Raw genomic sequence first — 229,902 nt, forward strand, 5'->3', positions numbered from 1 at the left:
GGGTTACAGGGTGACCCAACATTTACATTATGTGACCTTCAGCCGTGGTGATTTCTCTTGCGTTACTCTGGCAGTCCTGGTATTAACACAAAGCCATTTCTCTGATCAAAATAGAAAAGCATGGACACTATCATTCACGTTAATAAATAGGAAAGAACACTGCCTCATTGCAGTATGTCTGAGACGCAGAGGAGAGTGACACCTAGCTCTGTATAATTACGGCTATCAGTTACACACATTGCTATTGTCCCAATTTCTTTCAATAGGTATCACTCCTCCTTTCTTGTCTACCATCATGGGTGCCATCGTCTTCATTACTTCTGTCCTGCCAAGACACAATGGATAACTTGCTAAAAAAAGGGGGGGAGATAGAGATAGATCACATTGTGAATTGCATCCCGAACAACTGGTGTCCATGAGCTCAGAAACAAGGGCCGCAGTGTCTTCTTCACATTCCACTTCCAACTTTGTTTCAATAAGGAGATACTGTACTCAGCACAGCTGTCCTTTTTTACATGCAAAGAAAAACTTGCCTTGCTTAAGACAACATGGTTTAGCTATGTGTTCTTTGCAAGTTATTTTTAAGTATTCACTGAGCCGTGAGTAATTGTTTTCCCATAATTACTGGAGAAAATGTCAGTGGTCTTTCATTGTGGGGTCTTTTTTGTGTGGTTCTGTGTGATAAATCAGTAAACAACATATGTTCTCTTTTAAGAATCAACACAGCTGAGTCCAATAAAGACAACCATGTTTTTCAGTGAAAATTCATCTTTATTGATACCATACATGAATTATCAGACAGAAACCTGGCAAAAAATATAGATATAAAATCACCTCTATGGTGAGGTGCTACAGGAGCCAGCTATGGGTGCATTGCCATTTTCAGCTCTGTCTCACAAACCTTTCTTCCCTAAATTACTTCAACTTAGGAAACACAGAGTGTTGAAAAGTCGCCCTTTGACTCAATTCTGTGTCATGTCTGTCCCGGTGCTGTGAGAGACCCCTGCTGGGAGAGTCTGCAAATTACTATCCAATAGCTGTCAGTTAGGATCCTGCGTGATGTTAGAATGAGTTGGGCAACATTTCCTCAAATCGACGTCAACAGGAAACCCTGACACAGCGGCTAAAGGTCAAGCCCAGTGAGTCCTAATTTCCTTAGAACAAGATGTAATGCTCTGGTATATTTACTGAAATATCAACTTTCCAATTTGAACTCATCCGTAATAAATTTGAAATGTATCTTGGAAAAAGATGTCAAATACATTACAAAAACAAAACATTCAAAATCATATGATGGAAGGTTTAGGTGAAGTTTATTTAAATTTTACCAAATGTTGCACCACTGTGGCACATTTCCAGCATCCAAGGAACGAGGCTGTTCATCAGATGATGACTAACATTTATTTATTGATTTTCAAGGGATCTGGTGTTTTTCTTTAGATCAGGAACCTACAACAGAAGAAACTGGCTATTAAATATATCTTTAATGTGAACGTACTGAACCATCGTGATAAACGGGCCAGAGTAACTTGGGAGCCACATGTCTAAAAACACAAGTAATGGAATGACCTCTATTAGCATTAACTGACTCAGCAGCCCCACAAACCCCCTCCATATATTGTCATGAGTATTGTACAGGTGGCTGGGATCTAAACAGAATGTCAGTACATAGAAAAATAAATACAGTTTGCTAAAATGAGGGCAAAATTCTTTTATCAGTGATTGTACCATTAAAAATCACGTTTAAAAAAACTTTTAAGAGGCTTTTCATCTCTTTACATTAGATTGAGTTTCTCATAGATCTAGGGAGGAATACATAGAATAACTTTTACAGAAATTACTACCTAAAAATATACAAGCACAGACACAAACATGAGGAGTAAAGCCAACAAAATGATTCTTCATAAAACATAAAACAGCACAGTGTAATCAATATCTAAAGAATCTTTACATGTAGCTCCTTGGTCTGCAGCTTTCTTAATTGTGATTAAAAACATTTCTGGGAAACTTAAGTTAATACAAAAGTCTTTTTTTTTTCTTATTTTACAATCCTGTCAAAACTTGTTTTTAAAATATTTTTGAGTAGCAAATTTGAGAAGTTTTCTGTTTCTATGTTCGCTGAAGAGAGGACCCCCAGATAGAGATTTCAAGACAAAGCAAACAGTTCTGCAATGACAAGTCAACAGATCCAAACCAGGCGCTTGATGGAAATTTAGTGGGGAAAGTGGTTTCCAGTGTGCTGCTTTGGACTCACATCAAACAAGATGTAGTACAGTATTTAAACACTAGCCATGTTCTCCCCAACCCGTTTTCTAGCACTGAAGCCAATGGACCTGGTGACAGTGTGACGTCTGACACAGATGGATGACATTATATCAAGCACAGACTTACATGAAAGTTATTACCATCACAATAAGAATGATCTAACAGCAATACTTATACATTAATATACTGCAGGTTTCAGATGTTTTACAGTTCTTACATTAGCAATAATAGAAAAGAAAAAAAATACACCGTCAATTCATAAGAAAAATAGATTGGAGTTAATAGTGGAAAACAGTGCAAAGAATATTCTGGGGTGTTTTTGTTTGCTTGCTTGTTTTAATCTGTTTATTTTTTAGAAATTGTTTACAAAAATAAAAAAAGAAAAATTCAAAACAAGTCTAAAACATAGAAAATGAAAACACACTTCTGTAGCGTCTGGTGCTCTGGTCCAGACATGCTGCGTACCACCTCTCTCCAGTACCTCAATGTTTTATGCTGTAGTTGTAGGTGAGTATGTGTGTTAATGTGTGTCTGGGTGTATGCATGTGTGTGTGTGTTTGTTTCAGTGTTTGTGTGTGGTGCGTGTGTGTGTGTTTAAGATTTAGCGTAGTGGTTCTCAACTCCGGTCCTCAAGCTCCGGCACTGTACAGGTTTTTGTTCCAACCAGGTCCTACAAAAACAAATGATTGAGTTTTTAAAAACCGAACGTTGAATTTTGATACTAAGAGTGCACACAGTTCTCTGCAGCCTGCAAAAAAATAAGTTAAATAAAAGCTAAGCATTTCTTCCCTGTGACATGAGCACAACAGAAACAACGAGGTGCCTCGTCGAAGGAAAACGCACGCCCGAGAGACCCGAGGTTGGAACAAGAACCCACTGACATGGACCGCCATGGCGAGCACTCTGACAACTTTGGCTCAAACGCTGTGGTGAGCGATGATGGGGGGTTAAACACACTTTCACACACACCGCCACCCCGCCACTCTCACCACACCTCTAAGAGGACTGACTGGAGCCGAGCAGACAAGGGCCAAGGCTGAGCACCACTGATCATGTGCAACAATGTGAGGGAGCGAGTGGGATTCTGCTGACACTGTCCTTCATGTGACAGCACAGAGCTTTACCAGTCCATCAGCTATTATCCCTTTCCCTGACCACTCTCCTTTTGTCTTCAAAATAACATAACGGAACAAAACAAACAAAAATTAATTGAACAAAAGTGCTCGAGGCCTCCCTCCCTGACTCCTCTCGCTAGTGTGTTGGCTCAGGTGGGTCCCAGTAGGTTTTTTTTAAGCATTGAAAAAAGGGGCTGGCTGGGACCGCAGCACTCTACTGGGACGACTGGGAGTTGTCATTCTTGCTCTCCTGACTGGAGGGAGCCTTGTTGTTCCAGGGCGAATGTGCCCCCAGTGCAGGCGAGCTGTTGAAACTGTCCTCATCCTCCAGGCCATTCGCCCCATCGAACTGCGTGTTCTCCAGCCGCGTGATCAGACGCTCGTCCTCGTCACCAAACTCCCCTCCCATCAGTGTGGGCTCTCCCACCATCATCACGTCCTAAAGGGGACAGCAAGGGCCGGTACATATTATCCCCATAATACAGGGGGGTGCGCGGAATGACTGGCTGCACGGACGAGATGTAACTGTAGCGTTTTTTTGCCTATCGTCTAGGTGCGATCTAACTTGGCGTTACAAATGAACTTAACTAATGAAATGCATTATAAGTGGTAATTCAAGCTAGGTTTTAGGGACAAAGTGTTAAAATCTTGAGGTATTAAGTGTCCTCTCATTCTGAACCCAATCACATCAGGACAATGACAGTTCAGTAGTCCATGTGGCCCTGACTCCCTGCCCCTGTTCCGAGAATCAGGGTCGAGGGCCCTCCCTACTGGCCAGCAGTGGGCATCCCTGATCCTTGAGTGCTGCATCGGGGGGGTTTTCATTCCACCTCGGGTCTCGTTCGCTCAATCAAGCAACCAAGTAAGCAAAGACAGCAGTGCTGTGTGAATCATGTGCTCTGATAGACTTAGTGGTAACTCTAAAACCAGGTTGACACAGCAGATTTAGAGAGAAACCTAACTGTCCCACTGGAGATCAGAGCAAGGAAACCCTACCCCAAAATATATTACTTAGAGATGGAGGTCATGTGTACCTCGTCTATATAAACCCATAAACCTGTGGCCCCAGAGGACCAGGGACTGCCCATCACTGGTTCACATCAGGGGGTCTGCTAACTAAATCTACTCATTCTTAGTAGAATTACAGAAATCAACCCCTACATCAACCCAACCCCACCTCCAGACGCTATCGCTACCCTGACCTGCTGCTACAACTACTTCTAAACAAACTAACAGCCCCAGCTACCCCCCCATACCCACAAAATAACTCTCTAACCTCCTTGCCTTTCTTTCCAGCCCCTCCACCCTCTGTCCTATCCTTCCATCCCTTGCTCAGCTGAACCTGGGAGGTGCAGATAGAGGTCAAGTAGATGTAATGCTTACAGGTACCTGGCTGGAGAGTGAAAAGCTGTTGGCTGGACTCTTCTTTTTACTGTTGCTGTTGTTATTGCTGCCTGCGCCGGAGCTCACGGTGCTTCCGCCGGACACCTTCCTTTTCCGCCGCTTGTTTGGAGCTTGTCTGGCTGGCTCAGCTGCAAGTCGACAAATGGATAAGATATGCATCATAATGAAGTATTTAAATATCTATCAATCAGTTGTCTCGAGGCTTGTTGCAGATAAGGTCACACAATTGCATACTGATTTGTTGAGTACTTCATAGCTTTATGACTGTCAGGGCAACCATGTCAAATGCCACTGGCAATTTCAAAAAGGTGTGTGTGTTACCTGGAGGTGCTACCATTCTTTGCCACTTTTGGAAGAGGCAGGTCTTCAGGCAGTCCCTCGGGCTCAAGCTGTAGGTCTTATGCCGGGACATCAACTCTTGCATGGGCTCCAATATCACACATAGCTTTAGGAGAGAAAGAGAGGGACCCAAGAGACATGTAGGTGTGTTATCAGCTTGTTGCATGTGTAGCTGAGGTTACATGAGTGACTGATCAAAACCGAAATTTGCTTACACGGAGGTAGTTGAGCGTGGAGTTGGACAGCCCACATCTGGTGATATTTTTAGCCAGCTGGTCGAGCATCTGGGGATCCTGTGATTGGGTTAAGAAGGTGAGATAAATAACTGCATGTATAGTATGTGGATTTGAGTACGTGTGTGTGTTTTTTCCAGCCACAACTCACATGCATAGCCAAAATGCTCCTCGGTAGGACCTCTCTGTGTTGTCTGATGCTGAAGTGCCACGTCTTGATCCTCATCATGTCATCAAACATGAACTCTAGGTACAGGCGGCCCTCCACACAAACCTTATCACAAGAGAGAAATAAAAGTTAGACGGGGACAGAAAGGAGAGGGAAGGCTACACATTTTTCATCCACTGTGAAAAGATTATCTGTACCTGTGTGAACATAGGTTTGCCGTTCTGGGTCACCATGGTGCACTGGTCACAGTCGAGAGACACAAAGTTACTGTGGAAGGACTCTTTTGGATGCTTCAAAACATAGAACAGCTCAGTGGCGCCCCCCTCGAAAATACTTCGAAAGTATCGTGGAATCAACGTCCTGCCGATGGCTGCGGGTGAAAATAATAATTTTATCAACAAATCAAATGAATACTTACAGATGATCAACACAATGAAATTTAAATCACCCACATAAGGAAAGTGGAATCAGAATCTGACACAGACATGATAGAATAAACATGGAGGATATACACAATGCTGCAAACAGCCAATCCTTATCATTGGATAAAATGCTCAAGTAAATTCAAAAGATAAACAAAATATCAACATAAAATATATGGAACTTTATGTTTCATGTACAGAAAAGTATCAAAATTAAAAACAAACAATATTTCCTTTCTTACTATATCGTTTGGGTCCATCTTCCAGACAGAAAGTGATGGTGAGCATGGCATCATCCTCAAAAAACTCTGTAGTAAAGGCATCCCACCAGAGATTGTCACAGTCCTGAAAAAAGAAGAACCATGGTTACTCTTAGTTTTGCCAAAATGGCACAGAATAGATGCTATATGTTCTCTGTTAAAAATAATTAGATATCAAGAACAATAGGGGCTGTGTTTGCTATAAAGAGGTGAGGAAGTTACATGAGACTACATGAATAAACAAACATAGCGAATGTAGTAAAACCACTAAAAAAAAGAAGCAGAAGCTCTGGGTTCTTCAATTTTAACACTTCTATAACCCATCTAATCGTCTTCCCTACAATATGGTCATAAGGCTCTTAGTTTGTAAACCACTGAAAGTTTGCAAATAATGTGAGAACATGTGCATGCTTTATATAGTCATCCACATTAATGCGTGGGGCTCTTAAGCAGAAATGGTGCGGTGCGGAAGAACAAATAAAAGTGAATTGAAGGGATTAACTTCCTGAATCAGACATGCTGCTTTTTAGACGTTAGCAGTTGTTGGACAGAAAACTGTTCACAGAGGTTAATGTGCATGTATTTGTTGTAATGTGCATATAAAAAGCATGACTCACAACATCTACTCAGCTGTGCACTCGGGCATATAAACAGTTGGCACTCCAATTACGTTTTAGCCAGGTTGATCAGATAATCCTATTAGAGCCTGAATGTAAATTAAGTCTGTGAGTTCTCGGGCTTAATTTCTCACAAAATCCCTAGCATGGATACATAGGAACACATAAACAGCAGCTGGGAGGGAAAATCTGAAAACATGGCGGCAGTAAATAGTTCACAGGGGCTGCAGAAGACAATGGACTGTAATCAGAACCAACTTGAAAATGAAACACTCATGCTGTGTCTCTGTACAGCAACAATTTGGTGTCGAGTTCTGTGTGAATGAGGAAGCGACTCTCACCTCTGTCCAATTCTGTAGCCTTTTGTTCAGCTCATATATCCGGTAATCTGTCTGGTTCCCGTACGGTGTGGGTCTCCTGAAGCACAAGACAGGGGAATTCAACACCGCTGTCTGAGTTACGTCAGTGGCTCTTCTTCACCCACAGTGTTAAAAAATTGTAGGAGTGGACCCAAAGTTAAGTTAATTTCAGGCAAATATAATGAAAACATTTTATAACACAAATGCACACAGCTTCAACACTTTATAATTTCCTTCAAAACGATGTCAAACCATAACTGTAAATTCCCTCTTCAAGTGTCTGTGTACTCACCCCATTCCAGGCTCCATGTATGATGGGGGGTACATGGGTGTAGGCCTAGGAGGAACGAAAAATACAAATATTAGTAACCGGTTTCAAAGAAACACAAATAACATCATGCATAATGTGTTTTTAATACTTTTTGGCAAACGTATCATATGTCATGACCTCTGAACTTTAATCTAAGAGCTACAAAAACCTCACTTTTTATGGCCAATATATTTATTTCAAGGCCCTGTTTATCACACATGACTAACATTTTAGTTAAGTTATTAAGTTTTCAGATTAAATTCCCTGTTATATAACAGGGGAGGTGTAGAAAAATAAATTCTAATATTTTTGCCTTTTTAGCAACATTTGCTTCTGTGCAGTCAACTCTCATTTGGTTTTATTCCAATGTCGTTATCTAAGATGAGGTGATCAAACAGTGCAATTAGAGGAAAATGCTCTGAAAAACAAAAATATAAGCTATAAAACATCAATACAAATATTTATAAAAAAAATAATCAGCACGTAAAAATAGATATTTTGTAATTTTTTGTAAATAATAAAACAACGAACAGCTTCCAGTTAAGTAAAATGGAGACATCATGAAAGTAATAAATACCATGTTTAAAATACTAAATTAATTCAAAAGATGCCCTAGTTTTAGACGTATTTTATTTCTGACAGTATAACCCAGACCTACCCCACATCTCTGTCCAGCATAGCGCCTGGGTGGAAGGGGGGAAAGCTGCCGCCGTTGGGGGGCTCCTTAGGAGAGTACAGCTTGAATGACTTTGACGAACAGCCTGCACACAAGCACACAGCAGAGAAGGAGGAGAAGAAAAAAAAGAGCAGAGATTTAGAGGAGATTTAGATTACTTTAGATTTAGCTCATTCAAATCACAGCATCATCTAAGTAATCTAATGTTGGATGATTTTGTTGAGATTTGCTCAAATAAAAAACCCGCTGCCAAAACAATTTCCTGCTGCTTTCATTATCTAATGCGTCTTCAATCTGCTAAATGGACAAGAAAACAAATCATCACGGGGGTGGTGGTGGTGGGGGGGGGCAGCAATATTTATTAGCCTGCAGAAATCTGAGAAAACAATCAGTGAAATTGGGGGATACAAACACAGGAAGTGCTCTGGTATGTTCTTTGTGTTCTTGTACCATTATAGTGAACCCTCTTCTCTGCATACAGCCCCATGAGATACTAACCATGCACTGCACTGTGTGTGTGTGTGTGTGTGTGTGTGTGTGTGTGTGTGTGTGTGTGTGTGTGTGTGTGTGTGTCTCCCCCTTTACTTGCCTCTACCACCCATCCCCCCACTCGCTAGCCTGGCTGTTGTTAACCCTTGTCTGCCCAGATAAGCCATTCATACTCAAACAATTCAGGGCTCTGAGAAAACATCTATTCTGCATCTCTACTCAGCAGACCTCACACAGACAGCGGCTGCATGTAATTAGGTCCGACCAAAGATATTTTATACCCAAGCAGGCAGCGGCTGACTGGGATGTCTGAGAAAAACAACCCTTGGAAATTTGACCCAATCTGGCCCATCACAACCACCCTCCAGTTAGCCCACTTTTTTAGCCCACTTTTTCAGCACAGATACAAAACGTGAAGTCAACTAGAGGAATTTCATGTGGGGGCGATACATTCATAATAGAGTAAATAGATACTGGCAGCTTTGAGATATTAGAAAATCCTGTCTGCTCCTGTATTTGCCCCCTCGGTAATGTTGTTTATGTGAGCACTGCTTGTAAATCTGGTATTCCCAACAGGCACCTGAAGGCAGCATAATATTAATTTGTTAGGCACAATTTATGCACAACAGTCGGTCACTGTCAGCTCGGCATATAAAATGGCGATTGTATCAAATTAAACCCGGCAGGGGGGAGAAACATGAACATCTGACATGGGCCACTCTAATGCAGGATCAAACCTCGCTAAGCTCCATCTTTTAAGCTTTTCACATCACTTTTGATGAACCCCGCAGACAGAGTACTCGACAAATGCTAGCTGAAGACAAATTGAGGCAGAAAGAATGCATCTGTGAACTCTGATGTAGGCTCCTTGAACAGCTCCTCCTTCATTTACTCTCACCCTTTTCTTCCTTGCTTCAGTATACATGCAAAAGTCATGGCAGGTCATCTTCTCCTCCCCGTTACGATGGGGGTGAACCTGCTCAGGAGCACCCAACAATGGTTGTCTGACCTATAGGAGCACCCCTGCCAACACCACCAGCCATTAGCCCCAGACAGCATTCAAACCCAAGTCGTTCAATTTAATGCACATTGTGCAGAAAACAAATTCAACTGCAACAAATACAAGAAGATATCTTAATTTCTATCACACATTGTGCATTCACATCCTGCAAAAATGCTGACACATATATTATTTTACCCTTGTACATAACAGCAACACACACCCTAAAAAGAGGCCAGTCAGGAGGACCCACACCAACATAAACATGTAATTTCACGGGCCAGACATCACATCTTGAGTTGGGGCCCACATGACAAATAGAGATGAATGACTCCTGCATCCTTTAGAGAGAAGAGCCTGATTAAAATCACTTGCATAACGACTCTCACAAAGGCTAACTTTAAATAGTGGCACTTTGGTGCAGTTTAGTCCGCCCAAACTGTTCACTGCAAACAATAGAGCTGCATCCAGAGGCTGGCCCTCAGCCAATAAAACATCCAGAGCAATGTGCGAAGACACATACTTGCACTGCATACTGGTGTCAACTTATTGCTCTGCCTGTGTGCATGCACAGCCGACATTTAACAACACGACAGTATTCACTTCAACACACAGGACCAGGCGTCAACTGAGCCGCAGGGCCGCATTCAGTGAGCGTTTGCAGGGGACGGTTGCCATTGCTAAACTATTAAAACCTAGCTAGTTGCTAACTCCCGTCATCAACGCAATCCACTCATTAATTCCCGTGCATGTTTAAAAACAGTTTCGGTGGCTTATTATGAAGAAGTGTTGCTGCTAAAGTGTGGCGGCTTTAAGTTTGAGTTACCTGCAGAGAAAGGTCCACCGAAACGCGGTGTTGCTCAACACCTCCGCTCGGTGTTTCTAGCCACCTAGCCTCGCTGCTAGCCGGAGCGGCTGGATGGTGAGAGCTCCAGCTCCGACCGGTGATAATGCAGTCCGAGGATCCCAAAGAAGACAGCAAGCGACGGGAAGTAAAACACTCCAACTAGTTCCCCTGGTTCCTGTCAAAGTGCAATCCCCAACTACACGTTTTAAATGTCATCTGTGTGGTGGACGGTGCTACCTATCTACTACTACTACAGGACCCTTTGTTCCTGCCAGCCGAGACACGAACAAACAAAGGCCCCGCCTCCTCCAGGCTCCTCCGCCCATCCCGACTCACAGACCGGGACAGACACGGCCCTGCCTCCCTCACTCGGGCCCCAGTTTGTCTCGTCCGAGACCCATGTGTGCACCGGTGCGACCCAGAGTGGAACAAGGTGGGTCCCCTATGAGAGGGACACTTTTCAGCCTATTTCAATCCTCAGCACAGTTTTTACTGGTGGGAAAATATATTCAAGTCTGCAGCATCATGCTGTATATATTCAATATCAGCAACTCACATAGTCCAAACCAGCTGCATAGTATACTTCAAAGTACAAGTAAAAGTACTACTAATAATGGTTCTAATACTAATACTTTATTGTTATCAGATGTTTTTTATTGGCATTTACAAGAAACAGAGACAAGGATGTGGTTATAATATGCATTAACAGACTGACAGGAGAGAGGGATTAACCTACTCATTCCACTGCAAAAGTCAAAAGAGATACAAGAGAACAAATAACAACAAAGACTTCATTTTTATTCCTCCCTGGTTCAATAAAAGTAAATGAATAAACATGAGAAGAAAATATAAAGATGGGGGCAGCGAGAGTAAGAATAATGGTTATTTATAATATAGAATAATAATTATTAATGCATTCATTATGTACATTTCTTTCATGTTGCAGCAGGAGGGGGTTTATCTTGACTGTTTATACTGCCTGGTAGCTTGTGATATTCATCAAGGGATAAATAAAATCTTGTTTTAACCGTAATATTATTCATATTGTGTTTGTTGATTATATTTTCTGAAAAGGAACTAGTAACTAAAGATATCAAATAGGCCTAAATGTAACAGAGTACCTCAAGTGTGTGCTTGAGTAAATGTACTTAGTTACTTTCCCCCACTGCAGACATGCCTGCAGATACAACCTGTCACTCTGCTCTCAGATTTATGACTTTATGATTCAGATGGCCATAAATTCAAACATGGCACCTATTTAAGGATTTGACCAGAGCACATTAAACATCTACTTAACAGAAACTATTGGACCTCTCTGGCTTGTTCTCCAGCTTCCACAAGTTAGTTTAGATTTAGGGAAGTCTGTATCAGATATGGTGGTGAAAGAATCATCAGTCATCACCCAGACTGAAATGAATTAAATCTGTACGAACATACCAAACTTCCATCAGAATAAATAATATTTCACCTTATCTTATTTTTTTATTTTTCTATTGTACGTGCTTCACTTAGTTTGTCATTTTATTAGCATCTGTAGTCTCAGAAAAACTGAAGGAAATCTATAGTCCCTTAATATATCTCAACACATTTCATGAGGAATAAAGAAATGTTGTATTTAGAAACTTAACAATAGACGTCATTGCAATCAAATGTTACATGCCTTTCATTTTTTGAGTTCGGAAGCTGTTGTGTTCAACCACAGTCCAAAAACTGGCAGGATTATATCCCAGGGAGTCTAAGAACATTTTTCCAAGCTGGTGCAATTCTAAAAGCTTTGTATCGTCGGGGCTCTAAAACCTAATTCATGAGGAATAATCAGCCCTGAGGAATTAAGTCATGACGAAATTGATTTTCTGGGGCTGGAGCTATTTGAACTAGCATTGGTCATCCAGTCCTGTACAGTTCGTCCTGACTTTAACAATCCCAAAATGAGAAAAAACTGCCTGATCGAGGCCACAAATCCCTTATTAAATCCATGGAGTGTGATTCAAACATTCTGTTCACACTAACACAACAACTAGTTAATAATTCAAACCAACTTTGTTAAAGCTTATGAAAAATGATTGACTTGGCTGATGACTCAAATCCTTTAGACCGCAGTCCTGAGCCTGTCATAGCCTCAGATTATGTAAGGGTATAATCTGCTGCTTCACTTTTAATCAATAACCACTCTAATGTTTACAAGCAATACATTTGAAGGCTGGAGGACCTTTTGTGGTCTTAAAGTGCTTTTAAAGCTCAATTTGTTGGGGCTTTTCACTTGAGCTGCCAGTCAGTTTGTAGAATTATATAAGCAAGAAGTGCGGCAGAGAGACATGAAAAAATGCAATTCAGTGAGAGGGTAAACACATCTGAGCCTCACCAGTCACTCTTAGTGTATAAAGAACACGTCAGACATAGAGCAGAGATGTACAAACAGTATCTGCTGCAGCTTGAGATCAAAAATAGCTTCTCTTGAATTGTGGGTTGCATCTTTTAAACAAAATCGAACAATCCATATCACTGCTTGGACCTGGAATTTCTTGTCCTAACAACAGCTGGAGTACATTTTGCATCTTATCAGATTGTTCCTTACCGAGTGGAACCATGTAAGTACCAGTATTGTTCAGCTATAGTGCTGCATCCTGCATCACTTGGTTAAATTCTGGAAAAAAGAAACAAACCCAAAAGGGTTTCCAGGTATATTAACCGTGTTCATACCTACAGAGCTGCCTTTGTAGTTATGACAGAACATAAATTATGAAACAGCTACAAGAGGGAATAAAAGAAAGACCAAAGCTTTTTGTTATAACACAGGCCCAGATCTAGGATGATTCCCCAGTCTGCTGTCTGTTCAGTGTTGATGGACTGACACGGGGAGACGTGACAGAACAGCACCTCCCTCTGCTGGCAAAAGCTGCAAACATCTTCCTCGTGCTACTGAATAGAATGAACTGTACCCAGGAGTATACTGGGCCCTATTCACGACTAAGTAGGGTTTTTAAAGGGGCTCTATGTAACATTTGTAGCATTTTACATGTATAAATTATATTTTTGTTAGCTATATGTGAGCTGATTGTAACATGACATGAAATGAGACTTTCCCCGTCTCTCCTGGTTGCCTGTACAAGCCTGTGGACATGTTGTTTAAGATGTCTAATGCTGCTGGACTGTGGATTTCTTTGTGAAGGTTGGATTTTCTATGACAGTCAATAGGATGTGACTTTATGCCTTGTCTCAGTGCGTCTCTCGGCTCTGCTAACAAAAAGCAACAGCAGCTAAGGGGTTAGTTTAGAAGTGGAGTCCGGTATCATTAACTAACGACCCGCTTCCAGCACAACACAGAAGTTGCACAGAGCCCCTTCAACTAACATTAGGGCTGCACAATTCATCAAAACATTATTGAAACTGCAATATGGCCAATTGCAAGATTCAAGAGGACACCTGTGATGCTTTTTCACTTTTTCCTCTTTCCTTCAGTGTTTCATAGAGGTTCAGCGCATGTAAAAGATCTTGAAAGCTAAAAGGTCAAAGGTCTCCCACAGAAAACACTGCTCCTGAAACACGGTACAGGATGAGAAAACTGATGTGTTATTTGAGCATTACAGTATGTAAACCTATTCGAGAAGTAACCCAAAATGAAATTATGAAACTGACAATGAGCATAACTTTTCTCCTTTCAAGGTCAAATGTTTGACAAAACATCATTATAATAAGTTTTGTAGTGCCGCAGAGATGCCCTAGCTGAAAAATCTTAATTTAAATGATCCTAATTTAAATAGTTTAATAGTTTACTAGTCGCAAAATGATTTACTCACCATATCATGCAGCAGTACTAAAAACAATGACATTTCCATTTGTGTCATGTAACTCGATCTTTAGCTTTATCTGCCCTGTCCATGATTATAACAATCAGTAACTTTTACATGCACAATAGGCTTATATTTTACTACTAGCCTCCATTATCATTATATAAATCTATTAAAGATGGGCCGAATGGAAGAGGGGATTACGTTGCACAAAATATGGGATATTGCATGCATCGCTGCGGGAGTGTTTCAGTTCCCAGAATTGATTTCATCTGTATTCAGCAAGAGTCACATTGAGTACGTACATAGCAGGCAGCGATAACATTAAAGGCTTCATCAGAACATGGCAGTCACATGAACGAGAGCTAAGTCCTATTTTAGTCACCGGAAAGCTGGTCTTCTACGACACCAGATGTGATGTGCCCTCTTGTATTTATAGATACCCAGCTCCGAAGACCACTTTACCTGTACTATTTTATGCAGAGGCTGAGTGCATATACAGTAAAATGCCTTCCATGCATAGTCATAGGAAATTATACTTAAGAAAAATATAAAATAGATCTGATTTGTTATTTTTTGGTGCATTAATCAAACCTCGGTACAGTTAGACACCTTTTACACTGATGTTGGTAAAGAAACTAAGGTGAGCTGTTAGCAAGTTTGAATTGACCTCACACATGTCATACACAGGCTGGTGTTAATAAAAAATGCCCTGAAAGCATTTTTCCGAAGACACACTGTGTCTGTTTTGCTGTTTTGCAAGCTTCTGACAGAGATAGTGAAGCGGTGGAGAGAAAAATCTGAAGACAGCGCTGTTGAGCAGCATGTTCAGATTCCTGTTGCTGCTTTTCTAAAACGCCACAGCGGAGGCACAAAACTGTCAGGGAAACTGTTGTGACACCTGACTGGTAGTGATAGCAACAAGGCAGCAGACAGAGCGAACATGGACTGCACCCAGAGGATGCTGCTGTGGCTTGACAGGAGGAAGTTGAACAGCATGTGTTCGAGATAAATTGAAGGATAACCAACAGAAAGATTGTATGCGAGGGTTGCTGTCGCGGCGATTGCAATGATAGAGGTCAATGTTCTGAGTGCAGGGGGAATTAGCCAATCCCTGAGGTGCAGTTTTAACTGTAAGGTGGTCATTTTTGTAGCTGCCCTTGTCGTGTCCTGGAAAAATGTCTCACCCAAACTCAAATCTATAATGTGATGTAACAAAATAAATAGAAATAATGCTGCACAGCTCAGTTTTAATGTCTGCTCTTAAACTGAACACCCGAGACGCAGACTGCAGTGACGATGTTATTTAGGGACTGATCTTGGAGCCGCTCCACAGATTGTGAATAATGAAACAACCATGACACAGCACTTGATTTCACTGGAGCGTGGACACTTTGTCTAATTCGCAACATGAAGCCCTTCATTCAAACAACCCTTGTTTCAATGTCATATCTCAAACACACACTCTGTAAGCCTAATGAGTCAGTCTGACGCTAATTCCAAGTACAACTCCACCAACTCCACCTCCACCTGCTGACGTCATCAATTCAAGCCTCGATGCGCTGATTCTCGGTTTCAGGGGACACTTGACTGATTCCTTGAAACAGCTTGAAAATATCAATATTTGCCTTGATTTGCATAAACTTAGATGCTTATTCTCTTTGAACAAGTCATCTCATCAATCAGAAGCTGAATCAGCTGGGTCATTCACAGCCCAGTCGCCAGGATAAAATGTTGGCAATTAACGTTTTTGCAGACCACTGGTACGTTCACATTTGTATATGTCATAGGCTATATATCATATTGACATTTTTACAAAATGTGTCATATCATGGTCACATTACATGTTTATTACCTGTCTTTCATATTGTGAGGTGGAGGTGATGGTGGCCAGTGACCACATTTTGAGACTGTTTAAAGCTGCTGTAAGTGATATTTTTGCATTAAAGTGAGTGTTAAATAGCTCTATATTCCAACAGTAATCACTGTTATAGAGTGTTTGGTCAGTAACCCATGTCTCTCCTCCCCCCACTTATGCAGTAAAAGAGAAAATATTGAAAATATTTTTTTTGGTATCCCTGCCCACTTTATCCAATCAGGACAGAGGACTCCATAAAGAGGCGGTCCTGGATGCTTGTGAACACGCAGGGAGCAGGACCCTTCTGTTTCCTGCTGTGTCAGGGGATTACCGCTCCACGGTCATGTGGTGACGTAGATAGAAGGGAGGGCATTGCTAACTGCAATATTTACATTTGTAACATTCGTAAACAGCTTGTAAACATTTGTAAGTGTTAAGCTGCTGGATATTTTCAAGGAGACCTCAGGACATCTTCAGCCGTGTTTGCAGTGACCAAAAGCCAGTCATGATCTTTTCCTAACCCCTACCAAGCGGTTTTTGTGCCTCGACCTAACTCGACCATAAGCACATTGTTGTTGCAACATAAAGTAAAAAATAGAACCTAAAGAAAGGTAAAATTTCAACATATCTACGATTTGCAGAAATGTTCATTGCCAACATTCAGTCTGGCGATTAGGTTATTAATTAAAAATACTTTTATAAAGTCTAAAAAAAACTATGAATCTGGTTGATGATTTGTAGCTATATATACACAAAAGCCTTTCAAACCTACACACATGCACATACACACAGGTGGCACAGAGGTATGGCAGAAAGCTTTCAAACAACTCTGCGTCTGTCCTCATACCTTTTGTTTTCAGCTCTGTTTCAATCTGAGCACTGTTACCGTCAGCTTCTACCTCGGCACTGAACACGCTTTCATGTTTTAAAGACTGCAGCTTGCACATCTCTCGCAAATAAAGGTGTGCTTTGATAGAAAAAAACATTTTTTCCTTCCCACACGTTTAGTGTTCTCCCCATCCTCCGCCTCCTCCCGGCCGTGTGGCACATGGCAGCTTTCCTCTGCCATCCTGTCGGCCTGCAGCAGATGTGACATCACTACAGCTCGTCTCCACTCTGCACCCCCCCCTCCATCTCTCTGACTCCCCAGCATCTCTGTCTCCCACGCATTCCTTCTTTCTCTCTGCCTCTGCACACACAGCCATTTTGATCTAGCAAACAAGATCTGAGAGACTCACTAGGGTAGGAGAGAGGAGGGGGATGAGGAGAGGGGAAGAAGTGAAGAACTGAGGAGGAAAAGAAAGAGAGGCGCAGGCTTTCAGTGCAGCGAGATAAAGCCGAGCCAGTCGTGTTGTTGTGTAACGGTAATCAAAAAAGCCCTGGCTGTTTGGCTGCCATCTTGGCTCTGCCTTAAGTCACTTTTCTCCAATCAGGAGCCATGTGACTTTCTGCATGAGGTAACACCGCTGCTACTGCAAAAGGCAGTGAGCGAGGGATGCGGGAGTGACAGAGAGGGAGGGAAAGAGGGAGAGAGGGCGAAAGAGGAAGAGGGGGAGAGTGAGAGATGAGGAAGGCAGAAATGGGAGGGAGGGGTTAGAGTGAGATGGGTGAGCAGAGGGGAGCGCATGCTTGAGTGGGTGCATGTGAGAGTGGAGGGGGGGTATCTTCAGCTCACAGGCAATCTATTTTTACCATTTAGTCGGAACAAAGGACGTGATTGGCTCCACTGTGTTAGGACGGATCTCCTTCATGTGGGGAACAAAGCCCTAAAAAGGCTGATTCACAGCAAAGTCACAACAACAGCAGGATGTCACAGTGTTGTCACTGAAAGAGACAGACATGAGGAGTCTGTCCTTTATTATGGCTTGCATTCTGTCACATGCAAATATGCTCTGTTGAGATTCCTCTCTTCTACAATTACTCTGACCCAATAACAAAACAAAGACCAGATGAGAAGAGAGAGCGATGTTAGAATCAGAGAGGATTTGTTTTTCCAATGCAGATTCACACACAAAGGACGGGGAGGATCTTCCAATCCGCCATCGGAGAAGAATATAAACAAACCAGCCTTCGAATATAATGATTTACAGCACAGGCACAGAAAGGGAGAGGGAAACCGGTGATGATCAATGTTGCTCGGCGGTTATCTGTGAGATCCGCCAGCCTAAACTTGTCCTAGCAGGCTCCTTGTGAAGGTGTACAAGTGTGCATGCATGCTCTACATCTGCACGCATGCCTGCATGTGTAAACCTGCACATGCAGGAGCTCTCTGGTTTCCTACCTCTTTCCTTGTACATCCTTCATAAACATGTGGATGTCATTAAAAGTTTCTGCTGCACACTTAAGTCTGTCAACAGAGGGAACGAAGGAGGGAGTAATACTGGAAAACTACAGGAGAGAGGAATCAAGATAGTGGAGAGGAGGAAAGATCTGAGAGGAAAACATCAAGCAGAGGCCTTTCTAATTTTATTCCATCTGATAGCCGACTACCAATGAATCAAAACAGCCCCATTAAAATGATACTGACACCCTAATTCAATCCGTCCACTCTTAGATCCCCCTGAGCAGACGCTACGATTCAATTTCTATCTGTTACTTGCTCCCTTGTTCTTCACAGAGCCCGTCCCCTGGCACTGCGAGGCTGTCACTGTGCACAAGGCAACTGTCTCTGTAGCCCGCCTGCTCTCACTGGGGTATCGTTAAAGAGAAATTGCTCCTAAGTCAAAAAAGGGATCAAACACTCTGTGGGAGAGAACAGATTACAAGATCTACTGGATAAAAGCTGCCAAAACATTTTTGCTTGCCAAAGACTGACATGTACAGACAGACTGTTCTAGATTTGCCTCCTCTTGCTCTGACACGGTAGCACAAGAGCAGAGTGTGGAAGCTGAGTGACAATAAGTGAACCATCTTTTATGTAACCTTTATTTAAAGAGTCACGATGGCACAAAAAATGAAAGCACGCAGGAAGTCGCAGTGACAAAGAGCTGTCATTAGCAGCTGAACTCCAAGCAAAATCAATTCTTACTTGCGTTCAAACCATTAATGAGCCTTCATTAAAGGTGCACTATGTAGTTTTGGGGAATACATTTTAATCACAAGAGAAAGATCTTAAACAAACTCTCTTTATATTTCTAACTGAAGAAAGTGACTAAACAAAGTGACCTTAAAGGACAACACAATTTCATACTGTTTGACTTTGTTTATATGTGGTGGACCCTGCCACCTTTCTAGCTTTAAACAGTGTTCTGGGGACCTCTGAGAACAGTGCCGTCATTAATGGGTTTAAACTCATCTCGAGAGACCAGCATTAGTAAAGCAGAGTACTTCTGTCCCATTCACTTCTGACCCATGGCACAAATATGAAAAACAAGTCCTGGGATAGTAAGCAGTGGTTTCCGCCAACACTTCTGGACATATGAGAGCAGAAACAATCAAAAGCAGACGTACGGTGGTCCGATAAAGCTGAGAAAGAGAGTGAAAAGAAGTACTTATTGATATCTCACTCTCTGTGTATGTGGCAAAACTCAAAGAGCCATTGATCCGCTGCACAGCAAGCTAGCGTGACTGAGAGGGTCTGCTGAACAACTCAATCCTAAAGTGTGGTAGCCTCAGTCCATAACCTTGTTTTAGGACATGTGTTGAGAGTGTAGCACGGCTCCGCCAACACACACATACGCGTGCACAAACATAACTCACACTCACACAGTTGGCCCTAGGCGGCTTTGCAGCACTTTTACATAAGTCATCTCTCTGACAGCACCACTGAGCACGGAAAGAGGGAGACGAGAGGCAGAGGGAGAGGGAGAAAGAGTGAGAGCAGGCACTCACCGGGACAAGCGCAACCTCCAACAGACATCTTCTCACATGTTGGGCTCCGCTCGGAACGAAACAGCTGCACTCAGTCCACACGCTGCTCGCATGGGCTAACTCTGAGGAAAAACAACACGGACAGAGAGGGGTGGAGAGATTAGAGGGAGTGGTACAAAGCAGGGCATGTACAGCACAACTACACTCCTCTCTCTCTGTCAGAGGCAGGAAGTTGGCAGTGCTGCTCTAGCTGCATCATTAATAGGCATATTGCAACACAAGTGGGAGGGAAAATGAGAGAGGAGTGAAATGGGAAGAAAGAGCCTTTACGGTATGTGAGACTGGAGTAAGTTATATGGAATCAGACGAGTGTGTGTGTGTGTGTGCGTGTGTGAGAAAGGGAGAATGCAAGAGGGAGGCAATTAGAGCAAAGGAGAGGAAAAGGAGAAAATGCACATGGTGTGTGTTTGTGTGTGTGTGGCAGTGATGCATCGTCCATTTTTGCCCTGCGCTGCTGTGGGAGATAAACATACTCAGTAGGAGCCCAGAGGCAGAGGGTCATTACTGCCGAACAAACACACACGCACAGACACACACTCACTCACACACCCTGCCTCGTGGATGACAGATTTCCATCTCTCTTTCTGTCTCCCTCTCTCGCTACTTCCTTCTGTTTTTCTGCTGCCGAGAAAAGCCTGGTGTTAATCACTACAGACAGTATCGATTAAAAATGCAAAGCCCACCTGGAGCGCAGGGACACTGGAGACCCATGGGAGGCAGGAAGGGCGCGCACGCACAAATGTGCACACGCTCACACTCAACAGGAGCTGCATGTAAACAGTGTGACTGCCGACTGTTTGCCCAGCGGCCTCTGCCTCTTCTCTCTCTTTTCTGGCTTTTTAATCTTACTTCACTCTGTCAATTTAATCTCCTCACCCTGTTGATATTACCTTGACCTTTCTGCAGCTTGACGTGGCTTGATGTGATTTTGTTTCATTTCCTTTTCCTCCACAATGTCTCTGGTTTCCCTTCCCGTCCATCCCCTAACTTCTCTTGGCTCGAGCGAACCCGTTCTCCGAGCCAATAATCTCATAATCTCACACTTCGCTACACAAACACACGAGCGCATAACTGACTCCCATGAGCTGGATGTCTTTGTTGCTCGTGTACCTGATCCTGTCAGATGGATAACAGACTGAGCCGTATCATTGAGTCAGTGTGACTGAAAGCAAGAAAACAGTGCAAATAGAGCTTCAGTCTTAACTGACTGCCAGTACAGTCAACTGTGGTTCAACAAAAATGGTGGCCCAGGAGGTAACTCTGCAGTTGCCATGGGGTTCCTTGAAAGATTGTAGAGTAGCTAATTTGACGAAATAGATACTATGATCTCATTTAAAAGAATCCCTCATATTGAGTCAGCTGTTTGTGAACTAGTTTTTTTACTCTCTAAAAAACTAGTTCACGAATGGGCAGAGGGCAGTTATCGAAAACAATGTTGAAATAGGCCTAGTTGGCTAAAAAATACTGGATAACTTGTTGAAACATTTAGCTCAAAAGTAGCCTAATGGCTAAATGGTTGAAATAGGCCTAGCTAGCTAAAAAGAAACAGATAAATGGCTGAAATTGTTAGCTAAAAGTAAAGGATAAATGGTTATGGTTAAATATTTAGCTCAAAAGTAGTCGATAGATGGTTTAAATGGTTAGCTAAGAGGAATTAATGAATATAATTAATGAATTAACTGTTGAAATAGCTAGCTAAAAAGTAGGCTAAAGGATAAATGGTTTAAATATATCAGTAAATGTGATTGAAAATTGGTGAAAAGCTAAACTAATGAATAAACTGTTCCAGTAGCTAAACACAGTTGCAAAAGTAAAGCTAAAAGTAATGGATAAATCGTTGGCATAGTTAGCTAAAAGAAATTGAAAAATTGTGAACAGTAGAGGATAAATTGTACTAATAATAAAATTATTTCAATCTAAGTAGTACAAACGCAAACCTGACAATTGTTAAGTTATATGAAAATTTTTTTTTGTAAAAATATCCCCTTTTAATAAAGTTATCAGTGTTAAATACTATCTGGTTGAAAATACATCAAAATTGTCTCATTTGTAATGTGACAGATTATGTGACGGATTGCGTATATTAGGGCCACTCTGGTTCATGTGACGGGCCTGCGGGGCTCCATCAAACCGCTGGTCTAGTATATCTATGTATCTGCTGCACTAAAGGAGCCCCCCAAGTGAGTTCAAGCCTTGTGTAACAACCTCAGTCACTCACAACCAATATACTAACATAAGACAAACAACTGTCTCCACTGAAACGAAAGCTGACAGGCACAATCCCCATACACCAGCGCACTGGCAGAGGCATCACAGTTAAATGTCATACACGGTGTTAGACACTGTTCTCGGGACCGAGACACAATGAATAACCCTGCGGGCCTCCTCTTCTTCTCCCGTTACTTGTCTTCTCCCCCGTCTTTTCATTTCCCCTTCACACACTTTTTTGTCTCTCTGTTTCAACAAGCTCTTTTCTCTCTCTTGGAGTCCTCTCATCTCACGCTGCTATTCTGTCACCATTCGCTCCTTTGTGCGCCTTGTGGGTCGCGATCTGCGGGTTCTGACATTTACAGAAGATTCTGCTACTGTAAAATGGTGAACTCTGAAACAAAGGCAGATGTGAGAGATAGAGAGCGGCATCCCCGACGCTGCAACAGAGAGAAACAGAAGAGATAAGAGCCAGGGAGAAGAAACATAGGAGGGGTGCGTGAATGTGATTTGGGAAATGGCTTCTGTTTCCAGGAGCGATTAGGCTTTGAAGCTGAGCACTTTACCACTGACTGCACTGTCAGGCGTGCTCTCTATCCTCTCTTCCCCTCACTCTCCTACTCTTGCAGATACAGAGGTTCCCGCTCTGTCAACACATCCGCACATCGCTCAGAAAGCGCTCTGTGAATAATGAAGTTCCCCCTCCGTTCGCCTCCTTGTCTCCACTGTGGGAACATGCAGCAGTACCATAACATTGTCTGACAGCAAAGTGACTGCACACAGACACACTAACTGCCTGGCTTACTATCACGCACTAATGCACTCTTAGTATGTTGTCCTCTGACAGCAGACTAACACTTGCTCACGTGCGCTGATAACACTGTGTCGTCTTAAATTCCCTACAAAATCCTGAAAAAGGCTCCTGGTGGCATGCTTGTTGTCTCAGGTGAGTTCATGCCATCAGTGCTTACCTCTCAGTCTTTTGTCTTGCAGCTGTTCTGATGCCCCCGACTCCTCTTCCTCTCCTTTTCTTTTTCTCCACACTCTCTCACACAGACAAACACTCTTAAACATCCTCCATCTCAACGCTTACCTTTGTCTTTCTTCTGCGCCCACGCTCGCTCGAAAAAAAGTCCGCCCGGGTCAGCCACGCAGATGAAACCAAGCTGCGCCAGCGGAGAGAGAGAGGGAGACTGTGATCAGCAGATGCAGATAGGAGACACAAATGGAGGGGGGATCTAGCAGTGTGCAAATTGGATGATGAGAAGGAAGGAAGGAGGGAAGGAAGGAAGGAAGGAGGAGGAGGAGGAGGGGAGAAGGGAGGGGGGGGCGCTCTCAGCTGCACTGGTATGAATATGACGCAGAGGCAGCAGCCAGAGCCACTTCTCTCCTCACTCCTCTCCTCACTCCTCTCCAGCCCCATCCCTCCATACCCACCGCGAGAGAGAGGAGAGAGGGGGAGAGAGGGCACTGTATCCATGGCAACGGCAGAGCAGCGGTAGGTAGCAGTTAGGAAGTGTGTTGGGGCACAGTGGTGTGTTCCTCTCTCTCTCTGTCTCTCACACACAGATGAGCTCATAAGTCTGTCTGCACGGCACACAGCCTCCGATGTACCAAAGAGGAGATGTGAGCAGCACTGGGTTCATCAGGACAGGTAATGAGAAGCAGATTTGTTTGGGCCAGTTGTGTCTCAGACTTCCTGGGGAACGGTCACCGAGGAAGTTCATCCCATGTAGAAAAAGACGGCAGGAAACTAACAGCATCAAGTAAAGGGAGTTACTTCCAACGTGAAATATTGATTCAAATCATGCAGATTACTTTTGACCCTCTCGCCACATTAAGTTCAGGACAGGAATAATGTGAAACACTGCAAACAACAATTTATGACAGAATATAAACAGCGTTGACAACTTCAGTAGGAGAAAACTAAAACATACAAGTGCAAAGATATCTTCCAGTGCATTTAGACATAAATAACAAATATGAAACCCCTTCCTGGTGTTACTTGTTCTACTTCTGACTACGTCTGACTTGCTACCTGTTCTACCTGAAAAACTGCACTACGGCCATTTAGTGCTTTTGTGTTAAGCAATGTTCATTTTTCCCGTACACCCACACCCACCAGGAGCTATCTGGGGTCAAAAGTCTTACCCAACCACTAAAGCAAGCATAATTTTGAAATAAATGTTATACGCTGTGACAGATAACTAAAACAGCCTTGTTCTTCATAGGAAATTCATGTTCAAATGAAAGGCAGCAAGGGACAAAATTGATCAGTGAGACTCATAATTGTTGCCTGAGGGATTCCTGGATGGAAGCCAGAAAATATACAGCACACAGTGACAAAAGTACACTGCAGTAGGTCTGTAATCTGGAGCGTCTGTTGTTTTGACGCTGCTCGGCAACAAGGATGCTTTTTCAAATTTAGCACAACGCGTGCGTGAGTTCACTGAGGAGACAGACTTTATGGCTTAACAAATGACAGTGGGTGAATATACAGAAGCAGTTTAATTCTTCACACAGCTGAAATCAATGACATTTGATTTGTTAAATGGTGACACACACACACACACACATACACACACACCACAATGGTAGACCACAGTGTGTGTGGTTGTGGCTGTGCTCACCTCTAATCCATTTCTGCCTGTGGGACATGGGGAATTGCCCATGGCTTTTCTGTGCCATGCAGTACCGATCCTGCCGAGGAACATATCACCCCCACTTTTGTATTTGACCCAATTTAATCCCCACCTCAGTGTTTCACAGCCTGTCTCCTTGTTCACTCCTCATACCTTTCCTTCATGTATTACACCTGGTAACAAAAAGGAATCCATCAATGTCCTTTATTTAATTTACCTCCGCGGCTCTGAGGGAAAACAATTTTTCTTCTCAGTGTGATTTTGGTTAGTCACAGTTTCCAGAGTGATATTCCCTTTTGAAAATGTCATTTTGCATGTGGCTTACTCTAAAAAGTATGTTTTATAACATTTGGTTTAATCCAGAGAATTGGACTCCTAACTCAAGGTCCACTTACTAGCTTTTTCCAGAGCTTTCACGTCTTCTCAGAGTCTTCATCAGCTTCAGCAGACATAAATGAGAGGATATTATAACCTCTGTCTCTGTCCAAAAATAGTTGGCTGGTTCACTGACTCCTGGAAGACAAAGAATGTCATATTGATTTTCAGGTTGAGATGTGCACCAAGAACGTCATTCGTGATCAGCATTGTTCAAAATAAAAGTGTGTTTCCAGAGGTAGAATTTTAAACACAGTCTATATAAGTTTTGCTGAACAGCGCCTCCTGAAGCCAAAAGTTATAATTACAGATAAATATTCAAACTGACTCAGAAACTCTCTACTATCTACTAACACTGACCACTATGAGCCACTGGTCATACCAGACCATGTAAGGCAGTAAAACGTAAACCCCTTGTGTATTAAATTCCCGCAACAGTGCCCTTTTTTTCAAGTTTCATAGTCCTGTTTTAACATGACCTGAAAGTTTGTTTGTAAGTAAGGTTCTTTTAAGTACACAAGAAAAACAATAAGCATCTGATTATGTGATATTATGCAGCTAATATATGTACTTCTTAATGCAACAGTCCCATTAAATGTACCCATCATAAGTTTAACACAGTATACTTGAAACAAAAACCCTAGAGTGAACATGTTGCTCATGAAATGCCATGACTGCCACTGTTTGACTCAACAGTGTGAGAAAAAGTGAGAAAAGCTATAAAGTGTTAACAAGTTTCCTGTTAGAAAACATGTGTCATTTCACTGTGGCACAGAACACACATCAGTTTAGAGGAGAGAGAACTCCACCTAAATGATGTTTTTCACATCCACAGAACAACATAAGAGTGCTTCAGTCCTGAAGAGGCCTCCTTACTTCCCTGTTTCCAAGGACATTGAAAGCACAAGCAATTAGACTCAAACTGTGGGAGCAAAATGCCAACCTCGGAAAGAACCAAAAAACTAGTTTATACACAGCTAACTGAGCTATTCTGACAAAAATGTCAACTTTCTCCAAACTTTTCATTTGTGCTCTGAACCTCAGGTTGGTTTTATGTTTTCCTTGCATTTTTGAGGGGTGTTATCAGCATTTTACTTAACTTGTCACTGAGGTTTTTTTGTCACCATAAAATAATGTGTTTTCCCATCCACTTTGAGTTTTCTTTTGCTACTGAAGCTAAAAATAAACTGCAAAACTAAAGGTCTCTGATCCTGAATCTGCAACAGTACTTTCAGAAGACATAATAACTTATCTAGTGCCACTCATAGCACATCATTAGAGCAATTTTTCCCCTAAAACAAAAGTAACTAAGTTACTTACAAAAACAAAAAGATATTTAAGACAATTTATAATTGAGATTAAATATCACCCAATAAAGGCAGGCAGATATATCTGAATTGTTGTATTCAGGTCATTTCAACCTCTAAGTCATGTGACAATCATCTGCTGTTACATGGTAGAAACTCTTAAGGAGAGAAATGACTCGTAACATTGCATGCTTCTGTGTGTTGTTGTCAAGTGTGCATGTTTCTCATACTGTGTCCCTTCTAGTGTTACCATATTCCTGGAAGAGTTGTAAGCACATTGGATTACATTGCACTGTAAGGTGACTCCGTCTGACAGCTCTGCTGCTCCATATGTGGAGCTATATATGGGAGGCAAAACACTAGAAACCTACATCTTTCTTCTTTCAATGGAGTCTACTACAAGTACACCACAAACAGCAGCCTCTAAAGTGTTCAAAGAGCCACGTCATCATATAATTAAAGAAGTCTCAACCAGAAGTGAGCATTTAAAATGAGGAATATTCATCAGTTTTTCTAGTTGACTTGTCCACGAATACCTTTAGCATTACATCTTGTAGGTTGCATGACTAGAATTCACATTAGGACTGCATGTCACAATTATTTTCATATAATTTCATTTATCAAGTATTTTTTTTAATTAATCAGAGATATATTATCTATTTAAAACCCATAAGCTCAAGATGATGTCTTTAAATGCCTTGTTTTGTCCAAAATCTAAAATACTCCATTTATAATAATAATAAAAAACAGAGACAGGACCAATCGTCTCGTCTAATGATCAGGAACTGGCATATATTTGGCATTTTGCTTGATTAATATCCTAATCAATCCAATATTCAAAATTGTTGCTGATTGATTGGTTACACTTTATAATAACCTTCATTCATTAATATAAAATGTATTCACTAAACCTTGTTTAACAGTTATCGACTGTTAACAAACAACAAAATGCTTTTTAATATATTGTTTCAACAATTGTAAAGGTTTATAAATATCAGCTACAACTTTACAATGGCCATCCAAATAATGTTTATACATTAAACATTACCTTACACAGTATGTGTTAACTATTTACAATGTAATCTTAACATCAGTTTCAACTTTACAATAAACAATTGTTGAATAGTTCAGAAAGCATTTGTTTGTTAAAGGGGCACTATGTCATTTTGATTCAAACTCAGAATTTATATTTACAATATTAATGATGTAATAAAACAAACTCAGTATATGGGGTACTCAAATATGTATTTCTTTAATTACTGAATAAACAAGCTATTCTCAGAGGAAAATAAGGTCCCCAGAACACTGGTGGCAGGGTCCGCCACATATAAACAAATTATGAAACTGTGTTGTCCTTTAAGGTCAGTTTTATTCTTCTTTTTTTGGTTTATTCAGTTACAAAGACAAAAAAGTTGGTTTATTTAATTTGTTTAGGCATCATTTTTTAAATAAAGTCAATGAATCACTTTCTCTTCTAAATAAAATGTGTCCCCCAAAAACTACATAGTGCACCTTTAACAGTAAAAACAATCATTACCTTGAGTCAATTACCTATAATTTTGTTACCAATTAATTACAGTTATTGCAGAGGGTTACAAATCGATTTCCTGTCGTTTAATCAGTTGTTTCAAGGCTTACTTACATGATTGGAGCAAGCAGTTTAATACAACCACAGGTCACATTTGTATCTAGTGATGTTTATCTCATACTGTAACTAACTCACCTGCATGTTTCCAGATGAAGGTGTGTACCCTGTTGTTAAAATAAAGACAAAATGTGAACAAACGCCTGCAGAACACATGTTGCTCTTGTGCCTGGTGTGCATTAGTGTCTTCATTTCTCAGCAGAGTAAAACATCCAGCCACCACTCGGCAGTGCAGAGCTCCTGGACGTGTCGAATAGAACTACAAAAACAAAACGTGCTCACGTCACCCTTGACCCCCGGCGTCACTCTGCGTCGTTTTGCCGGGAATGTCGGACCACGTGTCTCCGACCGGCTCGCTTGTTCCTCCAATGCGCGATTCATTACTTTTCATTCCGAAACGAGTCGGGGCAGGGAGTATACTCCGCAAGATGGCGGCGCGGTGGGGAGCAGGCGAGGAGACTTTAACTGCGTGCAATATGGATTTTTTCCCTATGGATACACTAGACGAGGTGAAGAACACGTCCTGTACTTTATTGCCTGTCTTTTAACGCCACTGTTAGCAGTTGTGTGTGTGTTTGTGGGAGCAGGGCACAGCGTGTTGTGTTCACGAGCTGTACACTGCGCATGGAAAAGTGACACGTGGATGCAGCTGTAGTATCACTAGTTAAACTTAGTCTAAAAGTCACTCAGTGTTTAGTGCTGCCTGCGGCTCAATGACTCTCTGCTCGTTAGTATTATTAATAATACGCAATGCTTCGTTGTGAATGTGCTGGTATTTTGTAGCTGTATGATGATGCTAGCCGGTGAGTCGAGAGTAGCTTGTCCGGCCGGGTAGGTATCCACGCAGCTTTCCTCCCTTTATACTACAAACAGTTTAAACAAGTGTGGTGACAGTTGTGTATTTTTATTGGTACTTGGCCTGACATGTGCACCAGTTGTGTAGCGAATATCATGAATACGCATTTAAGCTCCATCAATGGGTTTATGTGCAAAAGGACTGTGTCCTGCTCATCAACTGATTCATTCACACGTGGTAACAAACACTGGCAACATGCTAATCAGCCAGCTTTACCGTCGCTGCAGTGTGGATGTGTGTGTGTATACTTGTGTTTTTTTGGGCTGACAATGGTGAAGACGACTATACGTCAGTGTGGCCATGGTGTAGTTTGTGGGGCTCCGTGCCAGCACGTTGCAGTAATGTGTCACCGGTGATGATGCACACAATGATGAAGCTGTTTTATATTTAGACAATGACTGCAATCAGTGCAGGTCCACACACCTGTGTGGGTCTCCTCTCTCACATTGCAGCAGCGTCCGAAGTGTTCATTCAAACAAACCCTGTGTGTGTGTGTGTGTCCCCACATGTGGTTTAGTCGTGGTGAATCACATGTTGGCTTCCCTCACACATGCGCAGAAGGAACAATCAATACAATCTGTGTACACACCCTAATCCGTGACGTTTATTAACAACCGCCTGTAGATTTTTAACGTTAACTGTAAAAATGTGAAGTTAAAGTTGAGTTTTTAATGTATAAATGCCACACAGGAGCAGAGACGAGGGCCCTGCTCAGGTTTGTTGTAGTGCAACACGTGGGCTAGTAGGTAGCCTTCCTATGGACGGGGTGAGGCGAGGATCAAACATGTCTGCGCACTGTATGTGCATGTGTAGACAGCAACACGTGGGTCACTGTAGCATACTATTGCCCTGTGAGGTGAAAGTGCATGATTTTATCAGTTGTTTGGTCTTCTAGGGCGACCTGTAGGCCGGACTTAGTGTATTTATGCATATGTTTAAAATTTGAGGGGTTGTTATGTAGCAATGGAGCCTACATCACATTGTGTCTAGCACATGTCAACACATTTATTTATTACATTTTACATTTGTTTATCAACTTGCTTTTAAAATACACGTATTTTAGCATTACCCACGTTATCCATTGAACTTTGGACAGATTCTTCTAATTTATTAAGTTTTATGGAAAGTTATAACTTTTCTTGATTTTTAAAAATTGGAATCCTTCATGTGTCAAACTGGTTTTTGCTCCAATGTTAGTGTGTATTTCAGAACATAAGAATATGCCTCAAGTATTTGTTTTTATCTTCTTCTTCTTCTTGGAACTCAAACACATGCCCTGCCTCACCCTCTGGGGTGTCTTTTTCTGACGCTCATTTTCAAATGCCTGACCTGAGTTTAGGCTTCCTCCCAGCTCCAATCACCAAATAAATAAACTAGGCTGACCTATTACACCATCCCAGCTTTCGCACAGACTCAACATAATTTTTTATGGAACATTTTCTTTAGATATTCTTTGGTCAACTCTGCCTAAATGGGTTTACATTGTACAACAGTTTTTGTTGCAGGTGGTAGAACATCTAGAAGTACAAAGTCAAAGGATGCTTGATTTTTAAGGAAAGGAAGTAAACCCCCTCCAAAAAAGAAGCCCAGTTGAAATTGAAATACACCCAAGTAATCCATATGTGATTCTAGTATCATACTACAAGGGTGTTTGCCATCTGGAACAGATCTTTTGACTGATGTCCCCGACCCACAAATTACCCTCACTTCTATAAATGTTTTTTAAAAACATAGTGACATTACAGTTTTTAATAAATTAAGGTTGCTGACATGATATTATAACAATTAAGCTTCTAAATATTGATTATTATTGATGATGATCATGATGATAAATGAAAATACTTTATTTAGATTTGTTGTACCGGTAGTCTCAACACTTGTTTTCAGTAACGACTTGTCTTTGTCCATTCTGTACTGTGATAATTAAATGTTAATTGCCAGAGTTATATGTACTTGTACATGAATAAAGTTTTCAGTTTTGTCATTATTCATTATAAAGTGTATTTTTCCTCTCCAGACCTCGGTGCTGAGCTCTGAAGAAACTTTAGAGACCCTTCAAAGCTGCTTAGACCCCTCCATCCTTTCTATCTTTGAGGACACACCAACAATAGAGGCAAGTATTACAGTAACTTGAGAGATCTATGACGTGTAGGCATTGTACAGTTGTTTGTTTATCTTCCCTGTTGTGCATGCTCTGACCTAATTCCCATGTGTTTATTTAGACTAAAGGACTGGACGATGAGAGCGAAGCCACGCTGCTAACAGCCCTGACAGAGATACTTGACAATGTGGATGATGAGAACCTGTCCCCGTTTGACACACTGCCTGACTCAGACCTGTTGTCAGGTCAGAAGGGCAGGGAACACTCTCCGGTGAGTGCCCCAGCTGTCGTACATAACTCTCAATGTGTCTCACAGATTGCTGCACTCAACTTGCCCCATCTGGCCTTTGAGCCTGTGGCAGAAAGAGTGAAAGGGGCTAGAAAGGACAACCTGCTGACCTCTGGTTCTAAACTTGCCCATTATGCTACAGTCTGCAAATGTAAAATGGATTTAATGACATTATGTACTTGTTTCTGTTTTGCTCTCTAGCTCAGGAGATTGCTGTGTCTGTCCCGTTCCCCGCCAGAGAAAGACGCACTATTTAGTGGAAGACCCTTATCAACTGGAAAGGTAGCTTTTTACCCGTAAGCACGTAAATAAACGTGTACAAAAGATGGATTTTTTTATTTATCGGGATATTTGTTTCCCTGTCTGTATTCAGAGCCTCCCCAGGATACTAGCGGACTCTCTCCAGAGGAGTGATGGGGAGGAAGAGGAAGATGGCTCCCTCAGTCTGAGCCCCGTGGGGAATGATTCATCCCCTGACAATGACCTGCTGGACTTTGAAGGTCTGAACCTCCCACTTCCTCTCACCTTCGAGCAGGAGGGTGAGGATGGAGTTTCAGTTAGTCTGGGGGACTTGGTCAGGCATATGCACCCGTACTGTATGGCCATTTGTGTGGAGAATGAAGAGGGGGAACAGATGTTGCCCGAAGGAGGCATCTTACTTGAGGTTGTGGACCAGGGGGAAAATGGAGAACCCATCCTGGCCATCCCTAACATGGATCTCCCAGTCTCTCTGCCACTTGAAGAGCAGTCTTCAGAAAATGAGCAGAACGTTTCAGATGAAGCCGAAGACAGTTCAGAGCATATAGTCGTTGATGACGAAGATGTTACAGTGAGCGAGGCTCCAGTGAAAGTTGCGGCCCCTGTGACGCCAGACTTGTGTTCAGATGTGAAAGATGAGATGATCATTAAGAGACAAAAAGATGAGATCAGAGAGAAAAGCCCCTCCCGGAGAAAAAAGAAAAAGAAATCAAAGGAACAGTGCCAGCCCAAACCTGTCGAGGGAAGGGTCCTTAGGAGTGGCACAGTAAGAAATGCAGCAGAACAATCTTCGAAAAAGCCAGAAAAAAGATCTGTCAAAGAAGAGAAGAAACACAAACTCCCAAAGGTTCCTGTTGCCTCAGCACCAGCTTCTTCCTCTGTAAAACCTAAGAAACTAACTCCAAGCCAAACTGAAGCAAAAAAAGAAATCGCCACTACAACACTATCACCTGAAACGAAAGTGCAAGTTGCCACATCTGTGTCACCCAGACAGGAAGAGGTTCCGTTAACTGCTGGCCCTGAGAAGAGTCAGCTCATTGCTGTGAGCACCCCACAGCCTGCTGAAATGCCCAAACAGCTGGCTTTGACCCCCAAGAAGCTGGAAGACTCATCAGCAGCTCCCTCTGCTGTCCTGCCCCCAGTGTCTTCAGAGAGCCCCGCAGCTGCTCCCAGTCCCACAACACCACCTGTTAGTGAGCCCCTCCCTCCTGTGGCCCCTGCAGTCTCAGAGCCCAAGCCCAAGTCTCTCAGTCTAGCGGAGTACCGGCGGCTCCGGCAGCAGAAGAAGCCCGCCCCGGTGGAGAAACAAGACAACGACAACAGCACCAAGTGGCCCAGCCTTCCCGAGCTGCCTAAAGAGCTCCCCCCAATTCCCTGTCTGCCAGACCCCAGCCCCAAGGATCCTCGCCGCCCCGTCCCCCAGGTGGCGAAGAAGGACGCGGAGGAGGTCAGACCTGCCTGGCAGCCAAGGGGACCGTGTGCGCCACCCACCCCTGAGGCACTGTTGGTGCCACCAGCCTACATGGTTGCATCATCCAGCAAAGTTCCAGCTGCTACTCCTGCTCCTAAACCCCAGCAAACACCTGAAACTTCAAAACCTTCTCCACCTCAGAAGCCCTTAGCTCCTGCGCCCAGTTCAGTGAATTTACCCCCACATCAACACATCAATGCCGTTCCTTGTGTGCCTCAGAGCGCTGGTTCTCCAGCTCCTCCAAAACCCAACACTCAGCGCATTTCATCATCAGATAGGAAATGTTCTCCTGCAATTTCAGGGGAGAAGAATGGAGTCGACGAAAGGCCCCAGTCTCAGCCTGCATCTCCTAATTCTGTGGAGCTTATTAAAACCTGTCCCAAAACCACTACAGAGGCGGTCAAACCCCCAGCTGCTAGCCTGTCTGCTGTCAGAGCCCTGCAGAAGGTCACCGTTGTCTTATCGAAGGTGCCTGAGGTCACTGCTCCTACCTTGATGGATAATGCCTTGACATCTGATGGCAAGTCCTCCAAACCCACAGACGATGGTACTAGAGTAGCCACTCATCACTCAGACTCCAAGACCCTGAAGGCAGAACCTGTTGTGCTTGAAACTAAAGAGAAACCCACTACAGCAGTGAAGCCCCAAAAGGCAAAGAGCCCCACACAGGAGCTGATTGAGGCCTTCACCAGTGAGATAGGTGAGATTTAAGTTGGTTTCTATAACAGCTGACTGCTAATTTGAATTTTATTTCAATACCTTGTCATTTAATTGAAGGTGTGTGTTGTGGTGATTAGGTCAGGTTTGTGCAGCAGTGTGGGAGGACCGAACTAGTACAGTATCATTGTTTTGGTCCAACTTGGCTTAGGTCGCGCCCGGTTTCCTACTCACGACTTGAAAGAAACAACTCTCAACTTCTTATATTTGTGTATGTCTTATATGTAATTTTATAAAAAAGTGTAGTGTAAACGGCTTAAACATCTACTGTTCATCTACAACAATACTGCTGCACAGCCGGTCTTGATCGCTGGCTTATGTGATTGTCCACCGCAGCATGACGCCAGGTTGTTTCTCCAAACGTGTATTCTGTTTCATGTTTTGTTACATCCACTACAAAATCGATCTTTTTTTGTAGGTATTGAAGCTGCTGATCTCACCAGCTTGCTGGAGCAGTTTGAGGAAACCCAAGGTAATCAATAATGCTGGGTTTGTTGGTTTTTATTACTGTATTTTGTCTGAAAGAAGTGCTCTGTCCATTCAATGTTTGACAATGTTACACATTCCAAAGTAGTTTTAGTCATACCTAATTTCCTGTGTGAGGGTGGGTGTACTGGCCAGTAGCTTAGTGAGTCACATAGTGTAGTACTTAACTAAATGTAGTCAGAGTTGGTCATCGGTCATGTCAGGAGGAGGCGTACAACATTGCAGCCCTGTCTTGGTTAGCAGTAGTGATTTAGAGAGTAGAGGGGCTTTGATTAAGACTTCAGGGCATAGCAAGTGCCCACTTAAAGACCTTAATAGATCACAACAAATACATTCATGTTGAACATGTGCTTAGGAGTGATGAATCGGTGAAATCAAGTCACCATTCCCTCATAGTTTTGACCAACAGAGCTTGTACAAGAGCCGCCTGAGTTCATAGTCCAACAAAGGTGACCTAAGGAACAAAGATATTATCAGGCTGTTAATATGAATGTAAAGCTTATCTGATTTTGCTCTGGAAGAGGGTTTAATGTTCAAACATTACAGGGGACTCCAGTAATTGTCAAAATGGCAGGTTTTCACTGAAACGTTCCCCTTTAAGAGCCGGGTGCTGCGGGGGGCAGAGGAGCAGCTTTGTGCTCTTGTCTGCTCAGCTGCTGGAATTCTGCCCTGTCCGCAAATCCATTTAACTCTCGCCCTGCTGTCTTTGTTTGGGCGGATGTACAAGCCCCTAACAAGTGGCTGGACTCTGTGTGCCATTACTCATGTCAGTAGACTTATTGAACCATCATACCGTGCACTATGGCTAATGTAGCTGCCGACCATTTGGAGGATTCCCATGGAAAATACACTGTACTAAAATTAGGAGTGGAAAACACATAATGCATTTACAACTGACATGCAGTTCATCCTTTGTCACTCAAGCAAACTTGTAACTCAAAACTTCACATTTCATTTTGTGGGGTTTTGTTTCTCTGTCCGATGTTATTACTTGTGCATTTGTATTTATTACCTTGTTCCTTCTCTCCTCAGCCAAAGAGGAGCATTGTGTGCCGGAGGTCTCTGGTAGAGCAGCAGCTGTAGGAAACTCTAGGTGAGTTACCCTACAGCACTCATGCTGCTCTGTGTGAGTGGTGAAGTCCTGGTTTCTCTAAAAAAAATCCCTGGAACAGTGATACCGGTTTGCTGTGTGTGATTGTTTGTGTGTGTGCGTGTGAAGGTGACACACACCTTTTGCCAAGACCTACCGCAAAGCCAGCTTTTTCTTGGCCACAGTGGAGGACTTCGGAATTTGTCCAGATTGGCTTGTTTTGTTTTTTGGTATGGACTTGGCTTCACTCTGGTACACCATTTACCAGTTATATACTTACAGACTCTTGTGCTCCCTTTGTAGTGTTGAGTTGGCTCCAGAGAAAACGATTGTGGAGCGCGTGAGAGCCAATGACCTCTCAAGTACTGCAGGTAATTTAGCGTTCTGCCTTAAATAATTTCAACAGTAAAATGGCAGAATCATTAGCTATGGTTGTCAAAAATAATACGTTATATTGGTTATAATTGTGGTACTCTTTCTTTCTTCAGCTCTGACTCCTCCAGCCACTCCTCCTCACCAGATGTGGAGGCCCCTGGCCCCCGTGGCCCTCCTGGGAAAGAGCAAGGCTGCTGAGGCCTCCAAGTCAAGCCCCTGCAAGGTTATTCAGATAGAGGCTCGGCCTCTGCCCTCAGTCAAGTCCCGCAGCAGACCCACTCCTGCTGCTGCCCCTGTTTCCTCTGAAGTGGCATGCATGGACCATGACTATTGCCTCCCCAACAAAAGCACTGGAGAGCCAGGCAAGCGCTGGAATGTCAAACAGCAATCCTTTATCACTATTAAACCCATCAAGCCCGCTGCAACCACTACACAAACACCCCCAGCTGCCCCGACATCCTCTGCCCAGTCTACCACAAATGCTGCAGGTACAACCAAAACACAGTATGTTCCACTGAAGGAGCCCCTGGATCACAGGCCTGAAGGGATGGAGGAAAGCTCAGTTCTGGAGACTCCTGACGCTTCACCTGCTCGGGCGGAGACTGATGTTAAAGAAGCAAGCCCGAGGAGAGGGCCTTTTGGGAGGTCGTACCGTCGACATGGTGCTTCTCGCACACCCAGCCCCAGATCTAGTCCCAAAGAGAGGACTGGAGGCCGGTCAAGAAAAAGAAGATCCCATCGTTCTCCCAGCCCCACATCCAGCAGTTCAGAGTCAGACTCCCATTCCTCTAGATCTCGGTCTAGATCACACTCTCCATCTAAGAAAAGGTTAGACTGTCAGTCAAGACCATCATCCTGATCGTCATATTCTGGGGGTTTCAATTTCTTTTATTCATCACTGGCATGTCCTCCTATTTCCTCTCCAGGTATCGTCGCTGTCCCTCCGGAAGTAGCTCCAGCTCCTCATCCCGTTCCTCCTCTCGGTCCTCTCCCTCTGTGTCCCGCTCCCCTCCCAGGAGGAGAAGGTACTCATATTCCTCCTCTCGCTCTGGCTCTTGGAGTTGCTCCAGGTCGCGGTCTCGATCTCCTCAGAGACAATCACAGTGGGGTAGCAGCAGAAGATTGTACAGGTACAGCATATGATTCATTCTCTTTACATGGCTTTTTATAGATTTATTTTGACAATTGGTTAAAGAAAAAGACTAAATACTTGTTCTTGTCTTCCTTAGACCCTCATTAAGGCCTAGCTGTGGTCCTAGTGCACAGCCAAATACGGAAAAGGTGAAGAAATGCAAGGAGAAAGCCATTGTAAGATAATTTTCTGAGTACACAGGTCTCAGCACAAAATGGTTCCAATATTGTAAGTGTGAATCATCTGATGGACTACTTTCTTCTCTCAGGAGGAACGCCGGGTTGTTTACGTTGGTCGAATTCGGGGAACAATGACTCAAAAGGAGCTTAAAGAGCGCTTCTCTTATTTTGGCGAGATTGAAGAATGCACCCTGCACTTTAGAGACCATGGGTAAGACAACAAACAACTTGTAACAAACATACGTACATTTCTCTTCATTGTTTGATTTTGTATTCAGGAATTTACTGTTGAAATTGAGCATTGTGCACTGTCTTTGAACCTTGTTGGTCTTGTACGTGACCTCTTAGGCCAAGCTACAGTGCTAAATTAATTCAGGCTTGTTTATAACTGGGGCCTCCTGGAAACACCCCCGGGTCGCTCTTTTAAAAGCAAGTCACAGCTCAAAACTATGTACCAGACCTGTCGCTAACAAACGTCTGACAAACTGAAATGAACACGAGCTGATGTTTTGCATCTGTCACAGGGACAACTATGGGTTTGTGACTTATTACGACACCAAGGATGCTTTTCACGCCATCGAGAATGGAAGCAAGCTCCGTAAGCCCGATGAGCTGCCATTTGATCTCTGTTTTGGTGGGAGGAGACAGTTCTGCCAGAGCAGCTACGCCGACCTGGGTACGTGTCAATCACCATACGTTTCTGTAGCTCTTACCCAGAGTGCTGTTTCTCTGTCCGAATGCTATCGGCGTGGTTTTCAGAACATTTGAGATATTGGCTGCAATTGATTGTGATACAGCGTCCTCAACCGAAGAAAAAGGCACCAGCTAGAGCCAAATACCCCAAAAACTGGCAAATCACATGACAAGTCTTTTGAGGGTAGCATACTGTCCTTAAAATGTTTTGTTGACCTGACCTGCTTTAGTGACATTACTTTCCATGGGGATGTGGACACATGATTTTAGTATTTAAAAAAATAATGGGTACAGCCATGGTTCCAAGAGTCCCATCAGTGTTTTGAAGTTGTTCCGACCCAGGTGCCGTTTGTTCTCCTGTCCTTGTCCATTTGTTTTGCACTGCTGACTTTGTGTGTCCTTCACTTTTCAGATTCGAGTAGAGAGTACGATCCATTGCCTGGGAAAGGCAAGTATCATGCACTAGACTTCGACACTTTACTAAAGCAGGCCAAGCAGAATCAGAAGAGGTAACAGGAGGCCTGCAGCAGGAAGCAGCTGACATTTACCTCAGAGCCAATGGTTGGCTCCTCACCTGCAACACTGTCTTTACATTTAAGTTGTTGCATTACTTTTGCATAATTTCTTTTGTTTGTTTTTATTTTGTTTCTGCAAGCTAACACCTTCTATTGAAGTGAAGATTTGTAATGAAAGTAGTAAAAGAAAAAAAATGGAATAAGTAAAGTTAAATAATTTTTTAAAAAGTTTATTTAAATGTAAAATCAAAGTTGAATTGTATGGAGAAAAGCATTTTTAAAAAGGGGAACAGTAAGTGGAATAGAATTCCCTTACCGGGAGAGATTGTAATACATTTGAATGTACTACACATCTAAATAAAAAAAATACCTGAAATCTGTTGTTTGGTTTTTTTCATTCCAACTTGCATGTCTGTGTTGTTTTTGTCATTTTTAAATCATCTTTTGAAAACAAAAGGTATTATTTATAAGACAAGACATGTCCCAAGAACAGCATACAAAATGCCTGAAATTAAGTTTTGTGGCTTAAATTTCTGGGTCCTGATACAAACATTTGTCTGGGCAGACAGTGACTTGTCATGAGCAGGAAAACCACAGGTGAAACTAATTTTGTTAATTGGTTTCATGAAGTGTACCAGTAAGTCATTACAGGGAGCCAGAATGCAAAATATCAGGGGTGCCTGGAAGTGACTCATCTGAGGAACGCACTCATTATTAATCTTATTGATTACAGCTGTGCCTTTCCTGCTTTGACATGTCAAAATGTCTGCTGTGAAAAGGCTCTAATTGGCTCACCATCACTGTCATTGCTTGCTGGGGAAACTAAAATGGAAAAGGGCGATGTTGTATATTAGAAACACTTGTTGCTTTTCCTGCTGTGAACACATCTTCTCACATGAAGGAGAAAGGGTTCCTCTCATACTGCATGCGCCAGCTTTTATTAAGTGTAGTACACTGTGCTACCTTGGGAGAGTTACTTTATTTATTTGCGCCGGGTAATTATGCAACAACATAATCGATATATCCTTGTTTATTAGAACAAAGCATGTGTATTGTGCTGACAGGACTCGCAGGCTCGGATCATAACAGATGAGCAGCACCTCCTCTCTGAATGTGCTGCTGGAGCGCGGCTGCATTCCTAATATGGACTGAATCTCAAGATGTTAGACAGCTGTTGAGATCATTCACACACTCGCTGAAATGAGCGATGTCTGGGCTTGTGCTCCAAGTCTGGGTATTCTGCGAGCATCTTTTATCCCGGCCCCCTCATAAATAAGCAAGATTTATATTGCTCTTAATATCCCCAAATAAATCAGACGGAAAATTGTTCCGTTATTGACCTTAATTCAATTAAGACTGTCTGTGTAAAAACAAAAGCCGCAATTTGTCTTCATAAGTCAATCGCATGTTAGCAGCTAATGTGTGGTTACGAAAACAGATCAGTTCACCCATTATAATGTTAGTTACGTGTTGGTGTTTAGCGTTGCGCAGTAAAGATGTCATCTATCTCTTTCCCATCGTGACATCTTTGCGGTGTTTTGTCACGCAGATCTAGTTTTGACTGGTTTGATCTAGTCCCGTGAGCATGCGCACTTGGTGTAAACAGGAAGAACCGACGAAAAAGCAGGGCAAATCTACCAGAAACAGAGGAAGATGGTCGAACAAAAACGAACAAACGACTTGTTTTTTCCCATATATTAACAAACAGAAATGTTGCCCTGTACCGCATGATAATATTTTCGTTAGACGTTGTTGAAGCAGTCGCTAAATTTTCGACAACTTTGATAGACTCGCTTAAACGGTAAGCTAGCTAACGTTAAGACAGACAGACGATTTACCGTTTTTCCTGCAGGTTTAGCTAATTTGTCTGCTAAACTAACGCGAACGCACATTTGAAAATAACGCGGCACTCTTAGTATTTGGTTGCTTTTCGTTGCACCGAGAGAAATCTCTGACAATGGTTCAAAAAGATAAGACGCTGGAGCCGCCTCCAGTGGACGCTGAGCAGAGCCCCAGCCCAGTCTCCGGAGAGGCTTGTGCCGAGGCCCCCGGCCCGGTGGAACAGTCCGGCATTGCAGTCGAACCGACGGACCACAGAAAATTCATAAGTGGAGTGGTGGAAGGTAACGATGATGTTAAAAATAGGGTGAAAACAATCAAATGTCACATCTGACCTACTTTTATGTGTATACAATCATAAATAGGTCATCAAAATGCCGCATCAATTCTTGATTATTGATGATTACAGTTATCAATTAAAAATACAAGTTATCAAGCGAGTGTGCAATTAGAGTGCAATCGGAAGTCAATAGTAAGTTATCGTTTGTAAACCAGGAACATACAAGGGGCGGATTAATATATAGGTCATATGCTAAAAGCTAAATTGAATAATTTATGCAGATTATGGACCAACATTGATAATTCTTCAAGGTGAGGAATTATTTTGCTTTAGTTGTCAATATTGAATGTTTTGGCTTCTGATCAGACTAAATAAGAAAAATTAAGACATAGCACTAACCTTTCATAAAAGATCTTAAAATGGTTATAGTCAGACTTTTTGTCAATGCATGCACAAAATGATTGATTGGTCCATGCAGAAAAACCGTATCAATCCAAAAAATAAGCAACATTTGCATGTCTAAGGGCACATCCAGCCTAGCCTTCACCTGGGGGTAGATTGATGTGCATAAGGAAGTGTAGCTTATTATCAACACTGCAGACTGCATGGAAACTGAATGTATCGTTTGCTGCTGCAGGCTTTTATGGTCGACCATGGACAATGGAGCAGAGGAAAGAGTTGTTCAGAAGGTATGATGAATTATGTTAATTATTCAAGCAATCATGCTAATGAAATAACATGAGTAATATAGCTATATGATGTTTGAGCTATTATACTGAGTCTGCACAACATTGCATTTCACAGGCAGCAGAAATGGGGACTGAATACATACCTTTATGCACCCAAAGATGACTACAAGCACAGAATGTTCTGGAGAGAGCTGTACTCAGTGGAAGAAGCAGGTGACTATACAGAGCATCTCTTTGGATCAGCTGCCTTGGGGAAAGGAAAATGAATAATACCTAGTTATCTGAGTTAAAAAAGACAATCTGCCTAAAAGGTATTTCAGATATGTTGTTATAAATGCACAAATAATTCATTCAGAGAGTGACTTTCTCTAATTATCTCCTAGAACAACTCATGACTTTAATTGCTGCTGCTAAGGAGCATGGGATAGAGTTCATCTATGCCATTTCCCCTGGGCTGGACATCACCTTCTCCAATCAGAAAGAGGTTTCTGCACTCAAGAGGAAACTTGATCAGGTATTGCAGCATTTTGTATGAGAGTAGTATGAACAAGGCGTTGATACATATCTTCAAGCTTTCCATGTATCTCTGTGTCATTCTGTCACCATTTTATTGGACTTCATTCCTAACCGCTTTCTCTCCCCCTCAGGTTACTCACTTTGGCTGCAAGTCATTTGCCTTACTTTTTGATGATATTGACCACAACATGTGCCCTGCTGACAAGGAGGTGTTCAGCTCATTTGCACACGCTCAGGTTTCCATAACCAATGAGATCTACCAGTACCTTGGAGAGCCTGAAACCTTCCTCTTCTGTCCCACAGGTACCTCAAGTCTGTCTGAATCCTTTGTGCATGTTACACAATTGTTTAATCTTCTTGTTTATTCATTATTTCTTTGTTCTCTTTACCTAACATCCAGAGTACTGTGGAACATTCTGCTACCCAAATGTCCCTCAGTCTCCCTACCTCCACACAGTAGGAGAGAAGCTGCTGCCTGGCATCGATGTGTTATGGACAGGTAAGTCTAACAAAGTTTCCTGTCAACTGACCAACACAATTACTACATGTAAACATACTGTGATACATGCCTGAAAGGATTAAAAGGTTTTCTTTTCTGCAGGCCCCAAGGTGGTGTCCAAAGATATCACAGTGGAGTCTATTGAGGAAGTGTCAAAAATCCTGAGAAGAGCCCCTGTGATCTGGGACAACATTCATGCCAACGATTACGACCAGAAGAGGCTTTTCTTGGGTCCATACAAAGGCCGCTCCACAGAGCTTATCCCCAGGCTGAAGGGAGTCCTCACCAACCCAAACTGCGAGTTTGAGTCCAACTTTGTGGCGATCCACACTCTGGCCACCTGGTATAAGTCTAATATGAATGGGGTGCGCAAGGATGTGGTCATGAGTAAGTATGATCCCACATTTCACTAATTTGGAATGTTAAATGGGGATACATTGTGAGCTCATGTGGTACTGCAGGTCATTCATGAATTCGTCTGTGTTTGTGTCTCCGTCATGCCCTTCACCAGCTGATGGTGAGGACAGCACAGTGTCCATCCAGATCAAGTTAGAGAACGAGGGCAGTGATGAAGAACTAGAGACCGACATGCTCTACAGCCCACAGCTGGCTCTAAAACTGGCTCTCACAGAATGGCTCGGGGAATTTTGTGTTCCTCATCAATACAACAGTAAGATCATTTCCATTATCTTATCATATCTGTATGCTAATGGATTTTCTAGCTGTGATACTTGGATTACACTCATAGTGTTGGCATGAACAGCCTAAAATGGTAATTTTATGACTGAAGCACATGATGCAGTGAGGCTCAACTCTATCTTTCAGGCCGACAGGTGCCTCAGAGTGGTGCCAAAAGCACAGCCATCGATGTGTCATCCATGGCTGCTCCCTCTCTCTGCTCTTCCACAACAGTCACAACTGTGTTCCAGCAGCCCATAATGTCTCCAGCCATGCCACCTCTGTGTCTGGATCCACTCGCACACCCTTTGGCAAAAATACCTCAGGAGGAAGAGGAGGTGAGCAGTAGCACTTGAACGATTTCGTCTCACGTTACGTGCCTTATTGTTTCTGTGTAGTTTGGTACAATACAGAACATACATCTTTCTTTAACATTTGTTTATTGGAGAGGTAAGCATCTGTCTATGGTTCTAAAAGTATGTTTGTGCTGTCCCTGTGCAGGTGGAGGTGGAGAAGAAGGATTCAGATGAGGAGCCCATGGAGATGGTGGTTGAGAAGATGGTGGATGAACCAGAGGCAGAGGCTGACCCAGAGGAGAAGCATGATGGTCCTGTCTTAGCTGACAAGATGGCTGAAGACCTAAAGCCCATGGATACAGACAAGGAGAGTCTGGCAGAGTCAAAGTCCCCTGAAGAGTCTATTCAGGAGGACTGTGGGAGCGATATCGCCCCTATGCAGACGGATGATCAGCTCAAACAGGTGGCGCAAACATTTGTAAGTTACTTTTTTTCCCCTTTATAATGAAAGCAAAAACAAGTTAGGCTTCCCTACATAGTTTTATTGATTATTGTTGATTTGTGTCTTCAGGATGTGTTTGTGCCTGGGCCCAATGAGAAGCCCCTGTTCACAGCAGAGCCCCTCACAGTTGATGACCTGAGCTTACTGGCAGAGCTCTTCTACCTGCCTTATGAACATGGAAACAAGGCCGTGCAGATGTTAAAGGAGTTCAACTGGCTGAGAGCTAACAGCAGCGTCGTCAGTGTCAACTGCAAGAGAAAGGAGACTGAGAAGGTGGGGTCATTGTTCAAATAATCACACAAGATGAGAGAAAGAGGTCTATCTGAGGAAACTAGTTCATTATTAACTGAACCTGCATGTGATAAGTGTTGGTTGTTGAAAACAAAATGGTGGATATGTACTACCCATTCTGTCCATTGGGTGGTGTGGTTATGAAAGGAGATGGAGTGAGCGTACGCCACAGAGCATTATGGTCTCTGTATTTGTGTGAACCGCAGCTTCCCTCATTCAGACATCTGCTATGTTGACATGACACAGAAAGTGTAAATAATAAAATATGTCAGCATTGTGGCTTATTGGGACACGTGAATGACAGAGAGCCATTGTGAAAAAATAAAACGTGCGCTGTTTTTACTATGACTATGTCAAAATTCCCTCTGTACAAAAAGACCTTTTACAAACCAAAATGTTTACATGCTGCCCCTTTCCAACACTATTGCCTGCAGGTAGCAGAATGGCAGTCAAGGGCAGAGAAGTTCGAGGAGATGTGCTGCTCAGTCATCCAGATGTTCACGCGGCTGTCCAATTCAGCCAACCGCACCATCCTCTACGACCTCTACCCTTACATCTGGGACATCAAGAGCATCATTTCTATGGTCAAGTCTTTTGTCCAGTGGCTAGGTATGTCTGAGTGGAACCATAAGGCGCATATTCTTAGAGAGCAGTAGCATAGCAGTAGTGTGAGCAAGTCTGGTAGTCCTGACTTTCGTTGTTCACAGAGACACATTAATGCACAAATAGTTCAATCACTTTCAGATTATATTAAAAAAAAGTACTCCGGTGATTGATTATTTAGCTGCATGGAGTATGTTGTAGTCTAGTGCTATTTAGTTTAATTAGGCAAATTTATAATTATTTCACACATCTTGCACAGTCTATTTAACAAATGGTAGAATTACTGATTAAATACCTACAGAAATAAGGCTCTAGAGATCTCGGCCACCACCTGTAAACAAGGTGAAAATCTGAGTAGTGGCCCAATTTAAGTTTCAAGTTTATTAAACATCAGCTTAGCACGAATCAGGTCAGGTGCATCAGCTCTCAATATTTATGATTCAATGAATTGCTCTTGTTTCACACATGTTTATTGTTTTCTTTTTTTTTCATTCGACTGAATGCCGCTTGCACTGCTAGCATCCTCCTTATTTACTCCATAACAAGCGACTCCATCTTGGTGGTATCTAAACTGGGCCTCTTGTGGCAAACGTCCCAGCAGGGTTACTGCTGCTTGCTGTGTATCCAGTAACATCACTGCTGCATTCCCACACGGACACACTTGCTTCCATCTCTCTGTCTGTGGGGATGGGAGCCAGGGGGAAGTCCCCATCCCCCCCTCCTCCATGCCCTAGCGCGCACGCGAGCTTGGAGAGCAAGTTGACTGACTGACTGTTGAAGGCCATTCTGGTGCATAAATATCTGAAATAGTCTGTTTTTTCAGCTGGATTTAACATGACCATATGAACACATTACAGGAAGTCCTTTTGTTGTTGCCTCACTGAGTAGTCTCTAAAATGAGGCTGTTGGTTGATTTTAACCCTCTGAATCATTTGCTCAACCTGTATCAGGGTGGGATCCATCATCTTGTATAAGAAAGGATTTTCTTTCTCTCTTTTTCTCCCACTTTCTCCCTCTCCCTTTACCTCTCACTTTCTTTCATTCTTTACTCTTTCAGATGGTGCACTGTGATGCAGTTTGAGTGATATTCAGCCTTGTGATAACACCTCCATCTGTTTTTTGGAGTGTTCTTTTGCATAGTCTGAAGCACCAGCATGGCCTGTAGGTTACCCCCCTGTAACCCAGTTTCATTCGCAGGTTTCTGTCTTGTCCGGCTATATGGTAAAGCTGAGGATTCTCGCCCACAGTACACAGCAGGCAGCATACCCACACTGGCAAAGCCACATGAAAATACCACACTAATGGTCTAATGCACCAGATAATGATTGTAGCCACTGTAGCAACACTGAGGAAATCGAGTGCCCCATACTCATCCTCTTAATAACTGCAGTGTCATTAAGTGCCTAACTGTTGACTTCTGCTGTTGCTATTAGCAGGTTTTTATACACGTCCCTGTGTTTTCCCCTCAATAGAAGCTGTGCAGCCGGCACTTAGTCACAACCTCCCTGGTTATTGTACTGAGAACACTTACTAATAACTATTTTCTACTGTTTTCTCCCTTCACTGTGTACAGATGGAAGAATCCACAGTACAAGTTTCTACTGCTTTTGGATCGACAGTGGCCGATGTATGCACAGTGCTGCCGTTATGTCTCTTTCTTTTGTTCATGTTTGAAACAGATTTATGTAATTCTTTTCATTCATGAGCTAGATTAATAACTGTAAAAGACTGATTTGGACGAAAGGAAGCAGCCCTCCGGATGAAGTCACATTTTGCGCAGCGATTTAGCTTCAAATCCTAAGTGTTAACTCCCAAATTTCTCTCTTTGGCAGCATCTCTAACTTGTTTTTTTGTTTCCGTCAGTAGGCCTATAGAAATGGCTCAGATCAGCCTGATGCACCTACTCAAGGGAATTCACACTTGGATTTAAAATTTTAATCACAGCACATGATTCTCATCCTTCTCAGGGAAATTTCTCACTTTGTAGTTAGGATGAGTGTGCTCACATACGGGACCACGCAAGAACAAAAGTTGCATGGTCTTTGCTGTGTTTTTTGACACAAACTGTGATTGTGTTAAGACAGTGCAGTCTGAGTAGATTATTCAGGATGAAGTCATCCACTAAAATCGTCCTTTTGACTGTTTTGAGGTTCTTAATTTGAGTAAGCAAGTTCAGAGTTCCTCCCGTGGGTGCATCTGTATGCTGTGTTGTGCCATCTCTTCAGAGGAAATGTTTTAGGTATCAGGGTGAGGTTCATACTGTATGTAAAGCAGTGTTAGACATCCTTCCCGCGCGCTGCATTTGTCTGGTCACATGACAGGGCTTCCTCGTCAACCAGGGTTAGACTTTATTAGCAGCAACGCTACTGTATACAGACTCTTAAGAGCCCTGCGTGCTTACTAAATACTGCTCTTTATATGCGTTGTCCCTGCAGCGATTTCATCTGTGATCTGTCTGTTTGCAGCTTTTAATATTAAGCTAAGAGGCCCTTTAACTCAGGGAATCTACCTCCTTGTCCCATCTTCCTGGTTTGATGACTAATGCTCCTCAGTCATGTGACGAGGCAGATAAGATGAGAATGTGACTTCACACGGGCTGCTAAGATGAGTGGGGTGACGGCAGCTGAAGCTTACTTACGTAGTCCGTAGACAGATGGGGTTTGGTTCTGATGGTCAGTATGATATTTAGAAAGTCCGTCAGCTGAACTGCACTTAAGTCTGTTCTCCCTTCAGTTATCGGAGTGCGTGCGTTCCACTACATGAAAGAACTTATTCTTTCTTTAAGATCTGTGTACCATGTAAAGTGGAGCAGTTTGACATTGTTGTATTGACACAGAGAATTTACAGGTTTTTTTAATAATCAAAATCTTGGACCTGATTTTTTTCTTGAAAACTTGTAAGCTTTAGTTGCTCGAGCCCCATTTTATCATAAAAATTGTCTTTGATATAATGTATTTATTCCAAATTAGGTCCGTTTTTATGAGTTAATATTAAAAACAAAATTAATTTATTTATATTGATTATGCTAATAGATACATATGACCCCCTTCCTCCCCATTTCCCCACACGCTTCATCTGTGTCAGAGAGCCCCATCCTGTGGTAACAATGTCCGCTTGGCTCTGCTCCTAACAGGGTGTCGTAGTCAGTCCTCAGCACAATTCCTTAGAGGAGACCAAGAGCCCTGGGCCTTTAGGGGAGGTCTAGCAGGAGAGTTCCAGGTATCTAATGCACTGAATTTACAGCAATCAAATGGAAAAAAAAGAGTGTTGTTAGCAAAGAAGACAATGGTAAAAATGTGCGTAGGTATGAAGGGCTTTGGTCTGTCGAAGGTGAGCTGATTGTAGTGAGTCGGGCTCCATAGCATCCAGGCTCCATCCCCTTCACTTGTTCTCCAAAGACATTCATGTCATTGTATTACGTTGGGATATTGTCAGTCTGTGGGAGGGGAATTGGTGACCTGAAACCCATCCTGACAAAAAGAGCTTACAGCCAGTGTTTGGCATGGCATTATCTGATTGATTAATTTGAATTTCTTTCAGCAACTGCCCAAGGAGATGCTGCTTTTCCCTAGCGCACGCGGCGCAAGCGAGCATGGCTAGGTTTTATTTTCATGACATCTCATTTCTTTGCAGGAAAGCACAGCGCACAAACCCAGCCTTTTGCAAGCGCACGCACAAGCATCGCAGCGCACGCGAGAACGCACGCATGTTTGCATCGGGAAAACTCCAGGATCAAACATACCTCTCCAGCCAAAAGTATTGTCTCCATCCTTGGAGAGTAGCAAGACTCATAATGGCAACTGATATTGAACAACTCAGTTTGCTCACATTTTGAATCAGCCACTTTGGTTTTTTCTCCTGGAGTTCTCTCTGCCTCTGTGCGCAAGCATCATTATTTTTCTCAACAGGAGGGTCCTGCGCAGCGAAATATTGCGATGTCTTACAAAAGGGAAAGGAGCATCTCCTTCAGCCAGTAAAACCTTAGTCAGACCAAAATACCATCCTATTAAAATTGAAAGGCAAATATGTATGTGCTTTTTGCGCTATGTTCCTTTTAGCAAAAATGAGAAAGATGTGACAATTGTTCTTGTTGTCCACTGTCAGATCAATAAGGAATGTGATTTCATAAGATTTTATTTTTTTTGACAATATTTGTCTTCCCAAAGCACTTTGCGTTCTCCGATACTTCCTTTTGGTCTGATAGTGGCTCAACTGCAGCAAATGCACAGTGAGGCAGTCTGCCACAGCAGCAGCACCACCGGGTCTCTGAAACTAAAACTGTTTGTTTTGATACCCACAGAGATTGTTGCCAATAGAAGGGGCAAACGATCTTTTCTACCAACCTCCACCTTCAATGCCAACATCCAAACTCTATTCCATAAGGCCGTACTTTCCCAAAGATGAGGTAAGATCTTTTTGCATTTTGTCATGCCCTTGTGTACCTTATTTTTCCCAGAACTCAAGTATCTGCTCCATGAGTACTAACATTTACCAAGTATTAATCTAAAATGTTGTAAATTATGTTAGCCAGTTGCTTGTATGTATTCCCAGAAGAACTGGCCTAGTTTCAGCTGTGAATGCTCTGTGTTTAATATGCCAGCTGCTCTGTACATCCGCAAATTTATGTGCCGAATGTAAAGACAGCTTCAAAATTGTGTATTTCCAAAATGTTATTTAAGCATACTGACATTCTTTGTGGCATTTTCTGGGCCTAGCTTTTGCTTTTATGTCCAGTGTTAAAGGATGTCATAATTGGTTGAGTTAATTTGGGTGTTAAAACTCATCCACTACAATAACAGCTGTACGTGTCTTTCTGTTTGCAGGCTGCGGTTTATAAAATCTGTAAAGAAATGTACTGTGAAGGACTGGAGGATGTACCTTTCTCTGATGACGATCCAGACCTCATAGGGGACAGGTATTTGTTCACAGTCAGCCCAGACAAAAGACTGGACTGCAGTTTTTTTCCCTGCAGTGCAAATCCAAAATGGCTGACAAAATCCTCACTGTTTGTTCACAGGTTAGTCGGTGGTCTCCTGACACTGAGTTCAGAGTATGGCTTTGTGCTGGAGGATGATGACGGGATTTGCGGTTATGCTCTCGGTACCGTGGATGTCAAGCCCTTCATCAAGAAATGCGAGTTGAGCTGGATTCCCTTCATGCAGGAAAAATACAACAAACCTGACTGTCAGAAGGACCTCACAGAGGCTGAGGTAGGATCGTAATCCGTGTCATGTTAATCCACTGTCATAAAATCTGTATTGGACGGGGCACAGTGCAGAATTTTACTGCACCATTTCTGTCTGTCGTCCCTGTAGAAGATGATGCTGAGTTTCCATGAAGAGGAGGAGGGCCTTCCAGACTCTTTCCTCTCCAACTTCCCCTCTCTCATCAAGGTCGACATTCACGCCAAGGTCACTGACCCCAGTGTGGCAAAAAGCATGATGGGATGTCTTCTATCTTCTCTCAAGGCTAACGGTAGGTGGCAGCGGTGCTTACTACAGAAAAAAACACATTGCATTGTTGTTAGTCATTTAGGTAAAAGGGTGTATGAATATTCAGTTTTACCGAAGACAAAGATTTAAATCAGTACACGGCTGTCTCTAGAGTTGAAAACAAGCCGGCTCACTGATCTTATCTACATGTAATCTGAAAATGAGAGCAAACCAAAACCAGCTCTGAGTTGAGTTTTAACAGTTTATCCACGTCATGGGAAGATGCATCACTTTAGGATTAGAACCTTACGTGTACACGTTATGTTGAGATATATATTTATATATAAAGTTAAAGTTCTTTAGCCTTATTTAGCATCCGTCAAGTATGAACCAAGGGTCACAAAAATAGCACAAGCTTACTGATTGTCAGGAAGGTCATCTATAAGGATTTTCTTGTTGGCTCGGTTGTCATCCATTTTTGTCTTTCTCTTCCAGGGTCCCTTGGTGCATTCTGTAAGGTTCGTCAGACTGACAAGAGAATGTTGGACTTCTATAGTAAGCTGGGATGCTTTGAAGTGGCCAAAATGGAGGGCTTTCCCAAAGACATCATCATTATGGGACGCAGCCTATGAAAAACCATCCTCCAACAATAACAGACAGAGAAAGGGAGATAGCAACTCAACGTGGCTTAATCATGTTTGCTACCTTCATGAGAACAACTTCCATGATGATTTTATACTACATCACCATCTGGGCTAGCCCCGGGAAACCTCTTTTTAGGATTTGTGTACAGAAGCACAGCAGTCGCACACACAGGTTCCTTGCGCTGCCCTTAGATGTTACGGCTCTGTTGGATTTAGCAGATCTAAAGCTAAAAGGCAGAGGATGATCTGTAGTCAGATGATTTGAGCTAACATGGAAGAGTGGCACTCCAGCACTTATTTCTGGGGTCCCACTACTCATAGATATACCTCCAGGAGGCAGGAAGTAATAACTCCATAAGCCTTTTTTCTGATTTAATCCAGTAGCCATTACATGGATTTTGCCCGCATGTCCTAATGCAAAGTGTCTGTATCTGAAATGGAGGCAGAGCTGTGAAATGAGGGCGGCCTGTATCTCAGGTCTTACCACCCGTACGTCCTGCTTTCCCAGCTTTAACAGAGAAATAACACAGCTGTCGACATAAGTAGGACACCTTTGTGCAGGATGTGAGGTGCTATGTGAGCGTTTGCCTTTCATCATCACATCATGGTATTTCCAGTCACTCCACAATAGACTCGGAGAAAGAGGCCTTTTATAGTGGCGCGTTTCTAACAAAAAATGATGTGAAATGCTGAGTCTGTGCGAATGAAAAAAGGGGTGGGAAATTGTAGGTCTTGGGTTTGTGAAACTCTTAAATAAAAGATAGGCACAAACCAGCAAAGGAAACGTATTTGTTGAAGACTCAGCCAGGAGGTCTTCTGAGTTTCCATTCAAGTAGTAGTAGACATTTGGAATGCAACAGAAAAGCTTCCACGAGTTTACAAACCTGGTTCTCAGCCTAGCGCTTCGCTTGTGCCCATTTTCTTTTTCTTTCCTTTTTTTATAAATGTGTAGAGTTTGTTTTTTTGCTTATCCCCCTTTAAGCTATTGCCTTTAAGTTCATTGCCTTCGGATTTTAGGTTTATATTGCAGACCCCGGCGTCTTCTGTGTCAAGGTTTTGTAGCACCATTCAGACATAGCAGAGGGTCATTTTGGACATTGGCCTTGTTGTTGCTCCAATTCCAGAGATGTAGCCTGACATTGACAGTCCACATGTCCTACTTTTGCCCTAACAGATCCCAGACTCCAGCACAGAAATCCCTCAGCTGACTGACAGGGGCGTGTCTGTCAGAGAAAGCTCAGACAGGCTTGTTAAATTATGTCTTTCAAACGTTTGTTACATTTGAATACATTAGTTAAAATGAATAAGATTCATAAAGACGTGGGAGCATCAGCCCTCCCACTGTTCTAAAGCTGCTTAGTTTTTTATTAACCACTAATCCCAAACCTGACTTGCGAAGCAGCAGGTAATCTGGGCTACATTCGAGACATGTGCTGTGCTAAAAAGTTACCTTTTGCTTTATTATTGTTAATAGGAAAGAAACAGTTTACATCTGTCATTTTGCATCTCTCCCTGCTTTGCTTCAACATTGCATAAATGAATGTGTTCTAAGTTGAGCGCTCTTTAGTTTCAGAGAGGTTGTTAATCCTGTCACCAAAGTGACTCCCACGCTGTTGAAGTGTAGTGGTGGGGGCTTGGAGCAGAAATTCCTCTGCCTTTTCCTATCTGTCCATTGAATGTTTTATATTCTGACGCTTTTCCCATTTGTTTTTGTAAATGTATATAGTTAATGAAATGAAAACGTACTTGGACTAATAGATGGGAGTGTTCTGTTCTGGTTACACAAGGATCATCAGTTGTTCTTCAGTAGCTGCCTGCCAGTGTGATGTCTGGATACTGTGTACATTCATAATGTGCATGAGGTGTATTGGATTTGCCGTGGCAGTCATTAGAGTAACCTCATCTCATGCTACATAGAGGAAGAAGCATGCCATTCACCTCTATGAGCATAATACTGTAGTTGGTGGACAGTCTGTAAGCACTGTCAATCATAAAGTGTTATTATTTTATATACCGTTATTGAAACTAGCAAAATTCTGGCCTTGTTACAACACCCTGTCCTGTACAGCCACCATACCTGGCTGTGTTTCAACAAGGTGTGAAACTCACCAACAGTTCTTCTGTTCGTGTTTGGAAGTAACCGCAGAATTGTCACGCTTGTGTTAAATGGTTCATTTTGCAGTTTGTGGATGCTCAAGCTTTCTCCTCTGCCAACCAGGTTTGATAGAAATGGGCTCTGACTGAGAGAAAGGGCTCCAATTGTACATTTTGATTATCTGGTTTTAGGGTTGGGGGGGTATATCATTGACAGTTTACCATGTAAAATTTGTATGTAAGATACATAAGATTAAAAACTAATAAACCATAATAAGTTAACTTTGTTGATTTGTGTCATTTGTGTTGTTTTTGTGAGCCTGTCCTGATTAAAGAGACGAAAATGTCCAATGTCTTCCCTGAAATAAGCTTTTCTCTGTCGTTTTTTATACAAATATATGGGCAGATAAGCCTGTAACTGTTTTCATTACTAAATACAACTGGATCGGCACTGTTAGTAAATAAGGTGATCCTTCCTTTAAAGGTACAATATATAAAAAGTTTAGTTCAAAATGTTCAAAAATTAATTAAAATCAACAAACACTTGAAGCTCTGCACAGAGTAAATACAGTAGGATAAGACTGAAAGCTGCACCGCTGACTATGCTAACGGTGGCTACATCTAGCAGCACGTAGCAGTTACCCAGGTGATATGCTCTATTTGTCTGGGAGTGTGAATTCAACAGGGGGCCAATTCCTACATATTGCACCTTTAATATCCCTGTTAGTGTCCAGTTTGGTGTTGTAAGCTGCCCTTATTAAAATAATTAAACTTTGAATACTCTAAATAATTGAACATACATTTAAATATTCTAAATCATTAAACATAAATTCTCCTGACATTTATTGTTCAGAATAATATATGTACACCTGCTTCTTAGAGAGAGATTTATTTTTCTAGATTGTATAAGATTCTTTGTCATAATACATATTAATAAATGCTGAGAGGCCATCTTGATTTAAATTTCAAACGTTGCATTAAAACACTTTGTTCCCCTTACATTAGACACGTTTTAAGCAGATGTTTGCTGTTAAAGCATAATCTTTTATTCTCTTTATTATTTTTAATGTATTCGTTTATCTGGTTGTACTGACTGTCTGACTTTATTGCTGCTTTTAAGTTACTGTTGATTTTTTTATTTGATTTATCTGGGATCAGCTCACAGGCTCGTGTTGGTCGAGCACATCCGCCGGAGAGAGAGAGAACATCAGCGAGCCAGAGGCGCACAGTGATGACGTCTCAGGCACGCTCATAGCTCGCGACGCGCTTGTTATTTTTCGCGGAGGGTTCATTTGGCCATAAAGTGTTTACAGGATACTCGGATATAGTTCTACGACAGAATGTCTTTCAACGACGATGAGTCCTCAGAGATCGGGCTGGCCGGACAGTCAAAGCTGGAGAGCTTCCTGTTCAGTAAGGAGCATTTTAACACAGTTTATCGGCTCGGCTCAGGTGGCGCACACGTGGGTCTCTGTGATGTGCTTCGGTATTCTTTAAAATCATCCTGCATGTTTTTGCACCAGCAGAAAGTGAGACATTTTACACGAAAAGCTAAAATTGTCCTGGGTTTTGTCTTCCAGGCTGCGAGCTGTCCTCCAAGGTTCCTTTCTACACTTTCCAAGGAGATGAAGAGGAGGACCTGGAGCACTTCCTTGAACTCAGAACAGTATGTACAATTGCAGCAGAGACTGTGTATTAATCATCCAAGAATGTGAAATCATAGCTTTGGTATCATATTTTCTATGTGAGGATACCTGAAACAATTGTTGTGGTTTCTTCAGGTCTGTCTGGGAGAGGGTGCCAAGGAGGAGAGTAACGTGGTGGAGGTGACGGCCATGAACCACCAGGGAAAGACTATCTCAGTGCCCATCGCCAACCTCCACATGAGCTGTCTGCCCATGGTACAGTGCAGTGAAGTCTTTCTACATGCAGGTTAATGATGTTAAGAGATGTGTCTCAGCTTCTGCCTTCTCCTCCTCAGGTGAGTCTGGGAGAGTTTGAGCTGAAAGCCCCCGTGACCATCAGGCTGAAGGCCGGGACAGGACCAGTCACCGTCAGTGGGTTACACCTCATAGGTAACAAATCACTTCTTCTTCACTTAACAAAACCCTTTTGTCAGAATATCCAGTAGTGTAGTGGAATAGTTAAGTGACAGTTAAACATTTCAAGCCCTGTAACTCCAAAAGATGAAAACAGTAATGTGGGGACCAGAGATGTGGGAGCTGACTCGAGTTGTCACTGTTTCGATGAATTGCGACTTGACTTACAGAAAATAACTTACTTGAGACTTGGAAGTTAAAGACTCGTGATTTGACTTGACTTTAGACATGATGACTCAAGTGACTTGACGTTTCTTTTTTATTTAATGTTGTTTTTTAGTCTGGCTGTCAGTATTTCACTGTTTAAAAGTGATGGGGAGGAAATATGTTTTGGATTTAGAAGAAATAGGATACTGCAGTCTTGCCTGCAGTATCAGGGTGGACTAACCTGACTTGGAACTTGGTCTGACCTAAGAGAAAAAGACTTGGGACATGCTTGAGACTTGAAACGAAACACTTGAGTCGCATGTCTTATGGGTATGCTGCTTTGGAGCTGAAATAATTAAAGGAGCACTATGTAGTTTTGGGGGAGAAGTTTTAATCAGAAGAGAGGATCTTCACCTCTGAACTTTTTTTTATGCCTAAACAAACTCCTGGAACCAGAAAATCAAAATTTCTCTGGTTCCAGCATTTTTAAAAGCGAATAGTTGCTGTTATAGTGAAGTTTGTATATTTCCTGGACTGTTGATTGGCTAAAACAACATATTTAAAAGGTTCATTCATTTAACAACACCGGGGCTGTAAAAAGTAACCGAGTTTAAGTCCCTTTATGCTACATATGAGGGAAAAAAAATTGATATGTGACTGAATAGATATTTATTCAGTTTCTTTTGAACTTTACCTACCTGCATGAAAAGTGAAATATGCCATTGGGCAATAGAATGTTACATTTCTTTCTGAATAAAACCCGAGACCTTTGACACTTTTTAAAAGGAGACTTATTAAGAAGAAAAGGTGAAATGTACCTTTTTCAATACTGCAGGGACCGGACTCCCTCTTTTGCACTCAGCCACCGGTTGTAACGAGTTTGTGCAGCTGCATTTTACTGACTGTGCATGAGGTCAACTGAGGGGGCAGATTAAATAAAGCCGCCTTTCTAATGAAATATAATAACAGGATTCAATTTATGAACCTCATCTTCTGTCCTTGCACAGCCTCACAGGTTGAAGAGTCAGATCTGTCTGATGATGATGACGATATGGAGGAGGAGGAGGAAGAGATCAGCCCCATTAAACCAGCGAAGAAGAAGCAGAAGCAGTAGGCGGTGGAGGTCACCGATGGGTTTTTTGGAATGGCCTCACTTAAGAAATAACACAGCTTTTTGTACCAGACGGACACATTTTACAAATTTAGTACTTCTTCCACACGGCCAAGTGAACGCTCAGTGTGGTGGCAGCTGAACACGCTGTAGGAGGAAGAGAACATCATGACTCCACTCGTCAGTTTCTCACTGACGGATGAGACATCCACTTATAGAAGAACTGTTTTTGCTATTAAATGCACCCCAGTGTTTTATACTGTATACGATCCAGTCGCCACTGACATGGATTTATTGAACCGGTGGTGGAAATCGTGTCTTTTCCCACAAGTGGATTCAGGTACTGTTTGGAGATACTGTTAAAAAACATTGTGTGTGTGTGTGTGTGTGTGTGCGCGTGTGTGTGTGTGCACTGTCAGACAGGAACAAAGGATTTCCAGATTAATTGATTTTAACTGAACGGTGCAATTCACACACACACACAGTTTATTAAACAGGAGGATCTCCACTTGCAGTTGTTTGTAGTTGCAAAATACTGTTTTCTATGTGACATGTCAATCATAAATGTGAAGATTTTGTACGTATAATGAATTCATCAAGAAAACATTTGTTTGTGTTGTCATTTATCTCTCGTTTGAATTTATGCAGAGAAAACAGTCGTGTTTAGCCTTTTACATCAACTGATGTACAGTTTGTCTCTTAAGCAGTCTCTTAAGCAGTTAAGTAGTCTGTCTCTTAGTTTGTAATGTAAACACATCGCACTTTTTTTTACATTACCTATTGGCTTTTGTTAATATTTTAATAAACAACATTTTTTTTAAACAAACTCCAGTCCCAAATAACACATTCTCAATAAAAAAGAGAATTATTACATCTCTCTTTAAACCATTTTGCTATTTGCTATTTACAAGCAAGTTGCTCTAGCTAAGGGAATAAATTACTAGCTAAACTGAGGTGATGGTGATCGCACTGCTATTCAACTACAGGAATCTTACATAAGAAGCTCATTCATAAAATGCAAGAAAGGCGTCCACATCTTATAAAAACTTTGCCTTTTGCTATGTAATTTCTAATTCCAGACCGCTGGGCATCTCTTCAGTCCACTGACTGGAGATCGCTCCATTTTAAAGTAACTGCACATTTTTCTCGTAACAAACAGAAATGTGTTTGTGGAAATGTTCAGTGTATAAACAAATTTATAACCACTGTACCGGAATACTGTTCTCAGTTCCAAAGTATGTTACTTTATATTACTTTACAACTATTCATAATTTAATAAACAATAAAATCACATTTTTGAAAAGGGAGTTTGACACCGACACTCAAATCGTGACTTTGTGTGTGTGCTTTCATCCAATTTAATCCACAGTGACCTGGCATGATGTGCAACAACTCAGACGGAACAAAAACTACAGAAATCTCCTCAATAAAATAATGAAAAAGTGTTCAAACTTGTGTGTTCTTGCTCACAGTGAGAAGCTTGTTAAGAAAAAAGGTTCTACAGGTCAGGGCTGTCACGTTACCAGATTTTCCCTACACGATTATCGTGGACAAACAAATTCAGGACAATATGTAGATATTTACAGAAATAAGGAAAAGTCGGTCAAATTCATCTTTAACTTTGTTTACTGTCTTTAGTTTCTAGAGCGTGTGGAGGCGGAAGAGAGTCTGTAACAACAACTGTAAGATAGAGTACAAAAACACGTCAACAAAGTGAAAAGGCAATTAGATGAACTGATAAAAGACCCAGAAGGCTGAACATCTGCACCGGATTACTCTCACAGTATTGTCATGTGTGTATTATTAACACAATATTTAATTATCACTATCAGTATATTGTGACGGCCCTACTTCAGGCTGTAAAGAAGCCTAATGAAGAATAATAAGCCATAGAAAAGCTAAAGAGCTGGGAGGTAGACAAGTGAATAAATAAAGATGCTTCCCCAGAAAGCACCGCTGCCTAATGATCACTGGTGCTGTGTAAAAGGACTGTCCAAGCTGACTGTGAACCACCAGTGATGAATAACTCTTAGGCTGGAGGGTGACAGTAGATAGTGCGGTAGCAGCGGGAGCTTTATGAAGGCAGATGTGGCTGTATCGGGTGACATCACCTGCATATACATAAACATCACAATCCCACCTGCGCTGAGCAAACATCCTTGTTGATTGTATAACTGGTTCATCTGTAGATTGCCAGTCTGCCTCATTAGAGCCTCTTGTCCAAGTAGAAATACTGCATTTTATCTTCGAGCTGCAACAGAAATCACTTGCAGAGGTGCATGGAGGAAAGTAATCCTCTCATAATGAACCTGTTTATCCAACAACATCATCAAGGGATGGGAAATACATTAACACACATTTAGTCATCCGCACTCACAGCTCACCTGCATGAAATCACCCAAATCTCATCTCTGCATGATGATGGGCAGCACCACTGTGACACGGTGGGACAGGAGAGGAGGGAAAAGTCGAGAGAGGGGGAGAGAATACTAAATAAGCGACACCGCTGAGTGCCAGATGTCCATAAGAGGGGAACACCACCGCAGCTTTTGTCCTAACAAATAAGTCACGCCAGGCGCTGCCTTGGAAACATGATAAATGACCACCTGTGTGATGCCCTTGGTGGCAGCCGTCTGATAACACAGAGATGAGGAGGGTAGGAGTGCTTTCACTGGCATTATTAGGGTGGTAGAAGCAAAGCCATCTCTCTCTCTATCTCTGGGAGTGGGAGAAACAAAATGAGCAGTAACCTCAGATGACATCCATTACCTGCTCTAAAATTTTCAAGGCGCTTTCACAGATCGGATCTCAGCTCAGGAGGCCGACTCACTGAATTTCACATCACCGGAGGGAGAAAAAACCTCCAAAGGGTCACGTGACAGATAGCAAATCAACGTGTGGCAATCCCTCCAACTAATTAATGTCACCTTGACTCGGAGCAGGTGCTGCTGCTTCTTATTTTCTGACTCATAAACCACATCCGACTGGTGTATGCTGAGTGGGAGTTTTGTGAACTTTAATACCACTTTTATTGGGTATAAAGGTTTTATGGTCCAGCGTCTGTGTGGTGCGTTACATCCTCACCTTCATGTAGAGGTTACAGCTGCGTCCAGAGCGGCGCTTGTGTCTGTGGCGTAGGCAACCACGATCTCCAGGATAACACAGAGAACATGTTGTGGTTTGTTGTAGTTGTCTTATGGAAGGAGGTCATCTTATCCTAAGGCGTGTCCAGGGAATGGCCCATGATTAGCCAACGACGATTGGCTATCTGCCAAGTCAGAGGTGGGACCATCCACCTGTTGGATGAGTAAAATGAACTTTTGTCCCTGAGAGGCAGCAATGCTCGGCAGCCAATACAAAAGTGCCTTAAACTTGCATTCTTTCTAATGGCCAGCAGGGGGCGACTCCACTGGTTTCAAAGAGAAGTCTGATTGTATGTAAGCTTATGAGGAAATGACCCCACTTCTCACTTCTCAACAAACAGTTTCCTGATGAGTTTATGATCTCAGTCGCTACTTTCAGGTTGTGTCCAACCCAGCATGATGTTCATTTAGTAAATTATGGTTCCATTTAGAGTGAAACAGCTGATAAAGCAGGGTATGCTTTAGGGTGGGACTACTTTGTGACTGACAGGCTACAACGGCGTGCCCTTGGGCTCTCAGTCAGATCTAATTGGTATCCTCCCCAGCTACACCCTCTCGTCTAATTATGGCCACTTCTGGCTTCAGAAAATTAAGATGGCAACGGCCGAATGCAAAAGTCAAGGCTTTGAAGTGGTAGTCAACAAACCAACGGGTTTGGAAACAATGTTGTGGACGCCCATGTTTGCTTCCTAATCAGGGTGTGTAGCATGTAGCAAATGTGAACTCAGTATAGTACAGTATGTGTTATGGTATTGTGGAGTGTTTGAGTTTGTACATTGACAGAATGGATGTTAATTAGAATAACACAAACGGACATTTAATAATACAATGACAATACATGGACCTGGAACTCAGGCTGGAGTGAAAAAAAATGGAAAAGGCACCAGCACACGGAAAGTTTTCTGGCATATAGGGCAGCCTGTATTATCTAAGGAATGGTAAATTGATGCTATTGCAGTGTGTGTGTGTGTGTGTGTGTGTGTGTGTGTGTGTGTGTGTGTGTGTGTGTGTGTGCCACTGCAATGCAGGACAGTCCTGTGTCAACTATCTTTTTGCTGCACATCATTTTCGTTAAATTTGAGCCCTTTATTGTCGGCCTATGTACGCTATGGCGGAGAGGACATTATCTTCTTACAGCCGTCACAATTCTCCAAACAGCTTGTGAAACATTATACTTTTCATTTATGCTTTGACAACTCACAGTGACTGTGGCCACAGCACCTTTAGGTGCAGACAAAAGTATATTTCTTCATCTGGACAAGAGATGGCTTCATTAATTTCAATACGTTAAGAGAGGGCGTAGAACTGCTGATCCTGGGAAGTATTAGAGATGAGTGTGCAGTGTATGGACGAGTGGTTTTTAATTTTGGATAGGGCTTTAATACAAATTAGAAAGTACCGTGAAGAACAGTGAGAGTAATCAAGTAACTACAAAAGAGTCCATCTTTGCCAGAGGTTGGCTCATCATTAATAAGCCTGATGCTGAGTCACTTGTTTGTACGTAGCTCGTTAAATTACTGAAGGTGACGCAGCACTCTGGTTGGTAAAGTTGACCACTGTGATGAAAAGAGCACCTGACCTGTACTGCTCAAGAACAGCATTTTCAAAAAAACACCAAACTGTCACACAGAGGTGCAGCGTGGAGTTTAATGACGGACTCTGCTGAGCGTGGAGTTTCCGGGCTCACCTGAAATGACATCTGTTCAGTTGAGTTCATAGTTCAGGTGGAAGGCAGCGTCAAATGGTTTTTCAGTGTAGAGCAGCTGCTGGGTGGAATAATGCCCACACACACACGCACACACACACACACACACACTCATAAACAACATCTCACTGTTCAAAACACTTCCTGTTCATACCAACTGAGTGAGTCCATCCAGATATGCTCCGTGGTTGCCAGGGAAGTGTCGTCTGTAGCTGCAGCTGTCCGCCGGTTCTCTGACCTGGTATGAGGCAGGAGGACACGACGAAGAAGTAAACACTTCTTCAATAAAGTCGGCTGGTAAAATGCTCTGAACCCAGTGGAGGAGCATCAATGTCGAAGCAGCTGAGGTTCATTGTTAAGGCCTCTGTAGGGAGGACTAAAGATTTATGCCGTATATCTAACGAATGTAGCCTTTCAGGGCTTGTACTGCAGGAAAACAATCAGTAAAACCATTAGCATACATAAAAGGACACCACTGTCAGTTTGCCCTGGTATCTGATTTAGGACCAGTGGTTTAATGTGTACACAGTTGGTTGTTTTAGTGACATCTGATTGTCTGATTGTCTAAAACAGGGCTGCCCAAACTTTTTTCCCTTCAAGGACCAAAACTGAACTGAACTTGACTGACTTCCATTGCAAAGTTATAGAAATTATATGTAAAATAGCTAACAACTTAAAGAGTAAATGATGTCATTTTATGAGCATTTTAACAATACAAAATAATAAATATATAAATAAATAATCAAATGAAACAGCATATATTCTATTTTTTAAATTCACTTTCACTCAGTAGAAACTGGAGGCCCAAACTGAACATTATGGTGGACCAACTTTGGCCCACAGGCCCCACTTTTGGCAGGCCTGGTCTAAACCATTCACAGTCCAGACTTTCAGCTTTGCCTGCCCCATATACTTTAAATATAGGCTGCTCCATACCTCAAATAATATCTATTCTTAGCTGTCATCTGGCAGCTGTTTACTAAGACATAGCCTTCAACCCTGACATAAGAAAATTTGCCTACATTTGAATGCAAAAATACAGTGAAAAGTACACATTTTCACACACTATTTCATCAAACCATAATTTCTACATGCGTACATATGTTGTCCATTTGCCTCATTAAGTCAAAGGCCTTGGATGTCTGCAGTCAGCGCAAGTGTTACAGTAATGGAGATGGTTTTGGAAAGTACAGTGATTATAAACACACCAGTAAAACAGAAAGAGAAATGACATCGCTATATTTAACTGGAGGGAGGCAATGTTGGGGAGTTTCTAGCGCCTGCATGTGAGAGCAGAGGGAAGCAGTGGCAACAGAAAACACAGAAACGGTCAAAGTGAAGAAAGCTGACAGGGGGTTTTTGACTGTTTCTGTGCTTCCCTCTCCTCTCATTCCATTCAGACGCTCTGTTCAGTTTTATGCAAAAGCCGGACAACGTGGCAGGCATGTATATACCACTTCTACCAAGTGCCACTTAAAGCACTTAATCTGAGCCGTCACACAGACCTTACTTTGGTAAATACCTGGCTGCCGGAAACAACTTCCTGTTTGCTAGCTCGTCATCATGAGCAGACAGTAAATCTCTCTCTCTCTTTCTCTCTCTCTCTCTCTCCACACACACACACACACAAATTAACCCCTTAATTGTGCACATTTTTTCATACATACCTTATGAAGAATAGTGAATTAATCTTGGCATAATTTCGGTACAGTAACTATATTTTGTCATTTCTCCTGCTCCTCTAGAGACAGGAAGTGGAGTAAATTGTAAATACCCTTTTTTATATGCAGTACAATCCTCTGAAATGTTGTGGAATAAAAGAATAAAGCTGTACAAATCTGAATAATAAAGCAAATAACCATAAAGTCACATTTCTACTTGTAAGTGCAGCATTGGAGAAAAGATATTTTATTATCTGACACTTAAATGTGTCACTCTGGTATAGACCAAAGTTACTGTGGCAATGGCTGAAGCACTTTGTCTTCTCGTTTAAAAACTGGCCTTTCATTTTGCCAGCCATGTTCATGTATACAGCCCGTAGTTCACAGACACACACACCCTTCCTGGCCTTGCTTATTTCATTTACTGTACACATATTGTTTTAGAGTTGCCTGTTTCCCCTCAGCTTAAAGTCGACAGTGGACTGGTTTATGTTACAATGATTTCCACCAGTAAAAAATAGACCAGGAGATCAATACACATCGGCCACGGCTCTTTGTCTTTGATGTTTTTGCAGTGTGTGTGTGTGTGTGTGTGTATACACTGCTATCCTGGATTGGAGTTTTGGCACTGATTTCAAAGGCCTTATCAGATGAAGGTTAGTATTCTGCATGGTTGATGAATAGCTGCTCTGTATGCATTATGCCGTATATGTCCAGGTTCCTGTCAGTGTTACTGGGAGGTCTGCTAAGACGACGTGTGTGTGCAGACTAATAGCACTAATGGCCACTCATTAAATCCACACGCTATATCACTTAATGCTGCCATGTCAGCCACCTCTCACATCCACCGCTGAACCGACGGGACGGTTACGCAAGCTGCAAGCTGTGCAAATGTATTGGGACTGTGTCAATAATATTCAGCAAAGGCCTGAGTTAGGGAGGAAAACTCCACCGTCAGATACTCAGCTGCTATATATCACCAGTATGTGATGTTCAGTGCATTCCAGGAGTTATTCTACATTCAAGTGTTTTCATACATCCAGTATCTCTCTGTGAGTCTCAAACTTTCTTTATTGATGTTGCTATTTGATTAATTAAATGTACAATATGTAAGAGATTTACACATAAATGTGCTTAAATTTGCAAGAGGTGAAAGAAATAATAGTTTTGACCTTATGACATTTATGCATCGCAGAGATATCTCCCTAAGTTAGCATGCTAACCAGTTAGCCCCGTCTCAGTTAGCGGTGTAAACACCAGCATCCCCTCAGTGCTCCCTGCTCCCGGTCCAGACCCGCTAGCTGCATGGCTAACTGAGTTAACTAGCTAACATCAGCTACAGTTAGCAAGTTAGTTAGCTGCAAGTGGCTAATTTGTACATGTTGCATCTTTAATTTGGGGATTTTTCAAAGCCTTTTCCTTCCTTTCAAAGTGACTGATACCTAAATCAGAGCTGTTCTAAGGAGGACTTTTTCTTCGAGACATGATAGTTGTCTGTAAAAATATCCCTGTTTGAGCAGCAGTGGATCTTTGACTGCGATGCAAAAGTTGCAGCGCTTTTACTAACGTCTTCGGATGCAAACATCTGTTGGAGTATCAATATTTCATCAACAGTAAATATAGTCTCATATAAGATGAAAAAACTGCCGGGCAAGAAAAGTGTGTGAGAGACAGAGATAGTGCCCACTGCACCTCCAACAGAACCTCTAGTCACTGGCTAAAGCACACAAACAACAGCTGCACAACAGCTGACAGTTCCCCATGCATTGGAAACACACTCACACACTCACACACACAAACTACAGGCTACGGCTCGTCCTGTGGGCAGGGGCGTGTTGTACTCATGCATATACAGCTCAAACACACCTGCCACAACAGAGCACAGCTGTCAAGTGCATCACCCTTTACCCTATATGTAACCTCACCGAGCTCTCTCTCTCTCTCTGTCACACACACACACACACACACACACACACACACACACACACGGGGCCTACCACTGCACATATATGAGGAAACACACAATAACTGGCTAATTATGCGCTGACACCTGAGCACACATTCGCTCGTACAACAGGATTTGACTTGCACCAAGCCTGCACACGAGGCACCACACACCAGACACACACAAAGCTAAGCACCTCTTTTAAAGCTTAATGTTTGTGCCAATACATAATAAGATTGATAATCAACAATGCTGTTAGACTGCGTAATGATCTGCCACACAATTTTGCTGAATAAATCTTTCAAAAACTAATTTTTATTTGTGTTTTTTAACTATTTTCAAACTAAATTCTGTCTTTTCCAACATCTGAATCCCCAGTTTTTATGTTTTTAGGGTTAAAGATGTCACGGCTGATGTAAAAACTCTGCTTTAAATGAAATTATTTATACGGATTAAATTAACGGTATGGCCTCCTTGAGGATATCTACTGTATGTTTTATTAATAACGCACACACACACACAGAAGGAACTGTGCTCAAGGGGAATGCTAATAGGCTTACACACACACACGCACACACACACACACACACACACTCACTAAACAATAAATGTCAGATTCATGCCACACTCTAACTAAACCTCAGCTCCTCCTACTGCTCGGCCTCATGCATTAGCAGCTAAAGGGGGTCGGCTTCCGTGGAGAGAAGAAATCATAAATTTCAGTATTCACTCTCTTGAATTTAAATGATGAATAAAAAAACAGACTGGACAAAAGAGAAGAGAGAACAAAAACAGGAGGGCAGGACATTTTATAACCCATAAATAAGTGATGCACCTCACTTGCCTCCCCCGTTCCCCTCTCCTCCCCCTCAGCCCTCCACTCCGCCCCTCACCGTCTCACTGATGGTGGGGTGGGAGGGTGATGAAAGGAGCATGAGTGACAGATAAGTAGATGACTATGCTGTCCCAGCCCTCATTAAAACTCCGCGCTTATATCATCCGCTGCCGCCGCTCTCACCCTCCTCCTCCTCCTCTTCCACATCCAGTCCCGGCAAATGATACCCCGGGAGAGGAAGAGACAGAGGCGAGGGGAGGGGAGAGGAGGGAGGTGCTGCTCATCGGTTATTCCTGTTCTCTGACCTAACTTGACAACAAGCTCCAATAATGAGACAAAGAGGGATGAGACGGAGATTTTGCCCGAAACCAGGATGTTGACAAGGAAGTGAACTGTCCTAAATTGGCAGATAATGGGCCTGCTGTGGCCCGGTCTGGAACAAATCAGCGTCCAAACCTCCTCCGCTGTGCTCGGAGATTCCTCCTCTTAAACATGTGCTCACCCAGTGTCTCATTTTTCCATTTAACCTATGAACAGATTGTGGGCGAGGTGCAGGGTGGGATGCACTGCAATAATGGCTCGTTTTTTCTTTTTTTTTTTTTTACAGGAAGCTCTGACATTTCAACTGTAACCCAGGGAGTCAAACTGTAAAACCTCAGTCTGAACAAATGTGCTTCTCAGTACAAACAGACCTCAAACTATAATCAAACATGAGGTTAAAAATAACAAATCTGTCGCTGGATAAAAGCTGTTAAAACACAACACAAGGGTAAATTAATATGCTCGTTTATTCAACATTGTCCACTGATTTTGGTTTATTCATAATCTTGTATAAAAATTCATTAAAAACCTGACAAGCATTTGTAGTCCAGTGTGTTTCTAAAGCCACGTGGACTTTGGAGTGCATGGAGAGGCTCCCTGCATGCTTTCAGCCGCAAACAGGAAATAATCAAGACCTAGGAACTTGCAAGTACAATAAGAGCGTGTTAACAGTCTTTTTAGGCACTGAAGTCTCTGGAATCCCGCGTCAGGACTCGGGATGAAGGATATGTTGTTTCTTTAGTTCACTGCTTGAATGGATTTAAGACTACGTTATTCACATTAGCACTTCCAGTCGAATTGAAACAGAAAATAAATACAAGTGTGTGTTGTCAAATTAGAGCGTTACAACTGTCACTGTGATTCAGGAAGTAAACAGGGCTACCACAGCTAACAGGACATGGTTTCCCAAAATGGGGTCAAGTACATTTCAGTATAACGACATCATGAAGGCGTGTTGGAGACACAGATATATCTCTGAATCTAAGAGGAAAGGAACAAAAAGCAAACATGGAAATTCTGAGGCCAAATCTGATGTAATACAACGGAACAAAATGCTGATTGTGGTTTATTACTTGGTCCCGTAATGCTTGGTTGAAGACTGGCCGTACAGCCCGTAGAAGTCAGGGTGCCTGGCTGTCTGTGAGGCTTCCATCAGCCCCCTCAAGGGAAAATGCTGCAGTGGCTGGCTCGCAGGCAGCGGGGCGTGTGGGGGAAACTCCTGAGAGGTCATTGAGGGGAAGGAGTCCGACGCTGGGTACGGAGGCCGGGCACGAGCAGCGGGGGCCCCAGAGCAGCAGCAGTTATTCAGAGTGCACATCAGTACTTTCCTCCCTTCAAACATGGCTTGTTGAGAGGCACCTCCACTGGGGAAGTGGGAAGGGGGGAATATGGTCCCTGAGTGGTGGCTGGAGCTGGACCCTAGACCCACCATGTGATGGGCTGAAGGGTCAAGGAGTCGGCTGTGGCCGGGGCCAGCGTGAGGATTCTGGGAGAGGCCTTCAGAGGAATACATGGATGAAGCACGATGGCTCTGGTCAGCTAGATAGGGCTTTTTGCTGCTGTAGAGCAACGGTGGAGGATCCTGGGAGGCGGAGTTTGCTGTGTTACTCTCCAAGAAAGCCATGCTGTATTTTCTCTTCTGTAGTCCTGAACCAGTCCCCATGTGGGAGCCAGCAGAGTTGCTGTGAGACTGGACAATCTCAAGAATGGGCGCCTCATTGAACGGCTCTGAGGAAGGGAAATAGTTACAAAGAAAGAGATAATAGTTAAATCTCACTTGAACTGTTGTTAAATATTTTAAAATACAGTTTTTGCTCATCCTAATTTAGTGATTGCAATTTCTTTCTTACCCTCGAGCATTTTCCGCAGGTTCTTTTCTCTCGTTGAGAGTTCGGATAGCAAATGATGAGAGTGTAGTTGGCCCACTCTGAGTGGAGGGATGGCACTAGTCAGGTGCGAGTTTGACCTTAAAAAAGAAATACATGTGTTATAAAGAGAAAGACACACGTAAAATACTGTGGACCAGATTCAATAAGTCTCTTGCACCCTTGCTGGAGAAGCATTTTGCGGCATAATACATGCAACAGTGATGTATAAACCTCTCCTTTATGCACACACATAGGATAGTAGGATTATGTGTATAATGGGAACAAGAATTGCACATTCTTCTTCATTCACTCATGTTCTCCCAATTTGCCAAGGCTACATTTGTATTGACAATTCTCTGGTTTTAAAACACCAAACACAGAATTGAAAATTGAACTGCAGTTAGGTAGAGAATATTAAATGTTTTAATGCTTAATGACAGCAGAATAAGAGTCAGTGCATCATGGGTGTGCCAGGGTTTCCATCAATGTTTTGCAAGACCAGCGGCCCTATAATGTGGGCTATAATGTGTGTAATGTGTATTCCTTTGGAAAGTATCAGTCAAGAGAAAGACACATATAGGTGAGTACGAAGTCAGCAGTAATGTTATAGTGGTGAATGCTACAACCCCTCAAGATCAAAGCCAAGTTCCTGTTCCTTGCTTGCCTGCTAATTTAAGTAAAGCGGGTTAGCCCTGAATTTAGCAGCATTTTAGGCCCAGGCTCACTTACAGGCTGGCCACACAGGATGCTTGTTTAGTGTGTGGCTTCTGCGTTGCTGTGCTGCTGCTGCTCACTCGCGTGTTTGTGTTCACATAGGCAGTGTTGCTGCTGCTGTAGCACGGCTCTTGCCCGCCCTTTCTGTTTACATGGAGTCTGACTTTGATAATAATCACTAAATATGATGACTTGATCTTCCTTTTCCGCCCCGTTGAAAGAGCGAGACAGCAGGAGAGGGAAAGAGAGGGAGGGAGGAAAAGAAAGAAAGAAAGAAAGAAAGAAAGAAAGAAAGAGTGCACAGGAAAAAAAAAAACTGCCCTTGTGTATTCTCTTCATATCTGTGACATATTCTACAGATACAGACATTATAACTGTAGATAATGGGTCTCCAGGTTGTTTACAGGTCTACTTTTGACGAGAACTGCGCTCATGTAGTGGTAAAAATAGGCGAGACTCTGAATCTCTGGATGAAGCGACGCAGCAGCCACGCTTGACACGCGTGTGAGAACTCATGCAGCCAGTGTGGCCAGTCTAACCTGTTAACATTGATGCCGAAATGAAAAGCTAGAGGTAACGCCATGCAGCAGCGCTGCACACGCATCCAGTGTGCCCAGCCTGTTATGGTGGACTGACCTTGAAGGCGGACTAGCTATTCTCATTTCAGCAACAAGGTGACAAGCCGCTAAACACTAAATACAATCATCAAACAATGAAGTGAATCAGAAAAGAAATATAAATTTGCTTACCTGTCCATTAGCAGCTGATAAGGTTTTGTGTTCTGAAAAAGACAATAAGAAACACAAGTCACTCAGTATTCATCTGCCTTTTAACATCTCACTATCAGCTACTCTGAGGAGAACAGAAAACAACGGGCCTGCTGTGGTCTTTCTGTGTACATTGTGTATATGCGTCAGTGTTTGTGTGTGACAGTGCTTTTAGTGTGTTGTGAAAATCCAACATTTGATCCCGTGAATACTGTCAAACACTTTCAGTTGGTGTATTTTTATGTGTGTTTACATTGCTGTACAGACATAATCGGATGTGGGAGAAATGGAAAGAGAGGTGCAGAGCTGTACCTTCATGAAGTTAATGCTCTCTGATCTTTGGAAGAACGTTTGCACTGAGCTCAGGAGTTTCTCCGCTTGATGCCGCCTCTCGTTGAGCTGCAGAACCTGCTGGGAGTTTTTCCTCACGTACATGGTGAAAGTGTTCTCCAGCATCTGCACGGTTTCAGCCTGGTTAGCTTCGAGCAGCGCGTGCATCCTCTGATACTGGGCTCTCACACGCTCCTTCAGTTCAGACACTGCGTCCTGTGGAGAGGCAACACATGCACGCGGACAATTACAGCCACCTATTATAAATGTTAAAATCAGGTTATTAGCAATGGAGAATAGAACTTAAAAATGAAAATAGTTGTATAATGTCTTTGGTGGCTCTGGAGGAGCCTTGTCTTGTCAATATTCAAGCTGCATCTATTTTAACTTGTCAATCGGTTTGAGTTTCTTAAGGATGAAAAAGTCCAAATTCTCTGATTCCTGCTTCTTAAAGGGTAACTCCACCAACTTTTCACATTATAGTGTGTTTACAGGTCTTGTGGAGTACTACTGCATATGTGAAAAAACTAGTATAAAAGCCTTTTGTGCCTCCAGAGGAAGCTGCATGTAATCTGATAAACTGCCTCCAGCGATGTCGTTCAGTGGATGTTGCATTGTGGGAAATGCAGGCATTAGGTTTTGAGAAGCAGACCACTGGTCTAGCAGTGCACTCCTATAACACTGTTGGATTTGTTATTGACAGTTTCAAAACAAATCAAAATTGATACAGCAGAACCAAAGATATCGCTGTTTTTGTTCCAGTGTTCTTCTTTCTTTTCAAAACTTGGAGCCTACATTACCTAAAATGCAACTTAGCCACTGAGTGACATCATTGGAGCAATTTATGAGATTTCATGCAAGCCTCCACAGGAGCCACAAAAGGCTTTAGACTACTTTTTTCACATATGCAGTAGCATAACCCTTTAAATGTGAATATTTTCTGGTTTCTTTACTCCTTCATGACAGTAAACTAAATATCTTTGGGTTGTGGACAAAACAAGACATTTGAGGGTGCCATTTTCTGACATTTCTAGGACCAAAAAACTAATCAATTATTAAAAAAAAGAAAAGAATAACAATAATTGACAAAATAATCAACAATGAAAATAATTGTTAGTTGCAGCTCTAATCACAATACACTTCAGAGTTCCTCAAGTTTGACCATTCTGTCTATAATAGGTCTCTTCCAAGTCCCCCAAAAAGGAATATTAAATTCCTGGACTTCCAATTATACCTAACGACATTGCCTTGTTTATGGATAACTGTAATTTATAAGCATTAGCATTTGAACTACATAAATCACCATTAGCACCATTCAGCAGAATTTAAAACCTTGGATAAAAAAAAGAAAAGAAAGTATGCATTGATAAATAGTAGTGAATTGATGTGAAGTATATTTTTTCTTACTTCATTTTGTGGAATCTATCACTTTCTTGTTCAGGACTGAATTCAGAAAGTCATTTGTAAAATGCATTTCCCCCTCCTAATGCACTATCCATTCAAAGCCAGAGATAAATTACATTTTCTTTTCATTTTCCAGCTGCGAACAAAAGTACAGGGTCATTTCATTATGGCACAGCGTAGACAAAATAACAGCACAAAAACCCCCACATGATGACAAAGAGCTGTGCTGATAAAGTCCAAAATGTAGGTACACACGATGTGTGCGTCGCACTGTACCTTCATCAGCGTCTTGTTTGACTCCAGCTTGGTGAGCTGCTCATCGATGTTCTGAACACGACCTTCAAGTCTGTCTTGCTGCCTCATTAGCATGGCCTGTGGAGAGATGACATGCGAGAGATGGATTAGACAGATGGACCACAATACAATACACTGAGAATAAAATAAATATATAACTGTGCACTGTGTGTTAAAACTCAGGCCTCTGCTGTGACCTCAGCGAACCTGGGTGCTTTTCATTAGTCACTAAGACAACCTCCTCCACAATCCTGATGAGACGGAGGAAACAACAGCTGCCAGCGACAACCACATGCATTTATCCATTAGGGGAGCTGCAGCAAAGGCAAAAACAATTGCACAAATCCATCTCTGATTGTTTCTAAGTTTATCAGGGACTGTGCTACAGCAAGTGAAGTCCATTGTTGGGACCAGCCTACCTCCTCTGTGGGCTGAATCAGCTGATAAAAGAGCCAGTAAACATAATCCTTCTCCATTTACTGCAAGAGAAGGAAATCAATCTGCAGTCACAGGCTGACAGCTAACTGGGAACTGGGGAGGGCAGGTACGCTTTTTAATGAACTGTTTCTGCATGGGAAAAGGCACCATGCCCAAATAAGAGGAAACCCGCTGTCATGGCAACAAAGCCTTGTGTATGTATTTATATGTGGAAGCTAATGTGTATGTGAGGGAACAGGAGGGAGCAAAAAGCGGGGGTGTCTCTCTACCCCTCTCTGCTTTCTCATTTTGCCACATGCATTGCTCCCATTGTTTGCATTGGCCTCTGTGTCAGTGACAGATTGTCATGTCTGTGTGCATAACGCCGGGGTCGGCTCTCTCCCTCCGCATGGGTGTGCATGCAAGAAAGGGAACGGCAGGAAAGGCAAAGTGCTGTGGGGCTCTGCTTGCACACATGCCAAGAACGGACAGAAAGAAAGCGAGAAAGACATAGAAAAAGAGGGTGAAACCAAAAGAGAGAAAGTTTGAAGCGAAAAAGAGATAGGGAGAATGAGGACATTCCTGCGGTCTCTAGTGAGTGAGTTTCAGGGTAGCTACATTGTGGTATCACAGCAACAGGCCTCTTCAGCTGCTTACAACACTCATGGAGTCTTTATGTACAACAACTGCCTGGCCATTATACTATACCACAGTGAACACTTCCAACAGTCCATCTAGTTTTAAAACAAAACAGCAAGAAGCCTGTGTACAAGCAATGTTGTTTGCATATTCTTTAAAATTGTATTTTTAAATGGAGAAGTGCTGACAATATTGTTGCTTGTAAAAAGGCAGAAAAGTTTGTCTTCTCTAGTTCATGTCTCACAAATCAAGACTTTGATTATGATTCATTCTTTGGACAATTGGCAATGGAAGCACTAACAACACAATAAACAAACTAAGTAATGAATCTGTTAAATAGGCATAGATCCAATTTTGGGCCACTCAGGGACAGAAGAATTACCTGTAAGCACAACACTGACATATTATTGCCATATCAAGTTGTTGGCGAATGTATTAGCAAATAGTTGCCTAATTACATATCCAACTGGCTAGGACTAATATTTAAATGCATTTCGAGTCATGTCTCTGGCCGCTCGACAAATGCATGTCCAATATTAATTTTCCTTTTAGCTCTGTTTGGGTCTCCACCAACTACTTTTTGGCTTCTTAGCCGCTAAAAGCTCCACAATCTTACATTTACATTTAAAGCATTTGGCAGACGCTTTTGTCCAAAGCGACTTATAATAAGTACATTTGTCACAAGCAAGAAACCACAACATATCACTGTCGATAAAGTAGAAAAGAAAAAATAGAAACAGTTTTCAAGCCCTCATCTGAGCATGGTAGCTGCTATTTATCAAGGATACCTTAAGTACATAAGTGCTATGGTTTAAGTGCTAAGGGTAAGAACATACAAGTGCATTTTTTTGTTGTTTTTGGGGTGGGGAGGTGGGGAGGTGGGGATACACTCCCTATTCATTTTATAGCGCACTATATTAACTGTCCAACATGTTATCTGAGTGTTTGGCTTCTGAGTGTGTGAATTGATCCACTGTAGTGTTCTCAAAAGTTCCACAATTGGATAAAAAAAAAAGTACTGTCCGTGGCATGTCCACCAATTTCTCCAAGCAATCCCACGATGCAATACTCCACATTTTATAGATGTGAAATTAGAGTTGTACACCTGACGCAAAATGATGATGATAACTAAATGTACAGTATTCCTATTTATTGCTCACTATTGAGTTAACTATTACATAAGGAGTGATTTCAGATGCAGCCTGTAGCTGTGTTAGCTAACTTTGATGTTGGCTAGTCGCTAACCCTGTCAGTCTGCTATTTAGAGTTATGGTTCTGGCAGTGCCACAACAGGTTAAGTGTATCTGATTTCATTTTAACAAAAACTAAGAACTTTTCCTAAACCTCACCAAATAGTTTTTGTGCCTAAATGCGACCTTTTCACAATGTGTGCTATGTAGTTATTGTCACGTACACAAGCACCTTTCTTATCGTGTTGTCAGATACCATGTTGTCGGCAACAGACATAAAAGGTTCACAAGGTTCAATTAATTGTAATTCTACAATGCAGGGTTGTACAACGAAATGTACCTCACCTTTTGTTGCTGGGCAGCTAGTGCACATTGAGCTGATCAAAGCTTTTTGTCTAGCTGCCAGCTCTGACTGGAAATGTTGCTGATGAGAGTGCTGAGTTAGAATCAAATCTGTAAAGTTGCTATGAGAACATAAAACTTAAACTATCACCTGACAGACACTCAGGGAGGGAACTTCAGAGATGGACGATAATTCTGTGTTGATTTATCACTCCAAGCAGCTCCACTCACATTACACACAGTCATTTGATCTATTGTTCATATAACAATCCTGATCAGCGCTGCTATAAGTGCATTTCCAGTAATATGATCATGCATTAATTTCTGTCTCCATGTTGCAGTGTTGACTGTCAGTGTTAGTGGGTGTCCCACTTGGGAAATCATGAAGGCATTTTACTTTGTGGTTTGTGATACTGAATACTTGACAGTGTGTGCACGAGAGATGGGGACTAACCTGAGCTGTTGAAGCAAGCCCTACATCATAAAAATGCTTAGTTATACATGTGCTGGGGTGGCAAGCATGCATTTATTAGCCTTAAGGTAACTGTAAGTTGTTAAATTTTGAGTTTGAGGGATGTAACTGATAGCTACACTTGCATAGCAAAACGAGCTTAGAAAGCGCTAAGAAACCTTCCACATCTACATCTGTGTGTTGGCTGAAGACTGATCATAAATCGTATTAATTTTTTCTTAGCAGTTATTATTGGTTTATGTATCAAATGACCTTTCAATCGTATTGGAAGTAACAGCAAATTCAAACATGTTGTTTTAAACTTTGGTGGTGCACAACATTTTCGTTTAAGGGATGTTTTAGACCACTGATGGCACTGTAGAGCAATGTTATGATGAGCAATTCCTTGTAATGCTTGTATCACATTTCATCATCATTCATATGAGGACTGTGGATTTATTAAGAACAGCTGTGTTGGCTGAGCAAGATGTGTTTGGTGACAGGTTGGCCATTTCTTTACAGCATATCTAGTTCTACTTAATACATCAATGATGAGGACACACGTGCACACAGCGGTGATGTGGTTATTGTAAGTTGGTGGGAAAATTCATCAATAAAAGAGGAGAGGTTGACTGCAAGAAGATTTAAATGATGCATCAAAGCCAAGTGTTTTCATATACAAGCATTCATCAGGTTTGTCAGGATCCTAAAGACACACAAGTAGATTCTCTTTAGTTTTGTTGGCTAGAAACACACCTGTACTACATCTCCACAGTACGTCTTGCTTACACAAGCAGTTTCAGTTAAACAGTCCTCTTCAAACAATCTGATATCAACCATAACAACTGACTCTGCCCTGTAAGATCAGTTGGCAACAATATACGTTTCATCCCGTTTTTCATGTCCTGTGTGCACAACACTTACACACTTTTTGGACAGCACTCTTGCATTTCATAATCACCGTCTTTACATGATGCTTTTATACCTTCTGTGTGACTTTTGTATTGACAAAAACAGGAGAGAAGACTATGTTGGGTTAATCGGTGCATGATTGGCTTTATGTGACTTGGCTTCGCATAATGGCAACAGCTTTTCTGTGCACGGATGCTTCTGCTCAACAACTGTCTTCCTCATTTGCCATGTTTCCTCCAATTCCCCTCTTGTCTTCTTGTGTGCTTGAAATAGCATAAGGGGACAGGAGGGAACTGTCTGCTTGCTGATCTCTCTGTAGCAGCGTGAAAGCCTACCTTTATCAAGATTAAACCCGCCAATGATCACTTTCCCCACTGTCCTATTTAGGCATCCAGACACCCGCGGGTTGCCAGGAAGCTCATGTTTAAATGAGGAGCCTCAGGCTCAATGAACAGAGAGCCTCTTTCACAATCAACTGACAACTATTCCCCACGTCTGATGTCAATGGACTGCCCTCTGCATTCTGGGGAACTGACTCACTCCAGCCCAGATACAAGAAACTGCAGACGGCAGAGCTTCCATGAGCGACGGTTTCCTGCTGAGGTGCCTGAGAAAACCAAGGTGAGGTTGTGTGGGAGGGCTCCTCCTCCGCCTGTCCCAGGGACGACATTACTATTATATTACTCTTCCTTTCTCGTCTTGAAATTACCAGCTTGCTTGCAAAAGGTTACTCTAAAATGCTCCTGTGAGAGCCAAACATAACCAAGATATGAACGTTTCCTCTTTGTTTATCCCAAAAGCAACAAGAGTGCTGCCAAGGGAATTTAAAATCCTTTTACCAAAATAGACCATAGCTCTGTCAAGGAGAACAACCTTTCAGTAAGTAATGGAGAGAAGCCACTCAGGCCTCAAATTACTTCAACAAATGACCCAGCGTACAGGAAGCCTAACTTTTGCCTTTTGCCACAATTATCCATATAAGAGAGAGTGCACCCCAGCATGGACAGTGTTAATCTGAGAAGAGCCAGGACCTCTGACTCCTGGATAACTCCATTTAGCCTGCGAACATACAGTAGGGAAAGAAAAGAAAGATGGGTGGGTGTGTGCATGTGTGTGTAGGGAGAGCAGCTGTGGAAAGGGCTGAACAGACATCTTTTGTCCCAATAATAGCTCCGAACCAGAGCAACAGTTTGCGCCGAAGACTTGAACAGATTTAGAAGTTTGTGATGTTCACACTGGAAAGAAACCCGTCTGTAACCTTTCCGAGTGGAATAATACGATCACCGAACCTATCAACAAGACCGCACCATGGCAGATGCTAAAACTAATCTGATTCTCACTCCCGCCCCTCCACAGATGGGGAGGAACAGGCAAGAAATGTGTATATGGGAACGTGGGCGGTTGTTTTTCGCACCTTGCCACTTACATTAAGCTTGTGGAAAGAGAGCGAACTGAAAAACAGTAAAGAACTAATGAGGAAAACAAATACCGCCATGACACGCTGGCTTCATGCGGGACACATTCCTCCATGCATCCTGTGGTCAACCCTGCCAAGACACATCATAAGTCATTTGTTGTCGGTTAGATTAACACACATACTGTAGAATCTAACCTTGTCTCCCAGAGCATTTCACTACAAATGGTTGAAATGCACACTTGTCTTCACAAATCCCCAAATTTTCATCTCAACGACAGTATGTCACTTCTTTTATCAGTCCCTAAAGTCTTGCCAGTGTGCATTTCCTCATGAACTAAACCTGAAAACCAATCATGGTAGCTAACATAAACAAACTACATGTGGATCCACCCCCACTGCTCCGGGGTCATCATTTCCGGTGGATGCAGATTGCATCACAGCACTTACCGGAGGGCACAGGGCGCCTAATGTGAAGGCGTGGCGGAGTGGAATGTGTGGCTTGATCAAGGTTAAAAGCAGTCAGTGACGTATGTCTGCATGTGCGTGCATGCATGCATGTGTGTGCATCCACCCCAAGGGGTGGCTTTCACCTGTCCAGTCTTTTCACATCAGATAAGATAAAAAGGAAGAGGCAAAGAAAGAAGGCCTTTATAGACTGATGACCTGAAAGAAATGTTTGCTTCATTGAAATTCAAAGAAGAATCCCTGGAAAGAAAGTACATCCATCAAATCTTTTGACAGTCAGCTGATAATTCAAGTGAATGGGCGAGCAGGGGGAGCGTGTGTGTGTGTGTGGTTTATGTACCTGCATTTGTATGCGTTGGGTATCCACATCGCAGACTGTGTGTCTTTGGTTAGTGCAGTGGGAGATGCAGCAGAACGGACACAGAGCCACCTGCTCGTCCTCACAGTGGAGCAGCCTGTACTCCTCATGACTGGGGCAGGTCCAAGCGCTCAGCTCCTCAGCGTCCACTAACAGGTGTCCCGGGGCTGCACACGGCTGCTGTAGGTGCGTCTGGATGTGAGTTTGGCAGCAGGGCTCCTTACAGCGCAGGCAGACCTTCCGCACAGGCAGCGGGGGGCCTCGTCTGCAGAGGACACAGTGCAGCACAGCAGGGACTTTCTCAGTGTTCAAGGCATTAAAGCGCTTCACTATGTTGGCAAGCTTAAAGTTCTTCTCCAGTGTGGGTTTCTGGTCGTAGTCATGGTTGCACTCGGGACAGCGGACCGCAGCGTTGTCTTTGGCCCAAGCCTCAGAGATGCAACCCTTGCAGAAGTTGTGCTTGCATGGCAGCTGGATGGGTTCCTCGAAGACATTCAAGCAAATGGGACACAGGAGCTCCTCTTCGAAGCAGTTTTTCCAACTTGCGTCCATGACTTCAGCCGGGTCCAAACTGATGGGGAGTGACAGAGAGGGGCAAAACTTGAGAATTACTTTCTAAATATGGGATTACTGTGCTCTTTTTGAAATACAAAGACATACCCTTATGAAAATCAAGCTTATTTGTACTTTACTTTCACAGAAAGGCGTGGGCAAGCTAACCCACAGGTAAAGGCGTATGACAGGTCTATTACAATAACACAATTAGCTACAGGCGCATTAGCAGGCGACGACTAGCTGACCTGAGAGGAACAGGTAAGATTCACTCAAGAGGAAAGAGTGAAACTTCGACAACAAACTCAAAACTATTGTCACAATAAAACAATTCACACTACGTACAATGACAATATAATATGTGGCTCGTTTGGGGAATTCACTACAGGACGATACAGGCTGTGGCGTTTGAGAGCAAGTGACAACTTGCTCCAGAATAAACGCTTGAAACGGGACTCAGCGTATTAAACATCACACCGAGCTCCACTGACATTTCATTTAACACGACGACACTCGTGTCTACTCTCATTAAAGCCTTATACCAGTCAAATTAAACACATTACATGTATTCTTGTGATAGAAAAGCAGCGTTACCAACTATTTATTTTCCATGTCGTCGGCACACTCCGGTGCACCTATAATGCCGTAGAGCTTCGCGCATCCAGCCCCGCGATGAGATCCAGCTCCTCCGGGTAGATTACAGCAGTCTGTCCGGCTCACTGCTCAACACCCGGGTTTTTTATCGGATTCCCGGCTGTTACTCGACTGCTTTCGCTTTCCCGTCAACTCTTTGACGAATATTTAATGGCAAGTGCGGGCAGACTGTGTGACTCGTCGGCAGGGAGCTCACTCAGTGCTTTCACACCGACTGCCCCCCTCCGATAACGTGACCCGTCACACAGTTGATAAATAGACGGGGAGGAGCCGAGAGGAGGCCGGCAGCCAGGCAGCCAGGCAGGCAGGCAGGGGAAGAGAACAGCCACAGCAAACTCTACCGGAGAGATTGTTAAATGACCAGGAGACACTGTGTGTGTGTGTGTGTGTGTGTGTGTGTGTGTGTGTGTGTGTGTGTGTGTGTGTGTGTGTGTGTGTGTGTGTGACCTGTCATCCTGTGCACCACTGGCTCCTGTAAACTGGAGTGCTGGCTGGATGACTGGGTTAGAGGCCCCGAGGGGCCCATGAGGAGGGTGAGTGCATGAGGAGGAGCACTGAATCACACATGGAAAAAATATGCAGGCAGCAAGACAGTGTGACCGCCTGCATTTTGTGTGGACAAAGCAGTTTAGGTTCCCCTTTTATAACAGAGCACCCTTTATAACTTATTTAAAAGTTGTAGCCTAACAAATATGGCTTTATTAGTGGTTGATGTAGTTTTGTTAATATTTAATAATTATACAAGAGTTATAAGCCACCAATAAGAACAGACTTAGGGTTGCCAGATTTTGGGATATCTCAGTGGTTTGTGTTTTTTTCTCACACCCAGCATGACATTTGATTTGTCTTTTTGTTGAGCTTTGATTACTAACTAGATTAACCTGTCAGAGCAGAGCTGGCCAAAGTAGGTCTACCCTAGGGATTGATTTGGCCTGCCAGGTGTTTATTTAATTTTTGTTTATATTGCTTATACTATTCTTAATTATCATATCTTATTTTTTTTACTTATTTATTGTTTGTTTGTTTTGTTTTATTGATGCTTATCTCTATTTTGCTATCCCTTTTGCTATCCCCTAATAATGCAAATGTCTCCATTGTGGCACTAATAAAGCATCTTATTTTATCTTATCTTTTATTTATATTGTTTTTAAAAAAATATTTGATCAAGTGATGTTTATGCTGTTTTATATTTTGTGAGGTAAATGCTCAATAGATATGTAAAATCCCGAATAATTCATTATTTTTCATAATCTGACCACAGCTGGCAAAATGACAATGTGCAGGAAATGTAACTGGGATCTAAATACCATTTTGCATACAATACACAATAATACAATACAGTAGGTGTTTACTTTTAGCCCATGACCCAACGTGACATTTCAGTTTCGGCCCTCGAAGGGAAAAAGCTTGGGCATCCCTGTGTTAGATGGACCTGGGGCAAAGTCCCCAGGTGGGCCCTTACTGACCCACCATCTAATGTCCTCTGCAGCAATGAATGCAGTGCCAACAGCACTCCTATGTTACAAACATGCTTAATTTGTGTTGGTTTCTGGTCATTTGATTTGAACAATGTATTATAAAATATGCACCATGTGGTCACAATGTAAGGTATAATATCTGACACAGAGTCCCTCAACATGACAATGAGGTCATGTGTTAATGAGGCCTGCGTGTTCGAGGGGTGATAACACGGAGTGAACTTAGGACTAGAGGGCAACTCTGGGTTTGTTGCCCTGGGACAGCTGCCCTCATTTCCCAGTTGGTAATTCAACTTAAGGAAGACCACTCCAACGGATCACTAACCTTCTGGGAAAGGACCTACAGACTATATGTCTTAAAGTGAGAAACCCTTATATATTACTTACTGAATGACCAACATTTATGTCACAGGTCTATTTATAAATTAACAGACATGTGACTCAATTCATTTGTTCCAAGTTTCAACAAGTACCAAGTCATTTTTTCTCAGGCAAAAATGTCAAGTTAGTCGAGTCTTTAGTGAAGGAAAGTCAAGTCCTAAGTCAAGTCACTTATACCTTGTCTTAGGTACTAAGACAAGGTAATAGTACTTGTCTAATAATGGTGTTATTGGCCAACTTATCTAACTTGTTTCAAAAAGTATGGTAATAAATGGAATGTGTATTATTAATTACTGGTTTTCAGTGATGTAAATACAATCAAACACAAACCAAATAACTTTATAAAAGCTTTTCTATTTCTTAATTTCTTCTCAATCAAAACAATACCCCCATCACTTTTAAGCAGTGAAATGCTGACAGCCACACTAACAAAAAAAACAACCTAAAAAACTGAACTGAAAACATAAAATGAACACAGACAGGTCGAGCCTCGTGTTATTTATTTTCCATCAACTCGAGTTGGATGTCATCAAAGCAGTGACTCGTGTCTACCTGATTCCGATTTATTATGACTAAAGTCCACATCTCTGGGATCAACACCCAGATGAGAGAGTTTTTCACAACCTGGCAACCATGACATGCTTCTTCTGAATATGTGAAGCATTAGTAAATAATTTAGCGACCATTAATAATGGCATTAGTTAACCCTTCATAAAAAGTGTATACTGTACATATCACTAAAAATTCTTTATAGGAAATTATGTGCTTTAATATTCTTTATTAAATAATCATCATAGCATTATTTGCATGATTTTTTATGGAATTGAATAGATATTTGGATACCAAGGTGCTTTATATGCATTAACAGAAAGAAAAAACATAAAATATAATGGTTCAACATACTATATTAATTACACACAAAGGGGCAATTGTGGCTCAGCAGGTAGACCAGACTGTCCAGTTTGATTCCCAGGTCCCCTGTCCACATGTTCATGTGTCCTTGGCCAAGAAACTGAGCCTTTAATTGCTCCCGATGGATAGGCTTTTACACTGTGAGTGAGAATGGGTGAATGAGAGGCTAACTGTAAAGGGCTGTGTTTGAGAAGCCTATATAAATGCAGTCATATCACACCAGGTCTGTGAATGAAATAAGTTCCTTTGTAATTCTGCAGTTTTGCAGCTTTATTTGTGTAAATATGTACACTCTTTAATGCACTTAGGATTACAATCAGCCAGTTCAATCAATAAGACAGTACTTACAAAATACCTTAACAATGATGCCTACTTGAAACTTGAAATTTGTCACTCTGAATAAAAAAGACAAAGACATTTAAGATGCCATCACGTTGCATAAGAGTAAATCTTATAAGGAGTTTTCAGTTTTAGTGTTAAATTGGAATGCAGTGACGGTATCAGAAAAAAAGACAACAAACGCAGCATCATGAGAGCTGTAGGCAGCATTAAGTCAACTGAGACTATGTGGTCCTTTTCAACTCAAGGCACTGAGGAATTTTTCTCTGACTCATTTTCAAGCAGGTCCTACTGATAAAAAAACAACAAAAAAAACTAAACAAAACACCACATATGTATGTGGCCACTGGAGGCAACACAGGCCGCTGAACAAAATATCTTTCAGTCTTTCAACACTTGCAACGGACTCGATGTATTACATTTCATAACTTTAAAACACGCAACATCATGCGTGAAAAAACAGGACAGGTATATTACTCAATACAGGAATCATGTTCTTGGCACAGACGAAAAAAGGGTGGTTATACCTGCGGCATTTGCCAGGTATCTAAGAAAACAGTTCAGATGCTGGTGTGATTATCCCAGACAAATAGGCAGTTGTAGTTAATCATAGTCAGCCTGCCTATTATGACTAAATCATGACACATTTGAGACACAGAACGTTAACCTTTGGTATAACCACAAACACGTAAGAGAAAAATGTCCAGCATTTGTAAATACTATACACATGAGCTCAATCGAAACAAACATTGATAAAAAGTTCAAACATGTGACTTTTCCGTCCTTTCTAAGGCCAATGGAATAAATACAACTGATTTGAGAACAGCAACCCAGTTATAGTTTGGAAACACTGTTTGGTGATCACAGGATGCGTGTTCATCTGTATTAGTGACGTATATTTTGGACCTGAGAGCTTGGCAGGAAATACTGAAGGAACATCCTGTTTTGCCCTACAGCTAGTGTGTCACCTTTAATGATTGTTCTTACAGGTTGAACATCTGGACAGGCTGGTTTCAGGCTGATTTGACATTCTCAAAAGCATTCAAGCCTCAGCGAAATGTTGTAAACAGTGGGGCTGGCATGAGAATGCAGTAACAGGCAAAAAAAAAAGTGTTAAGATCATCCCTCGGAGTGTCTTTAGGAGTGTAACAGTGTGGTCATCCACTGTGGGAGCGACATGTCTGTAGGCTGCATGTCCTTGGTGTGTACTGTTCGTGGTGGTCCACTCTGGAAATGTGTATGTTGGTATTTTCTAGTAATTAAGTGTCTCTTTCTTATTGCAGTGGATTATCAAACACAGAGTCTGGTAGTACAGAGATCTTCAGCTTCTTTTCAGGCCAACTGTACTCCTTTGGTAACTTTGTCTATACAAAGAGAAAGAACAGACAAGGTGAAACATGCTGGCAGTTGAACAAACCAAACAAAAGTTAAAATACAAGTTTCACTTACCTCCTCACGAGTGTTTAGTTCCTGTAAATCCCCAAGCATCTGCTCCACAAACTCTTCAGTCAACAATATCTATACAGGAAGAACAGAGGGTCAAATAAAGACATTAAAAAGGAAAGCAAAACATGGAAACTTTCACTTTATGTATGAGTCCGTGTGTGTGCACAAGTACCTGAAGCCAGGGGCCATGGGCTGCATACGGATGCTCTTCAGTAGCAAAAGCTCCTTCAACTCCCGTGGACACAAATGTAATGGCCGTATCTCCATTGATACTTTTGTAAGTGAAGTGTCTCCCATGGAGCAACCGGCCCCTGTGAAAGATCAAACACAGGAAAATAAGTAAATATATGGAATTCACCCGTTTAAGAAAAACAACGCCAGGACAAAAATGTTTGAAAATGTTATTATGAGAATGAAACTTAATGTTCAAAGTTTCTTCATTTGACTTTAATTCTAATTTGACTGTATTTTCTTGAGTAACTGCAAACATTTTGAAACAGTGAAATATCTAATAATCGATCAAGACAGATTCAGGTTTTTTTTAATATTTGCATATGCAGCCGTTACAAGGATTCAAGTGTCATAGAGAATCTTTACTGGTAACTAAGTTTGTCAACTCGATTTGATAGTTTTGTGAATACCAAAGCTATAAACTATGTCTTTTTGTCCTCTTGCTGTGATATCTAAAGAGGTATCGAGTAATGTTTTTTTTATACTAGCACTGAATCCAAGTTTAAAATTCTTGTATTGTGACAACTTCACTGGTAACTCCATATCAAGTGGCTTTGTAATAAAATCAAAGACTTATATCAGCCTTAATTAATTACAAAGAAATAGTTAGTGGTAAAAATTTAAATAAAGTCTATTTCATATTTGACAGAGATATCTTAACTTAAATGTTCACCCATTTTCACAACCTGTCCAGACATCGAAAGTCGCATAACTTGTAGGCAACATTTGACAAGATCAAGCCCCATGCTGGTATCACATAACTGGGCCCTTTACTCCACCTTGTCATTCTCAACTCCCTGCACACCTCACTCACACAAAAGCTCTCTCTTTCAACTAACTCTTTTATCGTTCTCTGCTCAGATAGAGATCACATGAAGCAGGTTTATCCTCATCTTAGGTCTGTGCAGAAACACATTCCCCAAAAATGTTACATGTTCCAAATAAAACCAGTCCAGATAGCTGTCAGCCACACGTGTGTGAATTTCACAAGACAAAGAGCAAACCAGAGAAAGCCTAAACATAAAAAAATGTTAAGATGCTGCAAAGTTCTCCAGTTGTTTTGTCACCATGGCATACAATGTAATACCATCTTTACACCTCCATAATCTCATGGTGTGCACATTTTAAGATTTTCTGATGCCTGTGGAACTTAAAAGCACGAGCTAGACGGCAGCAATTTAGCTAACCTGGTGAGGATCCACTGAATTTTAATGCGCAATAAAAGGGAAACTTATAGAATAAAGATCACTGAAAATGCCGGTTTTAACTCCACAAACCATGACGATCTTCCTTTTAAAGCTACTTCCTGTCGACTGACATAGTTCTGGTTGAGTAGGTGAGCAGTATAGCGAGGGGGCATTTTTCATGTGCTGTGCTGACTTCAGTGACTCAGTTATGGTGTCAGTGTATAAACATAACCTTTACTAACTTCCCTAGTTAGTACATGGTCATGAAAGAAGTAAAAACAGCAAACCTATTTACACAAAATATGCCAGACAAATACAGAAGGACCACAGTCAATATCCTGTATGTAACAAGTGACCAAATGTAAATCACAGTTACAGTTATATTTACACACTTGTTTTACTTTGAACATGTTTGGCTCACTTAAAATAGCACTGGACACATTAAAGCCCACTCCTTTCAAGTTGCTTCACACTTCAAACTGACATCAAAGTGAAAGTAGGAGGAGGAAATTTTTAATCTGGGGCTGATTTGCAGAAAGCCCCTTCTCAACTTCTTAGTAGCTTGTGTCATGTGTGTTTTTGCTGGGGTGTTTTTATTAAAAGTTATTCTACCACACCCATCCAACTCAATTGTTTGGACTATTTTTCATCGGTCTATCTTAGGGGCATTCCAAAAGGATAAGTGTCGTGTGTGGGAGGAGGAGAGAGAATGGTGCAGTACCGCAGGCAGAGGGGCAGCAGCGTGCCTGACTCTTGGTTGAATTTTAGATGGACGCTCTCCAACTGTCGTGTTCGGACCAACTCGTGAGGAACGATGGCCGCTGAACTCTCACTCTCCAAACTATCCTTCCGACTCCTGAGAAACAGAAGGAAAAGAAAAAAAGAAAGATTGAGGAAGTCTGATATGGTACAATCAGCATGTGGAGGAAGTGTATGGAAAAATATTTCACAACTCCTAACACAGAACCTGCTTCTGTGGAAGAGAAGAGACTTCCACAGAAAAATAGCAACAAATTAATGACAAACCGCCATGTTATGCTAGTAGCTTAGAAACAATGACGATAACAGTTCAAATGTCAGTTGTGCTGTGAGTCATTACACACATTGGAGGGAGTTGTCCTGGTGTGCTTGTGCTGAGCTGAACCAAGACTAGTGTGTGTGTGTGTGTGTGTGTGTGTGTGTGTGTGTGTTTGTGTGTGGGAACACTCACTGAGGTCTCTCATGGCTCTGTCTCTGGTTGTTGATAGGTGGCAGCGCTGCCTTAGTGTTAAACTCCAGTCCTTTTCTCAGGGTCTCCCTGATCTGCTCTGTGTCTGTCAAGGCACAGACAAAGATCAGCATGGAATTATCCCATCATGCACTGCTGACAGCATGAAACGAGAACAGCTGTGTACCGACTGGTTAAGCATTCTTGGTCTTAACTGGCAGATCGACTCTTTTCACTCCTTTGGGACTTTGCGTACCTTTATCTGAGAGCCTCCGTGGCTGTGATCCTATGCAGATGGATCGGCTATCCTCCTCGTCCTCTGGCGGTCGACTCAGATCGTCCCACACACACTTGGCGCTGACCCCACTCAGGTTAGAGCCCTCTGTCTCGATGCCCTGGTCCACTCTCTCCTGCTTAGATGAGCAAGAAATATACGCAATCATTAACACTAGCTCACATGAGGTCCAAATTTTAAGGAACAAGAAGAAATTGCATGAAAATTCATGGGTCAACAGGGGGTGCCAAATACAGATATATTACAATACAATCCGTTTCCTTTGGGTCACTTTTAAGTCAACTTTTTCACCCAATTCCCTTTATTGACCATCTATCTAATGACAAAGCTCCACAATAAGCCCTTCCTACAATATAATAACAGCTTGTGATGGTGTTACACAGTTATCCCATATAGCATCATAATATAATTGGAGCTGTATCAAGGCCCCTGAAAACAGAGAACAAAAAAGACAGTATGTCTTTCTAAAATGTGTAATGAGCCACAAGCAGCTGAGAAACATAATACTGCTCCTTGTTACACACACTATAAATACAGTTTTGTGCCCTAAGCTGAGTGTGCAGAACTTAGTAAAGCCTTACTTGTAGGTGTGGATCAATGTCAAAAATGGTCTCCCCTCTCCTCATGTCTGTGATCAGCCAGGGGCCACCAGCTCTGTACACAGGACAATCATCAACATGAGCCCCAGAGACAATTAACCTCAAGTTAAATACAGAGTTAATAAATGAACAAGTAACAACGCTCCATTTGTCAAACTGGACTCCATACACTTTATACTGGAATGGCATGGATGTAACTGCATCACTGTATGCACAAAAAAGACAGATAATGACTTGAAGCATGTGTCAAGTCAAGTTATAATTATTCCAAATCTAAATGATGTGTATCCCCTCACATACTAGAATAACAATGACATTTATGTTACCACAGCAATCCTAAGATATGAAGCAGAAGTAACCTAGCTTGGTTTGACTCATGAACAATCACCTATGAAACAAAGCAACAAAATAAAAGCTGAGAATAAAAACACAGCCCAACATGTATCATTTTAAAATGTAAAACTTCGCTTCTTCATCCACCATGTTTTGATACAAAATTTTACTCACACTCTGACTCCACGCATCAGCTCCAGGATGCCTTGGCCGTTCCACTGTTGGGCTGCCTGTAGCTCCTCTGTACATACACCCACAATCTATAGGAGACAGTGCAGAGCATTAGAAGGCATGGTTTACAGTCTTGTTACTTGTTGAGTCCCTCTTATTACTGTTGCGTTTCAATTTACGTGCTTCCTTTAACTTACTATAAGAAATGATGAGTGTATGCACATTCATGGGCGCCAAAGATCTATCATTTGACCGGACAATAAAACAACTTTTATTATTCGGTAGCTTGCCACGTTGCCACGTTGCCATGTTGCCATGTTGCCATGTTGAAATCGCATATTTGAACTCACCTGGAGAAAGCTCACTGTGCCAAAGGGAGTGTGAACTGGTTGCATCTGTGGGTCCTCTGTCAGCAACATATGCTGGATACGAGATTCACTGTTGTCGAGAGGACTGTGCCACGATACGTGGTCGCCACTACAAAATGTGTTTTCTGTAAAAGAGCAAACAAAATGAGACAATTTTTAAGTTATCTAGAATACAAAGTCTGTCATGACTAAGCTTGTGCCTTCAGGCAACAGTGGGAGGCAGTCCTACTTTCCTACTTTTCATTATCTGACAGTACAGAGTTGCAGAAGGAAAGTTACAATAACAGGAAGGGACACAGATCAGCCGGAAAATTACAGAGAAAGAGAAACAAAGGCTCAAATGTGTCAAGAAAAGCTTATAAACTCCATTTTCCATGTGAGGAATGTTTCTGCTTGTGAGGTAACATGCACCAAGTCCAGCCTCGCTGCAGGAGAAAAGCGAGGGGGAAGATGGCCAGGAATCAGCATTCATTTAGCTCAGGAGCCCAGCCCACCCAAGTGCAAATTGACCCCAGCTGGATAGAAGAGTAGGCCTGGGCGGCGAGGAGAGGGAAGCCTGGAGAGAATAGTCCTCTTCTCTTTGTGCATAGCTTTTAAATGTCTCCTCCCCTCTCAACCACACGTTCTTGTTCATATGACATACGCAACTGAAGGATTTTAAAAAAAACTTAGTAGTTTATACCCATTACACACAAGGTATACATTCATACACTACCATTTTAATAGGATTCTTTTCATAAATACAAAAGGGAAAGAAAGAGGAAATTAGACTTCCTGTCAATACCAGGAGCTCCACCAAACAGAAATGATGTGGACTAAGCGTAGGACAGCTGCCTGCACACGACTCCTCAATTCCATTCTCTTCAGATGTATAACTAGAATTACAGGCTATCTTTTCAAAAAACACATTCTTCACCTGGCAACTGCAGCCAGAAGGGAGTTGTTCTATCAAAACCTTTGCAGATAGATCATTTACCAGACTATTGAAACAAACTGTGACCAAATGAAAAACTCCAATAGTTACTCTTTAACACACGTTCTCAAGGTGAAGGAGGAAGAATGTAGAGCTGCAACAACATGATTTAATCCCTCGATTAATAAATGAATCAGCTCCTCCTTCAAATGTCAAAAATTACGTAAAATCACACTGACATTTCCAGAGCCAAAATCATTGTGTCAACCCTTCTTGTTTAGTCTGACTCATAGATAAAAATTTAACAAAAACATGAAACTCTTTACAAAGCTAGCTATACGCATTGCTTCATGAGTTTAATATGATATATTAAATCTGCATAGTTTGATTATCACCTAAGACTTTTGAGAGTATGCATTCTCTTAATCCTTTGTCAATACAGCTGCAAAACCGTCAATTAAGTTTTTTAAACTAATTTACAATTTGTTTCACAACAATGAGATTAAATTAGTTTTTTTAAATGTTACTCGACTGCAAAACACAATATACCTCTTTGTCTCTCCGTGCTCTTACCTGACTGGAACACATATCGTGCCAAGCCTTGCATGAGTTCAGCTGGCCAGGTTGGTGGTGCTGTCTCTCCCACCTCTCTTTTGAGTCTAAAGGTGAGCTCAAAGCCAAACCCACTGGGCCCATCTGCCCCCGTGAATCTAACACAGACACACAGACACACACACACAGACACACACAGTGGGAAACAGGTCAAACAAACCTTCAGAAGCTGTGTTTTTATTCTTTTGTTATATGCATGAGGTTTTGTCAAGATAAACAGCATGCTGTAGAATAATAGAAGATCAGTAGGTGCCATGTCAGTCAGTGGGTGGTCACATCTCAAAGGGCAAAGCAAATGTTTACTTAGAAAGATTTGATGTGATTTGTGATGCAAAGATTTCCCACAATGTAAAATGAATTGAATTAAAAAGAAACAGATTGAGAAAGCTCGTAATCTTTCCCAAGAACATGTACTGAAATTCCTCCAACTCCCCTGAGCAACTGGAAGTCAAGTTGTTACAGTAAGTACTTACTCATGAACTCTATTATCCCCATACAGGTCACTCAGTCCAAAGCTGACATAGTGCCAATGTTCCTGGATGTCCTGAGCTGGACAGCCCATGCTCCTGTACATGCTGATGTAGTCTAACGGGTCTGGTCCTCCTAACCTGTGAGAAGCACAAAACCATCGGCCATGTCAAAAACTGTTTTTGTTAGCAGTGGACTGTGTTTACTCTTCAGTACACCTATGTTAGCTTTGCTTGGAGGCTCTAATTTGTATAGAAGTAGTTAGATACACTTACATAAGGTGTTTTAATTAAGCTTGTACAGTCTGGTAATGTTATTGAATTCTAAAACTCACTTATACATAGTTGCCCACAGTGTGGCTCCGAGGTGTAGTTAGCTGAAAGATTAGCTTAGCAGCTAAGCTAACTGTTGGCTAGCCATCATCACTAGCTACGAAAAGTTGTTCCACAAACTCAATGCCTCGTTTAGAGACGTGTCAAGCCGGCAACAAAAGAACAAAGTACCTACCAATATTTTACTATGGCTGTAACTTGAAGCGGGTTAGCCTGCTCGGGGTAAAGTCTTCTACACTCCCCGTAGATAGCCTGCAGTCCAGGAGGAAACAGCGGCACCAGCCCGTGGGCTTGAGCACCACTGTTAGGCCGTACCTCATCCATGCCAAGGCCTCGACCAAATCTGGTTACTCTATAAAAACAACGTATATGCAGCTATCTTCTGTTATCCTCCCCCAGTCAAACAAAAACGGGAGCAATCTAAATTATAAAGGCTCCACGCTAGTGATGTTAAGCTAAGAAAAACAAATTTAACCCCGATCGTTGTGCTACACTCAGCAGGGACCCAGCCTGTTGCTCATCCTCTACAAAAAACGACCTAACCATTGGTTGGATGAGGATCGTCACGTGCCTGACTGACGGCTACTACTAACCAATGGGAAATGAGAATTTAGGCTCTTGCGGATATGTACATGATTATGATTGGCTGATATGCTGTCAATCAAACAGTAGGCGGATGTGATTTCAGGGTTGGGACTTTTCTCAGGGGCCAAATGATGGAGGTAGAGGCCAAATGGGTTTTTAAAGGAAAGATTCTTTGACCAAGTAAAATAGCAATCTGAATAAAAGTACAATTATTCAACCTTTTTGTGTGAAAGTATAGAAGTAGCAGAAAAGTGTAATTGAAATAGGATCTAAAGTATTGATTATGCATAAAAATGCTCCATGAGAGACTATGCTGTTATATATTATACTATTGGATTCTCAGTACTGACGCATTTATGTGTAAGCATCATTTTAAGGGTTTGGTTGCGGAGGAGAGCTACTTTGGACTACCTTGTTGGGTTGTTAAATTTATATCCATAATCAGCAAATCAAAAGTCAAACATCTGCTTCTGAAATGTAGTGAAGTCAAACTGCTAAGCAGCACAAAATGGTCATTCTCAAGTAAAGTTCAAGCACCTCAAAGCTGACCTTCAGTAAAGTACTTTAGTAAATGTATTTAGTTACTTTCCACCACTGCAACTAAGGCTATTGTATTAAGTAACATTTTGACTTTTCCATCCACAGATTGTTTGGCCTTTTTTTGTTTACTTTATTATGTTTCATACATTTAGAAAGAAAGCATGTCCAGAAAGCATTAAAACATATATTTGTACTCTTGGTTGCTTTTAAACATTTACTTTAAAAAAAAGTATAATTCAGTCAGAGCCCCTTCATAAAATGAGTTTTTGTGACATTTCTTGTAGAGTCAAACTGGGCACATTTTGACTAAAAATATTTATTCAATAAAAAAATAGGCATGAGCAGACATTATGAGGGAAAAAACCCAACATGATAAGATGAGGAACTTGAGTTTTTTTTTTTTTATGATAACTTCACTGATAAAAGATAATGAAGGTGCTTTCATAATACTGAATGTGATAAGAGAGAAATGGTAGCATAGTGTTTTATCAGCCGACAGGTTTCCGGCTGTGCAAAGATAATTCAGTCATCAGAGTGTCAGCCATTCTTCATACAACTATTCTTTCCGCCATGATTTTCTCAAGCGATGTTTCTATTATACCTCACCCTCCTCATGCACGATAGCAGCCAACCCTTTCTGCATGTTACCTCCAAACAATATACTCAGCCATAACTGGAGCCCTGAGGCCAGGAACTTCACCAAGACTCAACTATGGACCCTCTTTTTTAATGCTGTTACATTAGTTTGGGAGATGGCTGCAGTCCCAGAACAGGACGGACGGCTTTGCCACCTAAAACAGGTGCTTTCTAGGGGAAGACTGGAGAGGGTGTAAAGTCCTGTCATGGAGCTAACAGAGGTTGTCTGAAAGGTCCTGTGTACGGTACATGGCGCATCTAAGAATAACTTTGAAACACTTCAGGTACCTCAAAAGAACTGCTTTAAACCAGTGATGGTTAATGAGCGTGTCTTCCCCTATTAAAAGTCTATATATCATGTTATTTAGTTAGTCATACTTCAGTAGTGGCAGCTGGAAATTTTATTTGATCCCCATGATATTGTAATTGAAAAGGATGTTGGCTATCCCACATAATCATATTGTTTATGGCTCATTTAGCTGACTGCCTTCAGCCACACTCGAGATTTTATGGAACTAGAGTTGAGATAAGACCGGAAAAAAAGAGGTCCACGTGTGTGGGCTAAGTAAGTGTGTGGTGGCCATTTTACTTCTGAAAATCATTTTTCCTCGTATGCTGTCACTATTTCTTGTGAAATGTATGATGTAGATGTTACAGCGTTTTAAAAGTCAAGCAAAATGTGATGAGAGTAAATAAATTACAGAGGAAAATAGTTCAGTTTGATCCACTTTATTAACAACATGCAATACAACATCAGCTTCGAAAAAAAAATATGATCAATAATTGTAATGTTTATTTTACTCATAAATGCAAATGCGCTGCTTCTTCATCATTTGAAGAAAGTTAACAATATATATAACATTCAAACAACAGTAATCCACAGATGAATGTAAACCTCACATGCAGTACTTCATTCTGATGGTCATTATTCCCGCTCTTTGTTGCCGTGCAATAAAGCTGACAAACTAGTACCATGCCAAAAGAACTGAGCCCATAGATGACACCTGAAGACGCCACCATCTATGGAATTCAGTTCTCATAGCAGAACACTCTTCAAGATCTCTTCCGCTGGAGCCACTTGATGCCCGAACGGCTTAATCATTTGACACAACACATACTTCATCATTCATTCTCTTTTCAACTCCGTTTCAGAATAAATAAATAAAACCAAAGTAAATCCGCTTATAACAACCTGAAAACTTAAGAATGGAACAATAAAAGCAGGTTTAGGATAGAACATGTTGAGCAGCATGTTGAGATGAAGTCACGACCTTCCCCATTTCTCAAGAAAAGCAGGGTGATGATGAGCTGATAGCAACAGCTCTACCTCTTTTCATTGGAAGATTGAGCAACAGGTCATTGCAGTGGCAACCGCAGTCGATCTTAAACAGTGATGAATCATAGCTGGCATTTGCATTTTGTACTGGTGCAATGTGCAATTTTAATACATCTACTTTTTCATAAACCGGCAACAGAGACATTGAGAGGCATTTTATGCGAGAGAAATAAAACCAAAGTGGAAACAAACCTCTGAAGTGAAGTTATGATTGAATGGATCCAATGCTGTGGTTAGACAGAGCCTTATGAAGCGTTTCAGGGTCTTCAGAGGAAACCATCTTCTTGACCTAACTATTCCTGGAAATGCTTCACAGCCACTGAAATGAAAGTCTGTCTACCAGGCTCATGCGAGCACTGAATCAGACCATGGTGATAGTGCACTGGTCAAGGAATGAAATGACTCATCAGTTATGGCCGTACACTCCCAGGAAAAGAACTCTGGGACAATTTGATTACACACTATACAATTGGACGATGTATCTTTGAACCCTCCAAAGTAAGTAGCCTGTAACCGACGTACGTTGTGTTACAGGATCTCTTCCTTCATCTATTAAAAAACACCTCATCCAAGGCCTGCACTCAATATTGACAGTGACAGTAAAGTGAGATAGTTCCTCAATGTTATCTCAGTTCCTGTGGTTTATTCAGCAAGAGTGTACATTCTTTTAAGATACGTGTAATACAGTACAATGAACTTTGTGTGGAAGGCCACACCTGAACACATTCAGGAAACTCCTATCTTTCCGGCAGTTGGACTGGGAAACAACCGGTTTTACAGCCTGTTACTAGACATGAAATCTCTTAATAGGGCATGAACCAGATCTGAGACAAAGATCAGATCAGTCAGCTTACACACATCACACATGCTTCATCTCAGGAAAATGTGGAAGTTGCTATTTCTTTTTCCGAAGAAGTCTACTGTAACTGTTTAAAAATGTCACAACTTGAAAGATGTTGAAAGACTGTAGCTTGTGGTTTTAGGCATGTCAGACAATTTTAGATGAAATGTGTCCAGTATTTTCTCTAATTTGATCATAATTTGACCAGTCTCCTACCGAAATACTTACCCCAGACATTCACCGAAAATGTCCATCCTCCAGATCTTGGGTATATCAGAAACACATCTCCTCATGAAGGCCTCTCACAGAGTGAAACTTTAAACACACCTCGGCGGTCCCATCTCACCAAAAAGATGTTTTAAAAGCGTTGTACAGGCAGCAAGTCTTTCCAAACTGAATGATCATAAAGTGACCATCCCTCCCCAGTTCACCTGCACGTCCTGCTCGCTCTCCCACGTCCTCCAAGTCCAAGGAAGGATACGGCATACTGTGTGACATTCAGAGCAAAGAAACCTTAAATACCACCACCTTTCACATCACCCATCAGTCTCCCTCCCTCCTCTCTATCTGTGTCTTATACCCTCCCTCTGTTCGGTAAGCCTGACAGTCACTTCCCAGTAAGAAGGAAACAGTGGGAGTGAACAGCACGCCCCCTCACAGTGAATCAACACATAATAGTTTCTGAGGAAAACCATCTGACTGGCCCTGCCCCCTGTTCCCATAAAGTAAGCAGGGGAAAGGCTGTGTCTACTCGAGGAACCAGGAATTCCCCCATAGGCCATGAACAGCTGTCGAGATGAGAGACGATGACGAAGCTGACACACTGGAAGTTTGCTGGCCGGACGTAATGCAAACAGAAACTGTGTTTGGTGTTTTGTGAGAGTGAAATAGTGTTTAACACCGTATGTTTACATAATAAGTGAATGGAAATTCTGTCCACACATTGTGGGGGTTGATATGCACAATCATGTTTGAGCTGGTGACACCAGGTTTCCTAGAAAAGTGTTTTGCTCTTTGCTAAATATTTTTTATCAGCATACTTGCGTCATGGGTGTGTTTAGGATGAGATTAATTCTTGTGAATATTTGTGTAGCTGCAGTCATTTATTCAGGTGAGGTCTGATAGGGGAGGATTCAACAAGGCAGCCCTCATAAAATAACTTTGTTTGCTCTCCGGTCATAGTCAAACATGACGGGGATGTGATACTGTGTTCAATCAGTTGAGCATGACAGGAGTGGTTCAGCAGGCTAAAAACCACCGTTTTTAAAAAGACTAATATTCACATTTTCATTGTTCCGTCATCATGTAAAAAAACTTTTATTTCCTCATACTCTTCAACTAGTCACCTCACGTAACAGAAACTAGTCTGGATTTCAAAAATACTTCCTCAGAAAAAGCCCTGTCAGGTTATTTCAACTCGTTTCCTTGATCTAGACAAAAAGGGGAATCCACACGCTGTCGGGAAAACATTCAGCACAGTTCCCTTCTTGTACTTGGATGCGAATCTTGTAAATATTTCCTGGATGTATACACTCATTATAATGTGTCATGCCTTTGTTTTGCAATGGAGCACACCCAGATCATGCATTGGCTTTAACTGAAGGTGAAAACCCACTGAATCCACGAGGGCCATTACTAGAATAGGAGGTACAGAGACCCCATAGAGTCCCAGCATTGATGTGCAGTGACTCTAGACTCCACTTTCAAACTACATCCTTGGGCTGGTGGGATAAGTTGCAATTGACATTTTGCGCCGGACTTCAGAAACAAGCCTGGCTTTCATGCTGCTGTTTGAACACTGGGGAAATCACTCGCAAAAGGTCACTGAGCCCATTTCCTTTTCTTTCCTCCCCATGCATCTAAAGACCTGGAAGAGCCCCTTTCAACTGCACTTCACTTACTGGCAGACATATTCAAATTTCTATATAGGAAGTGAGAGAAGGTGTAGGTGACCAAAGAGCGCATAGGAGATGAGACAGCATATTTTATTACAGCTCTTCCTTGTTTTACCACAACATACAACTTAAAAGCCTCATATGGAAAACTGAAAGGACATCCTGATGCAATGGCCGGTTCCATATGGCCTTAAATATCACAATATCTTTAAAACTATATCGCAATTCATAATATACATCTCCATATTTTTAAATATCCTCAAAAGCAAACAAATATCTCGTAGAAAAGCATCGGTAATGTGGATGTGTTACCTCTTTAATCGATGGCCGGCTGCCATAACAATAGATTAGTGGTTCATCATTTATAATATATGAAATACACTACTTAAAATGAGTTAGGGATATTGGGATATGGGTGCATATATGCGTGCATGAAAATGCAATAAAAGTCAAATGAAATGTGTCAAAACACAAAATAAAAGTTCAGATGTCACAGAATAAACTATCAAGTGAAATAGTAATATTCACTAGTGTATGTTTGATATTTTTCCATTTAATGAAATGTTTTCACCACTGAGGCAATGTGATTGTGGGTTATCTATATATAAATAAAACTGATCTGCTGTCATTGTTGTTCAATGCAAAATCTGAGCCGACTACATTAGGAGCTGAAAGAACAGATAAAGTTCTACTCGGGGCTCCAGGGTGCGGCTGTTTTGGTCACACACGTGCCCCAACACATCTGTTAGGTGCAACATTTTTAATTGATCACACTGATGATCTCGGTATTCAGCAGGTCAGATTAAATACATTTATAGAAATATTTAGTTTGTTTGTAGACAGTTGCCTTTGAATAATATTAGCCTATAAACATGTTCAAAGAGTTATTTGTGTTTGTCACTTTTTAATGTAATGCTATGATGTAAATAAAAAAAGACCTTTATCTGTAACTTATTCCTGTTTACAATCATTTACATAATGTGTTAAAAAAAATCTAATACAATTTTGAATATTATTATGTGCAACCAGTGTGTAAAAAGTTAGTCTGGAGCCCTGCTAGTAAATGGCAAAAAAGTAATAATATCAGTTTGGATAGAATTTTTTTTGCATTTTATAAAAAATATTTAATTTTAATTAAATACATTTTTTCAAACTTGTATTTTGATACAATTGATAAGCAAGTAATTGTATTATGAAACTTTTCAATATATATGTGCCCATCTGTGATTTAATTGATTCATAAAATACATTTATACTTAAATTCTTAACGCGATCAATGGATTGATGATGAATCATTAACATCCTCAGTGGATATAATGACTAAGTGGGTAAAGGGAAGTATTAGAAGAAGTACAGCAGTCCGGTAAGTTCTGAAAGTTACGTCACTTTACTGTAATGCAGCCTTTAAAACCAGGAAAAGACATACGCCATAATCACAATATCCAAACTCTAGAGAAACCAAACTCTCAAGACAATACATAATCTCATATCATGGTAACAAGATAATATGGATATATTGCTCAGCAGTACCTGATATTTTTATTTGCATTAAACTGTGAAGTGATCACCATTATTTTTGAAAGACTCCCTGACAGTTATTACATAGATAAAGCTGTATTAAATCCAAGACTTTACTGATTCAAGTGTCCTTTGTCATTTTTAAAACGCAGTACTACCACATGTCTCTGAAGTCCGTCTTCCCCGTCCCACAGGTGATCCAAAGAGAAAACACCCCTCTGCTCCACAAATGTCTCAAACAGGTGCAGCCCGCCTCCTACACCAAAGTAGTGGGATTTGGTGGCGAGGTAGACCAGTCCACCTGGAGCCAGCAGCTTGTGGAGGGTCTCATGTAGCGTGGGGTAGTATGCAGTGTTGTAGATAGTCTCTGAGGTGAATATAATGTCATATTTGGGCTGTGGCTCCTCCTTTTTAACCAAAGCAAGAAATGTGCTCCAGTCACCAGAGAAAAACCGACACTTGGCGAGCAACGGCTGCTGGGAGGGGTCGACAGCTTTCTTCTTAGTTGGTGGGCTGCCATCTTTTACCTCCTGTTTTTCTTTCACCTTCATTTCACAAACCCCTTTGCCCTTCCCTTCTTTTTCATCTTCACTGTCTACGTCATCATCCTCTTGGCAGTTTAGTATTACATTTGGCACTGTGAGCTGTTCAATAACTGTACTGTTGTAATCTTGGAAGTGGATCAGCCTTGCTCCTCTCTTTAGAGCCAATATTCCCAACAGTCCTGCACCACAGCCCAAATCCAAAACCGCCTTTCCCCCCAAAGTCTCTCCCTCTTTCTCAATCAGCTCCAGAAGGTCGTAAGTGCACTCCCACACCTTCAGCCCTCCCTCATACACGCCAGAGATGAGATCAGACCTCTGCTTGGCAGTACTGGAGAGAATTTTCTCCCCGTCGTCTCTCTCCAAGGCCGTCTTTTCAAAAACTGTCTCGTTGAGAAAATGAAGAGGAGGAAGAGTTCCTATGGTAACCGTTTCAGCGACAGCATCCATGAGCGAGAACTGTGGGTCAGATATTGGAGGGTGCTCTTTAGCCTCTTTTACTGGCTCTGCTGGTGAGGTCTTCTCCTCAATCTGAAAAGCAAAAAGCAGTATGCATGGTTAGGGAAAAGATGTGTACACTCAGTTATGTATGTGTCTGACATGACAACGAGGGACCAACACATGTTTTAAGTTGACATAATCATGGCTTGAGGCACATTTACCCACACAGATAAGGATCAGCAACACACACCATCCTGTTTTTACTGGCTGATGAACATGTGAAAGTAGCGGCAAGTACTTGTAGCATTAAACAGTCTGACTGAAGAGATCCTGCTGGATTTAGGTTTTCGTAGGAATTTCCTAAAAATTGTGGGTGACAAAAGAATGATGTGTTGGACGCTGTAAGCGTTTTCATAAAAAACTCAGAGAACACTGTTTATGTTTTATTAAAAAAAAAAAAAAAGCTGCCACTGAACACAGTTCTTTTCTTTAACTGAATTTTTTTGAGTTTTTTTCAACCAATATAACAAGTGGTTGTGGTGAAACAAAGCTTTTTAGAGCATTAATAATTAGATTGAAAATGGGTTCAAACTAGGTCACAACTTCAAATTTCAGTTAACGTGTCTCATGTTACATCTGCTGAGGAAATTAATGTTGTGAAGTCAAATGAAGACGCTCTCTTCTTATAGGATCCTTCTTCTTAATATAAAACTGTGTTTCACTAAATGTTAATTGGTTTACAGTGATGCTACAGACCATCTACATCTATTTATTAGTCACTTATTAGTCCAGTGTGTAGGATTTAGTGTCATGTAGTGATGAGATTGCAGATTGCGACCAACTGAACAGACCTTATCATGCCCTCTGTTACGGTGGGAAAAAATAAAAATAAATAAGTGGGACAGGCCCTCTCTAGAGCCAATGTTTTGTTTGTCCGATCTGGCGTACTGTAGAAATAAGGCGGTGCAACATGGCGGACGCCGCGGAAGAGAACCCACTTCCTCTGTCGATATAAAAGGCTTAATCTAAGCTAAAGAAAACACGCCAATTTTTAGCTTCAAGTGATTATACACTAAAAGAATACATAATTATGAATATTTTTCTCCATTACTGTCCCTAAATCCCCCTAAAATCCTACATGCTGAACCTTTAATGTTCTCACCTCTATAAAATGTGCTCTACTAACCGACAGTTTTACTGGCTGATGACTGTACTGTAGACACGAGACTATTACCAATCAGACATGTGATTCACTGTGTTACTTAAACACTTAAAATAATATCATGTGTGGACTAACAGTGTATATAAAAACGCCTGGTGAGGTTTTTTTTTGGATGCCTCGGAACTTTGGTGTCTGACAATAACAGCAGATTCAGCCCACTACCAGTGCGAACCTGTATGATTTCATTTCTGTATGAAACTTTCTATTGACATACCCCCGCCCTGTGACGTCAAAGTTCGTGGGCAATGAGAAAGTCAACCCACACTGTCCGGTGGATGCACACCTCACCGAAGAATTTATATTTCACTTTGTGATGGAATTGCTCATGCAGTGGAAATGACTCAATTAAATAGTCTCCATATTTGTGTGTGCCTCTGCAATGATGAGGGGGTTTGTCCCTGCCCTTTTGTGTGTTTGTGCTCAAGTCAAAGGGCTTTTTTAAAAAAAAAAAAAAAATGTTTTCCCTGTATCAGTTGTTAAAGACGATAGGTCTACCTTTACTTATACTTAGATAAATCTTAAAATCAATACCATTCTATCCTTTAATTAAAAACTATAGCCTGGATAATGGCATATCTAAAAAGAAAGGCATTCACCATTTTGATTGGTAAACACCACATTAAGGCTCTCTACACTGCTTTAATTAACTTGTTTAGGAAGTATTTTTCTCACTTAGGGATGCTTTCAGTTAAACACCAGCCAGTCAAGAAATTGTATCCAGTCATGTGTAAGATTTTTTAAATAATGAATTTAACAGAATTTCATTTATTTTATTTTTTTTGGTCATCTCATCAGAAACACATCTCCTCATGAAGACCGCCGAGGTGTGTTTAAAGTTTCACTCTGCAAGAGGCCTTCATGAGGAGATGTGTTTCTGATATACCCAAGATCTGGAGGATGGACTTTTTTTTTTTTTTTTGGTCATCTCATCATCATCTCTTGGTCATTTTGTGTTACATTTTTAGGTAACTTGTTTAACAAACTGGGTCATTATCCCCTTCAATCTGGATTTAATTATGTACATAATGAATAAGTGATGAAGAGCATGAAGTACAGTAGTGGTATAAGTGGACCTTGATATAAGATATTTTTTAATAGTGACAATTATTTATGTTAGGTTTTCCTGATTTGTCATCTTATATACATCTTTACTTTTCTTTACATTTTGCATGCATGTAGATGTGAATGCAATGTTGATGGTGTACAGTAATAAATGTGTGTACATGTGTACACCTAAGAAAGACAGGTCAAAGCCGACCATGTGCTCTATCGAAGGACCTGTTCGAGTCCAAGTCAAAGTTCTTCGAGTTCTCTGACCGAACTTAACCAACAACACATTTGGGTTAGCTGACGTTACTTACAGCTTTAGCAGCATAGTCTTTCTTGCTGTTTTGCAACTCATTTCCATCCACGTTGTCCGTGTTGGTTGTTTGACCTGGGACGTCGAAGTTAAAACAAAACGACATGATGATGACTGACAACGGTGCAGACGGCTAGCTTGAGTCTGAAAGGTTGGTGTCCCCCTTCACTACAGGCTCCACATGGCGAACAAGCTGACGTGCGAGTGTAGCTTAGCAGAGCCGCTGCGTGTAAAAACTACAAGTCCCAGAACTCTGAGGACCTTGGTGCCCATTTGTTACTTTTGTATTAATAACGTAAAGCAACAGCAACACGTCCATTTTAAGTGACATTAGGTTTAGAGGGATATAACATTAAAAACAATTAGGCACATAACTGTAAATATCTCGACAAACTATCTACGTATGAAATGTTGTACTTACTTCCTGACTCACATTACCATGATGCCTTTCGCCGCCATTCTGACGCGTGCGCACTACATCTTTATCAGGATTTAGATCTGTTAACTGTCACAGAAGGTCCCTGATCCTGCTCCTCTCCGCTGATATGTGGCAATAATCCCGTTTTTGCCTCTCTTTTGAAAATGTCGACGAGAGGGGAGATTTCGGCAGTGTTCCTGCCTTCATAGAACAGTGAGTATTCCCTAAAATAAATCTGAAGTGTGTATATAAATGAAAACGCAGCACACAGCGTCGGGGTTTTGAATAGGAAAACACTGTGACATCCAAACAAAAGGGATTTGGGAGCGTTAGGACACCGTGGCACTGCCCACAGCTCTGTGTGATGTGGACAAATGTAATGTTGGGGGCTTTCTTGAGGCGACAGCTCAGCTAATTTGCCTCGTAATGGTCTTTAAATAGCCTGACATTACCTGATGGAGTGAAGCTGAATGCTGCTGCTGCTGCTGCCATAAGTCAGTACCACACCAGACCACTGCCCCTGTCACTTCAGGTAAAAGCCTCCACCCTGACGCCACCCCGTCTGGAATGCAGCAAAGCAAGGCTTGGTCTTGGGCATACCTGTGTCTAGTTTAGCAGCCAGCCCTTTTCACACCCTATTTTTCTATTTTATGGCCAACGGATGCGCAGGTTTGCTATTCTACACCTTTAAACTGCAGCACGACAGATGCAGCTACAGTGTCAGTGTCACAGACTGATGTGAGGAGTTATATAAACAACTTATCTGTTAAAAACAACAAGCTGACTGGCTCCCAGATCCACCGTTGGGTAAGTGTCATATAGTACTCTGGATGAGAGCGGCAATGATTAGTCGATCGACAGAAAATGAAGTTGCAACTATTCTGATCATCGGTTAATTGCTTAACTTAATTTCAAGCTAAAATTGCAAAGATTGTCAGTTTAGAGTTTCCTATTCGGAAGAACATGCTGCTTTTCTGTGTCTTATGTGACATTTTTGACTATTTTTCAACATTTTTAATGGCGTAAATATTTAACAGATTAAGTGGTAATGAAAATCATTATTAGTTGCAGCCCTACACTGAATTATGTGAATAATGTTCCATGTCCTTTTTTGTTGTAGATGGATGTACTGTACAAGCAACTAACAATTGCAATTAACACTGTCAATTATTTTCTCAATTAATCGATTGATTGTTGGGTCAGAAAATGCTGAAAAGTGTTGATCAGTGTTTTCCAAAGCCTAAGATGACATTTCAGCAAATGTCTTGTTTTGTCCACAACCCAAAGACATGCTGTCACAGAGGAGTAAATAAACCAGAAGATTTTCACACTTAAGAAGCTGGACTCCAGATTAATTTTGACCTGTTTTTACTTTAAAAAATTACTCTAATCGATTAATAGATTATCAGAAGTGTTGGCGATGAATTTAATAGTTTACAACTAAATGAAATAATTGTCTCAGGTCATTCCACCATGCATTTAGTGTTATCAAGACAGGGCTATGTTTTTTTTACTTCAACTTGGCATAAGGCTGTGAGGGTCTGTTGTTGTTCATTATTATGTCATTTTCTTCAAAGGTGTGTGCATATCACAGATGCAGGATGCGGTGGTGTCCCAACTCAGTGCTCCACCTGCTGCGCTGTGTGCGGTTACGGCCATGCATCAAGAGAGGAAGGAGCAGACTTCCCATGTGGATGAGGGAATTGTGGGCCTACATGAGCGTGGTGGTGCAGTCACTTTACTTTAACTCCCTCACGGACTCGGATGTGGTTTTCGACTCGGTCTTTGAACCGGTGTTTTGGACTGTGGATTATATTACTCGCTGGTTTGGCACGGTGAGTGTGTGTTTGTGCGTGTGGTTTTATTAGTCATACAAGTTTTTAAGTTTTTTCTCTGAAAAAATGTCTCCCCCGTCTTTGTGCGGCAGGTCTTTGTTTGTCTGGTGGTGATACTGACCAGCTCCATCCTGGCGATATGCTACATCGTCCTACTGCCTCTGGTCCTCAATACATACTCCCCTGCATGGATTGCTTGGCACATTTGTTATGGACATTGGAACCTCGTCATGATCGTTTTCCATTACTACAAGGCCACCAAGACTTCCCCTGGGTATCCCCCTACAGTAAGACATCGACTATGCTTTTCTGCAGAACCATAAATGGCTTTACTAGTCCTGGCTTGGATTAAATTTACATTATATAATCTAACAAAAATGTCTTCTTTCATTTAGGAAAAAAATGACATGCCATTTGTGGCAGTCTGCAAGAAGTGCATCATGCCCAAACCAGCAAGAACACACCACTGTGGTATCTGTAACAGGTGAGTCAGAGCAGTATTTCTTCAGTTCTGTATTTCCTTAGATGACTGGTTTGTCTTTGGGGTACATCTACCACTTGTTGTGATAAAAAAGAAAAAAAAAAACCTACTGTTGTTGAATTTCAAACTTCCAAACTCTTGCAAGAGGTAATGACGGTTGGCAAAGGGGCTGCTGCTTAACAAAAGAAATTCTGAGGATTACCTTTACTAATTAGCTGGTTAATTTGACCGAAAACTCTGTAAAATTGTTACTCCAGTACTGCTGCCCCTCTGCAGATGAAGGCAGATGATTATATTAGAGAAGTGACTATTATTTTATGCTAATTTCAAATAGCTCAATATCCACAAAAAAAACATTAAAAAAAACCCATCACTGACTAAAAAAATGATTGACCAAGATCCTACTGACTGCTTAAAGGGACAGTTCACCCCCAATTAAAAAATACAGATTTTTCCTCATACTGCAGTGCTATCTATCCATCTATTGTTTTTGTTTGAGCTTCGAGGCACTGGCCGTAAAGATGTCTGCCTTCTCTCCAATATAATGGGAAAAAAAAAAAAAAAAATTGAAAAACTCAATAATGTCTCTTCTACTGAACTACACCCGCCAACCATATCACCGTGCAGGGTTAGGGCAGAAAGAAGTATTCATCTAATCATCAATTAGAGGCTCGGGCTCATGACAACACAGAATGTAAACATGCTGTCCTCCTCGGCTGAGCTGTAACATTTGCTGGCTTAGTCGGCTTAGTTAACTAGCTTGTCAACCATGAGTAGATGCTTGCTTCCTTCTGCACACCATGGTTGGTGGCTGTAGATCAGTAGAAAGAAAATAGTTCCTGCGCACAACAAGGTCTGTGCATTATGTTGAGTATCCGCATCATGATTTCTGCAGAGAGGCATTGCTGTTGAGTTTTTTTGAATGTATATTTTTGGTGCTTTGAGCACCACAAGCTGAGTGCCATCTACATTATATTCAAGAGAAGGCAGACATCTCTACAGCTGATATCTCCAAAACTCAGCAACTCACATCAAAACTTGTATTTTGATGAATAGCACCACAAATAAGAGGAAAAATGTATTTTTGAATACGGGGGGCAACCTGTTTTTTGTCTGTCAAAGTATCAGACTGATTTTTTTTTTTCTTCCATTGCAGGTGCATTCTGAAAATGGACCATCATTGTCGTATCCTTTGTGCCAACATGATTTCAGATATTGTTTGTACCATCAGAAATGACATAATGTAAAAAAATAACATAACAAACTACGGAGAGATGTTTATTTTTCCTCAATGTCAGCACCTCAGCCTGGTTGAATAACTGTGTGGGTCACTTTAACCACCGTTACTTCTTCTCCTTCTGCCTCTTCATGACCTTGGGCTGTGTCTACTGTAGCGTCAGCGGCAGAAACCTGTTCCTAGATGCGTACAATGCCCTTGAGGTGAGATTCTCAGACTTACATTGCTAGAATGCTGTTGCTAACCTGCTTGGTGTTTTTGTCCTAGTATGGCTTGTTAGGTTTTGTCCCTCCCTTTTCCTTCATGCCTGGTGTCTTTCTCTGTGGGGCTTAACTGTTCCTGACTGACACTGCCTTGTTTCTGTCTTTAACACTCGGGTTTGTGTACGTGGGCTGTTCCATTAGCGCTTTAAGCATTTGGACACGGAGAAGCCAGGCGTACCGGTGACAGGGATGGGAGTACTTATAGGGCTTCTCCCCCCGGGCCAGGTACAGTTTCAAACATTAACACACACAATAACATGATTAAGCTTCTGTGATCTTTTTTATCTGTTAGTTATGTAATATGTGCTCTTTTTAGACCAACTATCAGACACCTGCACCTCCGTACACCTTTAGGGATAAGATGATTCACAAGAGCATCATCTACATGTGGGTGCTAACCAGGTAAGAAATGCATGTTCCCACCTGTTATACGTAGTACCATGCCAAGTAATTCAAAGCAGGGGTTTTTTTTGTAGCATGTTCATACTTGTAAATTGGTAAAATTAAGTATACTCAAAGATATCAGTATGCATCCTAAATCTGCTTAATTTTTGAGTGTGCTGCTGATGGACACTATTCAGAATTTGTAAAGTTTTTAAGTTTTGGACAGCATTTAATCACCTTCACCAAGGAGGTTATGTTTACACCAGTGTCTATTGGTTGGTTGGGTTACAACATTTTCGTTGAAGAAAAAAGTGAGTATAAAAGGGGACTGTTGGGCCTTGGCGGAGGTATGCACTCAACTAAGTGCCATTCTAGTTTTGACTGCTATGTTTTCAAAGTTATGAATAAGCTTGAATTTTAATACATGACTTTTTCTTTTTCTTGATTTGGTTTTCAACATAGTTTGGTGTTTCATTGAAACAATCACTCACGCAAACCAAAAGTCTTTTGATATTTGAAATGAAACAATCCCGTCATTTTTGTTTTTACGTCTCCTGGTGTTGAAATCTGTGAGCTTTAAAGGGTGATTCCACCAATTTTACACATTAAAGTGTGTTTACAGGTCTTGGGGAGTACTAGTGCATATGTTTAAAAAGTAGTATAAAGCCTTTTGTGGCTCCAGAGAAAGCTGCATGTAATCTGATAAATTGCCTTCAGTGATGTCACTCAGTGGGTAAGTTGCATTGTGGTTAATGTAGGCACCAGGTTTTGAAAACCAGTCACCTGGTCTAGCATTGCACTCCCATAACTAAAAACAAATGATAGAAATATCGCATTTTTTGTTCCACACATCCTTCTTCCTTTTTTAAATCTGGCCCCTACATTACCCACGATGCAACCTAGCCACTGAGTGACATCACGGCAGGTAATTTATTGGATTACATGCAGCTTCCTCTGGAGCCACAAAAGGCTTTATACTACTTTGTTCACATATGCAGTAGTACACCTCGCAAGACCTGTAAACACACTTTAATGTGTAAAACTGGTTGAGAGAGTTGGAGTTACCCTTTAAATTATCATGGTCAAAACAAACAGAGTTAATGTGACCTGCTGGTAAAATAAACAAAACGACTGTCTGTGGATATAATGGAATTCTGTTTTTTTATTTATAGTAACAATTTATAAGTGAAGGCTTCGCGAATCTGGACATTAATTGGTTTAGCTACCTTTTAAAGTGCTATAAAGGTGCTTACTTCCTTTTAAAATGGTGCACAATCCTTCACTACTGTCTCACAAAGCAATGCACAAAGAAACCGAGGAGCCTGTGGATGGTGGCTAAACTGCTCCAGGGAGAGGAAACTAACAAAACCATAATATGTTTGTTTTAGCGTCCTTCTTGTCGAGTATAACTGACAGAGGTATTCACAATCTGATCAAGAGAAGTCTTTTATCATTTCCTGTCGGTAAAAAATTAAGCGCACTGATTTATTCCATACCAACCCCAAACAAAGTGATCTATAAATTACACACCGGTTACTGTCAGTATATGTAGAAGAATGGGGATCAGTGTCTTTTATTTTCTTGGCAGCAGATCAAATAAAAAAACATTTTGTTCTTTTAGTACTGTGGGAGTGGCTCTGGGAGCTCTGACTCTTTGGCACGCAGTTCTCATATCCAGAGGAGAGACCAGCATAGAAAGACACATCAACTGCAAAGAAACACAGCGGCTGGCCAAACGAGGAAGGGTAAGAATGTTAAATGTTTCAAATGTTTAAATAATTAATGGGGTGGTAATTTAAGGGAGATCATTTAATAGGAGACACAACCCTCAATGAAATAACGGTGACCTTTAATTGTTTTTTAATTGCTTCTTTTTTCTTCCTTAAACGTTCCACCAGGTATACAGAAACCCTTATCACTACGGCAGGCTGAATAACTGGAAAGTCTTCTTAGGCGTGGAGAAGAGAAGGTGTGTTTGTTTGATGTCTGTTATGATTTTCTGTTCAGGCACCCATGTGTCATATATGATCAATGCTGCCATGTATTTCTCTGTAATTCCTGTTTTGCTTTATCCTCTCTCTCTAGTCACTGGCTGACACGTGTTCTCCTTCCCTCTGGACACACCCCACACAGTGATGGTTTGACGTGGGACTTCTTCCCAGTTAAAAAGGACTTAATGCCTGTATGACACACTCTATTTAGGCATATCTGTCGCCTAGTTACAGCAGTCTCCAACCCACTCTGGTTGGCTTAAAGGATCCAAGCGTGGTGGCTCCATACAGCTGAAAAATGGGGTCATGTCGACCTCCAATACCTCAAAAACGTGCTGCTGTGGCATCGCTCATGGCTTAACAGTCTACATTTTTGGATGGTTTTGTTCTCTACTGGGTTTTACTTTGTATCACAAACGGGTCTTGCTCGAATCTGAGCTAATGATGGGTTTGATATTTTTTATAAGCCACATGAACTGACTGACATATTATTGGACTAAAGTACCTTTTAGAATAAGTTTTTTTTAAATGCAAACTATCGGCTTGTTCTACACAAACAACAAGAAAAGAAACAAAGAATTGTTCCTCCCAAGACCTCCACCTCCCAGAATCCAGTCCAATATTATCATCTGAAACAAACTATAAAGGAAAACTACAGAAAGTTGATAATGTTATTATTTATCTGTATTTTGTACCTGTTAAGTTAATAAATCTTTATAAATTGCTTTATTAAAATGGTCTCACTGAGTGGTCACTTATTACTAAAGATGTTCATTCACTGTTTTTACACATGCACAGACTCCATTTTAAACATCAAACTTCTTAAAAGGTTTAAATATTATGATATTTGTTTTATTAATTATATATTTTTGCCCATGCAGGATTACTTTACCATACTGAGCAGCTCCAGTGTTATGTCACAGTGCTGCTTACGCAGACAGACATGCTGCTAGTAGCGAAGGATTAATTGAGATGTGACCAGATTTGATCTGCAGATTCATATGAATATATTACGTCATAAAAACAAGCAGCTACAGTAGTGGAAATGCATCGAGATAAAAGCAAAAAAACAGCTAGAGGAGACATGAAAGCTTTCCCTCCACTTGGAGTAAAATCTCATTAATCAATGACAAATATTTAACTGTTTGCATTTAATGCTTTGATTAGCAGATAATTAAAAAATGGATGTTGATCTTGTCAGTTAAAGAGCAAGAGAAAGAGTTTGTCAGATAAAGACTGAAGAGATTAAAGGATGATAACAGATTTTGGCCCTCACTCATTCACCCAGCCACTGCTCATCAGATCCTCCCACTGTGTCTGACACAGACACACACACACTCACACTCTCACACAGACCTGTCAACAATCAGTCTTCCAGCAGATGTCAGTGCTCAATGTGTGGGTTTAGTCAGAAGCTGTGCAGTATGTTTGGAGGATATGAATAATTGACCAAAAGTTGACTAAAAAAACAATAGAATCCTGCATTTTTTAAAGAATTTTAGCAATACAGTTTATATTAGAGTATTAAAACTGCATAGTAATAATTCATTTTGACCATTTCCAGTTGGTATGTTGATGTGTTGCACTCCACAGTTTTGATTTTCTCAATTTCTGTTACCAACTACCAAGTGTTGTTGTGATTGCATAGGCAGTCATTCAGAGTGACATGCTAGGGTGAATACTTGGCACACATTTATAATGTCCAAAGATTAAGCAATGCATAATGTGTATGGTGCAAATATGTCCATAGGTCACTGTTGTCAAGAGGACCAGGATCAAATTTAGCAAGTTCAGTTGGCTGCAGACAGTAGCAAAGTATTCAACCAAAGTATTCAACCAGTTATTATTATTGTGAGGTGTTTCTGTTTTTACCTTAACTTGCATATACTATAAACACACATAGACATATCAATTGGTAAGCCAATAAAGTTACTGGTTAGGCCTGTAGTTTGCCAAGACTAAATGGATGGGATCTACTTGTTGCCAGACAGGGAGACAACATAATCCAACATACATTTAATCCAATATACATTTAAATACAGTTAAGTTGAATTTATTTTTCTTGAACATATTTTTAGTTTTGCAGTGTATTAGGCTGTTTACAAACAGTTTTATTCCAATAAAACTGGAAATAACTAAGTACTAACATTATAAGTGTTTTTTTTTGTTCAACATTTATAGAAGGAGAAGGAAACCACCAAAAACAGTTGGTTTCTTCACTTTTAAGTAGTATGAATAAAACTCCAGGTGTGTGTTTGATTGCAAATACCAGATTTAAACAGAAAAAAGAAAAAAAGGCTAAGATGCACTTTGGCAGTGGGTACACGTCAAGCTAAACTTAAAAGAATAGCAACTTCCGCCTTGCCTTTCAGACTAAAATCCCTGTTGATGCATACAAACATGTTTTGCACAATACCCCCACGACACTTCTGTTATTAAACCAAGTCTATCGTAATGACTGTTTTTACTGTTCTAATACTCTGCTTGTTTGGAAACTGAACTGTTAATCTTTTCAAATCAGCACATTTTATTCTGGAGGGGTGATTTCTCTTACTCCGCTGAGCTTGACGCGGGACAGACCAACTGTATCTAACTGCGCATGCGTGCAGAGTGATAAGGCTTTAATTCTAGATCAGTGCAGGCGGCTTGTGCTGGTGAGCTCCATCCATTATGATTCGGGGGGGAAGCGGATATTGATTGCAGTGTTTTTGAGGAGAAGCTGTTGAGACTTCCTGGAGGCTCTGCAGGGGCCGAACCGGTCAGCAGCCCTCCAGAACCTGCACCGACACACAGCAGCTCCCAGTCTGTGTCTGTCAACCTGCTGACTCGCATCTCCCTCCTGCCGATCGACGCTTCGGGATCCACTGATAACTTCACTCAGGAGCAAGTTCGGATGTGGCAAGCAAACTGCAGGCGAATGCATAATTTAGCAGACTGGATTTCCGGTAGGCAAAATGATTTAGTTTATTTTAAATACTGGTAAAGCAAAAACGCTTTTTATTATTGAGACTGCAAATTAATTGAATCCCATCGGAGGTGCATGATTTGAATTAAAAATAGATCACATGAGGTGTCGTAGTGCACAGACATGTATATTTTAATGTGAATGGGGAGAGCAGAGCAGCGGTGGCATGAAGTGAAGGCGCGTGTCCCCGTCAGCTGGCAGTACACGTGACGTAAACATCGCAGCTTGTCTGACCTCACAGGAACAAGGAGTGCTGAGCTGTCATTATTCCCTGATGATGCTGCTCCTATAAGGCACACCACTTGACGTCACCATTAACTCTCTCCATCACATCTGCATTTAAAAAAAAAAACATCTGTACTTTAATATGTGGCACATGTGCGGATGTAGACTGATGATTTCTCTCCTGGGTGTGGGGTGCAGGGACAGTGATGGGAGGCTGTGTGGGGAGGAGCAGGATGGATGGACAAGGGAGTGCCCGGAGCTCGACAAGGAGCAAAAAACGTGGAGGTAAGAAGCTGGAAAGCTGGGTGTTTTTTTTATGGATGCATAGAAGCATCAGAGAAGATGTCCTGAAACTGAGAATAAGGTGGTTTCTACACATTTATTGTTGCAGAGCGAGCTGTTCCAAGTGAGATGAAAGGTGGTGAGAATATGAGGCCATATATCTGACACATAATAATATCAGGACAACAGACGTTTTCACAATGTTCCTTACAAAGAGATACACATACGTGCATATCACCACCCAGGATTCATAGCTGCACCCCTGCTGCATGTGCGTCTTTCTCAGTCTCGACAGTCAGGGCTTAGTCATGTGTCTAATCTGTGCTGAGGACCTGCCCCGGCAGGACAGTGTTTCATATAAACACAGGTCGATCCATTCCTTTGCGGACAAAAAGGCGCCTGTGCACTCAGCTGGATCGTCATGCATTATGTATCGAGCAGCTGCACAGGGTGCTCATATCAAAGTTTGACCCACTTGGTGCATGACTTGCCTCACGTCGACCTGCTCGGAGGATGTATTTACCTGCGAGACAGACATGACCTCTGATTTCATGTTACATGAATCTGAGAGGCAGATTTGTGTTTACTGGTATAAATAGCAGAGCCTCTGTGAAGAAATAAAACAGTCACCTGTTAGAGGCAGCTCACAAAAATAGAGTAGCTTCTCCTTCAAGTCTGACAGGGGTTTATTGTCCGTTAATAGGTTTAGCATGTTGCCTTTGGGTATTTCTATCCTGTCTCTAAATAGAGCTGATAGGATTAGTCCTCTTGTGTAAAGAAGCCACCTTCTGGCTCGGACACTCACCTTACTCTCCCCATAAACTGAAGCTCTTTCCATGAATTGATCCAGCTGTATTTTGGGGTGCTGAAGTGGTTGCCATTAAAAGGGATATAACAAGCAGAGGCAGTTTGGTCACTTTTAAGGAACTGGGGAAGTGTCACGACGGTTCACTCTGCTCTGACTCTGAATCTGAGGCTGCACATCGAGGAAAACACGACCAGGTGGCTGTCTCTTCGGTTGTTGCAGCAGGCTGTTTAGACTCTTCGTCTGGGTCAGCATCTGTAGCTCATGAATGCGGACTTCTAACTGATTCACATCAAACCTCGGGGAACAAACAGCTATGGGAGTGCCAAACTCCAGGGAATACAACTACTATCACGGTCCAGACACACCCTTTAAGTGTGTTTTTCTGAGGAGTAAGTAGAGATTTTTGTGTGGGTTGAATGAAATTCTTTTGTGCTGTACTTTGTCTCAGAGGGTTTTGTGTATGTTGAGCAATTTTGAAAAAAAACTAGCCAAAAGTAGGCTAATAGACAAAAGATAACATGCTAAAATATTGTTTTGGTTACAGTGAAAGTCACCCATACTAATAGTGCTTAAAAAGTCTTAGAATATCTAATATTGAATGTACTTAAGTATCAAAAATATTTTTTCTGACAATAAATATACAGAAGTATCAAAAGTAAAGGTAAATTATACTCATATTTAAAAAAAACAAGAACAACATATTGGGATATTCAGCATTTGTCCAATTATGTGTTTTTTTTATCCAGTCGCCAATAAAATAAATTCATGCTACCTTGACTCTGATGCAGCATGCAATCTGTAAAGTAACTAGTAACTTAAATGATCAAATAAATGTAGAGGAGTCAAAAGTACAATGTTTGCCTCCAAGATGTAGTGGAGTGGAAGTACAAAGTAGCAGAAAATGGAAATACTTAAGTAAAGTATAAATACCTCAAAATTGCACGTAAATACAGTACTTGAGTAAATGTACTTTGTTACATTCTATCACTGATATTGGAGTCAAGCTTGCTTGCTTTTATGTACATTTGTGTAACAAACAAATGTACAGTACAGGAAAAACAAACAGAAAGAGGTCATGACAACATCCACCATGATGCTTCTACTCAGATCCATTCAGTCACTTAGAACACAGATCTCACTTTGATGGAGACTTGAGAAAAATTCAACTTAGTTTCGGTTGCAGTGGACAGTACTATATGTATGTATGAGTATTTATGCTGCTTATAAACACCGCGCCGAACACGGAAATACTACGAATACCTCTATAACAACCACCAGTAGTAGTAGTAGTCATTAATGGTGCACTAAGAGAAATAATAGTCCAAAAATAACACTTTTATTGACATAACAGAAACTCAATCAGTAGTTTTTCCATCCTTCGGGAATGTTTAACCTCAAGGGGGGAAAACAAACTTGATCCACTGACTTCATTTGAAATTGCTAAGCAGAGGTTTCCAGGTACTGTAGGCTTACAGCTGAGGACACTATCAGAGCTGATCTCTCCGTTCACTCACACTCCACTGTACACAAACAGTCTGGCTCACTGACTTACTACTGAAGTGACTACTAAGTGTACTGCTCTCATTCTAGTAAGCACAAAACCAAACCAAAACGGTCCCCACGGTATTTTTTGTTTGAGGTTCAGTGTGTGATGTGCTGTGGCTCATGTCTGACTGATAATGACTTAAAATGTCTCACTCTAAACTCTACGTTGCATACTTACCTTGAGTTCCTTTTACACCACAACAGATCAGAACAGCTTGCAATTATCTAAGTCAGTCATTTTGTCCGTCAGGATTATAGATAACCGTGGTATTTGTATCTAATTGGCTGTCTAATTGTAACTATGCAGCTGCAACACAAAGGCTTAAAGCAACTGTAGAATAGAATATTCTTTAACACAATGATATCACAGACACTGGCGTAGGTGTAGAGTATAATTATGACACCAGTTTCTTCATCCAGACTTCTGCTGTATGTTAATTATGGCTTTAGAAATGTAAAAAAGTTGATTTCATATTAAAATGTTGCCCTTTATTACTAATGCATGACATGTAAAGTATAAAACGTGTATTTCTGAATGAATATGTATGCAGGCACACATACAATAACACCGTGGATGAATCCAAACTGGCTCACGGTGTTACATTTGTCATTATGTAGTCACCTGCATTGTTAACAACATAGACAATTATTTAAATCTGTGTATACTGTGTGATGCAAATCGCACCTCATGCCAAACTTAGTAAACAAATGCTGACATTTGTTCTTGGTGTGAAACATTTTGCATCTTATATAAGATAGAAGAATAGAAGTCAAACCGTTCAAACATGTGATCCTCTGTCAGTAATTTGCAGCAGGTGTGTGTTTGTTTGTCTGTAGACTTGTAATAGTCCCTGATTGTTTTTGCTGGCTTTCATTGGCTAACGCTCCAACCAATGCCTTATGGGATAGGGGCAGATAAATCCTGTTATGTGGAAACTGATTACTGCCTATAATCCACTGGTGCGTGCGCGTGTGTGCGCGCATGTCAGTGCACATGTATGTGTTACTAGCCACTGCAGTAATCCACAACACTATAAATAATCACTTTGATTTCCCTCCTACTGTGAATCAGTTTGACTTTCTTGGTATGTTGGTACAGTTGATGCACTGTGCAGCGTATATGCCAGTGTTGGAAAGTATAAAATCACTCTGGTTATGTTCTGTTAGAATCCAGACAAAGAGCAGTCACATGCATAGTAGTAATTAGCTTTATTTTACTTGTATAGAGCAAATAAATCGTGATAAATGTGTCTGATGCGAGGGAGTGTAAACACATTGTGCAGTTTCAACGGTTTGTTTTTGCCAAACACTGACGATCCCTCAGCGTGGGAGTCTTAAGATGAGCCTTTCTGACCTTGTCTGACCTCGCTGGTGTTTACATGACCGAGTGCAGAGGTGGAAGAAGCACTTTAATTTACTTAAGTGAAAGTAGCAAAACCACAGTGTAGGAATACACTGTCATGAGGAAAAAGGCCTGCACTCAATTTTAATTCAGTAAAAGTATAAAAATATGAGCATCGAATTATACTAAAAGTACCAAAAGTAAAAGTACTCATAAAAAAATGGAAATTGTTTGTTCTGCTCAGTTATTTGAGTGATGATACACTAATATAACTTGGTAGACCATTTAAAACTCCGAGAAGTTGCTTTTTTAAAGCATTGTATTTTGCCTGACAATCATAGCTCTGCTGAGGGAAATACATTAGCAATACATTAACATGACACAAAAATATATCTTATATAGTAAATCTTATTTCTTGATAATGGTAAAGTACTTTCACTACCAGATACTTGGTTTCACTGTCCTATAATCCCTTTTAGCTGCACCCGTTATGTCAGTAGGATAAATTAACTTGTGTCACTGGGACACCTTGACACCTTCCTGACATCTTTTTAAAAACTAAAAGTTGTCTGCATGGCTGTAGAGCAGAGCATGACCCTGACCCTGACCCTTTTTCTTTCAGCACGCAATGAGCCCCTCAAGAAGGAGCGTCCAAAGTGGAAGAGCGAGTACCCGATGACGGAGGGCCAGCTGAGGAGTAAGAGGGACGAGTTTTGGGACACGGCTCCGGCCTTTGATGGACGGAAAGAGATCTGGGACGCACTCAGAGCAGCAGCCCTGGCTGCAGAGTGTAATGACCTGGAGCTAGCACAGGCTATAGTGGATGGAGCCTGCATCACTCTGCCACACGGTATGAAACCATCTGAACACACACACACATACACACACACACACCCTCTCTCAGATATGGAAATGTGCTTTGTCCAGCTATCAATTGTAAGCTGTAAATGTCCTGGATCTTCCGGCACAAATATATAACTCACTGTAATAATTCTCCAAATGTCAAAGGACAGTTTGCAGAACGCCATGCCTCAGTTGTTCAGAGATTACTGCTGTAATAGTTACATAATAGTCGCAGTGCTGCGTGACCGCTGTGAATGGATTGGTGCACAGAGAGCCATGACAGAGTTACATGGAAAAAAAAAACCTTCTGTTCGTGCATATTTATCTGCTGTTGAAGGACACTGGTGCTGTTGATGTTAATGTGATGAAGGTGGATATAATGTAAATGTGATGACCTCGTACTCTTGGAAGCAGTGACAGAGGTTATGTATCAGTGTTATAGTTTGTTGCTGTTGCTGATAGAAAGGTTTTTTGGAAAACTGTTGTTCATGTAGGTCATTTGTCTCATCTGCAGGCTCTCTCACAGAGAGTTATGATGAGCTGGGCAACCGCTACCAGCTCCCAGCCTACACTTTAGCCCCGCCTGTCAACCTCATCAGCGAGACGTCCACTGAGAGCAAAGTTTCTGAATCCACACAAAAGCAAGCTCAGCCCCCTCCGTGCAGGCAAGAGTTCCAGCTGAGGGTGCGACTGTCATCAGGTAAGAAACATCCGGTCTGACCTATAATATGACATTAAAATCTAAAGAACTCCATGTTGTGCAGCTCTCCTTTATTGCATCTTGTCTCATCCAGGCTGGAGCCTGTTGTATAATTCATAGCCATTCAGTGTCTCACAGCTCGTTTGGAAATCTGTGTCAACTCTATTTATGCCTCGCGGTTTTCTCAGGAAAGGATGTGCGTCTGACAGCCAGCTTGGCTGACTCCATCGCCGAGCTCAAGAAACAATTGGAAGAACAGGAGGAAATCGACGTGACCCGCCAGAGGTGGTTCTTCTCCGGAAAGCTCCTGACTGACAAGACTCGCCTGCAAGACGCCAAGATCCAGAAGGACTTTGTCGTCCAAGTGATCGTCAACATGAACCCTCCGGTTATAGCTAACTGAGGACTGAGACAGAGGGCCATGCAGTGAAGAAGATATAAAGGATGTGCCAGAGAGGGGTGCCGGAGTAGGAGTAGGGCTTGGAATAATTTTCCAGTTGGTATTGCAGTGGAATTTTATGTACATTTTTATATAAGATATTATTGCTTTTATATTGCTCCTTTTTGTATTTTTTCCTTTTTCCAAATTAAGTGAGAATATTGAAAAGCACTGAAAACACTTTAGATTAAAAGTAGAGTCCTAAGATGCACATCCCAGTGTCTGTCTGTCTTTCTGTCTGTCTGTCTGTGTGGACATCAACTCACAGCTCTATTGTTTACATGGGTCCCCTCCTCCTTGTCATGTGTGTTACTTGTGCTTATTGATAAACTAAATATGGTTCACCTGGGGATCCAAAAAAAGGGAAAACTGTTATGTTTTTTTTTGTTTGTTTTTTTTAAATAAAGATTTCTGTCATGCTTTTTAAAAAGCAGGGTAAGGGAGGCAGAAAAGGAAATTGTAAATATAAGTTTCCTTATGTGTTGTTTGGTTATGTAATATGTGCACACCTCATTTTCAACTCACAGCTGTATATTCACAATAAAGGCAAGGAATGTAACGAAGGCGCCTTTCTAAAAGGTAATAAGGGATGTGACCTGTTTTTTTATTTCATCACTCCAAACAAGATACTGTAGTCTATGTACAATATGATGCTCACTGTACTTGAATAACTTATCAATAAATATTGTAAATCTAAAGTCATTCTCTGCTTTCCTCATTCTAAGATGTCTTTATGGAAATGTTTAATGTTAGATCTTGTCCTAAGCAATGATTCCTAACCAAGGGGTCCCAAATCTGGAGGATTACAAGAAGGTTTAAGGAATCTTTCTGTCACACAAAGTTTTATATTATACTTTGACAAATTTCTGCTTTTTCTAGTCACACATCGGCTACTAAAATCTCCTCAGGCCTTTAAAAATTCTTCACATGACACAATCTAAGAAGGAAAAAATGTGGTCAACCTGCTCGCAGCTCACTGCTACAATAAGACCAACTTAAACCCTGCTTTAAGGGGTCACAAGGCAGAAAATCTGGGGACCACTTACCTATGTTGAATGAATTGGAATAGTGTTAATAGGAAGACATTATATCAAAGAAATTTAAAGTGGAGAAGAGCTGTAAAAGAATCTGTATGTTTGACTCAACATTACACAAATCAAGGCCCACTTATATGTTGTTTCTGGAGCTTTCAACTGTATCATACATAATGTTCATTGTAATGGACGTGCAACTTCAGTAGCTCAGCACTTTTACCTTCCCCTTGGAAACAGCTGTTCTAACAAAATCCAGATTCAAGGTCCACTAGCCATTGAAGGTGCTTTCAAATGCATCCGGAGATTATAGATACTCAGCTGCAGTGGTTGAAGAAGTATCCATCTCATTTACTTAGGTCTATCAATACCAATCTACAAAATACTCAAATACAAGTAAAGGTTCTGCATTAAAAACTTACTAAAAAATAATAAGTAAAGCATGTAAGTATTATAAACAAAATGTATTTAGACAATGTAGAGTAAAATACTCATTCTACAGTAAAATTATCAGTGTTCAGCACAGTAATTAAGTAAATACTGTACTGTACTGTACTGTTACTTACCACCGCTGCTCAGCTGTTTAGTATGTCGTTTAGTGTTGAGCAGCGCCATCTACTGGTGAAACAACATGGAGGCCTGCTCAGACACGTGAATACAGCCGTGACGTCATCTGGTGAGCGACAGCGTCATCTGCGCCACAGACACTCGGGGTAACTTGAATATCGTCAACCCCGAAAATGGTCAAATCGGGGAAACTTCGCTCCGGGACCGGGTCCAAACTCAAACGGTGGAAGAAAGGACACAGCAGCGACTCGAACCCGCAGACGAGTCGGTACCGGCAGGCAGCTAAAAGCCGCTATTTCAGCAGACCCTCCGGTAAGCTTCCCACCACACGTGGGTATGTGGCTAGTGCTAACAGTAGCTAGCGTCAGCCATTTAACTTGTGACTGCTCAGGATAACTTCATGTGTTGCGCCATTAAATGTTTGTCAGCTATCATATTAAAGTTATGAGCTGAGAGTCAGACTTCATATTCTCCTGTCTGTTTCTTTTGGGCACCTGAAATAACTATAAGTCTTCATTTTGACATGATGACAACTACTGTGTGTCTGTGGCTGTGTGCAAAAGATTGTGTCGTCAAATTAAGATTAACTGTCCATTATTGTAGATGTCATACAGGTGACACCCTGACACTCTTTGCAATAATGCTACAAAGAGTTTCTAACTGTACCAGAGACAGACATGGAGATGTTTTGGCTCACATTAGTATAATAAACAAATGTATGGTTATTCTGAACTTAAAGGTGCAATATGTAACAAATGGCCACCTGTCAAATCCATACTCAAAACATATGGGGGTAGCATATCACCAGAGCAACTGCTAACTACAGCAGCTTTGGCTTGTTAGCTCAGTTAGCCATGCAGCTAGTGGTCCAGACTGGAAGCTCGGGGAGTGTTAGCATGTACACCCCTAGCACAGGATTTTTGGACCGGGATGAGCTGGGGATCGATGCTAATTTAAGTATGTAGCTCTGCAATACAACACATAAACATAAAACATCAAACCTGCTATTTGTTCACATTCTTTAGATCATTTTTGAACATTTTCAACTGAAATTCCTACATATTGACCCTTTAAAGTTGGTGTAATTTTAGCCTGTTTACGTCCACACGTAGCCGCATACATGTAAAGTCAACCGTTTTGTCGTCATGGCTGATATTTGGTTGCAACTCCATTTGCAGACGATGACTGCTGTAAGTTTATAATCCATAGACATCATCAGATACTTGGTAACCTTCCCTGATGATTCTTCAGCAGGTCTGCGCTGCACCAGGCTTCAATTCATCCCTGGTTCTGGGGCCTTCAGTCTGATACTCAGCAAATAAAAGACATGTTTAGTTAGAGTCTGTGTAGATCTAAAAAAACAACAACATTGTTATTAACTTGGTTGTAAGCTTGTGATCACTTTTACATCCATGTCTTTGAATGTGCAGGATGTGTTCAAACATGCCTAAAGCTGCGAGTCAGCACCCAGTCTTGTGGTTATTTCATGTCAATTCAGAGTGCTAGAGCCAAAACAACAACGAGACTGTCTTTTTCTAGATATGTAAAGGCAGCACTGTAGTTGCCTTGTACATGCCAGTTGTGCTGTAGGACGGCTTCAATTTGTCATCTTCATCATGTTTTTTCTTCCTATAGAAAAGAGTGATCTAACAGTCGATGCCCTTAAGCTGCACAATGAGCTGCAGGTCGGTCCGCTGGAGATTGGAGGCAGTCGTAAAGACGCCTGTATGGAAGAGGATGCAGGTGAGGCGTTTTCAGACAGGACCTCTGGTACCTTCCTCAGCGGGCTGTCGGACTGCTCCAACCTGACCTTCAGGAAGGTGCAGCGATACTGGGAGTCCAACTCAGCTGCTCATAAAGAGGTAGACGATGGTAGATCATGTATTCAAAAATACCCCATAAATAAATAAATAGTTGGTAGTAATACTGAAGTAGTTGATTCAAGGATGCCAACACTACAAATATATATTGGTTAATCCAAAATGCTGAGTTTTAACTACATCACCTGCCTCACAGATCTGTGCAGTGTTGGCAGCTGTTACTGAGGTGATCCGTGGTCAAGGAGGGAAGGAGACTGAGACAGAGTACTTTGCCGCTTTGGTGAGTTCTGCCTTTTCTTTAATGTAATGCCTAAAACAGAACCAAATAACTTTGTGTTTGTGAAAAGTAAAACATATCTGTGCCTTTTGTAGATGACCACCCTGGAGGTTGTGGATTCAGCAGAGTCCCAGGCTGCAGTGGCGTACCTCCTCAACCTCGTTATGAAACGGTTGGGCTTGATTACTTTTTTCCCCCATGCATATCAAGGCTAATTAGATGTAACTTGAAATCTGACTGGGGTATTGTGCTCCTTAGGGTTCCTGCTCCAGTGCTCATGTCCAAGTTCTCGGACACTACCAAAGCTCTGATGGACGTCATGTCCAAACAGGCCACTTCTGACACCGCCTCAGCTCTCAGATGGGTGAGTAGATTTCTCTCCAAGCCTGTTTGTTTGTTTATTGTTCTTTTTTAAACTGCAGCAAAGATTGATGTATTTTTTGCATCTGTAGATCCTGTCATGTCTGGCCACCTTGTTGAGGAAGCAGGATGTGTCTGTCTGGACTTACCCGACTACTCTTCAGGCGTACCACGGCCTTCTCAGCTTCACAGTGCACAGCAAGCCTAAGGTCCGTCTCACCAGCCTACTAGTGACGGCCTCAGGATTATAACATGTTAAATTCAACGATAACTGAGATGTTTCAAGTTTGTACCTTTTTTAAAAAATTTTATGTCTGTTTTCCTCTCAGGTCCGTAAAGCAGCACAGCAAGGTGTGTGCTCCATTCTCAGAGGAAGTGACTTCCTGTTCACAGATAATGCACCAACCCATCACCCAGCTGCAGTGACCACAGCCAAGTTCTGCATGAAAGAAATGGAGCAAGCAGGAGGTAAGACAACATATACCAATATGTAACTATTAGTCGTTCTTTCTGTGAAGAAGATAATGGTGTATCTGATTCTGTCCAGAGATGGGTATCACCACTGATTTCTCAAATCAATTCTATTCTGATTCACAAGGTTTCGGTTCAATTTCCGATTTGGTTAGTGATCATTTACAAAACCAGTTTTATTTCAATATGTAAGCAGTTCTGAGAGAACTCATGCTGCACATTGTACAAGGAACTCTCTAACTTGGTGCATTATTAAATATAACATTTCAGAATAAGTCCCTGGCGGTGGCCACAACCTTTGCTGTACCAAAGGATGTAGATTACAGAGTTCACAATGTGCATTCAGGTGCAAAAACACAAAAAGTTTTTTTTCCCCCTCTGTGGCAGTGAAACCCCGATACAGACTGCAGGTTAAAAAACACAAAACACGGCAGGTAATTCTGTGAATGTCCAGCAAGTTGTAGTTCATGTCTCTTCTTTCCCCCCTCAGGCAGCAAAGAGGACACCACCACACTGCATGTGCTGGGTCTCCTAAAGGAGCTGATGGGGACGTTTCCTCTGGGCGCTGTCAAGTCCTGTTGTGAGACTCTGCTGCGAGTGATGACACTCAGCCACGTGGTGAGAGCACAGAAACATTCATGGGTGCAGCCAGATGCCTTTGTTTATCTACATGGATAGTACTAAGTATGGTGTTTAATGCTGCTGTGCTTCTGGCTGCAGCTGGTGACCGCGAGTGCCATGCAGGCCTTTCATCGGCTGTTCAGCGGGAAGCCAAATGCCGCGACCCTCTCACCAGAACTCAACGCACAGATCATCACGGTGAGAGAATGCACTCAAAAAAACTCAACCGAAGTCATAATGTAAAGATGCGGTGTGAAAGCTAACAGTTAATTCTCATCCTCTCAGGCTCTGTATGACTACCTGCCCAGTGAGAACGACCTGCAGCCTCTCCTGGCCTGGCTCGCTGTCATGGAGAAAGCACATGTTCATTTGTCAGGGTAAATAAACTGTGTTTTTTCACAACAGCATCGCACATTTATTCCTGTATTCATGTTAAATGCTCGACAGATGAGTGAGCAGTCGGTGTGTCTTTAGTTTGCAGAGTTCTCTGAGTTTGGGTCACCTCCCTCGCCTCTTCTCTGCTGCCATGTCCTGCCTGTTATCGCCTCACACACAAGTGGTTTCTGCAGCTGCCAATACACTAAAGGTAAAGACGTTATCAGGCTGAGTCAAGGTGATTGAGATGTTTTTGTTTTGTAAAGTCTTGCTCGGCTCAAGGTATTTCTGGATTGTAATTTAATCTTTAAAGATGTGTTCCAGGCAGGAAAGTCTACAAAGATAGTAAATCCTCTTGACTTGACAAGGAAATTTAACAAGAGTCAGTGGATTCTCATTTGCTGTGTATTCAGGGTCCTAATTGACTATTTATGTTGTATGTTTCAGACTTTGTTGACTGAATGTGTCGCTCCTCACATGGAGGAAATGGGCATGATCACTGCCACAGCCTCTGCAGGGAACCCCTCCTATGTCTGCAAAATGTTTCGGTAAGTTCCTTAAATATTTACAGTGATAGCCTCAGTCTTGTCCTGCTTGCTTCATGGCGAGTCATCATGATCATTGTTGCTGTCTGTGTGTGTTCCAGCATTGTAGAAGAAGGACTGTCCTATCGCTTCCATGCCTCCTGGCCATTCGTGCTGCAGGTCCTGGGCTGCTTCTATCGCGTCGCAGGGAAACGAGCTCACCCCATCATGACGAAGGTATAATAGAAAAACTTTGTAGATCACCGTGTGAGTAAAGAAAGAGAGAAGTGTGTCTGAGTGTATTGTCTTGTGTCCTGCACAGTCTCTGCAGTCTCTGGCAGACCTGCGCACCACCCCTCACTTCCCCTTCAGTGGTGAGTTGGACCTGGCTGTAGGTGGAGCTGTAGAGAGCATGGGGCCTGAAGTTGTGCTGGGCGCCGTGCCTCTTAACATCACCGGCTACGAGTAAGTGAACGCACAAACACTTTGGAGTGGTCGTCTTGTCATTATGGTGGTTTAACTGACTGGGTGTTTCTCCAGGGACGACTTGGAGTTCCCACGCAGCTGGCTTATCCCGGTCATACGGGATCACGTGAAGAACACTCACCTCGGTTTCTTCGCAACATATTTCCTTCCTCTGGCCTCAACACTCAAGCAGAGAGGTAAGTGTGTGACGCTCCGCTTAAAGAGGTCGAATAACAGCTTCTTTTTCTGTGTATTAATGACTCTGTTCTTGTGTTTTAGCTGAAGAGTTGGAGCAAGCAGGGCAGAAACTTGAGGCCAAAGTCTACCAGACTTTACAGCTACAGGTAGCTCAATGTTGATGAAACTTTGAATTCAGAGTAAAGAGTTCTGGTGAATGAGATGTTTAGAAATGCATGTCTGTATTTGTCCCTCAGATCTGGACCATGCTCCCCGGCTTCTGCACATGTCCCGTGGACCTGCTGGCATCCTTCAAAGGCATCGCCCGCGTCCTCGGTATGGCGATTAACGAACGTGCCGACCTGAGACTCACCGTGTGCCAGGCTCTGCGCACCATCATCAACAAGAGCTGCTCCACTGGTAGGACGACACACAAGTTCACAGAAAGGCGACTCATAATTCTTACATTTAAATCAAGCAATTCCAAAAACCATGTCGTGTCCACTTTTATGTCCGTAGAGGAAGAAAAGACAGAAATGGGTCGCTTCGCCAAGAACTTCCTGCCCATCTTCTTCAACGTGTACAGCCAGCAGCCTGCAGCTGGAGAGTCCGGCACCTACAGGATGGCTATACTAGACACCATCAAGGTCTACCTAGCTGTCACCCCAACAGAGGTGAGTTGTCGTACCTCTAGTCTTTAGGGTCTGTGCAAAGTATTACAAGTTTGGAAAATGCTTAATTTCAACTGTTGTGTTTCATCTATACAGTTACACGTGTAAACCAAAAATCTTTTAGTATTTGAAATGAGATGATCTCGTCATCAAACTTGTTGGTTGTCTCCTGGCATTGAAATGAGCAAGAAGTGATTAATCATGATCAAAACATACAATTAAAATTCATATGAACAGCTGGTAAAATAAAAAATTGACAATATACATCCATTGCTGAGGGTATAAAGGAATTCTTTGTTTTTCGCAATTGCATTTATAGTCACAACTTAGATGTGATGATAAATGGAAATTGGTGATTTAAGCACCTTGAAAGTGCTTGAATTTTACTCTTAGAAAGCTGTATGAACCCTGAGACTTCTTTCATGCAGAACTGATCATTATTAATGGACTATACTGTCATTGGCCATGATTCTTCTGATGTCTCACTAACCAAACGATCATCCTCAGATGGTGTGCACCTTCCTGCAAAAAGCCACAGACAGACTGAGCAGCACAGACACCACTGAGTTCACACGGTAGGACACGAATATGGATTTATCGCTCTGGAGTTCTGTCTGTGTGAGAAAAGATATCGGTACCATCACTCTTCTGTCCTCTTCTACCTTTCAGGCTGTCAATGATGGACCTCGTGGTTGCCATGGCTCCCTCTGTAGACGAGGCCACCATGACTAAAACGTTTGAGCTGATCAGGCCATATTTGGAGGTAAGGGTACACACGGTGGGCTTAAATGTATTGTATGTTTCTTAATCTAAACATTTGTTGTTGACGTTGTGTCTTCTGTTTTTAGATCAAAGATCCAGGCATGCAGAAGAAGGCGTATCGTGTGCTGGAGGAGATGTGTGGAGGAGAGAGAGAGGAGTGCAGGGCGTTTGTCGTGGCCAATCTGGAAACACTCAAAGTGGTCCTGCTTGAGACTCTGAAAAATGCCTCTTCGCCAGCAAAGAGGGTGAGACTGCTGCGTAGAGAGAAATAAAATAAAGCGAGAAACTAGACGGGACTATATACTTTGATTTAATGTCCTGTCTGATCGTATCTTCCTGTTTTTATTGCTCTCTCTCAGCCGAGACTGAAATGTCTGATCCACATTGTGAAACAGCTCAGCGAGGAACACAAAGACTTTATCACCGCTCTGCTGCCAGAGGTACAAACACAGATAAGTGCTTGCAAACACACAAATAAAGAGAGTACTGATATCTATCATCTTCATGAGGTTGTTCTGTGTTGCAGGTCATTATTTGTACCAAGGAGGTGGCTGTCGGAGCTCGTAAGAACGCCTACAGTCTTCTGGTGGAGATAGGAAACGCCTTCATCAGATTCTGTGGGAACACAAAAGGTAAGTTGTCTTCCTGCTGATGTGTGTGTGTGGAGGTGTGAAGGTTTAAAATCCTAACTGAGTATCTGTCTCTGATGCAGATGCCTTGGAGCAGTATATGATCCTGGTGTACGCAGGACTCACAGGCTCCGTCACCATGATCACCTGTACAGTGTTGGCGCTGACTCGACTGGTGTTTGAGTATAAAGGTAGGCTCGAGACTTTCAACAATTTCCTGTCTTTGTTTTTGAATGCTTGTATCCTTGGATCAGTGGACTCAGTCTGGTGTCTTTTCTCTCCCAGACGCCATCGAGGTGACCACCAGAGAGCAGCTGCTGCACAACATTTGTCTGCTGCTGTCGTCTCGTACCAGAGAGATCGTCAAGGCCTCTTTGGGCTTCATCAAGGTCATCCTCTTCATCATGGACGCCAAGACGCTAGGGTCACATGTCACTGTCATGGTAGGCATTAACATTATGGATGATCTAGTCCACTATGAAGACATAATTGTGCCCTCATTTAATACTGTCTTGACTCTGTGGCTTGTGTTCAGATTGAGGGCGTTGGGAGCATAAAAGACGACGTGAGGAGGCACTTCAGAACCAAACTGAAGAACATCTTCACTAAGTTCATCAGGAAGTTTGGGTAAGGTTTCTTTTTTATACATTTATTTAAGATACTATAAGCATAGACTGGACCCCAGTCAGCTAGCTTGTGGCTCTGAGCGACACATGGTCCACCTTATTGTGCCATTCTTCTGTTTCCTTTCTTTCTACCTCCACCGGTCACTGTACCGTGTTAGTGTCATGTGCGGTGTGTGCATTTGTGTCTGATCATCTTCTGTATTTCCAGTTTTGAGCTGGTGAAGAGCATGCTGCCTGCAGAACACCACAAAGTGCTCGCCAACATCCGCAAGGCTGAGGCTCGCACCAAGAGGAGGAAACAGGCCTCAGAGCAGCACGAAGATTCAGAGAGCGAAGAAGAGGCACCTAAAGGGAAGAGCCAGAGGTAGACCACTGTTCCCAAACACAAAGCCCTGCCTTCATTCATGAATTTACCTCACTTCCTGCTTAAAAACCTTTCCGCCCCTCCTCTCTAGTATTGAGGACATCCTCGCAGAGTCCGACAGTGATTTGTCAGAGGACGAAGGAAAGGCCGGCAAGGCTCAGAAGAAGGCAGGCAAACCGCAGAAAGGACGGGCCTGGCTCAAAGAAGGAGGGGAAGATGACCCGCTTAACTTCCTGGATCCCAAGGTTTCCCAGAGAGTGCTAGGTAACAGATGGTTACTGTGAGCCAAGATTAAAGAAAGTGAATGTATTCTGTGGAGGTATTTAACATGGCTTTTGTTGTTTCTCAGCCACCAACCCGGCAATGAAAAAGAGTGCCAAGGTCGATCATGGCTTCAAGGTGACATCAGACGGACGGCTGATCATCAGAGAGGATGACGAGGAGGATGTGAAAGACAAAGGTAAGAGGAAGTCCTGTTAGTCAGCTGTCCTGTATACAGCTTCTTCTGAAAAGGCTGCGACAATAACCTTTTAACTTCCCCCCAGATGAGGGAGAGATGAAAGATATCCTGGAAGAGGCTGGAGTCAAGAGTGTGAGTACTTCTACATGTGATACAGTAATGATGTAACTTCCTGCTTCCTTTTTTTTTTGCTGTTCTTTATTTATCATCTGTTTTTTTTATCATCTTTAGAAAAAGACACAGAAGAGGAAGTTCCGAGATGACAACTTCGATGAGGACATGGACATTGAACCACAGCTAAAATATAAAGGTAGGACTGGGAGAAAACATCCTCAGTGAGTTGTTAGTAAATCAGCGTGTGCATAAATCTTGGGTTATAAGACTGCAGCTGCTGACTATTTTCATCATCAATTAATCGTTTACTCTAAAAAATGTCCCAATTTTTTTTAAAAAATGCTCAAAACACAATCCCCCAGAGCCCAAAGTGATGTCTTCAGATGAATCCTTTTGTCCAGCTAACAGTCCAAAACCCAAAGATTCTTCATTTACTGTTTTAAATGACAGAGAAAAGCTGCAAATCCTTACATTTAAGAAGCTGGAACCACTACAGTTCTTAACATTTTTGCTTGAAAAAGGACTGAAACGAATCTAAACTTTGAAGGTCTGTTGGGCTTAAGGCAACAGCTCAGGATCACAGCAGCTCTTTTCAGGTTAACATGTGGCCTGTAACATGTGGCCTTGTAACATGTCTAGAAAGCACAGTGTCCTTGATGAATTTAGACTAAGAAACACATTTTTCTTTCTTCTCAGCTGGAGGCTCAGGTATCCACAGACCGCTTGGAGGAAGGGATGACATGGGGGCAGAGTACAAGTCAAAGGTGAGTCAGACAGCATGCAGAAACACTGCGGGAGTTGTTGGTTAGAAACTATAAATCTGAGCGTCTTATTCTTTCATCTCATAGAAAGGAAAAGGAGATGTGAAGAAACAAGGGAAGCTGGATCCCTACGCTTACATCCCTCTGAAGAAGGACCAGCTCAACCGCAGGTACGAGCAATGTTGTGTCATCATAGAGATTAATTTAGCTTCTGCCAGGGAGTTGATTCATTTGAGTGTCGGACGCCAACATTTTTTTTATGTGTTCACAGGAAGCGTGCCAAACTGCAGGGCCAGTTCAAGGGCATGGTGAGAGGAGCCCAGAAGGGGGCGCTGTCTGGGAGGAAAATGCAGAAGAGAAAGGGGAAAGCCTGAAGAACAAACTAACATTACTCAATGGACTTGAAATATGTGTGTGTGAGTGTGTGTGTGTGTTCATAAACATACTAAAATGTAGACACACACACCTTGGATGTGTGTGTGTCATTGAAGGTGATACCAGTTTGTTTTTAAACTGTTCCATCTTTGCGAGCTCCAGAAGGCTCAGTAATGTGTGTTTTGGATGTGGCGTCTTGGTGTTGACATCAACAAATGGAAAATTTTTTCTGCTGTCAACTCGGCTGTGATAAAACTCTCCCCTCTGATAAACATAAAACAATGTATTTATGTGTAATCATTGTCTAAATGTGTAGACAACCAGAAGACTGGTCTGGGAAGAGTTATGTCACATCTGGTCACTTGAGGGCGCTGTAGACTTCTTGTTGATTAACTGCATAAAAGTCTTCATGAATACATTTAAAGATGATTTAAATCCAAATCTTTAAAGCTGTTTTTGTGTCTGAAAAGTATAAAAAAATATTTTGCTCTTCAACAATTATATTTATCAGAAGCTGAAGCCTGCAGTTAGTTTCCATGTGTCAGTGTGCCTTCAGTTCAGTTCAGCTCCTTAAAGACATGTCAAGAGAAAAGCTGTAGGTTGTTGTTTTCAGAATGACTTAATATACCATTAGCCTCGTGTGATTCATTTCCCCCGATGGATTGCAGAGAAATGAGTCATGTAGTGACAGACTGACCTCGTAATCGCTTTCTTTTGTGTGTGAGCTGTGTGTCAGTCAGTTTCTGAGCAGGGGAGCAGGACATTCTCAGACTGCATCAGCCCTGTGGTTAAATGTATATGATGATTCAGACAACCTCGCTTTTGTGTTATAGATTTTCTTTAAGTGGATTGAATTCCCTTATTTTTCCTTAAGAAAATAACCTATAATGACAAAGTTAAAATGTGTTTTTAGAAAGTTGGTCTGAATTCTGTCCAAAAATGCACAAAGTACATTATGTGATTTTTTTCACAGGATGTTTCAAAGTGCAAAGAAGTGGCTAAAAGATTTATCTCAGAGCTGTAACTTGTTCCAGAAAAGTTATAACAAATCTCAGCCTTTAGTATTAATTTGTCATGGATAGATTATAAGTGTCCTGACAGCATTGGAAGTGTAATTAGTTTAATTAAAGAACATCAACAAATGTTGTATCCTGCAACAGCCAATTAACTAATAAATATGCCATTAGGCCTCTGTTGTGCTGACCCCAGTGTGTTTGTAAGCTGATTCACAATGTGACTGTGCAAAAAAATCTCACTGAAATATAATACCATATTTTTTAAAACACTTTTAATAACCACGAAAGAAATCACCGCCAGGCAGCACATTAAAAAAAACCCATTTTGTTTATTGTAGACAGACACAAAAGGTTGTTAATAAAGAAATAATGCAAACGATCATTTCAGTCAGTAAATGCAGTATACAGGAGAACCCTGAAGATACATTTTCAATGCAATCTTTCACTTGAAGGCGCATCAGAATGCTTCCTTCCTTACATCCACCTTCGTCTTCCCCTTCCTCAAAGATTTAAAAAACCCAGAAACCCAGCTGATACTAAACAGGAAACAGATGCAGACAGGGCTTGTGTTATAATAAATAAACTATGGAGAAACTGCCCTGCAGTTGCAATGAGATCACTGAACTTTGACACTAAATTTTAAGTCGGATCTAGAAAAAGATTCTTTGGTAAAATGATCTATGAGTCTGATTTGTAGCAACCTAAGATAATGTATGTTTAAAAACCACAACCAACATAACCAACATTGTTATCTTTCACTACATGCTGTAATTTCACATCCTCACTCAGCTTTATGAGTCTCTACTCTCTACCAACTCAAAGTTAACAGGTATATTTACTGTCACTCATTCTCAAATTGTCACAATCTTAACTTACAACAACATATAAATCCTTTTTGTTGAATTCCCACAAAGGATTGCACTTCCTCTTACCGCTCAAGTCAACATGACGTCTAATATTGTACATACAGGCTTAATCAAGTAACTACATGCTTGTCTTTTCTATAATGTTTATGGTGTTCCTATAAAAGTGTTATCTGTGATGAAACTCAGTAGCTGATTCTGACATCAGATAAATATTTTTTGCTGTCCAGCAACAAAGCACCGAGCTTCAGTCAGAGCTCCGGCCTTTTAAGATTTGACGCCTCTCTGCTGTCTCAGTCTTTGGGGTGAAAGGAGGTGGTGTTTTTTTTATGGGATGACTCGATGTATCAGTTGTTTGTCGGAGGCCTTCTCTTCATCATCAGAGCCTGGGTGGGGGTCGAGACGGCGGGGGTGCTCGGGGCCCAGGGGGTGCGCGAGCTGGGGGTGGACCCGGAGGGGGTTGGAGCACGGAAGGGGGTGCGCGGGAGGGCGGCGTGGTGCGGGGCCCCCTCGACGGAGGCTTCGTACGGGGGACAGAGTTGGAGACCAGAGGTCGCTCTTCGGCTGGCTCAGGAGGAGGAGATGGAGGAGGAGGAGGTGAGGGAGAGTGGTGTGTGCGAGGTGGAGCCCGGTTGTTAGGGGTAGACTCTCCATTTTTGACCCGTTGGAAATTAATACAGCGACCCTGCAAGACACACAAGCAAAGGGATGAAGGTTAAAGGGACAATATGTAAGAGTTTTAGTTGAAAAGTTAACTAAAAACATCCACAGAATGTGAACAAACAGCAGATTTGACATTATGATGTCCATGAGTTATGTTGCAGAGCTATCTACTGATGTAAGCATGCTAACCAGCTATCCCCAGCTCGTCCCGGTCCAAAGCTCCTGTGCTAGAGGTGTCGACGCTAACAATCCTCTGATCCTTGAGCTCCCAGTTGGAAGCGCTAGCTGCACAGCTAACTGAGCTAACTAGCCAAGGCAGCTACTAACTGTAGCAGTTAGCGGTTACTCTGGTGGTATGCTGCCTTCCAATTTTTTTGACTATGAATTGTAACATATTGCACCTTTAAAGGGACAGTTCACCCCAAAATCAAAAATGCATATGAGTTCACAGAGCTGCTCAAGTGTGCATCTAACCATGAATAAGAAGGCTGTCTAACTAAGCTAACTAAGCTAAATAACGTTACAGCTCAACCTAGGATGCCATTAAACTTTCGTTCCTTTACTTGCACACAACAAGGTCTGTGGATCATCTTGAGTAACTATCATTATTTCTGGAGAGAGTTTGCCATTTAGTTTGTTAAATGAATATATTTATTTATTTGCCGCGTTGAGCACTGTGAGCCGACAGCCATCTAGTTCCATTATATTTGAAGGAAGGCAGGCTATGTCTCCAAAATTCTGCAGCTCACACCAAAACAATCTGGGTGGATAAATATCATTAAATGTTGATTTTGGGGTTGACTGTCCCTTTAAACCGAAACGTTGCATCATCGTTTCAAGACAGAATACAGATTAAAATGGGTCTTAGTGCAAAATCAATGACCTCCTAAGATCTACGAGCCAGCGTGGTTTGTGTGAGTCTCTGCCCGGCTCTGCTGACAGAGGCGTGTGTGTTCGAGGCTCCCGGAGGGCACACAGAGCTGCTTCTGTCTTCTGTCCACACCTGCACTACAATAGCTGTGATGCAGGCGAAGACGGGCACCGACAAAGTTATCACACACACACACACACACACACACACACACACACACACACACACACACACAAGCACACACACTTTCTACAGTCTGCAGCTTTCCCCATTTCCCCTCCTCTTCTGAAGGAGCCTCTGCTGTGACTCGGCCTCTCTTGATGCAGAACAGAAAGTGGTTTATGTCTCTAATGTGCTCGACTTGTTGGAATGTAAAGAGAGGATTTCAATATCCCCACAATAGTTAACAGAGGCCTCTTGGCGTTTAACATAATTTACTAGTCCGGGAGAATGGAACGCTTCTCTTATTGTTCTCATTGATGGCTTTCCCTCTCTGTTCTCTGCATCCTTGTGCAGACACACACACACACACATACACACATACACACACACACACACACACACACACACACACACACACACACACACCTGTCTTGCTCAGTCAGTGTGTGAGGGATGGAGAGTAGGTCTCTGTGTCACAGACCCTTGGTGGTCTGATTATAACACCTTATTAAACAGAGAGGCCCTAAAGTCACACAGGGGCCAATAAGAGGACCCCAGCAGCAGTAGCTTTGTGACTCAGGGGGGCCATTGTGTGTGTGTTTGTGTGTCAGGGGGTCTGTAATTGATTGGTGGGGGAGCCCGGTTGGGCGAGGTGGGGGTTGACTGCTTCAGTCTTGTCGCTGGGGCTGCGGTGAAAGGGCCAGTTTGTGAGCAGCAGAGCAGCAGCACAACACCAGAGACAGCATATGGACACAATGAGAACACAAGCTCATGAATATGAGTGTGTTTGTGTGTGTGTGTGTATGTGACTGTAAGCATGCCTCCGCCAGAACATATGGCCTGAATGAAACCTCGGCCCCATGAATAACACAGGGAGAGAAAGGTTAGGGGTCTGGCAGCAAGAGAGCACCGAGAAAAACGTAGGATTGGTGGTGAAAAGAGCAGCAGAAAGGTGGCGAAAGAGGAAGTTTTTGGATTTTAAGTAGATGATGCACATAGATGGCCTGTGTGAGAGGTCAGCAGTGTCTCACATGTGATGGTCAGCCTCCCTGTGTGCCCCTTTGGCTGTGATGTCTGTCACTGCCTGCTTCCTCTCTCGGCGATTGTTTACTTCAAACCCTCGACTCCTTTTTAGGAAAAAAACAAAACCCTGAAACACCTCCAGCATCCCTCTTCACACCCCATCCTCTGTCTCGCCTCAGTTTCTTCTCTCTGAGCCCCAAGACTTTGCCCTCCTCTCACAAACAGACACCCAACAGTCAGATACTTTGTGGCCGTTTACAGGGAACTGACGCACACACACACACACACACACACACACACACACACACACACACACACACACACACACACACATTTGTCACCATTATAGTAAAGAAAACAGGAGAAAGAAGAGAGAGCGGAGACACACATCTGACCTGACAGCTCTGCCTGTCACCTCGCATGACATTACAGCGATCCACTTGAAAAGGAAAACGCTCCGTGTGTACTTAACACATTTCATAGACTACATATGCTGCTCTGAAACAGGGAACACTTGTAGTGTCAGGATAATGGATCATGAACAGGGGGACCGGCTATTAAAGGGTCAGTTTACCCAAATTACACAAAAGCCATTTATTACATCGAGTGGTATCTAGACATGTAGATAGTAGTCACTGGTTTTCTGGTTATTGTGACAGTATGGCCTTAAAATAATATAATAATAATAATAACAATCGTATTTGCTTAAAATAATATTACAATATTTTTAGGCTATGATACACAATATATACTGTATATACTGTATCGTGATATTTTTAAATCACTTAGAAAACACATGACAAAATCAAATATCCTGATATTTTTGACCAAATACCCAGGGATGGATAAAATAAAAGGAGTACACTAGGCAGAATGCATTTTTAGATGTATATTTTTAGCTATTTATATTTGTCATGTAAAGGAAAATGTATGTGTGTATTTTTTTTTTTTTAATGAATAGTCCTTTAGGAACATATCAAAATTTAAATTTAGTTTTAGATCTGAGATTCTTTTAGCTTTTTCTATTTTAAAAATATTTTAAAAATGCCAATTAAAGAGATCCTGCACAGCACCTGGATATCAATTATGCAACTGTAGGGATGACTATTGGTACAAAATATCGTTACAATGAGACTTCTGATAAATATTCATTAAAATGTGGATAAAATGACAAAGAACAAATAGAACAGTCTGATAAGTTCAGGAAGTCACATCACTTCACTGTAATGCAGCGTTTAAAACCAGGAAACGACAACACTTGCCATAATCACCAAATAACGCTATTCAAAATCTAAGCATTTTTCTTTCTTTTTTTTTCATTTAAAAATGTCAGTGTAATGGTAAATAACTGTGTGATACAGGGGAGAGATATCTCAGAAGCTAAGTTAAACCTTAGTTATGTGAAAAATTAGGCCTTTGTTATCCACTAAGAATCTGTAATCTGTCATACACGCCTTCATTACATCCGTTTAGATTACTGTGATTCAGTATTTGTATTCCTGTCTCAGTCAATACAAACTTTCCAAACTTTCGTTTGAAATGCTGCAGCAGGACTTATCATGAATTCCAATGGAAGGATGCAAATAATACCTACTGCAGCATCTCTACATTGGTAACCTGTAAGTTTAAGAATGGATTTCAAATTTTTAATGATACTTTTAAAGCACATTTGGGGTCGGCTTGTTTTATTTGTTTATTTGTATAATTTTGTACTGTTTTTTATCATTTGTCTGTAACTTCTCCTGTTTTTATGTCTTTGTAAAGCACTTTGTAACTTGTTTTTTGTCTGCATAGCTAGATACCACTGTTTTCAAATTTGGGTGAACTAATCCTAATAGAGGGTGAAGAAGGGGAGGCGCCGCTGTGCTCGTTTGTGCCGCCCATGTGTGAGGACGGAGGGACGGTGGCCGCCCTCTGGTCCGCTCTGTGCCGAGCGACGAGGCCATCGGTGCCATCAGCTCTGGGGACAAAAGAAGGGAATCTCTTCTGTCACAATATGGCTCGTGGCCTTTCAACTCCCCATCTGTTTGTGTGACGCTCGCTCGGGAGAGCTGACACACACGTTACAGTGACACGCACACACAGCAGGGAGAGATCAAATGCGAACAGGGAGCGTGGCAGAAACTGGCAGCCCGCTGATGGCCGTTTGCAGAGGCAGTGAGGTAGGAGTAATGTGGGGAGAAAGCAGGACGAGCTCCTCCCGAGCTGCTGGTTAACAATCTGCATCAGGGAGTCAGATCCTAATAGTCATCGCTGTGCTTTTTGTAATTCTGCTCAGCTGTTTGTCATCCAGCTGCGGTTTCTTGCTTCTGCAGAGATGTTTGACGTTACCACTGCGAGGAACTCATGTTGAGAATGTAAATCTGCGCCTGGCTTTTGTCAACGTGTCAAATGATTGTCGTCTTTCATGTCCGATATGGCAACAAAAGTGGATTTCTTTCCTCTCCTTTCTTTCCATGCGAGAAGTAGCGTTTTATTTTCCGCAGTTAATGGCTCGTGAAGGGAGTTGTAGGGGTCATTGTTGAGCGGCTCTGTGAACCAAGTGCCTGACAAAGACTCCAGAAACCTCTGTCCTGATGACAGAGATGAATTGTTCCGCTTTCAAAAAAAAAAGTTCCAACATGGAAAGAAGAGATGAAACCAGCGACGATGACCAATTTTATGGACTCCAGATCCAGCAGCCGCACACACTCACACTCGCACTGTTAACATGAATCAAAAGAGAAAGATGAATCACGCCATTCAGAGAACAAATCAATAAATTTCACGGCGATACGGCCTCGGCTACGAGAGGCGACAATGAAACCATTTACAACGGAGCAGATGTTTCACCATGACAACCGGTATGATGATGAAAACATGTCTGTGGGGTTATGGGACGCCATACAAGGGGGGGTCAAGGTTAGATAACAGGGGCTGCTCTGCTCTCACACACACTTGTCTGGTGATGTCATGATTTAGGACTTTTTGAAGGTGACCAGTATAAATACGGCACATTAAAATTTGCAGCAGGATTTTTACAAGACGCCAAGAAAAAAGCCTTAATCATCCCTTCAAAGTCATAACAGAAACTGCAGAAGTCATTTTCTGGGAGTCACAGGGAATAACAGGGCGAGGACAGAAGAGTACAGTACTCCTACACAATGGAAGCTTTGACGGAGAGAGCGGTATCAGTAGCTCATTGATTCTCTGTGTGTGTAGAAAATCAGCACTGAGCTGCTGTGTTGAAGCCGTCCACGCTGCTCACCGACACACGTTGTCTTTAAGCGATGTGACGGACAGAAAAAACAGAATGCAGATGCCCAATTGTCCACATAAACCACGCTGGAACCTTCTGTACCATCCAAGCTGCTCGTAAAAAGCTTTTAAGTGGCTGTTACCCACAGAGCAATCCCTGAAATTACACATAATTACCAAATTATAGCTTGGTATCAGTCATTTAGCCTGTTTGCTGAACACGGGATTTTCTCTTCTTGTTTTAAAGGTGAAGATAAAAATGAAATGTAAATGTAGTGGTGGGGCCGGCTCACCTGATCTCCAGGAACTGGTCTCATCAGCGATACCTGGTCGTATCCTCTCCTGAACAGAGCCCACAGAGCATCTAGCTTCCCCTGGAGGAGTAAAACATGGATGATAAAAGACATGTCAAATAAAAGGAATCAAGACACCACCTTCAATATTAATCAAACTATAAGACTAACCTTGATGGGTGAGTACCACCTATTCTGCTGTGGGGCACGACGGGGTGGTTTCCGAGGCTTGGGCTCCCACGGTTCAAATTCCTGCTCTGGCATCTTTACAACAGCATTTTTGGGTTTGTCCAACTTCGCACCTTCCTCAGTGGACCCCTTCTCCCCCCATCTCACCTGAGAAAAGCCTCATTAACATGTATGTCCTTTTAAACGCTGAAAATGTGCGAGTGTGTGTGTGTGCGCATGCGTACCTCCATGCGTTTGATGCCACCCACTCCTCTTCCTCCATAGTAGGATGCATCCACTGTGGGCCACCTCTTCTTGGGCATCCCGTCCTCATCATCTGATTCCTTAGAGAGAGACTCTGTTACATGGCGCAGTTCATATTCTCCCAAACATACACGACTATCAATAATAACACCAGTGGGGTAAGAAGTACCCAAAAGTCATACTTGAGTAAAAGCAAAGATATAGATATAGATATTTATATAGAAAAAAAAAAATTACTTTGGTGGAAGTAAAAGTCACCAATAGGAAAAGCATTTTAGAAAAATTCTTAAATATCTGATATAAAATGTACTTAAACGTACTACAAGGAGTTTTTATCTGGTTATGAAACAGTCTCAGTTTAACACTGATGCCTCTATACGAGCTAAATAAGCAAACAAGGTCATCAGTGGGGAGATTGGCTATTTCTGAATATGTATTACAGATATTTTTAAAGCCTGTCACTGGGCCGGATTCCGATTTATCCAGGTCAGATAAATCATAAAATGTTAACTATTTATTTATTTATTTATTGAATGGCAGAGTGCTTAGGATGAAGGTCTCAAAGCCTGAGAAAAGAAGCTGCTCTGTCGTCTGGTGGTACGGCACTAAAACAGTCTACTTTGTTTCATTTTGTCCACAGGGGCCACCAGAATCAACAAAAGTGAAAGTTCCATGGAGCATTTTTTATGTATCAAAAGTAATTTTCTAGCAATAAATTTACTTAAGTATCAAAAAGTAAAAGCAATACACATATATTAACATGTGTATATGTATACCATACACTTTGGGTTATCAGCCTGGTGATATTTGATATTCTGCATTTTTCTGATTATTGGAACCAGTGTTTTTTTATCCAGTTACCAATAATAAGTGAAAAATGCGGTCCAAAGTTGCCTCCAAAATGTGGTGGAGTGAAAGTATACAGTAGCAGAAAATGGGAATACTCAAGTGAAGTACAAGTGTGGTGCTATGTAGCAAACCAGCCCATGTTTCCACAGTTTTGGGAGTAGCAATTGCAGTTAAGGATGCGTCATCAACAGAGGTCATTGCACAATGCACAACAACTTGTGAGAGTATGACATGCACACTTTGGTAATGCTCTCTCAGGTCATGGAAAAAATTCAATTTTTTGCTTCCAGCTGGGTGTTTATTTTTGGTCCAAATGCTCAGAACGGTTCAAACTCAGGTGAGAAAAGAAGTCTTACTGGTTCTGGAGGAGGAGGTGGTGGAGGTTCTTTGATCACCTGAAGAAAAAAATATAATAATCAAAATATAATCAAAGAAATAACCATAATCACAAATACTGAAGTCTGAAGTTCAAACTTACCACAGTGCAGCAGAGAGGCCAGAACCACCACATGAGCAGCAGACCCAACAGCAGGAACACCACCAGCAACGATATGAGCACAATGGTGCCGTCAAACTACACAAAACACACAACGAGTGGATTCAGATCAAACCGAACTAAAAAACAAGAGGCGAGAAAAAGGTGAAAATGAAAAGCGGAAGTACTCACAGCCTCCTCTGATGAACAGACACAACAGAGGAGACCTCAGAGAGGAAGGAGAGAAGAAGAAGACTGGAGAACCGAGAGAAAATAAGAAGGTTGAAGGGAAGTTTGTTCAAATAAGGCAGCATGCCAGAGGGAAATATCACAGTGAGTTGTTGTGATAATGCAGAGTATACACACACAGGATGTACTCACACATTCAGTAGTAGTGATGTGAACAGAGCTGGTGATGTAGGAGAGCCCCTCGTTCATGCTCACCTGCAGGTAGATCACCCTGCAAAACATGAACTCATGACCCATCTGATCATCTGACACACACATCACACACTTGAGCGCACATCTGCTTGTGCGCACACATTCATGATTTGGTTTCAGGACTACCGTTCGAAGCTCGCCCGAGGTGTCAGACACATTCCTCCAATCCGCTTTGTCCGTACTTGCTGCTTTATAAGCAAAAACATGCTGACATAGACACAAAGCTAAAGCCTTTAAAGAGGTCAGGGAGTTCTCCACCCACAGCAGGAATCTCTTCTGTTTGGATCAGACCCAGACCTCTAATGTGGAAACCACAGACAGCTAAATGGCTTCTTATTCTCCAGTATTCAGCGCTGATAGCTCCACCAAGATAGGCCGGGCGGGGACGGGAGCAGTGTGTAGTTTTTGGTTGGGATGATGACGGGATGGTGGTGTTGATGGAAGCAACAGGGTTGAGTTAGCGGAGAGGACGGCGCTGACAGGTTATTCATGAGGCTTTTAAGAAGTATGAAGAAAAACAAGAGCCAAACAGGCGGATGAGGGTTGAAAATGCAGACAGCTGGATTGTAGTTACAGGCTCGGAAAAGAATGGAGAAAGGCTTCTTGTGCTGTTCTTATGGTCCGGGGGTTGGGGGGCTCAGACAAGGGGGGCTTTGAGCTCTGGGTCTGGATTTGAGGAGGGGGGCGACAAGGGGGAGGAGGTCACTGCAGGGTGGGAGGGAGTAGAGGAAACAGAGAGAGAGCGGGGGGATGGTAGGAGGAGTGCCTTTCCTGTCCTACATCCCTTCAGCACCGTCCCTCCCCTCCGAGACCCCCGCTTCACTTCCTCCATCACTGAGTCTGTTTTCGCCCCCCCCCCCGTATCCTCTGTAGCCCGTCTCATAACTCATGCTGACACTGACTTCGGAGGAGGAAATTGGCGGTGCAGGTGCCACTCATCTTTCCTTTGACTTCTTTCCTCCCTTTTCTGCCCCCCCGACCCCCCTTCCTCATGATACGGTCAGCCCTCCTTTCAGGCAGGCAGGGGACGCGGTGCTATCAGCCCCTCTCTGACAGAGAGATCTCAGCCCCTATCAATCATCAATCTGCCCACTATATATGTCTTTGCCCTGTGTGTGTGTGTGTGTGTGTGTGTGTGTGTGTGTGTGTGTGTGTGTGTGTGTGAGGGAGGGGGAGCTGCATCCGGAAGGTTCCCAGTCAACATAGATTTGTGTGACAGCAGCGTCAATGACTTCATTACATGTGATAAGACTTGCGTGGAGCAGGAAGAGTCCCCAAGACCTCAAGACTTTTATTTTTTCAACCCAAAAACAGGAAGCAGTTACAGCACCTACAGTATAATGTGATCTGAAATGTAAGGGTGCTTTTGAGGACTGCAGCATGATTATTTTCATTATTGATTAAAGCAACATTATGTAACTTTTTTTTTAACTTAAAATAACAGCTTTAAAATCATGTTGATGGTGCAGTGTCTTGTAACAGGGTGAATGGTGTCTCTGTCTCAGCCACTCTGTCCCCCCGTCCCTTGTTTCCGCACTATGTAACTTCAGTGAGAGGGTAGATCACACCGTTACATACACGTCTACTTGTTTTCAACACATAACATTGTTACGACGTAATGAGTTTTGTTTGTAGTTAGCACCTACATGACAATTACTACATAATGTTGCTTTACATGTGAGGATTTTCTGCTACACTTTGTCATTTATGATAGAATATTAAGAGTCTTTGGGATTTGGACTGATGGTTGGACAATAAAAGAAATTTGAAAATGTTGACTTTAGTTTCTGGGAAATTGTGATGAGCATTTTTGAATTTTATTGACATTTTATAGACTAAATGATTAATGCATTCATTGTGGAAGACACCATTCACCTTGTTACGAGACACTGCACCATCACAGTGATTTTGAAACTGTTATTTTAAGGTAAAAAAGTTACATAATGTTGCTTTAAGAAGCTGGAACCAGCCCGTTTGACAATTTTACTTGAAAAATTATCGAAACTATTATCCAAACAGTTGGCAATTTATTTTCTTTTGATTGACCTGTCAATCAATCGACTAATCGTTGCAGCTCTACTTAATCATGATGTGTTTTCATGGTGATAAATCTGGTGATCTAATGAGGAGGAGGATTTTGATGACATTACTACAAACATCACTAATTTGGTCTGCGACAGGTCACACAGGAAATCATTATATGTCACAAACACCTGTCCAGCTGCACAGTGGCACTTTGGTTTAACTACATTTTTCCATCCACACGTTATTGCATCGCAGCCCAGAACTCATCAGCCAGCTGTTGGCCTCCTCTGGGCCCTTCAGCCATTCACAGCTGACTTCCTCTTTAGAGGCACTCAGGGTGTTAGGCAGTGTTGACTCGGCTCTAATGGGCTTCTGTTACACGGAGGGACGCCTCCTTCAGGCACCATTGCAGTGTGTAATGATGCCCCCTGTTCTGCCCTGCTCTCAGGAGGAGCAGCACAACCTGACTGGCAGACGTAAGGACCGAATATTCGCTGGGTTGTGAATTAGGTGAATTGTTTTACTGATTCTAATTCTGTCTTTTTGGTCAATCCCTCAAGACTGTGAGTAACAATTAAAATTCCACATCCGTTATAACACGTGTGAGTAAAATATACTGTGTGAGACAGACTCTTAAATCTCCCTGCTGCCACAGCGTGAAAACAAAATGTATTTTTTCCCTCATCTCTGAGCAGTACTTCCCCATCAAAGCAGTACTTCTAACTGGCGGACAAGACAAGCTCAAATCACGCTAGAAATCTGAGTGACAGCAACAAGACAGATGATGACTGGGAGGTGTCTGAGGCCGCCGGCTGGAGTGTATAATTATGCACAGGACTGCAGGCAGCGGGGACGGGAAGGCTGCCGGGCCTCGGTCGTCTCCGAGCTCAGCCCACAGCATCGCTCTGTCTGCCCCGCAAGAAACTTCTGCTCTGAATCACCGGGAGCAAAGCTGGAAGCCCTCGGAGGAAACTTTACACTGCCCCGCCGACTCCACTCACACTTTCGCTCTCCCAAAGTGTCAGACAGAGATTGGGATACATCACACACACACGCAAATACACAGACACGGTTGCGAAGGTCCTCTCCAGCAGGCTCTCATTAAGTCGTGTTCCTGGGCTCTACTCCTGTTGTCCCCTTGTGATTGGTGTCTGGCTTCGTTAGCTGTGACAAACACTGATTGATCACAGACACTCAATGACTTTGGCCCTAATTTGTTCAAGGACGGCAGTCTTCTGTGTCCACAACAAACTTGTGTGCAGCTGGCAAATATCTGGGCTCAGGGTGTTACAGCTGAATATGGAGAGTTTGGCAACTGGAGTGATAACTGAGAAACAGTGTGGGGGTGAAACGGCAGCGAGAGCTAAATGAGATGTGCAGCTTACCTCCCAACCTCCTCCACGACAGGAGCAGGACAGAGCAGGAAGGTGTCTTCTATTCCAGCTGGTCTCTCATCTGCACAGGGAAAAACAAAATCAGACTTTATGTCATGGACATTTTAACAACTCCGGCACGGTTTCCACATTCCTCTTCAATGCACAAGCCAAACCAGAATCTCATGATACATTACAGTATAATGATTAATCCATTAAAGCAATCTGATTTAATAAGAAGCATTCAGAACAAATGAATCCATTAGAGTTAAGTGTTCTGATGATAACTATTAGTTTGTATTTTCCAGAGTGAAATATTCTCAAGGGAATAAACACAAGCAGGAAGTCCTAAACAAGATAAATCACTGACACAACCTTTTGCCTAACAGCTTCTGATAGTCACTTTAACAGAGATGTTGATCCTGCCAAGCTCTGCAGAACACATCCTGCTCTTTTGTGTGTGTCGCTTGTGCAAGTTTGCAGGACTTACCCACAGAGTGTGTATCATTCAGTTTGAAGCTGCAGAGGACCTGGTCAATGTTTCTGGCATGGAGAAACCCATTGCCTCTCACCACCACCTGGAAACTCTCTGGGACAAAAACGAGAAGAGTGCAGGCACCATTAGAGACACGATCACATATTTTCTGCTATGTTTAGAAAATCTGGGGCATATAAGAGGTCAAAATTAGCCTCCTATTTTAGTTTGAAGTCAAACAGAATTTCTGGTGAACCATCATGGCCAGTGCTGACCGCCTTCCCCTCTCTCTGATGTGCTCATGTTAAGCAGCAGAAATGTGTGCACGCCCCATTACTGCTTGTTTATATCTGTGAGCTTGTGCGTGTACTTGTGGATAGGCCGTAATAAGCTCCAATGGTGCTAATGCTAAAAGTGCTGCTATTCACAAATATGTGCTGTGCAGTAGCCAGAAGGTGTGTGCGTATGTGTGTGTGTGTCTTTGACCTTTAGTCTCCCCCAGGCCCTGTTAAAGCGCACTGACAGAAGCTTGCCAGCATATGCTGCAGTGTCTATGTGGCTGCTACCCAGCATATGTTAGAGAGCGAGGAAGAAACACTTGCTTAAAAACATGCCTGCAGGGCTGACAACAGCGCGGCACTGTCAAAGTAGGTCTGACCTTACCTATGGCGCCATTAGCACGTGTGTGTGTGTGTGTGTGTGTGTGTGTGTGTGTGTGTGTGTGTGTGTGTGATGATAAAAACAAACTGGTGTACGTACAGTATGCGTGACTACCTCTATGTTTTTATGAGGAATGTGAAAGCGTCTGCATGTCAGGATGTGCATACATGAATGTGTGCATGCATGTGTTTGAACAAGCTTGTGTGTGTGTGTGTGTGTGTGTGTGTGTGTGTGGTTTCTGGCTGTGGACCAAGGTTTCCTTTAGCATTTGCCACACCTTTAACATTTAAAGCTCCAGCGTGAAGATCACTGGGTAAAATCATCACGCGGTGTATATGTGACAGTGTTTCCTTAAAGGTCAGACATGCTGCTATGAAAAGCCATAAACACAGATACATAAACAAGGGCGGAGCTGAGAGGAGAAAAAACAAACACCACTTTTCGTTCTTCTGCTGCACGGCTTTACATGTTTACAGATGCTGCGTAAAATGTTGAAGAGTGCAGCTGGAGCAGATCCAGGAGGAAATGTGGTGATGCACAGGACAGACGGAAATTAAAATTGGGCTCTCACAGAACAGGGATAAGTTGTATACATTACATATGCAGGTATTAAATGCATTACACCTTAATGTGTGCAGACAGTGCACTTATCCAACCTCAGAGAGATAAAACCTCAGATAAAAGTCAAATTCCTAACTTCCTGCACACAGCCGACCTCATCCGACCGCGTCCTGTTTATTTACAGATGTTCAATGACTTGCAACTTGTCAGTACTGCTCATGTCATTTCCTCAGCTACACTCAGATTCTACATGTGTACACACACACACACACACACACACACACACACACACACACACACACACAGCCTAATCATTTACTGTTAACCACACCCTACGTCCTCTCCATCCCCCTGCCCTCATTTCACTGTAAAACACGACCACAACAACCGGAGAAATAAATCACGACTATACCATATCACATTAGATAACTTGGATTGCATTAACTTTCACATTAATTGATAGTTTATGTGGTTTGTGGTGGTTTGCAACCTCAACAATGTGCAACTTAATTAGAGGCCTCAGCACTAATTATTCCCAGCACTCACTCGGTGCCATGGCTGCTTTAGCAGTCCGGCCCCTTTCACACAATGTTAGCATCAAATAGCATGAGCTGCGACTGTGACAGAGTGCATGAGCACATGCCCAAAAACACGACTCGGTGTGGAAATGGTACATGGCGGATATTTCTTCAGTGACTGATTTTGAGACTAATTCTTGGCTTATTTTTAAAAAGGTAGAAAATTCCCTATGGCTCTGCATTATTTCCTCCAGCAGTGAAGCAGTACACTACATTACAACATGTAACAGTTTGACATCTATCAGAAAATAATCTTATTCGTTCATTCATAAATAGTAAATCTTAAGTCATTTTGAATATTTCAAAAAACAAAATGTTTGCTAAAAGTAATCATTGTAAAATAACCCTAACTCTGTTGGTTTTCAATAGAGCTGCAACAATTAGTCAATTAATCGATTAGGGTTAGCAACTAAAAAAAATTGTTGCTAACTAATTTATTTTGATAATTTATTTATCTTTTAAGTAATTTTTCAAGCAAAAATGTCAAACATTTTCTGGTTCCAGCCTCTTAAATGTGAGGATTGCTGCCTCTCTTTGTCATTAATGATAGTAAATGATGAGTCTTTGGTTTTTGACTGTTGGCTGGACAAACAATTAGACCATAGGCCAATTATCAGCATGACAGATTATCAGGGCTGATATTCAGTGATTCTGTGATTTTTGTGTCCAATTATTGATAAAATAATTAATTTTACAACGTCCTACTTTGGCTCTGATGCCTCTATTTGACTCTATTTGATTGGTTACACGTCACAAGTCATAGCCTATCAACACTGAATATTCTAAATCTGCAAAGTAACTAGTACCTAAAGTTATATACGTTTACTGCAAATGTATATCAGTTCCAAAAATCAGTTATCAGCCCTGAAGCACACCCTAGAACTTACTGAGCAATTTTCAAATTTGACATTTTATGGATTTAACAATTAATCAATTAATAGTGAATATAACTGGCAGATTAATCAATAATAGAAGAATCCTTGGTTGCAGCCCTAGTTTTCTGAACATCTTCTTCACACACCCTGACACACACACACACACACACACACACACTGAGGCTTGATGGGCTAAAAGGTCAGTGCTGTCAGACACATGGTGGGCAGGGACTGGTGGTGCCCTGCTGACATGTACAACACATGTGCTGCTCCTCTCTGCTTTCTGTGGCCACATGTCCATTTACATCTACACCTGAACGCTTGACAAGGATTGTCTGAATGTGTGTCTGTGCGCGACTATAACACATGTACACGTGTGTGCACGTGTGTGTTGTGCGCGTGGAGAAAAATGGGGTACGGCTTGTCCGAACGGCGGCTCTTCAATCACGTTAGTGCGACGGGACAGTGAAGGGCAGGGAGGGGCCACGGGAGGACGGGACGACGGGGAGGAAAGGGTCAGGCGTTAATGAAAGCAGCAATCTCTGCTGTCATGTTAGATCTAAGGCCCAACTCTCACTGTGTGTGTGTGTGTGTGTGTGTGCGTGTGCGTGCGTGTGTGTGTGAGGGGAATCGGTGCTGTCATGTCGGATAGTGTGGCCCAACGTTCACTGTCCAGTCTGATGGCCTGTTTGCAGGCAGCTCGGTCTGGTCACTTCACATCAATGTGAGGGACGTGTGTGTACATGTGCTGGAAGATGTGTGTGTTGGTGTGAAGCATGTACGGTACGTGACTACATGCAGGCAGAGAGACAGACTGTCACAATACCTATGTAATATGTCAGTATATGCCTGAATATAAATGCACCAGGATGGATGGATGATGGTTATATTCAAACCCTGTCCACAGTCTTGCATTTCAAAATAAAAGCAAACTCTTTGCTAAATTGTGACAAGTGCTTGACAACAACATTATATCACATTATACTAAAAACAATATGTTTTCAGTGAGGGGAAAAAGAGCCTTTTATTTCTCCACAGAAAAATGTAAAACATAGGAAGGAAGCACTGGATGTCTAAAATAAGACGCATCATGTCGAAACAAAGGGGAACACAGTGCACAATAGGCACGTGCTCAGCACATTACAGTCTCTGCCCTTCATTAATTAGGCCAGAATCAAGTCTTGGTTAAAGTGGGTCCTTGGTTTCTTAGTTCACTGACCATTATGCAGCTCATCAATCGAATAATAAATGAGGCTGTTGGAGGATATTTGGGCACACGTCAGCTGACACACTCGAGCTCTGGCACCAGATCAGAGAGTCTAATTATAACATGTGATTCTTTATCATTCCTGCCTCACTGTTGTCCTCTCAAGACAACATTTTCACTCCTCTCCTCTCTCCATATCCTCTCCCCTCCTTCATATCCCATAATGGATGCTAATCTCCACTGGTTGTCTTGGTAGCGCGGCTGCAAATGCACTCTCTTAAGTGAGTCCTAATAAGGTCATGTCAAAACTCATCCATCCTGCTGGCTACACATAAAAGCTCTCTCTCATCGTCTCCCTTAGTTCCTATCCTCTCTCCGACTGCCTAAACTGTCCAGAAGCAGCAGAGCTGGACATGGCAGAAGAGGTTGGAAGAAGTACAGTCTTGAAAGAGCCATTTTAACATATATGAAGTGGCAAACTAGGCCAGAGACGCAGCCATGCTTAATGATTCACAGCTAATTCCTCTGACCAACACCCATGCACCCCCCCCTCCTATTTTTTGCACACACGCTGCGCTGAAGCGGCTATGCTAATTTCCCCCGGCCGTGAATGACAATACGCTCTCTGTCACTCCGCGGTCATGAGCGTCCATGCAATTACTCAACCTCATGTTCCACTCCAGAGGCTTTAGATGACTGTCATCTGACACAATCGCACACCGGGACGGCCCAGTGTCCTAACGAGGAGGGGGAAGCCTCGGCCCCTCACACCTCTTACCTCCTGCGCACACGCTCGACGGCTCTGCCGCCAGGATCTCTATGCAGGACTTCTTGATGATCTGAGAGACAAAAGGAAAAGGAAAAAACAGAGTCACAAGACAATTTAATTACATAATACAATTTTGTGTGTGTCTCTCTGTGTGTGGGTGAGTGTTTGTGTGAGTTAACATGTGGTATGTACATGTCATACCGAGTCAATGATTCCCCTGAGGGCCTGGAAGCCTCCCCACACAGGAAACACGTGTTCCATAGTGTCTGCAATAGTCGCAAGCTTGAAAAACAAACAGCCACAGAAAGAAAATAATCATATTTCCGTTTTGATGTATTTGCATCATCTTCAATATCCTTCGGTGGATCCTACCTGGGTCTGGTTGAATTCCTTGACTCCTACACAGTAAACAATGGCTCCCATAGACCTGGCCCTCTGCGCCTGCCAGAAAACAACAGATAAAACTCTCCCCCAAAACACATCAGACTCGGTCTCAGTCCACAGTATAAGTACCAGACAGGAGATAGAAAACAATTTGTAAAACAGATTAGCAGCAATTGTCAGCTCTGAAAGGAATCCGACAATGAGTACTTTCAATAATAGTCCCAGGAACCAAAATAAAAAGCCCACAGGAATTAGTGAGCAAAGCAAATTCTGGGAAAATAAAGTAGTGCATCTTGAACCTTTTAAGTCACGTCAAACAACTGATGGAGCACCAAAAAAGGCAAGTCGTCTCACGGGGCTCCAGGGTGCGGCTGTTCTGGTCGCACACGCACTCCAAAAATCTTTTTTCGTTGTGCCTAAATTTTGGTACGTCTGATTTAAAAAAGTGTAGCCCGTCAAAATATATCTGCGGTGATCACATTCTCTTGTTCGAGTGTATTGTGCAGTTATTTGCACCTTCGGCCCTGTTTAAAATCATTCACATAATGTGACAAGAAATTCAATTAAAATGTATTATTGGGAGAACCTTAAATTATGTGCTGATGCACGTTTATGAAAACGCACCAGTGCAACCCAGTGTTAAAGATTGGAGTCTGGAGTCATGCATTAATCATTAAACAGTCTAAAAAACTATATAAATCACGAAGAGCATTAATAAAGTTAGTTAGTCAGTATTTTGTCTAACCCCCTCCAACCCCCGTACTTGACAACACGTCTTACCTCTCGCTGAGCTGTGTCAAACTGCCACTCATTCAGCTCTCCGTCGGTCAGAGCGATGATAACGCTGGCCGTTCCTGCAGAACACAAAACGTTCATGTTCTCTGAGACAATGCATCACACGTGGGCTAATGTGATGAGAATATTAGACGGCGCTTACCGTACTTCTCTTGATAAATCTGGGTATTAGCCTGCAATTGCAAAGAAAGTGTTCGTAAAGATATGAACTGGTTTATTGATTTATTTACCCCCATTTCAGATAATGCAATAGCCTACACTGGGTGTGAATATACTGATGTTGTTTCAAAGCCAGCACATACTCAGGGTGGTCAGTATGCATTCACTTGAGACGTGTCATATCAAGAGCGATTTATGAGTGAAGATTTTCAAGTGCATCAATCTTTCCTTCACCTGATTGGATGAAAGATCTGTGAGAAAATCATTCGGGGTCTGAGCCACTCCTCATACTGATCTAATTAGTTGTGGATCCAGCTGCCAGGCTCAGTTGATCCTCAGTCAATATTTTCCAGAATAAGCTAGAGTGATTTAGACTGGCATTACCAATGTGCTGGGTCCTCAGGCTCATACTTACCATCTCCAGGCCTAAGTTCATAAACGTGTCTCCTCCAGGGATAACCTTTTGCAGCGCCCTTAAGCCTTCATCGATGGCCTCCCTGAAGGGTAAACAGAGACACAGCCTGATAAAATACACTGGAAGAAAGCTGCTCTCAGGGAAAAGGGCTCGCAACTAATTGTGTGGCTCAAGTAGCATCCAAGGTTCAACCTCTGCCAAAGTCGTCCTCAGTGGACTGAATGCAGTGCTTTGTATTCATGGGCTCCCTGAAGCTGGATGAAATTTGTATGCAATTAAATTTCGAGTTGCGAGAAAATCTGTCCAGAAAATCAAATTTTCCAGAAGTAAAAAAATAAACACAACAGGAGAAGACATGTCTGCCAGTGCAGTGTAGAACAACAGGGAGGGAAAGATCCAGCTGTTGGTCTTACCTGTTCTCAGTCAGCTTCATGATGATGTTTCCTCGAGTGGAGAAGACGATGAAGGACATTCGCAGCATGGGGCTGCAAACACACATTTGTTTTACATTAACGCAGGAAAACACAGAAAACACCCAAATTCTTGAATGACTAATTCGGCTTTTACCTGATAAACTTCTCTGCCAGCTGGTGCACAAAGGAGTAAATCTCTATCCAGTGATGCTTCACACTTCCAGATCTGACAGAGAGCAAAAACACAACCTTATATGGAAGAAATGGGATGTTGCCACGGATGAGTAATTATCATCAACCACAGCCAATACCATTTTATTTAATTGAATGCAGGATCACTGAGAAACATGGCCAGCTCTCCAGTGAAGTTTGAGCTTATTTATACAGAAATAAACAGATAAATGTTTTGTGTCTGATGAGTTAAAAATGTGACTGAAACTATGTCAGTTATCATCTACATGCTGTAGGGATGATGACCATGACCATGATGGCTACTGACTTTAGAGTCCCCTGATGTTTTGTGTACTTCCAACATGAAGTCAACTTTTTGGGTTTTGAGTGAAATGTCTCCAGAACTATGGGATGGATGTCCATAAAATTTGGTACAGACATTCCTGTTCCCCAGAGGATGAACTGAAATAACTTTGAGGATCACTACATTCAATCTAGTGTCGTCAATGGGATACCATTTTTTAATTTATTTATCTATATTATTTATATATTTAGTGTCCAAAGTTAAAAACTAATGACAATCCCCTTAACTTCAGCTAATTTTGTGTTCAGTGCTTGGCAAGTGTTAGCATGCTAACATGTTGCTGTGCCTTTAAGCCTCATAGTGCTGCTAACATAGCATAGCTTCAGTACTTAGATTGTGATACTTCAAAAACATGACATTCCCATCAGCCTAAACTGTATTTTGTATTTAGTGCTAATTAGCCAGTGCTAGCATGCTAATCGATAAGATAGGCCTGGGCTACTTTTCCTCTAGTGGCACCATGAGATTTACCTTTTTGGCTTTAAGGGAAATGCCTCAACAACTTGTGAATGGAGCGTCATTTAAATTTGGTGCGAATTATAGCAAATGTTAACATGCTCTCACATGATGCTAACACAAACTATGATGGAAGACTGATGATGAATATAACATATTACCCTATAAACATAGTTTTTAGTATGTGACAATAGCTAATGTTTTTTAGCTTTTACCTCAAAGCATTGCTGTGCCTCACAGAGATGCTAGCATAGCACACTCAACATACTATGTATGCTAGCCTACTCTTAAATGCTTTCAATTTGAAAATCTCTTTTTTTACAAGTACAAAGCTTAGATACAACACACACAAACACCACCATGCTAAACATTTGCATGTTAGCAGTATCATTGTTAGTATCTGATTTTAGCATTTAGCTTAACTTAAACCATCACTGTGTGTGGCCTCAGAGATACATGGCTGTAGACTTGTATTTGCCAAAGCGGGCAAACCTGTGACTAAAACCTTATCTATATATTAATACTATAATGATTTAACCCTAGCTTAACCTTAAAAGAAAACAGGTGACAGCTATGGCCGTCACTTTTCATAGGATGTGATTCAAAGATAATGTTATATGATGCAAGTGCATGTCCACAAGCAGATGTGTTTCAGGAACAACGCGACGGTTCACCTCCTCCACATTCGAGGACATTCCTGCGACCACTCAGTCACATTCCATTACTTCGGACAGTAACCTGTCAGCGGTGAGAGCTGCCGGTTAGCCTGCTACACGCTGCTGTGTCCATGACAGTCTCCTTAATGAAGCTCAGTCCCAGGGGGCTGCTAATGGGGGCTAATTGCTGCTGGGCCAGAGGGTTGAGGTTAGACAGGGACAGATGTAGCAGTCTGCCTCTAGCAGGGACCATGTAGCAGGCAGCTGGCCTGTGTGTATGTAGTATCTGTGTTTATAAGCGTGCATGTGTGTGTGTGTGTGTGTGTGTGTGTGGGAACAGATGGTCCCAGCGAGCACAGCCAGTCTAACAACAGGTTGGGGGTCTAGAGCGTGAAAAGGCTGTGACATGAACAACAGCGGGACACAGAAGTAACACTCAGCGGGGGGTAAATGTGAGTGTGAGTGTCTATTGAGGAGTGCAACATCAAACAGCTTCTACACCAAACTCAGAGAGGCTATGAGTGTGTGTGTGTGTGTGTGTGTGTGTGTGTGTGTGTAACAGGGTCATAAACTGAGTGAAAGTCTGAGCTGGTTAGACGATGGCTCCTTTGTGCCTCTCATTTAACCAGTCACTTGCTCCACTTATCCTCTTCCCTGCAAGTCAGACATGGTCCCCTCGGGGAGCCCATTTCCAGCTTTGATGAAACAATCTTGATAACTTAATCTTAGAATTCACACTGATACACAACAAACGCTCAGTCTAAATCCAGTGTGCAGCACAGACAGTGTCTAAAAACACAGCAAAAATAATACATTCTTGCAAGTGTTATTTTCATCAGACTGAGACGCACCCACCAGACTTGGTACCGACAGCGATACCTTGACTTCGACACCGATTCCTGAATGATGCTTTTTTCATACCAATTTTATGAAATCTGTTTTCACAAAAGATTACATTACACATGGCGAGCCCGTGTCTGGGTGTAACCAAGTATTTTTCCTGCATGCCTCAAGACAGCCGATCCCCAGCACTATAAGATCTTGGCAAAACAAGACTACTGGCTCAATGACGCTGATGATATTAACTTCTTAGATATTGAAATTCTGGTATCGAATGACAAGACATTTTTCAATACTTGATAGTATCGAAGTTCAATACAGCCCTAACTGGATTACCCTTATATTGTTTACCATGTGTATGAATGACTGAGGAGGAGTCGACCTTATTAGTATCATTAGACCTTTTCTGTGTGGAAATGACAGATTCATCAGTTAATTAAATATCATCCAGCTTGTTACATGCAAAGCTTTGCAGTATTTCTGTTTAAACAAAGATTAAACAAAGTATTTGGAAATATTACCTCGGCCTCTGAGCATTTTTCATTATTTTCTGACAGGTTTTGAATTAAATGTTATCTAATTAATCAGATAAAATGGTTGAGAGATTGATCACTTATAAAAATAATACCTCTTGACGCTGTGAGTGAATTTAACAGGTTTTAAATTAGGGCTTCAACCAACCGTTTAATTTTTAGTCTATAAAATGTCAAAAAAAAAAAAAGTGTGAGAAATGCTCTTCATAGTTTCCCAGAGCACAAAGTGACGTCTTCACTGGACCAACAGTCCAAAACCCAACAACTCTTCACTTACAGTCATAAATGACAAAGAAAGCAGCAAATCTTTACGTTTAAGAAGCTGGAACTAGCAAATGTGTGACATGTTTTTCTTGAAAAAGTGATTAAACAATCATCAAAATAGTTGCCAACTAATTTTTTTTGATTGATTAATCAACTAATCGTTGCAGCTTTGTTTAAAATTTTGCACATATTATGAAAACTCTGATTCTCAGCAGATTTATAAAGCTACTTCATGTACTGTAAACACTACATCTTTACTGCTTTCGCTACAAATCCAAAATCACTGCCATCATCCAACATATTCAGTAGCGAGTCTTCACCGTTCTACCTCCACAGTTTGCATAATACCAGGGCAGGATCTCCTTTTCTCTGCGAGCACTTGGACCAGTGAAAACAAACCTCTGTTCAGAACCCAGCCATCACACACAACACCTATTATTCTATTTGTGGGCAAAACCAGATCCAGAGGAAAAATGTAGCCTGGTATTTGGTGCCGGTCAGACATGGAGTGTAGGAATGCATGGAGCAGATAGTGCTTTGATTTTTACTAATGTTCACTCTGCACACACATTCTCAGCTCAGCGTGCATCATAATCTTCTGGACGATGAAGACAACAAAGTGAAGGGATGAGCGCCAGTGTAGACATGTAAAAACATCCCCGAATGATTTTATCGGATGCTGGAGCATCAGATTAGGTCACTGCGTGGCATTTAAGATCTGAAAAACAGGCAACAAGTCGGTACCATCTCGGGGGGAAAAGAGCAGAGGCCTCCTGAAGGCTTGCTGAAACATGCAGGTCCAGACAGTCAAACAAACAGAGGCGTACCAGAGGTTTGGCCATGCGGAACATGCCACGCTCCCCGGGCTCCTCCTAAACTTTTTGAAGCAAAGGGTAAAGACTGAAGAGAGGCTGACAGATGTTTGCCGTGGACGTCAGAAAAAGATCACGAAACGTGTTGGAACCGAAGTGAAATGTCACTCAGCGTGCCCACCTCACAGCTCGGATCAACTGAGGACAGAGGAGCTTTTTAAAACCATTACCTCACCGTATTCCCAAATGTTACACACCGACACCACAGTGTTTAACTGCTGCTCCGCAAAATCACTCGGCCGCTCTCTTCAAAACACTATTATTTTGTAATTACAACCTGTTAGGGCAACAAATTCAGCCATACCTTTTATTGCAATTCAACCTCTCTCTCTCTCTCTCTGCTCTCTCGCATGTTTTGACATGTCTGATCGTTATGTGTCCGCGTGCTAAATTTCACCTTGCAACTGGAGCCGAGATTCAACAAAAACGTCAATTATAATGTCTGAGCTGCTATGAACAGCAGCAGCGTGAGACCGCAGAGGAGTCACACATGGGTAATTGCTGCACAGGCAGGCTCACATAGCCCGGAAAAGGTGGTGAAAACATCCTCACTCACCATGTGGCCTGAAAGATTTTACTATTGTGAGACTGAAGTACGTTTGCTGGTGCCGCCGAAAAGTCTGTTCGGTTTCAGGCGATAAAGGTGTTAAAATGGCATGAAGATAGATGTGGGGTTTCTCTGAGGGTTGGTATTAATGTCAGAATTAGGGTCATGGGTCTCTTTGTGGCTGAGAGGCGTAAGTAATTGCAAGCTCTCTGATTTAAATCAGGCTGGGGGACCTTTGTTTGTCGTCCCCACTCCCTCATGCCTCATTTCCTGTCAACCCTCCCCTGACTCCTGTCAGATGAAGACAACATTCCCAAGAAACACTTTCCCAAGTCTAAGATCAAGGTTTGGGTTACATTTCTAAAGATGCAGCAGTTGGCCTAAAACCTTCTATACACAGTATAGCTTGAGGCACACTTTAAAGGAGCATTATATAGTTTTGGAGAAGAAATTTAAACTCAGAATTGTAATATTTACAGTATTAATGAGGTAGAAAGACAAACTCAGAAATATTTATCTTTTCCATGACTGAATAAACAAGCTGTTCTCAGAGGAAAATAAGGTCCCAGAACACTGTTTGAAGCTAGAAAGATGGCAGGGTCCGCCAAATATCAACAAAGTAAAACAGTATGAAACTGTGTTGTTCTTTAAGGTCAGTTTGTTTATTCAGGCATGAAAATGAGGACAGTTTTTCAGTCCGTCTTTCCCTTCTGATTAAAATTTCTTCCCCAAAACTACATACTGCACCTTTAAGAAGGGGTTTAAATCATGAAAAGTAAATTAATTATAATGAGGTGTTTTACAGCCTTTTTCTGGAGGGTAAGTGTTTGACATCCTGGTGAATTAAAGGTTAAGTTGAACATAAGGGATCTATGAAGCGTTAAAGGTGCAATACGTAAGAATTGGCCTCCCATACTCAAAACAAACAAGGGGCAGCACACCAACAGAGTAACTGCTGACTTTTACTGCCGTTAGCTAGTTAGCTCGGTTAGCCCTGCATCTAGTGGTCCAGACAGGGAGGTCGGAGCGTTGTTGTTGTTGTTGTTTACACCACTAGCACAGGAATGTTGGATAGGTACGGGCTGTGGCTAGCTAGTTAGCATGCTAGCGTCAGTATCTCTGCAACACAATACATCTATTTAATAACGTCAAAACTGTTATTTCTTCAGATTCTGTTGATAATTTGAAATTAATTTTGAATGTTTTAATTAAAAATAATTCTTATATATTAGTTACAACTTATAAAGCATCCCTCTGAAAGTCTAATGCTGCCAAAATGTCATGTTGTTGTTTTTTTCCGGTGATTTTGTTCCATGAAAAAAAAAAAAGAGATCAACTTAATCAGATTTAGTGTTAATGAACAAAAGACTTGAGACAATGAAGAATGGACCCTGTCTGTCGTCACAACATGTCCGCTTCAGGATACAATCGGCCCTCAGTGGATGAGGAGGAGGAGAACAGCTTGAAGGAGCGCCGGGCCACAGAGCACCGCTGCGGGGCCGCTGCTGCAGCTGTGTCCGCAGGCGTCATCGGCCTGAAACTCTATCCATCCTGCTCGCCCTGCCCACATCCCACATCCCGTGGGTACAGCTCACTCTGCTGCGTGCCTCTCCACTTTGAACCGGACGAAGAGAAAAGAAAAAGCATGCCCCAAAGATTCGCCCTGCTTCCTTCACACTCAGGGTTTTAAACCTTCACGAAAACACACTTGAAGATAAACAATGAGGGTTTAAATAGATTTCATGACCAACGAGAAACAAATTATTTAGGACTGCTGTTCAGTAGACGTTTAAAAGGTTTCAGAATTCACGAGATTAAACTTGTAGGTGACTTTTTCTTAAGGGTCGCTACAACAACAGAAACGCGGAGTGTGAATCTGACTGATGCGCTCCGCGTTTCCAAACAACTGGGCGGTTGCATGGCAATGCGCAGCGATGAGAAAGTAACAAAGCCATAAATAAAATGGGACACTCACTTGTCCAAGACAAAATAGAGGTCGAAGGCGCCCTGACAGGACCTCTCCTCCTCCTCCTCCTGTTGCTCTCCTTTCACCGAGACACCGAGGGAGAAAATTCCCAGCAAAGCCACGGCGAGGAGGAACACGCGAGTCTGCGTCCTCGCCATCTTTCCCGGGTCACTGTTCACTGCTCCAGCTCTGTGACAGCTAAAGATCTTCACATTTTCAATCTAGCGTCTGTTTTCCGGGTCGTCTGTGCGCTTTGTTCCTCGGTGTCCTGTCCCGTTAGACTGAAAGCATTCAGAGAACAGGAGTCCTGCTCGGTTCAAGCCGGGCTGGCTCTCCAAGTCTTCTCTTTCAGCTGAGGAAGAAAAAAAAAAAAAAAAAAGGCAGTGGAGCAGGGCAGGATGGAGGAGAGGAGCGACACCCGAGGAGAGACACAAAACTCCACTTTTACACAGGAAAAAAAGGCTGCATGAGAAGTAGCGAGCAGCTACAGATTGTGCAAAAATACATTAAATAGGGAGAAATATAAAAACAATTTAACAGTTCATGTTTTGAAAGATCAAAAATCAAGTTTAATAATCCAACATATGATCAATTAAAACGATGTCTAAGTCTTTAAACGCAACATCTCTACTGAGAATATGTGCTTTTTAGTGGCCTCAACATAAATAAGTGATCTAATGTCATATTCACTCATCATCGTTGTGTTTCTGAGTTTTAATCAATAATTGGCTCATTTTTGTGCCTCGGAGTTTATGTTTCCAAAAAAAAAAAAGTCCCGTTCAGTCACTGCGTCTGGCATTCTGCCCTCAGATGAAAAAGATAAGAGAGGAGCTGCAGCAACAAGCCCAACTCAGTGATGGGCCTGAAATCAAATCCACCCATTAAAGGACGTGGTGCTGAAAGGTTTGCAAACAGTTCCTGATACTGTTATCAAACTTTCATGCACAATGTAATGTAATAAACTACTAAAACTGGAGGAAATGTTTTCTAATAGAAATATTTTCAGCCTCTCGTGCGCTCCCTCTTCCTCATTAGGGAAAGTTGGCTCGATCACCAGCAGGACATTTAACCAGACCAAAGCTCTGATGCAGAATAATCCATTAAATGCTCATTAGACAGAAACATTTAGTTGATGAATTATGCATTGTGCCCGGTGGCAAAGCCGGACCACCCTGCATCACATCATATAATATCGGCCAATTTTACAATTTACCATTGCGCACATTAACCAGAACAATTCCCTCCAGTCGTGTAAGTCTTTTATAAGTGGTGTCAAAGTGGTTTATCGGACGAGTTGCAGTCTGGCACAGGCGTGTGAGGTCTTGTTCTGCAGACTGTGCTCCTCTAATCTCGTGGTTTTTGGTGATTTTGGTGAGCTGGCTCTGATTGTGCCATCTAAGAGGCAAAGACTGAGATTGAAAACGCTCACACTGTCTAAAAGATGTAAATGTCACTCTTGTGTTCACAGTGTGTCCACACCAGTCTGCACTGGATGAGCTTAGCGACCCCAGAATCTGCATTATTAGCCAAATCATCACCGCCTCCCTCTCCTTCAGTCCCGACTGTAAATCACACAGGAGGATTAGCCAAGGGACTACATTCTAAGCGTGTGAGCGCGCGTTTGTGTGTGTGCGCTAGCGAGCGCGCACGTGTTTACATCAATGCGCCACGCTTCAGTGCGCTCTCTGAAGGGGATAAGTGGGAGTGGGAGAGGAGAGGGACGACAGTACGGAGGAAGATTCAGTCGGATAAGTGACCAAGAATCGAGAGGGCATCGTCACCGAGCTCCACTGCACCTGCTGCAACTTGCTGCCACGAGCATCCTCATCGATGTCCGGCGGGTGAGTCGACACTATTAACGCGCTTCTCCTCCTGTTGTCTTCACGGGGAGGCGATCTCTCTCTCACATGTCATTATTTCTAAAGAGGAACACTGGCATTTACAGATTGGCACCAGATCATTCCGTCGTGATGCTGCGCGCTCCACTGTCAACATTTGTTAGAATGAAACAACCCCAAAGATCCACATCTTTGTAATTGATGAGAGACAGAGAGAGATACAGTCACGCAATCTTCGTGCGTCCGTACTGTTCATACATTAGAGAAAAACATACTGAACTTATCGTGCGCACGGAGGAGGCAGTTGGCTCCACGGCAGATGGGGAGACAAAAGGAGAAACCGACTGAAAAACTGAGACAAAGGACGTTAGAAATCATTTTGCCTTGACACCGGCTGCGCCTGCTTCGCAGTTTGGACGCGTCATTTTGGCAGAAAGAAGATAAAATATTTGTTGTAAATTTTTATTTTTCAATATTGCGTGCGAGACAGCTCATGGCGGGTCTGGGCATCTCAATCCAAAGCGGCTAACGGCACGTTAGACCACTAAAACCTGTATTTTATCTCATAAATCACAACTGTTGGCGCTACATTTTGGTTGACTCAAACAAATAATTAAACGTGCAGGCTTTTAACTGGTGATTTTAATCTAAATCTCCTAAAGATCAGGTCAGGCCTTCTGATTTCACCTTTATCTTGAAATAATAAAAACTGTACATACATTGTCCACCTGCTCTTTAACTAATAATCTCTGCTGTATTTTTAATTTTAATTTTAATTATTTAATTATTTTTTTTTACAGTTTAACGATGGATCACGCTTTCCTGCCTCGGTCCATCTGGACCGGTGACAATAAATTCCTCCAGCATCCAGCCGATCTCTACACCAGTGTGGTCGTTACGCGCAGCATCCCTGCGGGCACGTGCTTCGGTCCATGTGTGCTCCAAAACACTTTCTACGACACGATCGCCTTCATAGCGCAGAAATCCTGCGACAAGACAGCGAAATCCTACGTGTTCAGGGTGAGTTGTGCAGTTTGGTGACTTGTACATTTCAAAGACAACTATAAAGACCGTTGGTTTGGGCCAGAAGCCTGCTTTTTCCACTAGACTTGTTTGTTATTTTAATTCTGACTGTGTCCACAGATTTGATGCACCTTATCTTTATCTTAAATGACTGTTTTTTCTACCCTGTCTTGGGTATTAAAGGGGACTAACGTTTAAAATCGTAGATTAGATTATTTAAACGATTAAAAGCCACCTACAACACCAAACTTGGATTATTTCAAGGAATTCCAAACTTGTAGAAAAGATAGAAATTACAATGTGATCATTTGGGAGTAAAGTATCAATGCTTCGTGTCAACAGGTGGACCCCGAGGCCATGCGTAATTCCGCGCTGGTGCTGTCCTGGCTGCGGCTCGTGCAGGCTGCGCGCAACGGAGAGGAGCAGAACACAGAGGCCTTCCTGAAAGCGGGTCAGCTGTATGTGCGGACCATCCGAGACATCCGGCAGGAGGAAGAGCTGCTGGTGTGGTACGACCAGGAGCTGTCTCACCTACTGGGCTTCACAGACATGAGGAGAGGAACAAGTGAAGGTGAGGAAAAGATCTGGAGAGCAAGTGCACGGTCAGGATACAGCGTGTTAAAACATGGAACTGAACTAGACGAGGCCCTTCTGCAGCATCTTCTAATGAAAAGCGCATCATATTGAGTATTTTATTGCAGAGTGTAGCATTATTTCAGCAGGTTTCGGTTGTTTATTTTATGACTTTTCTCTATTTCAGAGTTCAGATGTGGAAGATGTAACCAGATCTTCAAGAACGAGTATCCTTTCCTGGCCCACTGCCGATTCCTGTGTACCCAGGTGAAGAGTGACACCTGGAGCCGCGAGGTCTACGAGCACAAACATGTGGAAATTAAGAGGCAGCATCGAGTGACAGATTTCCACAACATCGCCAGAGATCTGGAACACAAAAAATCGGGCAGCAACGAGGACGCGGAGATTTACCCGAAGAGAAGGAAATACGAGGAAACTCTTTATCCCAGAGGGCGGAAAACGGTTCTGCTGGAAAAAACCAACATTTCAAATGATGACAATATCACGCAGCTGAGTAAAGGCTACGACCTGGCAGCGGGAGATGCGTCTCCCTCTGCGGGGAAACTGAAAGCTGATAAGATAAAGCCGGATCATTTGGGATGTAAGAGTGATTTCGCTGAAGCCAAAGGGGCTTTTACGCACGCCAGAGAGATGGACGCGCGGTCGGAGGCAGGTGAGAGCTCTGGCGTGCGCTCGAGCAGCAGCAGCGCGTTTTCTCTGGTCCTATCCAGCAGCCAGGGCGAGCAGAAAAGCGCTTTCTGCAAACCGAATAAAAGAACTTCTCCCATCGACCCCCGGGCGCATCTCAGCAGCGCTCCGACAGCCCCCTCTAGCCGCCTAGAGGAGATGACTGACGCCTTTAGCTCCAGGACTATTATGGGATACAACAACCTGATGGCATCCAACATCCTGAGCGGTGACTTACAGGCCGTGCCCTCCCCGGTTGCGCTAAACAACGCTTTCCATTACGCACCGGAGCACTGGTCCAGGAACGTTGGCGTGCAGCTGCAGAGCACGTCCTCTCTCACCATCCTCCCGCCGACGTTCACCTCATTCGGCGTGTCGGTGCAGAACTGGTGCGCAAAGTGCAACCTGTCCTTCCGCATGACCTCCGACCTCGTTTTCCACATGCGCTCCCATCACAAGAAGGAGTTCGCGGCGGAGTCCCAGGTGAGGAGGAGGAGGGAGGAGAAACTCACCTGCCCGATCTGCCACGAATACTTCCGAGAGCGGCACCACCTGTCCAGACACATGACCTCTCACAACTGAGACACGAAGGGACAAAAGAAAAACTCTATTTATTTCCTAAATGACGCTCGTATTTAACAGGTTTAGACTCCGGATCCACGGTGAATGTAGGTAGCTGTAAAGAAAAATAGCAAAACGGACACACGTGGCCACCGCCGCCCTGTCCACTAGATGACGATAGAGGTGCGTGTAAGCTGATCTCACTGCAGTTTGTCGTCTTATGTTATGTCGATGATTGTTTTGTGCCTTACGGAGCTCAGGAGGGATGAGAAGACTTGAAGAGATCTCGAGGACAGCTCATGATTGTCACACATGTCTCGACGGCTTTTTATTTATCAGCTTGTTCTCTGCTCTGATTTGTACAAGAGACGGATTGAGTGTGTTTGCACATTTCGTTTTGAAATCTTAAAAATGATGAGAATGAAAACAGACGTGTCGAGTTCTTTTCTTTTCCAAACCACCAGAGAGGGTGTGGGTTTGTGTCTGCTCCAACAGGCGGCGACTGAGGCCAACTCTTCTCCCTCTTCCCCCCTCTGTGTATCATTCAGTTTAAGGAAAGACTGTCAGATATGTTTGGTTATGTGATCAGAGCAGGATTGTGACATTTAAAGAAAGAAGGAGCATGCATCCGTGAATGAATCAGGAGGAAACATGTTTTTTTGTGTCCTTTGTTTTGCAACTAACAATTATTTCCATTATCAATTAATCTTCATCGCAATTTCCCAAAGTGACATATTCACATAGATTCTTTTTTCCCCTACAAACAGTCTGAAACCCAGAGACTCTTGGTTTACCATCGCAAATTACAAATAAAAGCAGCAAATTCTGACATTTAAGAAGCTGAACCCAGCAAATGTTTGACACTTATACAAATTTTCTTTAGGAAGAAATTTTAATCCGAAGTGAAAGATCTTTTTTAGCCTTAACAAACTAAATACACAAACTCTCTTCGTTTTCATGACTGAATAATCTGTATAAACAAACTGACCTTAACTCAATTTCACACTGTTTTACTTTGTTTATATGTGGCGGACCCTGCCACCTTTCCAGCTTCAAACAGTGTACTGAGGACCTTATTTTCCTCTTAGAACAGCTTATTTATTCAGTTATGGAAAACATAAATATTTCTGAGTTTGTATTATCACCTCATTGATATTGTAAATATTAGGATTCTGAGTTTGAATTTCTTCTCTAAAAACTCTGCAGTGCCCCTTTAATCGACTAATCCGTGCAGCTTTAATCATTTGAGATGTTTCATCCAACATTACAGCATGCTATTTGAAAAAACAAACAACTGATGAGTCTGATTTCCACTCAGAAATGAAATCAAGTCATATTTTTAAAGTTTCATGGTTATCATTCATCTACAGACCTGGATGGAGTCCACATACTGTAAGCCCACTGCTTTGAATTTCGTGATTTTATGATTCTTCTACGTCCCCGTTCAGGTCAGATGGACATAAATAGCCATCTCTGTTGCAGGTAAATGAGGCGGGAAGGAGGCATGAGGTTCATGGGAAAGTCAAGCCTCAACCCCGTTCGGTCGCTCTGTAACGTAAGCAGGGACGTAAACCCGCCCACACTGCTGTTATCTACTTTTATCCGAGGAACAGACTTTATCTTCCCACCACAAACTGCTTCGACTGTCAGAGGGAGTTCATTAATACTTTTGTGGAGATTTTTTTCACGGATGTTTTGCTATGATTAACAAGACAAAACTGCACACAGTCAGAATTTGGCTATGAGAACAAAAACACTGCAACACTGAGTTTTAAAGCCTCATTTTTATCTTTAGGTTGCTAAAATTATATTGTTTCCAGTGTAAAAATGACTTCTTGTCTCAATAAAAGTTCTAAAACTTCTTTGGAAACCTTGATTTCCTAAAGGAAAAACAAGATTTTCAAGTAAAATACCCGGAGGCCCGCATGATTAAATGGGTGATTAAGAAGCACAGTGTCACTCTATTAAAGCCATGTCCTAATGGACACAACTATTAGTTCTCAGAGCTCAGTAGCTGTGTGTAGAAAGAGCCATTTCAGCCCAGGCACAGAAAATCCTCTGTTGTCTAATAATGGCTGTACCGCTCTCCTTTAATTGAACAGTCATCATGTGGAAAAACAAATATTGTTCTTGGTTCCCTGCTTGGCTCGTTTTCGTCTTGGCTTTTAGGCGCTGGGCTCTGAACACGAGCCGAGACTAGTGTGGTTTTCTCGGCTGGAACTGACCATTGTAAGTACTCTCCTGTGACCGTGATTGCGGTTGACATGGGGTTCACTTTGTAATAGCAGACTGTGGGTCCGGACTGTAAAAGGGATCAGTCAGGAAATGAGAAAAAAAAAAAAGAACCTGGATGTGTTCATTACAATTGGGCCAGCCTACTTTGAAGCAAAAACGTCTATTAATGTAAACATGATTTATAATAACCCAAATTACAGTCATTATCGTGGTTTAAATGGAGGTTAGAGCCCGTAAAGGGTGTGTTGGTAAAAAGGCTGGTTGTTGCTGAACATTTCCACTTGTTCACAACGGAGAAAACTGAATCATGCATTTGGTATTTCAGACATTTCTCTCTCCCCTCATCTGTCTCTCTCCGTCATCCTCTATTATGTGGATTAAACATAATCTCTTTAGGGTTGTGATACTGCTTATCATCCGGCATCATCCAGCCCAGTTGCCACATCACAGTAAAACAGCAGCGCACATTGTCAGTGAACGCTCAGCTGCAGGTCTCATTGTACTGAAATAGGGTTTATCATATTTTATTACCAACACAAAATAAAATACTTGAAACAAAATGCATGTTGTTGTTCAGTTCCACAGAGATATAACTTCTCTTGAACATTTGAAAGAATATCCTCTCATAAACACCCTGGTTTCTGGCTTGATGACAAGCTGCGCATCAAAAAACATGCTAATGAACAAACTCATTGAGAGCAAAGCCGGCATTTTAGAAATAGAAATAAGGCATTTATTGGCCAGAAATGCCCGAAGCAAATTGTCCAGTCAACCTTTTTATTAGTTATAGACTCTGGTGATGTTTTTTATATAAGCTCTCTGCCTCCACTCTCTCGGAAAAGTTCACCCAAAAAAGAAAATTCAGTCATTATCTACTTAACTCCCATGCGATTGGAAAGTCGGGTGAAGTTTTGTCATCAACAAAACATTTCTGGAGCTTCACAGCAAAACAGCCTTGCAGTATTCTTCTGAACAACTGAGTAGACAATGGCTGAAATGTGTCCTTTAAACTAAGGTAAAATGATAAGATATGCTTTTTAAAAATAATACCGGCTGGTTTACTACACAAAGTATTTACCCTCCTTGAAAGTTTTTCATGTTTTTATTGTCTTTTTGACACTGATCAACAGAAAAGGTCTTTTATGCTTAAGTGAAAACATCTTCACAAATTGATCAAAAATATGAAATACAAAATGTTTGCACAGTCACAGAATTAGTTAAATGGAGATCAAATCTGCATCATCAATTGATTCTAGTACAATAAATATATCTGCATCTTGAAAGTCCAAATTTTGTTGAGTCTGTCATATCGTTTGATTTGATGATAAAACATGACAACTTCCTGAGAGAGTAAACACTTTTTATAGTCTGCGGACAGCAGGGGTGGCACAATTTGTTTTTAGTGATGATAAAAGATGAACCATGCAGAACTGCGAGCCAAAAGACTTAAAGCATTGTTCTTAACTACAATAAAGAGGCTTAATCTTTTGTTCCTTTCCCCCTGAAGTCATTGCTAAATGTCTCTGTTTTTGAGACAAAGTTACTGTCCAGTCTTGGCAAACTTCAGAGCATTCTGTGGTTGCAAACAGATGTGGTATCTGTGCCAGCTTTTTTCTGGCTCAAAGCAAAAAGCACCACAGAGTAATGACTTGATAATCAAAAGTTTCTCTCTGTCATTTCACTGTCAGTTTGACACACTGTTTAGGCCCCACACGGGTCACCTTCCTCCTCTCGTGAATAAAAGTGACAAGAGGTTTGAGTTAAAGCGGGCGAGATCTTCTGTCTGTAATCATCCGTTTAAGAAAAAAGGCCATTGAGGAGGATGTGTGCGCTTTTGAGGGAAGAGGGGGTGGAAAAGGGGAAGTGCGCCGTGTTTTGAAGCTCAAGTGGCTGACGTCCTAATAGGTGCGTGCCTGCTTCCTCCATCAACCATTAACCCACGGCCACTGCATCAGTCACGTTATTTGCTGGACAACAGACGTCTGAGCCTTTGGTGTGGGGTAATAATGGGTTCAAGGGGCTTTAGGGGAATGTTGGCTATCTTTGAGTGGAACCTTCCTGCTTTTGTATGAAGTTATTTTGGAACAGTGGTGCCCTTTAAGGTTTGTTTTGACAAAAAAAAAAGCCCCCCGCCCCCACAAGAACCAAGCGTTGTCGGCAGTAATGACCAAGAATAACACAAAGCGTATGAAACAATAATATTCCAGCAAGCGTGTCGGATTAAATTACTTTTTTTATTCTAATTTATAGACGGCTACCTTTTCATAATTTAAACAATACACATGTACAAAACACCATTTCATCTAAAATATAGTAATACATGACCTAGTAATCATGACAAATTATTTTTAACCAAGATTCACATTCAAAATAGAAAAATATTTCTGGTTTCAATATAACATTCTTGAAGTGTTATGACGGGGTTGGTGGGTGTAAATGAAATCCAGATGCTCTCCACAATCCATTGGATGTTTCCTTTTTAAGATACACACAGCAAGAATGTACAATAACCTTCCTGTCGTGCAAACAAATTAACGTTGCATGTATGTACAATGTGGCGGATGATTAGTTTAAAAGTAAGAACAGCTGCGCACAGTATGTAAAAATGTAGAAGTATGTTTCATAATCTCTGGCATCTGTACGTGACTGTGTAAGCTGCCCGATGACACGTTGATAATAATAAAGTCTTTTACTTATAGCCTTCGTGTCCAAAGAAAACATGAACACAAACTCACTGTGAGCTGTTTGAAAAGCGAGCTCTGAGATAAAAGGAAAACATGTCCTGTCGGTAAAATCCTCAATATTATCTCAAACACAGAATCAAAACAACCGGGCTTCTTGGACATGTGGAGCCGTGACTTTACATGTGTGACTCTGTTCCCTCTCGCTAAGGCAGACGCCAGACAATGTGTCTCTTCAAGTTCTCTGCCGCGGGACAGAAGAGATGGAAGTGATTTCTCTACATCCTATGTTCCTCGAGGAATACCGGCATCCAAAGTGTTTCTCAGTATCAAGAAACCACTCGACAAACAGAGGTATGGTTCTGTCTCCATTAGTCCTGTTTTTTGTTTCTCTCCACATGTTGTGTCCTTGGCATATGTTGCCCTCCCCTCCCTATCTGCAGGAGCAGGACTGGACGGACATGTTGGGGTAAATCTTCAGCACTGGGTTCCTGGATTCGTCGTGGTAGAGCACAGCCAGGGGACTCATCTTTTCAGGGACGCAACAGGGCTCGGGAACTCCAGGGATGATCCCGACGGCTCGGACTATGCTCTGGATGGTGGCGTGGTTGGACGGCCTCGCCACCTGGGAGAAAATCAACACAATAGGGAAATGAAGAACACACTATAATTACTCAATACAACTTGGTAATGCCATTTTAGAACCAAATAACTGACTAAGATGTTTGTGCTCCTACCTTGGGCATGGGAAATCCACATGTGCCAGCGCAGTAGTAGGCGTCAAAGGCCTTGGGTGCTATGACCCACTCGCTCCAGCCAATGTCTGCAAAATCCACTCGGAGGTTCCTCCTGGAGCAGTCTCTGTGCTGGTTGTCGCCCCACTGCCTCCTCCGGGCCTTACGCATGGTTTGTTCATCAAAATTCAGAACAGGTGACTGAGAGTTTGCGTTCCCCTTGTGCTTTTTTCCATCCTTTCCCTCATTCCTCCGCTCATGCCTCCGCCCGTCGCTGACAGTCAGCATGCGACTGTCTTTGAGTTTTTTCACGGTCGAGTCAACAGGTTTAAACCCCTGTGATGTTCCTTCTCCTTCTTTAAGAACTTCCTTATCTCTGCCTTGCTCTACTCCTTCTTCCTTCTGGCTCTTTCTCTTCTTTTCCTTCTTTCCGGATCGAGGCTTGGGTTTGAGTGCCAGGTACCAAGTGCTCTCCCAAAGGTCATCCTTCCTGTATCCATCAGGCCTGTAGTCGACCTCAGGCAGCTCATTGTTCTGAATGGGGTCAGAGAGCAGAGTTGCTTCCCTTCTCACGCGTCCTTTCGACTCTGGTGACGAGACTGGTCTGTGCAGGAGCTGAGAGGAAGGTGAAGGCTCTCCTCCCTCGTTGAACGGGTCATATCTCTGAAGGCTTGCAGCGACGCTGTTGGGCTCTGCCAAGGCTTGGTCATCAGCATACAGTAACAGGTAGGGCAGGCTGCCAGCAGGCAGCGCCTCCTTTGCTTTCCTCTGGTACTGCTGCCCTAAGTCCAACTCCACTGACACCAGGAGATGACCCTTGTCCCGTGCCTCCTTGATGACCTGGGTCACATCTTTCATCTGCCACACCCCTCTCCTGTGGGGGTGGAAGGTCACATTGCCTAGAAGTGACCCCATTGACCCCGATCTGACCTCTGACCCAGAGGAGACAGAGCGAAGGAGCAGGCTGATGGACGGAGGAGAAGGGTGGACAACTGAGGAACGACAGGACGGGCTTTTGAAGCGTTTACAGAACCAGGGCTTTTGATGAGGGTGCCGATCGAGCAGGAAGTGGAATGTGGCAGAGAGGACGACCTCGGAGTCCTGGAGGGTTGTGAGGTTTAGTCGGTACACCGTCCTGTGGTCAGAAGAGTCTGCAAAGACAACCAATCAGTGTCAGACAGGCAGGTGAACAATCTGGCAATGAAACCTTTTTTATCTACAGCTTTGTTAAATCAAAATGTACTTAAAAATGTTTGCAGCTGATCCTTGAAATAAAAGATGATTCCACATGGAAACAATTTGGCAATTTTGTGACTCACAGGTGCTTCGATGTTCTTGTTCGAAAAGGATAAATTAGTTATAGAAAATATGTTTTTCTGTGGTTTTGTACCAGGAATTGAACCTTATTTGACTTTCTCAATTATTGATCAGTAATTTTAGAGTAAGAAAAGACCAAAAGTTGAACAATTTGATAATAAAGTCCTATATGAAAGGGAGAAAGGAGAAGGATTTGGAAAAAAGGTATCAAATTGCACCACAAACACTCCTGCTGCGGTTCAAATCTTAAGAAGTGAGACTGTTAAACACCCCTCCTTGTTCTGTGTTACATGGCTGAGCTGTGTGGCTGCTGGGATGCCTTGCTAGGACTGCAGAAGGTGCCCTTAAGAGGAACCAGACTCTGGGGATCCAGCTGGCAGGGGTGGAGGGGGGGTGGGCAGAGAGCTACATATTCATGATGAACATTAACTTCAACAGCAGAGTTATTGTTCATTGTGTAAGAGTTCAGCGGAAGTATGGACTGGCTCAAGAGATATACATTACCTCGGATTCAGTCTGCATATGGAAATGCTTACCTCAGTTTCTTTTAAAGCTTCCCCTTAAGCCCAATACAGCCAGCGCTGTCTGCCCAGACACCAAGACATAATCAACTGTTTTAACAGATCTTATATTGTTGTGAAAACTCTCTTACATCTCTCCTTGGATTACACTCAGCCTCTGCAGTAAAAATACACATGTGTTATGGTATGCCATCTGAGAACTATGTGGGGATATAAATGTCTGTGAGTTGTGTTTTTAAAAACAGCATCAGACAGAGAGGAACGACTGTGCTTTAAGCCCCCCTGACTCCAGGACGTGGAGTCACACATGTCCTGGAGCCACAACAGGAACACAGAAAGCCACCACGGTGACCCTCCTGCCGCTGGGGCTTCACTGCACTGAAGCTGGGCATTCTCTGCGCATCAGGCGCGTCGGTCTGCGGTAATTGATCAGAAGGAGCACAGCTGCTGCCACAAACACAGAGTGCCCACAGCGTCCTGAAATCATTTAAATGCATTCTCAGACTGTTCCAAAACAATCCTACCTATTTAGAGCCGAGCCATGCTGCCACATGGAGCGCCTGGACTTTTAATAACCATCCATGGAGAGGATCAGGGGAGCTTTATGACCGCTTCTTACATTTATTTTTTGCTTTTTACGTCCGATTACGTGTGCACTGATGGCACACAAGGCTGCTTTTTCTTTTTGCTTCTATAATGAAATCCAAATTGATGTATTTTACCGCGTTACCTAGCAATTGCGCACAGTACGCGTGTTCACACACCTTGGCTGGCTCTGAAACTCCTGACAGTGTTTCCCTCTCTGAGGCGGTTCTCGCTGTTGTATCTCTCGTACAGTTTGGACATGTGCTGGGAGAGCATGTCCTGGTCCAGGTCGTCTGAGAAGGAGTCCGACGAGGACTGGAGGAAGCCGCTGTCCTGTGCGCTCCCAGAGCTCCCTTTCATGGTCCGAACTGATGCTGCGCCCAGGAAACAGTTTAACATCAACAGCAGCAGGTGCGAAGAAATCATACTTAGAGCTGCCATTTAAGTGCTGAAATGAAAAATCAAAATCCAAAAGGCGAGCTGTGCGGAAAAATGCGGTCCACGACTATCCAAGGTGGGCTTTAAAGACGCGCCAAAACAATCCAGACTCAAGCGGCTGTGCGTAAATGTTCCACCGCTCCTCTCACTTCCCGCTTCGTGCTCGGTGAGCCGTCTCGCTCCTCTGCGTCAGACTGTGTGGGACGTGGATGCTGAATGTCCGGGCAACAGTTGGAGCAGCTACTTTTACACTCGCGTCTGTGACCGCCAGAGGCTTGAGGGGGTTATACTGGAGCAGCGAGAGGTGCTGACGTATACTCCTGTCAGCCAACGAGGTCTCTGCAGAGCGCACAGCCAGAAGTGGAGGTCATGATGCTGACCCTCCTTCACTCTTTGATGATGATGATGCTGCTGCTGATGTCTTCCTTATGTTGTTCTAATAACATTGATCCAGTGGCTTTGGCGCAGTGTTTTCAGAGCAGCACTCATTTGTTAAAGCCACTGTTGAAACTCAACAAACTGTGATTTTTTTTTTCTTTGCAGGCGAAGTAATTCTACCTCACAGTTTCCAGCTCACCACATTATTTCCAGTAACTGGACTTGACATGCTCTCAGTCACACATAATTAGCATAGAAACACCTACAATAATAGTCTGTCCAACCACCCAAGGGCTATTGTTAGCGACAGGGATCCACATTTTGTACAGTGTGTTTGTGTGTGTGTGTGTGTGTGAGAGAGAGAGAGTTGTATAGTGAAAGGCTGAGACTCTGTGCGACTCTTTCGAGGGACTCGCTGTTATTTTATTCATGGCAAACAGAACATGATCTCTGCTTGGATTGACCGCTTCAAACTCAGTACAGTTTTGTCTCCGGTGTGTATGTATTTTTTTTTTGTGTGTGTGTGCATTGGAGTTGTTTCCAGTGTGTCTCTGGTGTCTGGAGCTCTGTACCAACAATGCTTGTTTTGTGGAAGTGGTGGTCTCCAGCAGAGAGGCTGTAACTAGCTGGGCCTCTCGGGTCACTCTCTGCCACTGCACAAACACACACACTCACACGCACACATGCATGCACGAGCACACATACAGAGCTACATAGTACCTTTCTGGCCCCCAAGGGCCCCACAGGTCACTCCTTTTCACTGTGTTCCACGGCAGCGACAGGTCTTAAATCTGGACTGCTCTGGAGATGTGTTTGAAAAAGTGTGTGTGCGTGATCGGGGCATTACGAGGGAGTCGGCCGAAGTGGTTTTGTCACAGCACACAAACACATTCGTGCTTCGCCCTCTTCCATATCGTGTCTCTATTGAAAAACAAAATATGATTAATTGTTGCGGTTTTTTGTTTGAATTCATGCAACACTGTTTTCAGCTCGGTTGAGGGTCAATCTTTGAAAAACATTCTCTTAAATCCAGCGAGACTTTAGTGTGGCATTTGAGAGTGACCGCTCTCTAAAACAAAACCCATGGATGCACACATACAGTTGTTTATCTGAAAGTAATAACATTTGGAAACCATGCAATAGTTGCACAATAACCAGCCGTTGTTCTCTGTTATTAACAAGCCATTAGTAACCCCTTGTCATTTTGACATCATGGGAGTGTCTCGCTGCTTTTTTTCTGAAGTAGCACATGGAAATAAACAAGGAGACCTTTTACATTTACAGAGTTTATGCTGATATACCTCCAGATTCTGAGCTGACCCAACATGTGTGAGCAGGGGAGCGTTAAAGTGATATCTGAAACCAGGGCATTAGGGTCATAATAAATAGTCCTGGTGAGGAGACAGCCCGCTGCAAGTTCAAGCGTGAGGACGTCAACATGAAATGGCTTCGACCTCTAACCCTGAATATGTAGGGCAGTGTGAGATTAATGTCGGGCATTATCTACAATAATGCTCCTCCTTCCATCATGACTGCGAGGACAGCGACATTGCTGTGACGAGATCAAAGAAGATAAAAAAGAACAAACAGCAGGACAGAGAAACCACTGGTGAACGCTTCTCATGAGATCTCCACCGGCCGCATAATCGAAGGCTATGGTTACTCGTGTCACTTCAGAATGACTTTAATGTTTCTGTCTGAAGCACAGGGTGTATTAAGTGACAGGTCACCGCGCACAAAAACTGGATTTTGCTTATGTTGCTATTGGATCTTCAAAGCCACATGTGGAAGTAGTCAGGCTCACGCTGAGAGCAGAATCCCACACATATTGATTTTGATAAATACAACCACATCAGATGCAGAACAGACACTGTGAGTGTGGCCAAGCAGCAATTTGATCTTCAGAATCAGAAATCACATTAAAAGGACAACTGCAACCCTGGATGCATGCTGTGCATCATGATGCATTGGGATGCTGTTGGGTAGTAAAGGATTACATGTAATTAGGATTACGTAATCAGATTATGAAAATTTAGTAACTGTTAGGGAAAGCCCAAATAACATTTAGGTCTTTATGCTTTATTAATATGGTTTGTAGAAACCAGCAAGAACAAACTACATTTTAAAAGTATCCAATTTAAGACCCTTGTGGTGCGAAATGAGCGCCCGGGCAGATTGCATGGGCAGGCAGGTACGTACAGACAAGGAGATAGGCTGTCCAATCAGTTCATTCCGGCTGAATGAAATGATTGGATGGGTCTACTAGAGGCCTGCGACACCAACAGGGACCTAAGTTTTTTTGTCAAAACATTTGATTTGTTGATTGCTGTCAGAATGTGAAGATGTTTTCTACAAACATAAACAAAGACATGCTTTTAAAATGACTCACCAACCCTGGCTTTAATTCACGAGAAGCGTGTTAGTGTTTAAGTAAATGCTGAATAGTCAAAATGTGTTTTATTTGCATAGAAAATGTTTTGAATTTTTTTTTGTGGAATTCAAATTTTTGTGGCATTTTTGAAAATAAGGTGCAATATTTTCATTCTCAATCTTTGATTTTGAAGTAATCCAGATAACATGACATTTTTTTTGTAATGTAATGGATTATGTCACTAATTACTAAGTAATTTGAATTAAGTAACCGATTACATTTCAAAGTAATCTGACCCAATCCTGCATGCATCAGTGCACCATCTGAAAGAGAGACATGAAACAGATGAGTGCAATGTGGATTGTTACATAACTGATATATTAGCACATGAACAGACTCAAGGCTACTAGGATAGAAACTGAATGATTGCTTTATTATCCAGGTCCTGTACTGATCTCTCCAGCAGCCCTGCACTGTGAAGCCTGTTGTATCTGACTGCCCGGGCTGTGTTACAGGGCTGCGGTGTGTTACGGTTTGTTCAACATGGAGGTCCCCTCGCAGGGCCATCCAAACCAAACAGGAGTTGTGCTCTGCTCTCTGTGGGGGTATGGAGGAGCGTGAGGAATTAACATGCCCAAATGTATGTGTGTGAGTGTGTGTGTGTGTGTGTGTGTGTGTGTGTCTGTGTGTGGTGCAAGGACTGATGGTTTCTGGAAATGCTCCTAGCTTAACACCTTTGCATGGCATCGGGTGAGACTTTGTGGTTCCAGACTCAGCAGTGGGGGTATGATAGATGTTTGTGTGTGGGCACAGGAGATTTGGACGGACTATTGGCCAGTCATCCTCAAGTGACTGATGTTGTCATGATTTGTCCAAAAAGAACAGAGCTGTTCTCGTACGGGGGACGGACTAACTGGCAATGTCTTGTGCTCGTAAAAATAAAGAGTGGGTAGTTTGAACCAAATGTTCTCATGTTGTGAATCCTCTGGGATGTTTACAGCTGCTATAAGTGACTTCGCTGTGTACCTCAGGAATATTTTACGGGTCGGCAAAATAACAGGTCACACTCTAACGTACAAGAGGTCACTCTGAATCGGAGCGACTTCAGTGGAAAGCGCCAATGTCAGTTTAAAGGCTGTTTTAAGACTTTTAAGGATCCTGTTCAGCAGACGCAAACATCCAGGCGAAAACTGCTGCCACATCTAAATCACTACATTGTTTAAGAAGTTTTCTGCTGGACTTCTTGGCTGCATTTCATTATATGGTTAGGTCACCCAGATTATGAAAAAAGACATGGAAAATATATGCGCTTTCTTGGTGAGAGTGAGATCAGAAGATTTATACCACTCCCACATCTGTATGCTAAATATAATGCTAAAGCCAGCTTAGCTTAGCATAGAGACTGGAAGCAAAGGCAAAAAATTCTGACTACCAGCACCCCAAAATTGTTGAAATGTTATATCATATTTATCTAATCAATAACAAAATGTGCACTTGTCTCGTGTCTCGTCATCACCATCCACCTACGTGCAAACATACAGTATACTATCAAATGAATTGAATTCATATAGGGACACAGAAGAAACAGAAAAAAATGGCATCATTGCAATGTTTTTATAATCGCTCTGTGCCAAGAAACAATAAGAAAGACAATGTATGCTTGGGATGTGCGTTGAGTGTGCCCCGACAATGGCCAAAGCAGGAATAGACAGTATTTAGTTTATTAGACACAAATGATTGGACATTTTTATGCATGAATAAAAAACACCAACAGTAAACAACAAGTGCTTTATTAAAGAGCTCATGACTGTTTGGGGGTAGCCGACCTCCCCGTAGCTCCACATTTTGAATCCCGCTCCTGTTCAGACCAAAACCTGTCTTCACGCTTTATGCGAAGCTACGCTAAGCTAACTGTCTCTTGCTTCATATTAAGCAAAACATAAGCATATTTCCCAAAGACGTTGATCAGTGTCTTCAACGAGTTGGGAGTAGTTTTGTTTTTAAGATTTAAGATCTCAAAAACACATGTGACATTACTGCTTCCCACCCCAGACAACTGAGGTGACAGGAATTCTGTTTGTGGTGCTTGTTTTAAAAAAAAAAAAAATCAACAGCAACATTTCTTTCCAGTATCCCAATTTCTCTGGATAATCCCCGTGACGTGCTGTCACTACATCACATTACATAAATCATGATGTTTATGAGCTGTAACCACCACAAACAAAATGCCATTGTACTTGGGTGGAAGCAGAAATCTCAGAGACAGCAAATAAAACCAAAACTATTTGCATGGCTAGATACCCCGAGTGGTAAATAAGGAAATATGTTTTTGAGGATTTGGATGAACTAATCCTTTAATGCTTATTTATGGCCAGTAAAACACAGACTGCCTCCGACTGGGGATTCATGGTTGCTGGTGAGATTCAGACAGTGTGACCTAACAAGGAGACACAGGTTGGAGGGTTATGAAAGAGCAGGAATCCCACCATGTGAATGTCATCCACTCCGCCTAGGTAGGTGTGTGAGTGTGAGAAAGAGCAGGGGTGTGTTTTTGTGTGTGTGACTATGGAGACTATAGTTATGCTGGGGGGTGTAACTCTGTGACCCATTCACATGGTTAATAAAACATTCATAGAAGCAGAGGAATGTTATGGTTTTTGTGTGAGTGTGCATGCATGTGCTGGCAAACATGTGTGTGTGTGCGTGTGTGTGTGTGTGCGTGCATGCATGTGTGTGAGAGAAGGAGAATGTGTGTGCGCTCGTGTCTGTGATGTTGGGCCTCCTGCAGTGACCCCACGGAGTGCACCATTCTGCCCGCAAACAAAGGGCCGGCTGTTCCCCCCCACTTCAACCGTGGACTGCTCCAACACCGCCGACCGTTCGCCGCCAAGCTAACCAAATATTTCCCTTCCTGCTCTGAATTTGTCTCAATAAATAGTTTTGTGTTTTGGGGTTTTCTTTCTCCTCTGGCTCGCTGCCTTTGATAGAAGACTCCTGAACACACAGGTGGCCGTGTAAGCTCAGAAGGCAGCGCTGGACGTCTTCTTTTAAAACCGAGGACTGGGAGCTGGAGGACAGAACCTGACTTCTTACAGTTTCACCTCATGTGACGTCCTGACATTTGTTTGGAAAACCCCATCACACAATACAACGGGTGTATTATTTCATGAGTAATTGACATCTGACTGATTCACATTAATTTTGGTTCGCCTCTGTCTTCACAGCCCGTAGCGAGGTATAGAGAGACACATTGTGCTTAAATCCTCACCGACTGACTGACTGACTGACTATTTTCTCTGAGGCTGAAACCACTTGACAGGAGGGCTGATCGGTGATTAAGGAAAATAAATGGAATATGTGTGTGAGCGTGTGTTTCAAATACTTGCAGGATTGATGTCCTTTCCCAGGTCTGACATACAGCCTTTGTTCTGTGTCTCTCCATCTCTCAATGATCACGTTATTCACCAGCAGGAACATCAATGTCGTATTATGTGCCTCGACTAATAGCTCATAGATTATTATTTATCATGGTTGACATTCATGTCGTGCTCTGTGCAAGTAACAAGTGGTAGGATGTAACCAAGTACATTTACTAGAGTGCTGTACTTAAGTACAAATGCGGAGTACTCAATGCAACTTTTTATTTCTACTCCACTACATGCCAGTTTTACCTGACATCTGCAGTTTCTGGTTTACCGTTCAGATTACAATTTTTTTATACCCTTTCTGTCTATGGAAGACCATGTATCTCCAAATGTAGTGATTTTGAATGAGAATTTTTTCCAACAAACTCAATTATTAACTTTTCCTTAATGTATTGAGAAAATTCTCTCACTGCTGAATCTAAATAAACTATTTTAAAACCCTCTTGGACTAGCTGGAAAATGCATTGTCACAAAGCTGAAGATTATCAAATATGATGCATTGCTGTAGATAAAAGCGGTTCACTATCAGAACAAAACATAACACATCTTCAGTGTTTAGTGGATGAAGCCACTTCTAAGCTGCTAAGAGCTGGCTAAAGTGTTGTGTAAACAGTCACATTCATCATTCTGATCTGATCTGGAGCCGTTTACTGACGGGAGGAGAGCTCAGAGATTACTGTTTAACTTTTGGGATTTATCTTCACTCCTGTTTATCAGCCTGACTGCAGCAGTGATCCGCTGAGGTGACCCGCGCTGCTGTGTTCATGTCACGCTACTGTGACGTTGACTACTGAAAGAGCTGGATGGGAAATGTACTTTACTTCATGAACGTAACGTTTCAGAGGGGAGAGGGGGGAAAGAAGAGAGAGAATCACTCTGATTCATCTCTGGTGAGTGCCAAGTAGTCAGAGTTTACCTGAATTTAATTTCCTTGTGGGCCGTTGCTGGCTAACATTAGCTCATAGATTCGTTTGCTGAATCTTGGAATGTTGGAAACATTTGAGTTATGTTAAGTACACAACTCAAACAAAATATATTGAAGACCTAGTCTGTTTTAGACAATTTAATGCAGAATTCTGACAAACTATATTTTTACGTAAAGTTTTAAATGCAGGACGTGGTCGTGAGTGGTATTGGATTGAATACTTGAATTACCATGCCAACTTTAGCTCCCTCAATGGAAGCTTTTTTCTAATGCCATACAAATGTTTGTCAGTTACTTATCCATTCATACAATACAGTCTCCAGTCGGACTTATTTTACAGACAGCTTTAAAAAAGCGAGCAGCTCCGTACACTGAAGTGACTGAGTGTGCAGTGTTAGCTGGGAATGCAGAATATTCTAGAGAGAGTGTGACTTGAGCTGTGACTGGTGGTGTTGTGTTTACTCTGACGCCCGTGATATTCATTACAGGCTGCGCTGTGTGCTGTTACTTCCTGAACACGTCCCATAGGCCCGTGACCTTCACCTCCACAGGCTGCCCTTAAACCCCATTGGGCTGGAGCCAGGATGGAGGAAATTGCGCTGGGAGATTGATTGGCTAAATCCCTTAATTATTCGGATTTCACAACGGGGCCCGACCGACTGTGCCTTTGGTAGCTGACTGTCAAACAAAGATGGGAATGTTTGGCCTTCTTGACAGACCACACTCTATTTTTTTTATTTATTATAAATTTCAAGCGAAATTTGAGCTTTTATTTGCGGTGGGGGATTTGCAGCAGGTTTCATAATATTGACAGAAAACAGAGACGAAACACTTGGGAATGAGCCGGAGTGTTTTAACTGTGAAACAAATCAAAGAGCACTGATTTGTCACTTCCTCCTCACTTCACATTTCTTGTGTTTTTAAACTGGAGTTGTGAGATGGGAAGAATAGACGGAGTGTATTTCTTCAGTGAGATGTGATAATTTCGTGCACGCATGCCCGGGTGTTTAAACAGAATGTGATATGCCCACACACATTCAGTACAATATCCTGCTGAGATTTACATGGGGTTTGTTTCTGTTGGGCTGACTTTTACCCAATGGCCTCAAGGTTCCTTAAAAGAAATGCCTGTTATCCCAGAGCTCCGGCTCTCTAAAGAAAGCAGATATGTAATACGTGTTGGGAATATGATGGCAGGGTCTTTTCAGAGCTTGATGGATCTGTCAGATTGACCCTTGCTCTAATTTGCTTCTGTCTCCATCATTTAGCTTGGCGGTGTGTGATATTTCCCAATAAATTTACCCTCCTTGCAGAGTAATAACTGCAATATCAATTTCCCATTAGTGGGGGTTCAGACCTCCTGTCGCTCTTCGGGCTCTAATTGGACGTGACCATTGCTCCGGTGATGTCATGTTAGTGGGTTTCAGGAAGAGAAAAGCCCGGTAGTGGTAAGTGACTGTTTAGTGAAAGTCAGGGAAGTAGATTGAAAAGAAACATGTTGTTATACTTCCAAGTCATGTTGAATCAGTTTGATATTTCATGATTCTGGCAATTGTTGACACAAGAGCAAACATGTCGTACATTGAGTCTAATGGGATCTATTGTCTCTGGTGGAGTTACAGGCAGGTCAGCCTACAGAACAAACATACAGTGTGAGAGAGTCTAGTCCGATGTATACTGTCAGCACTAGAAAGCCTGCTGTAAGGTCAAGGCCAGAGCAGCGGTGGCCAACCTCACAGGAACGCAGATTCAATTAATATCAGCCAAGGCCCTTTGTTGATGACTTCCTGGTTTTAAACAAAGTGAACCTTCAGGTTTCACAGTGTTATTGCTTCCTTTTCTGGCATCAGACAAGAAGACAGGGGGGACATTTTTTTAATTAACACAGGGAACCAGCAGCACATATTAGAGAGAATACAAGATGTTTAAGAGGAAGTGTTCATAGGGAGAGTTGTGGTGCGCCACGGATGCTGTTAAATGAAATTAATCTTTATACAAAATATACATATTGCACAACATAAGATCATGGATTTAATTCTTTATAGTTAGTTTGTTAAGGAAGTCAATTATAATGTGTAACATTTCCGCATTAAAATGTCTAAAAATGACCAGACCTTTGTTATATATCTCGTTATGTTATTTATTTACATTATCCCACATGTTATCAATAATTTGCAAACAATGTTCAATTCCAGAGAAGTCAACAATTTTGTAAAATCTGTCTGTTTCATTTGGTGGCCTGTCGCTCTATCTTCAGGGGAAACATCAGATGATACATCACAGAGTTAGGAAGGAAGTCAGTGAACATGACTAAGTGAAACCTAATCGGATCGATTTTCTTTGGTGATGGTAATTTTGTTGAACAATGAACACAACAACTCATGATGATCCCCCGCTACTTCACGACAACAACTTGTTTTGTTTTAGTTTTTTGGTTGAGGGACCTCTAGCGGCAAAAATGACATACTGTATATTTAACTTTAAATATGTAATATAAAATATTATTTAATATAATTGCCATGGCAACGGTGGTGCATGCAAATGCAGTGGCTGGTAGCTCCTTCAAATTTTGCTCCATTTTTTCATTTTATTTTGTCATTCAACTGACAATTTTTGGCTTTGTTACTGAAACATGTATTGCCGATGGCAGAAATACATTCATCAGCACTGCAGTAGAAAGGGCGGGTTTTGGAGACTTTGAGATGATTCTCACATATTTTACACTGTGGGATTGTAGGTCAGGTGGGCCGCCATCCCAAAGTGTCAGTTTTTTTAATGAGTTGAGAATGAGACTTCACTTGAGAATCCACTTTTCTTACAAATTGGACTTTTAAGACGGTCCCTGGATAATCTCCTGTGGCAGGAGTTGAAATAGAAGAGGTGGGACACAGCTGACACAAGCGACAGGAAATCAGAGACTGTTGTGCCCACATCTTTACAGAGACCTGTCACCAGCAGAACATCCCTGATGAAGCTGTTGCACTGGAAAGGCGGACCATATTCTGAGCCGACAGAGCGCTGGACGAGGAGAGGTGGATGCTTGATGCTCACACAGTCAAAGTTGCTGACCACATTATCATCACCATCTTGTTGCCACTGATGCAAATTTAAAAAAAAAGCACTGTGAATCATTTCCTGAGTGTATGCCTATGCTATGTTAATTTCTTGTCCATCCTGTATGTTTCATTCTTACCTCGATTGTTGCTTTTTCTCTTTTTTTTTGTCTCTCTCTGGCTTTTCTTTGCAGGTGACTTTATTTGACTCCAGTGTGTGTGTGTGTGTGTTTGTCCATACAAAAACATAAATGTCAATGATTGATTGCCTTTGGATGAAGCTCAACTTTTGGTTTGCTAAAAAGGGTTGTGATAACTGATACGTCTGCTGCTCGTATGGCTGTGAGTGATACAGAGCCACAAGAAGAAATGCAGTAGAAGAAGACATTTACTGCTTAAGTTTCAGAAATGTTCGCGGTTAAAATGAACAATGTGAAATTTAATGTCGCCTTATATTTACGGTTCAATGGAGCTTACATTGCTTCATGATCGATGGTCCAGTCCGCCTTATCACAGTCTTTGCATATAAAATCTAAATATTATTTATGAAGGGTTTCGGATGTTGCAGACACAAGCTGTTAACGTTCAGTCTCCGTGTAAACTGAAACCTCAGTCCTGGTTCGGAGTCTTTCTGATTCACAAGGCATTTTTCTGAAATGAATGGACTTCCCCTCCTGACACGGTGGGAGCAGCAGGGAAGCGGTGTCAGATGTTACAGTGTGTGTGTGTGTGTGTGTGTGTGTGTGTGTGCCAGTGCATGTGTGTCTGTGTGTTCTTGCGCTGCACTCGTGACTGCTTCCAAGGCCGCGGCCATGGACCATGAGGTCTTCACATTATGTCTGTTGTTTAACCTCTCATACCATCACACTCCACAATCCTCCCATTCAAAGCATCCAAACCACGGCAGTCGAAGAGAAAGTCCCTGTGACCTTGAGGCTCTGCTAATGAAAGTGTGCAAGTCTGAACTCTCACACAAATGCACACTCCTGTACTCCGCTCTACGTGAGACATGATGTAGAGGGAGATGATAGATGTGAATAGGAGACGTCTGATGTCATGCTTGGCAGCTCAATAGACTTGGAGCAGGAACAATATTCTGTCAAACAAGTCGTTAGTGTGTTATTCTAATGGAATGGGAAATAAGCTAATTTGTTGGAATTAAAACACTGTGGATCTGTATGTCTTCTGGATGCAATGAGTATAACTTGGTGCCCTCACTGTTTTTAGGAGTTTTTCCCTGGAAAACTCATTAAATATCAATTAAATCATGGTTAAATGAGCATGTGTAAGTGTCAGCAGTAGCTATGATCTCACCAACACATCCTTTTTAATAGAGTTGTGGGGCCATATTAGGGAGATAAAGCTGTAAGGGGAGCACAGATTGGGTCATGACAGTGTCAGGGGTGAGACATGTGGCACACACCAGAGTATGTCTGCTAACACCCAGACGTCTGCTGTGCCACACAGAGCTGATTGTTCCACAGCCATGGGCCCTTCCATTCAGGATCCAGCCCTTCTCCGGTCCATCCCGGGACCAGAGAAGACTCCCTGCTCCTGGGGTGACTAATGCTGAATGACAGGCAGACACTGATCAAAGCTGCTCCTGGAAGCCCTCCTGTCACAGTTCGGAGGGGGCAGAGAAGAGACGATAAGTGGTGAGACAAGAGCAGTATGCCCCGCTCTGGACCGGGGCCAAATATCAGGGATCAGACAGCATGGCTGGACTTTATTAGCTTCATCACAGACAATACACGCTTCGCAGTGGACCTCCACCATTGCCAGATTATCTCATCTCTCTTTATAGGCCTGTGGCCCAGAGCCACACCACACTGGAGTCCTGGAGCCACGAGGTGAAAGGATGCATGGTTAAATCTGGCATTTACACTTTTATCATCTTGTTGGTTTTTGCTAATGTGGAACAAGATCTATCCGTCATCTATCCAAGTATTTATTACAGCTGTCACGCCAAAAGAGACTTATCCAACCCAAGATTTCACAATTTATGCTTTATGAAATATCCATTTTATAGAGCATAAAACCACAGATTCAGCTTGAAATATAGTTGTCAGCGTCCCAGGGTTGTTGTTATGGTAGTTTGATGTGCCTTAAAGGCATCAGGCGTGAAAAAGCTTTCACGAAACATGAAACATAATTGATTGAAGGTCTTTGGCAGTCAGAGGGAAAATTAGTTTGTGGGTTCACGTGTGGATATAAGTGCAATAAATATCCCCCCCAGCACGTCTTTCAAGTGCAAGCTACCCTCTGAACAACAGATGAAGTAATTCCCTTTCAAACATGTTTATATTTGTAATATAAAGTAAAGTACAACATGTCATGGTATATCCTGGGAGCATACTTTTCTCCCTTGTTACCCATTCTGACTGGAGCCAAGGAAAACACTTTGCTTGGCCTGCACTGCTACTCTGAGCTCCTCTCTACCTTTCCTTATCAGCAGACAGAAGTGGAACTTGACAGCAAGAAAAATGTATACGATCTTATTTTCCCAGCCCTGTTGCCAGCAGGAAACTTTGGCAGTTAACATTTCTGCAAACCTCTGCAATAAGTTTTTGTATCATATCAACATTTCAATACGTTACATATAACACTGACATTACATGTATGTATGATGACTTGTATTTTGGGAGGTGGAGGGGATGGTGATGGAGTTAGGTGAGAAGGCTTCCAAGCCAGTGACTGCAGTTTGAGACTGCATTTCAGCAAGTCTGAAACAACTGGATATTTTTAAGGAGAGCTCGGAACAATATCCAGCAGTGTTTGTAGCAACAAAAAAAAAAGATTTTTGAACTTCTGGTTCACTCGTCTTGAAGTGAAGTGGCTAAATGAGACTACAGAAGTTGTCGGGGACATTCAGCGTTATCACACCGAACACAGAGACTCATCTACTCACTAGTAATGTGACCGCAGTGTAGTTTGTTTATGGCTTGTTCAGATTATCTTGCTGAACAAAAGGTGTAAGTATCATACACTTGTGTCTGTGTTTTATGTGCCTGAACCTAACCAGACCATAAGCACAGTGCTGTCATAACATAAAATTGAAAATTGGAGTCACTGCGAGTCTTGTCGATCTGCTGGGCAACACGTCTCTGGTCAAATACCTTTGTAAGGTTTTCTGTTTGAAAAGATAAAGAAGGATTTCCCCCTTAAAACAGAAAATCTCTGGCTGAACTACTCCTCACCTCTGCTGAGGACACAAGAAATGTCTCAGCTGTGTGAGGGAAATGTGGCCTTTTGTGCAATCAGTGGGACACATTAGGGAGAAAATTGCTCCAGGGGTTTATGAACTTAATAAGAAAGTTTTATCTTGATTTGACACTGCTTTGATACCTGTCTGTTGTTTCCACGATAAGGGGTGAGGTATAGGAAGTGCTTTGTGACCTCTATGAGTCTGCGCCTTGAGGCAGCCTTTACACTGAGCAGCACCCGGAGCTGGAGCTCGGTGGCACTGATTGCCTGTAGGAGCTGTGCGTTCAGAAAGCCCTTGATGTGATGGATGAATGAAGGGCACAGAGCTGCACTCTGGGCCCGATTGTGTTTCTCTTCAGTCACCACATTGCCAATACAAACCTGGACAGGCAAAGACAAACAGGAGGAAGGCCAATAAGTCACTCTCCCTCTCCAGCAGTTACATATTGCTTGTTAAGCTGTGGCGAGACTCGCTCCATTCAGCAAACCAATAAATATTTTGCCCTTATGGGCTGAACACATTAATATGGTTTATGTACTACTCAGTGACTAACACCATTAGTAATCGTCAGTGGCAATCGTAAATGTGGCCATTTAGCTTTTATCAAAACAATCACGTTTGCAGTAGTTGGGGTCAGGGGCCAAAGTGGATCCATTTAGTGCATAAACAGGAAATATAACCATCCTTCATGCACTAACGTGTGTAAAGCTGTGGCTGAAAATGCCCTTGACCTCCTGCCCCTCCTCCTGGTTGGCGTCATGCACAAAAAAAACAACCCCATATTCTGCTTTGCGTCTCTCATCATTTCTCAATATATCATCAGGATTGTATATGTTTATGTAATTATTATTGAGCCGGAGAAATAGTTCAGCGTTCTAATATTGCATTTGATCTGGAGATCTTCAAACGTGTCGCCATAAATCCTGAGATGCAAATCACAGACCCGGCAGATTGCTGTGGTGCCGCGAGGTCTGAGTGCAGTTTTGATGGGGTGAAATTCAAAAGAATAATCATGGTTTTGGGGGAATGAAAACTGAAACCGTAGCCAAGCAGGATCCTCTCTGAAGTGCTTCCGTATGCCTCCTGAGTCAAAAGGCCTATGATTTCATTGTTCAGCTGGTACAGTATGTGTTCTGAATTCATATCGTTCCTATTATTATCCACCCAAATCCACCTCATTAAGTCAGCCTCTCCTGCTTCACTGAAATTGTTTCAGTGAAGCTCAAAAGTGGCTTGTTTAATTTCAAGCTCCATCCACAACAATAAAAGACTGTTATTGTGGCCCCCAGGCCTGCTCCTGAAATAGCACTGTGAGTGTCTGCTTTAATAGCAGAGATCAGCGTCTTTGAAAATAGAGCTAGTCCATCGCTCTGCAGTTTGGCCGACCACAACAACCAGCTCTTACAGAATGTGGCGGCTGATCCATGTGGTACCAAAATGTGCTCAGGACATCCGTGCTGCTTGACTCCAAATGTCTGGTTAGGATAAGTGTCTGCAATGATGAAGAAATAAAGAAAATGAGTTATAGTTGAGTTATTTGTCTTTTTTGTGGTGTTAAAAGGAAAAGGAAAGAACATATTCTCAGACTAAAAACACTATAGTTTTTAGCGTAGAACCACCAGATTATAGTACAAAAAATGAACAAGACAATAAACAATGAGAAAATCAAAATTAACATCAAATAGACAATGTCAAAAATAACAACAACATACAATACATAATGAAAATGGGACAAAACACTGAGAGACTCGGGGATCTCAACTCAAGGATCGTATCATCCAGCACATCCTAAATAAAGGAAGACTAAACTACAACCAGTCTGATGGGATGGGAGGTTTTCCATATAGTCCAGAAAGGGTTTCCATATTAAAAGTGTTTTTTTATGCTCTCAGTGCCACAAATTAAATCCCTTTCCCCTCACAATGTTGTGGAGGCAGATACCTACTTCTCAATATGGCAAGTTTTTCCTCGCTCGAATTAAGGGTCTAAGGACAGAGGAAGCCCACTGAGGCAGTGTGATTGTGATTTTGGGCTATATATATAAAATTGATTTTAAATTGATTTGAAAAAACAAAGCAAACAAACTCCTGATTCTTTACACTTTAGATACTACTAAGGTTCCTTTTGATAGTGTTTGTAATTTCTACAAACAAATCTTTTGAAATTATTTTAAACATCCACGAGCTCAAGGCTGTGAAAAAATTCTGTTGTAAAAATATATCTACATTCTTCTTTGCACATCACCCCAATCGAATCTCATATACACGACTGTGGTTCACTGGAGACTGTGTGGAGAGAAGCATTTTGATCACTTACTTGTATTCTGAATGGGAAAATGGAGTGATATATGTAGTTTTGGAAGTAGAGATTATGAATTACCCAAAACATGTGTGATCCTGTACTCAACCTAGAATAAAGATAAAACATCCATATATATGAAAATATGTAATACAAAGACTTATTTAAATTCCCTTATCGGTGACCAATAAGGCAATTCACATCACTCTGGCAAAGTGGACCCCCGGACTTAAGGCAGTGGCTCCACATAGCTGAAAAGCACCATTAGAATTTAACAATCAGAGTTTAATCAAACAACAAAACAACCAAAAGAATTTTGGAAACTTGCTCAGCCTATAAAACCCCAAAAGTACACTATAAAACTAATGAACAAAAAACGAGAGGACTGACACATTTGAAGTTTTTCAGAATATCGTTCACCTCACTGACACTACTTCTGCATTTCCGCTTGTATAACCATTATAACAAATGTTAGTTTAAACAGCAGATTATTTAGAGAAGATCAGTCAGCTATGAGTGTTAGTACAAATGAGTAACAGACGATGTGAAGACACCACAAGAGTTTGGTGAGGGTCCAGAGGACTGGGTTCCTCTCCCACTTGTGTCCTTTACTGTGCGGCCCCACATGGCACACTACCAGCTGTTTGACAGCCCTGAAAGAAGTCGCCTGATTGTTTTTGGACATTGTAGCATCAGTAAATGTGTCTCTTGCAGTCGGTCTGGCCACAGCCACATCTCAAGCAGCTCTCGGCCTCAGCAGCATTCCAGTACCATTGTGAATAATCATAGGGGTGTGTGATGAGCACCAGAAAGTCTTTCTTCTGAAACCTGGCTGCTGCACGACGCCTGGGAGGAAGGAAGTGGAGACTGTGAGACTTTAAGGAAGATGACAGCTGACAGATGCATCGCTCTTGGTGGCCACTGGTGCTGTTCGAGGACTTGGACTGGATCGGAGGGTGATGCTCATCAAACACTTGTCATTTTGTCTCCTTCGCAGAGCACAGCTGAGCGAGGTCCGGAGGGTGTGTGCAGCGTGATATTTGGCCTCGAGAAAACGAGAAACTCTGTCCTTCACTTTCACACTCCCACGTCTTTTATCTTATTTCGGCTCTTCTGCTTGAGAACATTCGACAGAGGCCGTCATGGTGGGCGGGTCATCGGGACCATGTGAGTTCCCATGGGAATGGCTGATCTGCCCACTGCTCCAGAAAGGTGATGCACTTCAGCCGTTTCATTTTCTTGCTTTACCGCAGCCAGGCTCTCACATGACATGACCCACAGTTAATTTGGATTCCTGAAACCCCAAAGCCAGCACTTTATTCTTTCTTTGTGTTTTATGTTCTTTTTTTCTTCTGTGGAGCTGCTACTGGCTGGAGGAGCTTTATCAGACTTGCTTGCCTGCTGGGGAGATAAAAAACCTGCAGAGCCGGCTATAATGAGTCCAGCTTGTTGATTTATTCCACCTCGAGATCCAAGTCCTGCATGTCTCTCTCTAAGTCTGCCTCTTTCATTCTCTTCCTCTCTGGTTAGGTCGGCGGCGCAGGGAGGAGTAGATAAAGTCGTTTTAGCACAGACATTTTCTGTTTCTCCCAAAAACACACTTACACTGGACACTCTCACCAGCTGGCAGCCTCGGACTGTGGAAGAAGAGGGCTTTGTGATTGAGGGCGGCCTGCTGGGCATGCTCTAAACACACCCACAGTGCTTCAGGGGAGAGGAGCTGGGAAAGGAGAGGCCTGAGAGAACACAGAGGCCTCAAAACAGCAGCCAGTGACCCGGCCCGCTGCTAACACTTTACATTATCGCCCCGACACCATTACAATACACAAGGGAGGGAAAGATCCCAGTAACAGGCTTGGACACTCCTAAGCAGGACCTACTGTAAGAAATAAGTGTTATAAATGCTAAAGCAGGAGGCATGGGGCCTGCTGCACAAAGTCAACCAAAGAAAGTTGCTGTAAATTGCGTGTGTCATTGTTGAGAAAAAGAAAAAGAGCGGGGGTTTGAGGTTTGACAGACTTCTATAATATGTGGGGCACCTCGGCATCTAAAAGTAAAGCCAAATAAACCGAGTGTTGGTGCCAAATGTACAACTGGATTTCAAAAAGGCTTCATGCATTATTCAAAGATAAAAGAGCACAGAACACGTCAGAGGAGAAAGAATAATAAACTCCCTGCAGGAGGAGGCCTGAGTGCAGCGGAGAAAGGCTTGTCAGTTGCCTTCAGTGTGTGTGTGTATGTGTGTGTGTGTGTGTGTGTTCAAAGACAGCAGAAGATTGATGATGCTGTCGTCTTTGGTGGTATTGTGGTAACAGTGTAATAGTGTAATGGAGTGGAGATTTGAACTGGGAGGTAATGGCTGTAAGATGTGGACATGGCACCATCCAACAGGTGTGCCACGCCTATCACCACCTATTGTTCTTTTTCAAATTCATTGGTGCAAGGTTTATATAGTGAACCGAAGTCACGCCCCCTCCAGTGGAGCCCATGGGACCAAACTTCGTCTGGTTGTCAAATAATGTTTTGATTCTGCTTGAATTGTGCCATGAACTACACATATGATGTTTGTCAATTTAAGGATCATTTTTCAGGCCAAGAAGGCGGCAGTTTCTCGTAATTAAAGTAAAATATCACTTAGTTTTGCGTTCAATCGCTCAGTGAACTACATCGTCACATGGCCGCCAAGACACAGAAAAGGTAGATTAAAATCACAATAAAACTGGTCATATTGAGAACTGCAGTTATGTGAAAGGGTAGTTGGTCAGTTTTGTGAGCTGCTAATATACGGGACAGCTCTACAATGTCTAGGTTACGGGTTTTGGTGACTGTTCAATGAGAGGACACTGTAGTCTTTATAATGATTTATTTTCACAGTCTTATATTTCATTAGTTTTATGACAAACTGCGACTTAATTGACTTGGAAAATTATATTTTAAATTGACAAATATCATATGTGTGATTCATGGCACAGTTTGGGATCAAAAATCTGTTTGTCTTTCTCCATTCACTACAATACAAAGTTTTTTCCTGAAATAAGGTCCCATGGGGCAAACCGGAAGAGGTGTGACTTCGGCACTTCATGGTCAAACAGACCTAAAAACCATGCTATTCGCACATTAAAATTTTTCTGGTTCCCCCCCCGAAGTCCTCTGCCTGCTCTGCCTCAACTCTGTGATTCACAGAGTTTCCTGAAAGCAACCTGTAACTGCTGCTAACTGTTGCTACAAGTTAGCTCTGCTAGCTGACTGCCAGATGGAGGAGGTTTTCAGGTCCAGGGCCAGAATGGGCACCAGAACCAGGGCTGGACAAGCGGGCAATGTAACCAGGCTCAACGGCCTCTACAGACACCATGACAGAGGTGAAGTGACCTAGACGTGACGGAGACGGCCAAGAAGAGAAAAAGATACAGTGACCAAGCAAGAGGCAAGAAGGCTGCACGACAGACGCTGAGCTGGACTTGTTGCTGTTGGACTAGTAAGTAACTAGTAAATTAGCTGGCTTGCTAAGTCATTTTTCTTTGTGTTAGCAAAGTTGTCAACTCAATCAAGTCAGCCCATTTTGCCATAGGTTTAGCTGGTAGCATGTTATAGCCAGGTGTTATTGTCACTGGTTCACGTTACATTAGCTTGGCAGTGAGTGGTGAGCAAACTTACTTCAAGAAATACATCTCAGGGCCTTCAGGGCAGTCAGTTTTCTTCGTAGTTAGCATGTAACACTACATTACTTCTGACAAAGTGTTTCAGAAAGCTGGGATTCGCATCTACAACAGTTGTATTGCACTCAGAAACGGTGGTGCCAAAATTGCACAAAATATATATATTTAATATAAGATTTATATATAAGAAAACTGACAACATTTAAACTTCTGTAAACCTGCTTGAATTTATTTGTTTTGGTCACTTTGGCGCAGCACACCAAGCTGTAAACACAGCACTGACATTTTCTGACCTTATAAAGTTGATTAAGCTAACATGTCTATTCTCAGACATGCAGCAACATCAACATCATTAGGTGCGTTTCCATCAGCTGTTTAGATGCGCATCTAGATGTATCGCATCGGGAAAATGGTGATGGAAACGCCGTGATTCGCATTAAAATCCCCTGATTCGCACAAAATGAAATACGCTCGCTATGGCCGGGTTTTGGTTGATTCGAATGGGATGGAAACAGCTGTATGCGAATCAAGAGTGACGTAGCGCACTTTCACCCCGACTGCTTCCGGTGTTTGCGGGTCACTCAGAAGACAACAAACAACATGGCGGATACAAGATTTCTGTGGACGGAGGATGAGGTACTAAGTTTGTTAAGACTGGTAAAAGAAAAAAACATCATAGCGATCCTGGACAGCAAACACCAAAGAAACGCCACCATATATCAAGAACTGTGTGGGGAAATGCTTCAATTGGGGTTCGATAAACCATGGACGGCCTGCAGAAACAAGTGGAAAAGCCTCAAACAAAAGTACATGGCAGAAAAACGGATGCTGAGCCGAAGTGGCTCGGGGTCGAAAACAAAGTTTAAATATTTCAGTGTAATTAATGTAATTAATGACTGAAGTCCTCTCTCCATTGTAAACCATTAAAACACCACATCAAAACACCGGCAGGAAGACGACGGAATGTTTACAGGCTGGTTGCCATGCCAACCCGCGGAAAATCTCGCGTGACTTAGAAAACTCGCGCGAATTTGTAGTTTTCACCAAAGTCCGTTCTTTTGATGGAAACACACATGATTCGAATTTCTTTTAATGCGCATTGCCCAGTAATGCGAATCACTTTGGATGGAAACATGGCTACTGTGTCTCTGGCCAACTGGAGAATATTAGGGTGCACTCACACTTGGTCCAGTTGCTCCGCAACGTGTCTAAGCACGATTGTCCCCTCCCCAGTCCCGCTCTGCCCTGCACTCGCGTAGCTCCGGCCGCAATTGGGCCTGAGCACGGTTACCTCTTCTACATATGTGATCACATCAGCACACTGGAGAACAACACAGAGAACATGACTAACTTCACTGACTTTTCTGTGGCTTATTTTGTGTTGTTTTGGTCATACGACGGTTTTCTATTCCTGGATTTCTTGGTTATGCGAGGTGGCGTAATATGGCATGATTATACTTCATGTCCACGTTGCGTACCCATGCATGTGCAACTGTACTGTGCTGAAGCACACCTCTTCCAACCTAAAAAACGTATCTAAAACGTATCTAAAAGAACAGAAAGAGGGAGTTTTTGTGTTAATGGATAAGACTGTGTAATTTGATGGAATTGCAGGCATCAAAAACGAATTTAAAGACATTATAAATGACAGCAAAATAACAGTTACTGGCAGATTCAGTCCAAAAGTGCAGTTAAGTCTTTCTGAGGGCTGTAATCATCCAATCCTGGTTGATGAGACAGAACCTCTTTCTTACACACATCCAAATCACAGGTGAGAAAAACATTGCTTTTGTCTAGTTGCCTGTGACATCAGTTGCCAAATGATCCGTGACATTCCATGACGCAGTTCACGAGATCAGCCAGTGTTGCTGTCTGAACGTGTGACATTATGGAAACTATTAGTGCTGAGATGTTACAAAAAGAAGGTGCCAGTCTTTCTGTTGATCCAAAATCCCACGTTTAGAATTGAAAATGCTCCCCTCATCGTTGTCTGCTACCCTGCGAGGTCAGAAGCAGTTGTGTTCCACTACCTTTGGCGGTTTCCAGCTTTTTTCTGCCGTGATGTGAAATCAAATTGTAAAGCCTTTTTTCCCCTCTCTCGTTAAAACAGGCTTCCTCGTTTAAGTTTCCAGCCTGGGTTCTCTCTGGGGTCTTCACCTGGTAAACAGGAGAAACATCTAAATCAGTGGAAAATGTGCCTCATGGTGTTGGGGAGAACTGCTCCCCTCTGCCCAGCAATTCTCCAAAGGTGTAAAACATTACAACCACATCAGCTGGAGACCGTGGGCCGAACAACAATAATGAAATGAGGAGTTAAATATGGATCTAGTGGGAAGGAGGAGGGATTAATGGTGAGTCAGGGAGGCTTTTATGAAGTATTTAATGTACACACACACTGATTCAGGTGTCTTTTGTCCTCTGAACGATGAAACAGAATCTCAGGGAAGCTCGGTGCAGCCACTCTCCTATGCTCCAGCTATTTGATGTCTTAACGACAACAACCTGCCGGCATCCTGCACGGTTTTAGCTTTGTCCAAGAGAAGCAGAAATTAGCATGCCTCACTCTCTCTGCATGTATGCATGTCACTGTCCATTAGTGTGTATGAGTGTGGGTGGAGGAAAAGGATGTCGAGGAAAGCCCTGGTGAGGTGTTTTCTCATGGAATCCCCCTCCGACAGCGTTTGCTCGTTAGAGTTTCCAGCCACTTAAGAGAAACGCTGTTATTTTAACACACGCACACGCACATTCCTGCTCAGTCACATAACGGCCTACACGAACACAAACGCGCCAAACCATACACAACCTTTTTGATGAAAACAAGGTATTAATGTTCTCTAATTTTGTCTTGGCTTCTGATCAGACTGCAAAATTGTTTGCTCTCTAAAGGTTGGTTGTGATAGAAGAATACTGTGAAACTAAAAAAGAAAGTGAATGAAAGCCTCCTTATGTGTTTTACAGCCCCTCTTATAAGGTCACAGGCACAGAGTGGTCACAGCTCAGTAATAGTTGCATTGCCACGGTTGGTTTCAGGGGTCTGATTGATGCTCACCAATAATGATCTCTGTGTCCCATGCTGTGAGGTTCACTAATTGTTAAGTAGACTGAAATATGGGTTTGTACTTTAGCAGCAGCATGACGGGCTTTTGACCCAGAACCATCTGTTAGTTTTAGCAAAAAAATGTAGTTCTTTCCTTGGATCAAAGGATCTGTTATGTCTGCACATACATGAATGTGTGAGACGTTGATTCCCGCCAAAAAAGACCTTTCTAAGGGTCCCTGCTGGTCCTTTAACAATCGTAAAAGTGCCTCAAGTGGCTCTAAAAGAAATTTGATTGATCGTGTATGTGGTGGAAAGACGAAGATGATGAATTTATCAAAGTGTTTTTGGCTGTCAGCTCAGAGCTTCCTTGATGTGTGTGGGAAAATGTCAGAAAGTTAGGGTAAGGTCACACTCATGCACCCACTCACTCACACCCACCCACCCAAACAAACACACACACAAACGAAAAAAAGCATAAAAATACACACATTTTATACACAAGATTTTGACTCAATATACAGTGATTAATGGCCATTCATACAGTCTTTATATAACTCTGATAAATGATGCTTTAAATAGGAATTAATGATCTCGCCACTCTTGCATACATGCACCTAAATGGCAATTTGCATCCGTAATGCCTCATGTGAGAATGAAGATATTTAGCTGTCAACAAATCCCCCGGGGATTGGGGAAGCTTTTGTCTTCCGCTGCTTGTGGTCTCACTTCACAACATCAGGAATAAAAAGAAAAATGCCGCTCTCCTGCACAGATTTCCATGACACACACAGCTTCAAAGTAAACATGTTTTCAAATTCTGTCAGCGCTGCTCTATTCACACATCCCGCTGGACATTTATTCAACAGAACGGCCTCGCATGCACACACAGTCGTGATATGAACTGAGGAAAAACACACACACACATTACAATAGCAACCTGTGTTTCTGGATATGCACATCTCTATCTTCACCAGTCTCTGGCACGGTCCTGCTGCCCTCTCTTTGTGCTCCAAACAACATCTTCCCATCCCTGAAGAATGCCTGTGAGAGGCCTCTCTGACATGCATTGTTTGTGCAAGAGAATTTAGACCCTCAGCCCCTGGCCTTGGCCCTCATCTGCAATCCAACCATAGGCAGGGCTGCTACTGTGACTAATGCCTTATAGACCTACCTCTCTCAGTATGTGTGTGTGTGTGTGCATACATGTTTGAGTGTGTCGGAGAAAGAGAGAAAGTGTGACTAATGCCTACAGAATGGTATTTATACATTAGGGGGCCATTAGTAGTTTAGGCTCCTGGGTGGAACAGCGGGGAGGGAGACAGGCATTGTCGTGGCCCCCGTCACCCCTATCACAGCCAGCCACCATCGCTCCTGCAGCACACACAGCCATTTTGACAATGTTAAAGAAACAAACAACAGCTGCCCATGCACTGGAACATGCTAAAAGAACACTATACTTAGCATCCAAATGAGATTTCCTTTTCTTGGATGACACACAGACCTATGTTCCATTAAAAAACAGTGCATGATATCTTGTTTCCTAGAAATAAAATGTTGGATCCTCCAAAACTTTATCCAGCTAAATGAAAATAAGTCATAAAAGTCTATCTGCAAAAATCAAATCTGCAGCCAGAAACCTGAGTGGAGTCTTCGACTGTTCGTTTGACTAACAAGTCACAAGAGTGATCAAATAATGTATCCTGCAACTTGGGAGCCCGTCAAAAATCACGTCTTTCCTCTCACGCTTTCAGTTAATACAAAACACAGCCCCTTGGCTTTTAACAAACTCAAAGTGACAACAGATTAAATCATATAGAAACTGTTTTTATTATTATCATTACTAAGATTTAACAGCAACACACACAGGCATACTGAGTAGTATGCTTGTGTTTTTGTTGTCCGTTACTCGTCTATCCAATGAAACAAACATGTTCCCAGTTGATTAAATATGAAAATCTACACTGACTCTGAGAGGAGTGCATGTGAAAACACTACTCAATCTCCAGGTTTTCATCATGCACAGTGTCTTTTTTCCCCTGTGGTGCACAAAATGAAGTTTAATATTCAAATCACACAGATCTCATGCTGTCTGTAGGTTATGACGAGGTTTCACTGTGTGTTTTCTGGTTTCACTGTGGGCCTATAGAGCTACAGTGGTGCTAATAAATCAAAGGGAGTTTTCTTCACTCCTACTCCTTACTTACTGTATTTCTAAAGTACATTTCTGATGTTTCTCAGCCTGGTAATAAGACAGTTTGTCTCCTGGCTGTTGTCTCTGCTGACAGGACAGAGACATTGTAAAAGGTTGGAGTCACCACTGACTTATTGCTTCTGGTGAAAATGTAAGTGTATTTCTGCTCCATGATATCTCAAATTTAAAAAATGCAACTTTAAGCCAGGAACAGCAATATGTGTTTGACCCTGATAAATAATATCTAGGTAGTTGAGAGAAAAGTGAGTTTCATCTGGCCCCATCAGACAAATCACATGCACAAATAAGGAGTAGATGTAATAATAATGATAATAATAATAATAATAATAATAATAATAATAATAATGATAATAATAATAATAATAATGATAATAATGATAATAATGATAATAATAAAATGTATTTCTACATTTACTGAGTCCATTTAGATTTTTTGTTATAAGTGGCCAATAGAGCAGGTAATGATAGGGCTTTCTGAAGATTAATAAACATAAGCTTTTTTTTAATTTTTAATTTTTATTATTATTATTTTTTTCACATATTTGTAGTTTAAACCATGTTACCACATAAAGTTGTTATCATTTGACACGTAAGAGCCACAATTGGAACTTAGACCTCAGATTTCAACCAAATCAAAGCCACGGAACTTCTGTTGCCTAGAGACTATTCGCTGAAATTACAAGAGCAGGTTTGGATAAGCAGACCATAGCAGCGTTGGATAAGTCAAGTCAAGTCAAGTTTAATTTTGATAGCGATTAATGCGACGAGCAGCCAAGATGTTTCATCTATTCTGCTGTTCTGGAAAGGTTTGTCTTCTTCACATTTTCAGTTATTGTGACATTGACCTTATTTTAACTTGACAGTTTGTGGTATTTAGTAAATACTCTGTTTTATGTTAAGTTTTTATCTACTGTTTACATTATGTTTCATTAATTCGTGTCCTGTTAATTTTTCTACAGAATTCTGTACAAGTTACACATGTGGTAGCAGATGAGAGTAGAAAGACACCCAGCTCTCAGAGCAGGTAAGGAAATCCAACTGTGCTTTCATATTGCTGCCCTGACTATTTCTTTGTCCCCATGGTCAGGTTGATTAACTTCCTTTTTGAGTTTGGTAGGTGATTTTACTCAAAGTTCTCAAAGAAAACCACGTGTGTGGACACTGACTGTAGTTGGTCTCAGATATATAGATTCTGCTAACACAGCTTTGAAAAGACCTGAATCATGACTAAATTTGCTACAGACCCATCATTAAAATTCTCAAAAAAAGCCTTTAAACTAATCAGTACTATCCTGAATTCAACGCAGATTGGAGTGATCAATTCCTTAAAATGATTGCTCGAGAAGATTAATGATTTATTCTACACAATTAATGTCATTTCTCTACTGTTAATGTGACCTTGACCTTATTTCAACTTCAGTTTTTTTTTTTTGTAGTTTAGTAGATCATTTCAAATCAACAACTGTATTTCTCTTTATCAACAGTGTCTCCATCTTACTCACTTCTGCTGCCAACATCAAGTGTAAAGAAAAAATCTCCATCTGGAATCGACTTTTTGGTCGGCCCATGGTATGTGTGAACGGCTGTGTATTACATTAATTTGGGTAGTTTGTAGGAATTAATATTGAATTTTTAAGTTGTAATTGCAACCAAATATATTTGACACATTTGAATTCTAATTGTTTTTTTTTGTTTCCACCACAACCAGCAAAAGGAGAAAACAAGGTAAGGATTACATTCCTTTATTCCCAGCTAGCACATTCAGTTTGAGTGATTAAAACCACAATTTATTTGCTTCACAATAACTTAGCTTGTCTTTGATCATTTCTTTTGCCAGGGTCATCAGCTTGGTGGACAAAACCAGTGAGCCCAAGGAAAAGAGTAAGAAGCCTCGCTGGTGGCATAAGGTATGTATGATTGACATAAGTGCAGCACTCTAGGTGGAAGAGTGTGCATGATGTCTTTGCATGATTTAACCAGAGTATTTCTTTACTACAACAGAAAAGTAACAGGGTCGCACCAGCTCCTGAAGAACCGGGCCTAAAGAAGCGGTGCCCCCCCACCCCTCACCAAGACAGGGTGGCAGAGGTTAAAGGTGGAAAGGTACCTCTGTTCAAGAAAGTTCTTCGACCTGTGACTGAAAGCGATGAAGGACCTGAAATCTCAGTCCCGAAGCCCGTCGGACATCAGCGGTGCCCCCCCACCACTCACCAAGACACGGTGATGGAGGTTACAGTTGGAAAGGTACCTCTGTTCAAGAAAGTTCTTCCACCTGTGACTGAAAAGGATGAAAAACCTAAAATCTCCGTCCCAAAGCCCCTTAGACATCAGCAGTTCAAGTGCCTTGGGTAAATACACCTGCATATAAACACAAATACACACACACACATACACAAGAAAGAGTAAAAGTAAAACAGAGAGAAAAAAAGACATTTAATGATTATGTTTATGAGATATGTTTGACTTGTTTTGTTTGTGTATCAGGTTACCGAACCACACACAGATCTGCTACATGAACTCTTGCCTGCAGAGCCTCCTGACACTAGAGGACTTTGTTAAAAGCATCAGCTGTCAGGAGCCGGTTTGGAGTTTAACCCCCGACACTGCAATCATGAGGTACAGCACCCTAAAGAAAAAAAACACTCATTTTATCCTTAAATTGTACCTTCAACACCAACAAAGAAAGAGAATGCCTCTGACCCTTTTATTTCCCTTTCCAGTTCATTTATGGACATCAGCAAGTCTCACCTCTCACGTGATGCGCGTCACAAAACACGCCTCCTCACTGGATTCAAGAATGCAGTCGCCACCTTGAATCCAGAGTTCGCTGATCTCTCCCAGAAGGTGCGTAACGTAGTTTCATGTTATTTTTTTGTTTCACCACTTCCTGATAGGTTTCTCCTCTGTGTTTAAACTTCTCTGTATGTTTGTGTGTCTATCTGCAGGATGCTCATGAGTTCCTCACCTCTGTGCTGTACCAAATGAGGTCTTTGGAAACACAGCTGAGGATGAAGGCAGCAAGCATGGACAGAACCTACAGCTGTCCGGTGGAAGATCACATGCTGTTTAAGATGCAGAACATCAGGACGTGCAAAAGGTACAACTACACAGACACACACATTCACAGATTCTTAATTTGAGTAACAGTACGAATACCACACTGTAAAAATACTCTGATCTTTAACTATTGGATTATGTCACAGCATTTAATTGAATTGAAATCCTCCACAGCAGACCTTCCTCTGCAGCTGTATCTTAACTCTATTGTCTTTTGATGATGTAGATGTGGTGCAGGATCCACCAGAGAGGAGGAGTTTACCAACCTCTCCCTGGACCTCATGCCTGGAAAAGGGACCATTGAACAAATGCTTGAGAATTACCTCAAGGTAAGAAATACTTTTCCTGCCCACTGATAAAATGTGATAATATCATGTATTAAACACATGTCAATCCCAGAACCACTGCTTATGTTAGCATGTGTAGGGATATCTATTGGTTTTAATGTCATGTTAATTCAGTATAGAAGTTAAGCATGTTTGTTCTGTGCTGTTCTGCAGGAGACAGAGTTGGAGTATAAGTGTGAGTGCGGCGCCACCGTGTCACGCAACAGCATGTCATTTGTGAACCTGCCAAGGTGAGTGAGATCACATCCATCACAAAGCCTAACTTTCTGTCCAGTTATTAGTAACACCATATTTTATCTGTTTTTCTCTGTCACCTGGTGCCCTTACATCTTCTTTCTATCTACAGAGTGCTGGTCTTGCACCTGAAACGTTTCAGGTTCACTCCAACGTTCAAGCTCAAAAAGGTCCATGACCCCGTGGACCTCTTGAGGGACCTGGTGGTGTCCTCCAGGGAGGTAAGGAAAAACTGAATGACCTAATTGCAAACCAACTCATCAGACTGGTGCTGATGCGGTGAACATGTGAAAAATTTGTGTGTACTAACTGTGATTACCTGTGCTCCTTCTCAGGGCGGTGCCTGCTACAGTTTGGTCAGCACCATCAGTCACCTCGGACACTCTGCAAAAAGTGGTAAGATAATCTATTATTTGACTTAAACTGTCCGTTAACATACATGCTGTCCACTGAGTCCTGTGACAGCCCAAATTAACAATGATTCTTCTCCTGTTAGGACACTACATCTCTGATGGTGTGGATATAGATGTGGGACAGGAAGACCCGAACGACCGCTGGTTCACCTACAATGACGGAGTGGTCACTGAAACAACCGGTCACTCTGTGTGTGCCAAGCGCCAAAGCTCCTCCTACATCCTGTTTTACAAAAGACACGTAAGTGAGCCGTGCACATGATCACTTACTGAAATGGTAGTACCGCAGACTGATTACCCAAGTGAGAAGACAGATTCAGAAATCCACAGACACTGAACTTATTGGGTTTCCTATTCTATTCAGGATTAAAAGTCAGTTTGGGGAGGGAGAGACCAGGAGGTCAGGAGACAGTCTGGGGCTGGTTGGCCGTGACGCCGACGGAGAAACACTGGCTGGAGAACCACTGGCAGGATCAGGACTCGGCCGGACCGCCGACCGAGGGGCAGGACTCGGTCGGACCTCCGACCGAGGGGCAGGACTCGGCCGGACCTCCGACCGAGGGTCAGGAATCGGCCGGAGCTCCGACCGAGGGGCAGGACTTGGCCGGACCTCCGACCGAGGGGCAGGACTCGGCCAGATCTCTGACCGAGGAGCAGGACTAGGCCGGATGTCCGACCGAGGGGCAGGACAGCCAACGGAGAACCACTGCCAGGTGTCAGCCACTGCCGCCACACCCAGATTGGGACCAATTGTCCACGCTACTGGCTGAGAAGGAACATCCTTGTCCCCATCTCTCCCACTGTGTCTTCCCCCTCCCTCTCTCTTTCCCTCCCTCCTTCTCTCTCTCTCTCTCTCTCTCTCAACCCAACCAGTCGATGCAGATGGCCGCCCACCATTGAAGGCAAGGGCTGGGACCCACTGGAGGCCAACGGCGAAGGCAGAAACCCTCTTGAGGCTGGCGGGGAAGGCTGAAACCCTCAGGATGACGACGGCCTATGCTGACGGAGAAACACTGGCTGGAGATCCTCTGGCAGGATCAGGACTCGGCCGGACCTCCGACCGAGGGGCAGGACTCGGCCGGATCTCCGACCGAGGGGCAGGACTCGGCTGGATCGCCGACCGAGGAGCAGGACTCGGCCGGATCTCTGACCGAGGGGCAGGACAGCCGATGGAGAACCATTGCCAGGTGTCAGCCACTGCCGCCACGCCCACACACACACACACACACACACACACACACACAGGGAAAGGAGCGGGTGAGGGAGAAAGGAGGAGGGAAACGCAGATAGGGAGAACAGAAAACAGAAAAACAACCAGACTGCCACAGTAGCACTGTGACAATTATGTTGATATGTAGCAGGATACACCAGAGAGGAGGTCAGATTGGGACCAGTTGTCTACACTACTGGCTGAGAAGGAACATTCTTGTCCCCATCTCTTCCACTGTGTCTTCCCCCTCCCTCTCTCCTTCCCTCCCTCCCTCCTTCTCTCTCTCTATCTCAACCCAACTGGTCAAGGCAGATGGCGCCCACCATTGAAGGCAAGGGCTGGGACCCACTGGAGGCCGGTGGCGAAGGCAGAAACCCTCTGGAGGCTGGCAGCGAGGGCTTAAACCCTCAGGATGATGGTGGCGAAGACAGAAACCCTCCACCGACGGAGAAACACTGGCTGGAGAACCACTGGCAGGGTCAACACTTGGCCGGACCTCCGACTGAGGGGCAGGACTCGGCCGGATCTCCGACCAAAGGGCAGGACTCGGCCGGATCTCCGACCGAGGGGCAGGAACAGGACTTGGTGAGACCTCAGACTGAGGAGCAGGAACAGCCGATGGAGAACCACTGCCAGGTGTCGGCCCAGCCACCGACGGAGAGCCACTGCCAGGTGTCAGCCGCTGCCGCCACACACACAGGGAAAGGAACAGGTGAGGGAGAAAGGAGGGGGGAAACGCAGATAGGGAGAACAGAACACAGAAAACAGAAAAACCACCAGACTGCCACAGTTGCACCGTGACAATTATGTTGATGTGTTGCAGGATACACCAGAGAGGAGGTCAGATTGGGACCAGTTGTCTATGCTACTGGCTGAGAAGGAACATTCTTGTCCCCATCTCTCCCACTGTGTCTTCCCCCTCCCTCCCTCCCTCCCTCCCTCTCTCTCTCTCTCGCTCTCTCTCTCTCCCTCTCTCTCTCTCTCAACCCAACCGGTCGAGGCAGATGGCCGCCCACCATTGAGTCTGGTTCTGCTCTGAGATTTCTGCCTGTTAGAAGGCAGTTTTTTCTCGCCACTGTTGCTAAGTGCTTGCTCATGGGGGAAATGTTGGGTCCCTGTAAATAAATTGGATCGAGGAGTATGGCATAGACCTGATCAATTTGGAAAACATTGGAAAACATTGGAAATATTTGGAAAAAAAGATGTTTTGGTTTGAATTGGCGCTTCAACAATTGACTGATTGATTAAACATGAATCCTTTCAAACTGCAGATTTTTTGTATCCATTTGGTCTAATTCTAAGTGTAGCCGAATCAGTATAAATTATTACAGTACCTGCAGACTCGGCAGTGCAACGGTCATCGTAAGTGTGCATGGTTAAATCATATATACATTGTTTCTAAATTAAATTAATAAGTTTAAGCTTCAGCTGTGAAATTATATGGTAACTGTGTTTATGTTTCTTTCATATCAATTGTGAGCTTTTAAAAACTGTTATTCAGTTTAATGAAAGGGATAGTTTACTCTAGAACAAAATTCAGTCATTATCGACTCACCCTCATGCTGATGAGAAGTCCGGTGTAGTTTCTTATTTTACTGCAGCAAAAATCCATATAATGGGTGTAAATGGTGTCCGAGACGAAAAGGTCCATAAAACTAGCTCGTCCGCTGCAATCCAAGTGAGTACTAAATGACGTTGTTTCGAGTGAACTCTGGATGTCGCCACTTCAGGACACTTGGATTGCAGCGGACGAGCAGTATGGAGGAATATTACAAAGTTTTTGTGTAGTTTTATGGACCTTTTCGTCTCGGACACCATTTACGCCCGTTATATGGATGTAGGAGGGTACTCCCGCGGGTCTCCAGCTGCACTTTGGGGAATAAGAAACTACACCGGACTTCTCATCAGCATGAGGGTGAGTCGATAATGACTGAATTTCGTTCTAGAGTGAACGATTCCTTGAAAGCTTTGGATGTTGACTGAACTCATGACAAATAAAATGTTTCAAACTGAGTTTTGAGAAGCATTTGTGTTGTAACATCTCTATCATGATGAAGTGTTGCTTGTTTGAACGTCAGCCAACAAACAGACTGTGGCACTGTTTGAACATTAATGTGTTGGCAACCAAACTATTGGAATGGAAAGATTTCTAATAATAATGCTAACGATTAGAATAATACGTTTATTTGTATAGCACTTATCAAAAGCAGCATTACAAAGTGCTTCACAACGAACACAAAAACACAACAATAAAATACACAGTTATACAAGAGAAATAAACTTCAATTCATCAATGGATGATTAAAATCATAAAAACACCAAAGATAATTAAGTTAAGAAGCAGTGGGTACATTCAAATGAAGCGCAACATCAAGAATAGTACAGTGTAATTAAAAAGAAAAAAAAACATTTAAATAACTTTATAGGAAAGCCTTCGAGGAGAGGGGACACTTCTGTATGTCCATGAAGCATTTTGGGTCCATTTCCACTAAAAAACATTTACACCTCTCCAGTTGTGACATCACAGGGGACGTTTCAGAAGAGTTAATTCACATCAAAAAGTGATGAGCTGTGTGCTTTCACAGCACGTTAATAACATCTAAGGACAAATCCATCCCGAGTCTCGAGGTTGGTGTTTCATTCTTGACAGCAGTTCACCAAACAAACTCCTCTTAGGTCGGGTTCACACCTAAAGGTCCGTTAAAGGTCTGTTTTTTGATCCGAACCAACGCGAGGATGATACATTGTTTCAATTTTGAGTCGCTCCGGTTTGCGTTCACAAAGGCCAAACTCAAACGGTCCAAAATCTGTAAACAAAACTCACGTGGCCGCAACGCTCTTCTGTTATTGAACTGTTTAGGCGGGTAGACAGCAAATCTGTACATCAGATCAGTAGCCTACTGTACATCACAGAGCGTCTGCTTATTTTTACATTAGTGCTGATCTGGAGCGCTTACACGCAAACTTCAATGGACCGCGCGTATGAACGCCTCATAGAGCAGCGGGCATTAAATAATGTCTTGATCCATGCATTTCGCCGAAGACGCTATGCGATCCGATGATCGTACCGGAGTAGATGACAGGCAATAATGAGGGCCTTCCATGAAGTTTTTTCTACACAAGCGGGGACCAGTGAGGTAAGCAGACATTCACAAACGTGTAAAAATCACAAAGTTGGCTCATCATAAAAGCAGCTCTTGTTTATAGAATTCATGCATCTCCTTGAATGAATGAACGAATGAATGAATGAATGCTCCTATACTGTACACACCAGAAATAATCCGCTCTGGAGTTCGCTTGATAGCGGACCGAGACCACCTCTACGAGGCGGACCAGGGTGCGGTTGTTTAGTCCGCACCAGAGTTCGAGGCCAGCGTTCAGACCGACCCAAACAAACCGCACCATGGGGCAAATGCTCCAGGGTTCGGTTTAACCGGACTAAACAAGGCTGGTGTGAACGCGCCCTTAATTGCTCGTTCTGGCACAAAAACACTTGGTTAGGGTTGGGAAAAGATCATGTTTCGCTTAAAATACCTGTTTTGATCGCCACAAACAGCTGGAGTTGTCCTGACTTCCCTTTAAAAACATATGGTTTTTGACACCGCAATCATGGCTGAAAATTGGGCTGAGGACTCCTTGAAAATATCCATCGGTGTCACACTAATATATGATGTAGTCTCGCACTGTAGTCACTGGCTTCACAGCCAGGTATACCTGTACCTATACATGTAATGTGAAAATGATCACACATTTTGAGAAAACATGTACAAATGTGAAAGTAGCAGTGGTTTGCAAAAGCATGAACTGTAAACATTTGTCATGGCGACTGAGTTACCTGGAACATATGGCCTTCTTGTTCCTAAAAAGTAAAAGTGGTTCCTGAGAAAAGTTGCACTACTCGATGAATATTGTAGGACCTCAGCTAGCCTTCATACACCTTCCTAACAGCTAGAAAATGATTTAAAAATAGATAGTACATAGTATTATGAGTTATGAGTTGTCGTCTCTTTTCATATTATTTTTCAAGTCTAGACTAGCCCAGACAAGGAAAACACTTCCTTTCAGTCAAGTAAAGGCCATTTATTCACAAAATATACACTTTCCTCCAGTAGTGCATCCAGATAAGGTGTTAGTATAACACAGAGGAAGTCAGTAAGTCCCCAATGGAGCTCGCTAATGGTACAAGCAGAGAAAGGAAAAGCTGTGCAGACACAGATAATGGATGACAAACAGCGTGCAAAAACATTAACACATTGAAGTGGAATAATAATATGAGTTCAAGTCAATAATCATGAGGCCTACCCGGGAATTCCACTGGTTGCATGTACGTTGTGGAACGGCTCCGCTACGGTTTTGCTCCGTTAACTCCCACCGGCTTCGTTTTGAGTGCAGCACGGTGCAGCACTGCCGGACAGCTGGATTTGCGAGACCAAGGAGTTCCTGCCATAATTACAGATCTGGTGGAATTTAGGGGTAGAATTCTACCGGTTACATGTATGTTACATGTATGCAGATACGTTACGTTATACAACAACAAACCCGTCAAAAGGTTAGTGTTCCCAACCTAAGGATTAGAAGAAGTGCTTTGATTTGTCTCTTTTTTGAGATTTTAGTGCTGGCGTCAACATGGAGTGTTTTATTATGAAAACTGATGTTATGTTGGATGTTATGTTGTTTTTTCGGCGTGTGACTTCTGTCCGCCCTTTGCTGAATCCGTCTGAATTGGTGCACCGTGCTCCAGCATCCGGCAGAAATAGAAGCCTTGCGTATCAAGGGTCCGGACTGCCGGAGCTGCAGTGGAGCCAGTGGAGGTACACACCTAGACTAGAGTGAAACGTATCCGCTCCGCTGCCGTAGCGGAGGGGAGATGGACCGAACACGCAAGCACAAAAGTCTGTCTTGGGAACGCTAACCTTTTTGTCTGTTTGTTGTTGTGTTTATAACACATACGTATAACTGTGGTCACGCAGTGATACGTATGTGTCATAACTACAATGCACGTATGTGTTATAAACACAACATATAACTGCATACATGTAGCGTACATGCAGTGGAATTCTTAGCATCATCGTTTGGACATAAAACTCTTTTTCCCATTCAGGTGTTTTAAATAATGTTAATACAGTGTTTTTTTCCCCCTGTGGTGCACAAAATGAAGTTTAATATTCAAATCACACAGATCTCATGCTGTCTGTAGGTTATGATGATGTTTCACTGCATGTTTTCTGGTTTCACTGTGGGCCTATAGAGCTACAGTGGTGCTAATAAATCAAAGGGAGTTTTCTTCACTCCTACTTACTGTATTTCTAAAGTACATTTCTGATGTTTCTCATCCTGGTAATAAGACAGTTTGTCTCCTAGCTGTTGTCTCCGCTGACAGGACAGAGACACTGTAAAAGGTTGGAGTCACCACTGACTTATTGCTTCTGGTGAAAATGTAAGTGTATTTCTGCTCCATGATATCTCAAATTTAAAAAATGCAACTTTAAGCCAGGAACAGCAGTATGGAAGCCTGTTTCCGCCACTAAAAAAAAAAATATCCCAGTGGTAAGTCATAATTATGAGATAAAAAAGTCGAAATTATGAGATAAAAAGTCATAATTATGAGATAAAAAAAATCGAAATTATGGGATAGGAAGTGCGCATGCGCTGCAGGAGCACGCTGTCTTCAGAGGTGCCTTCATCATTATCGCCATCACTGCCAGAGCTAAACCTGAATAAGATAGCGAACTATTAGAGCCGAGGAGATTTTTGTTAACGTTACATTGAATTGTGAAGTATTTTAATTTAGTCCACCGTTGACAATATCTCTTAATTGTGTATTTAGTTGTGTAGCAGGCTAACGTTTACGCCAATATTGAAAACAGTGTCGGTACATCTGCGGCGAGTTGCTTAATGTTACTCAAAGGCGGAAACATCAGCCTCCAAATAGCTCTTTAATCAAGAGTTGGTAAGTGTTATCACACCTATAATATCAACTTATAGTCATCCTAGCATACATGTACAACGTGCCGTGAATGCCTACAGTATGTTGAAAAGTGTGAGTGATAAAAGTGATAATGTAACACATGTTTTATGTTTTTCAGTTTACGACACTACAGCACAAATATTCTTAGAGCCTAGGTTGTCCTGAAAAAAAATCTTTGTTATAAGCTTACAGTGCATGACAGGGCTAAGGTTATACAAACTTTATTACATATAAATCCAGGGGGACCAAAAGTGGTCCAAAATCATCTGGGGTTCAGAGTGTGAATTTGTCATAATATCATAGGGCAGCTTTAGAAAATCAGAAAACCAAGAGCTTTATTTTAAAAGAAATATAAAAGATAATAAAATGAAAATAATACTAAAAAACCTTTCTTCTTAGGTGAATAATTTAGAGCATAGTAAGAGGTTTTGTCTTATTTAAACATGATATTGGCTGTGAAAAAAATGATTTTGTACAGATATTTAATTTATTTAGGTCATATTTAAGCTTTAATTTTATTCAACAGGGATGCAGAGGTTTTTGAACGGTCAAAATATGGATGAGCTAACTGGCTACTTAAGGTCACGGCATGTGCCGGAGGAAGACATACAGCGAATGGAACAGGAGAAGGTAGTTAATATAGGAAATGCTTAATTTTGGCAAATCACACATAAATATTAAAAAATGTTTGGAAGAGCTTTGTAAATAATATCGTGTGATGTATAAGCAGGTTGTTCATTGTTATAATTTATTTCAAAAATTTCAGAATGTTTCTTCATTTTAGATCGATCCCAGTGTCATACACGTCATGACAGATGACCAGCTAAGAGAGTATCTGCCATCCTATGGTGATCGGCTGGCTGTTTTTGGATACTGCAGGCGAAAGGGAAAAGAACCCAGCAGTCGCAAGTCAAAGATCTTTGAGCGATTCAGAGGAAAGCTCTCAAGAAACAAAGGTGATCACGTGTCTGAGAGACAGCATCAAACTCAAAAGAACGCTCAGAAGAATCAGAGAAAAATTGAGTTGAGATGGATGCATTTCAGAGAAGGGGAATTTGTGCAGGTGCACACCAAAAAGGGTGGGGGAACCAGAAAAGAGAGTGTTACGAAGGACAGTAAAAAACAGAACTTAATTGAAAAGGCTGTGCAGTTATTTTTTCCAGATGGGAAGAATGCAGAGGGGAGCCTTACTGATTTTGACATTAATCTAACTGACTTTCAGCAGCATTCATTAGATGATAGTATCACAGTTGGGGAGCTATATGAAAAGACGAAGTTACCTCTCACGTTTCTATTTAACAACCAAGAAAAGAGACAATACCAGTGTAATAAATCTGGAGGAAGACAATAGTGATGCAACTGCACAAGAAGGTGAAAAGACACATGACAGACCTGATATCTATTACCACTCTCCAGACACGTCTGCAACAGACGCTGAGGAGATAAGTATTTCAGATGTTGTTTTTTTTGGAAGCAGCACAGTATTTGCAAATGCAAGCAGTGAAAGTGTTTCCCTTCTATACACCACAGTCGACAAAACTAATGCATCTAGTTTGCCAGAACATGAAAAGTTATTTCATGTTGGTGCATTACAGGATAGTGGAATTGTGACTTTTTACACAGAAAGCATCTCTGGGATGGAGTCCTCCAGTCTTGATGATACCTTGACTCTCTTGGGAACTGTCCATGTAATCACTCTTGCCTCCTTCCATGGATATGTTGCAGGAACAAGCCAGTCAAAGAGAGAGAGTGAAGAAAATGATTGTTCTTCATCGTGGACAGATTCTTAGAGAACTTATTCAAGTGTTTTCTGAGCAAAGTATCATGGAGGATGACTTGAACTTTCAAGTTATTCTTCCAGATGGAAAGCTTGAAAAGGCTGTGGATGATGGAGGCGTTTTGAGAGATGTACTGTCAGAATTTTGGAATGACTTTTATGAGCAGTGCACCATGGGATGTGGCTTCAAAGTGCCATACTTACGTCATGATTTTGGTAAACAAGAATGGGAGAGTGTAGGCTGAATTATTACATTTGGCTGGCAGAAAGAAAAGTGCCTTCCTGTAAAAATTGCACCCGTACTTCAGAAGCAAGCTGTTTTGGGCTGCGTGGAGAGTGATCTTGTGGACAACTTTCTCAAGTATGTCTCAGAATCTGAGCAAGTGATCTTTGAATCTTGTTGTTCAGATTTTGAAAGTGTTGACCAAGAGGAATTGTTGGAAATCATGGATATCCACAACTGCCGGAGGCTTCCAGCAGCAGATAACATTAAGCAAATCTTGCGGGAGCTTGCTCACCAAAAACTGATTCAAGAGCCCGCTTTTGTCATTGAACAGTGGAGCAACATGCTTGCACTTGTTAGATCAGAGCTGAAAGGGATTGCAGCAGTCTATGAAGAACTACAACCAACATCACGAAAGATCATGAGATCAATTACTTACCCTAGTACCCAGAATGCCCAGGAGAAACAAATTGTCAAGTATGTAAGTCCATACCTCAGAGAGTCAGACATCCAGCACCTCTCCTTTTTCCTCAGATTTTGCACTGTGTCGGACTTGTTCACAGGAAAGAGCATCACTGTCAGTTTCACACAAGTTCAGGGATTTCAGAGAAGACCAGTTGCTCATATATGTGGCTGTTACCTGGAGTTGCCAGTCAGTTATGACAACTACCCAGATTTTCGACATGAAATGAACAAAGTATTAGAAAGCAACGTGCGGGTAATGGACATTGTCTAAGGTACAAAGATTTCAGCTAATAGAAACTGGACTGCCATCCAGGGGCGGATCTAGAAAAATATTTATGGGGTGGCGAGAGGGGGGCAGGAAGTTTTGAGGGGTGGCAACATATGGCAGACGTATATATACTGAATTTAATCACAGTTATCACAGTTTGATGAGAAATAGTATGTACACACTACATAAGGGCACGGGCTGTCATTTACAAACTCATACAGACAAACTTAATCTCATGCAATCAATGTCTTGCATTTGAGGTTTCATGTGAAACAGTTCATATTAGGAATAAGTGACCATACAATCGGAGATAGAAGTATGGTAACACTACTGTAGGTGGGCCATTATCACAGGAAAGGCATTAAGGTAAGACACAGGTGATAAGTGGCAGATGTGTGAGAGGGGAAGCAAACACTTTTTGACTGTGTCAGAGTGCCAGCATTGCAGGCAGCATTTGTACAAGAAGAAACTATCCAAAGAAAAACTTACCCATGAAGATCTATGGACTGAGGTGTACTAAGGTGAGCATAAATACACTGTGGAAATAAATGGGTCACGGCACTCAAGCAAGTTACTGGACTTCGCTTTTATTGTTTACTCAGAACACACATTCTCCCCATTTGTCCCTCAGTAGCTTGAACAATTTTTTGACAGATGAGGTCTTTACTGATAAAGTGATGAGAAATACAGTACAGTATACAGCTTACATTGTAAATTTTGCATTTATGCTTTGGATAAAAAAATATTTACAGTTTGTGGCCATAGATGGAGGCCACTCTGTTTTCCTAATATTATCAAGTCATCACAGTTCCTCAGTCATCACACATGTCCATCTTCACATTTCATCAATCAACTCGCAAGAGTGGGCAGATTCAAAGGTCTGAATCGAGGCAAGTACTCTACTTTTTTTCTTATTTGCCTATATGCTGTTTTACTCTTGTTGTTTTGAGATTCCCTATGACACTTCAAAGACCAACAGGTGCCTGTCTTGGTGGGAACTTGGGAAAATATGGAGGGAACACAGGCAGTTTGTGACAGTTTCAAGGTCTCCCTTGAACTCTGTCACTCCTGTCCCATAAAAACAAAGACATGGAATGTACAGCTTCACAGGTTTACGATTCCTTGACCCGCACTAGTGGACCTAAAATCCAGTTCAACAAAGGTCAAATTAACATGGAACAGTCTCAACAGACAACAATTTGTAGGAAGTCACAAAATCAAACGGGTTGTAATTAATATAAGCATTTCACATTTGAGTACAGACCCTTTTTATATACAGTCTATAGTATAGACCCTTTTTATATACAGTCTATAGTATAGACCCTGGAAAGAAAGGCGCCTAATTCTAGTGTTGTGACGTTCACGAACGAACCGATTCTTTTGAACGGCTCGTTAACATGAACGATGGGAACCGAGTCGCAGCTGGGAACCGTTCTTTTTATATATATATATATATATATATATATATATATATATATATATATATATATATATATCAGTGTGTGTTTCACGCAGATGCACATAAAAGCTCCTCCTTTGCTCCTCCCCTGAGTGGGACAGAGAACAGGACGGGAAAAAAAGTTACATGGGGAGGAGCGCAGCTCAGCTGCACGGTGCTTATTAGATATGCAAATGTAGCATGACACCACCTGAGTTGTGCACGCTGCCTTTGCGTGAAAAAAAAAACAAAAAACAAACACGTGACTGCCCCTGCCTCGGAGAGCACAGCAGCTGCAGCAGACGGTCTCAATTAGGAGGAGGACAGTCAGTCTGATCGTGTGTTGTGACGTCGTTTGGACAAAATGAGCCAGAGGAAACGGAGCAGCATTTGGATGCACTTTTCTGTTGTGGAACTTGACAGTAAGGCAAAATGCAATATTTGTCAGAAAAATATTTCTTTTAAGTCCGGTTCGACAAATAATTTGCATAGACACTTAAAAACACAACACCCAACATTGAAAGTGGCAGAGGTGAGAAGAGAGCCAACTGACCCAGGCAATAGTGACAATGAAGTCTCCATTGAACTGAAAATGCTAGTGCTTCCCCTGCCTCCACATCAAGTAGTGCTAGACGTCATACCAGTGCTACTATTACTCTAGCCACAGCTACAGCTACAGCAGCCTCTGACACCACTGGGCCCACATCTTTGCCTGACCAGGCATCTGGAAAAAGCATTCCTGCTGCTCCCACAAAAACAAAGCAGACATCGCTCAGTCAGTATTATACAGCTCCTGCCTTGACCCCATTGAGACAGGGGAAGATAGATGAAGAGCTGGCAAAGATGATAGTCACTGATTGTCAGCCATTTAAAATTGTGGAAGACAGGGGATTTAAAAACTTCTGCTATGCTCTTAACCCCTCCTACATTCCTCCATGTAGGAGGGTACCTGAAGCCTGACTACCGTCTCACCAGGGCTTCTCTCGATAACCTGGTGGCAGTCACCAGTAGCCAGCAGGACCATGGATGGGGCAACTACCTTGAGGTGCTGGTGTTTGTCTTTTGGCTTGCGAGTGCCACCTCATATCGTGTCGTGTCAAGAAGCTTTGACATCCCTCGCACAACCGTCCACGATATGGTCCACAAGATGTCCAGGAAGCTGCTGAAAATCTTAAACAAGATTATCCATCTCCCATCTGCTGCTGAGCTGGAGGATATAGGCAATGGATTTGCCCACCTTGCAGGTTCCCCTGCATTCTCCAGGGCAGCAGGCAGCATTGATGGGTGCCAAATTTGTGTAAAACCCCCGTCTGTTGATGCCCAGTGTTATGTTAACAGGAAGCTGTTTCCCTCCATCCAGTTACAAGCGGTCTGTGACCATAAAGACAAGTACCTGGACATTTTCACAGGCTACCCAGGCTCTGTCCACAATTCCAGGGTCCTGAAAAACAGCCCCCAATATATACAACCCAGCGATATCCACCCCAAGGTTTTTATATCCTTGGGGATGGTGGGTATCCTTGCCTGTCTGCCCCCATTGCCCTTATCACGCCTTACAAAGAGCCAGTCCACCTTGCCACAGCTAGGCGCTTTAACCACCACCACACCAAGGCAAGATCAATAATTGAGAGGTCCTTTGGGAGCACGAAGACCCGATGGAGGGCAATATTTTTTAAGGCACTGGAGGTGAAGCCAACCTTTGCACCCGATGTAATAGCCTGTTGTGCCATCTTCCACAATATTTGCCTCTCCAGTGGCGACATTGTGGAGCCAGCGGAGGAAGTCATCAGGCCAGATGATGACGGCGGAGATCCACAACACCAGGATCAGCGAAGTGGGGAGCGCATTCGGGAGCTTTTGACCGCAGCCATCTCTGCTCCCGATTGTCAAGTTGCGGCTCTGGAGGACCACAACTACATGCAAATATAAAAGCATAAGATTAGATGCAGTAGGTTAGGGTTAATTTATTTATTTATTTATTTATTTATAATGGTATATATAGTTGACATAATTGTTGAAAATCGTTTAATGAATCATATTGTTATTATAAATGATTAAATTTGTAAATTTATTTATTTATTCATATTAATATATAGTTAACATAATTGTTGTGGGGGAGTATGTAAAGTTGTTTAATTTATCATATTGTTATTATAATGATTAAGTTTGTATATTTGTTATTTATTTATTCATTCATAGTAATATATGTAGTTGACATAATTGTTGTTGGGGAGTATGTAAAATTCATTCATAGTAATACATAGAGTTGACATAATTGTTGTTGAGGGAGTTTGTAAAGTCGTTTAATTAATCATATTATTGTTGTTGTTATACTGATTTGTATATTTATCCACTTGTTTTTTCATCTAATGTATTATAACATCAAATTGTTGTTTTTTGTTAGTCACTTTGACACTTTTTTCCTTGAAATATACAAAGAAACACCTTACCTACTCTAGAAACAAATTTATTTAACCATTTACATTCTGTCAGCTATTCTTTCAAGCAGAGACAGCAGCCTCTCCTCCCTCTCTTCTTCTCTCCTGGCCCTCTCCTCCGGCCTAGCACTCTCTGCCTCAAGGAATTCGAGGACAGGGTCTGCCCTCTGCCACTTTTTAGGCTGTGCCGGCCCTGCTGCCTGTGCTGGCCCTGGCTCTGCTGGCCCCGCCTCTTCTGGGCTGCTGTCAGCTGGGGATGGGGGTGCTCTTTGGGTGTCAGGGGAGGACACTGCAGCAGCCCTGGAACTTTCCCCCCAGGCCGAAGCAACAAGGACAGGAGGCCGGATGGATGGATTGTAGGTTTTTTTCAAATTCTCCCATTTCTTCCCCACCCTAGCTGGGGATAAGACCTCCTCCAGGCCCATTTCCTTCAAGACAACCCTACAGAATAAAAGCAAAGTATGACTTACATCAGTACTAATCAAATACACTGTTAAATATGTACAATAATATTGTGCAATGTGATATTATTTATCATTACATTATACAATACGTTTAGTCTCGTAATTGTTATTTTGCCCAGGCTTGTCAGATTTACAGATTATATAGCACAGATTTATACAGGTAATCAGAGTTTAGGACTATAATAAATTCACAAAATTGTAAAATTCAGTAAGGAACAAAATGATGCTATCACTCAAATTTGTTTGCTTACTCCCATCCATGCAGAGCCGCGTTTCGTCGGCCTGAGAACAGCTCGTTGTGATTCATGCGCATTTTAGTTAGTTTTTCCACATCCTCATCAGTCCCTTGGAACAAGAAACAGAAAAGCATTGCATTGTGGCATACGGAGCACAATGTGTAGTGTACATCGCTTGTTCACTCAATTTTGCGGTGCATTGTGGGTATTTTGTCGTCCACTACATAGTGGATGAAATCAGCCACGGAGAATTCGAACAACACTACAAAATGGCGAACACACTATGTGGTGCACTACATCCGTGATAGTGGGCGATTTTGAACACAGCTAGTGTCTCACTCCAGGCTGAATACAATTCTGATTGTTTCAGATTGAGAAATGCCCCATGCAGGCCCGTGGTCAGACCACCCTCTTTAGAGGGTTCATGGCCTCTAGTTGTGGATTTCACACTGTTAAGGTGAGCTTTAGAAAAATTACATCTCGCATATCTGTTTACATTGCTGTTATGCTGTTGCTGTTAAAGCACATGTCATAATGCTGTTGTTTTAGCAGCCTGCCACTCAGTCTCCTGCTGATGTCCAGCCTGTGGTCTCAGTCTCAGCCCTTGATGCAACTGATAATGCAGCCCAGCAGTCTTTCCTGCACCCCCCTCCAAGTTTAGCTATGGTGAATATTGTCGCGGTAATTAAAGCTATGGTCTACGATCTGAGAAAGATTTGAAAAAAGCATCCCCCCGACACACACACCCCTCCCCTCTGTGCTCCTTATTCCCTCCCCTCCGAGCTCGTATCGCTCTCCCCTCGGAGCCTCCCGCGTCACACCCCCTCCCGCAACAAGCAACAAGAGCAACAGCCGGTTGGAAACCAAATACAGCGCCAGCTTTAGTAACGATGTCGGATTCACAGGTAAAGTTACTACAATGCACGTTGAAACTAACATAAATCTTGTAAGTCATTACAATGTCCACAGCTAAGCTCCACAGCCAAGCTAGCGTAACGTCATTAGCATGTTACAGCTACGTTACGTTACAGCTAGGTAATAAGTTACTATTTATCAACAGCTAAGTTAGCCACTTCTAAAAGTTATTGAGGGCCAAGAGACTAACAGATGCTGCCGTTAGCTTTAATCATAACGATCGCTTCCACATTGTGGATGAAAACTAAACCTACATGAGCCTCGGACCAGCTGTGTCCCAGCTGTTGTCTGAGTAGTGCCCCGTAAACCGTAATCTCTTGTTTATGACAGATAAGACACACAAATACACACATCGTAACGCCTATATGATAATCCATCATATTGATTTAGCAAAGGCTTCGTTAGCAAAACAGTTGAGTAGTGACCGGGCGAGAGGTTGTTATGGAGAAATAAATCCGGACAGGATGAATGAAACCCCAACGTGAAGCGGAGGGTTTCATTCATTTTACTTGCATTGCTGCTTCATTTAGCTGCCACGAGCAAATAAATAGGCTGATTTGTTGTAAACATGATAGCAATGTTAGCTTACAAGGCTAACATAGAGGCTAATTGTTTCGACACCGCCTAATAACACAGACAAAAACGGCAGCTTTCACAGTCATAAGCCAGCATCGGCATGAAAGTTATCTTTGTTACAGCATCCGCAATAAAGACGAAAGATTACCTGTTCAACACAAACTCCGCTGTATCAGTATCGGGCCCATATCTTCACGGACCTTTCGCCACCGTTCAAATGATGACCCAATGTTTACTCGGGTTTGAGACCTCTTTGTTTCACATCTCCGCTTTGTGTCTGTCTTTTCAGTGGCAGACTTTCGCTTTCTTTCAGCCTTTGCCGGTGGGGCAAGCAGAGGCCGCTTGCTGTCGCTCTGCTTTCCCTCAATACCTGAACTGCTCAAGGCAACACAAACCCCTTGTCCGCTTGTAGTTTCAAATGCGGAAGTGGGTTGGGACGAGGTGTGACCAGGAGCAGGAGAGTGAGTGAGGGGAATGGATGGGAAAATTGACCAATAGGAGCCATGCGGGCCGCATGGTTCCTATTGGTCAATTTCTTTGCAGTTTTGCAGGCGCTAGAGAGAATGGATTTATTTGGTTCCTTTTGCTCTTCACATTGTGTAGGTTGTACTATTGGGCCATAACCACCATCTAAATAATGTTAATAATAATGATCAATCTTTCAAATCGTAGACCATAGCTTTAATGTCTTGTATGAATTGTTTGTATGCGTTGCATCATAAAATTAACTCATCATTATTGTTTCTCTTTCCAGTTCACTAAATCACGATTTGGTGGAGCACAGTCGGCCTCAGTAAAGCTGAATTTAGTGGCTAGAAGGACTCCCAGCCCTTCTCCTTATCCTCTGTCCCCTGTGAAGACCCTAAGTCCAACTTCATCCTCTGTAAGGACCCCCAGCCCTGCTCCATCCTCTGTGAGGACCCCGTCTACGGCCTCCTTGAGGACCCCCAGCCCCACTCCATCCTTTGTGAGGACCCCCTCTACGGCCTCTGTGAGGATTCCCAGCCCCGCTCCATCCTTTATGAGCCATCCTGCCTTACTGTTCGGGAGTTACTACTGTTTCAACATACACTACCCAGTGGAACTATGCTCAACACTGGAGTTCCTCCAAAGGTACAGTTTCTTTCTTGTTACATTATTTAGTAACACAAGACATTTGATTTCACTCCTCAGTTGTATATTAATATATGTATTTTTTTTTCATAAAGGTGTTTCTTCTCTATAAATCCCGAGATTTATAACAATTTTATACATTATGCTTTGTTGGCATGCAAATTATATATGCACAGGGAGTTTATTCGAGACCCAGATTTTATTTGACTACCTGTTTATTTGACTACTTGTTAGGTTCTGTTGTGGGGATGACCATTGGTGGTTTGATAAATAATCATCAGTAATGTCTGATAGTGGGTGAAAGTGGGTAAAGGCAAATAATAGAACACTTATGTCATATCACAATATTACCATACCCAAAAGCCCACACCACATTTTGTGTGTGTGTGTGTGTGTGTGTGTGTGTATATATATATATATGTGTGTGTATATATATATGTATATGTATATATATATATATATATATATATATATACACACACACACACATATATATATACACACACACATATATATGTATATATATATACACACACACACACACACACATATATATATACACACACACATATATATGTGTATATATATATATATATATATATATGTTAGGGCTGCCCCCAAATAGTCGACCAAGCACTGGTCGACCAAAAAATCTTTAGCCAACCAAAATTTCATTGGTCGATTGGTCGCAGGAAAAAAACCCCAAAAACATTTGGAGCCGTGTCTTGTCAAAATTAAGTCAAAATCTATGTGACTGGCGGCTGGCCTGTGTATAAAAGGCTGGAGGGCTTTTAATTTGAAGGGCCAGATACAGGAAGTCGTGACACTCACCATGGATTAAAGTTCTCCGTCGCTACGACGGATTTCCGTCATTCAAACTTCACAGAGGCGACTTGTGAGATCAATGTAGATCGGAGGAGAACTGTTGGCTGATTGTTATTGACAGATTGTCACACTCTACAGCCAATGGTAGCGTTAACAGCGTGTGCGCGCCTGACCAATGACAGTGTAGTGACCCACACAGGGCGGAATCTCAACACGGAGCAGCGCTAAAGTTTAGCTGCTTAGCTAGCAAGGACTCGTCGCGCTGCTACGTTATCAATTAGTTTTTGAGTGTAGTCAACACGTGAGAACTCGTCTGACACGGAGAGTCTCCTGTTGTGTGCTACATGTGTGAAATAACAACTATAGTCTGGACTTTGTCTGCAGTGTATCTGTGTAAACGGCTTCATTCAGCGTCTCTCCCTCCCCTCTGGCACCGCGAGTTACCATGGTTACAGGAACACCCTGAAACTTTATAATGATGATCAATAAGAAGTTTTTGGTTAGTTTGACTGTACAAAATCATGAATGTAGCCTGATTGTAGCTCAATGCTTAAATCTTGTATTATAACATATAGAACAAAGCCTCAGAGCTTCTTTGATTATTAACAGCATGTTAGTGATGACAGAAAGGTGAAAACTCGCCATCAGACTGACAAGGCTGCAAAAGTTGCTGCTTGTATGATGTATTTTTCTGTTAAACGATAAGAGGCTCACTTTAAACATTATTATTATTAATAATAATAATCAATGATGATGATGAGTAGAAGAAGTAGAAAAATAGCGTACTGAAAAGCTCTGTAGATGGTTGATTATTTGAAAGAGTAAAACTTGAGAGAAGCTTGGCAAAAATAAAGACAGTTTGATTTCATAGATTGAAAATTACATTGAAAAGACAAAAAACATTTCAGATCATCCTCCTGTAAAACAGTGTTGGTCAAATATTTAAACTTGATGTCTGCATTAGAGAACATGGTGTGGGGTGAGGCTGTAAATCTTATCTTATTTTTTTAGCACATGTCAAGTAACGTGCCCTGTAACATGTTTCACAAATTACAAATTGGGAATATGACTTGGCTACAGCTGGAAAATACATTTCAGTCAAAAGATTTTTTTTTTGTTTTAATCCATGGTATTTCGACTGTGTGACGTGTATTTCAACTGTGTATTTCTCCTGTGTGATGTGTATTTATACTCTCTACTGTGTACTGGGCATTCATACTGTGTACTGTGTATTTCTACTGTGTATTTCTACTGTACATTTCTACTGTGTGATGTGTATTTCGACTGTGTATTTCTACTGTGTGATGTATATTTCGACTGTGTATTTCAACTGTGTGATGTGTATTTATACTCTGTACTGTGTACTGGGTATTCATACTGTGTACTGTGTACTGGGTATTCATACTGTGTACTGTGTATGTATACTGTGTACTGTGTGTGTATACCTCGTAATGTGTATTCATACTGCGTACTGTGTATTTATACTGTGCTCTGTATTTATACTGTGCAATGTGAATTTAAAGTGTGTATTTATACTTTGTACAGTTTATTTATACTGTTTCCTGTGTATTTATACTGTGTATGGTGTATGTATACTGTGTGCTGTGTATTTCGACTGTGTGATGTGTTTTTCAACTGTGTATTTCTACCGTGTGATGTGTATTTCGACTGTGTATTCCAACTGTGTGATGTGTATTTCTACTGTGTGACTTGTATTTCTGCTATGTATTTCTACTATGTGCTGTGTATTTCTGCTGTGTATTTCTACTGTGTATTTCTACTCTGTGCTGTGTATTTCCACTGTGTATTTCTACTGTACATTTCTACTGTGATGTTTTTTTCGACTGTGTATTTCAACTGTGTGATGTTCATTTCGACTGTGCATTTCTACTGTGTGATGTGTATTTCTACTGTGTGCTGTGTATTTCTACTGTGTATTTCTACTGTGTGCTGTGCATTTCAACTGTGTATTTCTATTGTGTGATGTGTATTTCTGTGTGACGTGTATTTCTGCTGTATATTTCTACTGTGTGATGTTCATTTCGACTGTGTATTTCTACTTTGTGATGTGTATTTCTTCTGTGCGCTGTGTATTTCTACTGTGTATTTTTACTGTGCTGTGCATTTCTACTGTGTATTTCTACTGTGTGATGTGTATTTCGACGGTGTATTTCTACTGTGTGATGTGTATTTCGACTGTATATCTACTGTGTGATGTGTATTTCTACTGTGTATTTCTATTGTGTGCTCTGTATTTCTACAGTGTATTTCTACTGTGTGATGTGTATTTCTACAGTGTATTTCTACTGTGTGATGTGTATTTCTACAGTGTATTTCAACTGTGTGATGTGGTTTTCTACTGTGTATTTCTATTGTGTGCTCTGTATTTCTACAGTGTATTTCTACTGTGTACTGTGTATTTCTACTGTGTGCTGTGTATTTCTACTGTGTGATGTGTATTTCTACTGTGTGCTGTGTATTTCTACTGTGTATTTCTACTGTGTATTTTACTGTGATGTGTATTGCAACTTTGTATTTCTACAGTGTATTTCTACTGTGTGATGTGTATTTCTACAGTGTATTTCTACTGTGTGATGTGTATTTCTACAGTGTATTTCAACTGTGTGATGTGGTTTTCTACTGTGTATTTCTATTGTGTGCTCTGTATTTCTACAGTGTATTTCTACTGTGTACTGTGTATTTCTACTGTGTATTTCTACTGTGTGATGTGTATTGCAACTTTGTATTTCTACAGTGTATTGCTACTGTGTGCTCTGTATCTCTACAGTGATGTGTATTTCTACTGTCTATCTGTTGTGTGCTCTGTATTTCTTCTGTGTATTTCGACTCTGTGCTGTGAATTGCTACTGTGTATTTCTACTGTGTCCTGTGTATTTTACTCTCTGATGTGTATTTCTACTGTGTCCTGTGTATTTCTACTGTGTATTTCTACTGTGTGCTCTGCATTTTTACAGCGTATTTCTACTGTGTGATGTGTATTTCTATTGTGTACTGTGTATTTCTACTGTGTGATGTGTATTTCTACAGTGTATTTCAACTGTGTGATGTGGTTTTCTACTGTGTATTTCTATTGTGTGCTCTGTATTTCTACAGTGTATTTCTACTGTGTACTGTGTATTTCTACTGTGTATTTCTACTGTGTACTGTGTATTTCTACTGTGTGATGTGTATTGCAACTTTGTATTTCTACAGTGTATTTCTACTGTGTGCTCTGTATCTCTACAGTGATGTGTATTTCTACTGTCTATCTGTTGTGTGCTCTGTATTTCTTCTGTGTATTTCGACTCTGTGCTGTGAATTGCTACTGTGTATTTCTACTGTGTCCTGTGTATTTTACTCTCTGATGTGTATTTCTACTGTGTCCTGTGTATTTCTACTGTGTATTTCTACTGTGTGCTCTGCATTTTTACAGCGTATTTCTACTGTGTGATGTGTATTTCGACTGTATATCTACTGTGTGATGTGTATTTCTACTGTGTATTTCTATTGTGTGCTCTGTATTTCTACAGTGTATTTCTACTGTGTGATGTGTATTTCTACAGTGTATTTTTACTGTGTGATGTGTATTTCTACAGTGTATTTCAACTGTGTGATGTGGTTTTCTACTGTGTATTTCTATTGTGTGCTCTGTATTTCTACAGTGTATTTCTACTGTGTACTGTGTATTTCTACTGTGTGCTGTGTATTTCTACAGTGTATTTCTACTGTGTACTGTGTATTTCTACTGTGTGCTGTGTATTTCTACTGTGTATTTCTACTGTGTACTGTGTATTTCTACTGTGTGATGTGTATTTCTGCTGTGTGCTGTGTATTTCTACTGTGTATTTCTACTGTGTATTTTACTGTGATGTGTATTGCAACTTTGTATTTCTACAGTGTATTTCTACTGTGTGATGTGTATTTCTACAGTGTATTTCTACTGTGTGATGTGTATTTCTACAGTGTATTTCAACTGTGTGATGTGGTTTTCTACTGTGTATTTCTATTGTGTGCTCTGTATTTCTACAGTGTATTTCTACTGTGTACTGTGTATTTCTACTGTGTGATGTGTATTGCAACTTTGTATTTCTACAGTGTATTTCTACTGTGTGCTCTGTATCTCTACAGTGATGTGTATTTCTACTGTGTGCTGTGTATTTCTACTGTGTATTTCTACTGTGTGCTGTGCATTTCAACTGTGTATTTCTATTGTGTGATGTGTATTTCTGTGTGACGTGTATTTCTGCTGTATATTTCTACTGTGTGATGTTCATTTCGACTGTGTATTTCTACTTTGTGATGTGTATTTCTTCTGTGCGCTGTGTATTTCTACTGTGTATTTTTACTGTGCTGTGCATTTCTACTGTGTATTTCTACTGTGTGATGTGTATTTCGACGGTGTATTTCTACTGTGTGATGTGTATTTCGACTGTATATCTACTGTGTGATGTGTATTTCTACTGTGTATTTCTATTGTGTGCTCTGTATTTCTACAGTGTATTTCTACTGTGTGATGTGTATTTCTACAGTGTATTTCTACTGTGTGATGTGTATTTCTACAGTGTATTTCAACTGTGTGATGTGGTTTTCTACTGTGTATTTCTATTGTGTGCTCTGTATTTCTACAGTGTATTTCTACTGTGTACTGTGTATTTCTACTGTGTGCTGTGTATTTCTACTGTGTACTGTGTATTTCTACTGTGTGCTGTGTATTTCTACTGTGTGCTGTGTATTTCTACTGTGTATTTTACTGTGTGATGTGTATTGCAACTTTGTATTTCTACAGTGTATTTCAACTGTGTGATGTGGTTTTCTACTGTGTATTTCTATTGTGTGCTCTGTATTTCTACAGTGTATTTCTACTGTGTACTGTGTATTTCTACTGTGTATTTCTACTGTGTACTGTGTATTTCTACTGTGTGATGTGTATTGCAACTTTGTATTTCTACAGTGTATTTCTACTGTGTGCTCTGTATCTCTACAGTGATGTGTATTTCTACTGTCTATCTGTTGTGTGCTCTGTATTTCTTCTGTGTATTTCGACTCTGTGCTGTGAATTGCTACTGTGTATTTCTACTGTGTCCTGTGTATTTTACTCTCTGATGTGTATTTCTACTGTGTCCTGTGTATTTCTACTGTGTATTTCTACTGTGTGCTCTGCATTTTTACAGCGTATTTCTACTGTGTGATGTGTATTTCTATTGTGTACTGTGTATTTCTACTGTGTGATGTGTATTTCTACAGTGTATTTCGACTGTGTGATGTGTTTTTCTACTGTGTATTTCTATTGTGTGCTCTGTATTTCTACAGTGTATTTCTACTGTGTACTGTGTATTTCTACTGTGTGATGTGTATTTCTACTGTGTGCTGTGTATTTCTCATGGATTAAAGTTCTCCGTCGCTACGACGGATTTCCGTCATTCAAACTTCACAGAGGCGACTTGTGAGATCAATGTAGATCGGAGGAGAACTGTTGGCTGATTGTTATTGACAGATTGTCACACTCTACAGCCAATGGTAGCGTTAACAGCGTGTGCGCGCCTGACCAATGACAGTGTAGTGACCCACACAGGGCGGAATCTCAACACGGAGTGGCGCTAAAGTTTAGCTGCTTAGCTAGCAAGGACTCATCGTGCTGCTACGTTGTCAATTAGTTTTTGAGTTTAGTCAACACGTGAGAACTCGTCTGACACGGAGAGTCTCCTGTTGTGTGCTACATGTGTGAAATAACAACTATAGTCTGGACTTTGTCGGCAGTGTATCTGTGTAAACGGCTTCATTCAGCGTCTCTCCCTCCCCTCTGGCACCGTGAGTTACCATGGTTACAGGAACACCCTGAAACTTTATAATGATGATCAATAAGAAGTTTTTGGTTAGTTTGACTGTACAAAATCATGAATGTAGCCTGATTGTAGCTCAATGCTTAAATCTTGTATTATAACATATAGAACAAAGCCTCAGAGCTTCTTTGATTATTAACAGCATGTTAGTGATGACAGAAAGGTGAAAACTCGCCATCAGACTGACAAGGCTGCAAAAGTTGCTGCTTGTATGATGTATTTTTCTGTTAAACGATAAGAGGCTCACTTTAAACATTATTATTATTAATAATAATAATCAATGATGATGATGAGTAGAAGAAGTAGAAAAATAGCGTACTGAAAAGCTCTGTAGATGGTTGATTATTTGAAAGAGTAAAACTTGAGAGAAGCTTGGCAAAAATAAAGACAGTTTGATTTCATAGATTGAAAATTACATTGAAAAGACAAAAAACATTTCAGATCATCCTCCTGTAAAACAGTGTTGGTCAAATATTTAAACTTGATGTCTGCATTAGAGAACATGGTGTGGGGTGAGGCTGTAAATCTTATCTTATTTTTTTAGCACATGTCAAGTAACGTGCCCTGTAACATGTTTCACAAATTACAAATTGGGAATATGACTTGGCTACAGCTGGAAAATACATTTCAGTCAAAAGATTTTTTTTTTGTTTTAATCCATGGTATTTCGACTGTGTGACGTGTATTTCAACTGTGTATTTCTCCTGTGTGATGTGTATTTATACTCTCTACTGTGTACTGGGCATTCATACTGTGTACTGTGTATTTCTACTGTGTATTTCTACTGTACATTTCTACTGTGTGATGTGTATTTCGACTGTGTATTTCTACTGTGTGATGTATATTTCGACTGTGTATTTCAACTGTGTGATGTGTATTTATACTCTGTACTGTGTACTGGGTATTCATACTGTGTACTGTGTACTGGGTATTCATACTGTGTACTGTGTATGTATACTGTGTACTGTGTGTGTATACCTCGTAATGTGTATTCATACTGCGTACTGTGTATTTATACTGTGCTCTGTATTTATACTGTGCAATGTGAATTTAAAGTGTGTATTTATACTTTGTACAGTTTATTTATACTGTTTCCTGTGTATTTATACTGTGTATGGTGTATGTATACTGTGTGCTGTGTATTTCGACTGTGTGATGTGTTTTTCAACTGTGTATTTCTACCGTGTGATGTGTATTTCGACTGTGTATTCCAACTGTGTGATGTGTATTTCTACTGTGTGACTTGTATTTCTGCTATGTATTTCTACTATGTGCTGTGTATTTCTGCTGTGTATTTCTACTGTGTATTTCTACTCTGTGCTGTGTATTTCCACTGTGTATTTCTACTGTACATTTCTACTGTGATGTTTTTTTCGACTGTGTATTTCAACTGTGTGATGTTCATTTCGACTGTGCATTTCTACTGTGTGATGTGTATTTCTACTGTGTGCTGTGTATTTCTACTGTGTATTTCTACTGTGTGATGTGTATTTCTACAGTGTATTTCAACTGTGTGATGTGGTTTTCTACTGTGTATTTCTATTGTGTGCTCTGTATTTCTACAGTGTATTTCTACTGTGTACTGTGTATTTCTACTGTGTGCTGTGTATTTCTACTGTGTACTGTGTATTTCTACTGTGTGCTGTGTATTTCTACTGTGTGCTGTGTATTGCAACTTTGTATTTCTACAGTGTATTTCAACTGTGTGATGTGGTTTTCTACTGTGTATTTCTATTGTGTGCTCTGTATTTCTACAGTGTATTTCTACTGTGTACTGTGTATTTCTACTGTGTATTTCTACTGTGTACTGTGTATTTCTACTGTGTGATGTGTATTGCAACTTTGCATTTCTACAGTGTATTTCTACTGTGTGCTCTGTATCTCTACAGTGATGTGTATTTCTACTGTCTATCTGTTGTGTGCTCTGTATTTCTTCTGTGTATTTCGACTCTGTGCTGTGAATTGCTACTGTGTATTTCTACTGTGTCCTGTGTATTTTACTCTCTGATATGTATTTCTACTGTGTCCTGTGTATTTCTACTGTGTATTTCTACTGTGTGCTCTGCATTTTTACAGCGTATTTCTACTGTGTGATGTGTATTTCTATTGTGTACTGTGTATTTCTACTGTGTGATGTGTATTTCTACAGTGTATTTCAACTGTGTGATGTGGTTTTCTACTGTGTATTTCTATTGTGTGCTCTGTATTTCTACAGTGTATTTCTACTGTGTACTGTGTATTTCTACTGTGTATTTCTACTGTGTACTGTGTATTTCTACTGTGTGATGTGTATTGCAACTTTGTATTTCTACAGTGTATTTCTACTGTGTGCTCTGTATCTCTACAGTGATGTGTATTTCTACTGTCTATCTGTTGTGTGCTCTGTATTTCTTCTGTGTATTTCGACTCTGTGCTGTGAATTGCTACTGTGTATTTCTACTGTGTCCTGTGTATTTTACTCTCTGATGTGTATTTCTACTGTGTCCTGTGTATTTCTACTGTGTATTTCTACTGTGTGCTCTGCATTTTTACAGCGTATTTCTACTGTGTGATGTGTATTTCTATTGTGTACTGTGTATTTCTACTGGGTGATGTGTATTTCTACAGTGTATTTCGACTGTGTGATGTGTTTTTCTACTGTGTATTTCTATTGTGTGCTCTGTATTTCTACAGTGTATTTCTACTGTGTACTGTGTATTTCTACTGTGTGATGTGTATTTCTACTGTGTGCTGTGTATTTCTCATGGATTAAAGTTCTCCGTCGCTACGACGGATTTCCGTCATTCAAACTTCACAGAGGCGACTTGTGAGATCAATGTAGATCGGAGGAGAACTGTTGGCTGATTGTTATTGACAGATTGTCACACTCTACAGCCAATGGTAGCGTTAACAGCGTGTGCGCGCCTGACCAATGACAGTGTAGTGACCCACACAGGGTGGAATCTCAACACGGAGCGGCGCTAAAGTTTAGCTGCTTAGCTAGCAAGGACTCATCGTGCTGCTACGTTGTCAATTAGTTTTTGAGTTTAGTCAACACGTGAGAACTCGTCTGACACGGAGAGTCTCCTGTTGTGTGCTACATGTGTGAAATAACAACTATAGTCTGGACTTTGTCGGCAGTGTATCTGTGTAAACGGCTTCATTCAGCGTCTCTCCCTCCCCTCTGGCACCGTGAGTTACCATGGTTACAGGAACACCCTGAAACTTTATAATGATGATCAATAAGAAGTTTTTGGTTAGTTTGACTGTACAAAATCATGAATGTAGCCTGATTGTAGCTCAATGCTTAAATCTTGTATTATAACATATAGAACAAAGCCTCAGAGCTTCTTTGATTATTAACAGCATGTTAGTGATGACAGAAAGGTGAAAACTCGCCATCAGACTGACAAGGCTGCAAAAGTTGCTGCTTGTATGATGTATTTTTCTGTTAAACGATAAGAGGCTCACTTTAAACATTATTATTATTAATAATAATAATCAATGATGATGATGAGAAGAAGAAGTAGAAAAATAGCGTACTGAAAAGCTCTGTAGATGGTTGATTATTTGAAAGAGTAAAACTTGAGAGAAGCTTGGCAAAAATAAAGACAGTTTGATTTCATAGATTGAAAATTACATTGAAAAGACAAAAAACATTTCAGATCATCCTCCTGTAAAACAGTGTCAAATATTTAAACTTGATGTCTGCATTAGAGAACATGGTGTGGGACTGTAAATCTTATCTTATTTTTTTAGCACGTGTCAAGTAACGTGCCCTGTAACATGTTTCACAAATTACAAATTGGGAATATGACTTGGCTACAGCTCGAAAATACATTTCAGTCAAAGGATTTTTTTTGCTTTAATCCATGGTATTTCGACTGTGTGATGTGTATTTCAACTGTGTATTTCTCCTGTGTGATGTGTATTTATACTCTCTACTGTGTACTGGGCATTCATACTGTGTACTGTGTATTTCTACTGTATGATGTGTATTTTAACTGTGTATTTCTACTGTGTGATGTGTATTTCGACTGTATTCCTATATATATATATATATATATATATATAAGCTGACACTACTGATATTTATTTTAAGTATTTTGGTGATGTGAAATACTGTATACCGTTATGATCAAAACATTTAAAAATATTGTGATATACGTTTTTTAAACAACTTTAGTGTCAATGAAACAACTTTTGATCATATAATAACTGTTATCTCTGCTCTCTCCCTGATGCTGGTGTTAGATCCATTGTTGCAACTCAGTCCATTCAACCTGGCGAAACCCTTGATGTGCACATACAGTAACATTTGCTGCACCCATGCTGCGCCCTTGCATCAACACCTTGTTATACCTTTAATTTACTGACATGTTATAAAATGACAATTTTTTAATTATTTACCCCTTTTTATATCCTTGTCTTAGACCTGCCAGGATTGGTGGCTACCATAAAGACAATCCTGCATAACATGTCACCAGGATCATCAATAAGTAGTCCCAGCCAAAGTGACTCCCAGAATACTGGCAGTGATACCGGCAGTGATGAAATGGTATGACTCAAGAACACTATAACTTTACACCACTGCTATTGTTCTAGAACTATATCAATAGCATTTTCATCCTCTTCAAGCCACAATCTGTTTTCAGGTTGTACATACGTCTGTCTGTCCCATTTTCAAATCTCTTCTTCTCCTATAGCTTTGCAAATACCCACACAGATTAAATAGGTAAAATTTGTGTGGCCATGGGGCATGATGGGCTATGACTTTTGGTGGTGATCCCTTGGTTTGCAATACCTGTATTGTATGGCTGTGGACAAACTTGCCCATAAAACTTGGCTAAACTGTTGCACGGAGCCATACCACGAGGCTGTCTAGTTTTACATCTGTGTCTTTTTGTTTTTACAGATGTTCCTGGGCAACCTTGGCCAAGTCTACCCTTACTGGAAAGGGGAAAAAGGGGGAGACCAAGGACCAACTTGACCCAGGCAAAGTGAATGCAATTATAGGTACAGATCTGCATTAATGTCAATATATACAACCAACAACTAGTCATGTCAATGTGAGGAGGCTCTATATCAGGGTTCTACAGTAACTTTTTCACTAGTATCACTGGTGCTACCAACTTTTTCAGTTGGTTGCACACTCAGTTCTGGAATGAAACTGACTTTCGCATTCGTTACCTGATGCTCCCTGATGACTGATGTCAACGTCAGTATTGTAAACTGAACAAAATGCGTGGTAGGGAAGTCTGAAAACACTGAAGCATCTCTCCTGGTAATTTTCTGAGAACTTTTGATTTACGCTTGGACATGCTTTCTTTTAGCGGGCGCACTGGGTGGGTCTGCATTCAAAACTCTACTACTACTGAGTCTGCTGGGGAGGGCAACTGGGAGGGGAAGGGGTACGAATATGGCGCTGTGATTGGATGAACTAGACACGTTGGCATCTGCATACACTTCTGCAGGAAGGCAGAGAATTTGCGCCAGTGAAGAATAATTACTGATTTAATCCGCAATGTCTAACGATGTTACTAAAGCAGTAATAATCATGTACTGGCACGAATGCAACAGGTAAAAAAATTTACTCACTCACTTCCAAAAAATGCTTGTGTATGCGACCATTATGGTTGCAGACTCGAGCCCTGTATATGGTTTGCATGTTCCATGTTTTATCTGTGTCATGCAATGTGGAGCTTGCACTGGTGTTTGTCCTGGTGTTCACAGTCTTGACTTTGACTCAATCCCTCAAACACTCTGTCTTATCTCGATACACTCTGGTCTTGACTCTCGGTAGCCGTCAAAACAATACTTGCCATAAATGGACAGTTGTTGCTGCAATTATGGGTGATTCTTGTTCTTAAATATTGCAGCTTTTAATATCCAATTGGCCACTGACAAGAATCCCATAATTGCAAAACACAAGCTAATGATGTCACCAAAAAACCTGACCTCCTACACAACTATCAATTTAACTGTCCTGGAGCGCAGCGGAGAGGGACGGACTCTTTGGTAACTAACTGATCCAGTAATCATAATCGATGGTAGAAATCCAAGATTAAATCAAAAAGCATTAAAGAATGAATAGCCTATGGTTCATGTTTCACCAAATACGATTTTAGTTTTCATGTAGTTTGTGTGAAATCGCTGCAGTGTACACACTGTGCTGTCAGGTGCACACCGCGAACTGGAATCGTTACACTCCATATCCTCATTGTGAGTCCTGATCATGATGCAGTCAGAGTCCACCGTAACTACACTTCAATGAATAAATAGTGACTTTCTCGTGCTCACCTTTAGGGGCTCCGTACAATTACAACTTGTGTTTTTTTAAACTTGAAAGCATTTGCTATTCATCTAACCCCCAGAGCACACACACATAACAACCAGCTTCACTGTTAATGATCTAGATCTAGTTAATTGTTTAACTGAGCCTGAGTTCAATATACAGGTTAACTGTTTCAAACACATCATTTGTTAATGTCAGATTATACTCTGACATCAGGTCAACACAGGTATGGAACACGTCTTCATCACATGGGATTTCCTTAAACGCGCACTCTTCAAGGCAGACTTGAACCTTCTCCACGTCCACATGGTGCAAGCAATCTCTGCCTCCGTACAGGTGAGGGACAGCATGCAATATGGAGGGACGTCCATGGGGTGATCGTGAGTTGTAGACTTGACGGACTCTGTGGTTGTTCCAAGTCAATACAACCTCATTCAGTTCTTCCTAGGAGGCACATAATATAGAGTGTGCATAAATATTAGGCATTGGTGACAACTGTCTAAGTCAAGTAGTCCTGACCGTGAGATATGTCTTCTGATCATAATAGGATGGGTTGGCACACTAATATTAATACCTGCAAAATGTAATTTGCAGCAGTGCAATGAATGTTTTATTCTCACAGCTGCCAATATGAAGTGGAAGAACCTTAAATGTAAAGGGGCTGTGACACTATTATGCCATGCCATTCATTACACTGGTACATTCTTAAATGATGCCTACTTATTTGATGCAGAGCTACTTGGAATACCACAACCCACATTATTTTTGCAAACCAAAAACCATAACTTAATTATTAATCTTTCTCTGCACAAACACAGGCAATTACTTTTTTACACATGATCATTTGTGGCTCTTAAAAATAGTATTGAGCCATTCTTTATCTCATAATGTGTGAACTACTGTACCTGTATTGTTTGAAGAAAGCAAAACTGGATCAAGGACTTGTCCAAGAAGTTGTCTGAGAAGTAGCCATCTTCTCTCAGTTTGTCAAATAGGTCTATCCAAAACTGGACACACTCACTTCGCAAGATCAGCCACTATCATTCAATTCGCTGGTTTCCAGTGCTTGGAGCAAAGATTACACTGTCTGTTTCAGCTTGGTTTGCAGGAAAATGCAAAAACCACTGCATTTCAGCCATATGGCCATTTTCTGTTCCTAAATCCAGTCTGAGTCTGACAGGGCACCCATCAGCATTGATCACAGCATCCATAAAGTAGCCAGCGATGATCTTTGGGTCACTGTTTGTTTTATAAGCTTAAGCCATATCATCTTTCTGGAAAAACCATCAGTGCATCCGCTGATTGCAATTCCAAATGGCTTAAGCTTGTCGTAGCCATCGATGTTGATCTGAGGTCATCGATGACCTCAGATCAACACCTTCACCACCCAATAGCTGTAGCAATATACAAACTGTTTCTCTGTCAGTCACAATTCCATGTAACCGACATTTTTGGTGCATCCACTGGTAACCATGACACTGACCAGATGTTTCTAGTTGCTGTTCAATGAAGGTTGCCACCTCAGCCACATCGGTTTTATTCTTTCTCCGCCAGAGCTGCTTTTTGCTTAAAATCCTTTCAAGGGTGCGTTTGCTTAGTACAATCCCATGTGATTCAGCAAGCAAATTAAGTATTTCATCTGTGTTAAAGCCACATTTAAAGTAGTCCTCAATGTACTCACAATCCATTTCTGTGTCAAGTTGATTAAGAGAATTCACGTCTAAGAGCTGCTACTTAATCTGTTGTGAGAAAGTATCTCATAATTTCGCTAATTTCGGACTGATTAAAATACTTCACAATTCAATGTAACATTAACAAAAGTCCCCTAGGCTCTAAAAGTTTGCTACCTTATTCATGTTTAGCTCTGGCAGTGATGGCGATAATGATGAAGGCACCTCTGAAGACAGCGCACTCCTGCAGCGCATGCGCACTTCCTATCTCATAATTATGACTTTTTATCTCATAATTTCGACTTTTTATCTCATAATTTCGACTTTTTTTATCTCATAATTATGACTTACCACTGGGATATTTTTTTTTTTTAGTGGTGGAAACAGGCTTCCATAAATATGTGTTTGACCCTGATAAATAATATCTAGGTGAGTTTCATCTGGCCCATCAGAAAAATCACATGCACAAACAGTGTAAATGTCAGTTCTGGGTGTTCTCAACCATCAAATAAGGAGTAAATATAATAATAACAATGGTAATAATAATAATAATAATAATGATAATAATAATAATAATAATAATAATAAAATGTATTTCTACATTTACTGAGTCCATTTAGTTTTTTTTGTAATAAGTGGCCAATAGAGCAGGTAATGATAGGGCTTTCTGAAGATTAATAAACATAAGCTTTTTTTTTAATTTTAAATTTTTATTATTATTTTTTTTTTCACATATTTGTAGTTTAAACCATGTTACCACATAAAGTTGTTATCATTTGACATGTAAGAGCCACAATTGGAACTTAGACCTCAGATTTCAACCAAATCAAAGCCACGGAACTTCTGTTGCCT

The 229,902-nt window shown here is 42.0% G+C and overlaps 13 protein-coding genes and 1 non-coding gene across 24 annotated transcripts; 8 read left to right on the forward strand and 6 right to left on the reverse strand.

Moving 5' to 3' along the window:
- Positions 1-1,296: 1,296 nt before the first annotated feature.
- On the reverse strand, positions 1,297-23,395 carry ldb1a (LIM domain binding 1a). Of its 4 annotated transcripts, none has more exons than XM_073482106.1 (12): positions 23,323-23,388; positions 19,983-20,083; positions 8,152-8,254; positions 7,476-7,520; positions 7,166-7,241; positions 6,190-6,292; positions 5,723-5,895; positions 5,508-5,630; positions 5,339-5,416; positions 5,106-5,229; positions 4,764-4,912; positions 1,297-2,935 (listed from the first exon to the last, which is right to left on the reverse strand). In XM_073482106.1, exons 2-12 carry the CDS (start codon positions 20,008-20,010, stop codon positions 2,882-2,884), a joined length of 1,056 nt encoding a protein of 351 aa, XP_073338207.1. In that variant the 5' UTR covers positions 20,011-20,083; positions 23,323-23,388; the 3' UTR covers positions 1,297-2,881. The 4 variants fall into 4 exon arrangements, with proteins under 4 accessions (XP_073338207.1, XP_073338208.1, XP_073338205.1 ...); XM_073482104.1 differs by lacking the exon at positions 1,297-2,935 and adding an exon at positions 2,945-3,819 and having other exon boundaries at positions 23,323-23,395; XM_073482107.1 differs by lacking the exon at positions 23,323-23,388 and having other exon boundaries at positions 4,770-4,912; positions 19,983-20,104.
- Positions 23,396-28,510: 5,115 nt separating this feature from the next.
- pprc1 (PPARG related coactivator 1) lies at positions 28,511-38,736 on the forward strand. Its single transcript, XM_073482617.1, has 14 exons — positions 28,511-28,707; positions 31,072-31,167; positions 31,277-31,426; positions 31,646-31,726; positions 31,818-33,873; positions 34,309-34,362; positions 35,409-35,469; positions 35,770-35,837; positions 35,955-36,669; positions 36,768-36,971; positions 37,071-37,149; positions 37,242-37,363; positions 37,677-37,828; positions 38,258-38,736. The coding sequence occupies exons 1-14, from the start codon at positions 28,525-28,527 to the stop codon at positions 38,356-38,358; spliced, it is 4,122 nt and encodes a 1,373-aa protein (XP_073338718.1). The 5' UTR covers positions 28,511-28,524; the 3' UTR covers positions 38,359-38,736.
- On the forward strand, positions 37,456-37,594 carry LOC141009936 (small nucleolar RNA SNORA50). Its single transcript, XR_012180165.1, has one exon. It is a non-coding gene; the product is annotated as a small nucleolar RNA SNORA50 (small nucleolar RNA).
- Positions 38,737-39,959: 1,223 nt separating the features above from the next.
- On the forward strand, positions 39,960-53,005 carry oga (O-GlcNAcase). 3 transcript variants are annotated; one of them, XM_073481547.1, is made up of 19 exons: positions 39,960-40,483; positions 41,117-41,168; positions 41,284-41,381; positions 41,552-41,682; positions 41,816-41,987; positions 42,085-42,183; positions 42,286-42,570; positions 42,695-42,853; positions 43,009-43,199; positions 43,363-43,635; positions 43,729-43,932; positions 44,385-44,559; positions 46,127-46,180; positions 47,687-47,772; positions 48,854-48,958; positions 49,377-49,468; positions 49,571-49,763; positions 49,869-50,028; positions 50,481-53,005. In XM_073481547.1, exons 1-19 carry the CDS (start codon positions 40,318-40,320, stop codon positions 50,615-50,617), a joined length of 2,832 nt encoding a protein of 943 aa, XP_073337648.1. In that variant the 5' UTR covers positions 39,960-40,317; the 3' UTR covers positions 50,618-53,005. The 3 variants fall into 3 exon arrangements, with proteins under 3 accessions (XP_073337648.1, XP_073337650.1, XP_073337649.1); XM_073481549.1 differs by having other exon boundaries at positions 43,096-43,199; XM_073481548.1 differs by lacking the exon at positions 46,127-46,180.
- Positions 53,006-53,962: 957 nt separating this feature from the next.
- On the forward strand, positions 53,963-56,686 carry npm3 (nucleophosmin/nucleoplasmin, 3). The gene is made up of 5 exons (XM_073482119.1): positions 53,963-54,136; positions 54,304-54,389; positions 54,505-54,624; positions 54,705-54,798; positions 55,977-56,686. The coding sequence occupies exons 1-5, from the start codon at positions 54,064-54,066 to the stop codon at positions 56,081-56,083; spliced, it is 480 nt and encodes a 159-aa protein (XP_073338220.1). The 5' UTR covers positions 53,963-54,063; the 3' UTR covers positions 56,084-56,686.
- Positions 56,687-66,139: 9,453 nt separating this feature from the next.
- On the reverse strand, positions 66,140-78,669 carry LOC141009839 (E3 ubiquitin-protein ligase TRIM8-like). 2 transcript variants are annotated; one of them, XM_073482563.1, is made up of 7 exons: positions 78,405-78,669; positions 77,241-77,829; positions 71,050-71,145; positions 69,352-69,585; positions 69,022-69,053; positions 67,541-67,656; positions 66,140-67,418 (listed from the first exon to the last, which is right to left on the reverse strand). In XM_073482563.1, exons 2-7 carry the CDS (start codon positions 77,808-77,810, stop codon positions 66,760-66,762), a joined length of 1,707 nt encoding a protein of 568 aa, XP_073338664.1. In that variant the 5' UTR covers positions 77,811-77,829; positions 78,405-78,669; the 3' UTR covers positions 66,140-66,759. The 2 variants fall into 2 exon arrangements, with proteins under 2 accessions (XP_073338664.1, XP_073338665.1); XM_073482564.1 differs by having other exon boundaries at positions 66,674-67,418; positions 78,409-78,530.
- Positions 78,670-81,480: 2,811 nt separating this feature from the next.
- sufu (suppressor of fused homolog (Drosophila)) lies at positions 81,481-90,242 on the reverse strand. 2 transcript variants are annotated; one of them, XM_073481583.1, is made up of 12 exons: positions 89,912-90,242; positions 89,410-89,544; positions 88,898-89,034; positions 87,394-87,536; positions 87,047-87,132; positions 86,522-86,594; positions 85,902-86,058; positions 85,649-85,751; positions 85,160-85,294; positions 83,193-83,331; positions 83,024-83,092; positions 81,481-82,938 (listed from the first exon to the last, which is right to left on the reverse strand). In XM_073481583.1, the coding sequence occupies exons 1-12, from the start codon at positions 90,058-90,060 to the stop codon at positions 82,849-82,851; spliced, it is 1,416 nt and encodes a 471-aa protein (XP_073337684.1). In that variant the 5' UTR covers positions 90,061-90,242; the 3' UTR covers positions 81,481-82,848. The 2 variants fall into 2 exon arrangements, with proteins under 2 accessions (XP_073337684.1, XP_073337685.1); XM_073481584.1 differs by having other exon boundaries at positions 85,902-86,055; positions 89,912-90,155.
- zdhhc16a (zDHHC palmitoyltransferase 16a) lies at positions 89,335-107,996 on the forward strand. 4 transcript variants are annotated; one of them, XM_073481588.1, is made up of 11 exons: positions 89,335-89,397; positions 102,648-102,905; positions 102,998-103,192; positions 103,301-103,389; positions 104,543-104,571; positions 104,693-104,826; positions 105,028-105,111; positions 105,203-105,288; positions 106,892-107,015; positions 107,169-107,239; positions 107,356-107,550. In XM_073481588.1, the coding sequence occupies exons 2-11, from the start codon at positions 102,672-102,674 to the stop codon at positions 107,456-107,458; spliced, it is 1,149 nt and encodes a 382-aa protein (XP_073337689.1). In that variant the 5' UTR covers positions 89,335-89,397; positions 102,648-102,671; the 3' UTR covers positions 107,459-107,550. The 4 variants fall into 4 exon arrangements, with proteins under 4 accessions (XP_073337689.1, XP_073337688.1, XP_073337690.1 ...); XM_073481587.1 differs by lacking the exon at positions 89,335-89,397 and adding an exon at positions 101,140-101,283 and having other exon boundaries at positions 107,356-107,996; XM_073481589.1 differs by lacking the exon at positions 89,335-89,397 and adding an exon at positions 101,859-101,877.
- On the reverse strand, positions 96,938-100,910 carry mettl18 (methyltransferase 18, RPL3 N3-histidine). The gene is made up of 2 exons (XM_073481878.1): positions 100,654-100,910; positions 96,938-98,160 (listed from the first exon to the last, which is right to left on the reverse strand). Exons 1-2 carry the CDS (start codon positions 100,756-100,758, stop codon positions 97,201-97,203), a joined length of 1,065 nt encoding a protein of 354 aa, XP_073337979.1. The 5' UTR covers positions 100,759-100,910; the 3' UTR covers positions 96,938-97,200.
- A 1,975-nt stretch (positions 107,997-109,971) lies between the features above and the next one.
- Positions 109,972-117,018, forward strand: ubtd1a (ubiquitin domain containing 1a). The gene is made up of 5 exons (XM_073482288.1): positions 109,972-110,206; positions 110,650-110,736; positions 115,051-115,278; positions 115,786-115,971; positions 116,160-117,018. Exons 1-5 carry the CDS (start codon positions 110,155-110,157, stop codon positions 116,372-116,374), a joined length of 768 nt encoding a protein of 255 aa, XP_073338389.1. The 5' UTR covers positions 109,972-110,154; the 3' UTR covers positions 116,375-117,018.
- Positions 117,019-118,114: 1,096 nt separating this feature from the next.
- Positions 118,115-129,063, forward strand: rrp12 (ribosomal RNA processing 12 homolog). Its single transcript, XM_073481610.1, has 34 exons — positions 118,115-118,320; positions 119,644-119,870; positions 120,025-120,108; positions 120,201-120,277; positions 120,364-120,469; positions 120,558-120,674; positions 120,795-120,933; positions 121,427-121,554; positions 121,657-121,755; positions 121,843-121,934; positions 122,032-122,143; positions 122,380-122,480; positions 122,579-122,693; positions 122,779-122,921; positions 122,997-123,118; positions 123,201-123,265; positions 123,356-123,518; positions 123,618-123,772; positions 124,277-124,344; positions 124,439-124,532; positions 124,618-124,776; positions 124,891-124,971; positions 125,058-125,163; positions 125,244-125,351; positions 125,446-125,603; positions 125,696-125,787; positions 125,995-126,150; positions 126,242-126,414; positions 126,500-126,610; positions 126,696-126,742; positions 126,842-126,920; positions 127,421-127,488; positions 127,573-127,655; positions 127,757-129,063. Exons 1-34 carry the CDS (start codon positions 118,182-118,184, stop codon positions 127,857-127,859), a joined length of 3,870 nt encoding a protein of 1,289 aa, XP_073337711.1. The 5' UTR covers positions 118,115-118,181; the 3' UTR covers positions 127,860-129,063.
- Positions 129,064-129,185: 122 nt separating this feature from the next.
- antxr1d (ANTXR cell adhesion molecule 1d) lies at positions 129,186-155,871 on the reverse strand. The gene is made up of 18 exons (XM_073481611.1): positions 155,553-155,871; positions 149,029-149,100; positions 148,875-148,946; positions 148,462-148,543; positions 148,030-148,060; positions 147,873-147,946; positions 147,081-147,149; positions 146,910-146,990; positions 146,718-146,778; positions 142,074-142,172; positions 141,596-141,665; positions 138,126-138,204; positions 137,748-137,843; positions 137,626-137,664; positions 136,402-136,500; positions 136,160-136,324; positions 135,989-136,069; positions 129,186-130,424 (listed from the first exon to the last, which is right to left on the reverse strand). The coding sequence occupies exons 1-18, from the start codon at positions 155,699-155,701 to the stop codon at positions 130,119-130,121; spliced, it is 1,725 nt and encodes a 574-aa protein (XP_073337712.1). The 5' UTR covers positions 155,702-155,871; the 3' UTR covers positions 129,186-130,118.
- Positions 155,872-158,188: 2,317 nt separating this feature from the next.
- On the forward strand, positions 158,189-160,246 carry znf488 (zinc finger protein 488). The gene is made up of 3 exons (XM_073481400.1): positions 158,189-158,401; positions 158,747-158,975; positions 159,165-160,246. The coding sequence occupies exons 1-3, from the start codon at positions 158,189-158,191 to the stop codon at positions 160,244-160,246; spliced, it is 1,524 nt and encodes a 507-aa protein (XP_073337501.1).
- A 5,328-nt stretch (positions 160,247-165,574) lies between these two features.
- gdf10a (growth differentiation factor 10a) lies at positions 165,575-168,739 on the reverse strand. The gene is made up of 3 exons (XM_073482405.1): positions 168,478-168,739; positions 165,879-167,026; positions 165,575-165,766 (listed from the first exon to the last, which is right to left on the reverse strand). The coding sequence occupies exons 1-3, from the start codon at positions 168,737-168,739 to the stop codon at positions 165,575-165,577; spliced, it is 1,602 nt and encodes a 533-aa protein (XP_073338506.1).
- Positions 168,740-229,902: the final 61,163 nt, after the last annotated feature.

The sequence above is a fragment of the Pagrus major genome, chromosome 15 (genome assembly GCF_040436345.1).
Source record: "Pagrus major chromosome 15, Pma_NU_1.0".
NCBI lineage: Eukaryota > Metazoa > Chordata > Actinopteri > Spariformes > Sparidae > Pagrus > Pagrus major.

Bases quoted from the DNA above. Each gene is read 5' to 3' on its own strand.
- sufu (XM_073481583.1), bottom strand. From the start codon at position 90,060: ATGGATGAGGTACGGCCTAACAGTGGTGCTCAAGCCCACGGGCTGGTG. The intron at 87,537-88,897 runs GTAAGAGCACGG...GCTCTTTTACAG, and splicing joins ACGATATGTGTTCCAGTCAG to AAAACACATTTTGTAGTGGC. The intron at 83,093-83,192 runs GTACTTGTGCAC...CTTCCTGTATAG, and splicing joins CCCATGGCCCCTGGCTTCAG to ATATTGTTGACTGAAGAGTT.
- npm3 (XM_073482119.1), top strand. From the start codon at position 54,064: ATGTCTTTCAACGACGATGAGTCCTCAGAGATCGGGCTGGCCGGACAG. The intron at 54,137-54,303 runs GTAAGGAGCATT...TTTGTCTTCCAG, and splicing joins GCTGGAGAGCTTCCTGTTCA to GCTGCGAGCTGTCCTCCAAG. The intron at 54,799-55,976 runs GTAACAAATCAC...GTCCTTGCACAG, and splicing joins CAGTGGGTTACACCTCATAG to CCTCACAGGTTGAAGAGTCA.
- mettl18 (XM_073481878.1), bottom strand. From the start codon at position 100,758: ATGTCGTTTTGTTTTAACTTCGACGTCCCAGGTCAAACAACCAACACG. The intron at 98,161-100,653 runs GTAAGTAACGTC...TTTGCTTTTCAG, and splicing joins AAGACTATGCTGCTAAAGCT to ATTGAGGAGAAGACCTCACC.
- ubtd1a (XM_073482288.1), top strand. From the start codon at position 110,155: ATGTGGCAAGCAAACTGCAGGCGAATGCATAATTTAGCAGACTGGATT. The intron at 110,207-110,649 runs GTAGGCAAAATG...TGTGGGGTGCAG, and splicing joins TTTAGCAGACTGGATTTCCG to GGACAGTGATGGGAGGCTGT. The intron at 115,279-115,785 runs GTATGAAACCAT...TCTCATCTGCAG, and splicing joins CTGCATCACTCTGCCACACG to GCTCTCTCACAGAGAGTTAT.
- ldb1a (XM_073482104.1), bottom strand. From the start codon at position 20,010: ATGTCTGTTGGAGGTTGCGCTTGTCCCG. The intron at 8,255-19,982 runs GTGAGTGCCTGC...GCTTGTGTGCAG, and splicing joins TGGAGGTTGCGCTTGTCCCG to GCTGTTCGTCAAAGTCATTC. The intron at 3,820-4,763 runs GTAAGCATTACA...TGTCCCCTTTAG, and splicing joins CACTCTCCAGCCAGGTACCT to GACGTGATGATGGTGGGAGA.
- pprc1 (XM_073482617.1), top strand. From the start codon at position 28,525: ATGTCGGACCACGTGTCTCCGACCGGCTCGCTTGTTCCTCCAATGCGC. The intron at 31,427-31,645 runs GTGAGTGCCCCA...TTTGCTCTCTAG, and splicing joins AGGGCAGGGAACACTCTCCG to CTCAGGAGATTGCTGTGTCT. The intron at 34,363-35,408 runs GTAATCAATAAT...TTCTCTCCTCAG, and splicing joins GCAGTTTGAGGAAACCCAAG to CCAAAGAGGAGCATTGTGTG.
- oga (XM_073481547.1), top strand. From the start codon at position 40,318: ATGGTTCAAAAAGATAAGACGCTGGAGCCGCCTCCAGTGGACGCTGAG. The intron at 44,560-46,126 runs GTATGTCTGAGT...CACTGTGTACAG, and splicing joins GTCTTTTGTCCAGTGGCTAG to ATGGAAGAATCCACAGTACA. The intron at 48,959-49,376 runs GTAAGATCTTTT...TTCTGTTTGCAG, and splicing joins CGTACTTTCCCAAAGATGAG to GCTGCGGTTTATAAAATCTG.
- rrp12 (XM_073481610.1), top strand. From the start codon at position 118,182: ATGGTCAAATCGGGGAAACTTCGCTCCGGGACCGGGTCCAAACTCAAA. The intron at 122,922-122,996 runs GTAAGTGAACGC...GTGTTTCTCCAG, and splicing joins CTTAACATCACCGGCTACGA to GGACGACTTGGAGTTCCCAC. The intron at 123,773-124,276 runs GTGAGTTGTCGT...GATCATCCTCAG, and splicing joins TAGCTGTCACCCCAACAGAG to ATGGTGTGCACCTTCCTGCA.
- LOC141009839 (XM_073482564.1), bottom strand. The intron at 67,657-69,021 runs GTAAGCAAATTT...TTCTTTTTTAAG, and splicing joins TATCAGCTGCTAATGGACAG to GTCAAACTCGCACCTGACTA. The intron at 67,419-67,540 runs GTAAGAAAGAAA...TCCCTTCCTCAG, and splicing joins CCTGCGGAAAATGCTCGAGG to AGCCGTTCAATGAGGCGCCC.
- znf488 (XM_073481400.1), top strand. From the start codon at position 158,189: ATGGATCACGCTTTCCTGCCTCGGTCCATCTGGACCGGTGACAATAAA. The intron at 158,402-158,746 runs GTGAGTTGTGCA...TCGTGTCAACAG, and splicing joins CGAAATCCTACGTGTTCAGG to GTGGACCCCGAGGCCATGCG. The intron at 158,976-159,164 runs GTGAGGAAAAGA...TCTCTATTTCAG, and splicing joins GAGGAGAGGAACAAGTGAAG to AGTTCAGATGTGGAAGATGT.
- gdf10a (XM_073482405.1), bottom strand. From the start codon at position 168,739: ATGGCAGCTCTAAGTATGATTTCTTCGCACCTGCTGCTGTTGATGTTA. The intron at 167,027-168,477 runs GTGTGTGAACAC...TTGTCTTTGCAG, and splicing joins GAGTTTCAGAGCCAGCCAAG to ACTCTTCTGACCACAGGACG. The intron at 165,767-165,878 runs GTAGGAGCACAA...ATTTTCTCCCAG, and splicing joins GTGGATTTCCCATGCCCAAG to GTGGCGAGGCCGTCCAACCA.
- zdhhc16a (XM_073481586.1), top strand. From the start codon at position 102,630: ATGTCATTTTCTTCAAAGGTGTGTGCATATCACAGATGCAGGATGCGG. The intron at 103,193-103,300 runs GTAAGACATCGA...TCTTTCATTTAG, and splicing joins CCCCTGGGTATCCCCCTACA to GAAAAAAATGACATGCCATT. The intron at 105,289-106,891 runs GTAAGAAATGCA...TTGTTCTTTTAG, and splicing joins TACATGTGGGTGCTAACCAG to TACTGTGGGAGTGGCTCTGG.
- antxr1d (XM_073481611.1), bottom strand. From the start codon at position 155,701: ATGGCGAGGACGCAGACTCGCGTGTTCCTCCTCGCCGTGGCTTTGCTG. The intron at 147,947-148,029 runs GTAAGCGCCGTC...TGTGTTCTGCAG, and splicing joins GATTTATCAAGAGAAGTACG to GAACGGCCAGCGTTATCATC. The intron at 137,844-138,125 runs GTGAGTACATCC...TGTTTTGTGTAG, and splicing joins ACATCACTACTACTGAATGT to TTTGACGGCACCATTGTGCT.